The sequence below is a fragment of the Equus quagga genome, chromosome 19 (genome assembly GCF_021613505.1).
Source record: "Equus quagga isolate Etosha38 chromosome 19, UCLA_HA_Equagga_1.0, whole genome shotgun sequence".
Lineage (NCBI taxonomy): Eukaryota > Metazoa > Chordata > Mammalia > Perissodactyla > Equidae > Equus > Equus quagga.
In genome coordinates, this window is record NC_060285.1 from 31597513 (window position 1) to 31885870 (window position 288358).

At 35.9% G+C, this 288358-nt stretch overlaps 4 protein-coding genes and 1 non-coding gene across 13 annotated transcripts; 2 read left to right on the forward strand and 3 right to left on the reverse strand.

Annotated features, from left to right (window-relative positions):
* Positions 1-67659: 67659 nt before the first annotated feature.
* Positions 67660-124780, reverse strand: TMTC3 (transmembrane O-mannosyltransferase targeting cadherins 3). Of its 3 annotated transcripts, none has more exons than XM_046646315.1 (15): positions 124613-124780; positions 111583-111799; positions 107548-107766; positions 106133-106232; positions 100993-101108; positions 100364-100536; positions 93723-93975; positions 88587-88735; positions 86661-86781; positions 84663-84774; positions 77700-77803; positions 76209-76432; positions 74422-74648; positions 71896-72702; positions 67661-69346 (listed from the first exon to the last, which is right to left on the reverse strand). In XM_046646315.1, the coding sequence occupies exons 2-15, from the start codon at positions 111769-111771 to the stop codon at positions 69321-69323; spliced, it is 2820 nt and encodes a 939-aa protein (XP_046502271.1). In that variant the 5' UTR covers positions 111772-111799; positions 124613-124780; the 3' UTR covers positions 67661-69320. The 3 variants fall into 3 exon arrangements, with proteins under 3 accessions (XP_046502273.1, XP_046502271.1, XP_046502272.1); XM_046646316.1 differs by having other exon boundaries at positions 67665-69346; positions 76263-76432; XM_046646317.1 differs by having other exon boundaries at positions 67660-72702; positions 76263-76432.
* Positions 124781-125032: 252 nt separating this feature from the next.
* CEP290 (centrosomal protein 290) lies at positions 125033-212313 on the forward strand. 7 transcript variants are annotated; one of them, XM_046646443.1, is made up of 55 exons: positions 125034-125152; positions 125420-125484; positions 125778-125904; positions 126053-126130; positions 127214-127283; positions 127588-127634; positions 130044-130187; positions 134366-134419; positions 135025-135045; positions 135172-135324; positions 135718-135900; positions 136572-136661; positions 139250-139372; positions 140538-140661; positions 144463-144635; positions 145359-145521; positions 147007-147107; positions 147180-147267; positions 148640-148752; positions 150609-150693; positions 151241-151383; positions 154225-154389; positions 154767-154916; positions 157058-157173; positions 158397-158499; positions 158587-158817; positions 162221-162394; positions 166575-166686; positions 169559-169764; positions 170701-170852; positions 172990-173101; positions 174273-174728; positions 175492-175656; positions 176651-176758; positions 176884-177018; positions 178461-178727; positions 179348-179455; positions 180091-180290; positions 182325-182538; positions 183482-183619; positions 185187-185408; positions 185755-185877; positions 190028-190173; positions 190500-190655; positions 193614-193737; positions 197762-197896; positions 199090-199176; positions 200874-201038; positions 201578-201700; positions 202738-202910; positions 205975-206116; positions 207270-207343; positions 207945-208039; positions 210881-210960; positions 211917-212313. In XM_046646443.1, exons 3-55 carry the CDS (start codon positions 125803-125805, stop codon positions 212145-212147), a joined length of 7443 nt encoding a protein of 2480 aa, XP_046502399.1. In that variant the 5' UTR covers positions 125034-125152; positions 125420-125484; positions 125778-125802; the 3' UTR covers positions 212148-212313. The 7 variants fall into 7 exon arrangements, with proteins under 7 accessions (XP_046502402.1, XP_046502399.1, XP_046502403.1 ...); XM_046646444.1 differs by having other exon boundaries at positions 125074-125152; positions 125401-125484; XM_046646445.1 differs by lacking the exon at positions 125034-125152 and adding an exon at positions 125288-125306.
* LOC124230660 (U6atac minor spliceosomal RNA) lies at positions 138728-138852 on the reverse strand. The gene has a single exon (XR_006886264.1). It is a non-coding gene; the product is annotated as a U6atac minor spliceosomal RNA (small nuclear RNA).
* Positions 212314-212479: 166 nt separating the features above from the next.
* On the reverse strand, positions 212480-224730 carry C19H12orf29 (chromosome 19 C12orf29 homolog). Its single transcript, XM_046646800.1, has 7 exons — positions 224467-224730; positions 221574-221691; positions 218687-218782; positions 217804-217920; positions 215886-216083; positions 214644-214813; positions 212480-213351 (listed from the first exon to the last, which is right to left on the reverse strand). The coding sequence occupies exons 1-7, from the start codon at positions 224554-224556 to the stop codon at positions 213163-213165; spliced, it is 978 nt and encodes a 325-aa protein (XP_046502756.1). The 5' UTR covers positions 224557-224730; the 3' UTR covers positions 212480-213162.
* A 3580-nt stretch (positions 224731-228310) lies between these two features.
* C19H12orf50 (chromosome 19 C12orf50 homolog) lies at positions 228311-263071 on the forward strand. The gene is made up of 13 exons (XM_046646049.1): positions 228311-228364; positions 230396-230515; positions 230862-230982; positions 250030-250188; positions 251188-251265; positions 251347-251460; positions 253326-253436; positions 254629-254736; positions 256111-256227; positions 257632-257736; positions 257993-258196; positions 259875-259967; positions 263046-263071. Exons 1-13 carry the CDS (start codon positions 228311-228313, stop codon positions 263069-263071), a joined length of 1410 nt encoding a protein of 469 aa, XP_046502005.1.
* The last annotated feature ends 25287 nt before the right edge of the window (positions 263072-288358 follow it).

Here is a 288358-nt window from a genome sequence, read left to right on the forward strand (position 1 = left end):
GATGTTTTTGTTAATGATTTCTTGGAACAGTTTATTTGCGAAAAAAATTATCTAGGAACTAGTATTTTCATTCTTGACAAAGAACAGAAAATACTACATAAAGCCTGTATCTGCAATGAATGACCCTCAAAAAAAGTGAGGGGGCAGCCTGGTGGCATAGTGGTTAAGTTCGTGCACTCTGTTTTGGCAGCCCAGGTTTCACAGGTTCGGATCCCCGGGCAGACCTAGCACCAGTGTTCAAACCGTGCTGTAGCAGCATCCCACATAAAATAGAGAAAGACTGGCAGAGTTGTTAGCTCAATGACAATCTTCCTCAAGGAAAAGAGGAGGATTGGCAACAGATGTTAGCTCAGGGCAAATCTTCCTGACAAAAAAAAAAAAAAAAAGATCAGAAAAAGAAATGATTCATGAAAATCTATCCACTAAGCCAGGGAAGATACAGGAATTTTTTTATTGTTTCTGGCAAGCTTATTTCTGGTTGGACTCTAGGGAAGAATAAAAAGCTTTCTATGAGAAATTTCTGTGATTCCATATTTATAACACCTTCTTAGCATAAAGATTCTCAAAGCTTAGGGAGCAACATAAAAACTGGTCTACAGCCAGTGAAACTCTGGAACGTACTGAGGATATGACCCACAGTCCACACTTTGCTGGTCTATAAGCTTCCTGATGGCAGTGTCTGTCTATCAGAATTCCTGGAATGCGGAGATGAGAATGAACTAGCGAATGGACAGATTACCACCGTATGAAATGTAGTTTCAGAACAGTGGTCCCTGGACATTTATCAAGAGTTCCATTGCAGGGATTATAGCAGAGTAACGGTGTCTCTCCCAGAATAGGACCCAGGGCAAGGATCCTGACACTAGAACCCAGGCAAGGCCACTAATTAGTAACCCTCCATATTAAAGCACATAGAGAAGTTGAATTCAAGAAAAGAAAACAGAAGTATTTTTAATGAGCTGTAATCATGGGAAATTTGAATCAAATATTTGGGGATTTGCTTTGTAGTTTTGACCCAGGAACAAGTTGTTCAGTCGAAGCCTATAATTCCCTATTCTTTAAAGTAGAGCAAATATATGGAAATATGAAAAACAATATTCTTTTAACATTATTTTTAATTTAATTTTAAATATTTCAAACATACAGAAAAATATAAAAAATAATATAATAGAAACCCAAGTACCATCACGAGTCATAATGAATGTTGATATGTTCTTTTAAGAGTCAAGATAGGCCAGTTATGCTACGAAACAAACACCACAGATATATCAGTGGCTAAAAGTAGCAAAGCTTTATTTCTGACTCATACTTCATATCACTAGGAGTCAACAGCATGGTTCTACTCATTGAAGTCACTCAGGGCCTCAGGCAGACGGAGGCCCCACTATCTCCTCCATCTCAACAAGAGGCTTCTGCATTTGCCACAGCAGCTGGAGACAACGTGCAGATGTGCACATCTAGGGATGACACAAGTCACATATCCTCATGTTTCATCGGACAATGCAAGTCATATGGCCACACTTAGCCTCCAGGTGTGGGTAAGTAACCCTTCCTGTTACTGCAAAAGAAGAAGAGTCAAAATTATGGGCAAGCATCTTTTTCAACAAAAGACCCAATAAAGAGAATGAAAAGACTAAGTAAATTCCAATAAGATTAACTCAGGAAAAAAACAAAAGCAGCACAAAAAAAATGATAATATGTCTGAAAAGGAAGCATTAAGTTTGGAAGAAATGTAGAAGAATGCAGCATGAACAATGTAAATACTAGCCAGCAGAAGCCCATACTTGGGTCCATCAGAGTAAACTTCAAGGCCATAACTCCAACAGGCAGGAAAAGCAGCTATAAGATGAAAGAAAATGAATTCATTGTTTAACAACTCCCTTCAAAGAAAACACCAGAACATCTAACTCCAATTTTACAGAAACTCTTCCAGAGACTAGATAGAAAATGCCACAACAAATTTTAAATGGCCAGCAGAAATTTGACAGCATAACCAAAAAAAGGAACATTGTAGATCAATATAATTAATGAAATTTCCTAAGAAAAACATAATGAACCAAATCCAGAAATGTATATTGTATATTGTATAATGTATAGTGACAAAATTTGCGTAACATTAGAGAATCTATTAATATAACTCCCCATAATATAATCTCCTTTCACAGGTTAAAGGAGAAAAATTATATAATTGTTTTAACGAATGCAAATTAGCATTAGATTTAAATCAACATGTTCATGTGAATAACTCTTAGCAAACTAGGAATAGAAGAAAGAATTTTAATTTTTTTTCCAGGAAGATTAGCCCTGAACTAACATCTGCTGCCAATCCTCCTCTTTTCACTGAGGAAAACTGACCCTGAGCTAACATCCATGCCCATCTTCCTCTATTTTGTATGTGGGACGCCTACCACAGTATGGCTTGCCAAGTGGTGCCATGTCTGCACCCGGGATCCGAACCGGCAAACCCTGGGCCGCCTAAGCGGAACGTGTGTACTTAACCACTGTGCCACCGGACTGGCCCCAGAAACAGTTCTAATTTAATAAAAGGTATATGTAAAAAACCTACATCAAACATCATACATGATAATGAAATGTTAAAGTGTTTGCTTAAAAATTAGGAGCAAGACAAAGATGCTGTTGCCCATTCAATATTATACTGGTGTTCCTGGTCCGCAGTATTAGAGAGTAAAAAAATATGAAAATATAAAGTTTATAAAGCAAAGAAAAAAATTTCATTATTAACAAATGATCTGATTTTCTAAATATAAGGTTCCAAAAAATCTACAGAAAAATTACCAAATTAATGAGAGTTTAGTCATGCTGTCACATACAAAATCAATATGCAAACACAACTGAATCTTTACATGCCAGCAACGTGCATTAGAAAACACAATTTTTACACATTAAAAAATTATATGAATTAAGAATATGGTAGTGGTGCAGAGACAGAAAATTGATCAATGGAGCACAAGTCAGCACCCCAAAGCTAGATTCATAGAAATCTGGAAATACGATCCTTGACAGAGCTGGAAATGCAAATCAGTGGAAAAGGAGACACTGTTCAGTAAATGCAGCAGAGACATCTAGTTATCCATCTGGAGAAAAAAGTAAATTAATATCCTGCTTCACAATATCAATTTTAGATAGATCAAAGACTTAAATTGGATAGAAAAACTTTAAAATATTTAATAATTAGAATATTTCATGGCTTCAAGGTGGGGAAAGATTTATTAAATGAAATTTTTCAAGTGCCAATCATTAAGAAAAAGATGATGAATGTGGCTACATTAAAATGAACAACTTATTTCAATAAAAGACCCTATAAAGAAGTGAAAAGTAATAGCAAGATCTTGAAATAACCGAAGTATTCCTAACGATAAATAATTTTGTTCCCAGAAATGTAATGCAGATATTGCATGCACATTTACATGTATGACTTTTTTAGTTTTAATTGTGGTAAAATACACATAACATAAAATTAACCATCTTAACCATTTTTAAGTATAGAGTTCAGTCATATTAAGTACTTTCATGCTGGTGTTCAATCAATCTCCAGAACTCTTTTCACCATGCAAAACTGCCACTCTATACCCATTGAACAACTCCCCATCCCCGGCAACCACCATTCTACTTTCTGTCTATATGAATTTGACTACTCTAGGTACCTTGTATAAGTGAAATCATACAGTATTCACCTTTTTGTGACTGGTTTATTTCACTCAGCATAATATCCTCAAGGTTCATCCATGTTATAGCATGTGTCAGAATTTCCTTCCTTTTTAAGGCTGAATAATATTCCATTGTATGTATGTATCACATTTTGTTTATTCATTTATCCATCGATAGACACTTGGGTTGCTGTCACCTTTTGGCTATTGTGTATAATGTTGCTATGAACATGGGTGTACGAATATTTCCTTGAGACTCTACTTCCAATTCTTTTGAGTATAGCCCTAGAAGTGGAATTGCTGGATTATATGGTAATTCCAGTTTTAATTTTTTAAAGAACTGTCATACTGTTTTCCTTAGTGCTGCACCATTTTACATTCCCACCAACAGTGCACAAGTGTTCCAATTCCTCCACATCCTCACCAACGCTTGTTATTTTCTGTTTTTCGGATAGCAGCCATACTGATGGATGTGTGATAATATCTCACTCTGGCTTTGGTTTGCATTTCCGTAATGATTAGTGATGTTGATCATCTTTTCATATGTTTAGTGAGCATTTGTATGTCTTTTTTGGAATGCTGTCTATTCAAGTCCTTTGCTAAGTTTTTAATTGGATTGCTTTTTTATTGTGGTCACATGGATGGCTTTTAAATCCATAGAATAGAGCCAGATAAAATGATAAAAGAATATATGCATTACAATTTTAACATAAAGCTTAAAATAAGCCAATTTAAATAATGTATTGTTCTGCAATTACAGACACATATGATAAAGCGATAAAGAAAAACATGATAGTAACAAAATTTGGGCTCTTGGTTACCTCTGGGGAGGCAGAAAGGGAAGAATGATTGGGAGGAGTACACTGGAGCTTCAATATTATTAACGGTGTTCTATTACTTAATATTCACACAAATATTTACATTACTCTTATTTTTAAATAGTTTATATTTATTATGTATGATTTATTTCAAAATAAAAATTTTTTGTGTGCTTTGTTGTGTGTGTGAGGAAGATTGGTCCTGAGCTAACATCTCTGCCACTCTTCCCCTATTTTATGTGGGATGCCACCACACCATGGCTTAACCAGCAGTGCTAGGTCCATACCTGGGACCTGCGAACCCCAGGCCACTGAAGCAGAGCACATGAACCTAACCACTGTGCCACCAGGACAGCCCCTACAAAGTTTTTTAATAAGAATAGAAATGAGGGAAAATGTGAGCACTGGTGGATAGGAAACATCAAGTTGGTGAATCCTTCATTTAAAGGAAAAAAATTATTAAAGGAAGAAGTTTATGACCAATGAAGTTGAAGGGGGCACAGTATACTTCTGTGTGTGCACTTGTGTGTGCAAAGTTCAAGGACATAAAATATACAATCTAAATACCATTTGTATCTGAACACAATGGGTGAAGCCAAATTAAGAAATCAGCAAGGTAGAGTCACTGCTGGATATTATTAATAGCAAACGTTGAAATCAATGAGACACAAATATGTGTAAACAATGTTTCAAATAGATTTACAAAATTAAGCGCAGAGTTCAAGAATATCTTTAAAAAAGATTTACAAACTGATTGTTAAGAATAAAAAGAAAAATGAGTGAGCAAATAAATGTCCCCCACATCTTCATCTTCCTTAAAGGGAATTTAAAAACCATTTACCAGTGGAGGTTACTGGGGCACCAACTTATTTCTCTGTAAAATGATAATTAAAGAAAAATGTTAAGCTTTTATCCTGCCTTTCTATGTGACCTGTATGATAGGGAAAGCAAATAGCTCCAGCAGATGAAGGAAACGTGCTTCCATTGAAAACTTCCAGCTAATACAAGCAGGCAAATGATGTAATTTAAAAATTACCATTTTTGCAATCCTTTAGGAAGTAAATGACTCAGGCAAGTGTTATCAATGGATAGTTTAAACAAAAGACAAATGAAAATTTGATGAGGAAATTTAAAGTGAAGAAATCAAGTTTTCAGCTTTTGAACTGAGTAAATAATCTCAGCGTCACTAAAAACCAGAAAGTGCATGCTTCCTGATGTGGGGTGATATGATTGGCTCAGAATGACCTCTGAAATATTCTTACATAAGTACCCGCACATGCTAATTCTAACCAAGCCTTACGTCTAAATTCTCAGGAAATACCAGGATATTAAAGAAAAGTTAGGTAATATGAGGAAACTTTCCAACAACTTAGAATGCGGAATGCTCTACAGAACAACTGAGATGGTTTCTCTGCCAAGTCAGTATGTTGCTTTCTCACTAGAATGTTAAGGTTGCTTCTAGAGTGATTTCTCTGCCTCTAAATTCTTATTCTTCTTTATAACTAGTCACGCAGATAATACCATAAAATTTCTTGGCAAGCCTGAAAAGCAGAATCACTCAATAACCAATTATTAAGCATCTACTCCACTAAACAGTATAGAGCTATAAATAAAGACATGTAATACATATAACTCCTTCCCACCCACTTCAGCCTCCATCTCTTCTGGGGAAAGGAAGAGACAGCATAGCTTGCTCCTTTTATCTCTCTTTATTTTTCCCCTTTTCGCTTTTCATTTTTCTTTTCTGTTTAAATCAAGAACACACACTTACCAAGTAGAGAAGGAAATATTAAAGCTTGTACTTCTATACTAAATTCTCCTTGATATCATTGTTATAATATTTTCCATATCTCAAAATGAATTCTCAAAGTTTAACAGTAAACATAGGTTAGCAAAGAAACCTGAAGATGGTTTATCTGATCAGAACTACTTTATCCACAATATTTCCATCATGGAAAGAACAAAATACTTACTTCATACAACTTCCTAACATTTCAAAAATTTTAGTGACAAAAATTTGAGTAATTTATTTTTGCTCTTAAGTGTAAGTCAGTGTACCCATCATGCTGAGAAAAACTATGAGGCCAGAGAAGTCTCGAGAATGAGAATCATTTATAGTATTGGAGTTCTGACTTCAGGATTTTTTCAAATTTAGTAGGATGTCTTTTATTTACTCTCAGGCAATATGCTATTATTAAAAATGTAGGTCTTTTCTGGAAGTGAAGATTTTATTCAACTCTGTCTCAAGTCCTAAAGAAGCTAATTGTTTCTAATAAAAGTATTTGCTAGATTGAAGGGATCTGCTTAATGCATTCAGAAAGCTTATAAATAGTTAAAATGCAAATATTTTAACTCATCACTAGCAAGTTCTGTCAAAGCTTTAAGGAAAAGAAAGGTTTGATATTATTTAAAATACTTCAGATCATAGAGAAAGAAAGAAAAATTCTAAAGTCTGCATAACAATGAGTACAAAAAAGAAAAACTGTAGTTCAAACACAGTATCATTTCAGAACTTTTAAATAACGTATTAGCAAATAGAGCTCACCTGCCTATTACAAGAATAATACAGTACAATAAAGAGGAATTAATTTCAGCAATGAAAGAAAGATTTAATTTTAAATTATCTATTAATATCATTTCCTTAATAATAGGTTAAAAGAAAAACTTTAATCATCTTCACAGAGGTCAAAAAGGCATTTCATATATCTGTCAACCACTACTATTGTTTTAAACGTTATTATGTTAGATCTAATAGGATATATCTTTGACTTTATGTTTAAATATATACCAAAATAAAAAAACCATCATAACGCTAAAATTCTACAAGTTCTGTCATGAAATCCAGGAAAAGACTAAGACCCAGAATTTTTCTCCTCTCCGTATCTGGTTATGGCGAAACCCACAGGGCTGAGCTGAGGGAGACGCACTGCTGTCATGTAGGTGACATGAAGGTCTTGGCTACCTGATTGCTCAGGCCTGACCCCAAATGAACCACTTCCATAGTTTAATGGATTACTCTGTGCCTGCCCAACCTTATGACTCGTAAGGAGGTGCATCAGGACTTGCTATCCCATAATCCCAAGTGGCATGCCAAGAGTTACTTTGTGAATGTTGAATAGGCTCTGCTTTCTAGGTTATAAAAGGTAGGACCTTGCTCTAGAATCCTGAGGATCTGGTCTGCAACTCTCCTGTAAGGGTATGGCCAGAGACTCCTTACCTATCATACTCTTACCTTCCACAATGTGGTACTTGCATGTTGAAATCTAGAGAAAAACTTCTGGAAAAAATATAAATTAACAAAATTGGTCCAACTAAAAATAGGAAAGATTAATAGATCAACAATCATTAATAAAATAGAAGTAGTAGTCAAAAATCATGCTCAGGGCAGCCCTGGTAGCCTAGTGGTTAAGTTTGCTGCACTCCGCTTTGGCAGCCTGGGTTCAGTTCCCAGGCGCAGACGTATACCACTCATCTGTCAGTGGCCATGCTGTGGTGGCAGCTGACCTACAAAAAGAGGAAGATTGGCAGCAGATGTTAGCTCAGGGCAAATCTTCCTCAGCAAAAAGAAAAACTCATGTTCAAAAAATGCAAATTGTATTATTTCAAACACACATGGAAGTTTTACATAGATTGATGGGATCATAAAGTAAATCTTAACACATTTCAAAGTAAAGGTTTTCTATAGCACACATTCTCTGACCACAATTCAATTAAGTTAGAAGTTAAAAATATAGATCCAAAAAAAGCATATATTTGAACATTTAAAAATATACTTTCAGATAACTCATGGTTAAAAGGAGAAATCAATATATACATTAGAAAGATTTTGAACTGAATGGTAAAAATATTCCATATTTAAAATTGTGGAATGCAGAAGAAATGGTTTTTTGATGGAAATCTGTGGCTTTAGATGTTTCTACTAGAAAAGATAAAAGCCTGAGATGAGCTAAATAAGCAAAATTAATAAGTTAAAAAAAAAAAAAAGAACACAATAAACCCAAAGGATGAACAAGGAAGATTTCTTCTAGGGCAGAAATTAATGAAACTGAGGATCAAGAAACCAACCAAAGGAGACAAGCCTCTGGTGAGATTAATCAGGAGAAAAACTAGATGTGAATAAATATATGAATCAAAACCATTAATTAATTCGAAGTTGAAAATGGGAATGAGACTATTTTATCAACAACTCTAGACTAATAATTTGAAAACTTGTATGAAATAACGGTTTCCTATAGTTATATATCTTAGAAAAATGGGATCAAAAAGAGAGAGCCTAAAACAATTAATAGATTGAAGCATTTAGTCACAAGAAGCATTTGGCAACAAAAACACTTCATATTTAAATTGGGGAATGCAGGAAAAACGGTGTCATGAGAGAAGCCTTAAAAAAGGCAGGTGCCTTATTGGACAACACTTGGCTTCTTCCAGATCTGCCCCACCCACTGTCCTGGGGGTAACTCTCAGCAACCAACTGGGAAGGTTGGGCCTCCTAAATGAAGAGGGGGATTGTACTATTTCACAGTCTGTTTTCTGTTGAAATTCTTCGGACGCATGAAAATGCATTTTGGAGAACAACTTCCATCAACTTGACAGTTTAAATGAAATAAGGTTAGCAGCATACACAAGATACAGTTTATCACATTTTCTTTTCTCAGCTGCTCTAAGTGCAGCAGGATTCCCTCTTTGTCAAACCTCAGGGTGTCTGAGGTATGGGTGAAGCCACACAGCTGCGGCGAAACCCTTGAGTTAAAATGGAGATTCACTGGTGACCCCAGATTTGAAGCAGTCTACTTACAGTAGGACTAGGCATTATTTTTATCCCAATGCCTCCATATGATTCTTATTTTAGAAATAGTGCTTTAACGATTGAAGCATATGCTCTTGGCCAGATAAGAATAAAGGGAAGGAGAAAGGTGGCTTAAGTTGATTTCTGCTTGAATGGGGAGGGGACATGGGGGGCTAGAAGTGTGAGAAGGAGCAAGATTGAATTTCACTGGACTTAAAGATTACCTTCACAGGAGGACGATGATGAATTGAGGTAACTAATCACATAATTCTGTAAAGCAACACGAAACAAAAAACTCCACTAGCCTACACAGCATTTGTATCGTGAGGGCTAATCAATTATCTTAATTCTGCCTGAATAGACACTCAAGTTGAGTTTTAATTAAAATTATTAAATAGACTGAGTTTGCTTTCAAAGCCTTCCTGTTTCTTCTTTTGGTACCACCCTCTCTCTTTTACACTCTTTTTCTAGGCATCAGTCCTAATACCCCCACTTCACTCTCTTCTCCCACGTTTGCCTCATTCAGACACCGTCTCATGTTCCAAAATAACTTTCATGCTTTCTTTTCAAAGTTTAAGGATTTCCGCTTGTGACTTACAGCATTTTCAGCTGTGAGACATCCAGCAGTTGAAGTTCACATCTGTATTCATTCCCACGGGCATTGTGAGCATGAGAGCTTCGACTCTTTCTTCTTCTCTGGAGAAACAATTACAGGATGCAGAGGACTGAAAGAGATATCATCCAAGGGAAAAAAAAAAAAAAAGAATTCTCTCTAGTTTTTAAAATATATCATTAGTATCAGTAGTATTATTACTAGAAATAAAGTTGTGATACTTCTCAACTGATCGCTACATCAGTGTGCGAAGTAGACAGCAGAGTTAGAGTGGTGAATTAGAGGAGGTAATTTTGATTAGGCCAATTCACCCTAAGGCATATATTACTCACTCTCTCTTAGGAAATCTAACAATTTTTTCAATCATTTTTATTTCTAAAGATCAACTTGCAAACTGAGAAATTCTGCACAAAATGAATGTACACTTTTGTCTCTTTATATCGATTTGCTTTGCTTTTAGCTCTATTTTAGACTATATTTAATCATAAATAGAGGGAAAGTCAACTTTTTCTTGGGACAGGGTAGTCTAACTTGCCTCTAGGACCAGTGGGAAGAATATCGATTTACCTAGATGACAATTCACTTCCTTCTGTGGAACTGAAAATAAAGAAAGGGTTAGATAAAGACTAAATGAGTTAAAGTAAATTACTCAGATGTCCTGAGGATAAATGTATACTAATACACGAATAGAGTATTCTCATTAGAAAAAAAAGAGGAAGAGAAGGAGGAGATAGAGAGAAGGAAGGAAGGAAGGAAGTGTAGGAAGAAATAAAGAAAGAAAGAAGAGAGGGAGAAAGAAAAAAGAAGGAAGGAGGGAGAGAGGAGGAAGGGAAAAAAATTCTCATGGCAAGACACGGTGTCTTCAACAGAACTGTTAGCTCCTGGAGGAGGCCAGGGACTAAATTTTGTATGGCATTGCTTTTGAATCTTCTACAGCAGTGGGCACGTGGTAAGCATGCAATTAATACATGTTTATTGCTTGAAATAATTAGCCTACAAATACACAAAATATATGGGTAAGTTTTTCTTTTAGAAAAATCAAGCTATACACAAAGGAAAAAAAAATTCCCAAGCTATAAAAAGAATAAAAGATGAATGTGTTTCTCACAACGTTGTACAAGCTACAGCAGAAAGGGGTCATATTTTTCCTATGAGACAGTTCCATCTGATGCTGTGTGTGCATCATCAGCCCACTGTATGTAGCCCTGCCAAGCTCAGGCCAACTCATAAGTCAGGCTATTGAGGGGAGACCTCAAAGAACTAGAACAATTGATGAAAGAAGTGGTGTTGATGAGTCAGAGCATTCTCCTCTCCTTTTTCACTGATGGTTTAACATCTTCTAGGCTTAACCATTGCTTTGCTATGTATTACTTTCAAAATTAAGTGCTCATGGAATTTATTGTGCCTAACATGAATCAAAAATGGAGTGGAGGTGGGGCTGGCCCCATAGCCGAGTGGTTAAGTTCTTGCACTCCGCTGCAGGCAGCCCAGTGTTTCGTTGGTTCGAATCCTGGGCGTGGACATGGCACTGCTCATCAAACCACGCTGAGGCAGCATCCCACATGCCACAACTAGAAGGACCCACAACGAAGAATATAATACAACTATGTACCGGGGGGTTTTGAGGAGCAAAAGGAAAAAAGTAAAATCTTTAAAAAGAAATGGAGTGGAGGAATATAACTTTAATCTAGTCAGGATCTGAGTAAATTAATAATATTTCAATGACTCTAAATATCAAGAGACTGTCTTTGGGAAAAGACTCAGAAAAGTCAGATGTGTAAATAATGTAGAGCTGACCAAGTCTAATCAGTGAGAACATTTTTTTTCATGTCCCCAGCTACTAAATTAACTATCATTCTTTCTCTGAAAACCAGGTTAGAATACAACCATAGGGAATTAATTAGTTCTATAAGCATGTATGAATGCATCTTACGTGGCAGGCATAATATTAGATGCTACAGGAGAAAAGAGAAAGAAGAATGGAGAGGAATGAAAGGATTCTTTTATTCCACAAATATATCTGAATATTTACTTTGTGCTAAACACAAGATAGTTTCAAGAGATAAATGAAGAAGACAGAGACAGACTCTACCTAAAGAAGTTCAGCATCTAGTGGGGACACAGAGTACAAAGAAGCAACTACAGCACGGTTTCATAGACATTAAGGAGGTATAAACAGGATGTTACGAAAAATAACGTTATTGAAACAGATTGTTTGCAATTCAAAGTTAAGTACAACAGTAGATGTATGAATATGTGATGTGGGAGCACAAAGAGGTTCAAACACTGACTGAAGAAGTCAGGGAAAGTCTTCCCAGAGAAGGTGACATTTGAGCTGGTGTAGAAAAGCTAAGTAGGATACGCCAGGTGAAAAAATTCAAGTGGAGCTGACAGAGAGAACAACATATCAGAAGACACAAATTTGTCAACAAGCCTGGCTTGGGCAGGAAACACTAAGAATCTTCTTGAGAAGAACAGTAGGGTACATCAGAGGGTGGTTGTAATGACACTAGAATGAGAGATTAGCTGCAGAATGTGAAAGCCAAAAAAGTTGCACATTTCACATAGGCAGGAAGCCAAAATAGCTTTTTAAGTAGAGGAAGGACATAATCAACATTTTCTATTTCTTTCTCTCCCTCCTTCTCTCTTTCTTTCTTTCTCTCTTTCTCTCTCTCTCTTTCTTTCTCCCCTTCCTTCCATCCCTCCCTCTCTCCCTTCCTTTCTTTCTTCCTTCGTTCCTTCTACTGCTATGTAAAAAGTGAACTGGAGTAAAAGGAGTCATTGATGGGAGAAAATCCAGTTAGGAAACAGTTACCGAAGTTCAAATGAGCAACAAGAAGCTTCTGGAAAAGGGCAGTTATCATGAAAATGAGGGAGTGAAGACAAAATTGAAAGGAATTTCTGAGGTAGAATTCGTAGGGTTTGGTTACTTTGTAAGTGAGTTTGTATGGAGGGTAAGATAACCGGGAGCAAAGAATAAGATGTAGGAATCAGGAAGACTGAGATTTTCAGCTTGAAGCCCAAGTGACATCATTGACTTAGATGGACAATTCAGGAGACAAGCTAGTTTTAGGAGCAAGAAAACATTTTAGAAAAGAAAAAGAGGTCTACTTTGCAAATTTAAATTCCAGGTCTCTTTAGAGATCTTGAAGAAGTGAAAGAGGATATTTTAAATGGTTGATTTTTCTGGTGCATGATCCAGTGCACAGGGAGAAGTTTCTTCCTAGTCTAAGAATGAAAGCGGTACACATAGAAGCCGAGAGGTAGAGAGCGAGGAAGTTGAAGAAGTTTTCTAACGAACTCTCCTTCCTCTGGTAAGAAGAGGTATTGTTACCTGCTGACCAGGGTGAGGTCAGGCCAAGGTTAAGAAACATGAATAGGGATTGGAGAGATCAATTAAAAGTGGAGATTGAGGGGCTGGCGCAGTGGCATAGTGGTTAAGCTCGTGCACTCCACTTCAGTAGCCCAGGGTTCACTGGTTCGGCTCCCAAGCACAGATCAACACACTGCTCAACAGGCCATGCTGTGGTGGTGTCCCACATACAAAATAGAGGAAGATTGCCACAGATGTTAGCTCAGGGTCAGTCCCCTTCACCAAAAGGGAAAAAAATCAGAGATCGAGAAGGAAAATTTATCAAACACCAGTGAAAGTTTTACCCTGCAGCCAACATCAAGATGGGATTAAAAACACTAAATTTACAGTTCCAGGATGCCTATAGCAAGAGAGAAGAAAGTAAATGATTGAGTTATTCTAAAAGGTGGAATTCAATTTCTCCTTGGAAAGCCACAATCAGAAAGTTCGTAGCATTTTGGCACAAGCTACTAATATATCTCTGGGACTTGGAAATATGTTAGATTTGGTTAAATACCTACGTATGTGAAATAACTGAAGTGCATTCTTGGCTGGAAGGAACCAGACAAACTAAAATGAGCTCTAGTGGTCATTAAAATACCATTACTAAGAGTTAGCAAACTGCTATACTAGATCATCTTGTGTTATTTTATGCAGTTTAGAAAAGTGAAATTCATCTTAATATACATCTCAATTAAAGATAAGAAGCAGTCAATTATTCTTGACTTTTCAACTTCAGTGATATCCTTAAAAGAGTGTTCTGTTTTCAGCCATCCTCTAAATAAAAACACATTCTCATTACGACTTCTGAATGAACATAAGCAAGACTTTGTTTTGTTCTTCTTGTCCTTGATTAGTATCCTGGGTTTTAGATAATAAGATGCATATTGACTGGCTATTGACCTCTTTGCTGACCTGGTTCCAGTGAATATTAAATACAGGTGGAAAATCTGTAATCAGTAGCAAAACACACAGGCAGCTCTTCTTATTCCTTTGTCCCTTGACTCTTTAAGCTGAGAGAAGTGCCAACAGAAATGTAACAGAGCCCAGATATTCCCTGCTTGATATGCATGGGCTTATCTTGTTGTTGGCTATGCGTGAACTTTTTTGGAATGGCATGAAAGGAACTGCTTGAGATACTAAGACAAAATATTCATGCTCAAGTTTGTCTAAGCACACAAATCTCCTTATATTATGCAAAATTATATTTATTTTCTGTAGAAAGAGGATTAGCTCCTTTAAAGGGTAAAAGAATGCTCTGTCAATAAGGAGTTTCCAAATAATTATGCTCAAACCTAGAAGCCTGAAGTAGAGGGGCATAATTCATACTGAAGTCGACTTAAGTGGCTCTATCCTTGAAGTTATCCAGTTTCCAGAGCTTCTCTCTCCTGACTGTAAGCTCAGAATTGCCTCAAACTTTTTACATGGACCCCTTCCACAGGGTCCAAAGCTTTTTAGAGAGGGCTTGTTTTGACTTTTAATGCCATTAACGTACTTTCACTATTCTTTTCTCAGTTATTGTAGTGATTACAACATGTATGTTGGATTTATCTAATACAAAATATTAACTTTTATACTTCCCTGACAATTCTAGAAACTTACAACTTTAATTCTACTTCCTTTAGTGGTAAATTGGACTAATTTCCCCAACTCTTCACTTCCTCCCTGTAATAGAAATATATATCCATAGCCTTTGCATGTAATGTTGGAGTGCCCCCAATAGAGCAAGCGGAGTATATTTCCTTGATTTATTGATGTTCAGCCTAGCCAAGCAACGTGCTTCGGCCAGTGGCATGTTAGTGGACATAAAATGAGCAGTTTTAAATGTGCTTGCATAGTTTGTCTTGTCCACTTGTACTTCTGCTATTGCCATGAGAAGGGAGTGCCCTCAAGAAACCCATCGTCCAAGAATAAGACATATGGAATATACTTGTACTCAGCCTGCAGCCTTCAGTCAAACCCAGCTGTCCCATAGACCCATGAGTGATATATATCTACACACACACATATATGTATACCAATGAGATTTGGGAATTATTTGTTACGAAGCATTATTGCAGGAGATAGGTGATAGTAAAACTCCTGCTTCATGTTTTATTAGAAAATAATTGAAGAAAAAAAGAAATAGTGTAAATTAGCTTCTGCTTATTGGTAGCTTCTGCAAACTTTAAAATTTTTCCCAGTATCACAGCTGTTTATTGTTCTTTATTTGTTCCTAATTGCTATTTATGTAATGTTGATTAAATACTCCATTTAAAAATATCACTCTTGGATAAATATCTCCTTGGATAGTTATTCAATTTTCAAACAATTTAAATTTTTTACACAAATTTTCTACTACCTCAATAAGCATATCACTCACATAAGTTTCTAGGGTTTTTTAATTATTATTATTGCTGAGGAAGATTCGCCCTGAGCTAATATCTACTGCTAATCTTCCTCTTTTTGCTTGAGGAAGAGTCACCCTAAGCTAACATCTGTGCCATTCTTCCACTACTTTGTATGTGGGTTGTCACCACAGCAAGGCCACCAATGAGTGGTACAGGTCTGCGTCCAGGAGACTAAACCTGGGCCATCAAAGCAGAGTGGAACAAACTTAACCACTAGGCCACAGAGCCAGCCCCAATTTCTAGGTATTTTTAATGCTATACTCTACAAATTCCTCTCTTGTTTTTCCTATCAACCTTGAAACTTGAAATCATGATTTGCTCTTACTATTGAATGAGACTGTCTGGGGAATAACTTAAAATATGTTTTGTAGAAAAGACTTTTTTAATAGCACATACTTCTCTCAAATCAGATAATCCATGTAATATTGAATACAGACCTCGCAATTACTTAACTATATTTTTCCACAAAGGGAATGAATTATTAAATTGCATTAATTCAACCTAATGTAAAGCAGTTTGATAAAAATCTGAACTGAAGATAGTGTCAGAAACCTTATGAAATAAAGTTTCCAAGTTAAATATGTTAAATGAATGTTTGGAAGCCAAGCACATAAGATGGAAAAAGATCTATCAGTACAGCTTAGGTACATGTGGCCATAAAACTACTGAAGAAAAATCTCCATTAAAAAACTACAGAAATAAATTTCAAAGTGGGGAATGAAAGGCTAATGGTGGGACTTGAGAGGAAGATGAGGTTAACTCTTAGGAACTAAGATCAAGAAATGAAGATGGAGCTTCTCTGTGGCTGGAAGTGAAACCCTCGCCAAGGGAAGGAAATGTCATGGGCATTCGAGGGGAAATTGGAGAAGTGGCCCCAACACGGAACCCCAGCTCCACAGAAAGAGAAAGCTTTGTCTCAGGAAGTGTGCAAGTGAGACTCTGGTGCCTGGCTCTTAGAATCTGTGCAAGGTGTGTGGTGGTAATGACAACATTTACATCAAGGGGATAAAATGTCAGCTCTGGAGCATCCATGACAGTGTGCAACAGAATTGGCAGTGGCAGAACCACCAGCTAAGAGTTTTGAAAGACAAAGGGCATAAGGGTTTAGAAGGATGCCCTTGACCCCCACAGTGCATGGTGGCACTGACAACATAAGATGAGGTCATAGAGCTAGAACAGTGTCTATGGGGACTAACAAAGATTTCGTTTATGTTGTCTAATTCTAATGATTAATGTTAATTCAAAGTAGGAAGAAAAATCCTGACATCAGTTTAGATGCCTGACCTGCCAAGTATTCATTTCACTTAATTGACTTCGTAAAGCTATAGGTACAGATATAGCAAATTGGTTGGGAGGGTAGGCTCTAAAATCAGACTACCTGGGTTTGAATCCTATTCTGCCATTCACTAGCTGTTTGACCTTAGTTGCTAAATTTCTCTGTGTAATTTCCTCAACTATAAACTGCAAATAATAACAGTAACTTCTTCATGGGATTGGTATGATGATTAGTTAACACATATAAAAGACCTTGACCAATTCCTGGTACTGAATAAAAATTAAATAAATACTAGTTGTTATTATTATCACCCACTTTATCAAGGAGAGTTTATGAAGTCTCCGTTGTTTTCTTCCCCTATCCCCCCAAACTAAGAAGACCAAAATCAAAGTACCACCGAGTGGGAGACAAGGACTAGATGTGACTCAGTGATAAATTCACAATACTCTTGGGTTTGTGTGTGCTTGCTTAAGTGTGTATGGGGGTAAGGGAGATACCTCTCTCTTCCCTTCTCCAGGCTGTGGCCTGGGAAACGAGCAGACAAGAACGCTGAATCTCACATTGTGTAAGAAAGAGACAGATGATAGAATTCCCTTGGTGATGCCCTGGCTCCTGGATGAGCGGTATGTTTGCAAGCATGAAGAATTTTACACCAAACATTTACACCAAACATTCAGCAGGCTATGGATTTCTGTACAAGTTTTAAGAGTGGGTGTGCTTAGTTAGCCTCTACAGTAGGTAGCTGCCCATCATGACTACTCGTAGTTATCAATACAAGAGTTAAGTAAAGATATTGGCAATGTAGAAAAGTCTTGTAAAAGAAACCCTTGTCAATACAAGAAAAGTGTGAAAAAGTAATAAATAATTTTAAAAAAGTAAGCTTATAAGAAGATCTATAGAATTAAAAAAGCAACAATTTAAATAATTTACATTAATATAAAAGCAAAGTGTTTTGAGGCAAAGGAGTTCAAGAGCTGTGGGACTCTTTCAGCTTTATAGGAAACTGACCAGTTATAATCTCTTCATGTGAAAAACAAAGATAACTAAATTCTTTAGCAATGAAATAAGAATGATTATATTTAGATATATTAATCTTCTTGATGAATTACTCTAATACAGATATCCAGAATGAATGCTGTGTGGGATGGGTATAGTAGCTGAGAAACAAACACAGAAAAAGAAATTAACAAACATTTGAAGAACAACTTAAAACATCCAATTTGGATATGATAAAATCAACATGGCATGTTTTACTTAAGAATTGGCAGATGGTCTATACTACTAGTCACCCTGAGGATTCATCCCTCAGATGACAGGAAGCTCTCTTGCATGTTTTATTTTAAGAGGACGAATGAATAGGTAAAACCAATAATGATATGCTGATACCCTAATTGGAAATATGGGGGAAAAATTTTATATAAACATTTTCAGATCAATTCACTAGATAATTTATAAGAACATAATGCCTGAAAACTTTAAAAAGATGTCAACAAATTAGGGACCTCAGTATTCCTAATAATTCACCAAGATTTGTTGAATGTCAAGCACTGTGCAACAGAGGGAGGGAGCCAACAAACCACGGTTTACATAATTATGTTGTTTTATGATAATATTTTTCCTAATATTTATTATTGGGAAAAACTGAAAAGCATAGAGAAGAAAATATAAGCTCACCCATAATAAACATGTTAAGATTTTGGTATGTTTTCTATTAAAAATTATATGTGTTTTTACATATGGATATGTTTATGTAAATTTTAAACATTGATATATAATTTTTATAAACTATTTTGCAACTTTCTCTTTTCCCACTTATGATGTCAGAGTTTTTTTTCCTTATATAACTAAATATCCTTTTAAAAACATGACTTTTAGAATATAACTAGTATTGTGGTTATAATTCATTAAATCTGCTCATATAATGGATATTAGGTTATTTCCAACCTATTTATTTTGTTTATTTTCGATATTTGTGCAGTGATAACATCTTAAAGAAAAAATGCACTGGTCACTTATAGTGCAGCATACAATCCGTGCTTTCAGAGTTTCTACTCTGGTGAGAAAAAGAGTTATAAACAATTATATTGACATACGGTAAATTCTAAAAGACAAATCTCAATTGCAATACAAGTATAGGCTATGCAGAGCTAGATGCCTTCTGCCTACACAAGCCAGTGAAAGTCTCCCAGAGCTCTCACTTGCCTGAGCCTTCAAGGAGGAAGATGAGCTTTTTAGCCCATGAGCTTAAAGAATTCCAGGCAGGGAGTATCTCCTGCAAGGGTGGCATTTGATCTGTGCATATCTGTTTTCTTCTTGGAACACTTTCTTTTCTTGATTTCCATGACCCCAAACTCTCCCTCTTTTCTTCTTCTTTCTTGTTAGAGGAGGAGTACATGTATTCTTTTCCATTTTTTGCTGTTTCCAGAGGATGGACTTCCCTAACATAAACCCCTTGCCTCTTGCCCCACCTAACCACTCCTTCCAGTGGAGAAGATGGTAGATTCTATTATGGTTGAAAGTCATTGGTCCATATTTCATGTCAATCACCACTGTCACTGAGGATTTGCATGCCTTTTCTTCTTTCTCTATCAGAGCAGTGGGAGGCAGAAAGCTTAATTAGTTTTTCAAGGCCACGTTTACCCACAGAAGAACCTTCCTAAGACATAGATGGGAGATCTGAGATGAGCCAGGGGTTACGACAACATTCTTGTCGCTCCATTTAGCTATCCTATGACTTCAAGAATTTAGCAGCAATTAAGACAATATTGTAATCTCCGCTTTCTGGCACCCTATTTCTCCATGGGTTCTGCACTGAACAAGGAAAAGGGGGTACTATATATTGCCCCATAGTGACCACCTGAAAGCTCAGTGATTTTTAATCTATTTGTAATTATTTTTGTGTGCCGTGAGAAGAATTAGTGGTTGGTTGGATATGGGAGGTGTGGGATAAAGACCTAGAATGACTCCCAGATGTTAAAAGAGAGCCTTTACAGGAAAAATGGCAGAATGAGATGAATACATGATTCTGTTTTTTGAGCTTAAGGCATCTGTGGGGCTCCCTAATGGAGAAGTCAAGTAAGAAGTTAGAAGAAAAATTACAGTCTTAGCATGTGAGACTCCAAAAGTTCATTTCAGAGTACACAAGTTGATCATAAATCAATATGACAAGAAAGTTGATTTGCAGATTATTAGAGGAAACACAACGTAATCAGAAATAGCAACGTTCTCATAAAAAGACTTACATCCCAGAAGAAAAAAGCTTGGGAATCAGAAGTATTGAAGTCATATCACTAATTTGAAAATCTATATAATGTGAGAAAAGGCAGCAATGACAATAATTAGCTGGTATCTGTATTTCTTTAAAATGAAAGTGTGACAATCTATCCCATCGCCCTCTTCTGCCCTGATCTCAACAGCATCACTGCTACATGATTAATTGGAAAATGTCAGTGGCTTGGAGGCCTAAATTAAATCTTACCAGGCTAGGTTAAGGAAATGTTCAGGATTATAATTTAATGTGTAAACTCTGACTGTGGGAAGTATGCCAGCTTTTAAAGAATTATTTATGGCTCAAAGCAAGTAGGAAAGTACCTAGCAGGTATGTGAAAGTATTAGCTACTAAGATAAAATATAGCTTCCAAGAGGAGTATATTTGCAGTGTGTGACAACCTTCCTTATCATTTTTCTCTTAATAAATATGTGTATGTTTATAGCACTTTGTCAGTTAGCTAGTTCACTAAAAGTTACACACGATGTGTCAAATAAAGCAGCATAATATATGTCAACCAAAGCTTCTGTAAGTTTTCAAACCTGTAAGTCAATTTGATATTTCGCTGTGCTGACAAACTTGTATTCTTTACAAATAGTATAAATAAAATCTGCAGGACTTTAAGGGGAGAGTGAGAAATCACATCCAATTGAAGGACTGAAGAAGATTTCAGAAAGGAGGTCAAACTTCAACTAGACAATCAAGAATTTTGACAGATGAGGATGTGGCAGAAAGAAAAAGACTGGAAATATGAGTGTTTCTCAAAGTACATTAAACATTGTAAAGTGAAATTGGATATTTTGAAAACAGTTTTTTCCTCTCTCCTTGCTACCTTAACACTACACATTTAAGTTAGCCTGACCTCCCCAGAACCAGTAGCCCAAGTGAAAATGAGCCCCAGGCCCTTTTCGGGAATTCATGGTGATCATCAAGGGCCCCATCAATTCCTTCCTGGCTTGCTTTTATTCTCATCCTTTATTCTATCTGGCTCTGACTCTTGGTCATGGCTCTTACTTGAAGTTACATGTTTTACATTTTGGATTTGGTCGTCTACATTCAGTCTCCCTGATTTTTGGTTATTAATTCTCCTTAATAGTTTTTTGACATATACTCAACCCTGTGACACTTCCTATTCTAGGCTGTCTCTGGTAGGATGGATCTCCTGTGTTTTTGCCCTTTGGGACCCACTCCCAGTGTCAGGCTTGGTTGGTACCCCGGGCAGCCTAACACAGATCCATTTGAGAAAGGATTTGGACAACTGCAACCATGGAAGTTACTCTTGTTTTATTGCTATTTTTTTTTTCTGATAATAAAACAAACACATATTCACTGGAGGCAAGTATAAAAAAGAAGAGAAAAATCACCTACAATTCTACTACTCAAGATAAACACGATTACCTGTTGATATATTTGTCTTTTTCTATATTATTTTATATACATATTTTTTAAATAAAATTGTGTTTATAGTACATACATAGTATTACTGTGACGTTCTATTGGTGATTTTCTATTTCCTTCATTTCTTCTACATCTTTATTCAAATTCTTCTGTATAGAAGATTTTTCTCTTCCCTTTTCCCATTTACTTACTTATTCAATCATTCAGTTATATCAATTTGGCACATCGATTTCAGAGGGGATTATAATCCAATAATATTGTTACTTATTTTGTTCAAATTGTTCTAGCATTGGCCATTGGGAACTCTTTCAGGCAGGCTCCCTTGTTCTTTTGATATGACCCCATCTCTGCATCCTTTTCTTTTTCTTCCTCTCTCTCTCTTTCCTTTTTTTAGCATTTCCTTATTTTCTAGTATTACACAATGTTCTAGGCTTATTTTTCATTTCCCTTGACTAGCTGTAGTATCAGTCATTTCTCCAAAGAGACTAGATACCTTTTACTGGAGAATTGTATTTAGAAAAGCAAGGTCTAGGCACTCGGTGTGTTTACTGCTACCAGGATGTCACTGCTTGTAGGCCTTCGCAGCAGACAGAACTACGACATATGCGTTTGTATAGTAACTGCCTATGCACACATACCTATATTTATTTCGATATCTATCTACATATATATGAAAATAAACATGAGTTCATACTGTTATCTCCAACTTTAATCCAGCACCACAAGTTTCATTCTAGTTTTCCCCCCACTTGCTTTTTGTAAATTCTTTTTTTGACAGTGAGAAAACTGTTATTTACCACAGCAGGACTATACAGAACATTTCTGTCACCCTGAAAGTCCCATTGTGTGGCTCCTTTGTAGACATAAATTCCCTTCCTTGCTAATCCCCAGAAACCAGTGATCTGTTGTCCGTTCATATAGTTTGCCAGAATGTCATGTAAAGAAATTATACAGTTGTAGCCTTTTAGCAGTCTGGCTTCTTTCACTTAGCAAAATGAAGGCAGTGTTTTAAAAGTGTTTCTGCTAAGCCCCAGAGGATACCGAGGCATCGCAGAAGTCCCACCAGGTGAGAGGGATATAAAACGAAAAGTGCTTTGAGTCTTCTTCCACTCCTGCTTGATCAGAACAAATGTGCTTTTATCAGATATAGATGGACTTCATATGCCATTTTGTTTGCGAATTCTTTCTACTGATTTGAAAGTGTTTTATAAACTCAGATCCTTCTGAACTAAGCTAGTATTAGTAGTAATGGAGAGTTCAGAGCACTTGGGAAAAATACTAAAGAGGGAGAATTGAAAAAATATGAAAACTCGTTTGAATGTGTTGAATAAGTATACTAAAAAAATTATCAGGTATTAGATTTAAAGAGCAGATATATGTAGATATCATTCATCAAGATAGATTCAGGAAAAGAGAAGATTTGAAAGAAGAGCTAAATTCTGGTTTGAAAATTTTCTAAGTGGAAAGGCTCACTAATCGTTTGGAACTCAGCAATTAGGTCTGGTTTAAAGATACAGATTTGGTGGTTATTGGCGCATAAACATTAACAAAATGTATGGATATGGATGAGTTGCCACAAGGAGAATGTAAGAAAGGAAAAATAATAAAAGGCAAGGATGCTGCTACATGAAACACTGTTATTTACTAAGTGAAATATGAGAAGACCACAAAGGAGACAAGAGAGCTATGCAGAAGAAAATCCAGGAAAAAAAAAATATCACAGACTTCAAGAGAAGGGAGTCTTTCAAGACTTAAGGTGCTCAACAATGTCAAAGATCAAAAAACAGGAAGTGAAAGACACCAACAGAAATGCTTCTTCTAGGTTTCACTGTTAGAAGGTTGCTGGTGATGACGAAAGTTCCAGTGTGTCAGAAGCTGAAGCTAGATAGCAGTTAGTAGTAAAACAAAGTAAAGACATATTAGAAAGAGCAGGAATAGCCTATGTTCTCTAAAAGTTTGAATTAGAAGAGAAAAAGAATTAGGAGAGAAAGAAATGTGATCTGTGGAATTCACAGGGTTGCTGGGCAGGATTAAAGCTCTACTTTAAAACATTTAGAACACAGTTTAGTTTTTCAGGTGTTTTAAAAATAATTGCTATCATTTATTTCTCAAAATTACTCTGTTTGGTAAATGTTTCTAAATGTACGTTAGTTAAATTTGTACTTGTTATATAAGAATACATAAAATTGCATCCAGTTTTAGTAGGAAATCTCCAGAATTTCTGGAGTCAGATAAGGTAAAAGAAAAAGGGTTTTAGAAATGTCAAAACTTAGAACTGGCTCACTAGTCCTCCTCTGGGCTCTGAATATTAAAGACAAAATTTTTAAGTGTGTTGGGTAAGAGTTTGTTGAATGAGCCAATTTTCATCTCAAAATAAAAATTGATTAAAACAATCAAATGTAAAAAAATTAAATGCTGAGCCCTGACACTTTGAAGTCAGAGGAAATGAAACAAGACGAGCAAATGCTGAAAGTAAGTATGATTCACATGATAAATTCAACCATTTTGGATTTAAGATGAAAAAATATCTATAATTCAAAGACAACAAACTAAAAACTGGGAGAGAAGGGGGAAAAAGCATTGGTTATAAATTATTCTAATTAGAGTAGAACGCAGAGTTACGTCAATGAAGTCACTTGGACTGAATTTGTGCTCATTTGGGGGGTACATTTTTTAGCCCTTAAATGCTGTTATTCAAATACATCACATCTCTTTTACGTAAGATAAAATTAATGAATCAGTCAGTTATGTCTGGAAAGCAAAAAAATATACCAAGTGACGAGAATCTCACTTTCTTCCAAACATAAGAGAAAAAGTACAGTTGAACAAAACATCTTTTGCAAACTGTTAAGAAAAAAAAAAGAAAATCAGAACGTATCATTTTTCAAGTATTTGAAGTTTATTTGGCACACAAGCTGATTCACACAGATTTGAATACCTTACACGTATGGTCAAAGTTAAAATTTGTCTTGACATTTTGTTGGCCTACTGTTTGAGATTTTTAGAGTAATTCTTCATAAAATCTGATAGGAAACAATTGTTTTGGAGAATTGCCTTTTGAAACCTTGACTTTTTTTTATCCTGATGAAAACGTTATAACTCACTGAGATTTCACTAAATTACTTGAACAGGTATACTTGCTTTCAGAAACACTTGGAAATACTTACTCTGATTATTTATTAAGAAAAAAAAATTCGACTGAAAAAATGACTCAGGAAAAACAACAAAAGGTAAAGGGTTTTCTCAAACAAATGTAGAGTGAAGTTTTTTTGTCATATAAACTAAATATAGATTGAAAGCTAATAGACAATAAATGAAAGACATCACAGTTTTTGGTTTGAGTTTTAAAATGTACACTTACTTGGGATATAGAATAAGCTGTGTGGGCAAAAATCATCTAATTTCTTAGAAAAATATTCAAAGAAATATGCAAATCTGATCTCTTCCAGTTTGAAGTACCCTCCATGGGAAAGCACTTTGGGAATGTTATTTTTATTTGGAAAATTTTTAATTATTCTAGTACTGTTATTTTCAAAGTCAAAAATTAAACAAAAGGAAACATGGAAGAGTAGAGAGTAATCATTTTTATCATAAAACACTTTCTTTTCATATTACTTATAAAATTATGCTATACCTTTGAATCTTATTTTACAGAGTTAGGGGAAATTTTCTCAGTGGGAGTATTTCTAATTGTCTCATTTTTATGTCAGTGAGAATATATTAATTTATAATTAAAATTTATTTGTAAGTAACTAGGAAATAACAAATATTTCATTGAGATACACTTCAATTAGTAAATGCAAAAAAGTTAATTCCCGGGGCTGGCCCCGTGGCTGAGTGGTTAAGGTCGCGCGCTCTGCTGCAGGCGGCCCAGTGTTTCGTTGGTTCGAATCCTGGGCACAGACATGGCACTGCTCATCGAACCACGCTGAGGCAGCGTCCCACATGCCACAACTAGAAGGACCCACAACGAAGAATACACAACTATGTACCGGGGGGGGGCCTTTGGGGAGAAAAAGGAAAGAAAAAAAAAAGTTAATTCCCTTTACATGAAACTTTTGCTAACTTCCACAGGAAGGATTTTCCCTATTGAGGGAGGATTGGTGCTAGGTTAGTTACTGAGGTCAGCTAGGGAAGATAAATCTTTGGAAATATTGGTATACCAAGTAAAGGGTCATGTGATTTGCATATCCTTCAGTTTGCTTGTACCTCAATACAAATACATGCGTGCATACATAAATAAGCAAACATTTATTTATTATTTATATGTTTCTCACTTCATTTGGGCTTTTGCTCAAATATAAGCATCTTAGAAAGGTTTCCCAGATCATTCTATTTAAAACAACCTCATTACCTTACCTTACTTTCGTTTATAGCACTTATCACTAATACTTTATTATATATTTATTTGTATGCTTATCCTTTTCCCTCCTTTTAATGTAAGTTCCACGAGAATAGAGACATTGTCTGTTTTATTTACCAGTGTATCGCAGAACCTATTAAAGTGACTGGAATACAAACGCACTCAGTAAAAAATATTTGACTAAATGAATGAATTATTGTTTGTCTTCCCTAGTAGAGGTTGGTGTTGAGGGCCAGAATATTCGCACCCTCCAGCAAAATATTGTGCCTTGTACATGGTTGGCTTATAATAGAGAACTAGTGAATTTTATTTTAAATCTGTTTTTTTTTTTTTTTTTTGAGGAAGACCGGCCCTGAGCTAACATCCGTGCCCATTCTCCTCTGCTTTATATGGGGGACACCCGCCACAGCATGGCCCGACAAGTGGTGCACACGTCCGCACCCCGGATCTGAATCGGGGAAACCCACGCCACCGAATCGGAACACGAAGTTAACCTCTGCGCCTCCAGGCCAGCCCTGTGAATTTTATTTTAATGCTAGAAAAATCCTTGGAGTGTTCAAGAAGATAATACGGCATTGTGTGGAAAATATTTAGACTTCTCACTCCCTAAAATGTTACACATCTAATTTGGGTATGTTGTATAACAGAACGTAATGTTCAAATTTCTCTTCCAAAGTTAGATAAATTGGTTTTCCAAGTGATGTATACCTTTGCTTATACATATTGCTGTTTCTCGGCGCTTTACTTTGCCTAGAACTGGAACTCCTCCTTAGTAGGATTATCTGCATCTGGTCCTACTCACTCCCCAACAACGTCACTACTTCAAGACCTCAGGGAGGCTGGTAATTTCCCCTGATCCAACTTTCATTATTAAATTTAATCTCTCTGCTATCTTCTTTCCAGTTTCCATTTTGTATTATGGAGCTGATCAATTCCTTAGTTTATATTACTCTCTCTATAAATTAAGAGGTTAGCTAGATAGGCTCAAAGTTCCCATGCATGTCGTACTCTCTCTGATTCCATATGTTACATCTCTTGGAAATTCCAATTAGTATATCAGAGGGGTAAGACACATTCCAAAATATTTTTATTTAAAACGTCTCCTTCTAAAAATAATTTTAACTTTAAACAGAAGTCATTTGATTATGGATTAAAATCATAAATATGATCTGCCACTAAGAGCCAATGTTTATTGACTTACTGACACTTCCTAAATTACATAATTACTTGGTTATCATAGCAAAGCCAAATTATAATTGATGTTACTTACAACTGCAGTGACTCTTCTGATAATTTGTATTTGTCTAAATTATATTGCAGCATCATATGATCTGGTACTCTGAATTTCTCTCCCAGAGTGAGAGCTATTTATTATCATACATATTGCTTTTTTTTCATACTATCAGATTTATTCTCTGTGTTTTTAAGGATAGGGCAAATATTGAAAGAGTTTTCTGTACAAGTAGTATTACCTATTAATTATAAAAAGTGTAGACATTTAGGGAAATAAATTATTCAACTATTGACAACATATTGTATTTCCTTCTAGTCATAAATTATGAAAAAACAAGATAATTATTTAAGTTCGTGTGTATATATATATATATATGAAGCGCTAAATTATGTCTTTACCATGTTTTCAAATAATATCGATCACACTTTGTCTCTTTTAACATTAAAATCAACATTTCCCCATGTCATGAAAGTCTATTTTCTAGTAGTTTTTATTTTCTAAGTTTTTATTTTTATTTCTAAAAATTTTTATTAGCTTTTTAAGTTATCTACTACTACGTAACAGAGAAATTTAAAGCTTATGGCTTAAAACAACGGCAATTTTATTATATCTCATAATTCTGTGGGTTGACTGGGTTCAGCCGGGCAGTCCTGATGTGCTACAGCATGGTGACTGGTGCTGCAGTCATCTGGGGGCTTGACTGTGCTGGAAGGTCCAAGGGGGCTCCCTCACATGGCTGGCAGTTGACGCAGGTTTTGGGGAGCTCTGGCCTCTCCATGGGGCTTGATTTCTCACAGGCTGGTGGCTGGGTTGTGAGAGAGAGTGTCCCAACAGTGAGCATTCCTAAAGAAAGGAAACAGAAGCTGCTGTTCCTTTTAAAGGCTAGGGCTGGAACTGGCACAGTGCTGCCTCCATTGCATTTTATGTGATAAGCGGTCACAGGACTTAATTAAGGGGAGCCAAAATAAAACCCGCCCCTCAATGAGCAGAATGAGAAATTTGGGTTCATATTTAATCCACCAGAATAGCGACGTAATTTCTACTTATCTATGCACCGTGACTTAGTCAGTTAAAAATGATCTCGGGTTAAAAGGAGCCAATGAAAAGAGAAAGGCTATTATAATTAAGGCTGAGACACATCTGTACAACTTTTCTTTGGTTTTACCCTGTTTGGAGATCACTCAGGTTCTTGAATTTGTAGGTTTGCATCTTTTTCCACATTTGGGAAATTTTTAGCCATTATTTCTTCAAACACTTTTCAGTCTCATCCTCTTTCTACTCTCCTTCTGGAAGTCCAATGACACAAGCATTAGATCTCTTGTTATGGTCCTATAGGCCCCTGGGTTTCTCTTCTTTTTCTTTTTCAGTCTATTATCTCTCTGTTGTTTCGATTGGGTATTTTCTGTTGTGCTGTCTTCCAGTTTACCAATTCTGTCCCTGTCTACTCCATTCTGCTGTTGAAACTACCCACAGAATTTTTTATTTCAGTTATTATATTTTTCAGTTCTAAAATTTCCGTTTCATGTCTTCTATTTTCTTTTTTCATTTGTTTCAAGCACATTCATAATTGCTTGATGTATTTTTATAATGGCTGCTTTGAAATCTTTATCTGTTAATTTCCACGTTTGTTTCATCTCAGGGTTATTATCTATTAACTGTCTTTTCTTATTCAAGTAGACATTTCCCTGGTTCTTGTTTTGACGTGTACTTTTCCCCCTCTCAGCCAGGGTGGTGTTGCCAGACTCTTAGTGGAGAGCATGAAATATCACATCTGCTTAGCTGTAACATGCCTCCCTGTCAGGATGTCAAAGAAAGCTCACTGGAGAACCAAGACTTTCACCCCTCACATGTCAGACGAGGTCTGCTAAAGCAGAGATCTCAATAAGGTCCAGAGTCTCATAACATAATACACAAAATGTGCAGAATATGATTTAAAAAATCATGTGCTCCCAACATGACCTCCTCTAACACTGCAGTAGGAGAGGGCTCCTTACCACTGGATCAAGGTGAATGTTTTGGCTTCCCAGTTGGTCTCCAATGACACTGGTGGGAAGAATGTGGGCTCTTTGTATGGTTGGATGGCAGTAGAAATCCAGGATCCTCAGGTGGCCTCCAGTGAAACCAACAGGGGACAGTGCCTGGTTATCCCTAGGTGGGAATGAAAGTCCCAGCTCCCTACTCAACCTTCTCTGACACCATCCTGATGAAGAGTTTGGGGCACCTCATTAAACCCGGGTAAGGATGGAAGTCTAGGCTCTCCTTTGGGGTTTTGCTGACTGGGATGGGAGTGAAGCAATGTTTTTTCTGTGGTGTTTGGCTGAAGTAAGGTGGTTATTGTCTAAAAGTTTTCGGTTTTGCTAGGTTATCCCTTTCCTGGTCCTTTGGCTAGAGAGAGTAGGAGGTTGTTGTACTTAGCAAGAGGAATAGAGAGAAGTATGCCTACTTGCTCCAAAACTGTGTTTTTAAATCTGATTATTTTCATTTCCTATGTCATGAACATTTTCAAATGTTAGCACACCAACTTCTCAAACTGTAAAGATTTACACTAAATTATAAGAGAAATATCTTTAGATGGTGGAATTGCATGTCATTTTTCTTTTCTTTCTTTCTTTTTTCCTATCAGTAATGTCTAAATTCTCTTGTGAACATATATTGCTTTGGTGGAAGGATATTACCAGGTAATTGCTATTAATTAAAAATCATTTTTCTAAATCAAATTAGCATTGCATATAGCAGTTAAAAATAAATAGTACAATATTTATACAGGCAAATCATAAGAATTCTATGTAGTTTTGAAGATTTGACAGAAAAATTTTAAGAATGCTATGTCCTTTAAGTAGCATTAACTTTGTAAAAGTTAAATTCCTATTTTCTATCTTATAATTCAGTAATATTTAAGACATATCGCTTTGCATTCCCTGTCCTCCTCCATACCCTTCTACCCACCTAGGTATAGCATAGAAAAACATTTCAGTTCTTTTTTTCTTCTTTTTTGTTTTTACATTGAAAAGAACAGAGTCAAGAATATCCTTAATAATCTAGTTCAGGGACAGATGGTCATACAAAAATAATCAAGTTTACCAAAATGATGGTAAAAATGCCACATTTCTTTGAAGATTGTCACTGAGCAACAGGAATAAAATTCAAGGTTTTTATGCCCCCTTCCTGAAAACTGAAGAGGAAAGTAAAATAACACTATCAGAATCAATTAAAGGAGTTATTTCCTTGTTTACTTCATTTTTATTAGTTAAACTAAATCCTCAACATAGAATAGTTTGACCTCTATCTCAATAGTCTAGTTATTTAAAACCCACAGGGCTGTGTTCTCTTTTCCTCTGTGCTAGACAAAACAGGACTTCTTAGATTATTTTGTCTTCCAGCTTCCTATCTGTAAAGTAAGGTGTTACATCCTTGAATGTTTCCCAACTTTGAAGTGATTTTGATTCCAGAAATGAGAAAATGGCAGTGGCTGTGACTTCCTGGGAGGTCTTGGTCTTTACTCTCAGTCTGCTCACACCTCCTCACGACACCTCACACACAATTTAACTCAACATCCTTTGTTAATTTCTGTTAAGCTAAACATACTTTTTACTTAAGTGATAAATTCAGTAGTTCAGTCAGCAGTCGATCGGAGAGAAGATTTGGAATTTACTAAAATATTCTTTTAATATCAGTATTCAATAATTTCAAATCTCCAATGGAAACTGTCCTCTTCTGATTTGGTCAGAGTACCTCCAAACATGAAGGAAAGGAAGCTGTAGACACTGACAAGTGAGATTTCTCCATTTCTAAATCAGAATCAAAATGGTAGGAACTTCTGGGAGTCAAGAGAACTCTCTTTTTGTAAAATGAATAGGAACTAGAAGCTTAAAATGTTAATTTTTAAAAAAAGCAGTGTTGTGCCTTTTTGTTCATGTTGATAAAGTCCAAATTTCTAAGCTCTTTTCACTCACTCATTCATTCATTCATACCTAAAACAGACATTGTATTAAGTACTAAAATTTGTATTAAGTACTAAAATATAGAAGTAAGCCAGAGGGACATCCTCAGTACATTCATGAATCTTAAAATTTCTTCATTTATACTGGAGTATGTCTTCAGAAAAGATCAATTAGTAATTTAGCTTGTCTGTTTCTATAATGAAGACAGCTCCAAATAGAGCTAATAGATTTACAAAAGCATACAAAAAAAAGGTGCTAATGAAAAAAGATACACATGGGAGCCATTTTTAGCTCGGCCTGATGAGGTACTCCCTATATTTAGAGAAGTGTCAGTCAATTAATATAGGCAATGTATCCATTGTCTATGAAATTGATTTAGGGAGGGGTGAGGGTGGAGGGAGAGAGATTTTATGTAAACAAGCTGACAAAGGATCACTTCTTTGAGATCCTGTATTAAATTTCGCTTTCTCTGTCGAACTAACTGCCTTTGTTAGTGAGGTTTCCAAGACATTAGAGCTCCATTCCTCTGCTTCATCTGTACCTTGTTGCAAGGCCTGCCACTAAACATGGCTGAGCTATATGACAGTAGCTACACCTCAGCAAAATGTGCATACATTATTCCTCACTAGGGATCCTTTCCTAAAGTCCCACCATAATGAGTTTGGCTGAAAAAGTCGTTAAAATCAAAGATCCCTCTCACTTTTATATCTATTCCTTAAAGTCTAGTTCACAGCTCGTCCATCTCCCCTTGTTCTCTTTTCTGGCTCCACATGGCCATCCAGAGCTGAGGATCTCCAAGACTGTTTTATGATCCTGTTGGGAGATATCAGTTCTCTATCACAGAAACTTTTCCTAAGAAGACATTGCCAACTTAGTCATAACAGTCCATTGGAGAAGATAAATCACAAGGAGAAAGGGAACTCTGACACTCTTTTCTTCCCTTCAAAGGATCTCATTTTGTGTCCATTAAGCATTAGCCTCTCACCAAAGCTAGCGTGTCATCACCATCTCTCTAAAGCTAGAGAGATAAGAGTGTGGGAAGTAATCTTTACTGAAAAGAATAAGATTACAGGAAATCCAGTGTTTGAGAAAAATAGTAGCTATGGCATTGTTGAATCAAACAGAGGAAAAAGAGACAGAGCATCTAATTGAAAGAAATTCTTGGGTAATAAAAAGCTATGTCAATATTTTACAGGAAAAAGAAAATCTTAATTCTATCTTTAAAACAGAGACTCAGCATCATTTGTTGCTCAGCAATATTTATCTCAAAGATAGGGACAAGTCTGAATGCTGAACAATTCTTGATGGGGACATTAAGAATACTGGGCAATTGTATTGAAAGCCTTATGCAAAGCAAGTGGCTCTTCCAATTTAGACAAGGATTGAAACAGATTTGAAAGGAGAAATGAATTTAAAAGACTGAATAAAAAGAGAAATCAAATAGTAATGGACTAATCTCTTTAGAGATTTTCCCTGGCCACATATGCCTAAGGGTTTCACCGGAGAATCCAGGATGGAGCTTCCTAAGGACCATATTGTTTAGACTGTATTTATAGTTATTCTTAAGGTAATTGTATAGTAAGGTAGTTTTTTTCAAGTCTTAGTGTATATTTAGTTATTTTAAAGATATTCTTATATTATTTTTACAAAGTCTCAAGTAAAATAACTATTTAAGCTTTTATTAAAGGCAATTATATAATCCAATTGATACAAAGGAATTGCTAACATTCAGATGTCCAAAATGGCTAGGGAAGCAGAGCCCTCTGAGAATGGTTCTTCAATATAACTGGTTCCTAAGGAGGTGTGCAAAGAGTTCCTGGGCAGCGACCCCTTCATAGACCCTGCTACTGGTTGGCGGATAAAAGAAAACTTTTTATAACAATTTGGATTATCAGTGAGCTAAAATGTTTATATACGTCCATTGTCAGTGAAAGGATTTCTGGTTTCCTAATCAAAACTATAAGAGAAGAAATAATAAGTAGCAACAAAAATTAACACTAACATAATCCTAAAAGATACAGATTCAGAATATAGATTTTAAAAGCACCTTACCAAAACGTTAGCTAAATTAGTGATAAAACAGAACTTAATGCGCTCTAAAATTTATTCTAGACTTAAAGTACATTTGTTTTCTCTTGATTTCAGACTTACTAGCCACTCCTACTCAATCCTTTAAGACCTGTTTCAAATACCACATCTTTCATGAAGCTGTCTTTGTCTTCTCTCTACAAATGCACACATCTCCTCCAGAAGAACTCATCGTTCTCCACGTGGGCTCTTAAAACACTTCGTACATAACTCTGCCATAATTTACTGTTAGAGTTGTTGTTACGTATTCCTTTCTCACTGGCTGTGAAATTATCTAAGACATGGACAGCATTTTATTAGTATGTTTATCCCCAGTGCTTAATACAATGTCTAAAACTGAGTGGTCACTTAGTAAACATGTGTTTGGTGGAATGGCGAATAGCCAGCCCAGTTCCCCTGAAAAATGACTGGAGATTACACTAGCAGCTGCCACAGACAACACTTTTTCACCAAAAAAAATTCTACATTCAGTTTGTTTATCTTTGGTCTCTTAGATCATGCTCCACATGCATCTTTATTTTCAAAATTCTCTGCAGACTATGTTCAGTCAAAAGACAAAATATCTACAGATTTAAATTAAACAGACTTCCCTTCTGTTAAGAGCTCTTTAAGCAAGTCTCAGAATTTGATGCCTTTGTACAACTATGGAAATAAATCATGAAATGCATTATGAGATAGATTATATGTCTGGATCAAGTTTTTAAAGTATATTTTATTTAAAGGTACTATAATCCATCAAGAAATAGATCAACTATTAAGAAACAGAAAACCTGTGAGCAGCTACTGAAGAACCTATGTTATGGGTCAAGTTCTTCTGAGTGCCTGATAGCAGTATCAAAGGGCTTCTGATGCAGTTGTTAAAGGAGTTCATCTTTAGAACCCTTTTAAGAATAAAATGAATATATTGTGATTAAATAGTGGCCAGCTAACAACAGGGAGTACTGAATTCTCCTTTTGTAGCTTCATTCAGAAGTATCCTAATTGAAGTTGCTTTAAAAAACTTTGCTTATTTATAAGAAACTGCCAATAATCATGAGCACGTGGTGATCATTAGATTGACCAGAAACAAGGTTTTCCTTTTTCTGATTTATAACCATTTGTTCCTGGCACATTTATTATGGTTTCCTCCTTGTAGTGTTAATGAGTGTTTGTTTAGATGGAAACTGTGAAATTTTTGGCTAGGTAGAAAAGATAAAGATTACTTTAGGATTACTCTGATCTCTTCAGACTAGGCCACACACAGAAGGTAAGACAGTCAGTGATATCCTCAACAAATAAAAGGATGACCATGTAGAGAATGTATTGAATTAACATTGAAATCTAATTTAACAAAATCCTGTAATGTTAGGTAATTAAATAATTATTCCTATTAGGAAAACTAGGACACTCCTTATCCACCAGCAAGACATCAAGGATAGCATCAGTCCCAATCATTATCCCAGTAGGATTTTTGAAGAAATTGACAAGCTAACTTTAAAATGTGTATGGAAATGCAAGAACCCAGAATACACAACAGTCATGAGAAAGAAGACTAAAGTAGGAGAGCTTATATAATTTTATTTCAAGACTTAATATAAAGCTACAATATTTGATGAGTGTAGTACTGGCATTTGGGTCAACAAATAGCTCAACATGACAGAAGAGAGAACTCAGAAATTAATTTACACTTATTCAGTTTTTTGATTTTGGACAAAGGCTTCAAAGCAATCCAATGAGAAGTGAAAGTATTTTCAGCAAATTGTGCTGGAATAAATAGATAGACATACGAAAACAATAAACTCTGACCCCTAGCTCACACGATACACAAAAATTATTTTGAGAAGTATCATAGACCTCAATGCAAAACCTAATATTGTAAAACTTTTAGAAGGAAATATAGAAAACTATTTTTGTGGCCTAGGGATGGCCAAAGATTTCTCATAGAAGACAGAAAAGGCAAAATAACCACAAAACAAACAGTGATAACTTAGATTTCATCATAAATAATAATTTCTACTCATTGAAAGACACCACTCAGAAAATTAATAGGCAAGTCACAGAGTGTGAAAAAATATTTATAAATCTTATGTCTACTAAAGGACTGATATCTGTTATTATAGATACAGATGTGGCCATATCAAGAGCATAGTGGTTTTGTTTGCTGCTGACAGATAGGAACTAATGAGAAACGTAGCCAGGTCAGCCTTGGTGAGAGGAAGTTCAGGTTGTTGAGCCTATGCACAGCCTTTATCGCTGTCCCTATGGCCACTTTGCCTATGAGTTCATTGAGCAAGCACTTGGGTGACTGGAGAAACAGGCATCTGACATTCAGAGAACATGTCATTTGGTCTACCTAATTATTGAAAGACTTCTCTGCTGTAGATGCCATTTGGTGAGCATTCACATGAGACATTATCTTCACACTAGGTGTCAAGGTTGAGCAGTCTACCCAAATACATCTTTCTCAGACCTCCTTGCCACTAACCTTTCAATCCTGTTCTTCCTAAATCCCTAACCATAAAAGCAAACTACCAGCAATTTCCCATAAATCAGTGTAGATCCATTCTTCTACTCATCTCTTCGTCCAAACAAGGTAGATAATAAAATGTCCCACTCAACATTCTGCCTACTAGGATGATTTCCATTTACCCTTTCCTTCCGGGCCACTCTTGAATGGGACTATATGCTATAGCAGTGTGGTTGATGTTAGCAAATTGTACAGAACCATCTGTAAACCAGGCCCTGGTTTTTTTCCTCCTCAGCCAACTGGTCATAAGGAGTTCCCCATGAGGTCATAGGTGGGTACTGACAGAGATGAGACAATGCAGCAGGAGTCACTGTCAAAGGAGCCTGAGCATATATACCATTTCCATGTTATGGCAGAGTGCTGCTGTGCATGCCCAACTTCATGACCTGGTGAGTGAGAAAACACCCAGTTCAAGATGAAAAGCTCAGGCCACATGGCCACTTGATGTCCCATGGCTAGACATTCAGTCTTTACCCAGACCCAATAGGAAGCCAGGATGTATTTCTCAAAAGAGGTGTAATTATCTGCCAAAGAAGGCATGGGTTTACCCCAAAACTCTACAGGTCTGACATTCTTCTATTGGTGCCTGCAAGAGGCTCCATACTGCATCAATATTTGCCACAAACACTCTGAGTATCACTGGATCTGCTAGACTATGAGTCCCACTTGGCAGAGCAGCTTGTACTGAAGACAACATAGAACAGAGCTTTTTCTTGCTCTGGTCCCCATTCAATATCAGGAGCTTTAATGGTTACTCAGTAAATGGTCCCAATTAACACATTCAGATAAGATATATGTTGTATCCCAAATCCATAAAGCCCACAAAGCATTGAGCTTCTTTCAGTTCTTTGTGGTACAAGGTGCAGCAATGTGTCTTCCACTTTTTTTTTTTTTAAAGATTGGCATGAGCTAGCAACTGTTGCCAATTTTCTTTTTTTCTTTTCTGCTTTTTTCTCCTCAAATCCCCGCAGTATATAGTTGTCTATTTTAGTTGTGGGTCCTTCTAGTTGTGGCATGTGGGACGCTGCCTCAGCGTGGTCTGATGAGTGGTGCCATGTCTGCGCCCAGGATCCAAACCAGCAAAACCCTGGGCTGCAGAAGCGGAGCGCGCGAACTTAACGAGTCAGCCATGGGGCTGACAACTGTCCTCCACTTTTGAGGGGATATATTCATAGGTTCCAAAACACTGGGCTCCAGAAACTTTACTGAGGTGGCAGAGCCCTGAATTTTTGTGGGATTTGTCTCCTTCCCTCTGCTTTGCAAATACCTTATCAATTAATGCAATCTATGAGTTGTGGTTTCTGTTTTGCAACAACCCTAAGACAATTCTATCTGTGAATTATCCTTTACAATGATTAGACTGCCTCAGTGGGTGGAGCTTTACATAACTCTATGACTTCACATGGCAAATAGAATATCTTCTCTATTAGTTTCCCATTGCTGTCATAACAAATTGCCACACATTTATAAACAGAATATATACCTATTATATTATAATTCTGGAAGTCAGCAGTTCAAAATGTGTCAGCAGGGCTACATTCATTCTGGAGGCTCCAGAGGAGACTCCATTTCCTTGCCTTTTCCAGCTTCTAAAGGCTACCTGCATTCCTTGTCTCATGTCCGCACATCACTCTGACCTCTGCTTCCATGGTCTCTTCACCCTTTCTGACTCTGAACTCCTGCCTCCCTCTTATAAGGACACTTGTGATGACATTGGACCCACTCAGATAATGCAGTATAATCTCCTTAACCCAAAACCTTTAACTTAATCACATCTTCAAAGTCTCTTTCACCACGTAAGTTACCATTTTCAGGTTCCAGGGATTGGAATGTGGACATATTTGGGTAGCATTATTCTGCTACCACATCCTAAACCAAGGGCTGCCTAGAACACAGTTCAGAAGTATTCCAATCCTTTTTTTTCTTTGTGGTTCTTGCTCAGAACTGTTATGAAAATCAAAGACAATACTTTTTTTTGGCTGGTTGCTGACTGATCCAAGTGTTGTCTGTTTAACCCTTGTTTTGCCTTACGTTACAGTTGGAGAAGGAAAGACGTCTTGGAGCATAGTGAAGAGAGCATGGTCTGAGTCTTGGCTTTTGCTACTGACTAGTGGGGAGTTTGAGTGAATTTTCTTACATGTAAAGTAATATCATTTTTCCTGTAGAGATAAAATTGGCTGATATATGTTAAACATCTATTTTTGATAGGTGTAATAAACACAATATTTGACACAGAGGGGAGCACTCAACAAGTGAGAGTGGTTGTTATTATCACAACTACAATTATTCATTTAGATTAGATGTTCTGAACTCTGAACGTCCATGAGAATCATTAACAAAATAACAAAGTCCAGGAACCACTCTTAGAGATTATAATTTAATTGGTCTATGATGGGTCCTGGACATAAATATTTTTAAAAAATTCCCCAGGTAATTCTAGTTGACACCCAGGTTGATAAAACACTGACTTACATGAAGTTGGCTAGGATATTAACCAAACTTTTGTGTTTACCATGAATATCATTATGGCAAATCTTTTAAAACTCTTTTTTTGTCATTATTTAAAAATGTATTTTTACAGATACGGTTTCACTAAAGCATGTGCAGTGAAAGGATATATATATATATTGATTGCAAGAGATATTTTTCCTTTTAATGTGTTTAAGCTTGGAAAAATATTCTGACTTTATCTTTTTGCAAGTGATGAGCTTTGAAAAGAAAATTCTCTTTTCTCTATTTGGAGTCCATAATAGGCTTTCAACATTTTAAGGCAGTTTCTGAAGATAATATGAGAGATAGTGACTTGTTTTAAAAATTATCATTTGATATTTAATGTCAGTATTTTAACACAGCTCAGAAATTAAGTTTGAGGATCTGCTCTTGTTGAAAATAATTTCTATGATTTTTGCCATGTGGCTTTAGAATGAGCATTTGTCTCAGATTATCTTTTGAAATAAAGATTCTGATTGTGTCTTCTCAAAACTAAACAAGATGATTTAATGAAATCAAAACAACCAATTAGTGAAGGTAAGATTGACAGGTTATTTGAATTTATCTACTTTTCTAAATGTCATCTGCAGATTTCAAAAATAAATTATTTGTGATGTATAGAAAAGAGATTTATATCCTATTCTAAATTGCAGAGGTTTGCATTACTGTTATTGTTTCTTTGGAATCAATAACGTAAAGATAATTTTTAGAGAAATAAGCCTTTATTTGAGTTCAAATAGACTCTGACTCATGCTTAGATATTCTTGTGGAGAACATAATGGAGCTGTGTATCCATCAAAAGTTATTCTTGAGACTAACTGGAAAAATTGTTTCATAGACAACTATTTAGATGTCATAAAAACAAATAATGAGAAACATAATTATCTTCCTTTGAAATATGTATCTGAAATACATAAATACTTCCTTTAAAATAGTATCAAACTAACCAAACTAAGCAAAAATCAACGTTTTGTCATTATTCAAAAAATTATGTGTATTTCCCCTTAGTAGAGAGAATTGCTCCCTGAGTATTCTCAAGAGAGTAAGTCCTGTTGATAAGAGTATTATTCTAATAAGTACCAAAAGAAAAATATTTCTTCTTACATTCTTTTTCATCAGTTAATTACCATGTGCCTCAAATATTATTTTGCTAGACATAAGGAACGTATTCCTTTTGTGCGATGGCTTTTCATTTTCTTGTTAAAGGATAAATAATCTCAGGTATTTCCTGGTTCCATATGTTGATAAAGTTATGGCAAATCAGTAGTCTGCAAAATGAGATACTCCTATCCCAGTAGGCTTGCAAAGCAATCCATTGGGAAATGGGAAGAAAATATTAGAACTTTTATTTATCATATTTCTTTCATAAAGAAAGAAGCAAAACATATTTATATTTAAAATATGAAATGATAATAGTATGTGTATATAATTTATAAATAAATTTCCATATATTGGGAATGTATGCAAAACCTTTTTGCTGTTATTGATATGTGATCCAAAGAGTGTGGAGACTACTGGAGTGGGTGCACTTTTTCCAGGTACATCCCTTGTGGGCTTTGGATATGCAAGATGGATTGTAGAGTGCTGAATTTAGAAGAGTCTGAAGAAAGCTAAATTTCTCTACATAATAGAGTGAGAAGAAATTGAAATAAGATGAAGTGAATGGCACATTCCTATAGGAGAAAAAGGATCCAGGAAAACATTGAGGGATCAGGTTATTCCCTGTGGAAGGGAGCATGTTGAGAAGTTTTATGGAGTGGGTAGCTACAAACACTTTTAAAAACAGGGGCATCTTTTACTTAACATAAAGTAATTTGAGTGTTAGTTAATAACCTCTCTCCCATGACACCCAAACCTTTAGTAAAGGTTCTTCTCCCTGCAACAGCCTCAAAAGTATGGATACTGGGCAGAGGGAATAAAGGCGAAGAGGCCACACTGGAGTCATTGCCAAGGTAGTAATCAGATGCCAAATGCTTCATCTGCGTCCCAGTTGTGGAAACTTGAGCATCATATGACATGCAGGCTTAACAGTCTAACTTAAAAACCCTTCTTTCAGCCCAGAATAGCCTATCCCTAAAATCCTAACCCAACACTATGCTGTCTAACCTGGAATTCACCGTTTTGGGTACCTCCATTTACTTTTTCTCAGTTACAATCCTTGATATTAAGCTCTTGTCAATATCAGTAAACTATGGTTAGTATGTTTTATTAAGTTACTTTTAGAATTTTGAAGTCTTTTCAGAAATATGAGCATACTAATGATGGTGAGGCTGTGCATGTTGGTAGAGGAAGAAAAGACAATCTTGCCAGGAGACTATGGCTGGCTTCCTAGTGTGTAAAAGGGAGAGCACAGTCTCTGGAGTCCATCCAAGAAAAGTAGGCTCAAATTCCAGCCCAGGCCCAGCAATAACTTACTATGGAAATTTGTGCCACAACATCACCACTTTGAGTCTTAATTTTCCCATTCAAAAAATGAAGATAATAATACCTACTTACCTAGAAATGTTAAAAAGTTAATTATATATGTATATAAAATGTCTAGTGCAAAATAGATAATCAATGGTAGCTATTGCTACTGTTATTACATATAATTAAGTCTGGTGGTATTAACATTTATTAATCACACACTGTAACACAGGATAAGTTGGACAGCCAAACCAACTACACAATTGACATCCCAAAGGACCTTATTCCTCTCTGATTAAGCTGGACAAGCACCCTCTTCCATATACATTAAATTTGTTTTACTCAAGCTGTTATATTTCTCTCCTTATATATCACATAAACAAACTAGAAAATAAAATATGTTTTTAAATCTCCCCATAATTTTTATTCTCTTTTCACATAACCTTACCTTATCCTTATTTTCATCTTTAAAGTTTATTTTTCTGGCAAAAACAACTAAAAGTCTTGAAAAAATTCCATGCCATGGACAGAAGCAGGAAAAAAAGTTTGTTTCTCAAAATATGTGCTTTCTGTGTGTGTGTGTGTGTGTGTGTGTGTGTACGCCACAATAGAAACTTTAAGGAAAAATTTTTATACAAAACAATGATATAGGATAATAATTTTAAAATTATTAATGTTTTTTTCTCGTTTCCTTTCTTTGTCCAAGTCATCTTGATGTATCCATTTAACAGGAAGGAGATAACTTGTTACTAGAGAAATACAAGAAGTAAAGTGGGTAGTTTCAACTACTGATATGAAAAATAGAATCATGCAGTAGGTAGCCAAGAAGCAAGACTACAACTGAGAGAGCAAGTCAAAAGAGAAAATTATCCTGATTACTCCATTTCTTCCATTAAAATATCAAAGGCTTGACGGACCCGTCTCACAGAGCTCTGTGTAGAAGAGAAGTAATTCTTCATCCACAGAAGAAAAGCAGCCAAGCTTGCTGCTGCTCAGTGGCAGAAGAGAGATATGACACAGAGAAAGGAAAACAAACAAAACCTTCATTTTTTTTCTCAGGACTGCTCCACAACTATTCTAGGACTTTCTTTCTAACATCATCATGGGAAATCACTATACTGTTCGTGGGTTGAAATATCTGTTTCTTGAATCCCATACTTCTTTCTTTTCATCCTCATTATTTTCTAGAGCATAGTAGTTTCCTGAAAGCGGTGTTTTGGAAGAAAATTTTTAAGACCTTGGGTACCTGAAAATATCTGTGTTATACACTTATTCCCTAATTAACAGTTTTAGTTTATTCCTGAGGACTCTATTACTAAGTAAAAAGTTGTTAAATGAAAAAGTAGTTCCACTAATTTTTTATTGATGTCATAATAGCTTATAACGTTGTGAAATTTCAGTTGTACATTATTGTTTGTCAGTCACCATATATATGTGCCCCTTTAGCCCTTATGCCCACCCCCAACCCCCTTCCCCTCTAGTAACCATTAATCTGTTTTCTTTGTCCCTGTATTGTTTATCTTCCACATATGAGTGAAATCATACTGTTTGTCTTTCTCTGTCTGGCTTATCTCAAGTAACATAATGCCTTCAAGTTCCATCCATGTTGTTGCAAATGGGACGATTTTGTCTTTTTTTCATGGCTGAGTAGTATTCCATCATATTTATATAGCACATCTTCTCTATCCATTCATCAGTTGAAGGGCACTTGGATTTCTTCCATGTCTTGGCTATTGTGAATAATGCTGCAATGAACATAGGGTGCATAAGTCTCTTTGAATTGTTGATTCCAAGTTCTTTGGATAAATACCAAGTAGTGAAATAGCTGAGTTGTATAGTATTTCAATTTTAAATTTTTGAGAAATCTCCATACTCTTTTCCATAGTGGCTGTATCAATCTGCGTTCCCATCAGCACTGTATCAGGGTTCCCTTTTCTTCAGATCCTCTCCAACATTTGTTGATTTTTGTCTTGGTAATTACAGCCATTCTAACAGATGTAAGGTGATATTTCATTGTACTTTTGATTTGCATTTCCCTGATGATTAGTGATGTTGAACATCTTTTCATGTGCCTGTTGATCATCCATATATCTTCTCTGGAAAAATATCTGTTCATAACCTCTGCCCATTTTTTGACTGGGTTGTTTTGTTGTTGTTGTTGAGTTTTATGAGTTCTTTATATATTTTGGAGATTAACCCCTTGTCAGATATATGATTTGCAAATATTTTCTCCCATTTGGTGGGTTGTCTTTTCATTGTGTTGATGGTTTCCTTTGCCTTGCAGAAGCTCTTTAGTCTGATGAAGTCATGTTTGTTTATTTTTTCTTTTGTTTCCCTTGCCTGAGTAGATATGGTATCTGAAAAGATCCTTCTAAGAGGGATGTCAAAGAGTGTACTGCCTATATTTTCTTCTAGGAGTTTTATGGTTTCACATCTTACCTTCAAGTCTTTAATCCATTTTGAGTTAATTTTTGTGTATTGTGAGAGATAATGATCTCTTCATTCTTTTGCATGTGGCTGTCCAGTTTTCCCAGGGCCATTTATTGAAGAGACTTTCCTTTCTCCATTGTATGTTCTTAGCATCTTTGTTGAAGATTAGCTGTCTGTATGTGTGTGGTTTTATTTCTTGGCTTTCAATTCTGTTCCATTGATCTGTTTGTCTGTTTTTGTACCAGCACTATGCTGTTTTGATTACTGCAGCTTTGTCATATATTTTGAAGTCAGGGATTGTGATGTCTCCAGCTTTGTTCTTTTTTCTCAGGATTGCTTTAGCTATTCAGGGTCTTTTGTTGCCCCATATGAATTTTAGGATGGCTTGTTCTATTTCCATGAAGAATGTCATTGGCATTCTGATTGGGATTGCATTGAATCTGTAGATTACTTTAGGTATTATGGACATTTTGACTATGGTTACTCTTCCAATCCATGTGCATGGAATCTCTTTCCGTTTCTTTACTGTATCATCAATTTGTTTCAATAATGTCTTGTAGTTTTCATTGTATAGGTGTTTCACCACCTTGTTTAAGTTTATTCCAAGATATTTTATTCTTTTTGTTGCAATTGTAAATGTGATTGTATTCTTGAGTTCTCTTTCTGTTAGAGAGTATAGAAAAATGCAACTGATTTTTATAAGTTGACTTTGTACCCTGCAACTTTGCTGTAGTTTTGAATAGTTTCTAATACTTTTCCAACAGATTCTTTAGGGTTTTCTGTATATAAAGTCATATCATCTGCAAACAGTGAGAGTTTCACTTCTTCCTTGCCAATTTGGATACCTTTTATTTCTTTTTCTTGCCTAATTGCTCTGGCTAAAACCTCCAGTACTATGTTGAATAAGAGTGGTGAGAGAGGGCACCCTTGTCTTGTCCCTGTTCTCAGAGGAATGGCTTTCAGTTTTTCCCAATTGAATATGATGTTGGCTGTGGGTTTGTCATATATGGCCTTTATTATGTTAAGGTACTTTCCTTCAATCCCCATTTTATTGAGAGTTTTTGTCATAAATCCATGTTGGATCTTGTCAAATGCTTTCTCAGGATCTATTGAGATGATCACGTGGTTTTTAGTCCTCATTTTGTTAACATGATGTATCTCATTTATTTATTTGCAGATATTGAACCATCCCTGTGTTCCCAGTATAAATCCCACTTGAACATGATATATGATCCTTTTGATGTGTTGCTGTATTTGGTTTGCCAATATTTTGTTGAAGATTTTTGCATCTATGTTCATCAGTGATACTGGTCTATAGCTTTCCTTCTTTATGTTGCCCTTGTCTGGCTTTTGGACAGGATGATAATAGCCTTGCAAAATGAGTTAGGAAGTGCTCTGTTTTCTTCAAGTTTTTGGAATGATTTTAGGATAGGTACTAAATCTTCTTTGAATGTTTGGTAGAATTCTTCAGAGAAGCCATCTGGTCCTGGGCTTTTATTTTTGGGGAGTTTTTTGATTACTGTTTCAATCTATTTACTTGTGATTGATCTATTCAGATTCTCTCTTTATTCTTGATCCAGTTTTGGGAGATTGTATGAGTCCAAGAATTAATCCATTTCTTCTAGATTGTCCAATTTGTTGGCCTATAGTTTTTCATAGTATTCTCTTACAATCCTTTGTATTTCTGTGATACCTGTTGTAATTGCTCCTCTTTCATTTCTAATTTTATTTATTTGAGACTTCGCTCTTTCTTAGTGAGTCTGTGTTTGCCAAGTTTGTTTATCTTCTCAAAGAACCTACTCTTAGTTTCATTGATCCTTTCTACTGTTTTTTTTTGTTTCAATTTCATTTATTTCTGCTCTAACTTTTATTATTTCCCTCCTTCTGCTGACTTTGAGCTTTGTTTGTTCTTCTTTTTCTAGTTCTGTTAGGTGTAGTTTAAGATTGCTTATTTGAGATTTTTCTTGTTTGTTAAGGTGGGCCTGTTTTGCTATGAATTTCCCTCTTAGGACCACTTTTGCTGCATCCCATATGAGTTGGTATGGTGTATTTTCATTTTCATTTGTCTCAGGTAATCTTTTATTTCTGCTCTAATTTCTTCAATGATCTATTGGTTGTTCAGTAGCAAATTCTTTAGTCTCCACACGTTTGTCACTTTCCCAGCCTTTTTCTTGTAGTTGATTTCTAGTTTCATATCATTATGGTTGGAAAAGATGCTTGATATGATTTCAATCTTCTTAAATCTATTGAGGCTTATCTTGTTTCCCACCATATGATCTATCTTTGAGAATATTCCATATGCACTTGAGAAGAATGTGTATTCTGCTGTTTTTGGATGTAGTGTTCTATATATCTCTATTAAGTCCATCTTTCCCAGTTTTTCATTTAGTTCCACTCTTTCCTTGTTGACATTCTGTCTGGCTGATCTATCCACTGATGACAGTGGCATGTTAAGGTCCCTTACTATTATTGCATAGCTGTTAATATCTGTCTTCAGGTCAATTAATAGTTGCTTTATGTACTCTGGTGCTCCTGTGTCAGGTGCATATATATTTATAAGGGTTATGTCCTCTTGGTGAAGTGTCCCTTTTATCATTATACACTGCCCCTATTTGTCTCTCATTGTCTTTTTGATCTTGAAGTCTACTTTGTCTGATATAAGTATGGCAACCCCCACTTTCTTTTGTTTGCCATTAGCTTGGAGTATCATCTTCCATCCCCTCACTCTAAGCCTGTGTTTGTTTTAGAGCTGAGACATGTTTCCTGGAGGCAGCCAATTGTTGGGTCTTGTTTTTTAATGCATCCATCCACGCCAAGTCTTTTGATTGGGGAATTCAACCCATTTACATTTAGAGTGATTATTGATATATGAGGGCTTATTGCTGCCATTTTATCACTGATTTTCTAGTTGTTTTGCATTTCCTTTGTTTCTCAGCCCATGTATTTTGGACTGCCAATCAGTTTAGTGGCTCTCTATGATGATTTTCTCTTTATTTATATTTGTGTCTCTCTTCTGATTTTTTGCTTAGTAGGTACTGTGAGGATGTATAAAAGACCTTGTAGATGAGATAGTCCATTCTCTGATAGCCTCTTATTCCCTTAGTCTAAGCAGGTTTCATCCCTCTCCTCTTCCCCCTCTAACTTGTGCTTGTCACAACTTAGTCCATTATGTGTTGTGAATTTGTGGTTGACTTGAAATGATATTTATTTTTGATGTTTTCCTCCTGTTTATCTTTAGAGTTATAATTGTTTCTAATCTGTTCTGATAGAGAGTTGCAATTTTCTGATTTTGTCTGCCCATTTCTCTCCTTGCGCAAGGCTTTGTAAATACTTTCTTCTTTTTTTTCAAGTATGAGGGCCTTCTTTATCAAATCTTGTGGGAGTAAGGGAGTGCTGTGGTGATGAACTCCCTCAGCTTTTGTTTATCTGGGAAAGTTTTTATTTCTCTATCTTATCTGAAAGACATTTTCACTGGATAGGGTATTCTTGGCTGAAAGTTTTTGTCTTTCAGAATTTTGCATATGTCATTCCACTCTCTCTTAGGCTGTAAGGTTTAAGAAATTCACTGACAGCTTGATAGGGATTCTTTTATAGGTTATTTTCTTCTGCCTTTCTGCCCTTAATACTTTTTCTTTGTCATTGACTTTTGGCAGCTTTACTAATATATGCTTTGGAGAAGGTCTTTTCACATTAATGTAATTAGGAGTTCTGGTGGCTTCGTTTACATGTAATTCCAACTCCTTCTCCAGGTTTTGGAAGTTTTCAGCTATTATTTCTTTGAACAAGCTCTCTGCTTCTTTCTCCCTCTCATCTATCTCTGGAATACCTATAATCTTTATGTTCCATTTCCTAATTGAGTCGGATATTTCTGGGAGAATTTCCTCCTTTCTTGTTAGTCTTCGTTCTCTCTCCTCCTCCATCTGAAGCATTTCTGCATTCTTATCCTCTAGACTGCTGATTCTATCCTGCCTGATATCAGCTCTGTTATTTAAAGTTTCCAGATTTTTATTTATCTCTTCCATTGTGTTTTTCATCACCAACATTTCCAATTTGTTTTTCTTTATAGTTTCACTCTCTTTTGTGAAGAATTCCCTCTGTTCATTAATTTTCTTATGGATTTCATTCAACTGTCTTTCTGAATTCTCTTGTAACTTGAGTTTTTTTATGATGGCTGTTTTGAATTCTCTGTCCTTTAGATTGTACATTTCTGTGCCTTCAGGATTGATTTCTGGGTGTTTACCTTTTTCCTTCTTGTCTGGAGTATTAATATATTTCTTCATACCATTTGATGGAGTGATAGTGATGGTATCTTGTAGCAGCTACCACCTGCCATCACTGGCCAGGTTGGGGGAGGCATGAGCTGTGTAATCTGAGCCTACTGTGATCCCTGTCAGCTGTGCCTGTCTGAGCTTGGGCCACTCCTTGGGATTGCAGCAGCCCGAATGGGGTCTCCCATGAAATGGGAAAACAATCATATGGGGGCTCAGGGCTGCTGCCACCTTCTCCTATAGTCCTGTTGAGACATGCTTTCCCCTTCAGGGCCATAGAGGTACTATGGGCATCCATGGCAGCCATAAGCTCATTTGCCTGGACCACAGCTTCAGCACCATCTGCTCCTAGGTTGCACCAGCCCTAGTGCTTGGTGGGAGGGGCCTCCCTACTGGGTCTGAGCCAGAGCCACTCCCTGGGACCATGGTGGGACCATGGACTCTCACATTAGATCAGAGAGTGATCACATGGGGGCTCTGGGCTGCTGTTGTTTCCTCCCACTTTCCCACGAAGTTGTGCTTGCCCCTTTGGGGCTGCAGCACTACTATGGGAGTTTGTAGCAGCTGGGAGCTTATTTGTCCAGACCACAGATATGCCACCTTCTGCTCCTAGGTCTGCTTCTAGATCACACCAGCTGCTGTGCTTGGTGGGCGGGGCATCCCCACAGAGTATGAGCCAGAGCCCCTCCCTGGGACTGCAGTGGGCTCTCCCACTGACCAGAGAGTGATCATGCATGGGCTCAGGGCTGCTGCCACCTGCTCTCACAGTTCTGTCGTGTCATGCTCCCTGCTTTGGGGCATACTATGGGTGTTTGAGGCAGCTGGGATCTCTCTCACCCAGGCTCACAGCTCCTCTGCCATCTATTCCTAGGATGCACCAGCTGTTATGCTTGGTGGGCGGGGCCTCCCCACTGGGTCCAAGCCTGAACTGCTCCCTGTGGACCACGTGGCCCTTTGGACTCTCCTGCCAGACAGAGAAGTGATCACACAGGGGCTCAGGGCTGTTAGCACCTGTTTCCACAGTCACACTGAGTCTTGCTCCCACCCTTGGGCCTGCAGTGGTGCTATGAGTGTTCCAGCCAGGAGAGCAGTCAGATGCATGTACTGGGCTGCCTGTGGGCCAGAGAGTGCTCACCTATCTTCACCACCTCCCTGGAGGTAGCCCATCCACCTTCCAATGTAGAGCTTCACAGTTCTCTCAGGTATCCTGATGTGCTGTGTGGGTATCCTCCTCTGATAAATGAATGTCCGTTTAGTTGTAGTTCAAAGGGGGAGAGACAAAGGGAACAGTTCACTCTACCATGTTGCTGATGTCCTCCTAGTTTCACTAATTTTAACAGGAAAAATTATGATGCTTTCCCAATCCAAAATACACAAATGATTTTCACAGATATAAAATTATATCAATTCAGAAATGAAAATATGTTTATATAACTAAAATATATAAATCTGAAAATAAATATGGTTTGTCTGTGAAATGTAATGTAATAAACAATTATAGTACTCACTAAGGGAAGAAGAGTAGACTTGACAATGGGTGGTGGTTCGTGAAGGAAGGTACAAGGAAGCAATTCTTTGAAAGATAGTGGAGAATGAGAGAGATAATCGACCTTCAGGCTGGCATTCAGTATCTGAATCAGGTATGCTTGATAATAATTTTGTGTTCTTTGAGACTCTGGTAAAATAAAAGCTATGAATGAGAGCACTTTGAAATATGTGAACATAATATATATGCATTGAAGGGTCCTAGAAAATCATACCTCTTTCTCCTTCTTGGCTGTTCATTCATATTTAAAAATGAGACACCAAAATGCTGACTGGGCATTGTAGGTTCAGGGGTGAGATGTGTTGATGGGAGGTTTATGACTGTGTGGTGATTGGATGGGGACACCGATGCTTGTTTTAGGACCTCCAAATTATAGAATCTGTGGGATTTTCCTTTTAGGTTGGTCTGTTTCCCCACGAATTACTGCTCTAATCTTTTACTAAGGAATGTGTTTGATGGATGGCATAGGCTTAGCTGTCAGTATTCTCAAAGCTGAATATGGGAAGAGGATTGGAGTATCATAGTTCACTCTGTATAGTTGCAATTAGTCATCAAATCTTTTTAATATATGTCTCTAAATCTAGTGCCAGTCTGATTCAATTCTCCAGAGAACAAATTTTTTGTTTACTACCAGGATGCTGCAAGGTAGACCCTAGCAAAAGGTAAGGACAGAATCAAGATGCTTATCCGCTTCTTAGACTTTCAAACAATCTTTGTACCTTCCTGAGTACTTAATGCCTCTGACTCTTGAATCTTTATGGTTCTATGACGCATCCTCTTGTGTCATTTATTTCTTTCTACAAAAATTTAGATTTAAGCTTTTTCTTCTTTGCTTAAATCAGTTATCGATTCATCCATCAGCTTTCCATGTTCAAAAATTTGTTGACATCTTTTATGTACCATCATCTCCCATTTATTTTGCCCCTTCTAGTTCATGAATTGTTTTCCTTTATAGCAGTATTCAAGGGAAGAGTGCAAACATGATTTCACCTATAACATTTAATTAGAAATTTCCTTCTCACTCTTCTTCTCATTCTCACTGGAAGTTCGCTCATATCTAATGAATTTGAGCTAAAATTTCAGTATACACTGAAGAGTAAACTTGAAAGAGTAAAGTGACAAAAAAAATTAGAACTTAAAAAGTGTTTCAGTTGATCTAGAAGTGAAACTTGGAATAACGTGTTATTAAGAGTTTAATTATTATCAAATGGTATCACATTGGTTAATGTGCAAGAGGAAAGACTTCGGCATCAAGTAAACCCGGATTCCATTTGGGCTCTGCCACTTATTAGCTGGGTGACCTGGAAAAAGTTGCCTTGGCTTCCTCCTTTGTTAAGACAACTAATGCCTTCCTGAAAAGGCTTTGTGAGGACTAAATTAGATAATATCAAGTGCTTAATCTAGCACGTCACACAAACATGGAGCTCTAAGGTAGTTACTACATTAAATTTGGCTACCCATCACAACATTTTGTACTCCTGAAGAGTTCTACATTTTATAGTACCATTATTCTTATTGTTTTTATATAGGATGTATACAGTATATACATACTATATAGGATGAATGTATTATATAGTATGTAGTGTGAGTGAGCAATTTGAAGAGGCACTAGCAGAAGAGCAATGCAACAAGAAACATAAAAAAGGACTAGAATGTAAAGTTTCACCTTTAAAGTCACCTATTCCTATTCTACTCTATCTACCTTCCACATTGTAAAGACATTTCTACTAGTACTGGTTGCTCAAGGTTATCTACCAGGCTCTCGTGGTTGTTGAAAGATTTGATCTATGCCAGGAGAAACAAAAGAGTAAAATTTATGGCTGATGCAAACTTCTGAGTGTCAGGAAGGGCTGAGGTTATGAAATGACACTTTACCTGGCTTCTCCCATTGACTCTATTCTCTCTTTCTCTGTGGTCTTCTTGGGCTTTTAGCATAAGTCTATCTTCAGAACTATAGGCAAACTTCCCCAGAGTCTTTGACCAGGGATAAAATGTGCAGTATCATGTTTTGGTATTTGCTTGAGGTCCCTAATTGTCTCAAACCCTGCAAAGAAAGCCTGGAACAATGCATGTGCTGGTCCTTCATTCAAATCAAATATGCTTAAATTCTAAATCTGGAACTTGAACAGCAAGAGGAAAATTATATTAAAACCACTTTTCAATCATTTTCCAAGCCAGCCAAATTCCCCTTAATCCAGCCTCTAGTATATATGTCTGTCTGTCTATCTCTCTCACTCTCTCTCTCTCTCTATCTATCTATATATCTGTCCACCACCTCTCTCTCTCTCTGTCTCGATACCATCACGGAGTTACTAAAGTAATTCTCTTACTCAAAGCCTTTTTTTTTCTGTTCTAAGTTGAGCATGGTGACAGACAGGATCAAAATGTTAGAATAATTTTTCAAATAATTTAAATGGAAAATTTCAGTAGGAGGAAAAGAGAAGAGCTCTGCACATGTATGAAACTCTACCTAAATAAATAATACTACACGCAAATACAAAAACATTGTATTTTAACAACTTTTAATAGTTTAATTCATCCATACTTATTTTTTTGACACCTTCAATTGATATCCAGATTTATAGCCTGATAATCTCCTCTGGGCATAGAGAAACATTCTTTTGTCTATTCAAAGAATAGGAAACAGATTTTCCACCTCCCTGTCTTTAATAATACACTTTGTCTTCTCAGTTATTTGCAAGGAGAAAATGATTAACAGGCAGTTACAGACAAGAAAGCCGTTAAAGCCTTCAAGGAAAGGAGTCAGGTTTGAGGCTGATTTTACCATCTTCTTGATGCTTGAAACAGATTGAAGAAGGTAGGGTATTTTAATATACTAAATTATAATCTTTTAAAATTTCATATGTGGAAGTTAAGCTGGCGTCTTTTAGATTTTGGGGCCCTAACTAATTACAGGAGTCATTCAAAGTGGAGAAGCTATCCTGGCTCTGATAAAAGAGAGATGCAACAGACAAAATGATCAGAGACAGGCCACCTGGGAAGGACTTGATACACCATTGCTGGCTTTGGAGATGGAGGAAGGGAAGCACAAGCCAAAAAATGCGGGTGGCCTCTAAAATCTGAAAAAGGCAAAGAAGCAAATTCTTAACTAGAACCTCCAGAAAGGAACACAGCCCTGCCGGCACATTGATTTTAGTCCCATGAGATCCGTCTCTGACTTCTGACCTACTGAACTACAAGATATTAACTTTTTGTTGTTTTATGTTGTTAAGTTGGTAGTAATTTGTTATGACAGCAATAGAAAACTAACACACGAACTTTAGCAAATTTTATAATCTATGCATTTCTTTAGTGTTCCAATTGTGTTAAAATAGAAATTATCTTGAAAATATTTTTCACAATAGAAAGAGTAATTAAACTTTTCCAATTTTTCATATGACAAGTCTAGTAGTCAATAATTTTGCACACACAGTCTTTGCTCATAAGAAGGCAAATAGCTATCTACATGACAAGTAAGTTCTAAAATTCAGAAGAAACTTCCAGTTACAAGATAAATAAGTTCTTGGGATGTAATGTACAGCATGGTGACTATAATTAAAAATATTGTATTGTATATTTGAAAGTTGTTAAGAAAGTAGATCTTAAAAGTTGTCATCACAAGAAAAAAAATTTATAACTATATGAAGTGATGGATGTCAACTAAAATTATTGTGGTAATCATTTTGCAATATATACATATATCAAATCATTATGCTGTACACTTTTAAACAATACAATGTCATATGTCAATTCTATCTCAGTAAAAGTGGAAAAAATATTTTAAAAATTCGAAAGAAAGTGCTTTCATAATACTGAAGAATTAATCTTATATAAAGTTTTTGAGGTAGTGTGCAATATCTCTTGTCACAAAAGAACTACCAAATTAATTTATTTTTCTAGGTCTCAGAGCCTACATTAGTCATAGCTAAGTCTCCAGTGATAAAATATTCTTTTCAATGCTTTAAGAGGTGATTCAATTAAAGCTATTTGTGACATGTACCAAACGTATTTCAATTCCAGGACTTTTGTGTATGAATAAAACCAAATATCAAGATTCACAAACAGATATTGACAAAAACACATCCACATCTGAAAATTTACATCGAAGAGAGAGTTTAATGGAAACAAAGGAATAAAAGACTAATCTTCTGGAAATGTTTGCTTCCTGGAAACTAAAGGCAATTTTCCTATAAAGTGAGAAATGTTGTAAATTAAATACCAAAACAGAATAGAAAGAAAACAAAACAACCTAACATACTCAAAAAGAAACTCATAGCATAGAATAGACTGGAAATTTTCTATAATAACATGATATTTATTAACACATTTAATTAGAATTCCAGAATAAATCACTAACCATGTTTAGATCTCCACTGTACAGAGCATTCTGTTAGGGATTGTGAGATGGTTGAGAAAATCTAGTCTGACGTTAAGGAGTTTAAACACTCTTTGGGGAGTCAAGATAAGTTCAAGTAAAATGACAATTATCAAGAAGTGCACAATATTAAAATGACATGGAAGACTGACAGGAGTAAAATATGATGAGTCAGGGGAAGACAAGGGCTGGGCAGCCATACCCAGAATTAAATTGGCTTGCCAGGTGCATGACACAATTGGAGATGTGCTGAGAAGCCACTTTTAGAGAAAAAATATGTCCCCCACCAGTCTCCTAAGATGGCTTAAATTTCCATCATTAATCTGACTCATTAGCTATTAATTTAATCAGAAAATATTTATTGAATACCACACACCAAGTTGCATGGGTGTCAGTGTAAGCATTTTCCTTTCTTCCTCCCTTTCCTTCAGTGTTGGGCCATTTTAAATATGATTGCTCTCAGGAAGAGATTCCATAGAAAGTCATTATCAGATGCTAACATGTAATTATGACCTGCACCTTCCTCTCCTCCCTCGTTTCTAACTTGGCTAAAGAATTAAAATAGCCTTTTAGGTATGTTCCAACTATCAACTGTCTACATTCTTACCAAAGCAATCTTCTAAAATTATAATTCTCATCATCTCATATTTACTATTCACCAGTCAAAATTTACCTGTCCAATGGCCCCATTCTTCAGGGCCCTGAAAGAATAGCTGGAGTGAACTAAGAAAAGTTTAGACAGAGACAGGGAGGAGTTCAGAGTTCAGGAAATGACTAGAGCTTGATCACTTTTATGAAGTCTGTTGGTTCTGATAAAAGACCCAAATGAGAGGTAATAGGTTATGATACAATGGGAACGAGTGGATGAATATGTATTTGAAAGTATCGTTTTCTGGGAACAAAGACAAGAGGTTTAGTATTTGATTTGAGCATGATTGATCCATAGACAATTATCAAGAGTTTGGAACTTAAGGTAAACATTTAGCAATCAATCCATACAAAGTTGGTAATTCATACCATGAAAATGGAGGAGCTTCTGAAAAAGATAAATGTTAAGGGAAAGGAGCAAAGAACAAGGGATTAATTCTTGGAAATTCCTAAAGGATGGTAGAAAAAAAGAAGTCAGAGAAAGAGCATTAAAGGGAGAAATGAACAGAAGAAATGAATGTTATAAAATTTGCATTAAGGCTTTTTAAACATTCTATTTTATTTGCAGTCAGAGTTTGTGTACGGGATGATGTAAGTAAAATAAAGTGTTCTGGGAAATTCCTCCTGATTCTCCTTTGGGTCAGGTAGGTTTTGATATTAAGCAGGCTAAATGGTTCCAATTCTTCTTTTCTGGGAATTAAATAAACCAGAGCTGCTGTTTTGACTGTTTATAAAAGAAGAAAATGAGCTGCCAAGACACAGTTAATAATATTGTATATCTTTGAATTTGTCATGGAGGAACTTTTAACAAGCCCTAGCATGACATCTTGTTTTTGCACACCCCAGCCAAATAACTTCCCAAATTTTTATTCTTAAAACAGCTTACTAGTATAAGCTGGTAGACAAACTACAGCAATAGTCAAGAAACATTGCTTATTCAGCCACTAGAACAAACTGAGTTGCCTTAAGTGATTTTACCTACTGACTCATTAAAATGAACCATGATAGTCCAATCTTTTTATTTATGTTGAAGTAGCTAAAGTCTAAAGGTGTTTTAATTTATCAATATGAGTTTATATATAACTTGACCATGAAGAAAAACATCACTTTGGGATGTTATCCAAGAACATAGACCCTGTAAGAAGAAATAGGAATCAAGGATTGAAAAAGCAAAAGAAGAAAGTTTATACAGCCCCACAACTCTTAAATTCCCATTATCGAAGTGTTTCAGAGGTTGATATGCCCACGGATGACATCTACTGCCCAATGTCATTAATCACGCACCTCCTTTCTGCTGAATAGGGATGAACCAACATGGGCCTCTAGGCAGCCATTAACAATTGATCTGAGCTAGAATGCTATTTGAAAACAAACTGCCATCCCCCAAACATTCAAAGTTATCCAGGAATAGAGTTTGAAAGAGACTATTTTAATTCACTTTCAGGGTAGGATATGACTATAGTCCCATGAATCCATAATCGAGGAGAATGGCACACTGTTATCTATTTTATCCATCCATCCATCCATCTATCCTTCTGTTCTTCTATCCATCCACCCACTTTTATGCTACATTTCTCCTTAGCACAGGCTCCTGTGAGCTATTGCTTTAGAAATAGCTTAAAATTGTCATTTTGAATTTCACCCAAATTATTAATTATATTGTATAAACTCTAATTACATGTGAAGGATACCTAATTACACTTGTGATGATCTTATGTTGGCTTTATAGTGTTTTTTCACAAATCTCTGCTTTACCTCATCTAATCAGTAGCATCCTCTAGGGCCAACTCTTTCAACTCCTAAGAGAAAGAGAAAGCATAGCTGACATGTGTGTTATTTGTATTTACCTGGAGTGTTGCAAGCATGTGATTGGCAGTGGCAGGAGCTAGGAAGACAATGGGCAAGTCACTTAAAAATATGCTGTGAGAGTAAAGTTGAGAGAGCACTAAGCCTTCTTGGGGAGCTGCAAAGACCTCACAGAGGAGGTGATGTTTTCCATAGAAATAAGGTTAGACGTTCTTCAGCAGGGGAAAACAGGGCTTGGCATTTTCCAAAAGTATTCAGAGGACTCATGGGATGCAGAGGTGGATAATGAAGTATAATGAATATCGTATATAAGACCAGATGTGAAGGTACTTTGGATGCCAAGATAAAGTGGTCAAATTTTTATGCAATAAATGAGTCAGTACAGTTTTATAAGTTGGGCAGTAAGTATAGGATCTGATTAAGAGTGAGGGTAACTATAATCTTATTCTTTTATCAATTTTAGTTTTTCTTACTTTTCTTTTTTATTATTATCAGAAAACAATATATTTTTATGTTTGAAATATAAAATATAGATGAGTAAAATCACGGAAAATAAAAATCACCTACAATCCCATCCATGCACAGATAAATCATTTTTAACACTTTGGCAGATAAAGTACTTTTCCCCATGAATTAGAATAAATGTAAATATACACATGAAATATGGAGAGGATTTATTTAAAAGTAATTATATCTTTTAATGAATCTTATTAGACTTAGCTTTTTGGAATCTACTTTTTTCACCTAATATTATACTGTAAACATCTTTCCAGTAAATTCATATCATTTTCAATTTTTCAATATCATAAATGCTGAGATGATGTTTCTTGTTTTATATTTTTACATATCTATTTAATTATTCATCTAGGAGAAATCCACATAAATGGAACTGCAGGATCAAAGAGTACGTGTATTTTAAACCTTATGATCCCATTTTCTAATTATTCCTTCTAAAAGGCTGCATCCACTTACATTCCTGTTAGTGTTCCTCCCATGGCTACAATATTTGGTGTTACCATTTCTTAAATCCTTGCCTATTTGATTGGGAAAAAGACATCATTGTAATTTTTTTTGTACTTGTTGAGTACTCCTGAGGTTAAATATCTTTTATATACTTGGCAACCATTTGTTTTATATCATTGGGGGAACTTCGTTTATCTATTTCATTTTCTACTGGAGGAATTATTCTTTTCTTTTTTATTTGCAAGAGTGCTTTAAATATGAGGAGAGTAAATATTCAAGTTTATAAAATATGGAAAATATGTAAACATGAAATATATTATACTTTATATACTATATATTTCAAACACTCAGGTTTGATTTTTATTTATGATATTCTTAAAGTACAAAATTTTAATTTTTTTATAAAATCCATCAAGTTGTTTGTCAACTTAGTGGTTCTATTATGTCTCAAAGTAATTTTGATAAATGATGAGACAAAGGGCTTTAAACAGTCATCCCAATATTATAGATTTAAAAAATAATTTTTTACTAATGAAACTAAAATGCCACCTTCATCAAATTTTAAATTATTAAAGTCAGTATCACAGAGTGGATAAATACATAGGATTTGACATCACAGAAAACCTGTTTTTACCACTCTGACCTCTTTAAGTCTTAGCTTCCTTGAGAGGGAAAGATAAAAATAGCAATAGATTATTGCATTAAAGAAGATAAGGCATTTAAAGCACTTAGCACAGTGCTTGGCTCACAGTAAGCATCAGAAGACCATAGTATTGTTACTTTTAGAATACAGTTCTTGATTTTTTATTCTCTTCATTGATTAGTATGTCTATTTTTATATCGTATCATAGTTTTGATGATTTTGTAATTTTAAGTTCTTTTTAACATCTAATAGAGCAATTTTATTCAACTACTCAAAAATATCTTTTGAGTGCCTTTTACATGCCTCAACCACCTAGGATCTGAAAGTATATGGTTGAGCAAATCAGCATGTGTTCCTGATCAATTAAGCTTATAATCACATTTAGAACTTGGCGAGTTTATCAAGATCAAAGTTTTAAAAATATCTTTTACTTTTCATTTGGTTCTGAAGACACCTTTGTCCAAAAGCAACATAATTTTAGCAATTTGTCATTAAATCTAGTTTATATCTACTGATAGTTTCATCCATTTTAATGTTGACTTTATTAATTTCAATCTCAAAAGATAAGTTTTTCATATTCCTATGATAATACTCTTAAGCATATCTTATAAGATCGGAACCCTGTCCTCCTCTTGAATAAATCATGTTGGATATGTAAAAAACCACCTGAATTATACCACTTGACTTATAACATAAAGCAAATTTGTCTGCCAATAGATTCTTGCAAAGAGGGATTGAATATCTGGATTTGTCGATATTTACACAGCACTGCCCAAGAGAGAGAGAGAATACAATCAGGGAAAAAATGTCATGTTTGAAAAGGAATGGACTCTTGGGGAAAAAACGGACCTGAATTTTGAACCCCAGTTCTATCCGTTCCCAAGGCGTGTAGGATATGATCACTGTAAGTTTCTCATTGCTGCTGTAACAAATTACGACAAACTTAGTGGTTTAAAACAAACAGGGGCCAGCCCCGGGCTGAGTGGTTAAGTTTGTGCGCATCGCTTCATCGGCCCAGGGTTTCGCTGGTTCGGATCCTGGGCCCGGATACGGCATCGCTCATCAGGTCATGCTGAGGCAGCGTGCCACATAGCAGAGTCGGAAGGGCCTACAACTAGAGTATACAACTATGTACTCAGGCGCTTTGGGGAGAAGAAGAAGAAAAAAAGATTGGCAACAGATGTTATCTCATGCATCACGCAGAGGAGAGAATTATTAAAAGGACGTATTTTACAGAATCATAATCCCTTTACTCCACTCCCTGAAATCTCCACAGCCTGCCACAGTTACCTTTGTGTGTTCTGTCACCAGGTACATCCATCCTGGGAAGGCAGTGCCCTAAACAGTGGACTTGAAGGCATGACCTCCATGATAATTCATTTATTTCCTTTTTTCATTTTTAAGAATTCTCTTTCAAGAACTAGTCTCCCTTTATTATGTTCATTTATTATGTCCATGTTATGATGTTCTGGCCTATAATCAATTGTTCGCTCTTCCATAGCTCTTCACCCTTATGCATTCTTTAATATTTCGTTGCATTTAGTGTTCAATTTTGTTTGAGAAGCAATCTAAATGAGTTTTGGAACCCACATGGATACTTGGAAGAAGAGTATTCCAGGCAGAGAGAGAGGGAAGTGCAAAGGCCCTCAGGTGGGAGGTCAGCAAGGAGGCTGGTTGAGCTGGAGTGAAATGGATGAGAAGGAGAGAGGTAGGAGATAAGCCAGGAGAAGAATCATCTAGGACATTTTAAATCACATTAATTAGATATTTTATTTTTTGAAGATTTTTGAAAGAGGATACAAAACCTAGAAAATGTGAAAAAAAATTTCCTGATATTCCCTCCTGTTGTGCAATTTCATCACTTCCAATCTGTCTTTGATTAATGTCAGACTGACTCCAGAAAAACAACATGTTGCTTTGGAAAAAGTTTTTCTTGGATTGCAAAGCACTGAAAATGTATTTAAATGTTCAAAAAAGTATGTGTCAGCTTTTATTCAATTTCATGTGACAGGGAATCTAATCCAAAAGGATTTAAGAACAAAAGGAAAGTAATTGTTTCAGGTATGTAAAAAGTCCAGTTTTGGGCTTCTACTTCATCTTGATTGGGGACCAAATGATGTTAATGGGACTCAGATTCTTTCTGTTTCTGTTCATTCATCGTGCTCTTCTACTGTTAGATTCGATGTCTTTTCCTTTTTGGAGATGGCTGCTCTGACTCCAGACTTAGATCATCTCTCAACCAAATCCAATGGAAAAAGAGCAAGAGAGTCTTGGAAGTTCCAGCATCTTATTAATTCTGATTATGTCACATACAAATTCCTGAATTTGGCTACAAATGACCACAGCCAAGGGGACAGAATATACTTATTGCTATCAGTGTGGCTCAGACGCTTCCCTTCAGTGGAGCATCCCTGAATGAATCTTCAAATGGCACTAGAAGTAGGGTGAATTGATGATGGACAGCAAATGAAAAGATAACGTTGAAAACGTCCATTCATTTGTCCACCCCATCTTCCTATCCAATCACCTTCAAAAATATTTCTATGGGGGGCTGGCCCCGTGGCCGAGTGGTTACGTTCGCGCGCTCCGCTGCAGGCGGCCCAGTGTTTCATTGGTTCGAATCCTGGGCGCCGACATGGCACTGCTCATCAGACCACGCTGAGGCAGCGTCCCACATACCACAACTAGAAGAACCCACAACAAGAAATATACAACTATGTACTGGGGGGCTTTGGGGAGAAAAAGGAAAAAATAAAATCTTTAAAAAAAAATATTTCTATATACTTAATAAACTTAGGCTATGTCCCACAGAAAACATACTCTTGTTTCCCTTACCAAAGCAGTAACATGCAAAGTCTCATTCACTTACTGCGTACAGCTCTAAGTCCAAAGTAGCTGTTAAGTGCAGTCTTCTCAGACCCATCTCTGACTCCCCTTGGCCCAGAAAACTAATGCTAAATAGTAAGTTTAATGAATCCCAAAACATCCAATACACATTTTTGTCTAGGCTGCTATTGGAGAAGGGAAATAACATAAAGTGATTGCTAGTACATAACTCATAGCATATCTTGCATGACTGACAAGGCAAAGGCTCAATCTAGAAGTGGAATGTAGTTCCTTGGGCCTCCAGTCTGGTTGTCCTAGCTTTGCTCTCTAGAAGAATCTTCCTTCCATTGTTGAGAAGGAAGTGGTTAATGGTAGGTTAATAAACCACTTCTTCCCTAGGGGACATAGAGGGGAAAGAATGACTTACACCAGATCTCCTTGCACTAAGTGTAATACTAAGCATTGAATGACTTAGTTCTGAGTCATATGTTCTGGCCTCTAGAGCTCAGGAAACACATGGACTGATTATGAGGGAGGACTAAATTCCCTATCTACAAAATGTTTTAGTAGGATATTTCTGATACATCTATTTTTCTTATTGTAGGAAAATCTGAAATTTATGGATTTTACCTGTACCTGGTGTTTGCCTTTATCCTTTGAATTATTAGTACAGTGTGATGTAAGGTAAGATCTATGATTTGTGTGGGTCTGCTTTGATAATTCAACCTATTGAGTTAACACTATTGTTTTTCACGACCATATCTGAGATGCCTCCTGTAATTCTTTATCACTGTACTTTGATTAACCCCAGGTTCTGGAGCCTGAGGATTATTTTAAGATGAGCAGCCCTAGCCTCTTGTTTATAAGACTCAGGATTTCTCTATGGCAAAATTTATTTAAACTCTGGATATATTTTTAATCTATTTCCATTCACTCTACACAATGGGATAGTAAACAGAGAGATATCATGAAGAATCAGTCTTTAAATCTGGAAATCACCCTTGGATTTCCTGTCTTCTAGAAATTGATCATGGCCATTGTTGCAGCTTGAATTATGTCCCCCTAAAAAATATGTGGAAGTCCTGACACTTGGGACCTAAGAATGTAAGTTTCTTTGCAAATAGGATTGATGCAGACATAATTAGTCAAGATGAGGCCATACTAGCATGGAGCGGGCCCTTAATCTAATATTATGAGAGAGAGAACACCATGTGAATGCAGGCAGAGGTTAAAGTGTCAAAGAACATTGCCGACAACTGCCAGAAGCTAGCAGGATGTTTTGGAACAGATTCTCCTTCATTGCTTCCAGAAGGAATCAATCCTGCCAACGCCTTGATCTCCAGAACTGTGAGACAATAAATTTCTGTTGTTTTAAGCCATCCAAGTTTGTGGCACTTTGTTACAGCAGCCCTAGGAAACTAAAATAGGCACAATGCCCTCCCAATCTCTTCAGTCCTGAGTTGAATGTCCTTTTTCTCAGTATCTGAGCCCCTGGACTGTATCTTCTCAATGGGAGTAATTCATCCCCTTCATGGGCAATGATTGCTTAAACGGAAGAATGTGGGAGGGGCCTGAGATACTAGGATACAATTTTCTCACCTACCTTTCTGGCTAAGTCTCCGACTTCTGATTTTGCTTGAGTCAGCGTTAGCTTGGGGCATAGAATTTGGCTTGCTAACGCTTGCCTACCCCGCTACTGTAGTTGCAGCTATCTCAGACTTCAGACTGCAGGGAGAATGAACCCTTATATCAAAACAATACTCTCTCGGGGGCCGGCCCGGTGGCCCAGTGGTGAAGATCACATGTTTTGCTTCTCGGTGGCCCTGGGTTCCCCAGTTCAGATCCCAGGTGCAGACATGGCACTGCTTGGCAAAAGCCATGCTGTGGTAGGCGTCCCACGTAGAAAGTGGAGGAAGATGGGCATGGATGTTAGCTCAAGGCCAGTCTTCCTCAGCAAAAAGAGGAGGATTGGCAGTAGTTAGCTCAGGGCTAATCTTCCTCAAAAAAATAACCCCAAAAAAACCAATACTCTCTCATCTCTTTGTTTTCAGATTGAATGGATCCAGCTTAAACTTTCTCATTCTTGTTTCACCTTACTAAAGGCTCTAACATGCTAACTTTTTCGAAACAACTTTTCTCATCCGGTTTCCCTGTTTGGTACAAGACACACGGTGGACAGTTTAACCAGATTAAGTGCTTACACTTAATCAAAACTGCCAACTTCCATGACTTGCATTGAGTGCCTACACTGCCTTTCATGTGACCTCATGAGCTTGGATAGACTACATACAAAGTCTGGTCTCAGTTCAAAAGTTGGCACAACCACTCAGATATGGCTGAAGTGGCTTCCACTTTGGTTTACTCTATCGTCTTTTCAGATGCAGTTTAAGCAGGTCTCAAACAATGGCCCCTTGACCTAATTTATTGCCTTTATGATCTGCCTACTCTGTGCTGGCTCCATTCTCACATAGGATCTCTTTATGGTGGGAAGATGGTTACCATAATTTAAAACTTACATTCTCTCCCATTTTAAGTCAATGAAGTGTTAGCAAAATCATGGATCATTTTATTGGCTTTGATGTGGTCCCATTCCCTTTCTGAAATGAATCTCAGCAGATGGGTCAATACTAAGCGTTGAATGACTTAGTTCTGAGTCATATGTTCTGGCCTCTACAGCTCTAGAAACACATGGAGTGATCATGAGGGAGGACTAAATCTCCAAATGGCCATTTGTAGAAGTGGAATAAATTGAAGCTAGTCAAAAATGTGCAGTACAAACAATAGAAATAAAACATTTTTATTGATTAGTACTTGAAAAATATATAACACTTAAAGGAGAAAATAAAAATCACTGCACCAGAGAAAAAATTTGCATTTGTATGTCCACCAAGAGAGGAATGAATAAAGACTGTGGTATATCCATACAATGGAATACTACTTAGTAGTAAAATGAAAAGAATTATTGATACATGCAGCAACAGGGATGAATCTCAAAATAATCATTCTGTGTCTTAGCTTGGGCTCCTTTAACAAAATGCCATAGACTGGATGGCTTAAGTAACAGACATTTATTTCTGATAGTTCTGGAGGCTAAGAAGTCCAAGATCAAAGGGCCAGCAGGTTTGGTTCCAGGTAAGAACCCTGCTCCCTGGCAATGCAAATAGCTGCCTTTTTGCTGTGTCCTCATACGGTGGGGAAAGAGAGAAAACTCTGATCTCTCTTCCTCTTCCTATAAGGACACTAATCCCATCATGGAGGCCCCACTTTCATGACTGTATCTAAACCTAATTACCTCCAAAATGTTCCACCTCCAAATACAATCACATTAGGGTTTGGGGCTTCAACATACGAATTGGGGGGGCTCACAAACATTCAGTTCATCACAGAGTGGAAGAAGCCAAAAGTATGATTCTATTATATAAAACTGTAGAAAAGGTAAACTATAGAGGCAGAAACCGTTATGAGTGGTTTGGGGATAGGGCTGGAGGGGAGGAGAGGGCCTGGAGGGATTATGAAGGGCACAAGGAAATTTCAGCTGAGGCCTGATGGATATGTTCACTAGCAGGATTGTGGCGATGGTTTCACAGGTGTGCATGAGTGTCAAAACTTAAGTTATACACTTGAAATATGAGCAGTTCATTGTATGTCAATTATATCTCAATAAAGCTATTTTAAAAATTAATATTCTATGGTACATTCTTCCATCATTGTTTACATTCTTTGATATTTATTTACTTATTTACTTATTACTAAACTGAGATTGTAGGATTCTTTTGTATACATTTCTCCTAAATTTTTACTGTATTTTTTCCATTTCTTTAAATACATCTTTTAATATTATTGAACTTCTTTTTGAAGTTTATTATAAATCCAGAAAAAAGCATATATCCTGAATGAATTGTCAAAAGTTGAACATACCTGTGTAAACATCACCCAGATGAAGAAAGAGAACAATACCAGAACATCAATGCCCATCTCATGCTCCCTCCCAATAAACACCCTATTTCCTTTCCTAAGGTAACCACTATCCTTACTGGTGCCAGCACAAATGCATCTTGCTAGGTTTTGAACTTCATATAAATAGAATCATAGTAGCACCTTTTGTGTTTGGCCATTTTATCCAATATTATATTTGTGAGATCCATCCAAATTATTACATGTGGCAGTTCATGCATATTCATTGTATATTCAAAGCATTTCATTATATGACTATAACATAATTTAAATATCTTTTCAATTTTTCATGAATATTTTGCTTTTTTCAAGGTTGGGGCTCATACAAATAATACTGCTAAGAACATTATTGTGTCTGTCATTTAGTGCATATGTATATGTACTTCTGTTGTCAATACACCTCAGAGTGAAATTACTGGGTCATGGATATTTCCATCACCCTAAAAAGTTCCCTTGGGCTCCTTTGCTTCTGCCCCCACCCTGTAGTTCTAGATGGGGAACTGCAGTCCGCTACAGATTAGTCTGTTCTAGGGTTTCATATAAACGAAATCATACATAACGTACTCTTTTGCTCAGAGATTCATCTAAGTAGTCATACATATCAGTTTTTCGTTGTTGATATTGCTGAAGAGTATTTCATTGTTTGACTATATCACAACTTGCTTATCCATTTACTTGCTGATGAGCACTTGGGTTGCTTCTATTTTTGTGTTACTATTATGAACATGTGCATTATGGTCAAAGAACATAGTCTTTTGGAATTTACAGAGATTTCCTTTGTGACCTGATATATATCTACTTCTGTAAATATTCCATATGTGCTAGGAAATAACGCATATTCTCTGTGTCAAGTGTGAAAGTCTATACAAATTTAATAGTTGAAACATTATTTAGGTCTTTATCTGTATGTTTTTTTCTCTGCTTGATTCATTAGTTTCTCAGAGGGTTTTGTTATTTCTGATTTACCTATTTCCCTATACTATTGTTTGTTGTTGCTTGATCTATTTTTAGGTTGTATCATTAGATGACATATATTTATGATGGATATATCTTCTTGTCCCATTGTTCCTTTTACCAGTATACATCATTCATTTTCCCCTTATGCCTTTTTTTCCCCTTTTGGCCTTGAATTCTATTTTGTCATGTATTAAAACTGCTACTCCAGCTTGCTTTGGTTCATATTTACTGGTAGACTTTTTCTCATAATTTTACTGTTTAACTTTTCTATATACTTTGAAGTGTTTTTCATAGACAACATATTGTTGGACCTTGTATTTTAACTCAGTGTAATTAAATATACATTATATAAAATTTAATTATCCAAAGAACATTAAAACACTAATTCAAAAAGATATATGCACCTCTATGTTCACTGCAGCATTATTCACAAAAGCTAAGACTTGGAAGCAACCCAAGTGCCCATCAACAGATGAATGGATAAAGAAGTTGAAGTATATACATACAATGGAATACTACTCAGCTATAGAAAAGATGCAGTTGTGCCATTTCCAACAACATGGATGGACCTTGAGGGTATTATGCTAAGTGAAATAAGTCATACAGAGAAAGACAAATACTGTATGACTTCATGCATACATGGAAGATGAACAAACGCATAGATAAGAACAGATTGGTGGTTACCAGAGGGAAAGCAGGGGGGAGAACAAAAGTGGTAAATGGGCGCATATGTATTGTGATGGATGGAAACCAGACTTTCAGTGGTGAACACTATGCAGTCTATACAGAAGCTGAAATGTAATGATGTACACCTGAAATTTACACAATGTTATAAACCAATGTGACCTCAATAAAACAATTTTAAAGAAATTCAATTGAATAGAACTAAAATATGAAAAGTAGAACTTCGAGAGTTTGATTTTGGTTAGGTTTAACCCTTTTGCATTCCTTTCAATTATATTAGCCCTTTAGTCTAACATCTTCTTTTGTACCGCACTTTCTTATTAGCTCTCACCACATTACTACATCCCATCAGAGTGAGTTTTCTCCTCATGGATTAGAAGTCATACATTCTCTGTAGTCTTTGTTTTTAATCTAAGCCCCCAAATCATGTTTATCTACCCTATTGATGTCTTAAACTTTGCCAATGTTTTGAGTAGATAAACCATTCGCAAGATCTCATGTCCCTCTGTTCTCTCCCCTACCTCCCTTCCCTGCTCTAAGTTGGCTATTTTTGTTTTCTTTCTTTCTTTCTCTTTCTTTGTAAACTTATCATCAAGCAGACACGAAATCTGGAAGAGAGGTTGGGGGGAATGAATGCCTGTGGATGTGACGTCTAGTAGGCCACTGGATTCATGGTTCTGGAGCTTAGAGAAAATCTGGGCTGGAGATTTGGAATCATATATAGCTGAAAACACTGCTCCAAGGAGAGGAGGAGAAAAAAAGAGTGGAATAGAGAACATGAGTATTACAGGCAGAGGAAAAGAAGCCTGCAAATGACACTGTAGTTCCACTGAAGGCAATGTTATCATATAAAGAGATCATGTATTTAAAATGCACACCTATATCCACTGCCCAGGAATTAATTTTACATATATCACTATTGGGCCCACGTCCAATTCTGCTGACACTCCAGTTACTCTGATTCCACTCCCAAAGGGCAGTCACCTGGCCTGCCAGGGCCCATCAAAAACAGGACTCTGGTCAGAAGTGGCTTTGTTCAGGTTACAAAATTTTTTTTGTGGCCTCTCTGAATTCTTTGCTTAGGTAGGCAGAACGGTGGAGAAACTCCATATACATCAATTAACTGCCAGTATACTGCCTGCAACTTTACAATGCAAGAGGTTCACTTGAATTAAGTGTTGAGATGGCGAACAAGATCCACCTACCATTCACACTTTAGTATGGATTAACTTAAACTACTTTCCTAATATCAGAAACTAGAGCCATGGGGGAAGGAAGGAGTAAAGAAGACTGAGTTTTAACCATGAAAGTCTTTAAGAAAAGGCAAACTAGAACAGTTTGGTTTGTTCAAGGCAGAAACACGAGGTAGCAGGTTCTCATAGGCTATAAATGCTACTTGATGGGACATGTTATCCATTGGCACAGTCACAGAAATGTTATTCATGAAGAACATGAATTTGCCTGAGATCAAGTGTTAGGAGACATTTAGGCACTAATATTTCATCTTATGCTACCTCTCTGATGGCAGTGAACAGCAAAAGAGCAAGAAAGTACAATTTTAAGGTGTCAGTTTGAGTTCTCATTTATGCATTTTAATAATTTAATGTATTAATTTATAAATTTAATACTTAATATTTTATTTTAGGCTATCTATGTACCTGTTGGCTTAAATGGCTAGAACAAGCATTAATATAGATTCCTAATAATTTGTTTGCTATCATGACCATCACTGACATTATCTCTCCTAAGACATATATCAAACCATATGCACCAAATGCAAGCCTAACCCTTGTGATTACATTAATAACCTCCATTATTTCCTATGTGCCAACAACTGTCCCAAGCAATTTAAATATATTGATACATTTAATGTAAATATATATATTTCCATTTGCTGAATTTATTTAAACAAACCAATTTAGAAATGAATTAAAACATCCGACATGTAAAGATACTGTCATGTTCCTAAAACAGATATTAACATCTGATAAAAGTTAATAATCGCTTGTTAGGAAAGCTGCCCATTATTAAGGCCACTCTTTAGCAAAATTAAAATCATTGTGTTTCTTTTTTTTCCCTAGTCTGACAATGCAATACTATCAAATCACAATCAAACATAATAATGACAACACTGGATGAACAGATCAGTACGACTGGTTAAGGACATTAAACAGTTGTCATTCTTGGTGCCACATAAAAAGAATTATGCCTATCACATAAATAAATCATGGCTTTTTTAAAAATCACAATTCACTAAGTGATGTTAATTATGGTCCTAGTCAAACATGTTTGTAAAGGCTATTTACAGTATACACAGCTAAGCATGCACTATTTATAGTTTCAAAGGTACCTGCCAGTTTATTACAAGAGGATATATATCTCCTCTTATTAAATTAATGAGCAAACTATTTTCCCGTAACTTGTAGATGAAGAAACTGAGGACATATAGGTAAACAACTCCCCCTAAATTATAGTAGTAAGGGTGGTACCAGGATTTAAATCCAGGCAGATCCATTAACCAGAACTCCTAATTATTTCACTACACTGACTTCCAACTGAGTATGTGCATAAAATTCTACATTTGAGTTTAACTGTCTCATTTTCTTAATTTACTTTCTGTCACTCAGAGTTGAAAGTGTATCACTATTAGGAAGTAATTTAAAACATGCCTCTCTCAGATCACTGCTAATAAAACTACCCGCCAGCTCTTCCTTCTTTGTGGGGGCAGAAATCTCTTGATAGACTTGTATTTTTCATTTTAACACTAAAAGGCAATTCAGGTTAAAGTTTTAAAAAGTAATTTAATATTGGATATTTAGAAATATGGTACACACAGACACCATAGTAATATAAAATGCATACAATTTAAAACTATTTCCTTATGAAACCTTAACATAGATGTCTGACAGCTTCCAAGAGATAACATTTTGGACAAGGTCCCAGATATTTCTGAGGGTTCATTTTAAATTCCATTTAGTCATGCAGACAATTAGGAGGCTTTTAAAAAAATAAATATGACAAATATATGGATTTCTGAAGTATAAATTGACATACAAATCTATATATTTTCATAACATTTTTTCATTAAAGCATCTTTAAAGAAGCATTCTGTAATATGAAGTTGAGAGCTTAAATTAGATGTAATGAAAAAGCATGATGTTTTATTAGAATTGTGTAATTCACATATCATATATTTACATAAAAGTCAACACAAAATTGCAAACATGTTTGTTTTATCCTCCAAGTCATCAACTTCATAAAATTTTACTGGAATAATTATAAGATAAAATTCCCAATTCTGAATGTTAAGAAGCAAACACATATAGGAGCAATATGAGAAGAACGTAACTCTACCTTCTGAGAAGCTGTGAAGGAGTCACATAATTGCCCCTTGGGGATTGTCAACGCTTTCCTAGAACTCCTGGGGAGTAGATTCTTTTGTAAAACAGTGAGAACTAAACTCTCTCTTTTCACTAGCACACAAACATATGACAAGCTTTCTTTTCCAAACAACAGCTCACAACTCTCAACCACAGGTTAGTAAACTGTGCTAAAATGTCCCTACCCTCGATTCCTCCAAAAAGGCAGCTCCAAAGGTGAAAAGAAAATCCATTACCTTTTTTTCACCTGAACAGACTGGATAAAATTCCTGTTGAGTTGAAAGAGAAGAAATAATCATCTTACATATAAACAAGTTTGATGGAACTTAAGATGAAATAAATACTAGTTATCAGAATAGCATATTCTTTAACGCAACTTAAAACATCAAAACTTAATTGGGTTATATTACTAATTTACAAAGTTAACGCAGGAGAGTTAAGGACTTTCTTGAACTAATTTAGAGCAGTGGTTGCTAAGCCTGACTACAAATTAGAATCACTCAGAGCTTTAAAAAAAACTGAAGCATGGTTCCACACCTAAGAAATTCAGATTTAATTGTTATGGGGTGAGGTCCATATTCAGAGCTCTCCAGATGATTCTGATATGAAGTGAGGGTTGAGAAAAAGTGATTTGGAAAAATTATTAATTATGCAGAGTGGATTCAATTTAAATTATTAAAAATTCAAATATATGAGCACTTCCTATATGACAGGCACTGTTCTAAGTGCTAATAAGGAGAAAATTCTTTTTTCTATAAAAATCATGGGATAACATTAATGTATCTTTTATCTTTGAGTAGTTACATAACTATTAAAACATTACTCAAGGCTTTATTACAGTCTGCTGTCATGAATGATTTCTTTCTACTTTTCTGAACTATCCTCACTTGATACTATATAACAAAAAGAGACCAAACTCAGAAACTTTTTCTCAAGATATGTGGAGAGAACACAAGAATAACAGAGATTTCGTTTTTCAGTCATAATATATAAGGTATACTCAACCTTATATCTGGAGTCAAGAAGCCACCGTTTAAGAACTGAAATTAGGTATTGCTTTAAGGCTTAACATAATCTGGATCAAAATGAACTACCACTGGTGTCAGTGCTTGCTTTAAAATGCCTAAAAGAAATCTATGACAGAACCTCAGGGAACCTAGGAAGAGTGGGTCTTTAATGCAGACCATGATTCTTGTGACCTATTTATAAAACATTGCTTCAGAGGAAGTTACAGGAAATATGGTTTTGAAACACACATAATTAGAAATTAGGTATCTCAAAGGAACAGAAGTACAGTTTTTGAAATACTGCATAATTAGAAATTAGTTACTATCCCAGGATGATAGCTTGAGCTTTAACATTTTAAATTAAAACCAACTTTATTAGGTAATATAAAACTCATCTGAAACGTATTTTAACTCAAGAAAAAAAATCAGATTTAAATTAATAAATTTGATTTGTCTCTACTCAAACTAACAGTTTTCAGGTTTAAATTTGCTAAAATCAATGGGTTAATTTATTAATTCCATCCTAGGCTAATTATCTTTTATAGCTGGACAGCAGGCCAAAAATAATGGAATTTTGGTTAAACTGTAACATATGTACATATAGAAAATGCAGTAGCAATTTGTTTTCCACACTTGATAGAATTAAAACAGCTTTAAAATTTTTATGAAAGCTCAGTAGTCAAAATAAATATTTAATAAAAATATACACAGTAACAAGATACCACAAACTTAGTGTTTAAAAATAAACTTTGTCACATTGTTTTGCCTTCGGTTAGACAGAATTCATTTTAGTTGTTTAAGGTATCTAAGAATGACTGAGGTGTTTCTGGAAACAAAATTAAAAATCAAGTAACACTAAGGAGATAACACTAAGATGAAACATAAACTATGTTTTAACTCAAAAGTTTAAATAAAATTATAGTAATTATTGGGACTTCTCAACATGACTGTGACTCTAAGAAATAAGAATAGTTTGGAGAGTAAAAGTCAAAGATAGTCATGATTATGTGGTTCATGCTGTGAAACTCCCAGTATGTAAAAAAATGAAAATGCAGTAAATATGAGCACCATTAGAAATGTGCATGTGTATGTATATATATTTTAAAGTTTACCTGATTAAAAATTGCATTTTAGAGTGAAGTTAAGGACAAGTACACAATTACGAAAATACATTTTTAAGCTAACATGTCATATGACTTATTTTAAAATGTTTCATCTGGCATTCTTTCTAAAAAATCAACAAAAGAATACCACATGAAAGAAGCCAGTATTCTTTTGTAGTGCAAAGTCCCTTGGTTAAATAGGTTACTGAAGAAAAAAGAATGTTTTCAATAAGCGTTTTTAATCCATAGCGAGAGATTCTAACAGGTAAAGGAAAAATGAAGTCAGGTAATAAATAGGAATTCACAGGATAACCAGCACATGTTGGATTTGCCCCCAGGGGATTATCATTCAGGCCTCAGATTATTTTCAATTGACAGTAGTCAAGATTATTCAGCCAGAAGAATCTTCCTTCTATAATAAAAGATCCAAATCTGCCACCTTTAATTTTTCTGCTACATTCACCAAAACTCAGAAAACTACTGCCATATCTTATATAACACATACCCTGGGTTAAGATAGACCTTTAATGAAAATCTTATTTTGATCATACGTAGAGGCAGCTTATAAGAGACTGTTAGGTATCCTTGCTATTTTTCAAAGCTCCCAGTATAAACCACCAAATGATATAGACTGAAGTTCTTTTTTTTTTTTTGAAGGTCTTTGAAACCACTGTCACATGGTAAAGACTAAAGAGCAATGCTATTCACCGTTTAAAATACGTTCAATCTCTTCTAGTCTTTTTAAAGCTGCAACTCTTTTCTTCTCAATTTCTTTTATTTCTTTTGTTGTTTTGTGAGGGGTCTCTTTGTCTGTATTTTTTCCTAATTGTTTGTTGGATTTAGACTGACTTTTATTATCACTTGTATTTATTATCTGGGTGGGTCTGGGTTCATTTCTGATTCCTTTTACATTTTCAGTTGGAATTTTGTCTCCTTCTACACCTGAGGTTTTACCAGCTGGGAATACTGGCTGTTCTACAATATTAGATGAGGAAATTTTATCCCTGACTATATTCAAATGGCGTTGAATATATTCTTCATGTGGTGCTAATGCCAATGTTTCAACCAGGCATCTTTCAGCTTTTAATAAGTCCTTCTCCTCAAAATAAACAACACAAAGATTGTGCTTTCCTTGCACATTGCTTGGATCCATCTCCAAAATCTTTTCAAAACATTTTTTTGCTCCAAGTATATCTTTCTTTTGATTCATCAGAATGTCTCCCTTTAAAATGAGACCCTTGATATGATCAGGATAGTATCTAAGTAACTCTTCCAAAATTGGCAAAGCCATTAATTCCTTTGCAGTCTGAGAATATAGGAGAGCCAGATTAAACAAAGCACTTCTGAAGTCAGCTTGTAACTTTATGGCTTTCTTCATCCACATCTCTGCTTCACTGTCCTTTTTGTCATCCATGGCAAGCATTCCCAGATTGAAATAGCCATTAGCGTCTTGTGGCTCTTCATTTATATAGCTCAGAAGTCGTTTTCTAGCTTCAGGTCTGAGTTTAACCTCACCTAAGAATAATTTTTTTAAGAAGAAAAAAACTATATTGTTAGCAAGTGAATTAAGTCTGAGGGAAAAAGCCACTTTCAAGTATTTATTGAGTTAGATTACAAAAAGACAGCATCAAAACAACTAACTGCTGTACCTAAATCAAAAAGCAGAGAGCGAAAACCTTGAAGTCTTCATAGGAAAGACAGTGTGTTTGAAACATGGAAATGATAGCTTATTTCCTTTCCTTTAAAGCAGTAAGAGCATCTCAAAAACCAAAGTGGGTGAAATATCTCTTTATAGTTTAGACACTAGCTGGCAGTAGCAGAGGAAGAATAGAGAAGTAACGGGAAGAGGTACTAGATTTGCCCACAAAGACATGTATTCAATGTTGACTCTGTTAACGCTATGACTTATGCACCGAACAAGTTATTTAACTGCCTGGGTTAACTTATTGAATTGTCTAAGAACTATATGAGCCATATGTAAAAATGCTCCGCAAACAGTAACTATTACTGAGTAAACAAAATGTTTCAGCCTTACTAAATCAGAGATTTTTGTATGTTACTTCAAATTTTTTAGGATGTTTCAAAGGTAAAAATATACCATTAAATATAAAACATAAATATAAATTAGGATTTAGGAAACATATATTAAGATAATTTCTACGGTAAATAAAACAAAAAAAATTCAAGTTCTACATCTACAAACCTTAGGGTGCAATCTTGTGTTGGATAACAGGCATCTTTCATGATTACTAAGGTTAGCTAACTTTACAACCGTACTATTAGCTTTTCTCCAAACTCACGTTTTTTTCGAATACCAGGCATACAGTTCTCCCTCTATTCTTTTATTTGACAATACAGTGAATAAAGAAAATTTGAAAATAAATCAGTAGGCTTAAGTTCTTGTCTTGGACTAGTTACTAAACTAGCCATATGAAGTTGGGGTAGGTATTAGACCTACTTGATCCTCACTCTCTAATCTACTAAATAGAAGATTGGCAAAAATAGACTCAAAGGTCCTTTTTAGCTCTAAAATAATATGATTTTATGATTTTTTCATTTTTTCAAAGTTTTAAAAAAGTATCTAAGAATTAACCAAAAAAGTGTAAATATACAGACTTTTCTGAACATAAAAATTAAGATTATAAATGATATATACAGCTTTCTGAAGTAGTACTGAAAGTCTTACATATCAAAGATCCTGATTTATTGTGATGAATAATTTAGTTCTGCTAAATTATAGAAAATACCAGATATAACAATATCTGAGAAAACAGTAAGACTGGATATAAAATGATATCAAAAGTATTCGGTCTTATAAACCAAGAGAAAATAGGACACTATTTTTTTCTAGAACATATAATGCTCTTGGCTCCCTAGAAAAAAATAGGTAAAAAACTTTTACAAGTTCAGATTACTTGGATGGTGTATGTATATAAGAGATTATATTTCCATGCATAAAATGACAGAGTAGATTAATAAGGCATAGCTTAATAGACTGCCTAAAAAGTCTTAACACATACCAGAAGAACTAACAATTAGTACTGTCATATATGTTAGTGCACATTATGTGAAAAGTTTACTTCAAGTATTTTAAATATTCTTATAAATCATTTATGCACAGTTTTGACAAACTATCCATTCATAAAACATTTGCTATGGGTAATGTAAGTTAAGCTTTTATTATATTTCAAACTATAATATGTTTAAATATAGAAATATTTTGAAAAAACATACCTGATTCTTGCATTAATATAGCAGAATTGAATAATGCTAACTTATGCTTTGGATTTAGTTCTAAAGCACGATTAAAGTTTTTTAGGGCTTCAGTTGGTTCTTTCAGTTCAATATGAACAATTGCCAAGTTGTACCAAAGATCTGCATTATTTCTGTCCAGCTCTAGTGCTTTAAGATATGCTTCTTTTGCCTTCAGAGGTTTATTCATTTTTAAAAGCAATTCTCCTCTGTGGAAAAAATCAAACACAAGCTTTACTTCAAACATTACATGTCAGTTTGTAGATACTATTTTCCACAAGTTTTAAGCTTTTCCACATATTCATAGCTTTCCTTTTTCCTTTTAACTTAGGCTCTTACAGTTGTCTTTCAAAAATAACTATCTGAAACTGTCCTCAAACCTGACCTCATTAGTTTAAGTAAATTCGGCCTGAATATGTTTTTAAATATTATTAAAGAAGGAAAAAGTATGCCTGACTTTAGAGAGTAAGATGTGGGAGGTACCCAAGAAAGGGGGACAGAGAAAATAGATTTGAATATATCTTGCAAGAAAGCAGACTAGACCACATCAGAAAAACGGCAGCAGCCAGAGTGGGAGACCAATTTGTCAGCAGAAGAAGTAGCAGCCTTTGTGATAGGGAAATTTTACCATGCAAATCTATGTTAGAAGTCTCACCATACAAAAAGGAGGACATTTGAAACTTTTAACCCCTTCTTACATTAATTTAGTCTTCTTCAACATATCCTTATAAAATGACCATTCATAAAAGAAAAGAAAAAAAAAACTAAAAGAGCTGACTGGGTAGGGAAGGTGCTGGTGCCACCTGCAGACACCTTTGAGGAATACATCTGGAACTGAGGACTACAGTTTGAAAACCATTTTACAAATCTTTCTAAGATGGTTCTATTTTCTGTTACAGAGCTTCAAAAAGTCATTTTGCCTAAGTACATATGTGCAAATCAATTTAAGTAGCGATATGAGAGTAACTTTTACTATGATGCTATTCTTTCCTAAAGTATCAGCACAGGAATGAAATCAAATGAACTATTAATATTCTCAATTAAGTAACTGCCAGAATGAGTGTTTGTCCAAAATGCTATTTTTTAATGCAGAGATTGTTGAATAATTCTTTATATACTAAGATGATAGGTTTTATTTACAGATGCAACCCCAGTGAACTTAGTGAATTTCAACAAGTACTGGATAAAGCTGAATAAGTACAGCCTCCAACTTATAAACAGATTTTATCTCAAAAACTTACTAAATTCTGCATGATTTTCCCCATAGAAACAGTTATAAATTATGATTAGGTTTCTGGGTCAGACTACAAAACATAGTTTACTATACAATCTTCCTCAAGTATAATAAAAACGACAACACTTATATGGGAAAAAGTATCAAGTCCTAATATGTGATACCAAAATTGTTTTTTATGGACAACTAAAAAGTTTCTTTGCGGTAAAGGCATCAATAACCAGTCAATTCTCAGTATTTATTTAAGAAAGCTCTTGAAAATTGGAAATTAAAGGTAATTATTATAAAATGTAAGTCCCAAGGGTTTTAAATAAAAATGAACTTGGTATTGAGAAGCAAATGAAACTAAGCAGCTTCTTCTACCCTTTCATCTAAAACCTAAGTTTGCCATTATAGGTTATAGACTCTCTTATCAATTTCAAATCAAATCAGTTAAATTTGTTAGTCTAAACAGGCTCTATTTCTATGCTCTTGGTTGCCAACTAAGATTGCTAAAAGAAAAAAAAACCAATTTAGACAAAAAGTCAAAATGTACATGCAAATGCAGCTTCCATCTTCTAGAGCGACAGCGTAAAGCAGACTACAGCACCTGCTAATGTAAGCCTGCTTGAAGTCGGGCCTCATGCTTATCGCTTGTCGGTACAGCTGATCTGCTTCTTCCAGTCGGGACTCATTTGCTCGGATCAGGTTGGCCAGATTGATATAAACATTTAGGTGGTTAGGGGCAATTCTGGCTGCATATTTTTTACCAGGGATAATCTGTTCAGAAGGAAAGGCATTTTCATAATTTGATATTGCAGTATCAAATAAAAATCAAAAGTATTTCTATTGGCTTATTTCACACAGAACATAAAAAGATTATCCTACCAGTTTTACTGCTATATTAAAATAGATCACAAAAATGTGAAAACATCAGTATTCATGAAACATAAATAAAATATTTTGTGGCACTTAAGGATATATTTTTTCATTCATGCCAGCTCAGCAAAATATTGTTAGCTTTTTATTTATATGTATAATTTTGTGAAGTCACATAAATCACAACTTTTAGAGGCTAATGTCTCTTACTATGTTTGTGTCAGACCAGGAATAGAACTTAGTTCTCCTTTCTCTCAGTCTAGTGAATTTGTTACACCATGTCAGCTTTCATGTTGTCAGCAAAATATTTTCTGGTTGTGACAAAGGGAAATTAATTTTATTTCAGAGTTACAGTAAAACCTCACTTATCTGGTGGAGTTAGGAAACAAAACTCTCTGATTATCCAGATTAAGTAAAGGTTATTATATGTAATACATATGTACACAAATTTTCAATGAACATAATAAATTGTATCCAGTAAGAATCTACACTGAACAGAATTTAACTTTAGAATTTTAGGACTGAAATAATTCTTAAGATACCATGTGGTCCAACTCTGTTTTTAAAACATTTACCAAACTATGCATTCAATCATTTTAATATTACTATTATTATTACCATAGTATTAATATATACTACAGTTGAGAACACTGTAGCCCAGGGCAAACTATCTTTTCTGATGACACACAGCTGGTTGAGGGGAGGATCAGATTTGCCAGCTTTGACACTGTATTGTGATAGCCAATGAATCCTGTACTCGTGTCATTATAACACTGATGGGCACAACACAGCAACAGACGTATCCATTCGTTTTATCGCTTTGTTTTATTCATTTACTTTTTGATAGGAATGATGTTGAATTTAGTGCTTAACATAAATAAAATTCTCTTCAGTCATTTAATTCATCAGTAACTTATAATCAAGAATATCAAAAATTCCGAACTTTATGGATTTAGTTTTCATAAATAGACTAAAATTTTTTTAAAAAATTAAGTAGCTGGAAAAGTAAATGTACTACTTTATAAAACTTGCAGTAAAAGATGGTTCATTGGACACCTTACTTTTATATCAATAAATTGAAAAGAGAAAGATTTTCTCTTTAGATAATTCTATTCAATATGGACATCTAGTAGACATGACACAATAGATATAAACTATGACCACTTACTTGAGGCATCAGGGACTTCGCCATCATGTAAGATTCTTCAGCTTCTTTGGTTCTATTTAAATTTTTATAAGTTCTTCCTACATTCATGTGGGCACCAATATCATCTAAAAGTTTAAAAGAATCATCTGTTGGCAAATATACTAAATAGTATTCAATGTAAACTACTAAGAAGACATGTTTCTAGCAACAAACACACTAGGCAAAAAATGCAAAAGCAGGCAATAGGTCCTGCTTCCTCCTTAAAGCTCTTCTAACACAACTTGATATAGCTTAGGATCAATGCTACACTAGAAAATTATTAAATAAAGTACGGTAAGGACAGAAAATATACATATGACATGAAAAAACTATTTGAATGGATCCTTGAAGAGTTAAGACATGAGAGGGGGAAAATAGAAGTAAAGAAAAATTTACATCATTTCCCTTCACTATATTTTACTATACTATACTAAGGCTTATTTCCATTTTCTTAATCACATAACTTTGGAATTCACTCAAAAACTGTGACTCAACTCTAAAAGTGAAAAGGATCATCATGATTCCTAGAATTATTTCAAGTATATAACTAACAAATATGCACCCATGGCTGAATAGGGGTAGAGACTGAAAAAACTCTGTGATTTTGTTTTCAAAAATTTTTGTGAATGTGGTTGGAAAGCACATACAATGGAATATCTGGATTCTATAGCTATTACTTAAGATACAGCAGCCCATCTCTCTTAAATGATGATAAATTCCTATACAATTTACTTAAAACTTTTAAAAAGATTGTTTAATATTAGAATGTCAGGAACTTTTGTCTCATTTTCTAATATGGAAAACCCAATCCTCAGCAAATGTATTCAGGGATAGAAAAATATGTAATTTAAATAAGAAAAATCCTAGGGTTCATTGCACACTAGTTTTAAGACACATTTCCCAGTATATATTTCAAAAAAGTAGAATAAAGATAGAAGGGAGAAGATCTTAAATCAGACAAATTTTACTCAACATGAATCTCTAACAGACATGACAAGGTTTCAAATTATAATTACTACTTGCCTGTGAAACCGATGATTTTGCAATTGTGGAATAGTTCTCTGCCTGCAACTCCCAGGACACATAGGGGCCAAGCATATATATTTTAGGCATTCCCCTAGGAGGAGAGTAACAGTCCTAAGATCTTGCTACATTATGTTTCAGGCTGGCAATTGTGTGCACTGCACAAAAACTGTCAGATGCAGTACAGGTTTGGTTAGAGAACTAGGGGACAAGGTTGGAGGAAAGGGGTTAATGTCTTGTTTTTAGATGTATTGCTGAGTGTCATGGGGTCACAGGTGCGGGTCAAGCAAAAAAAAAAAAAAAGTTTATGCTAACCATTCCCAATCTTGGCTGCAAATCAGCATACCTATGTAGCTTTTAAAAATTCAGATTCCTTCGCACCATCCAGCTCTATCACAACAGAATCTTCAGGAATAGGATCTGCACAAATGTTTTTAAAAAGTTTCAAAGGCAATTTTGATGTAGAGCCAAGGCTGAAATTCACTGCATTACCAAGTACATATAAAAAGAGTAGGCAGTCTTTGTTCTTATATAGCTCCTTTTTTTTTTTAAGATCAGAAAAATCTATACCATTTACTATAGAGATCAGAAAGTTATTTAGGAAAAACTAAGGATATATAGAATCTGAAAAAATTAATTATACAATAAGAATCTAAGGAAAGAACAAATAAACTGACAGTTTAGATAAATAGAAGTGTAATTATGTCTACTAACTATTTTAAAATGTTACTGAAATCAGCCCCAACCAACCTTAGAAAAGAAAGAGGTGATCTATTTGTTTGCAAGGTGAAGCAAATTACTACCCACTGCAATCAGATTCTTAGAATTATGGCAGGGAGATACTCTCAGCAATGAAGACTTTAGACACTAGAGTAAAGCAGCCCTACTTTCTCAAAGAACAAAGACAGCAATTACGTAGCCTTTAGGATCAAAAAGACTACATAACACAGCTAATAAAATGAAAGACATAATTTGTAAGCAATTTCTTTTTACCTTACAAAGCTTTAAGATTCCTGAGGAGGAAATAGCATTATTGGTAAGGTAAATTTAAATTTGAAAAAGAAGGTAAGAAAAGCAGGCAAGATGTAAAAATCAATGACATTTAAATGACTAAAAAGCTATAGAATTTCAAAGAAAAATCTTGCTATTATAAGTGAACTATCCATACCAACAGTAGCATGAATCAAGCAGTTCATCTTTAATTCAACATAAATGAGCACTGGCAAGTATCAGGCAACTCTGTGCTTAATAACTCTTCAGCTACCAACAGTGAGTTAAGCATTATCACACTGACGGCCCCAGGCATCTATGTTGCTTTCCAGTATTTCTTGTCCACAAAACTGTCCGTTAATTCATTTAAAAAGATAAATTTATAAACATCTGGAAACTCTTAAAAACTCTTTAAAAATCACTTTCAGAGGCCGGCCTGGTGGCATAGTGGTTAAATTTGTGCACTCCGTTTCGGCGGCCCTGGGTTTGCGGGTTCACATGCCGGGTGCAAACCTACACACCGCTCATCGAGCCAAGCTGTGGTGGTGGCGTCCCAGATACAAAATAGAGGAAGACTGGCACAGATGTTAGCTCAGGGACAATCTTTCTCACTGATGAGGATTTTAGGCTGGTTACTTTTAAAACTGCAGATGAGAAGCAGGCTCCGAGGACTGGAATTTGCTTGCTCTTTGAGAGATATTTGCATTTGTGAAGGAAGGGGGGATGACCTTGTAGGGACCTGAAATTGGCCACCCCAGGATATGTCTCTTTGGCATCGGGATTGTCTGGGGCTGATTGCTTTCGATAAACTGGGACAGGGAGGGAGGCTCTGGGGAATGGAACTTGCCCTTGTTGGGACACATTTACATTTGTAAGGTAAATCTCTATCTGTAAAAGGTGCCTCCCTCTCTGTACCAGGAAGAAGAAGAGAGATGACCTTGTCCCTAGAAACTCTTAATGGGGAAGGCAAGAACTTAAGTTGGTTGCTGTCTGGCAATCTCATGTAACTGATTTAGGGTGGTGGCTTCTGACCTTTACTTAATCCGATTTGATTCTTGTCTAAAAGTCCTGGGATCACCCAATGACCAGACCCTACCTGCACTGATACCATTTTAACTTTTTTTCATGTTCATTCCTTTGTCTTGTAAAGAAATGACTCACATACCCATGCCTTATAAAATTAGCCCTAACCCTCAACTCGGGGCAGCAGCAGTGGCTCCTCCTGCCCGTGGGCCCTGTCCCCACGCAGCAGCAGCAGCTCTGACTGCCCATGGGCCCTGTCCCCATGCTATTCCACACTACTCTCTAAATAAAAGAGCACTACTGCCAGATCTTGAGAGTCCAAGAAATCTTTCTTTCGACTCCTTGGTTCACCGACCCCGCATTACTCACCAAAAAAAAAAAAATACATAATTTCCATCTTGACAGAATCAAAGTTGAACTACAGGTCCATGATCCATTTCTGACATCAAGAGTTTCAAAGATTCGGAGAATTCCGGTGTTCCTTGAGAAAAACTACCCTCGTACTGTAAAGGTGTTTATGGAAACTGTAATTCCCTTTGCAAAAATTTTATCTTGGTGAATTGGGATCTTTTTTAAACACTTGTAACCACCAAGACAAAAAAATCGCAATCGTTGAACATGACATACATGTCGCCTGGTCAAAGACCACTGTATAGCTAGCTTATGTTTATTCTGGCTAAGCAAGAAAAGCTTCACACTGAAGTTTTTTTTTTTTAAATAACTTTAAAATGCTACGAATCCCTACTCCAAGTGATGCCAGACTGTTCCAGGGTTTTAAATACCACTTACACGCTTGTTCCAAATTGTTATCTCTAGTCCTGACTATTCCCCTTTATCTCCAGACTTATACATCTATGCCCATCTCCATCTGTATAACTAAAGGGACAAAAAACGACTCTTGATTTCCCTCCTTACATGTTAACTCATCTGTTAAATCTAAGAATAACGAACGTAGCTAAAAAACAAGGAAGAAGCCAAGAAGCCTCTGAATGCCAAATTCAATGTTTCTAAGTTTATGTACTTTTCCATAGTAAATTGTAATAAACTAATTTATTTGTTTTCCTAGCCCATGGCTTATTAGGAACAGCAATTTTGAGAGTGGGTAGAGAAATCATACTAAAGGGCATAGGTTCAGCAAGGACAGTACCTCAAAAACAGCAAAAAGTGACAACTGACAATGAAGGGAAAAACTACTCTAAAACTGAGTGCCTATACCTGGCAACATCCTGTCATATGCACACTATTCACTAGACAAAACTAAACATGCACATACACACCCACCCACACCATTCAATTTACTCTTAACAACAATGTAATGAGAAAAGAAATTACTGTCCCCATTTAGAAATGAGAAAGATAAGGCTGAAGGGGCCTAAATAATGTATTCTAAGTCTCAAAGTCCCTGTGCGTCTGATATCAAAGATGACTTTGCTTCTCTAAAAACTCCTAGAACAAATCTAAAAGACTTTAGAAAGAAATGAATTAAAACTACCAAAGTTAGTGACCACTGACTGTGTGTAAGACTGTGCTAGATGATGCAGGGAGTACAAAGATAAATCAGATGTTCATGCTGCCTCTAGGGAGCTCCTCAGTTTAAATAAATAAATATTTTTAATAAATAAACATTTAAATAAATACAATACTTAATACAAACTTACAAATACCATAGGAAAGATTAGAAGAAGTTGTAAGAGGTTTTAAACATGAGAAATATTTGCTTCTAACTGGAAAAGACAGGAGGGTTTTTAGAAGAGAAGCCATGTGAGATGGGTTGTAAAAGATGGGTAGGCTATGATAAAAGGTGGATGAAAGGAAGGAAGAGAGAAGTTCTAGACTCAAGGAAGAACATGAGCCAAGGCAAAGAGGTGAGAAAGCCCAGGACACATACCCTATATTTCAAAAAAAACTAAACTATGTGAAGAGCCAGGGGAGATAAAATTGGAAGCTAGACCATGAGTTATATTTCTATAACTTTCTCTTCACCTTTCTCTAATTGAAATTTGGCTTTGCCTTGGGGACACCGTTTACACCATAGTTCTTCCAAGTGGTGAGTGTGTTCTTTTTCTCATCCTTTGCAACACTGGGCCTGGAGGAAGAGTCGGTGTCCTCCTTGATCCTTACCACTTCCAGACCATTCTCACTCCTTAAAATCATTCCATATTTCAGGTCATCAAACTCTACTATCCACTATCCCTCCTTGTTGCAGTCACCAGTCTCTAGGTCATAGCTCCTGGCTCCTTGTCGTTTTCTTCAATATTACAGTTGTCAAAATTCTTGGTGATTTCAAAATCTACATAGCCGAATCTTCTAACACTTGGCTCTGATGTCCTTTCTTCCAGTGATTTTCACCTCTGTACTCCTTTAACTATGGCCAATGGCCCCAGTCATAGCTAACAGAAAAACAGGGGCAATCTCCACCACTTCCTACCCCTCTGAGGATATTTAGAAATGTATGGAGGGGGTACTTTTGGGTCATCATTCTGAATGAAAGGTAATGTTGACATTTAGCAGGTGGGGACCACATTTGGTACATATCCTGAAATATAATTCTGCACACTTGAAATGCCAATAGCATTCCTATTGAAAAATACTAATGCTCTAGCTAGATCCTACTCAGACACAAACAATTCTTTAAATCTATAAACTACTGATCCCTATTGCCTTTCCTCCATCTCTCACGCTCCCTCACATCCCTTCTTTACCAGCTTAGATTGTGCATCCCAGTAGTATAATCACTACCTTACCCCTTTCTTGTTTAGCAATGGACATCTGACAAAATCCTAACTCTGTTTAACTGAATTCTCCATGCCTGTACCATTGGAGCTGTAAAGCAGCTGGAGAAAATATATAATCACATCAACTGGTTTAATTTTAAACTAAGTATTCCTAACCTTCACTAGGGTGTTAGAACTACTTGGCAATCACACCACATTTCGTAGTCTATATACTTTCCTAGATCTTTGTTTCTCAACATGTGATCAATGGGCTAAGAGTCACCTGAGAACTTACTAGAAATGCAGAACTTCAGGCCCTTCTCTAAATCTCTACACATCAAAACACATGCCAAAACAAGATCTCCAGGTGATTCTTAGGCACATTAAACTTTGTGAAGCACTGTCCTAGATGACTACCTCAGACCCTGTTCTTAGATCTGCAGCACTTCCTCCCCCTTCCTCACTCTCTACTGATGATTTCGCTTTCTAATTTGCTGAGAAAACAGAAGCAAACAAAGGACAACTTCCAGAAGCTTCCTTCATGTCATCTATTCACCTGCCTATATCCATGTCCATATACTCTGCCTTCACTGTTACCAGAGGTTAACTATCAGTTCTATGACTGCATGAAGTCCTCACCTTATGCACCAGATCCTATTTATCTTTTCTCATCTATTCAAGGACACTGATCCAGTAGTCATCCCCTAACCCTGAATTATTACTTTCCCCAGCTTCAATGGATTAGCCGCACAAATGCTTTGTTTCTCCCACCTTAAAACAAAACCCAAAAAACTCCCTATCATCCTACTACCCTCTCTTGATCCCATACCCAGCATTGCCACCATTCCTTATCAATACCCTTTAAAAGAGTTTTAAATATCAATTGTCTCCAATTATTCTTCCCCTTCTCTCCCAAATTCACTCCTATCAGGCTTTTGCATTTATCACTCTACCAAAATTGTTCATCAGTGCTACCCAATAACTCTATTACGTTTTAAAAAACTCCTTAAATGTCTGATATAAATAGATCTAACATATAATCCAATTCAAAATAAGCCAGCATCAAACATTGTAGTATTGAAGTCACTTGGAATAAAGCTTGACAATAAACTCTACCTTATTTTCCCCAAATATAATCAAGGTTTTAAAAAGAAAATCAACTATTCAAATAGTTTTATTAATTAATAGTGCTTACCTGGCTGAACATGGGTAGCCTGCAGGAAGTATTTCAAAGCTCTCTCAAAGTTCTTTTCATTTTCCAGAGCATGACCCACATTATTCCATAATTTGGCATTATTTTTATTTACCTTAAATACACAAATACAGATAGAAATCAATTATAATTAAAAAAATACAATTGCAATTAATTCATATATTTGTTTGGTATACTATTAGGAATGGAGTGTCTCCATGAATGGATGAATGTCATCAGAAGGTACAACTTCCAGTCATAAGATAAATAAATTCTGGGATGTAACGTACAGCATGGTGATTATAGTTAACAATACTGTATTGTATATTTGAAAGTTGCTAAGAGAGTAGCTGTTAAAAGTTCTCATCACAAGGAAAAAAGAAATTGTAACTACGTGATGTGATGGAGGTCAACTAAACTTGTGGTAATCATTTCCTAATATATATCAAATCATTATCTTGTACACTTTAAACTAATACAAGGTTATATGTCAATTCTGTCTCAATAAAACTGGAAAAAAACCATTCAGATTTTCTCCCAGAAAAAAGTATACATACATGACTCCAATTAACACGGATATTTCTTTGGTATATTATTAGGAATGGAGTGTTCCACGGAGATGTCCCTTGAGATGAGGAAGCAGACAAATGAACACCACTTCACCAAATGTACTCTCCTTTCTTTCAACACCAGCACGCTAAAACCACAGCAGCCTGATTTCCTTTACTTTCTATATTAGAATTTTACTAAAAATTTTATTTGATCAAAGCATAGTGCTGTTTGAAAACTCCTGCTCTACTATTTGTATTGTGGGGAGAGAAGGTATTGGAACATGAGAATACATTTAAACATTGCACTGATTACTTATTTTTAGGTTCTACATAAAGCTATTTATGTAGTCTATTATGGTAATGGAACCCTAGGATTAAAGCTCTAAGATGATCCGTGCTTTCGGAGTTCACAGATGGGCACAGTGTTCTTGCAGGTAGAGGATGGTACCAACCAAGGAACTAGCTGCAGTGATTAGGGCTATGGTTTCCAGCATTGTCTTGGGAGTGAGGACAAACAAAACTCCTGAAAATTATGGGGCTCCGCCGGCATTCCGGGAGTGTGCATTAATAAGAATGGTAATGAGGTCTCATTTGTTTGCATACTTCTGAGCTAGGAGAGAGAGTGGAGTTACTGAGTGCTAAAAGAGGAGTCATCTGATCTTAAGTAGATGCCAAATCAAGAAGTCACACAGACTACTGGAATGAGGCAGTGACCTACTAAAGCTAGGCAACAGAGAGTACAGAAATAGCCAAAAGGAAGGTAAGAATTTAGAGACTGGAAGAGAGGCATTGGTATAGGAGCACCTGAAAAAAATATCTTTGCTTATAACTTTTATAGAAAACAAATTTTATAATTTGTAAAAAGACTTTATTTCCATTTATGTTGTCCACTCTATAGAAATGCTATATCACTCCTTCCTGCCAGTTCCTATCTTTCCTATAATATTGTAACCATTGGTTATCTTTCACATAGTAGGGTGCCAATTTTTGTCATGTATTTTATTTCATTGAATCTGAGAAGCCATCAACTATAAGATTCATCATTATTTTAGGTACCATTAAGAAAGAAAAACGGTCACTAATTAATTATAAGATGCCTTTCCCTGTAAGATTTATTCTAATTTCAGAGCTGTTAAAAGGTAAATAAATGTGCACCTTAAGAACCAATGAAATATAGTATTTTTATTTAAATATTTTATCATCTGAGCTTTGAACAACTATAGTGAATTTACGGTATTCACATATGCTGTAGACACACGGCTAAGTAATATTCAGAGCATTACTTATGGTATATCTAGTATGAAGAACAAATTATTTTTATTAATCTTTTGGTGAAATATTTAACATTGACAGTTAAATGTCTAACTAAAAGTAAAGTTAAAACATCTTAGACATAGCTATAAGAAATAATTGATGACATACTTTCCTGTCATTCTGGATAATACTTTACCTTCAAGGCTGACATAAACAGTGTATATTCAGACTCCCAGTCCCAATTTCTGTGGAGTGTTTTTAAGGCATGAGTGAATAGCACCATAGACAGACAAATCCAGGATAACTTTTTTAAAACACTGTTTAAGAAAAAGAAGCAAAACAAAAAAATTGTCTACATCACCAAAAGCATTTTGCCTTTGTTAAATATCCCCAAATATGTTTGAATTTATTCTCAAGAGTAAGGAACATCTAATAATCATTCAACTTCAGGGCAAACACCACCAAAAAAATTATATAAATAGTCCCTTTCACTTCAGTCTTCAAATATATTAAATATCCCAATATTTGCCTCTATTTCAAAAGTTCTATTTAGATTTAATGACAAAAAGTTGATAAAATCAGTTTTTAATTGTGACTTTTTATATTTAGACTCTTCTGTACCATTATCTACAACTTGAATATTCTTAATTGTGTTTATAAAGGGTCAATCTTACCAATGAGTATACTTAAATACCTTTGCTTACAATATATAACACAGATGATCATGGCATTCTTAGAATAATTTTACATTTTAAAGCTAGAGTTATTTATTAAAAGCCATAGAAAAATTAATTCTCTATAAAATAGATGCAAATTAATTATACAGTTTAAGCTAATTATTTGGGACTCAATTTCTCATCTATAAAAATATGGTTATATTTCCACAATCCCTATGATCTCATTTAGTACTAATATTCTCTGAGTCTGTTTTTAACCTGGTAACACAGTTCAATTTCTTTCATTTTGATAGATCCACTTAACCAGGATAAAAAGGTATGGATCAGAAAAAAAATGGACATAGTCCCTTTGGAAGCAGTCAGATGTAAATTTGAATCAAGACTCTGCTGTTTACTACACACACTCTGCTGTGTGATCTTGTGTAACTCAGGTAACCTGTATGAGCTTTAATTTTCAAATGTGCAAAACAGAGTTAAGGAACGTCAAGATTAAATGAGAAAACAAATCTAAGAGTCTATTATGGACCTGGCACATGGGAGGCACTCAGAAAATGGGTAGCCATTATAACTGGACATATGGGTAGAAACTAAGAGAAAAGGTTTGGTAGATGGTAGTAAAAATTGTAGACACAGATGAGATCATCCAAGGAAAATATACAGTGGGAGAAAAAATGGCTGAGTAAAACTCTGAGAAATAAAAAGATATTTAAAGAGTAGATATAGCAAGAAGAATCTGAGAAGAGACCGAACAGAAATGAACAGACGTGGAAGAGAATGAGGAGAAAGACTTCTTATGGATGCTGGGGAAATAAATTTTAAATAAAAGCATTGACTGGATTTAGCTACTAAGAGGCAGTTTGTTATATGTGTTAGTAGAATGATGTAGAGAGAAGTCAGAATTCTATGGGCTGAAGAGTGACTGGAAAACAAGAAAGAAGAGATAGTGACCATTTCTTGCGTACATACAGTGTGACTATTCTGTTCCTTAAGTGTTAGTTTAAGGCAACTAGGCCATGGTGGTTATGATGAAAATAGTGATGACAGCAAGAAATTACGGACTGCTTATTATATTTTACACATATTAATTCAATATGACTACCTTAAGTGAGAAGACTATATCTTAGTTCATTGTATATGGAAGTGGCAATGGTCATTTGTAACTTTAGTCTCAATAATATTCTTGTTTTCATTTGGGTCTGACTCAAAGTTTGTTATGTCTCAGGCTGTAAAATGAAATTACATAAATATGAGGAAAAACTAGGACGAGGTAGGTGCTACGGAGCTTTCCTAACTTGTGTTACAGACAAATGAGACTATCAAGATGAAAACCCAAAAGGTATAGTATGACGTACAAAACTGAACTAAATAAAGATTTTAAATACTTAAATGTACCACACTTGATTCTACAGTCAGTAAGCATTAAACGAGCTAACATTTTAATTCACCTTTTGTTTGATATTCTCTGCCATCCATGGGCTACCAAAATACAGAACCCCATGCTAGGAACATATAATACTCGTTCAGCAACAACAAATCCAACTGGAAAAAAAAGGTTTGATGCAGGAATAAATGGTAACGCCATTAAACAAAGTGCCTACAAAGAAAAAGAAGATATTTTATTAAATTAAAAAATATTTAGACGCTCAACAGTCAAATCCAAATATTTTATCATTTAATTTGAATAATGTACTGGTGTACCATTTTTAATAATACTATAAAGAATACCAATTTAAACATAAAGAAGGCAACTTAGGAACGATAACAACAAACATCAGGATGTATGTCAGCAGGGTGAGGTGAAGTCTTCCTGAAGGCTAGAACTTATAATTAAGGCTCATCTAATTAAATAAAAAAGAAATATTTTTGAAAAAATATCTAAATTAAGACTGATAATTTTTATACATCTAACTTTACGTGCATGTGGTAAAAATAAATTGACAGAGAAAGATGTTAACAGGTTTTAACAAAAAAAGTACAAAGGTTGATAAAATTGCTAAACATGCCAGTTGTTATAATTTTACTACTATAAATAACCACATCATGTTGGAAATTGATAAGGTGCATTTCAGACAAGACAGGAGACTACTACTTCTGTACCTCAGCATTACTTTGCATAATATTTTTACAGGTCACATATTTTTAACAGAGGCTCTGTATAAAACTGCCCCCTTTAAATCAATAGTTTTTTATTCTGTAAGAATTTCTAAAATTCTAACACTGTAGACTGAAATAAAATTTCACAAAAATGCTTAGACTTTTTTGCCGTTTTGAAAATGAGACGGCATATGGTTTCCAGATTATAAAGCCATTACAAAAGGTAGGACACAAATAACTAGCACACAAATAACTTGTGGAAGGAAATAAGTTGGTTGTCATTAGGACATCTGTTTCTATGGACATCTGCTTTTTCTCACCCTGATTTGCTTTTATAGTACCTAATCGAATAAGTAAGTTGTTCCTTCAGCTTCAGAAGTTTGAGAATATTCTAATAGTTTGAGAAAAGAATGTCTTTTCTTTATTATACTTTATTAGTGAAATATAGATGTAGAGATGTACACACAGTGAAAAGAATACTTTTTCCAGGGGCCGGCCCTGTGGACGAGTGGTTAAGTTTGCAACTCTGTGCTTCGGCGGCCCAGGGTTTCGCCAGTTTGAATCCTGGGTGTGGACACGGCACCGCTTATCAAGCCATGCTGAGGCAGTATCCCACACACCACAACTAGAAGGACCCACAACTAAAAATACACAACTATGTACCAGGGGGTTTTGGGAGAAAAAGGAAAAATAAAATCTTTAAAGAAAAAAGAATATTTTCTCCATGAATCACAAATTAATAGTCTGTAATGAGGCAATATTGAATCTGAAAAAAGCACTAACCATCAAACTGCTCAGTATCATACCAATTTATATGTCTGAACTTCTAGTGTTTTCTTTTTAATCAAAAAGGTAAAACATTAAAAGTGCATAATTCACCTTCAATTTCCTAGAAATGCTTGCTAAAAATCATCAGCTAGCTATGAAACAGACAGAGATGTTCTTAAATGTGTAGTCCTTTTTTCATCAATACTCCCTATTAATTCATGGCTACCCTAAAGCAAATTCATTTGAAAGAGTTAAAAGTGTAAATTTCTCGAAAGATGCATCATGGACTGATACATAAGCTACACAAAATAGAAAGGAATTCTCTCAGAAAATCTATTGGTTCTTGGATAAGAAATGTCTCTAATGATTAACTTATTCAGAAGTTCTAACATGCTCTCTATTAACATATGCCAACCTAGTTAACTATGATTAACATAATTTTCTTCTAGTGATATGAACTCTCTTAAAAAGGAAGGATGGCAGTGGAAAGAGCAGAGTTTGGTGACAAATCCGTTTCACTGCTTACTTTCTATGTAACATAAGGTAAACTACTCAATCTTCTTGTAACTGTTTCTTTATAAATATAATGGGAATTAATAAACTACTTACATTGTAGTGTTGAGATACATATGACATCTTATTTAATAGGTGCTGACCATGGAATCTGGTACTTGGTAGGTACTCCTTTGATCTACTTATCCTTTCTAGAGATCTTCAGAAGATGTCACCAGAAAAAACAGCATGGTTTAGGAGTATACTTAAAGCAGTTATACCTAAGGTCACAACTGTTACTTTTTTGTACACATAAAATTTATATAAATCTATGTTTATTTCATTGACACTATCCTCTATTTTTTATTCAGCTTACATTATATAAATCATTTTTAAAAAATTCAGTTACCCCTCCTTTTTTTCTTTTTTTTTTTTTTTTTTTACCTTTCAGCACTACTTTGGCCTTGGATGCATTCTACCATGTATCTGCTTTCTTTGTATTTACCTGAGCAGCAAAGCACTACTAGAGACACTCCCAAAGCAGAACAGATTAATATCATCATCAGTTCATGCTCATCAACTTCAAACTCATCCTTAAGACTGCTCAGGATTCACAGGTTTCTATGGTAGGCTCACTCCAACTCTCTCCTTGACTATTTTGAATCTTGACAACTTTTCTCAAACTTTTGATCCATGTTACTTTCAGCAGGTGACCACACTTCCAAACTTCACAGAGAAAACCAAAGCCATAAAACAAGAATTGCTTCAATTGTTGCTACTAAACCTATTAACATCCACATTCATGCTCATTTCCATCTTCCTTGTAACATACGAGGTGTCGCCATCTATCTCAGGCCAGACCACAGCTGTACATCCCCTGCTCCTTACAAATCTCACTATCAATCATCTTGTCTTTCATTTACTCAACCACTGTCTAATTAATTACATCCCTCCTTCCTATATTTAAATATGCCCCTGCCTCTCCAACCTTAAAAATCTCCTTTGACAACAACACACCTTTAAGCTATCTTACCCATTTGTTATGTCCCTCAAGTACAAAACAAGTTTCCACACTCTTAGCAAACACCTTTTGTAGCCATGGTAACAATTAGTTGATTTTAACTCTACTTCATCAGTCGACATTTCAACTCAATGAATATGTTTTTGCAAGCCAATCCTTTAGTGATATCCTCTTGCTTCTAAAACTCAGCCAACTGAGTACATCAATAAAAGTGATTCTACATGCCAACCAATCAACAGTCTCCCCCTGACATCAACCCACTCCCAACTCTAAAGGACCACCAATTCCAGGTCTCTATGCTTCCCCTAAGCCTGATCAGCAGTCTATGATACTTGAAGCCACTGCCTGACCAGCAGTCTCCTCTTACTCAAGTAAGCAACAAATTCAAGCTTGTTTCATTCTTCGAAATAGTGAAAGCTAAATTACCCTTACAGGTTATCTTCACTAGCAATCTTCACTTCCTCATCTCCTAATCAAATCACTCCACATTATTTATGTTTTAATAAATATTATTTCATTTAAGTAAATAATACATCTAAAAGTGGTCAAATCCAACTGATCTCACGTTTCTAACAGACAGCATCTGTTAGTGTTACCCATCCCATCTCTCTTGAAACACTTTCTTACCTTTCTGTCCATTTGGCCTATTTCCTGTTTACGTTCATTCTCCTCTATACAACATCTAAATATGGAAGTTTTTAAAGATCTGCTTGTAAGCCTCTTCTCTTTCACTCTATTTAGCTCCTCAACTATTTTCTGAGGGAAAATTAAGAGCAAACATTCGAAGACGTTCACCATGTGTATGAATTAACGTCTATTCTATGCCTCTAGAATGGTACTAGCTGGTTACCATCTTTGAGTGAAGTGACAAAACCTGGTTGAGAAGGGCTGCTCTATAACCTCTCCATGAGCCTTCTTATCCACATCCCGGCTTCAGTTATCATCTCTTTGCCAATCAAACAAATGTTTATGTGCAGCTCAGTCTTCTCCTCTGAACTCCAGACACAAAGTGCTACTCAAGATGTCCACCAAGACATCTCAAAGGCACCCGAACCTCACCAAGTCCAAAGACAATAGTAAATATAATCTCACCCCCAAACTGTATATTCTTTCAATCCTCTGTGTATCTCAGAGATTGGTTTCAAATTTCTCCAGCATTTAAGTTCCCTGGAGATGGAGACCTTGTATTTCTTTTTCCTACCATATCTCCACTGCCTAAAATGCTGCCTGGGGTACATAGGTTGCAATAAAAAATTTTCATTGAGAGGCAAGTCTGGCGGCGTAGTGGTTAAGTTCAAACATTTCGCTTTGGCAGCACAAGGTTTGCTATTCGGATCCCAGGTGCAGACTAACACACTGCTTATCAAGCCATGCTGTGGCAGGCACCCCACATATAAAGTAGAGGAAGATGGGCACAGATGTTAGCTCAGAGCCAGTCTTCCTCAGCAAAAAAGAGGACTGGTGGCGGATGTTAGCTCAGGGTTAATCTTCCTCAAAAAAAAATTTTTTATTAATGAATAAATGAATCTAGTGGCTGCAGCCAGAAATAATATTTGCAAAGTATTAAAAACACTCTCTGGCATATAGTTAATACTCAAGAAAATGTTAAAGACTATTATTGCCTTCAATATTTTAAAAGTGGCAATAGAACCACTACGAAGAAGTAGTGAGGGCAGAGTGAGAAAATCAGAAAGAAACAGACTTTAGAAAAAACAACGACAAAAAGATTTTTCAAATAATCAGAGTTCTCTGAACATAACTTAGGAAGTAATAAAAATCTTGCTAATGAGAACTGAAGAGCTATATAATTCTAGCTGCATATCTTACATGACATTCCATGCTAAGAAAACAAGTATATAAGATCCACTTCTTCAAAAAGCACATAATCTAGTTGGGTAAAGGTAAGAAATATAAGAAAATGATGCCAAAAGGGATGGTTCAGGATTTCAGAGTTCCTATCAAATTACAGAAATTCATAATCAGTTTTTGTTTTACACGCTGAATATATATGTCAAATTATGCCTTTCATATCCTGGTATATAAATCTTGAAACATAATTTTAGGATAACTTAAAATAAGTTCATAAATTAGGATGATGTTGAACAAAAAAAGACGCTGTTTCCAAATAGATGCTTTTGATGAATTAAAGGCAGTCTCTTAATCAACTGAATGTAATATCCTCTGAAAAATTAAGTAAGTTTCTCACCATTAAAACAGTCTTGGATGAATCACCAGGATATCTGAGACCGAATATTCCCAAAGCCCCCAAAAAGCAGAAGAAAGTAAACGTGGCAAGATTTCGAATATCTAGAAACGACTCTATAAGTGGTATTGTTCCCATGGTCCAGTCACAGCAGAGCTCTGAAGGATTTAACAGAAGCCAAGCATTCACAGGAAGGAGGTAGTTAAACGTTAGCTGCCTTGTAGGAGTTGGGCTTACAGCAGCTGGGTTATCAAACCTGTATAAAGAATGAACAAAATAGCTATTTAAACTAAAAAACTTTTTAACCACAAAATTAATATACATCTATAAGTAAAATACTGAACAAGAATAAAAGCAATATCTTATATGTAATCTTGTTAAACAGAAGACACGAATACTTTTTATGGATACTTAGCTTCTTGCCAGAGTTCAAACTGTCTATGGCTCCATGAAATGTCTATGAGAGGAGTGATGTTTACGAAGAACTGTTTGAAGGGCAAGGAGGTTATCTACTTCTCATTTATTATTAGAGTAATTCAGACTTATGTATTATAATATTATGACACTCTGCAGAAGTGTTTTAATTAAATTATGAGCTTCTGATTAAAAGTAACAGGAAAAGTTTTAAAGATCAATTGTTGCCTGTGTTGTATGAATGCTTCTGAGAACACGAACCAATGTTTTACTACATGAGATGCTTCTTTCAGCCCTAAATGCTAATAAAATTTATGCTTCCTAGAAAGAATTAGTATGTTTTTCTCGTCATGGGCAGCAGAAACTATACTAGCTACGAGCTTTTTCTCTTTGCTTAGACATTCAGGATGCTAAAAACCAAATTTCCAGTACAGAGTGGTAATTGTACAGGCCTATGTAACATTTTGTGTTCTACTTTTTATCCTAGTATAAGGCTATATCCTAGTTTATATTTCCCTAGGTCATGATATATATTTTTTGGTGAGGCAGATTCAACCTGGAGTAACATCTGTTGCCAATCTTCGTCTTTTTGCTTGAGGAAGATTGTTGCTAAGCTAACAGCTATACCATCTCCCTCTGCTTTTTGTATGTGGGGTGCTGCCACAGTATGGCTTGATGAGCAGTGTGTAGATCTGTGCCCAGGATCCAAACCTATGGACCCCAGGCCATCGAAGTAGAGCACGCGAACTTAACTGCTATGCCACCAGGCCGGCCCTAGTATTTACTTTTTATTAACCATTTAACATTTTTAAGAAGACCAAGTCAAATAAGTGGTAGACATTGATTCTTCATTGACTTAACCAATTTAAAATGAGAAATTGAGTTTTTAGGGAACTATGTGTTAATGTAGCCAATAAAAGTAGAGCATAGCCCAAAGAAATAAAAATCTGAAGCTGTTCATTTGAAATGTACCTTAAATACATAACTTGACTTAGTTTCCAGAATAGAGGCTAAATTAATGAAATGTACATTACATATATCATGACCATAGGGCTGGCCCGGTGGCTGTTAAGTTCGTGCACTCCACTTTGGCAGCCCAGGGTTTTGCTGGTTCGGATCCTGGGTGCGGACATAGCACCATTTCTCAGGCCATGCTGAGGTGGCGTCCCACGTGGCACAACCAGAAGCACATAAAACTAGAATATACAACTACGTACTGGAGGGCTTTGGGGAGAAGAAAAAAAAGAACACTGGTGACAGATATTAGTTCAGGTGCCAATCTTCCTCACTAAAAAAAATAAATAAATAAATAAGAGTAAATACTATTTGAACAAATAATATTTTGAAACTTTCATATTTGGGGGCTGGCCCGGTGGCACAGTGGTTCAGTTCGCACACTCTGCTTTGGTGGCCCTTGGCTCATGGGTTTTGATCCTGGGTGTGGACCTGGCACTGCTTGTCGAGCCACACTGTGGTGGCATCCCACAGAACACAGAGGAAGACTGGCACAGGTGTTAGCTCAGTGACAATCTTTCTCAAGAAAAAAGACAAAGATTGCCAACAGATATTAGCTCAGGGCCAATCTTCCTCACAAAAAGAAAAAAAAATTTTTTTAAAACTTTATATCTGAATATCTTCATATATGAAAAACAATAAATCTTGATAGTCAGGACTTGAATTCTCAAAATAACCAACAGAACTAAATATAGACTTGTTTTTTTCCTGTAATCTATTATTCAGAGTTCATTTTTTACAATTAACAGTTTATTTAGGATAGCTGATTTAATAACTGAACTGTAGAGAAAGAGTATACATCAAAGCAAGTCAAATCATATTATAATCAACATCATAGGGCAATGTAATAGAATAAAATATATACACACATAAACAATTTTTAAATGCTTATATTTAGAAAATACGTATTTATACGTAACATACCCCATATCACCCATCCACACATACATACACAAAAAAAATACATTCACACCTATAGATCACATTTTCATACTGTAGAACTGGAGACAGAAAACAGTTGATTCAAATTCTCTAAAAGAACTGATAAACAGAACAAGAACACTGAAACTAAGGGGTAAATAAGTAAATATAAAGTATATATCTACAATTCAATCTATTTTCCATACGTTAATACTTAACGTATGTATAGATCCAGAGGTAATAGATCCTGCATGAATAGATCCAGAGGTAAAAATTCAGGAAGTTACAAAGTAATTATTCTTCAAGGAAAAAAATGTTATTGAGAAGGCCAATTATGTGAAAAATATCACAAAGAAAGTGTTGGACTAAGACAATTATATGAATAAAATTTGTTCTAACCAGAGCCACCAATGCACTGTCATGGATAGCAACATGAACATTTTGACCTTTTGTTAAAAAATCTTCTTGCATGTAATGTCAGTCACTTAAATAAAATTGAATAGGAAACTAGTATACATTTCATTTTAAATTTCAGCTGAGGAGGTGAAATGGAAAAACAATAATGTTAGAGCAGGAAAAGATGATATGCAGACTGTTAAAATTCAGTATAACTTTTGTGTCTAGCCTTAAAAAACTGGAGAAGATATATAAAACTTTTTTTTAACACACTGAGCATCAGGCAAAGAACAGTGATAACTGAGAGAAGAAAAACAAATGAGGGAGCCCTACATGGAGAGTTTAGTATGGATAGACTTTTTAGTCTGTGGAGCACTGAGGGGGAACCTGGGTGGAGACCAGTAGTATCCATGAGTGGAGAAGATGGAGCTGGAAGACCTAGCAGTACAGGGAGCTAGAGTTAGTGGGCAGGATATGAGAGAGAAGAAAGCTGCTGGGAAAGAGAACTCAGGAGATCTGTAGAGGGTCTCTCTCCAGTTTTCAGTGCTGATGAGAAATGATTAGCATATACATGTGAGGAATTAACCAAGGTCAGTGTAGTGGGTTGAATCATGTCTCCAAAAATTCATGTCTACCCAGAACCTTGGAATATGACCTTATTTGGAAATAGGGTCTTTGCCAACGTAATTAGTTAAGATGAGGTCATACCCGATTACAGTGGGCCCCAAATCCAATGAGTGGTCTCCCTCTACAAAGAGGAGAGAATAGAGAAATACACAGGGAAGAAGGCCAGGTAGAGATGGAGCAGACTGGAACACACCAAGGAATACCAAAGACTGCCAGCAACCGTCAGAAGCTGGAAGAGAGGCACAGAACAGATTCTTCCTTGGAGCCTTCAGAAAGAACCACTAACACTCAACACCCTGATTTTGTACTTCTGGCCTCCAGCACTGTGACAGAATAAATTTCTGCTGCTTTAAGCCACCCAGTTTCTGGTAATTTGTTATAGCAACCCTAGGAAAACTCAAAAACAGGAAAGCACCTCCCAAAAGGATTAGATAAAAGTTCCCAAATATCATATAGAGCCAGGAATAGTTCCTCAGCAGCCAGAGTAGAAATAGCCATAATTCACAATGCACAGGGGAGAGCAGTCAGAAGGGTCTCGTGTCAACAGTGCAGCAAAATTAGCCCTATTCTAAATGCTGCCGTGATCTCACAAAACAAAGCTTAAAAGCAAGACTAGAAGATGAAACATTTTTCAAATAACTAAAATGTATCTCAGAACAAAATTCTAAAATTACCAGGTATGTGAAGAACTAGAAAAATACAATCCATGAGGAGAAAATTATTCAATCTAAATTGATCAAGAAATGACAAAGATGATAAAATTAGTAGACAAGGACATTAAAGCACTAGAACATGTAGAGACATGGAACACATTACAAAGGTTCAAAGAGAACTAGAAATGAAAACACTTCTGAGATAAAAAATAACTAGAAGAAACTAAGTGCAGATTAAGACATTGCAGAAAAAATATTAGTGAGCTTGAAGACACAGCCAAAGAAACTATCCAATGAAAAGAGGGGAAAAATAGCTTTGAGGGGGAGGGCAATAAACACAGCATCAGTGTGACAACTTCAAGAAGTCTAACACACATATAATTGGAGTCCCTGCAGAAGAGAGGAGAGAGAAAATAAATACTTCAAGAAGTAACAGCTGAAAAATTTCCAAAATTTATATACAGAAAAACCTACAGATTCTAACAAGCACAACTAACCTAGCACAAGAAACATGAAGATAAAAGAAACAGTGACTGGAAGTTTGTACCTTTTGACCACCTTCTCCAACCAAACTTCTACTTAGAAGACAAATAAGTTCTGGGGATGTAATGTGCAGCATGGTGACTATAGTTAATATTATTGCATTGTATATTTGAAAGTTGCTAAGAGAGTATATCTTAAAAGTTTTCATCACAAGAAAAAAAAATTTGTAATTATGTGTAGTGACAGATGTTAACTAAACTTATCGTAGTAATCATTTCTCAATATATATGGATCAAATCATTATGTCGTATGCCTAAAACTAATACAATGTTATATGTCAATTACATCAAATCATTATGTTGTATACCTAAAACTAATACAATGTTATATGTCAATTATATCTCAATTAAAAAAGAATAAAGAGAAGAAAAACAATGATAAATAGAAAATATTAAAAGCAGGCATAGAAAAAAAGACATACTACATGCAGAAGCATAAAGATAAGGATCACAGATTTTCCACTGAAAACAATGTATGCCAGAAAATAGTAGAGAAACATTATTAGAGTTTTGAATGAAAAACAATGTATAATTCTACACTCAGGCAAAATATTTTTCAAAAACAAAGGTAAAATAAAGATATTTTTATATACAAATGCTAAAAGAATTCATTACCAGCAGACCTACACATCACAAAACATTAAAGAAAGTCCTTCAGTCACAAGGAAAGATGGTACCAAATGAAAATCTTGATCTAACAAAGAAGTGAAGAACACTAGAAACGGTAACTTTATGGGTTAATATAAAAGACTTTTTAAAATTATAGTCATGAGTCACTTAACAGAGATCTGTTCTGAGAAATGCTTTGTTAGATTATTGTGTTGTCGTGCGAACATCAAAGAGTGTACCTACACAAACCTAGATGGCACAGCCTACTACACATCTCGGCTATATGGTACTAATCTTATGGGACCATCATCATATATGTGGTCCATCATTGACCAAAACGGCATTATGTGCTACATGATTCCAAACATGATTGTTTAAAGCAAAAAATAACAGAAAGGTATTGTGGGATTTACAATGTATTCTCAAGGAAAATGTAGACAAATAGCACAAAGGCTAACTTCTTACTTACAATGAGTTTATTTATTATATATATGTTTACACTATATATGCTGGTATTTATATGAATCTATACTTGCCATTATAATATCCCTTGAAGATAAACCATCATAAGCAGAGGATATAGACAAAAAACTCTAAAGCAATCACTTAAAAAACACAGCAAAGATTTCCAGCTAATAAGCCAACAAGGAGATAAAAATGGAATACTAAAAAATACTCAACCCAAAAGAAGACAGAAAGAGAGAAAAAGGGGAACAAAGAACAGATGCGAGAAAGAACACAATTAGCAAGATGGTAGACTTACATCAAATTATATCAATAATCATATTAAATGTGAAAGTCAAAACACTTCATTTAAAAGAAAGATTATCTGACCAAACAAAGGAAGACCCAACTATATGCAGCCCATAAGAAATCCACTATAAACATACAGATATAGATAGATAAAAAGTAAAAGGATCGAAAAAGAGAAACCATGTGACACTAACAAAAGATGGCTGGAGTTGGCTATATTAATATAAGACAAAGTGAATTTCTGAGTAAAGATTATTACCAGGGATAAAGAGGCTCACTTAATAATGATAAAGGGATCAGTTCATCAAGAGGACATTACAATCCTAAATGTTGATGTGATTAACAATAGAGCTTTAAAACACGTGAAGCAAAAACTGATAGAACTTCAAGGAGAATTAGACAAATCTACAATTACAGGCAGAGATTTCAACATCCTTCTCTAAATAATTAATAGAACAAGTAGACAAAAAGCACACTTAACCAATTTGGGGTCATCATCTTGATTGTGGTGGTTTCATGAAGGTAAACAGATGTCAAAATTTATTAATTTGTATATTTAATACATGCAGGTTTTTAGAAAATATTAATTATACGTCAATAAAGCTGTCAAGAAACCTCAATGTAAATCAAAGACTTTCTGAAACATTTACAATCACTTAAAATCCAAAGTTAAAAAAAAGGGATGGAGAAAACAAAAAGAACCAGAATTTCATACCTGGTGAATACTGGAAGCTGGGACTGAATAACCTGGACTCTAATCACAACAAGCAACAGTGTACTGAACATCAAAACAATGAGTTTTATTAGTGTCTGCAGCATAGAAAATGGAATACTACCCTTTCCACGGAGAAACTGTCCAGCAGTAGTACATAACAATGGCAAAGTATACTAGAAAAGGAAAAAAAAAAAGTTTTAAATAACAACAACATACTACAAAGTTTTCAACAATATAGTACTTTCTAAATGCAGGATTAGACACAAGCTGACTGTAAGTGTAAAATCAATATGGAACAATTTGTAGAACTGATGATTAATAAAACTGAGCCCAATAATCTTATCCAATAATGAATTATACTGCACAGTATTCCTGTGTACTTTTCCAAATTGCCTAATCATTTCATTATTGAAACTTAACAGCAGTTCTTAAAAAACTGAAGGTGTTCTAAAATGTTAAGTAATTTTCAGTGAGTATGAGGACAAAACATGCTCATTTCTTGCAAATTTTTTGTATCATTATTGGTAAATAGACTGATTTACATAATGATACATTTAGAAAATAAGCTTATTATAATCTGATTCAAATAGGATAAAAGATAGCAACAAGAAATTTCTCTCTCTCCTTACCCCCTGGGCAATAAATACTTCATACACACAGCAAATTCCCACAACCGTTATTCCTTGTTCTTTACACAATGTTGCAACAGCCACTAAAAACACGGTCAGTGCAATTGGAGTCCACACTGCAATTTAAGAACAGAAAAATATAAAACTACACAAAACAATTTTATAATATCATAAAAGGATATTTTACGTTAGACAACTATTAGACATTACCGAAAAATTTTACCTGTGATTCCATATTCACATTTATGGGAACATGTGGTATTTCCCATTGACCTATACTTTATATTTTAAAATTTATTTAACTGCTGTAAGTTATTTTTGCTTTATATGTTCAAAACAAAACATCAAGATAGATAATTTGAACTAAAAAATTTCCAGAGAGAGGAAAACATTCTAACCAAATGCTAACTTTTAAAACAAAGGTAGAATGGCCAATTTGGAGAAGAGAAACTTACAGGCTTAAGTGTCATGATTAATGAACTATCACTTTGAAATGAAGACAAATGCCTGAAATTGTCACACAGATATCTATATACTTTATTATATCTGCAACTTATGAAAAACTTGAAACTGGGCTGGTCCTGTGGCTGAGTGGTTAAAGTTCCATGTGCTCCACTTTGGCAGCTCAGGTTCGCAGGTTCAGCTCCCAGGTGCAGACCTACTCCACTCAACAGCCATGTGGTGGAGGCATCTCACATACAAAATAGAGGAAGAATGGCACAGATGTTAGCTCAGGGCTAATCTTCCTCAAGCCGGGGGCGGGAGTGGAGGGGGGTGGTGGAAGAGGAAGATTGGCAACAGATGTTAGCTCTGGGTGAATCTTCCTCACCAAAAAAAAAAAAAACAAAAAACCCACAAAACCTTGAAAGTGAAAACTAGTGGGCAAAGTAGAGTACCATTCTCATTAAGAAAAGACTATAAAACATGAAACAGGTTAACAATAAGCATTTAAAGCAACACGATTTAAAAAAAAATTTTGCAATAGAATATTTATAAGTTCTATTTAAATGGAAAACCTACTTCATCAATTTTAAGTAAATGTCTACTACTTAATAGTAATTTGATTAAAAAATAATGAATTGTGAGAGTAGTTCTGGATCTACTACTAACTTTCCTTGTGACTTTGGGCAACTGTTCTGAGCCTCAGTTTTCTTATTGGAAAATAAGACCTCCAATTCTTTTCCTGTTTAAAAAATATGTGGTAGTATGATTGTGTGACTTCAGTTTTTATTCATTAAGAACATAATCAAAGCAAAACTCAAATAACTGACACAAATCTAGGTGTAAATAAGAACAATTCATGAATTGAATATATTTTCTTTTGTCATTTGGCTTAATAAAGCAATCTATTTTTGAAACTGTTTTCAGTTTTGAAGTACTCTATAGACTAAAATTACTGAAAGGAAAAACAACTTAAATTCAAAACATTGCTGGGGATACTAAATATAATATTATTCCTTTCTCAAAAAATGTCTCATTTTCTAGTTGGGCTAAAATCATCAATAATAGTGTAACAGATTATACCAAGGGCTGAACTCTCATGCTAAACTCAACAAGGAATTCATAGAGGAAAGAAATCAGTAGATGATTATTTACAAAACAAGGTGAACCTAAAGTTGGACCTTAAATGACATACAGGAGGTAGAAAAACTGGGAAAGGGGTATGTGTGAATAAAGGAGTTGAGGAGGGAATAAACTTGGCAAATAAATGATATAGAGAAGAGTATAACTGAATAGGTATGCATATATTAAAAATTAGTGGGAAATAATGTCCTTGAAAACAGATACTTAAAAAATATATTTTTTAACCATTTATATAACCAGTTTAGCATATATTATTTCATTGAGTCTCAAAATCATGCTATAGGATAAGAGGGCAGATATAATCACATCCAGTTTTAAGACGAGGCAAGAATTTTGGAGGTTCGAAAAACAGTCATGCACAATAAGGAGACCATGACCATAACATGGTTCTTCTGATATTAGATTCAGAGCTTCTTATCAATTTGTATCTCCACTTCAAGGAAGAGAAAGCAAACAGCTGCCTTCCAAAATACTGGATGTAATCTCAGCAGCTGATAGCTCTAATAAAGGCAAAAGCTTTACTAAAACCAGTCACTTCAGTTTTTCAACTCTTGGTGATTAAATTACTATATGAACATTTCGATTTTTACAATCAGATCTCTGTGGCTAAAGTTACCATGTGTAATTTTGTCCAAAACAAGTACCCTTGCTAATAAGCTAACGACACTTCATTCTGTAGGGGAGAGATAATAACCAAATAAACAAGTAAAGATGTATTTTGTCAAACGGTGACATAAGTGTTAAAGAGAAAAACAGAAGGTGAAGGAAAATCAAAGAGTGTGGAAGATGAGTGGTGCTACCATTTGAGCAGAAACCTAAAGAAAGGAGAAAGCAAATGCAAAGGCCCCGACATGGATCATGCTTATAAAAAGGGTATGGGGCATGAATAACCTAGAATTTAAAGTGACTAAATAATTACAAATTGAAAATCTTTGTATAGGACAACATATATTAGATAGAATGGGGAATACAAAGATGATGATGAAACTGTGGTCTTAATGGTAAAATTATGTAATGTGGAATATGAAGTATCATAGGGGTTAAGAGGACAGAGAGATGTCCAAGGCAGGTGTCAGCATTCTTTTCAACTAGAATTTAAAATATATTACATCATTCACTTATCATTTCCTCGACAAATATATACTGAACACCTACTGTACACCAGGAACCATTCTAGGAAATAGAGACAGAAAATGAGAAAAAGTTACCTGCACTAATGAAGGGTACATTCCATTGTGAGAGAACAAACAATAAAGGGGTAAAAAAACAATGTATATTGTGTATTTTCAGGTTAGAGATGAGTCTTGTGGGAAATGTAGGTTAAAGAGATAGAGAGCAACTCGATTTAGGTTTTGTTTTGAACAAGTGGTAAACTAGCATGACCTGTTGACCTGACCCCTTCTCCAAAAATCAACCCTAGAAAGTGAGAGGGAACTATGCCTCCTGAGCTATTTAAAAAAAAAAAAGAAACAGAAACTCCTAGACATTGAAGGTTATCTTAAATGTGTGCGTTTCTATGGGCGTTACGAGGGACTGCATCTGAAGCAGAAGACAGAGTGAGAAAAATGTTTTTTAACTTTGGCTCTAGTCAATCCTTACCGCCTTGGGCAGATCACTGTCTGCTCCTTCAGTGTAGAAATCTGCAGCTACCGTAGCTTGTGGGTGTCCCAGGGATTAAACTGGAGCACTTGAGAAGTCTTGCTGGGGTAAGGAGTAGATGTTTTAAAAAGGTGCTCACTGACCAACCACTCTTAGACAGTCACTTCCACATACCTCCCATCTAAATGCAGATGGATGGTGGACTGGCCTTCTCTCAGTGCTGATTCTCTTTAAGAGACTAGAGGGGGTGCTTGGTAGAATGGCAGCAATAGTGATCAACAATGGCCCTGGGGAACCTGGAGATCTCCAGGCTGGGTTTTAATGAATCACAGGATGGACAGGGTGGTCCTGGTCTTTCTCTTTAACGGACACAGTGGTCGATAACTTGAGAACTTGTGTCTTGAGCTCACAAACCAAAACTAGTAGATACATGAAGGGTAAAACAATCATAAAAAGGAGAGAGCAAACATAGTAACATATACTACCAAATCAGAATTACTTGAAAAGAAAGACCAAGAATTTTTTTTTTTTTTTTGAGGAAGATTAGCCACAAGCTAACTACTGCCAGTCCTCCTTTTTGCTGAGGAAGCCTGGCCCTGAGCTAACATCCGTGCCCATCTTCCTCTACTTTATATGTGGGACGCCTACCACAGGATGGCATGCCAAGCAGTGCCATGTCCGCATCCGGGATCCGAACCGGCGAACCCTGGGCCGCCAATAAGCGGAACGTGCACACTTAACCTCTGCACCACCAGGCCAGCCCCGGCCATAATATTTTCTAAGTTTATCATTCATGCTTTGCTTACGATGGTATTTAAAGAGGATATTGGTTTGCAATTCTCTATTAGTTACTGAACTACCTCTAACTGCATGATAGACAACAGGGGAAACGGGTCTACTGCTGACTGTGAACAGGTATTGCTTTAAAGCCCTTAACAGTTTAAGTTATCTAATCCTCACAATAGATAGGGACTGTCGGCATCTCCATTTTATAGATAAAGAAACTAAAGCACAGAGAGGTTAAGTAATTTGCCCAAGGTAGTAAATGGAGCTAGTAAATGGTGGATCTGGAACGTAAAGCCAGATCTTAGAGTCCATGCTCTTAAGCTCTGTGCTCTGCTGCCACCCAAACTGTTTTAAGAAGGCATATGTACAGCAGCAAGAGGCAAACCTACTCATAGCACAAATCTAAGAAGACACTAAAGCTGTTTGTCTAAATTACTTATTTCTTGAATCTTAGTTTCCACAGATACAATATTAGACTCCTTATCATCTTTGATATCCTTATCCTTACAGTACCTTGGGTCAAGAGTGAGAAAACTCTCCAAGAGTATAAGAAAAAAACCCAGAGTTAAATTTTAAGATCAGTCAAATACAGGTTAAAGCCATTATGTGAAGCCTCTTTCATGCCCACTGTGCCTACACTCTTAAAAAATCATTTTTATTGCTTGGAACTTGTTTTCTGACAATGCCAGGCAGTATTAAGACTAATGAACTATGTATAAAAAGCATTTTCCAGAGTAGGCCACATGGTAGGAACTCAATAAATAGCTGAACTATGATCAACACACAATAAAACTTATGCTCTAAAAGGCTTTTAACTCTGCCTAAACAATATAATTCACAGCCTTCATAGGTGTTATTTATTGAAAGACAACTGAAGTATTGGTACTTGTATCATTTACAGGTAACAGTAGATGGAACTAAGAAGGACTCTAAAACTTATAGGGTAATTTTTAAAAAATTAGATGACATAGAATCTGTTTGTCATGATAAAATATAAACTACACACAAAAACTTAATATCGACAATATTGCATACTTTCATTACATACATACAAATATAAAAATGAACCCCAGATGTGGCATATGTTTGATAAGAAGCACTTGGGAGTAAATAAAAATTACTTGATCAAGTTTTATAGCTATAGAAAAAAATTAAATGTTAAGACATTTACCTATGGAATTATCTGGTCCTTTTGATTTGGTATATGACAAAAATGCAGCTAGAAAAAAGATAGATGACAAAAGTTCTGCTCTTCCTACAACACCTGTTACCTAGAAAGGGAAGGGGGGTCATATTAATAAAGAGCATCTTGAAAATTTAACTATACGTAATAGTAACAGCACTTTAACTAGAAACTAAATTGCCATAACTTTTCAAGCCCACATTGTTTCTTAGACGTTGAGTGCCCTCATGTGGTGAATTTGTATATCTTCCCTAAAAATAAGTTTACCAATGACTGTAATAGTTTTTATTAGCACTATTTTGAAATAATTAGACTCACAGGAAGTTGCAAAAATAATACAAAGAGGTCTTGTGCACCCTTTACCCAGCTTCCTCCAATGGTAACATCTTACATAATTAAAGTATAATATTTAGACTAGTTCTTATTAAAAAAAAAAAGAAAAAAGCCAACTCCTTACATATTTTCTTAAAATATAAAGATATCAGAAATTCAATGTTATATCTCAATAAACCTGCAAACTAAAGTTTAAAAAGACAATAAACTTTAAAAAGTCCTTTTAAATTCTGAAAGTTTAAATATAAGCCTCTCCCTTTTACAGTTATTCTGAACTCACCGTAAAATTTAAAACAACCTATTATTTTTGTTAATGTATGAAAAACTGTCTGTTCAGCTAGACATCAAAAGATTCAAGATAGTGGGAGAGACACACAACCTCCCTCCAACACAGACACACATAGCTTAAACATATACACTTTTGAATACAACCAAAAGCTTGTAAAAAAGCAATTGAACAGAGTTCTCTTTGCTCTACTAAGGGGCAATTTTGGAGTTTCAAGGTTACCAAGAAAACTAGTTCTAATTTGAGTATATCTTGGTAGGTAGAGGCTGATGGACATACTGGCAATAACAGAGACAGTCACAATTTTGAAACACACGGCAACAGACAATATGAAAACTACTGAGAATTATCTTTGTTAGGATGTCTGTTCATGTCTGCATATATTTTGATATATTTTCATCTCTTAGTTAAATTTGCCTTATTGACTATTTTCTGTCCTTGAAACACAAAACAATGCCAAATTGACAAATATTTAAAATCTATATTCATAAAACAAGTAGCAAAGAAAAGAACTACATTCATTTATATTTTACATTACTAAAAGAGATCATATAGCTTATGTTCTTAAACAATGTTTTAAAAATTGTTTTAAATTTAAAAATTTTATGTGGTAGGAAGTTGGACTCTGTACACTAAAAAGTTAAGACATTGTACTAATTTAAGTCTTCAAATACTTGGATTAAAAGTCATTGTTAAATTTTTTCTTAAAAATATTTATCCTTCTAATCACTGTGTAGGCTTTATTTTAAAAAAAGGAAAAAACATTGATTTAGAGTTTACTTACTGCTTCCGTGTGTATTGGGTGCACTGCAAAAAGTAAAGAAGCAATCATACTACTCCTGCTGTCCAGAAAAAGTTTGCAGACTTTAAGAAATATCACACTAACCACCGCATGAAAAATCATATTTAGGAGATGATATGACATTGGCTTTAGTTCACTGAACAGATAATTGAGGCGAAATGTCAACACTGTTAAGGGACGGTAAGACTTGTGGCTTCTCTCCTAAAAGGAAAAAACAATTATTGATTACTAAAGTATCTTGGTCATCCAGGGTACATAAACTAACCATTGCAAATACAATTGAAAGTATCTACCTTTAGCTGAGAAATAACAAAAAAATAATGAAATGCCCCAAGAATAACTCAAACATAAAAGATAGCTTTATAATCTGTTTTCCTATTTCCTTAGTCTAAAAACAAGGCAATTTCCTCTCTGATATCAGAATTAACAGTACAGGAAGAACATCGGATTATTAATTCCTCTTCAATACATAGATTTAAAAAAAAAATTAGGGGCCGGCCCAGGGGCGCAGCAGTTAAGTTCGCACGTCCCACTTCAGTGGCCCGAGGTTCGCCGGTTTGGATCCCGGGTGCGGACATGGCACCGCTTGGCAAGCCATGCTGTGGCAGGCGTCCCACATATAAAGTAGAGGAAGATGGGCATGGATGTTAGCTCAGGGCCAGTCTTCCTCAGCAAAAAGAGGAGTATTGGCAGCAGATGTTAGCTCAAGGCTAATCTTTCTTAAAAAATAAATAAATAAATAAAGTAGGACATTGGTGGCAGTGATCAAGTTGGAGCACAGTGTTCTCTCCAAAGTCTGCTTTCCAACCTATTACCAGTACAGGTGCTTATATAACTGCCGGCTGGGTCTTCAAAAGGAAACAGGAGAACGGGCTGCTTACCAGTACAATCTCAACAGTGATGACTCAAAAAGGCACTGTCTGGTTGTTTTATGAAATACATCTCCATAATGTATAAACCTGAATATATGGAACCAAAAACCCCCAATACTACACAGAGAGTAACGCAAGATCAAAACTTTCTTAGAATAAGAGAACAGACACCTTTGTTTGGTAGTCTCTATGGGCAATAAATCAAATTTTATGTGAAGTACTGAATTTCTTTATAAGGTAGAAGTTACATTTAATCAGAAATATTTTTACCCTAAGACAAAAAACAAACCAGATTTAAGAATAAAACATAGTAAAAAATATATAAAATATTATCCAATTGTAATTTTCTATAAGGGAATCCACACTCGGCTTCTTTGCTCTGTTACCGTATGTCGCTGTGACTCTGGTGTATCGGGATGGACTCAAGCCTGTCCATCCCCACGAGGGAACACAAGGAAGCACAAGAAATTGTTACATTTCCCATTTTGAAATTAGGAGCATTTTAATACCTTTGTATTGACTACACATTGCACGAGTACTATGTACCTAGAATATTCTTTCCTGCTTGGCTAATTCCTGTACATCCTTTGAATTTCAGCTCAGGCATTCAAAATTGTTTTTAAGACACTATTCTGAACTGACATGATTTGTACCAGAAAGCAGAAAAAAGTTCTAGAAACCTTCTGAGTGCCTACAATGTTACTGTGGCTCCAGTGAAACATATTTGGCAGTTGAAAAGATGAGGTTAGAAAGTAGCAGGAAATAAGTATTTTTAATTGCAGTATACCTAACTGCTTTGTTAGGTCAATTAGATGTACATATGCCATAGGTAATGACCAACTAAAAGACAGATTATTAACATAACTATTCACATAATTCATTAGCAATCTACTTAAGACTCCACTGTGACAAATAATTATGACCTTGGTACATATCAGGTCTATTCTGTGAAAACATAGTACAACAGCCAGTTCCATTATGAAGAGAACAATTCAGATTATCATTACATTCAAGTATATTAAAAAAAAACTTAATTACTCATGGTATTAGTTGGTGACAGAAACATAAGCACGAATATAATGAATGAATAAGCTAACAGTTCCCTGTTAACGTGAATCTCCATACAAGGATGGCAAAAACACAGTGAGACAGGATATCTGCAGAAGTTACCTTAACACAGGTACTTTGTAGGCCAAATGCCAGAAGAGTGCGGCTCCTTACAGCTGAGAGGTTCTCAACCCATGGACCAAAGAATCACCTAGATAACTTAAACCACCCTCCTACCCCCAAAATTCCACAAAAACAACAACGAAAGAAAACACACAAACAAAACAAGACCAAAAATATTGATGCCCACATCCCACTCTCAGATAACTAACAAGTTTGGGTAGAGCCTTGTAACATTCTTTTTTAAAGTGCCCCAGGTGGATTCTAATGTGCAGCCAGGGTTGTAATCCACTGAATCATCAATAAGTATTACATATTTAAAGAATGGGCTTAGAAAAGAGATAATCTGAACACTGAGAGGCCCAGAGGAGTCCAAAGACCCTTAATATGGCAGTGTCTTACGTCTCAGGAGAATGTCCCAAGCCCAAAATGTGTCTTTAACAAGGACATTGGCACAAACATCCTCACAAAGGGTCTGCACACAGGCTTTCAGGCTGTTATTACCTGATGACATCAAGCGTGAATCTTTGAATGTGCTAATTCCAGGCTTGTCAAGAAAACTTATGACACTTAAATACTACTTAGAATAACTTTTTCCCTGGTGGTACATTTCCCTACAGGGAGACAATATGCCCATCAGAAAACACACTATAAACTCTTATCTAATTTGTTCATCCATTCCATCTGAGTTTATTATGAGCCTTTTTTGTGTGACTGCTTATAGGTGCTCCGAATGAAATCAAATTTTCATCTGCAAAGCTGAGAAAAATCACAAAACATAGCACTGACACCATGGTATGATAACTTTCATGAATCCTTTAATCTGGCCAGCTAACCTTTCAGGTGAAAATCTCAACATAATGATTAAAATCACAACAGATATGAGCATAAATTGGGGGAATGGACATATATTTCTAAGGGTCTCTAGGGATAAAGAGTATAGGGAGAGGGGAATAAGTTGTCTAGAAAATAATGTATGTTATAATAGGACCATGTTTTTTCCTCATTATCAAAAGATTTGTTTTTAAAGTCTAGAATCGGGTGAAAACAGGAAGGCTGCAGGAAAATAAGTATTTTTTCTTATTAAATAAGCAGACTTTATGTGCTTGTGACTTCCAGAGAATGTGGAAAGGGGCCATGAATGATGACTGACAAACTGTACCTATAAAAGGGTTATTATGTTTTGACAACTAAGTGCCAGGTACTATAGATAAATTAATTCATTTATTTACCCTCAAAGTATTATTCTTACTAGGAAAACGACTTGCACCTAAAACCTGTATTCCTACCAGTTTCACACAGCTATTACATGAAAGAAGTAAAATTAGAATCTAATCTATATGATCCCAAGCTGACAAGGATTTATTCCCAAACAGTTTAATACTGACTTTCAAAATAAAGTTACTGGAAAAGTAAAAACACTCACATAAAAATGAACTAAACTTTTGGATTCTCAATATAAAATCAAAATAACTATTAGGTAAGAAGTATGACACAAATTTTTAATAAGTCACTTTTGTTTTTCTGCAGAAAAACTGGCAATATGTATACTTACTATTTTTACCCTTAGAGTCTAATCTATTTATATTGAAGTTACATATATTTTTAAATGGTTAAATATATCACAAGTAGTCATCTCTTTTGCCTGACTCAGAAAAAAAGCGAAATAAAGTTGGTTAGCAACAATATGACTCATATTATGCTTATTGCTCTCCTAACACATTTGGTTTTCACATAAATATATTGTTTTTAAAAAGATTAAGCCAAGGTACATAACCAAGGAAAGAATCAAGTACTGCTTTCAAGAAGATAAATCTTCAACTTTCTGTCTAATTTACCACAAACATGTTAGGTCTCATATAAAATTTTTTGGGGCAAAAATCCCTAATTTCTCTGATGACACTGTTGATAAAGAATTAGGAGTAATTTACTACCCAGGATATTTTTAAATCTGAGATAAATATACATAATTACTTACCTCAGACATGGGGGTTCCCCAGAAGTCATTCTGAAATAAAGTTTTTAAAGGTGTCGATGGATGCAGGTCTTTATTATCCAGTATTGCTGAAACATCATCAAAAACAAAACCACAAAAGAGGCTGTTCCAATAGCAGGCAGTAACCACACCTACTATTAAGGTTACTTCTTTGAGGTTAATATCAGCCATCTTTTCCACAAACACTTGTGGACAAAATCTGGGGAAAAAAATCATGAAGATAAAATGAAATAAGTAACAGGTATTTTTCAAAAAACTACAATTTTAATAGAAAAATAATAAGCAAAATAAAGATAGAATGCTAATTCTCCAAAAGAATTAATTATTCAAAGCTCAGCTCAAATGTCATCCAACTCTAAAAAGCAATTAGCTGACCACCTCTCCATATTCCTAACCGAAGTCAGAATTAATTTCTCCTTTATACGTGTTTTCATCCCTCTGTTAAATTCTTTTATCACCCCACTTAATCTTCGGACCTCTCTCTCTAGCAAACTAGATGGTGAACTCCTCATCAATTGTTACAAGTCAGGTTACCTGGGAAACAGATATACACAAGCTAATACTAAAAAACTAGTAAGATGTGCTCCACGAATAGCTAAATGAATCTTTGTTGGAAAACAAATACTTAAAAAGTCACTGCTCATGGATTTCTAAAATGTAGATGAAGCTTATATTTTAGTACTTTATAAATCTCAAGATCAACTATTATTTCAAGCAGGGATCCAAACTTAGAGCATGCAGTCTTGTTTAATCAAAAGCCTTTCAAAAATATTTGTCTTGAATGCCTTTATGCCAGCTGTATACTAACCAGTTAACTACAGTCCCATTATCTTTCACCCAGATTGATTTATTTGATTGATTTACATTATCTGCTTGGCTGTTGAGGATATGAGTTTATGACCCAGATCTAAATCATGGTTTTTCTTTTTCCAATTACAACAATGCTTTTAATCTAGAGAATGTGCTTCATACATGACAATTCATAATTAAGTCACTGTTTTAGAAAGGATTCAGTAAGGGAATGGTTGAGAGTAGAAAGAACTATATGAACTGGAGGATACTGAAGCACAGCCCTATGATATAAATATGGTTGGAAGATACTCTAAAAAAACAAGCTGGTGATATACTTTACTATCTTGAGTGGTGTTACTAGTATCATTTTAGTGTTACCACCTGCGGAGGGCAGAACAGCAGCCCCCAAAATTGTCCATACCCAAATCCCCTGAACCTGTGAATATGTTACATCACATGGCAAAAGAGACTTTTCAGGTATGATCAAATTAAAGATTCTGAGATGAGATTATCCTGGATTATCTGGATGGGCCAATTCAATGGGAAGAGACCTTACAACTGAAAAGAGGGAGGCAGGAGTCAAAAAAGCAGAGGTTGGAGTGATATGATAGCTGGCTGGCGGCCATAAACCAAGGCATTATGGCACCTAGAAGCTAGAAAAGGCAGAGAAACATATTCTTCATCAGAGCTTCTAAAAGGACCACAGATCTACTGATATCTCGATTTTGGTGAGACCCATTTCGGACTTCTAACCTCCAAAACTGTAAAATAACAAATTTGTTTTATTTTAAGCTACTATGTTTGTGGAAATTTGTTATGGCAGCAATAGAAGACCAATACATTACTCACAGAGCCAGAAGATCTGAGACCTGAGATATATCTGTAGGGGTTCTGGTCAGACCAGATAGGAAGAATAGGGTAGGGACTTAAAGTCAGGTGTAAGATTTATATAAGCATATATATACAAGAACCTATAGGAAAGTATTAAAGTATCTTTACAATCAGATAAGAAAACCTCAGAACACATTAGATGTTTGAAAGAGATGCAAAATCCAATCCAATAAATCAGGAAAAGAAATTAGCTGCACCTTTTGAAGAAGCATAGTTTTCAATTAAAAGAAAAATTATTCAAGAGTTTGTCTTGAATCCAGAAGTGATGTACCACGTATGAACTTGTATACATTCTTTATCACAAAAAACGTTGATGGTGCTTGTTTAAACATCGGAGAGACTGAACAGGTATTCGCCTCAGCTCCCCCCAAACCATAGACTAAAAAGGAAAAAAAGGAAGACTACAAACTCACAAGGATGAAGACAACTGGAGAGGAGTTCATAGCAAATTTTGGAAGCTGAGAAGGCAAAAGGCTTAGTAAGTAACTCAACAAAGCTCAGGAAGTGAATCCTAAGCTGATGCTCGGAAAGCTGAAAAGTTTTTTTGCACTCCTGCCAGCATCAATCACAAAAATTAGTGCCAAGGATCTCAGCAAATAGGGCTAGAACAGATGGATCTGTTAAAGTTTAGACCCCTCTCTCACTGGGTACGGCCAAGTAACCTTCCCTCCTACAGCAAGGCAGGAGACTGCAGACTTCCTCTCTGGAGCAGGTCAAACAGTGTCTGACAAAGGTAGCTCACCGAAAATAAGGGTTAAGTAAAAGTCTGTCTATATATTCTGAGACCCTCCAGCTCTCTTCTACTACAAACTGGGCATAGAATCTTGTAAAATTTTACAACGCTAGAAACAAACAGAGGATTCTAAAAGCTTCCAGAAAGAAAGAAAGCAGGTTCCATACCAAAGACCAGGAATTCAAACAAATCTTTTTTTTCACTAACACCACCGGAAGCTAGAAGAAAAAAATCCAGAAAACAAAAAGGGAGTAATGCTTCAAATTTCTGAAGTATAATAACTTCTAACATAAAATTTTGTATTAACCCAAATTTCCCAAGTGGGAAAGTAGAACAAAAATATTTTGAGACATTTAAAGTCTTAAGAATTTACCTCCAATGTCTCCCTTCTCAGGAAGCCAATAGAAGAGGTACTCCAACAAAATGAAGGCATATACTAAGAAACAGAAAGATAGGGAGCCTTTTTAGGTGCTGGCAGGTTAATTTCATAGGGCCACTTCCTCCATCTGCGAGCCCCACTCACTTCGCGATTACATGTGTGGATACTTCTACCAGCTTACTGCTTGCTATACCTACCAGGAACAACTCTGCAGAGCAGAGAACACACGTGCCTCCAACCTTTATTATTTATGGTCAAGACCTATGCTTCAGAGGACAACACCTCACGATCATTTGTGAGGTGCAACCCTAGGGACCCTCAAAACTTACTGAGAATTGTGATACTGGTAGATGCTCCCAATGATGCAAGCAAACCTTAATTAGGACATCCCAAATCTATGTGTCCCTGTTAGATTCCTTAGCTCCTCAGTTTCCCTCCTGGGATGGCTCCCTCCACCTCCGACAATGCTGGAGATGACAACGTCCCAGCCCACAACAACACAGGACACGACAATCTGAGAGATGACAATACCAACAGCTTGGGACAAGAGGATTCAAGAGATGACAAGAGCCTAAGACACTGCAAGACACAGCTTCATCCTGAATGCTGCTTCTGCAACCTTCCATTATAGGAGAGATGACACCCAGGAAGACATGGCAGCCGATGATGGCGAGCACTGCCTGGGATTTGGTTGCTGAACTGAAAGCTTGTTTATCTAAATTTGCTGCTGATGATTCCCTTGAGTGGCATTTTGCAGAGTTAACTATGTGTTTACCCCAAGGCCTCCTTGTTTACGACAACATTTGCTGCTTGAGTGTGAGGCGGTATTAGGACTGCCAGGCTGCTCTCTGCTGTGCCTTTGAGCTTTGGAAGGCAAAGGGTGAATCCTGCAAATACAAGCCCAGTATTCTGCTTTGTGGACATCCCTAAGCAGGAGAAGGCTCTTAAGGCAGTGGCGACTGTGGGGCCCATCTCTGTAGGTATAGAGGCAGGCCAGGATACTTTCCGGTTCTATAAAGATGGCAATTATTATGATCCAGAATGCAGCAGTGAACACCTGCATCATGATGTTCTGGTGGTTGGCTATGGCTTTGAAGGAGCAGAATTAGATAATAAATATTGGCTTGCCAAGAACAGCTAGGGTACAGATTGGGGCATGAATGGCTACATAAAGATGGCCAAAGAATGGAACAATCGCTGTGGAATCGCCACCATGGCCAGCTATCCTACTGTGTGAGACGATGGGGATAAAAGAAGGACTTGACTGAGAACAGAATATCCAGAGAAGGAATTTTATCTTCAAAGTGACCAGACCTTACTGTATGGGATTAAACACTTGAATCACTGAAGATCTAAATTGTGATTTGAATTCTGTGACATTTTATACTGGTAAAATGTTACATTTCTTTAATCACTGTTGTAAACGGCTTTCTATTATTGACTTGCCTAATAACTTCTGAATTTTCATTTTTTAAAAGGATACATAAAGTTTTACCTTTTAAAGTAAAACAATTTCAAAGCAAATTAAAAAAAAAAGAAAGAAAGACGGGGAAATTAGGAGATAGGGGCTCTAACACAAGAGAGTGACAAAGGAAACACCCAGAATGACAGCCAGGCAAGCAGACCTATTAACCAGTAGACACTGGAACAGGTCAGAAGGTTCCTGAATGACAGTCCCAAGAAGATATAACCAAAAGAACACCTGATGTTTAAACACACTGAGTGAAGAACTATTCACTCTTATACCGTATGTGTGTGTGTGTGTGTGTGTGTTTAACTGTAATTCAGAAATACAAAACAACTCAGGGCATCCACCACGGGGTAGGTGAAAATCAAGCCTTGTGTATTGGTCAGAAACCTCTGTCCCATAAATAATCTCAGTCTGTGACCAGGTAACACTTGTGGCGACAAAACTACTGCTTGGTTAAATGTTCTCACCACAGAAAAGTTTAAAATTAAGAAAAAGAAGTAAACGAAACCTGTGGTCTTAATACTTTGAAACTATATTTGGGAACAGTACGTATTTGATTTTCAGGATAGTTCTAGTGTTTAAGAGAATCTGGCACACACTGGAGTCTCTGATATCATAGCTTCAAAAGTATAATTTAAAATACAATATATTGTACTATAATATGTATAATATACATAATTGTAAATTATTGACCATGCAATTTCCAGATTTAGGACTTTTAATTGAAAAAGTATAGGAATCTAGTCAAGTTTACAAATAGTATTGGAATTTTTATATGAACTTGGGAGTTACTACTGTTTTAAGTTTAATTTACTAGCTTTATAAAAGATGTTTAAGCACTAGAAAGTTTTGCTTGTTAAGCCAGGCATCTGAAATCCTTGAATAAAAACTAATACATTAAAATTATAAACGCAGTTTTAAATTAGGGCAATTTAGCCAAGTTTTAAATGTAGCTGATTAAGGGCATTTAGTCCTTTCAATTTGAGTTATTTGTTATTTAAAAAAAAGTCACAGTATTTTATAAACAGAGCAAGAATTTTAGGTTGAATTTAAATGCTTAAAGAATACAAGGTTATACCACACATCTATAGACAGCTTATATTTGACAAAGAAGCTGAGGGCATACAATGGAGAAAAGAAAGTCTTTTCAACAAATGGTGCTGGGAAAACTGGAAAGCCACATGTAAAAGAACGAAAATTGACCATTCTTTTTCACCATTCACCAAAATAAACTCAAAATGGATCAAAGACCTAAAGGTGAGACCTGAAACCATAAGGCTTCTGGAAGAAAACGTAGGCAGTACACTCTTTGACATCAGTATTAAAAGGATCTTTTCAGACACCATGCCTTCTCAGAGAAGGGAAACAATAGAAAGAATAAACAAATGGGCCTTCATCAGATTAAAGAGCTTCTTCAAGGCAAATGAAAACAGGATTGAAACAAAAAAACAACCCACTAACTGGGAAAAAATATTTGCAAGTCATATATCTGACAAAGGCTTAATATCCATAATATATAAAGAACTCTTGCAACTCAACAACAAAACATCAAACAACCCAATCAAAAAATGGGCTGGAGACATGAACAGACATTTCTCCAAAGAAGATATACGGATGGACAATAGGCACATGAAAAGATGCTCATCATCACTGATCATCAGGGAAAGGCAAATCAAAACTACACTAAGATATCACCTTACACCCGTTAGAATGACAAAAATATCTAAAACTAATAGCAACAAATGTTGGAGAGGTTGCGGAGAAAAAGGAACCCTCATACACTGCTGGTGGGAATGCAAACTGGTGCAGCCACTATGGAAAACAGTATGGAGAGTCCTCAAAAAATTAAAAATAGAACTACCATACGATCCAGCCATCCCACTACTGGGTATTTATCCAAAGAGCTTGAAGTCAGCAATCCCAAAAGTCCTATGCACCCCAATGTTTATTGCAGCACTGTTTACAATAGCTAACACGTGGAAGCAACCTAAGTGTCCAGCAACAGACGAATGGATAAAGAAGATGTGGTACATATATACAATGGAATACTACTCAGCTGCAAAACAGAACAAAATCATTCCATTTGCAATAACATGGATGGACCTTGAGAGAATTATGTTAAGTGAAATAAGCCAGCGAGAGAAAGATAATCTGTGTATGACTCCACTCATATGAGGAATTTAAAATTATGGACTAAGAACAGTTTAGTGGATACCAGGGGAAAGGTGGGGTGGGGGGTGGGCACAAAGGGTGAAGTGGTGCACCTACAACATGACTGATAAACATTAATGTACAACTGAAATTTCACAAGATTGTAACCTATCAATAACTCAATAAAAAAAAAACCAAACAGATGGATGAATGCTTCACTAAATTATACTATAGTGTGAAGCAAAAATTTACCAAAATGTAAATCATGACCCAGAAGACATGTTATTTTTTTTTATTACAACTCCAAATAAAGAACAGTAAGGATAAAAAAAAAAAAAAAAAGAATACAAGGTTATAAAATGTTACTTTAAGAAACCTGGATAGATCCCATGATTTCTAAACACAGTTAGGTAATAAAAAGTTATGCAGTCACTTTAAGTTGCAAAACAGTTACATTCAGTAATTGCAATGCTCAATTCCAACATAATAATCAAAACTCTGAACTTGGTTTAATTTGGGGGATTGAGTGCCCCAGGCTTGGGTTCACTGCAGATGAGAAGCCTGTTGTCATGGAATGTGTATGCAGTTTATTCTTCTCTTTCTTTACCTAGAGATAGCACCTTATATTCTTGTTAAACATAGTGTTTGAACACTATAGCGCTTGTGGAAATTAATAAAAGAAACCTTAACTAGACTGGAGTTGGGAAAGCCTATAGGGGGAGCTCTCACACCCTCAAACACATCTCAATTACACCAAACAGGAAGAAGAGGATGCTTGCATCTTCCACGGAAAGTAAAACTACTTTACTACTGAAAGAAGACTTCTCTCCCCACCTGGCAACAGCCTAGCCAACGAGAACGGCAATTCTTTTGGCTATTCCTGAATAAACTAATTTTCAGATAAAATACCAGGTGAATTTGCTTTTTAAGTTGACACGTTAGAGCAGAACGGAGAGAGAAGAAAGTAAGGAGAGCAAAGGAGCTTACTTTACCACCATATTCAAAGATGAGACTCTCATATGTGTTTGAGGATTCTTTGTGGACTGAAACCCACAACACTGAGGACTGTCACCTGAAGTGCCCTTTCTCTCTATTTCATGCTCCTTTATCAGAAGGAAGATCCTTACTCCCTCCTTGGAAGATGGTAATACCCAGCTTTTCTTCATTGAGATCAATCTGCAACCAGCACCTCTACCTCCACCCTCTACTCCCAACACGTGGCTTTTTTGGGCAGAACCTTGAATGACTCTACAACTGAGCTCATGAACTAGAACTAAGAAGTAGAATAAGCACTGGAACTAGGCTCTCTCACTTTCTCTCATTATTAAGCTACCTTGGGTAATCTTTTAAAATTCTATTATCTTGGTCCTTTATAAACTTGGTATGAGTGAGGAGTTTAAGAAGCACCAAGTGGGTTTATCAATGAGGTGCTGATCCTGAATGGATGGCATTGCAAAATATTTACTATTCTTGAGAGCTACTGTTATGGTTAGTTTTATGTTTTAACTTGGCTAGGCTATAGTAGTATTCAAACATTAATCTAGCTGTTGCTATGAAGGTATTTTGTAGATGTAGTTAACATCTACAATCAGATGACTTTAAGTAAAGGAGATTATACTCCATAATGCGGATGGACCACATCCAATCAGTTGGAATTGCCTTAAAAGCAAAACTGACACTTCCCTGAGAAGAAATTCTACCTGAAGATTGCAGTCTCTCTGTTCCTGCTAGAGACTTTCAAGGCTGCCCACTGACTCTACAGATTTTGGATTCACTGGCCCCATAATTCTCTAAGTCCACTTTCTGATATAAACGTCTTTGACATATATATAGATATATATCTATACACATAATATATATGTATATATTTCTTCTGTTGGTTGTGCCTGAAGTCACTCCTGTGCATACAATTATCTGCTTGTTAAGGCTGGATATCTGAAAGGTAGGAGTCTCAGCTTGGAAGGCTGGACTCTGCTACTTGTGGTCACATGCTCTAGTAGGTTAGCCCGAACTTCTTTAAATGGTGATGTCAGGAGAGCAGGAGGGCAAGTCCCAAAGTGCAAGCTCTTTTTTTTGTGAGGAAGATTGTCCCTGAGCTAACATCTGTTGCCAGTCTTCCTCTTTCTGCTTGAGGAAGATTGCCCCTCAGCTAACATCTGTGCCCATCTTCCTCTATCTTATGTGGGATGCTGCCTTGGCTTGCTTGACATGCGGTGCTAGGTTTGCACTGGGGATCCAAACCTGTGAACCCTAGGCCACCAAAGTGCAGCGTGCAAGCTTAACCCCTGCACTACCAGGCTGGCCAAGCACAAGCTCTTTAAGGTTAGGGGAAAGGGAGAGGGTTGCATAAGGACATAGACAGAGAGAGGCATGATTCACTGTAACAATGTAACACATCACTGTTCAATGTTAGTTGTGGGAATGCTATAGACTGGATGTTTGTGTTCCCCCAAAACTCATGATAAATTCTAATGCCCGACAGGAGGGTATTTGGAGGTGGGACCTTCGGAAGGTGATTACATCATGAGGGTGGGGCTGTCATTAATGGTGTTGGCATTCTTATAAAAGAGGCCTGACAGGGATCCATTGCCCCCTTTGCCATGTGAGGACATAGGGAAAAGACGCCCTCTATGAATCAGAATGTGAGTCTTCACACAACACTGAATCTGCTGATGCCTTGATCTTGGAATTCCCAGACTCCAGAACTGTAAGAAATAAATTCTTGTTGTTAAAAACCACTTAATCTAGGGTATGTTATTGCAGTACCAACAGACTAAGATAGGAAACTTCTCGTTTTCTTCCTAGGCACACAAGCATATTCACACAGATGCACATATATGTGCAGTTCCAATCACAAGAGAAGACCACTCATGAGCTACATTACAGACATACAAAACAGTATACTTCCTTTATGAAAACTGTACTGACTGCTCACTTTTTCCAGAACTGTGGGAAAAAATAAACCATATAAAATAGGAAAATTTTACATGAACTTGGAAATATCTAGCCTGGAAAGAAAAGTCCTCTCAGTTAAATAATGTCATGATTATATCTTCCTCAATAAGAATAATCTACTGTATTTCATTAATATTTTAAAGTTAGTAAAACTTTGGCCCGAGAAGTGTGCATTCACATTGACTCCTACTAATCTTTCCAGTCTCCTCACGTTGAGAAAAGACAAGAGTCTACTTGCTGCACACTGATTCCTCTCCATGAGAACAGGCAAAACAAAACATTTACTATACTTAGTGGATACTAAATTTCTCATGGCCATGCATTATTTTAGACACTGGAAAAGTAAGCTAACATTCATTTTCCTGATAAGGCAAGAAAAAGGGAATGGAAGTAACATCTAAGAAACAAAGGCTGACTGGTACAGAGAACGGAGGTAGCAATTATAAAAGGCAAGTCTTTCTTGTGACGTGATTTTGGTCAGATAAAGCTGCTCATATAATCAAAGAGAAGAAAGAAGGCAGGTCTAGGCAAGCATTCCTGTAACAAGGCCATTTACAAAATCATCACATAAATTCCTTCCCTTTGTGAAAACTGACTGATGTAGAAAATTTGGTGAAAAACAATGGTGAGTTTTAGCGATTTTCCTCAAAATTACAGAGTGAATGAATGAACTAGAATTTGAGTTGAATTTCTTGATTCACAGTCTAGCACAGTGTACAAGCTCAAAACTATTGTTAGAATGAGCAAAATAATGAACTTTAAGCAAGATTTTTGCATTTAATCAGGACTGCAATTGAGATATGGGTTACAATCTTAGCTTTATTAACTATTAGGAAATTACTTAGCTTCTCTGAACCTGTTCTCACTTTTGAAAAATGAGAATAAGACTTACCATTAGGCCAGGTACCTTGAGTTGCTGGGAAAGTAAATGTGAACAAGAGGGTGAGGGAAGGAAAGGGTAGAAAAGACTAATACAGACAAAACAAAACTAGTAAATGAGTAAAAAGAAAATAATAGTTATAATGAACAAAACAACAAGAAAAAAAACAAGGTGGTGCGGTAAAAATAACAGATTCCTACTATGAAAATAATATGTAGTTTTAAGCATAGTATATGACATAATAACTCAGGAAACATTAGATTTCATCCCTACTTTCCCCTGCTAAATTATGAATTAAAAATACTGAACATGAGAGGCCAGCCCAGTGGTACAGAGGTTAACTTCGCATGTTCGGATCCCGGGTGCAGACCTATGCACTACTTGCCGAGCAATGCTGTGGGAGACATCCCACTTATAAAGTAGAGGAAGATGGGCACAGATATTAGCTCAGGGCCAGTCTTCCTCAGCAAAAAAAAGAGGAGGATTGGCAGCAGATGTTAGCTCACACTGTTTAAGTTTGAGCAGGGTATTTAACCTCTCTAAGCGTCAGTTTGTTAACTTCATTGGAAAATGAGGACAATATAAGCACCTATTTCACTGGATTGTTATTGAAGACTAAATGAGATAATGACAAGGCTATAGTAATCAAAACAGTATGGTACTGGAATATAAACAAACACATAGAACAATGGAACAGAAGAAAGAACCCAGAAACAAAAGAACCAAGAATATACAACATGGAAAGGATAGTCTCTTTAATAAACTGTGTTGGGAAAACTGGAAAGCCACATGCAAAAGAATGAAATTGGACCCCTATATTGCACTACTCCAAAATAGATTAAAGACTGGAATGTAAGACTTGAAACCACAAAACTCCTAGAAGATAACATAGGGAGTAAGCTCCTTGACATAAGTTTTGGCAATGATTTTTTGGATTTGAAACAAAAGCAAATATAAACAAGTGGGACTATGTCAAACTAATAAGCCTCTGAACAGCAAAGGAAACCATCAACAAAATGAAAAAGCAATCTATGGAATGGAAAAAAAATATTTGCAAATGTATACCTGATAAGGGGTTAATATCCAAAATATATAAAGAATTCATACAATTCAATTGCAAAAAAACCAACAGTCTGATTAAAAAGCAAGCAGAGGAACTTCCTCAAAGAAGCCATGCAAATGACCAACAGACAGATGAAAAGGTGCTCAATATTACTAATCATCAGAGAAATGCAAATCAAAACCATGAGATATCACCTCACACCTGTTAGAATGGTGATAATCAAAAAGACAAGAGATGATAAGTGTTGACTAGCATGTGGAGAAAAGGGAACCCTTGTGCATTGTTGGTGGGAATGTAAATTGGTAGAGACACTGCAGAAAGCAGTATGGGGTTTCTCAAAAAATTAAAAACAGAACTACCATGTTATTCAGCAACTCCACTTCTGGCTATACAGTCGAAGAAAACAAAATTACTATCTTGAAGAGATATCTGCACCACCATATTCACTGCAACATTATTTACAGTAGCCAAGCCATGGAAACAACCTAAGCGTTCATCAGAGGATAAATGGATAAAGAAAATGTGGTACATACACATAATGGAACATTACTCAGCCATAAAAAGGAAATCTCGCCATTTGCAACAACACGGATGGAGCTTGTCTGACAAATAAGTCAGACAGACAAATACTGCATGATCTCACTTATACGTGGAATCTTAAAAAAAAACAAACTTATAGCAACAAAGAACATATTGGTCAAAAGGCACAAACTTCCAGTTATAAGAGCAGTAAGTTCTGGGGATATAATGTACAGCATAGAAAAAATAAAAAGAAAGAAAGATAATGAACAGTATTTGGTATATCATCTTTCAGTAAAGGATTAGACAAAATTATCCCTACAAATCTGAAGAATGCCTTTAAGTGTATCTCACAAAATCAGTATTTATACAATCTTCTACTGAGCTGTTATTCAAACATGTGGTTTGGAAAGAAATCTATTATTTATTTTCAAAAGGAAAATTTATCATCAATTATATTATTAAAAAATTGCCTTAAAAAAAACGATAAAGATGAGAGGCAGTGGTCCAAACAGTCGAAAATGTCATTTAGATTTCAAGTCTACAGCTTCTTGAGTTACCTAATGGTCTATCAGACTCCAGAATGGCTGAGAGCAGTGGGATGAGCAAAACTTGCACAAATAAGGGCTGTAAACACCTGAGAAGGCGATTTCATAGAAGGGCACCCTTGCGAACCAAGAAAGCGACAGCTACAAGACTAATGAGTACTTCTTCAGTACTCACCAGCCCCTTCTCTCTCCACCCCCAGCAGTGGCCCGGGCAAGTTCTAACCTCTCCTCTCTAGAGCCTTCACTCTCTATATACTAGCTCCTCAACTCAACCTTCAAGCCCTTCCACCCGCGAAAGTGATGGTGCTACAGGGCAGGCGGGCGGGGTCGGAGGATGCGGTGGCCTCTTCTCAATTCTTCACTCGTCCCCAAGCCATGATCTCGGCCGCGCAGCCCCCACTCCACTGTACAGAGACACATTCTGATCCCAAAGAAGGGTAAAACTTTTTTGTCTTCTTCTCACAGAGAACACCACCTGGGGCGTCGCTTGCAAACACCTTGGGAGAAAGCCCGGTTTTCCCACCTCTGCACACTCGGCCCCGGCCCTTCCGCCCCAATGGTGGGAGCGTCTCTAAATCAGGACGCTCCCCTCTTCTCCTCCCCCGCCGCTGACCGACAGCTCAACCTCACCTGGGAGCGGTTCCACCAGGGGATGGCTTAGGAAAACCTCAGGAAGAGCAGCCCAGCGAACGACGCCACCGAAGGCACAGTCATGCTCGACCTCGTGCAGGGATCCAGCGCAGACGCGCCTCGGCCACCGCGCCTCCGCCGCCGGGTCGTTCCCCCGCTGCCCCGGTACAGCGGCAGCCTCTCGCATTGCACGCCGGGAACGGCCTACCTCCACTTCTCAGAGACTTCAGTTCCCAGGAGGCACAAGCTTCCAAGCAGAACTGCACTCTGGGATCTGGAGTCCTCATCCCCGAGCCTTCTCCTTGTCCTTCTCGCAGAGTCCGGGGACCCAGCTGGGGAATCTAACGTAAAGCATTACCCATAGTCGTGAAATGTAGGCTCCCCTCGCATCCGGGGCTTTGTTCTGGCCCTGACAGGGTGGGGAATAGGGTCGCCTAGCAGCCGCTGCCGCTTAACTTGCTCCGGACCGGTTGGCGGGATCCAGTGTCGGATTGGAACCGCGCTGGGGAGTGGTCAGGCGTGGCGGCGGGGCCCGGCTTGGTGGGTGCGGTAGATGAAGGGCCGCCTCTGGTTGCCAGGGTTGGTCTAGGTGGGCGGATCCTAGTGAGCAGGAGCTGCGGCTCTCTTCCCACGCAGGTTCTGTAAGCGTCAGGGCCCATCTGCAAGAGCCCAGCTTTCCGCCCCTTAGCCTTTGGTCAGCAATCCATCTGCCTTCTCGCTTCAGCCCTGATTTCCCCGGCCCAACTGCGCTCAATTTGTCGTTTATTTCCTCACTTTTTTACCCCCAGTTTCTGCTTCTCCGATCAGGGGTCAATTTCGGCCATCCGAGCACCTCCGCACTTCGCACCATTAGATGTTCGCGCGCCTTGGTGGTAAGGGGGCATGAAGGAGGGGACTCAGAATATTAGTGCCGAGCTAGATTAGTTTTAGCAAGGAAGCCGTCATAGTTTGTTAAGCCGATACAATATCTGATGGTTTGTGCCAACTGGTATAATTTTGATCAAGGCTATTTTACCCGCTTATCTGTTATACAGTTAAGGAACCATAGCTCTTTGCTAACACCATAGGGAGTTATAATAATGTAATCTGTAGAACTAAATTACTGTGAAAACAGTAATGCTGTTTACCTTGAAAATGCTAATACCCACCTGTTTTGTTACCGAAGGTAAAGCACGGTGAAAGAATTCAAGATGCCACCTAATATAAACTGGAAAGAAATAATAAAAGTCGATCCAGATGACCTGCCTCGTCAAGAAGAATTGGCAGATAATTTATTGATTTCCTTATCCAAGGTGCTTAATTGATAAATAATGCATAAATATATACATACAACTATGATTAATCTAAGTTGTCCCTTTAATCACTGAATGGTACAATTGGAAGAGTTCTTATTGCTTAAGGGTTATAAAATATATAATAGTTGTTTTTCTGTTTACTTAGGTGGAAGTAAATGAGCTAAAAAGTGAAAGTCAAGAAAATATGATACACCTTTTCAGAATTACTCAGTCACTAATGAAGGTTTGTATGCAGTAGGTTTTAAAAGCTTTGAATGTTAGAGAAGATTTAAGAATCTGTTCTTAAATCAGTTAATCTCTGTGAAAGTACTTTGTGATATCTAAGTTACCACTAAAAAATGAGATATTTTCAAGTGTGGATTTAGAATTTTGGTATTCAGAACATTGCTAGTTTCTGCTAGAAAGTTCCTAAAAGAATGTGAGGGAAACAGATGAGTATGTTTAAAAATAACATAGGGAGGTCCTATGTTAATTCTGTTAATATACTCCTGAGATAGAAGTGAAAAATACAGACGATTACTGTAGGGATTGGCTAGGCGAGGAGGAGATTTAGGTGTGAGAAGACTTGTTCGTAAAGGTCAAAGGCTGATGAGTAGTTTTAGGTCAGTGGAAAGCAGTGGTAAAATGTTAAGAAGATTCTAGAGCTGGAGGGTACTGTAAATACAAGTTGGGAATAGACAATGTGCATATTCTTTACATTTGAGGAGACAAGTGCACAAAGTTTATAGCAGGTTCTAGAGGAAACAGATGTTGGGAATAATTTGGAATAGGCTGTCAAAGGCCTTAAAGGTGTATTTTATGCTGTGAGCAATGAGGAGCCATGAAAGGTTTTTGAGCCACAGTTGATAGATAGAAAACTATGCTTTGGGAAGGCTAAACTAGGTAAGGCAAACTAAACTAGGGAAGGTAAACTAGGCTAAATAGGACAAATTGAAGAAAATTGAAGCTCTTTAGACAAAACATTATGAAGGAGGTTAGACATAAAATTATGGACTAGAGTAATGACAATTAGAATAGAAAAATAGACATAGTGGAAAACATTACAAAGGGAAAAGTTGCAATACTGGATATAAGACTTGAGGGAAAAAGAAGACTCAAAGATGTTTCAAACTGTTAGGAATCTAAAAATTATATCCTTAAGTAAGAAAATCATCTATTCATTTCAACAGATATTTACTGAATATCTCTATGTGCCAGGGATTTTAAGCACTAAGTATTGGGATAGCAAATAAAATCCTTGTTTTCAGTGCTTACATTCTAGTGTAAAGGCATATTGAAATCGCTTTTTTTTTTTTTTAATGTTTAGATGAAGGCTCAAGAAGTAGAGCTAGCTTTGGAAGAAGTTGAAAAAGCTGGAGAAGAACAAGCAAAATTTGGTAAGTGCCTTAGAAAGTTTATTATGGTGTTAAATAGTGGATTCCATTTATTCACTAAGCAGTAGAGAATTAGCTTTAATATATTCTATAAAATTTGTATAGTCAATTTATTTTGAAATATATTCTAGAATTTCTATTTCATGGATCAGGTATAAGACGGTTATTTTCTCTTATGTTACCTTATTTTTACAATCATGATGGAATCTTTGAAAAGAATTTATTTTATTATTTTCTTGAAATTTATTTAGAAGTTTATTTTGAGATAAATTTGACCAATTGAAACATTTATCTTTTTTTTAAATAGAAAATCAATTAAAAACTAAAGTAATGAAACTGGAAAATGAACTGGAGGTATGTCCTTTTGTATTCCCTAGGGTATAATTGTTAATTTTATTGTTTTGAATTATTATTTTCAAATTTTCTTTTATTATGGGAATATAATTTTTGTTGTTGTAATGGGAAAAATCACAAGAATGATATTGTGTTCGTAATTATTTGTTCAGTATATGTTTTACATGCCTGTTATGTACCTTAAATTCTGCTAAAGATTAAGCATCCAGTTTTGAACAAAATAAAAACATTCAATGGCCTCATGGAGCTTACAGTCTAGAGAGATATGCAGAAGGATTAGTAGTAATCCACTAGAGGTGGAGTGAGGCACATGGGAATTTGAGGAATAGTGATGGAAGGGTGTGGTAGAAGAAGTAGCTTTTGAGAAAGCCAAGAGTGAAAATATGAATGTATTGTTAAGGAACTGAATACATTGAGATTCCTGAGAATGTGGGAAGGAATGTGATATAAATGGATTAACCTTTAAAAAGAGGAGGGATCTCCTTCCTTTGTAATAGGAAGGGAGGAAGGATGGATGTATACAGAAGCTTTATGTGTGTAGGTTTAGTGCCTAGAAGTTGAGAGGGTGGAGAGAAGGTCATCTGCTAAAAATAAGAGTGGGAGATGTGGTCAAATTTTAAGGAAGTCAGATAAAGCTTGAAATATAGTGGGGAATGAGCTGGAGATTACAAGGATCTGACATCAGACAATTTGAGTTCAAATCCTGATTCTTTTACTGTTAACTTTTATGTTAACTCTGTGAACTTTGATGATTTATTTTTTTATTCCCTACTGTATATCCAGCTCCTACGAAAATGCCAACCACTCTCAATAAATACTTATTAAGTGAATTAGGAAGTCAGATCAATTCTGTGTTAGTGTTTAGCCAGGTAGCTGCTATAGAATAGAAGGATAGGGCGGTTGGAGATATTGATAAGAAAGTGATTGAAGTGATGATTTTGAAATCTTAGCTGAGTAAGCAAGGAAGTCAAGATTGGAGTGGTAGAGAGAGGTTAGGGAGAAGAGGAGTCAAGGGATTAAGGGGTCCTATGAGGCAAAGGGCGGGTATCCTAGGAATAATTGAGAGAATGTTTCTGTTTGGACAAGGTTCTCGTGTGGGCATGGAGTGGGAGGCTATAACAAATTCAAGAAGCAAGTAAAAAAAAAAAATGAGACCAGAATGAAAGTTACATAGATGTGGAAATTGTTTAGGGGGCTTTTGATGGAAGCCTATGAGCCGTGTTGCCAAAAATTCTCAATGAATTTTGTGAGGGAGTGACTGGAAAGTTGGTAGTTCGTTGCTACTGTGAGTAGGCAGGGATAGCTGGGTATTATGTGAGATTCAAAGTAGCTGGAGTGTTTTCAAGATGGTGGAGGAATGATAGCCTGAAAGTTGCAGATTGGGGTATATCAACACCTTCTCTTGACCCTGAGGTATATGGGATGTGAAAGAAGGAACATCTCCCATTTGAAAGAGTTTCAAAGGAATTAGTAAAGGAGCCAAACTGCAACTAAGGCAAGGAGATGGAATGGATGATTCAATAAAAAGGCTGAGCATGTGAAATATTAATTTTTCTTGGAAGAGGATTTTTGAGAGCACAATGGAAAGCCTTTTGAAGGAAGGAAAGTGTGAGAAAAATTTAGTTAAGGTAGAGGAGTAACAGAGCTATATGGTGAAGAGATTAATGTGGTTAGATCACCAAGGGATTTGATGTTTTGTACCATGACCAAAATAGCGGGAATATGAAGTGAAATGGATGTAGTCTGCTGCGAGATTTTAAAGATAATCTAAGACTGGACTGTCCAATACAGTAGCACTGACCACTTGAGGCTATTTACATTTAAATCATTATAATTAAAATTAAAAATTCAGTTCTTCAGTTGCACTAGCCACATTTCAAGAGTTCAATAACCACATGTAGATAGTGGCTACTGTACTGGACAGTGCAGAGAACATTTCCATTATCTTAGACAGTCCTGTTGGATAGCACTGGTCTAAATAGTCTGTCGTCTGAGGGCAAGGGCGGGTTAAGAGCTCTAGCGTCAGTGACTGGGGTGGAGGCTGTGGTGGTTTGTAGGCTGGGTTCAGAGCTCTGATGCTCAGGGGAAGCCTAGATAGTTCATTGCCTGTGTTCTTTGCTTCCGCAGTTTAGTCTGGTGCCTGTGGCTCAGTGACTGTAGCAGAGCTTGAGTGATTGGCCAAGTCTTCGTAGCTCTGGGTGGCTCATGAAAAGCTTACAGGATTATCAGCCTGTGAACGAAACCTTAAATAAGCTAAATTTAAAAAAAGAGGTTCTTCAGCTAACATGACTTTAAACATCCGGTGCTGATTATGATACAAATTTAAAGTCAAGATAGTTATTTGTTTGTTGTTTGATTCATTTGAATCTCCAAATATGATGGGATTAATTTGTACTTTTATTACTTTAGATGGCACAACAGTCTGCAGGTGGACGTGACACTCGGTTTTTACGTGATGAAATTCGCCAACTTGAAAAGCAATTGGAACAAAAAGATAGAGAATTGGAGGACATGGAAAAGGAGTTGGAAAAAGAGAAGAAAGTTAATGAACAAGTAAGGCACATTTTTTTCAGTGAATCTTAACTGTTTATCTAAAACTAACACCTGATTATGCTTTTTATAAGTATTGGTAACAATATCAATTTTGTATGTTATATTTGAGAATTGACATATACTTATCTATAAGGTTTTATATCACAGTTAGTGTTGTCATCACATCTTTAAAATATAATGGATCAGGTGCTTCTAGTGACTGTGACTTGGAGATTAACTCTATTTTTGGAGGTACATTTTTCTCAGGATGTTAGAATTATTTACAGAAAGTTGATGATTTGGTGTGGAGCATTGGTATGAAGAAATTAATAGGCAATCAGAAATAAGTGATTTTCTTATTTGCCATAGTTTATTTTGGAGAAAAAGGTATTTTATTTATTTATATTAGTAGTAGACTTGAAAATTAATCTTTCACTGATGATCAATCAAACTTCTTGTTTTCAGATGTTCCTCACTTTATATAATATATACATTCTTTAAAAAGTTGCGTTAATGCCAGCAGTTTTCAAATCAATGCATATTTTAAATCATGACATTTCATCTTTTATACAAGCATAATTTGTTATTACTCATGTTATTCCTTGTTATTTGTAAAATAATTCATGCAATGTTCACTTTAAGGAAAATATTTTTGGCAAATAAATTTGTACTTCCTGTCAGAAAGTAGCGTTTCATATTTTGCCTCAGCTGTAGTAAAGTTAGTACAAATTTGGTGCCTGAGTGTGGTAACTGTCCCGTCCCTGATACCCAGAAGTTTTTTCTACCTTTGTGTCCTTTAGATGGTCAATGTTCTGTTATATCCTGAAAATCTTATTTTGTACATTGTTCTCTTGGAAATGGAAGGTTATAAATTTTAAGTAAACAACAATGATTATGAGGTAATATTGCTATTTAAAGAGAATCTGTCATAAATTTATTTGTAAGGAAAAGCATCCCCATTCTTGATATGTCTATTTTACTATATAATTCGGAAGAGTCAGGTAAAATTGAGCTCTCTATACGATTTTTACAGTGGAAAAAGTATGGATTGATGCCACCTAAAGGTTGGGAATAAGCTCTTAGAGGATTATCTGTTTAGGTAACTCAGTAAAACATTACAGACCTATGGATTTCTTAATCATAAAGGATCCAACCTATGATATACAGTAATAGAATTGCTAGAGAGGGTATCTGTCCAGGTTGTTTTCTGGACTATTGTTTTTCTGTCTAGCTTATATATTAGTCAGCTCTCATCATTCATACCACACACCCTTAGCTAATCAGAACTTCTTGTTCATTCATATCTTAGACTGCTGTCTTTATTCATAGGCACACACAGAAAACTTGAATATATGGCCTGTGTACCATTGTAACTGCTAGGTTCTTTGAGATGGAATGCGGGTATGAGTTGCTTTGGCAATTTCTTCTTTGTCCTTAACCAGTCATTCAGTCTTACTGAGTGTTTATAGCATGCTAGAGACTTTGTTAGGGATATAATGGGCAATGATATTCTGCTTCTCATCAGTATTCACAGTCAATAATAAATGTAACAGGGATAAGATGATACTTAAGGATCTAAGAATACTCTGGGATACTCTGAAGGGCTACTTAAATCAGTCTTGAGGTTCAGGAAGTGATCTGTAAATTGAGACCTGAAGTAGGAGTCAACCTGGCAAAGGGAATGCGACGTATGTGGTGGTTAAGGAAAGGGCGTTCTGGGTGGAAGATACAGCGTTTGCTAAGACCTAGAGGTAAGAGATAGTGTGATGTATTCAGGGAACTACAGTAATTCATTTTGGCTAGAATATAGGTAAAAATAGCTACTGTAGAGTCCTTACTATGTGCCAGATACTTTGTATGCATTAATTCATTATTCCTCATTTGATACTTATCATATGAGATAGGTAATATTTCCTGCATGCTACACATGAAGAAACTGAGACACAGAAAGGGTAAGTAATTGCCCATGATTACACAATTAATAAGTGGTGAAGCCAGGATTTGAATCCAGACTTACTCAAGAGTGTGTGCTCTTAACCACTGTGCTGTCCTGCCTTCCCAGTTTTCACATCCATGATCCTCTGGGGAGATAAGCAAAGGCCAGTTCCTGAGGAATTTGGTCGTTTTTCTGAAAGGAGCCAATGAATTTTGAACACAGGGATATCCTGATCAGCTCTATACTTTTAAAGTTTACTCTGCTTTGTAGAGAGTAGACTGAAGGGGGCCAAGACTAGTAAGGAGACACTTGTGCTAATTCAGGCATGTGTGATGATGGACTAAAGTAGTGACTGAGGGGGATTAGGGACATAGCCACCTTTGGGAGATGTAGATGTAATTGGACGTGATGAATGATTGGTTATCAGTGAAGAGGGAGGAACGGAGAGTCTACCTAATTTTCTGGGTTGTGCCACTGGATAGGTGGATAGTGCCATTCACTTCGAAGGGATGCAAGAGGAGTTTAGAAGATTTGTGATTATTTCAGTTTTGTACATGTTGAGTTTGAGGTCCCTGTGGGCATAGTCAAAAAGGATATCTGTGGACATGGAATTCACAACAGACACTGGGTAGATGATAAGGATTTGTGGGTCATCAGTATAGATACTGAAGTCACAGAAGTGATTGAAAGGTGAGTCTCTGAGATACAGAAATGTCTAATGGAATAAGAGGAGATGCTTCAAGGAACGGCCCAAGAAAGGACAAATATCAAGAGTGCAATGTTTCAAAAACCAAAGGAGAAGAGAATTAATAGTGTTAAATGCTTTAGTGTTAAGTTCTTAACATCTCTCTTCTTGTTAAAATGTTCCAATTCAAAACACAATGGGACTGTTTCTTAACTGCCAGAAAATAATAATAATAGTTAACTTCTAAGATTTGTATAGCACATTGCATTTTATTATGAACTTTCTTTAAACTTTTTGTTTTGAAAACCTTTATATCGTCATAAAGATCGTAAGAAATAGAATAAACGCCTGTGTACTCTTCATATAGGTTCACCAGTTATTAACATTGTGTCACATTTACTTTATCTTTCTGTCAGTATCTTTGTACACAGACGTATTACTCTCTCTCTGTCTCTTTCTCTCTCTTTTTGCTGAGCTGTTTGGGAGTAAAGTTTAGATAGCATTATACGTCATAAATGTGTATCGCAGATACCATACTTCATACTTAAATATTTCAGCATGTTTCCTCTGGAAAGGGAAGTATTCTCCAACATAATTGCTATATAATTAGCATACTCAAGAAATATAATATTAATTCAATGCTGTTATGTAATATCTCGTCCCTAATCAGATTTCCTCTATTGGTCCAATACTGTCCTTCATAGTCTCCTCACCCAGTATCCAGGGTTCTATCAAGGATCACATACTGCATTTGGTTATTTATTATAGTTGCACACCATTGGGATTCCATCTTCTCCTTGAATAAGGGGGAAAAGGAGAAAAGTGAAAGATCCTAAGAGGTATGGGGTTTGGACAGTAGGTGAAAAAATCCATGATAATGGTTATAATATTTGCCTGTTTGGGGAAACCAAAGAAAAGAGTAACAAATGAAAACATTTATGTGTGGAGAAAAGAACACTTCATAATTATTTGCTATTCCACGCCCTGAGCATTGTGTGAAGGACTTTATACATCATACTTAATTCTTACATCAACATATGAGATGAGGAAACCGAATTTAAGAGGTGTTAAATGACTTGTTCACACTTGCTAGAAATTGCTGGGCAAGGGATCTTAACCTAGGCCAGTCTGATTTCAGATTGCTTCTTTTTAACCATTGTATTGTACTACCTTATATTTCTAAGTAATTTAATGCTCCCTGAGCCCAATGAGCGTTCTAGCCCTGACATAGAAGAACTGCAAAATGATAAAGATCTTGGACAGAAAACTACTCACTATTAGATTTTGGGTGAGGGGTAGAGGGTAGAGTTTTTGTTTTCTGTATCCTTGGTTAGAATTTTTTGGTTTTTGTTTTTATAATCTTTTAAACTCAGCTTGTTTTATCTTTTCTCATCTTTAGTTAGTTTTCAAAATTTTTGGTTTATTAATTCGTGTCTTGGGTCGACATGCAGTCCTTAGTAGTTAAACATTCTTTGCTTTATTGGAGAGGATTTAAAATTTAAATTGATTTAAGATGTAAACCTGGCATTATATTGAATTACTGCTGAATTTTATCTTATTTATTTTTTGTTATTTTAGTTGGCTCTTCGAAATGAGGAAGCAGAAAATGAAAACAGCAAATTAAGAAGAGAGGTTGGTAAAAAATTTTAGTAGTTGTGGTGGTATAACAAGAAACTTGTTAAAAAAGTTTTCATAAATTTGTACTGTAAGCAGAAGTGGAATCTTATAAATAACTGATGTGTTCAAACTAGCTGATTTTATGATGTGACTTTGTCTCAGGAAAACAGAAAATAAATCAAAAGATGAGACCGTTAAGTACTACATTCATCTCTTGGTCTTTGTGGGCAAATCTTGCTTTCTGTTTTATGAGCTATTCTTTGGTACTTTGCCAATTGAATATGTAACTGGATTTCTGCCTTATTTCTCTTATTTTTTCTAGCATTCTTTTAAAATTTATGTTTCTCATGAAATCTTCTAAGTTCTGATTATTTGGTTCTTCTGAGCCAAATAATGTTAGTACATTGTTTATCCTGGTAAGAGTTCTTTATCTTTTTAACATAATCAAAATGTTCTTTGTTTTGGTTGATGATTAACATTCTTGCTTTCTTTGGTTGTTCAAAATAATATCTCATTCTCCTAAAATTTCTCTTTTTTGTTTTCTTTAATTTCTAGTTATTATTTTTAATTGTTTATTACCTTTCTCATTTCTAATTACCTTTTCCTGTCCTTTTCTGGAGAACAAACGTCTGAAGAAAAAGGTGAGGCTTTAAGGGTGGTGGAACTTTGGAAATTTAAAGATATGTTTTGAGATCATTATTTAGAGGATGAAATTTTGCCTCTCTGGATAGTTTCTTAGTAGAATATTGTGTTTGGTCTACCTTCAGAATGAACAGCTTCGTCAGGATATTATTGACTATCAGAAACAAATAGATTCACAAAAAGAAACACTTTTATCAAGAAGAGGAGAAGACAGTGACTACCGATCACAGTTGTCTAAAAAAAATTCTGAACTTGTCCAATATCTGGATGAAATTCAGGTAAATGGATAGAAGTCAGTTCAAAGCAATGATTCTTATAAAACTTTAATTTCTCATAATATAAATCTAGTATTTAGCCCTATAATTTAAATGCTTTAGTGTAAATCTGCAACTATGTACTTGTAAAATATGAAACGTATGTTTGAAGTTATAAATCTTCTTGCAAATTCATTCTTTTTATATGCTCATCCTGGGTATTTTTAACAAGAACTAAGATTCTTAGGTACAGTTTTCTTGATATTTAATTAGTTTTGATTGGTCAACAATAATTGTAAGACCTGTAAAGCATTCTGTTTTCTCCAGTAGACACTTAGGTCTCCATTTAATTTTAATTTAGTTTACATTTCAGTTTCTTAAATTGGTTTTTAACCATAGTGACTTTAACTTTCTTAGACTTTAACAGAAGCTAATGAGAAAATTGAAGTTCAGAATCAAGAAATGAGAAAAAATTTAGAAGAGTCTGTGCAGGAAATGGAGAAGATGACTGATGAATATAATAGGATGAAAGCTGTTATACATCAGACAGATAATATAATGGACCAGTTAAAAAAAGAAAATGATCATTATCGGCTTCAAGTAAGAATTCCTATTAGACTGACTTATTTGTGTAGACATCATATTGCGTCATTACTCTTTATTTGAAAGTAGAAAGTACTTTAACTTTCTAGGATATAAATTTTTGTCTTATGCTGTACTGTGTTGTCTTATACTGTAATATGTTGCCATGCGGATGTATTTGTCTATGTATGTTTCTCTGATTCCCTTACACATACCTCGTAATTCTTGCCAGGTAGGTTATATAGGTGATGACCTGAATGAATATGTAGATAGCAGTCCTGCAAAGCTAATAATTATGGGATTTTTCTACTAAAGACTCTTGGAAGTCCTGTGGACCATAAAGTTCAATTTTACACCTTAAAATAACTACACTGTAAATGTCATAGAAACCAATACGTTGTTCACTATTTACATGGGATTAAACGTCATTAAAAAAAATAGAATAATGCTTAAAAATTCTCTAGTAATGAAAAATAATTATACAACTGTAAAGATGCAGAAACCATTAGATGTCACCTCTGACTACAGAACTGCTCCAATAATGAGTAAGCATTTGTAATGTATATGTATATATGTTTATGTGTATGCACAGGGTGTATGTATCATACATGTGTAAATATTCACACATAATAAATGTGTTTATATTGCACTAATTTGCAACAATTCTTTAAATAATTGTTGCCTTTTAGGTTCAGGAGCTTACAGATCTTCTGAAAGCGAAAAGCGAGGAAGATGATCCAGTCATGGTAGCTGTCAATGCAAAAGTAGAAGAATGGAAGGTACTTTTTTAAATTGATATCATGTCTTTTATTTGTATTTTAGATTTCAATTTTTCAGTCTTAGTTTTCTTTAAAGGCCTTATAGTATTTAATGGCATTCTTATTAGGCATTTTTGAAGTATATTGAATATCTTAGCTAGGAAAGCTCTAAGAACTGTTCTGTGTAGTCTTCTAGCTTGTTTGTGGTGGAATGAGCTCTTGTACACCAGTGAGTTACATTTTAATCTCTTCAATAGAAATCTAAGTCCAAAATGTTTGTCATCTAAAATAAGTAATTCTAAATGAAATTTAAATTTCTTCACATAAATCATGGTTACCTTGTATACATTAGTTGTATAGTTCCAGGTTTAATTTTAGTTCTTGCAGCCCTCCTTCCATGTCAGGTTAATCAAGCTATTGGCATTCAGTGGCAATGAGAGTAAGGAAAGGGGTCTTTCCGAATCACCTGAGAAGTCTTTCCAAAAGTCTCTTCCTCCTCACCACTCTGCAACCCCAATCGAATCCTCCAGCATTACCATATCAGAAGCTATGATTGTAATGATTGTGTATTTTGAAACAGTCTCAAATGATTCTGAATAAATAATTCTCATTTTAAAAGCTATCACTTCTATAGTTAATGTTTCTAACAGTGTTCCTAGAAATCTTGTTGGCTATTTGGAGTTGGTTATCATCTGGGAAGCTCAGATAACCTGTAGAATCAATCAGAGGTCAGTAAACTTTCTGTAAAAGGCCAGGAAGCAAATCTTTTGGACCATCTGGTCTCTGGTGTAACTACTTAACTGCTGCTGTAGCGTGAAAGCAGCCACAGACAGTGCGTAAAGGAGTCAGCAAGGCTGTTTCCAATAAAAGTGTACAGGAACAGGCAGCAGGCCAGGTTTGACCTGTGAGCCGTACATAGTTTACCAACCCCTAGAAAAAAGGAGTTGTTTTGACCATATTTAATTTTAGGGATGAGAGATGGCAACGTAGGTATTCTTCTTCACTTCACTTTGTTTTTACTTAATATCTTTTAAGAATTTGCATCAGTACATACAGTATTGCTCTGTTTTTTTAATGACTCTAATTTTTCTTTGTAAGTATGTTATGTATTTGATTCCCTATTGTGTGACATTTAGGAGGTTTCTGATTTTTGCTGTTGGAAACAATGTTTTAATGAATATCTTTGTATATTTATTATTTTGAAAATGTATATCTGTAGAATAAATTCTACAAGTGTAATTGTGATATATATTACAAATATATTTCTCCAGTTTGTCACTTGTCTTTGGCTTTATGGTATTTTTTGCTATGAAATGTTTCTTTTTATATTGCATAAATTTATTTTTTTTAATGGCTTTAGGCCTTAAATCATAATTAGAAAGGATGCTGAATATAAAATTTTCTTGTATTTTCTTCTAATATCTTCAACTTTCTAGTTTCATCTTTTACGTTTAAGTCTTTAAAGCATATATTATTCATTTTGGTATGAAGAGTGAGATATGGATGCAACAGAGCGAGTCTGTTGTCCGAACATCATTTGTTGAATATCTTATCTTTCCCCTATTGAAATATAGTTCCATTTTTATTACATGCAAAACTCCCGTGGAATTTGAATTTATTTGTGGACTCTTCTTTTATATTGATTGATCTATCTTATAACCATGTACACTTGTTTTAATTATTATGTTTACATATTTGAAAAAGCTGTTCTCATTATTTATGTTTTTATACTTTTTCTTATAAACATGCTTTTTTTAATACGAATTTTAGAAACAGTTCTTAAAAATATCTTATTTTATTGGTATGTATAAAATTTATGTTAATTTATAGATTGATTTTGATATTTGGTCCTTCTAGTGAAGAACACAAGATACCTTTTATTTTTTTTATTGAGGTATAATTGGCATAATATTGTATTGGTTTCAAGTGTACGAAGTAATGATTCAATATTTTTGTATATTCAAAATGATCACCACAGTAAGCCAGTTAACATCCAGCACCATGCATAGTTGCAATTATTTTTTTCTTGTGTTGAGAACTTTCAAGACCCACTCTCCTAGCTATTTTCAACTGTGCAATACAGTATTAAAAAATGATGATTAGATGCCACAAAATCGGTGGCAATGCCTTAACCATATACTTGTCGTCAGGCCCAAGGGCCTCTTCCATACTTGTCAAGGGAGTGCTAACCTTCGCTCTTTTCATGCACTATTAGATACCTGTCATTCATTCAAGGTATTTTATGCTTCTCAGTGACATTTTAATGTTTTCTTCATAAAGATTAGTTGTACAAACTTTTTGTAGTTCATGGAAGTATTTATAGCTTTTTGTTTTAGCAGTGGGTTTTGAAAGCTTGAGAATGTTTAAAGATTGAATTCCTAAAAAGGCAAAAATTACTGAGTATTTTCGAATCTTACCCTATTTGAACTTGAGATTGTACACGCAAAAGGAACAATGATTATTCCAATAGTTGCTGATCCTTTCTCACTTCAAAGAATTTTATTTCCTGTATTTCTCTGAAATCGATGGTATATATTAGAGTATTTACCATAAATGAGGAATGATGTATTAATTTTCCTCTTATGTAACAGATCCTATTTTATTTCTAGTTAATTTTGTCTTCTAAAGATGATGAAATTATTGAATATCAGCAAATGTTACATAACCTGAGGGAGAAACTGAAAAATGCCCAGCTTGATGCTGATAAAAGTAATGTTATGGCTCTACAACAGGTAAAATCTCAAAATTTGGTATATCAACCAGTTTTATTAAAGTTGGCAATGAAACTCTAAACTGTGCCTTACTTATCTAGTGGCTTGCACTATTGGGTATATATAAAGTCTTTTGAAGTTTCTTACACCATCCAGTCCCGAGAAAAAATTAGAATTAAGTTTAGAATTAAGAATGGGATTATTTTGTGTATTTTTCTGTCTTGATGCAGATAACACATTCATTGTTTTTCTTGGGAATTATTTAATAACTATTAAAAATCTTTAGAAATTTTAAAATATCTTAATATATACTCCAATATTAAAGTTTATTATATTGTATTTTAGTGCTGATATCTCCTATACAATTTGAAAAAAAGCAAAAAGTATGGTTATAATTTTTACTGCATAAAGACTTCATTTTTAGCACAAATATATTCATATAGAAAGAAATTACATTTTTACCATCTGTGTTCTGTATTCATACTCCAAAAGCAAAGAAGGAAATTTGGGATGTATTCGGAAAGTAAGAACAATTGCATGGGCCGATATTTTTTTTTAAAGATGAGCACCTGAGCTAACATCTGTTGCCAGTCTTGTTTTTTTCTTTTCCTTCTTCTTCTTCCCAAAGCCTGCCAGTATATAGTTGTATATCCTAGTTGTAGGTCCTTCTGGTTGTGCTATGTGGGATGCTGCCTCAGCATGGCCTGATGAGCGGTGCCATGTCCGTGCCCAGGATCTGAACTGGCAAAATCCTGGGCCGCTGAAGTAGAGCCTATGAACTTAACCACTCGGCCACGGCACCAGCCCGAGGGATGGCATTTTTGAATGAAGTATTGAGTAAGAGAGAAAACACAGGGCGAAACACAAACATACAAAATGCTGAAAAGATGGAATTGGATGAATGATGAGGAAAACTAACATAAAAAAAGAGTCATGAGAAGCCACAAATATTAGAGTTCTGGAATTCCTTTTTGCTGGAGTGTCATTAGCCATTATATTAGAGTGACTGCAGTGTACCTAGCATTGTGTAGTGCAGTTGAGGTATACAAAATAGTAAAAGGCATGGTTTTGAACTACAAAAAAGTATATTCAGCAGTCTTATTGAAAGAAACTTTTTTCCTTACTTTTAAAATGTATATTAATATTTATGAAAAGATAATATGTGATACTTATAAATCTTTTATAGGGTGTGCAAGAACGAGATAATCAAATTAAGATGCTCACTGAGCAAGTAGAACAGTATACAAAAGAAATGGAAAAAAATACTTTTATTATTGAAGATTTAAAAAATGAGCTCCAAAGAAACAAAGGTAATTCAATATTTTATAAGTGTATTGTTATTTTATATACTATTAAATATTTAAAGTATTTTATTTTTATTAAAAGAAAATCATGTCTTGATAGACATTATTGATTTTTCTCTATTTGAATTTTATCATATTTTCGAAAAATTGTGCAGGATATTATTAACTACTTAACATATGTTACTAGTATTTAAATTTGTAAATGATGGAGCTACTGTCTGTAATTTTTCTCTAATGAAAATTATGTTAACCTCCATTACCAGATTGACTGTATAAAAGAAATGAAAAATGGTAATATAATTGATTATATTTATTTAATTCTCTTTTTATAAGTAACAAAAAATGGAGGAGAATAGAATTTTGATCAGTATAGCAATATTCCAGATAGTTTTCAGAAATAATTTGACTTTTCAGTATGTGAATTAACCTTACCCAACTTATTGTCTCATCATATTCTCCCTACCCTGGATCATACTACCTGACATATCAAATCCTCTGAATATAAGCCTTTACAACATTAGTGATTTTCTATTTCCACAGCACTACATGCTATAGTTGTACCAGTTATTACCAGTTAATGCAAACTATTCATAAATAAGTTCATGACACATTTATTATTGTTGGTGAAGATAAAAAATAAGACACAAAGGGGAAATAGCGAGTGAGTCTGTGTGTGTGTGTGTGTGTGTGTAAATGTAAGTGAAATGGTGGTGGTGGTGGAGGTGTAGTTGTAATTTAGATAGTGAGCAAAAGCCTCAGTGAGGAGATACTTTAAGGAGGTGAGGGAGTGAGCCATGCAGATGTCCCTAAGCAGTGGGAGTAAATGCAGAGGTGCTGAAGCAGGAGTGTACCCAGCAAGTCTGAGGAGCAGCAAGTCTGGCTGGAGCAGAGTGAGCAAGGGGGCCGTAGTAGGTGATGAGATCAGAGAGGTAACAAGGCCATTTCATAAGGGCCTTAGAGTTCATTATAAGGACTTTGGTTTTTATTTTAAGTGAGAAGGGGCACCAAACAAAGTTTCTGAAGACAGGAATGATACAATTTGACTTAGACTATGTGTGCAATAGACTGCAGGAGTGGAAAGGACAGAAGCAGCAAGACCCGTTATAAGACTGTAGGATATGAGTGTAAGAGTTATCAGGACTTTCGGTCTGAACACTGGGAAAGACTGGAAAGATGAGGTATAGAGATGATCAGGTACTTCGTTAAACAGGACATGTTAGGTTTGAGATGCTTATTAGACATCTGAGTAAAAGTGTTAAGAAGGCACTTGTATATAAAAGTCTGAGGTTTGGGAGAACAATCTAGGCTAAAGATATAAATTTGGGAACCATATGCATAAAAATGGTAGTTATTGTCATGAGGCTGTCTGAGATCCTCAAGGGAGAAAATGTTGGGTAAGAAGAAAAATCTAAAGGTGAGCTCTGGGATCCTTTTACTCTAGAGACTGAGGACATGGAAAGGAACATCCAAGGGAGACTGAAAAGGAAAGTCAGAGAGATGGGAGGACAACCAGGGGCATGTAGAGTCCTGAAAACCCCTTGAGGAATGTTGTCGTGGAAGATAATAAGCAACTGTTTTGAGAGCTGTATTCATTGCTGCTGCTAAGTCAACATGAGCACTGAAAATTGACCACTGGATTTAGCAGTGGTGATTTTTGGTTGAAGAGAAAAAGGGTAGAGATGAAATAGAACAAATACAGAGACTTTTTTGAGGGCTGTTTTTATGAAGGGAAGGAGAAAAACAGAGTAGGAGCTTGAGGAGAAAGAGAGGTGAAGAAAGTGTTTTTCTCTTTAAAATGGAAGAAATAATCATGCTTCTAGGTTAATAGGAAAAATCTATTAAAGAACAAACAATTGATGAAGTAGGGAAGGGAGAGGAGAACTTCTGGAGTGATATCCTTGAGAAGGCAGTGGGATGGGGTCTGGTGTTCCAGTGGAGTAGTTGGCTCTAGGAGCACAGAGAGTTCGTCCACAATAACAGGAAGGAAGGTGGAGTATATAGATACAGGTGCAGGTGGCTGGGTAGGTGTCCTGATGGGGAGAGCTTGTAGAACTTCTCCACTGATTGCTTCTGTTTTCTCAGTGCTTCTGTTTTCAGGGAAGGTTCTCAGCTGAAAGTGAGGATAGGGGAAGATGTAGGAGAAGTTTGAGGAGAGAAGAGACAGGAGAAGGTATGAAATGGCTGTCTGGAAGAATGAACAGACTAGGGAAATGTAGTGTGATTGTTGAGCAGCATCAAGGTCCACTTGATACACATATTTCTGTATGTGTGTGTATTATGTATGTATGAGAATTATACCTTGACAGTAGTTTAAACTGCTTTAAAAGGATGACTGATATTATGGATTTTGTATATTTCTGCCACCAGGAGAAAAAGTGGTGGTTGATCTCGGCTATCAAATAAGGAAGAGGTCTTATCTAATGACACTTGAGTCAGACTGTAGTCATATGACCCCTAAAGCCCACAGAAGGTGTGTGTCTGGAGTATTATCTGTCTCTTGAATTTGGCTTGTAAATATGACAACTAGTGGTGGTCTTCTATCATTGGTTAGGATTAGGTTTAGCTATCAGAAACATCTGAAAAATGGTGGCAAAATCAAGATAGAAGTTTATTTCCCACTTATGTACTGGTCTAGAATTAGGGTCTTGTCTTCATCTACCTCATCCAGAATGGAGCTTTACCCTCACGTCCACATCCCAAACAGCAAGATAGAAGAAGAGAGGGTAAGAGGCAAAGAGCACACACTGAAGGGTAAGCAGGTTCGTATACTCTGGAGGGCCATGTGGGAGAAAGAGACAATAGGTATTGGGGACAAGTCAGCCTTTGTCGCGTTCTCCATCGAGACTGTTCACTCAAGAGAGCAGGGTTCATTTCTTATAAACATATGTGATCTCTCACACTAGTGCAATGCCTGTATCTAAGTATGTACTTTATAAATCAGTAGATGTTTATTATGGATGAGTATAAGAATGATTTCTGTCAATAAATTTCAGAAGGATAGGAGTATCATATTTTGGTATTAGCAACAGTTTGGTATGATAATATGAATAGAGATTTTTTAGTTGTCAGTTAGGATTAAGTTTAGCTGCCAGTGACAGAAAAATCAAATGTAACAATGGTGTAAACAGGATAGAAAGGTATTTTTCCATGATATAAACAAAGATGAGGTGACTAGTTCAGTTGGTGTGATAGCTGCACAAATGTCAGATATCAGGCACCCTGATCTTGTTGCTCTCCCTGTCTCAACATGTGGTTTCCATTGCATGTTCCAAGACTGAGTTCCAGCCGTAAAATCCATTTTCCAGCTGGCAGGAAGGAGCAAAGAGAAAAGAACGATTCATTCCTCTCCTTTAAAAACATTTTCTGAAATACACACATGGCCTTTCTGTTTATATCCCATTAGTCACATGACTACACCTAGCTGCTGGAGTGTAAGTGGAAATTTATTCTTTATTTCAAATGGCCGTGTGTCCAGCTAAAAATCCATAGTTCTATTACAGCGGACGAAAGGGAGGTTGAATATTAGGAACAGAAAGCTAGCAATCTTTGCCACAATGATCCCTCTTTGTAAAGCAGTATTTTGCAGTCTTTCATAATCCATATCCCTTCAGCTAAGATTTCATTAAACTTTACTTTTTTAGTTTTATTAAACCAAATCAAAACTTTATTTGACAAATATAAAATTTTAATATCCAAGGGATGTTTTTAGTGACATAGCACATTTCCTCCTCCCCATACTGGAACCAGTGATGTAAAGGAATAAGTAGTCAATTTAATTCATTCATGTTTTTTGTTTTTACCATGTAGGTGCTTCAACACTTTCTCAACAGACTCATTATATGAAAATTCAGTCTAAGATTCAAATTTTGGAAGAGAAAACTAAAGAGGCTGAGAGAACAGCTGAACTGGCTGAGGCTGATGCTAGGGAAAAGGATAAAGAACTCGTTGAGACTCTGAAGCGATTAAAAGATTATGAATCAGTATGTATTTTTAGCTTGTCAGTCAAGGAGCTTGGAATCCACCATTAGACTGTTCTGTGCCATTTACTGCATACCATTTAAAAACATTCCAGAAGTTTCTTATGTAAAGGTTATTCTAATTGATTTGTGATAAACTATTCAAACTTCTGAGCAGCATTTACTTTTTGGCAGGAGGATTGTTTTCAAATCATTTGATCAAAGCATTTTGCCCATATAATCAGCTTTGGTGAGGCAACACGGTTGGATTCTTTGTAATCTGTGTCATTGTGCCACCATGTAGATGTGACGTCACTGGGTAATTTGATAAACGTTATAACAGGAATAGTTTTGCTGCCTAGTTTGCCAACACAGCCTTACTTTGTACTTTTCATATTTCTAAATCTGATTACCACTAAAGTCAGGCAACTAATGACTTACATATTCTAATGGTATCACTGATTCACCCCCACCATTTCTTTTCTATCTTTTGTTAGGTGTTTTGTATGTAATATTCTGAGTCACTTTGCCATTAGGATGCTGTGCAGGGAAGTTTTATCTGTTCCATTTTTTATGATTATTATTACTGGATTTGTTTTTTAAAATCAATAAAATACACAGTTTAGTAATGTAAATCTTAGGTATATGTGCACTTCCCGTCAGACTTAATAAGAAAATACATTCACGAATTTGAAAATTTATTAAAATAAACTATGTTATACTTAAATTAGTTTGGGTATTTTTCAGGGAGTATATGGTTTAGAAGATGCTGTTATTGAAATAAAGAATTCTAAAAACCAAATTAAAATAAGAGATCGAGAGATTGAAGTGTTGACAAAGGAAATCAATAAACTTGAGTTGAAGATAAATGATTTCCTTGATGAAAATGAGGCACTCAGAGAGCGTGTGGGTAAGTCATCTTTTAAGATATGTATATTGCTCAACCCTAATTCTCAAGTCATTTTTGTTTTCCTTTTTGTTTGTTTATTATTACTACTTTTAAATAGTTGAATGCTTTTTTTCCTCAAATAAATCCATCTATAAAAATATTGAAAACAAATAAAAGTGGAGCTGCTCTGATTGAAGTGGGATTGGGGATTTGATGGAGTTGGGTGGTGGGCAGGGGACCTGGAGCACTTCTTCATTCAGTCCAGGATCTCCTCAGTAAGTTGTTTAAAAAATCAGTCTGCTAAGTTAATGCCACATAGTAGAAGTTAACCCTTTTTGTCTCTCTAACAAACATAGGATTTGTATGACCCATTTTAGTTTGCAAAATACTTTGTTTCAGATGAATTCATGAGGATATGTAGAACTACTGTCTAAATCTTTTTAAGACTTTTGAAATTTAGACTGCTTAAGTTTTACTTTGGTTGAGTATTTTAAGGTTACTATTGATTCTAAGAAGTAGTAAGTAAATATAGCTTGAGAGTTTATATATTGATTTCAGTAAATAGTTCATTAGTGAATATTAGTAATTTGAATGTTATAATAGTCCAATCTAAATTGCTACTTTAAAATGTAAATGAAGATCTAAATAATGATTTCATTATACTTGGTAAATACCAGTTAATACTTTCTTAGAGTTAAAATGATAATCAGTAAAAACTATGCTTTAGAGGAAGGAAAAATAAATATTTTATACAAATTATTTATTTGTAAAAAAGTGTCTAATTAGGACCCAGAGTCATGCCAGGACCTCAAGTTAGACATCTAATCAGCCTGACCTGTCAGGTCACAGCCAACCTCAGTCTGGAAATTCCTGAATATGACTGAGCCATCTAGATAGCTGTCACAAAGACCAGATTTTCTGTATTTTAAGGGTTCCAAATCTTGGTTTGTAATAACTTGAGACAATCTTGAAATCTGGTTTTCAGAGCATAGCTTCTTAGTAAGAGGCGGTTAGACACACTGGGAGCATCAGACTAGTCATGATAATATAATTGATATAGATATTAATAATGACTACTATGTACCAGGCAATGCAGAAGTACTTTATTTGGGTTAATTTTACTATACTCCTTACAATAAGCTAGAAAAAAATAGTAAATATAGTATTATCCCTACAACTTAGTTAATAGTTGAAAGTGGGAATTGAACCCGAGTCTGTTTTATTCCAAAGCTTCTGTTCTTAATTAATACATTATAGTACCTCTGTGACAGCCCAACATAGAAAAGAAGACAGATACTGATATGTTTTTGTCAAGATTTCCATTAGTAATTGTGATAAAATTTTAACTTGAAGGGTTACGGTTCGAATATCTGGAAAATTCTTGTACGAAAAGTACCCCATTCTTCCATGGTGCTGGCTAAGTAAATTATAATCAGTTGCTATATGAAGTTTTGTAGTTTATTTGAATGTTAATAAGGTTTTAATCATATTTGCTTTCTATTTTAGGCCTTGAACCGAGGACAATGATTGATTTAACTGAATTTAGAAACAGCAAAAATTTAAAACAGCAGCAGTATAGAGCTGAAAACCAGATTCTTTTGAAAGAGGCAAGTGCGATATTCAATTGGTTATTTTCCTGGTTGAACTAAAGAAAAATACTAATAATTTATGCTTTGTAGATTGAAAGTTTAGAGGAAGAGCGACTTGATCTGAAAAGAAAAATTCGCCAAATGGCTCAAGAAGAAAGAAAAAGAGCTATAACTTCAGGTATACTTAGTTATTTCAAGCCTTTAAAAGAATCATTGGAAAATGAACTGTCTGGATCTGAAACTTCCTGTGTTGGTAATATTATCACTATATTCCTGAGGTTCTGCTACAAGTTTAATAAAGGAAAGTGATGGCCTGATGAAGAGTGTATAAGTGAGTGTCATTGGGTTCAGTCCTAAATCTGAAACAGGTAGGAAAAAAAACAAGAAAAATAAAATAAGTGAACAAAAACAAACTCCTGAATCATGGACCTTTGAAAACTTTACAGTATGGTCTCTATTAATCTCGAGACAATCTCTGTATTTTCTGATTAGTAATGATAAAACTTAGTAATTTTTATGTTGGTATATATTACTGTTTTTTTTTTTTTTTGAGATTTTTGTCCTTTCAGCAATGCCCTTTGTTCATATGTAGTTTTTCATAATGGGCAAACACTTTTATGTGTGTGTGTGAGGAAGATTGACCCTGAGCAAACATTTGTTGCCAGTCTTCCTCTTTTTGCTTGAGAAAGATTATTGCTGAGCTAACATCTGTGCCAATCTTCCTCTTCTTTATGTTGGATGCTGCCGCAGTGTGACTTGATGAGCAGTGCTAGGTCCGGGCCCAGGATCCGAACCTGTGAACCACAGGCCACCAAAGCAGAGTGCAGTGAACTTAACCACTACCCTGCCAGGCCGGCCTCTATATTACTGTTAATATTTTCCCTTTCCTTAAGAGCTACGCTTTGAAAACTTTCTTTGTACATGATTCTTTATTAAGTGAAAGTAATGTTTTATTGAATAAAAATTAACATCTTTTTTTGGGGGGTTTATCTTACATGATAGAAAGAGAACAGTTGGTTAAGTTTTTTAATGGCTATTGCAGTGCTTTTTTGTAAGAAGATTATAGAGAAGGAATTTTTTTTAATTTGACCCACGTCCACAAGAATTTATGAGTAAAAGAGGTTTTTTATTTGTTTGGTTTTGTTTTTTTAGCATTATAGTCTCTATAATACATCAAAAAGCTTCTAGAGGGGCAAAACTTCTTAATTTATTATTGTATTAACCAGGTTAGTCATTATTAATGATTCTTGTCTGCTTTCTTTATATGTGTCTTTTAACTGTTTTAATACTTACTAGTTAATACTTTAATATAGAATGGGCAAAGAGTGATAGAGAAGATAAAATTCATATTAGTTTTTCATATTAACACCTTTTTAAGGGTGAGCTAAATCAGAAGGTTGTCTAGGCAACCTGTGGATCAAGGATTTTGGAAATAATTATTCCGCCTTTTGTTTGAGGTGAAACTTGATTCTAGTTTTTAAGAATTAAAATGTTGGAATAATAAGAGAGTTATTCTTATGTTTCTGATTTGTTAATTCTTTTGTATGTAGGATTGACTATTGAAGACCTAAACTTAACTGAAAACTTTTCTCAAGAGAATAGAATGGGAGAAAGAAAATTTGATTTCATTAACCTCAAAGATATGAGTGAAGCGCAATCAAAGGTAAAGAGAAGAAAGAAAACTGTTATTATCAGTGCTTTCATGGCTGACCCCTTTCTGTCATTTTGGACATTGCTTCTTTTTATAGTTGGTAGATAAAAAAAAGTTTTCTTTTTTAAATAACTTGTTGATCCAAAGATTGACTAATGAGACCTTATTTACTCTAAATACAGATTAGGAGTTCAGATAAAGTAGAGCTGCTGCGTAGGAGACCATCACTGAGTATTCCACAGTCATACCAGAATGAGCCAGAAGAGAATATGACCATAGGATCGTTATCAAGAATGTTATCTGAACTTCGTCATAGTGTAGAAAGTGAAGTGGATCGTTGTGTTGCATTAACTAGACATTCTTCATCGATACAAGGCAAAGATAATTCACCTCCAGAAATTACAATAAGGGAGATTTTTAAAGCACCGTGTCTACAATCTTTAAGAAATCTAGAATCATTAGTTAATACCTTGAGTAGGGAGAGTCATGAAGAAATTAATGACTACTTATACTCTCTCTCTGACAACTCTATGAAGAAAGTGTCAAGAGGCCATCAGGCACTTGAGAAGACTAGTTTCACACAAAAAAATGATTCATCTTTACAAGCCTTATCAACAGCTTCAGACTTAATGCAGAAGTTATCACTTAGGCAAAAATCTGCAATATTTTGTCAACAATTACATGATAATAGAGCTGATATGGATAAATCACAGGTAGCAGCCTCAGAAGATGAACAAGTTCATGCCCAAATAAAATATGCCAATATCAGTTTGAAAGACGATATAAGACAAAGTGAAGTACCCTTACAGACAGGGATTTTGAAAAGTAAACTTGAAGTTAATCTTCCAGACCCTGTGCCTAATACTGCACAGTCAAAATTATTTCAGGTAGATCCACTTGAAAATCTCATAGAACAGCTACGGAGGGAACTAGTATTTCTTAGATCTCAGGTGAGTTTTCCTCCAAATTACGTTCCTGAGATTGCTTCTTTATTAACTCTTTTTTATGACTTCTCTAACAAAGTTCTGTAAGTAGTAATTATAATAAGAATTTTTTTATGTTTGCACGTTAACACCAATTTATACACCTTCTACTTTTTAAAAAACCTAAAAACCTAAAAATGTTATGAAGTCATTGATTTGCCTAATTTATTAAATGTTTCTTTAGAATGAAGTCATAGCACAGGATTTATTGATCAAAGAAGCACAGAGTAGAAATGCAGAAATAGAGCTTGAACGCCATAGAAGCCAGGCAGAACAGGTAGTGTAAAGGCAGACCATTGAAAGAGACGACTGTGGTACTGAAGACAAGAACATTCGTTGTATCTGTGCTTTTTGCTGTGGGTGTGGGGGGAGGGAGAAGATGGGAGGAGGGTTGGCATCTGTTTTACCTTTTAGATTTGATTTTATTTTCGTGGCTGCTACTGTGTCTCTATAGCTTGTTTTTGGTGTGTTAAACCTCAATTGAGGGGGCTGGCCCTGTGCCCCAGTGGTTAAGTTCGTGTGCTCCACTTCAGTGGCCTACGGTTTTGCCATTTCGGATCCTGGGCACGGACATGGCACTGCTCATCAGGCCATGTTGAGGAGGCGTCCCACATCCACATGCCACAACTAGAAGGACCCACAACTGAAAAAATATCTAACTATATACTGGGAGGATTTGGGGAGAAAAAGCAAAAAAAAAAAAAAAAAAAGAACATTGGCAACAGTTGTTAGCTCAGGTGCCAATCTTTAAAAGGAAAAAAACCCCTCAATTGATCAAACTTTATTTAAAACATCAAAACTGTAGACTATTGTGATATTTTGTAAAATTTTATTTGTAATATTTGCAATATTTGTAAAGCTTTATTATCTTTCTGTTTTATTTAGAATGAATTTCTTTCGAGAGAAGTAATTGAAAAGGAAAGAGATTTAGAAAGAAGTAGAACAATTATAGCCAAATTTCAGAACAAATGTAAGTTACTGTTATCTCTTATTTTTCTATTTATTTATCTTATACTGAAAATCATGGGTCTGAAAGGTCTTTAATACATTCTCTGTTTTCTAGTCTGTTTTAGCCTTAATTACTTCCATAACATAGAGACTTCAGTCTCTATCATTTATCTATTTGGTTTGCCTTGCTATATTCATTTTCAGAGAATGTTGTTAATCTGAATTTTTATGATGACAAATGTCTGGTTTCTTCCTTTTGTTCTCTAATGAAAGTGAAGTTAGGAAAACAAATTTAAAAGATTTTTAATATAAAATGAAGGCAAAATATGCCTATGATTTTTTTTTTCAGCTATGAGATATATATGTATATGTGTATGATCTAAATAGGTATACCATTTAATTCAACTATTCACACGTTGGATTTATTGTTGAAATTTTTTGTACATTTATTTACATTTGCATTTTACAAATGGGTTATTTTTACTATGTGTGAAATACGTGTCATCTATTTAGAGTAGTGTAAATTGTGAAAAAGATCTATTCATTCAATGAGAAAAATGTCATTTTAGTAAAAGAATTAGTTGAAGAAAATAAGCAACTTGAAGAAGGTATGAAGGAAATATTGCAAGCTATTAAGGAAATGCAGAAAGATCCTGATATTAAAGGAGGAGAGACATCTCTAATTATCCCTAGTCTTGAAAGACTAGTTAATGTAAGTTGTTTTTTCATATTAATGGTTTTATTTTGTTTCATCACTTTAAAGATGTTGTTCCACTGTCTACTGGTCTCTAATTTCTGATGAGACATTTGCTGTCCTTTGAGTCTTTGTTCCATGTATCTAATTTGTAGTTTTTCTCAGGCTTCTTTCAAAACTTGCTTTCTATATTTGGTTTTCACCGGTTTGATTAGGTGTCTAGTGTGTGTGTGTGTGTGTGTGTGCATGCGCGCACGCACCTGCACATTTGTATGTGTGTGTGTGTATCTTGTTTGGGGTTTGCTGAGCTTCTTGACTCTGTTTACATATGCTATTCACCACAGTTGAGAAGGTTTCCGTCATTAATTTCTTCAATTATTTTTTCTGTGCCATTCTCTCTGGGACTCCAATGAAACATGTTAGACCTTTTGATGTTGTCCCACAGATTCCTGAGGCTCTGTTCATTTTTTTTCCCCGTAGTTTTTTATCTTTCTTTCTCCCAATTGGATAATTGCTGTTTATCTTCAAGTTCACCGATACTTTGCTCTGTCATCTCTGTTCTTGTGTTTCAAGGGTCAGCCTGAGACCTGGCAGAGTTTTACACAGAATTCGGTGCTCCTTTTGCAGGCTCTTTTCTTTCTGAGATTCCCCTCTCACTTTCCTGTGGCTTTGGGCTCTATCCTCTGGTTTCTAGGCCAGAAAAATGACTGGTCACTGCAACTGCAGCCTGCCCTCAGAGTAAAGCCTTAAAAATGGCAAATTCGCTTCTGCTTGCCTTGGTTCATCTTCTAGAACCTTTAAGTAGCTGTTTCTTGTATTCACTTGTTAAACGTGGGAGGGTAGATCTCTCAGGACTTTAATAGTACAAACCTAGAAGTATAATAGAATGTAATAAGAGTATTTTAAATATTTAAAGACATAAGCGTTGCTACGGGAAAGATCTTAGCCATGAAGTAATACTCTATTTATATTTACTATATAGGGACTTAAGAGTTCTATAGTATTAATGAATGTTACATAAACTTGAATAAAATATACATTTCAGATCCTTAATATTTAAATATGTCATTTACCTAATCTGAACATATGTAGCATACATTATTGTTCCTCAAATTTGTGCTTGATTTAAATAAAAAAAAATTCTTATTATTCATTGAATTGCTTTTTTATGGTGACTAGTCATCAATTGAATACTTTTTTTTGTAACAGCACCTTATTGTTAGCAGAGAGGGAGAGTGATACTGGCATGTTACAAACTTCCTGAGGCAAGAAAATCATTTGACAAAATTAGGAGAACCATTTGATTCCTTTTATACATTATTCCTTCTAACTTTCCTTCTCTGGTGACTTTGTTTTGCTGCTGCTGTTTTGAATGTCTGAAATGATTTTTCACATTTTCTTATATGAACATATCTTGTCTATGCTGCTACCCACTACTAGTACTGTCTCAGATAAAATTTGGTTCTTCAAAGAAAACTCTACTTGGTGACCAAATACAAACAGAGTGAGTAGCCCAGGAAATTCTAACTACTTCTGTTTCGGTTGACAGCCTCTAGCTTTCCCAGAACCACTGCTTCCATAGATTTCATCTGCTTCATTCTGGGTTGTCATTCTTTTTTCTGATTGATATGTCCTATCTGAAACTCACAAATGATCTAACAATACCTCCTCTAAGAAATCTTCAGAATCAGTGGTACTTTAGATCAGATAATCTGGTTTATGCACTTCAGTTCACTTTCTATTGCTACAGGATATTTTTTAGTGCCCTAATCATCATCTAATTCAATCCCATTTTACCAAAAGGTCATGTAGACAATGTGGTGCTGTTTTTCAGCAAGACAACTAACTAGACTACCTTGTCTGTCAGAGTACCTTCTTCTACCCACTTCTGTCTTCCTGGTATCCCCTTTGAATTAGAATAACTTATTACTCCACCTGGCCTGCTCTGATCTCCTTAGGGTAAAGGCTTTTATAAATCTGCTGCCTGCAGTTAGACTCCAGATGGCCCTCTTGAGAAGGAGATTACATTTGATTTTACTCATCTTGCCTTCTCCCTTCATTTCTGAAGCTTTATTTCGCATTTAACAGTTCTGTTCCATACAGTTCTTTTAAAGTCCAAATATATTTGTTTGTATCTGTAACACTACATGTGTACTCAGGTGTATGTATATTTATGCATGCCGTTGTTGGAGAATTAGGACCAGTGAAGCCTCTTTGATAATATTTTAATATTTGGTGTATTATTTTTGCTTATACAACACTCTTGGGTAATACTGTGTCATCACGCTTTGCCTTTGTTTTCATGTATGCTTCAAATGTGTGGAGAGGAGGCAATAAAAAGCTCACTTAACTGAATGTAGCAACTATTTCATTCCTTTGCTCATGCTTTCAATTCAGCTGCTGGGTAGTTTCAAATCATTTATATATAAATTATTTCATTGTCACTGAATAAAAACCTTGTGAAGTCGACAGAGCTAACACCTCTTCTTTAGAGATGAGGAAACTAAAGTGTAAAGAATTTAAGTTACTTGCCTAACTAGTAAGAGATCAGTTACGATTTGGATTCAGTCATCTTACCTCCTGTCCAGTTGTTTTTCTGGTCTACCAGTCTACTAAGATTACCTAGATGTTTGTTAACTGTTATAATGCAGTAATTACTGCTTGGAAATACTGTGTAAGTTAAACTAGAGTTTTATAAATTTAAATCATAAATAAGAAATAGATCTGACATACTTTGTTATTATGCATGGCATTGGGAATGGTAAAATGCTTAAATGTGAATTTTATTTAAAGGTAGATTTTTTTCCTATAATTTAGTGTTTTTCTTCACACTTCTTCAATATAATCTAAATATAATAGGCCATAGAATCAAAGAACGCAGAAGGAATCTTTGATGCCAATCTGCACTTGAAAGCGCAAGTTGATCAACTTACTGGAAGGAATGAGGAGTTGAGACAGGAGCTCAGGGAATCTCGGAAGGAGGCTATAAATTATTCTCAGCAGTTGGCAAAAGCAAATCTAAAGGTAAGAATTTTATTAAAAGAAAATGGTAAGCATATGAACATAGGTTTAATGTGAAACTTTTAATTTTTTAAAAGTGACTGCTTTCTGAGGAAATGCCCCTGGAATTAATTCTTTCAACATTAAGAAAACTATTTGGATTTTTCTTATAAAATTAAGTGGAAAAATGAGTACCTTAGAATATAAAAGAATACAAAAATTGTAAATATATACTTAGGCATTTCTAAGTAGAAATTGAATTATGGTTTAATTAATTCTAGGTGGGGCATTCATATATCTACTTTTTAAAAGTATTCAATAGGAAATGTCAGTTACTGCTTAGAAATTTCTTTCTTTGGATGTAAGAGAGGTGATTCTCATTCTGAACTGTTTGTTTCCAGATAGATCATCTTGAAAAAGAAACCAGTCTTTTACGACAATCAGAAGGATCAAATGTTGTTTTTAAAGCAGTCGACTTACCTGATGGGATAGCGCCATCTAGTGCCAATATCATCAATTCTCAGAATGAATATTTAATACATATCTTACAGGTACTGAAACTTTTTATATGCGAATAACAAAAGTAATTATAGTACGTGTTTTGATTTAGTCTTCATGTATTCCTTTGTGTATGTATTCCATACACATAAAGCACCTGGCACGAGGCTTGACTCGTGCCTAGGAATGATTGCCAAGTGTATAGGGCCCATGAGGTTTTTAATGTTAAGTAAGCTATTTAATCTTTCTAAGTCTCGATTTCTTCATCTTTAAAGTGAAATAATTGGAAAGAATAGTTTGAGTGGAGGTGTGAATGTATGCGTTCACAGGGGGTATGTGGGGCTGAATGACTATAGGTAAGTTTGTAACTACTGTATCTGATAATTTGTGTGGTTACTGTAACTATCATATATGATAAAAATAATTTTACCTGTTTTATAGTACTTCTGTTTTACCCAGAACATTAGAACATTAACAGTGAGATGTATTTTTAATAGACTTTGATGTTAAATGGAATATTATGAATAAAGCTATTTATTCCATTCATCTGCATGAGAAGCATGCTGAATGTCTTGTTCACATGCATGTCATTCTTATGAAATATATGATTGAGAGGTAGAATAGCGTGCAGGTACTATCAGGTAGTCATATATAAGTAAGGTGAGCACTTTTATTTATTGCTGGTTAGAAAAGCAATTCAGGTGAATAAAGTCTGACAGAAGTTTTCAGCGTAATGATTAGAATTGTTCCTTTTATGTTAACTACAAGAAAAAACTTTTAAACCAAATTGTCTTCTATCTCTTTCTTCCCTTTACCCTGTAAAGTGTTAGGTAATCCATCAGCAAATTAGGGAGAGTTCTGCTTGCCCTGTGTTTCTTTCATAGTTTTGCTGCCTATATCATAGTCATTATGAATGGCCTGTGAGAGAAGCTTCTCATTATTTCATTTGAAGTGTGAATACCCGTAATATCATCTGCATTACAGATACAATTATAAAAATGTGTTCAGAATCAATGAAAATATGTTTTTGATTATAAGCACTGGTGTTTCCCTCCATTTGTGAATATACTTGAGTTATGATTATCAAATACTAATTTTTGTATTTGGAAATTAAATTAATCATTTTTGAATATTGGAATTTGTATGTTATCTAAGTCAGGAAGGAACAACTTAACTACTTATTAGAGCATTATAATTCGTGTTATATCATTACTTTGTGTTTTTTTTGAGGAAGATTAGCCCTGAGCTAACATCCATGCCTATCTTCCTCTACTTTATATGTGGGATGCCTACCGCAGCATGGCTTGACAAGCAGTGCCATGTCTGCACCCGAGATCTGAACCAGTGAACCCTAGGCTGCTGAAGCGGAATGTGCCAACTTAACCGCTGCGCCACCAGGCTGGCCCTCTATATCATTACTTTTAAATTTATAGTTTTAGCATTGTTTAGAATTTCTCTTAATCTTTTGCAATATAAGAACATGATCAACAGGTAATGGTAGTATGGCATTGTCATGTTGCTTGAGAGAAGATTCGTGGGGTCTTTTTCACCTTTATGTAAAAAACATATGAGAAGCATTGTGGTAGATTAGAGAGCACCAATTGGGAATCTGAAAACCTGTTCAAAGTGGCGCAACAGGGACTTGGACTCCCCATCCTAGGGCAGCATGGACTGCTGGAAGTAGCAGGGCGTTAGGAGTCAGACAGACGTGACCTCAGGAATTGGATCCGCATACACATAAAGCACCTGGCACGAGGCTTGACTCGTGCCTAGGAATGATTGCCAAGTGTATAGGGCCCATGAGGTTTTTAATGTTAAGTAAGCTATTTAATCTTTCTAAGTCTCGATTTCTTCATCTTTAAAGTGAAATAATTGGAAAGAATAGTTTGAGTAGAGGTGTGAATGTGTATGTTCACAGGGGGCATGTGGGGCTGAATGACTAACTACAGGTAGGTTGTAACTACTGTATCTGATAATTTATGTGGTTACTATAACTATCATATATGATAAAAATAATTTTACCTGTTTTATAGTACTTCTGTTTTACACAGAAATGATCTGTGCTGCTTCTCGATTTGGTGACTATTCTTTTTTATGTATTTTTCTATAATCTTTTCAGAATATGAATTTATGCCTTCAAATTTAAAATGCGTTCTGATTCTTTTTTAATTCTTATTTCTAAACCAATTTTTAGGAATTAGAATATAAAGAAAATAAATTAAAGAATTTAGAAGATTCCCTTGAAGACTATAACAGAAAATTTGCAGTAATTCGTCATCAACAAAGCTTATTATATAAAGAATATCTGAGGTATAGGTGTCAGTAAAACTTTATAAGTATAATTATAGCATATTCTTGTTAATGATTAAAGTATGTAAAAAGTATTTAGATATTTTCTTTTACCCTTCCCTCCTGCCTCTTCCCTTTCGCTTTGTCTGTGTCTGTTTCCTTGTCTATAAAATTCTGTCATAGTGATATAGGATTATTATTAAACTTAAGTGAATTACTACATGAAAATGCTCAGATATGAACACTTTGTACATGTCAGCTGTTAACATCATTCTTCATCATCACTGTCATCATTATTCATATATTTTCATAGGGAACTAACCTGTTTCTCCTTATCTCTGCCATCTCACATATAATCAATAGAGTAATTTCCTTAGTAGTAATTTGAATACCTGATTAAAAGTGATTTACATACTAAGCGTAATTATTATCTGATCTAACAGAAACCCAAAGCTAATTATAGGATGGGTCATATTATCTCCTGCTGCAGTTATAAAATAGATGCAGGAGTTCAAGGAGGATGGAACCATGCCCACTGAAGAAGAAGGCATGTTTTTTACAGCATAGCTTTTTACTTTTAGATAAAAATTTTTTCCAGAGGCTTCTGGCAGCTTTTGATTCAGATTTCATTAGTCAGAATTGGGCTAATGAGCTCTCCGAGTAATATGTCCAAGTCTGAACTATTCAGTGGCAAAGAGAATGATGACACCACAGTTCGTTTATGCCAAGCAGATTGCAGGTGACTGTGGAATGTCTCTTGGGTAGGCAACAGTGTCTCACACACCTTCTTTTAAGTGTAATGATTTCTAATTTTGTTTCTATTCTAAATATTTTGCCAGTATTTAACACTCAAATTTAAGAGCAGGATCAGAATGTTGAGACTTGATTTCCAGAATTAGTTTGGGGTGTTAATTATTTTCCTTATTGTTTTCAATTTTTAATAAAATACTTATGAGATTCAGCTGAGGGTGTTATATTGTAACAATTGTAGATTGGTGATTTCATGGAATGATGAAAATAATTTGATAAAATAGTTTCTTTATTTTGCATTTATTAAGTAAAAATATAACTTCCAGGCTAAATCCTTTTCGAATGGAATTTTGACGTCTTATGTTACCAGATGCTGAGTGGCTATGATGTTTCTTGTTTTATGAAAACTTGAAATTTCCATAATCTAAAGTTATCTCTTCTTGTAGTTAAATATTTTATTAGGTTTACTATATTGTCACTTTTATTTTTTTAAGTGAAAAGGAGACCTGGAAAATAGAATCTGAAAGAATGAAAGAGGAAAAGAGAAAACTTGAGGATCAAATCCAACAGGATGCTATAAAAGTAAAAGAATATAATGTAAGTAAAACACTTTTAAGATCAATATACAACATTGTATGAACTAATGCTAAATTCAACAAGTAATATAAATGTGTTTTTGTGCAGAATTTGCTCAGTGGTCTTCAGATGGATTCAGATGGAATGAAAAAAGTACTTTCAGAAAACAGTAGAAAAATCACAGTCTTGCAAGTGAATGAAAAGTCACTCGTAAGGCAGTATACTACTTTAGTAGAAATGGAGCGACAACTGAGAAAAGAAAATGAGAAACAGAAGAATGAATGGATAGCAATGGAGGCTGAAGTTGGTGAAAGAATTGGACATTTGCAGCGATTTAAGGTACATCTGATTTTTTTCCGACTGAAAATTTTTGAACATGAAGAAGAAAGGATAGTATAGTGACCACCCATCACCAGTTAATAGGTAACATTTATTAACAATCAACCATAATTGCTTCGTCTGTCTTTTATAGGGATATTTTAATTGCAGGCATTTCTCCCCTAAATATTTCAGTGTGCATCTCTAACAAATCTTTTTTTTTGTTTACATAACCACAATAATTTTATCACACTTAACAAGATTGACAGCAATCCTTAATGTTATCTAATGTCCAGTCCATATTCACACATCCTTTTGTCCCAGGATCCAATCAAGTGCCCTGCGTTGTATTTGGATGTTGTATGTCATAAGGCTTTTTAATATAGAATCCTCCTTGTCTTTTTTACTCTTTGAAAAATGTTGAAAATTTATCTGATTATTTTCTTGTGTAATTTTAGTTGTTCCTCAGTCCATTTTATTTACTAAAAATTAGTTCTGAGGTCTTGGTTATATTCAGGTTAAACATTTTTGGCAAGAATACTTCATAAGTAATTCTTTGTACTTTATAAGTATTACTTTACATTACATCACTTTAAGAGATGGAATGTCTGGTAGTCCCATGTTTCATGACTGAGTACTGTATTAAGGGGGAGACAGCCATATATCTCTCTTATTAAGTGATTTAGTTAACTTTTTGGTGATGTTTTGGTACCATGCAAATAACCAAGTCTTCATCAGTCCTCCTAATGGCGTTAACATCCACCGATGATTGTTGTTGCCTCACTCAATTATTTTATTAGGAGTTTCAAAAATCATCATTTTCTAGTTATATTATGTTCTCTACTTTTATTAGCAGATATTCTCTTGTAAAGAGCTTTCCCCTATTAGCCTAGGCTATTGATTGTCTTAAAGAATAGTTCCCACTAGAAAGGCAAAGCGAAAGCTTCATTCTTCCCTTTTCATGACCGGTTTTCAGAATACAGAGTTGGTGTACTCTGCTTCTACCTGTTCCCCCCACCCCCACCCCCCGCCCCCAGGTTTCTCTTCTTTACATATCATAAGAGACTCACTCACTTTTAAATACTCAGTGTGTTTTAGTCAGTTGGAGTCATTATTGTTTTGTCTCAACTTTGTCCAGTGGGAGCTCTTGAAAGCTGGATCTTGTATCCTTTTGACAAGAATCCTTTAGTCATTGAACCAAGCTTCAAAGTTTGGTTTGTTTTCTGGCACAAGATGTCCAAGATTTACCTTATATACTTCTCATCCAGATTTGGAGTAAGCCATTTCTCCTAAAGAGCCCTCGTTCTTTTTAGTGGGGAAGACTTTTAGATACCCAAAGCTGGTCACTAGGTGTCATTGTTCCTGGAGTATCATTGCTACTAGTCCCTTTCAGTGGCCAAGTTATGAAAATATGTATAGATTTAACTCATGAGTTCATATTGTTCTTTCCTAGTCACATTTAACATTTTGGGGTAAGTAGATAGCATGGAGTTTTTACTAACCTTTGATTTTGTACTTGTTTTTCTTACATGAAATCTCTACTAAAATAACGTTAAATCTAACATTGAAATAATTATTTATTTTCTCTTACAATATTCATACATTAATTTGAAAATAATAATCTTGGTATTAACAATAGCAATAGCAGTGCTACCAGATGTAGTTTAAAATTTCTTTACAGTTCTTATTTTCTTTAGAATATCTCTCACTCAGGATGTATAATCAAGGTAACATATTCTACAGTAACTTGAAATGATTCTTCTGTTTGCATGGTTATGCTATACATTTGATATTTAGTTAGGCTTATTTGTTTTCAGCTTAAGGGATTACTTTTCTTTTTATAAAGTGCATTTGAATATATAAAACATTTACATGTTCAAAAGTTACAATCAGAGAAATCTTACTTTCTGTCCTTGTACCTTTCACTCCATTTTGCCCCACCCCCTATAGATATGTGATTAGCCTTCTAATGTTTCCTTTCGCAAATATTAACAGAGACACAAAAAGTTGCATGCCATGTGTATACTTCCGCACCTTGCTTTACATCTGATCTTCTGTAGTTTATTTTAAGCATGTATATCTTAAGTTGACATGTCTAAATTTACATAGGATTATATAAACAGAAGAATTCAAGGTAAAATTAAAATCAGTTTAAGTTTCTTACTATCCCCTTTTAAATATAGTAATAGGTGAAATAGTCATGCTAATAAATCTATTTTTAATATGATCTTAAAGCTGAATCCTGATGCAATAACAAACCTGTTGAGAACTGAAATATATTTTTAATATAAAATAAGGAAATTTGCGGACTTAAGAAATGTTCTTATTTTTGTGTTAGGTTTTGTTGAATATACTCCTCTTAGAGTATTACAAACATAGGTAGTGTTTGAGATAGAAGGGGAAAAGAAACTGGAATTTTCTTCCTCTTCAACGTGATTGTTCAACCGTGTTTTTTTTTTTCTTTTTTGCAACAATTGGAAAGGATAAAGAGAAAGGATATTTTTAAGGGATGGGAAACAACCTCCACCCTGCCACCCTACCCCCAAAGAAAAGATGAAACTGAATCCCAAGAGTAAGGTAGAATAGTGTATATTTATTCAAATGGAGAAGAGAAATTGCCAAAATGAGATCTGAAGCACTACTGCAAGTGTTTTTCCCTCATTACTATACTTTAGAATGAATTATAGCCATAGATTCTTTATCTTCCTCACTTCATAAATTTGGTTATTCCTTGCACTCCTTTTTTATCAGCTTACTTTGGAGAGAACTAAAAGTTTAGACATTTCTTTTTGATGTTAATACTGTATTGTTGGATAGTAACTTCTTATAGCTCTGTAGCTAATGAGTAACCTGAACCAAATAACTTAAAGGATTTGATATTATTTATTACAGATAGCTATGATGGAGAGTTTTTCCTCCCTAAACAATGTTTTCTTCCTGTGAACAAAAAATTTTCTTCTATTACAAAGCTAGTCTGGGTAACTATAATAAGCAGAAATAGCTAAGCTGTAAAGATTACCTGTGGTAATGCTAATTTTGCCATTCAGCTGTCAAAAGGCAAGGTGTTTTTAAATTTTTTGAAATTTAGAAAAGCCATCCAAAGATACATTCTGAGTGATATATTTTCTTCCTGCTATGTATTATGCTTTTCTCAAATTAACTGAATTTCATTGTACTATGACAAATTATAAAAGGATTCACTTCATTTTTATTTTTATTATGATTAAAAATTTCCAAATAATATCATTTCTTATATGAAAGGAATTAATAATTATTGCATTTTTTTCTTACATGAGAAGTCTTTTTTTAAATGATTCTAAAATGTTTTACTTTCAGTTGTATTATCATATCCTTCTCAAAAGTGGCTAGTGCTTCATTAGAAAAAAATGCACCAACTTAACTCAGTGTGTCTTTGTTTACATAGGAAATGGCCATGTTCAAGATTGCAGCTCTCCAAAAAACTATAGATAATAGTGTCTCTCTGTCTGAACTAGAATTGGCCAATAAACAATACAATGAACTGACTGCTAAGTACAGGGACATCTTGCAAAAAGATAATATGCTTGTTCAAAGAACAAGTAACTTGGAACACCTAGAGGTAAGTTTGTGTGATCCTTGAACCTCTTGATATTAGCCTTTCTTCTCTGGATTAGTCTTATCCATAGCTGCAGAATGGCTTCTAGACAGATTCCTCCAGGTCATTCTCCTTAGCCCACTTGCATGATTTAGCTGAATCAAACCTCCTTCCACCAGGCACTTAAAAAACAAAAGAGAGCATGGAACAGATGGGATATTGTAATCAAAAGAGGAAGCATCAAGTACCTTTCCCTTTCTCTTACCCTGGTCCCAGTGCAAGTTATTCTCTCATGGTCCCTGGCGTCTATTCCTTGGGATGGATGTAGCTGAGAGTAGATGAGATATTAATGGCTCTTCCTGGACTGTGGATGAGCTCTGCAAATTCTCATCCTTTCTTATTGTAGAGATAGAGAAGAGCAGGATGGAGCATCATTAATGTAATTCAAACGGTCTATAAATATGGCCCAGGCCTTTTGTAGTTTCTCTCTAGCCACCTGACCGCCATACCTTTGACAGCAGGCGAAACAAGTTCCTGATTTGTTCATCTTCCTCATCAGAAATAGGGGCTTATGTCTTTTCGCTATTATCTTTTATGATCCTCTCATAGGAGTGCAATGAGATCTAGTTCTTTTACTTGCTTATGGGGATACATTCAGGAAAACAAATATTATTCTAAACAGCTTTTAATGTTTCCTACAAAATTATCGGAGTCATTATTTATTAATACTAACTAGAAGTAATCATGATTAGTTTACTTTTTACTATTTCTGCCAAAGAGAGATGATTATGTTAATTTTCATAGAAAATTCTGAATATTTAGGTATGGTAGTAATGTATTTTCTTTTTTCCTGTCTTTCATGTCTGTTGTCTTCTCCTCTCTAGCATTAGAAAATCCTAGGTAAGAAGTCTCCTGTAGAGAACATATCAATGAGTAATTTTTAACTTTATCTATTTTCCCAAAGAATATTTTTCATCTTTGCTCAAAACTCAAAAAATTTTTTTTTTTTTTTTTTTTTTTTTGAGGAAGATTAGCCCTGAGCTAACTACTGCCAGTCCTCCTCTTTTTTGCTGAGGAAGCCTGGCCCTGAGGTAACATCTGTGCCCATCTTCCTCTACTTTATATGTGGGATGCCTACCACTGCATGGCGTGCCAAGTCAGTGCCGTGTCCAAACCCGGGATCCGAACCGGTGAACCCCAGGCCACTAAGAAGTGGAATGTGCGAACTTAACTGCTGCACCACTGGGCCGGCCCCCAAAATTTTGTTTTTGAATTGTATCCCCTTCTCTCCTTTACTTCCTAAGTCTCAGTTATAATTCTGAACATATATCCATCCCTGTTGGCAATGTCTCAATTTTATTCTTAATCATCTTTGTTCTGGTAGCCATTACTTATAGCCCTATCTCCACTGTTACATCCTCTTTACTGCCACCAGAATGATCGTTCTAAACATGAATCTGACCATGCCACTCCCTTACTTAAAACCTATCAAAAGCTGCCAGTCATTTAAAGACTAAAAGTCAGATTCCTTTTGTAATTAGCCCCCACTTACCTCATGTCATCTCTAGTGACACTCTAAGGAGTGTCACAATTTATGTTTTAGAAACTGAACTACCAGTTTTCTGCAACACGGTGTTTTTCTTACATATATCCTTTTGTACATGCTGTTTCCTTTGCTAGAAAGCCCATCCCCCTCTCCTAGTTTCTATTCATGTTTCAAAACTTTGTCCAGACATTATATTTTTTTCTGAAGCATCCTTCTTTATAGAACAAACTCACTCCCTCTGTCTATATTAGTTCTTTATCTTATACCCAGTTCTGCTATTTATATTGCATATATGTGTTGATATGTCTTCCTTCCTTACTGGAATATAATACTCTTGATATCAGGAACTTTACTTAATTCATTTATTTTTCTTCTTCTCCTTTTTTTTTTTTTTTGGTGAGGAAGATTGGCCCTAAGCTAACATCTGTTGCCAATCTTCCTCTTTTTGCTTGAGGAAGATTCTCCCTGAGCTAACATCTGTGTCAGTCTTCCTCTACTTTTTGTATGTAGGATGCTGCCACAGCATGGCTTGATAAGCACAGTGTGCAGGTCCACACCTGGGATCCAAACCTGCAAACCCTGGGCTGCTGAAGCAGAGTGCATGCATTTAACCACTACGCCACCAGGCTAGCCCCTACTTAATTCATTTTTGTGTTTTTAGTTACCTCCTGTTTGGCATATAGTTAAAGCTAATGTTGGCTTCAGAGAGTGATTAATGGTGTAGAGCCACCATGCAAGATCATCAGATATGATAATTGGGAAATCATTGGTGCCTTTGGAGATTATAGTGTCATGAGAATAAAGGTGATGAAAATCAAATTTCAGAATATAAAAAACAGAGCAGATGAGAACAAAACACAAAAACTGAATGGGCGATAAGGCAATAGAAAAACTGGAAATTTGATAATAGAAAAAAGAGAAATAGAAATGTATTGAGGGAGAATCATGAGGAGAATTTGTTTTGTTTTATCAATTTTTTTTTTTTTTAAATTAAGGAGACCAGTGAAGTTTGAGGGGAGAGGGAAAGAAAAATTTAGAGCTAATAGGGAGAGAATGACTGGAGGTTAGATGAGAGTGACCGTAAGTGAGGGTGCAGTACCAGAGCGGGGGTGACAGTGGGATCTGGAGCAAGACCAGAATTATCCTTTGAAAGAGTCTGGAAGTAAGGGAAAAAAGGGTAGAAAGATATTTAAAACACCCTAACCCCTCTTTTGTTTTTCTCCTGTGTATTTACAGTATCTGGAACTGGGCTGTAATTGTGCATATTACCAGAAAGTTGCATTTCATTCCTTTATTCTGCTTTTCTTTCATCATAACCTCCCCTTTTTGAAAAACCTCATTACTCTGTTTTATTATTCTTCACAACACTTACTACCTGATATTATATTATGTATTGGCTTATTTTCCAACTACTCCACTAAAACACAAGATCTAGGATGGAATTTGTTTACCGTTGAAGTCCAGTGTTCAGAATACCTGGCACATAGTAGCATTCTATTTGTTAAAAGAAAGAATAAATAAAGCTTAAAATGTTATACTTATGTCCCAATTCCTGGATTTATGTCTCCCGCCTGACTTCTCAGAGCTCTGTTCTACTGTGTGGCATTGCCTACTTTACACCTCATGTTTGAAGGGCATCTCAAATTTGACATATCCAACATGCACTCCGAGAAATAACTTTCTCTATTTACCTATTTATTTATTCTCCATATTGCATCCAGAATGATTGTTTAAAACTTCCTCTTTAACATCTTTAAATGATTTCTTACTATACATTAAGTTAAATTCCACTTCTTTATCTTGATAATACCTTGCCTTGCCTGGTCTGATCCCCTGTTACCTCTTCAGCTTTATCTTATACCACTCTTCAAACTTATTTTTGTTCGCTTTGCTCAAGTCCTCCAACCCTCCAAACTCTTTCCTGCTTTAGAGCATCTGACTTTTTACCAGTACATCAGTTCTTTCCAGGGCTGGTTTCTCGTTAAGACTGGCACCTTCTCATACCTTAGGTTTCAGCTTAAGTACCACCTCTTCAGTGGTTAATACCTTTTTTAATCACTCTATCTGGGTATACCTCCTTTTGTTATTCTCTGGATCTGTACTCTTTGTTTGTTTCTAGATCTTGACCTTTTTAATGAATTTTTTGTTGGCTTAACCAGTTTACTGTCTGCTGCTTTCTACACCCTCCCCGACTCCTGACACACACACAGCACATGGTAAGGACTACGAAGCCAGAATTTTTTCTGTTTCTTTTCACCCGGAGCATCAGCACCTGTCACTGATGGCATGCTAGGCATACTCAGCAACTCTTTGTGTGAGTGAGGGCAGTAAGCCCTGGTTTGTGAAGGTTGTGCAACTCTCAGTATTCCCGTTTGGCCAGAATGAACATGACAGAAGCCAATACTCAGAAGTTTAGGGCGATATATTGCATCTACAAGCTCTTGATGATTATTTTTAAGTAATATTTTATATTATATATGTGTGTGTATGTATGTATATCTATATATGTATTACATGTGGGGGAACTTTTAGTTTTGTTAAAAAAAACACTGGATTGTGAGTTTTAGGAGATATTACAGAAAGTTAAGACAGTGTCACTTCTGTGATATTAGTCTAAATTACAGTGTAGTTTCTTGGTGATGTTTCTGTTTTATTCAGTGTGAAAATACATCCCTAAAAGAGCAAATAGAATCTCTAAATAAAGAATTGGAGATTACCAAGGAAAAACTTCACACTATTGAACAAGCCTGGGAACAAGAAACTAAATTAGGTAAGTGTTATGACTCTGATAATATAGCATGATTAAGATCTAATAGTGAGTATTTTTCATGTAAAGTTTCTTTTCTATACCAGAAGAAAAGGACATATTTTGATAAAAATGAACTCTCTGCCTAGCAGTTTAATTTATAAGGCAGTTGATGAATAGCATCTTGTACTAATCTCTACCAAAATTTAGTTTTCAGTTGTTAAACTGATTTGTTCGTAATGAAATCATATACGTTAAAAATTTCTGACTAAGCATTAGCTATTTTGAACCATGTGACAATCAAGACTGTTGATAATTTTGAAATACCTATATTCTAATGACAGTATTATGAGTTCTTTCACTGTGTAAAGTTATATTAGGAATACATCATTTGATATTTTTAAATTGAAAGATCACCATAAAACATCAAAAATTTGAAAAGAATTTATATTGCCATAGTTCCACTACTGTATTATTTTTGTATTATCTTATACATGCTCACGTATTTTATCTGCTTTAAATTCTAATATGCATATTATTATATGCTGTCTTCATTTAGTAGATATCAAAATATTTCCATGTTTTATTCATCATACTTATAAATATAATTATTCATGCAGTATCTTACTGTATTTGATTAAATTCACAAAGTTTTCTTATTTTTGCTATTGCTTATAGTGCTGCAATGAACATCTTCATGTATATCTAACAGAGATATTACTTTCTTAGAGGGTATTAAAATCTTAGTGGCTCCTAGTAGGGTTTTCCGTATTTGTTTTTCAAATAGTTGTCTTAGTTTATGGCATTTAAGTAACTTTATCTCACCAGCGTTGTGTTTTATAATTTTCAAATAAATTTTCTGCTTTGGATAAGATGTTTTTACTTGTTTGTTTTCTAGACCTTAGAGCTCTAATGCTGTTCAGGGTTTCTGTTAGTCAATAGAGCTGTTTTCTTAAATTGGTAATTGAAACATGTAGTTTAGGAGAGGCCTAACACTGGGAAGTCTAAAATAGGCTACTCTTAGGGGCTGGCCCCGTGGCCAAGTGGTTAAGTTCGCGCGCTCCGCTGCAGGCAGCCTAGTGTTTCGTTAGTTCGAATCCTGGGCGCGGACATGGCACTGCTCATCAGACCACGCTGAGGCAGCGTCCCACATGCCACAACTAGAAGAACCCACAACGAAGAATACACAACTATGTACTGGGGGGGCTTTGGGGAGGAAAAGGAAAAAATAAAATCTTTAAAAAAAAAAAAATAGGCTACTTTTAGAAATGTAATTTTTAATTCATTAAGAGATTAAAAGTGAATTGACTACCATGTAGCTCCTACATGAAAGATACCATTTAAACTACAATATAAAAAAGAGGATTACATGCAATTTTAGTAAGTTCTCAGTGCATTTTACCTTATATCTCTTTAATAAGTGCTGAATTCCATAAAGAAATTCCTTAATTTTCAAATGCCTTAATCTCTCCCATACATGGCTTTATATCACTGAAGTTTTGAAAGCTTTTCTTATTTTCTGTTGCCTTTATATCTTTGGTTAAAAGAGCTTTTCTCATCCAGGAGCTGGTTGGTGTTGGGCTCTGTGTTCCACCCTCTCTCACGGGAGCAGACAGGTGGCTCCTCTGCTGCTGGTCTTGGGACGGCCTCCCTTCACTGTCAGAGTGTAGCACAGAACAGAATGGAAAAGGGGTTTTATGCTCTTTGGATATTTATGTTCAGTGCAATTCTTTTTCTTTCATGGTGCTTACGGTTGCCTGAATGAGTCTCTATTCCGTTATGGACTCGTTTACTAACACTTTCCGCTGCTTTCAGTGATCTCTTACTGTTAGTTTCTTGATCACTGCTTGCAGCAGCTCTTCTAAAATGGTCTATTTAAAGATACATACAGAACAAAATGAAGTACTTCTTAAAACCGAGGCAGACACCAGAACAGTTTTTTTGTTTGTTTGTTTTCAAAAAATACATGTTTCTTTGAGGAAACTTGGTTATAAAACTCGAGCTTGTGAAGCTAGAAATAGGAGAGGGCATTATTGGGGTTTTAAAAGACTGTTTACAAAGTGATCATTGCTTACTTCCTTAAAATAATTGATTTCCCTAAACATATGATTGATTCTCTAAAAAATAAAACACTTTTACCAAATTTTTTTTTTCCTGGAGCATGCCTGTTAGGCAAAGTAAAAGTATTAGGTTTTCTCCTCAACAAATCACTAAGTAATGACGGTCCTACATGATGCCTTTTCATGACAAATTGGAGGTTTTTTCTTCTGTTTTCATTTAACCACAGACTTTTGTGTACAAAGAGAAGTCATGCTACTATGTCTATCAGATTTGGATGTAATAACTAATAAGAGAATTTAAAATATTTGATATTAGATGTAGACAAAGGGCAAATAATATTTATTGTTAAAGAAGATATTTGGTGAAATCCCTAAATCATATGGTTTTAGGTTTTACTTTTCAGCTTGACTCTGAGGCTTTAAAAATAAAGTTATTGCACTTATATGCACAAAGTAGTGTTGCCTCACTATATTACTTCTTAGACAGTTTATCGCCTTTCAGTTAACAAAATATATTTATTTACCCTCTGTTTTGATTCTCTACATGTGACATCCCCTACTCTGCATCTTTTACATTGTTATTTCAATAATCCTATGAGGAATAATTTTTATTACCATTTGATTGGGGGAAAATATGAGTTCCAGTGAGATTAAACAGGATAGGCAGCGTACAGACAGGAAGTAACAGAGCTAAGACTGGAACCCAGGTCTGTCATAGTTCAAAGGCTCGTGTGTTTTCCATGGAACCATAGTTCCTTCTATACAGGGTCTAAATTATCTAGGCTATAACTTTGATACTAACAGCATGAGATTGACTTAAGTATTGTTGCACATAGGAAATGAATCTAACATGGATAAGGCAAAGAAATCAATAACCAACAGTGAGATTGTCTCTATTTCCAAAAAAATCACTATGCTGGAGATGAAGGAATTAAACGAAAGGCAGCGGGCTGAACATTCTCAAAAAATGTACGAACACATGAGGACTTCATTAAAGCAAATGGAAGAACGTAATTTTGAATTGGAAACTAAATTTGCTGAGGTTTGATACCATAATTTTTATCATACAATTCGAGAGTAAAGAATTAGTCATGGTAGACATTGTATTATTGGAAGAGGTTTGTTGGTATCTCTAAAGTAGCATATTAATATAGTGCTTGTGTTTCGTGTAATGGATAAATGAAGAAAGATATATTTTTAAATCTGAAGTGTTTAAATAGAAAGCACATATATCAGTGAATACGTGCTTATTTCTCACCAGCATTACATTATTAGACTTAATGTACAAAAAGATGTTATTTGCTTAAGAAAGGAGTTGCTTTCCACTACTATCCATTCGTTTAACAAATGTTTATTGAGTACCTGTTAATGCCAGACACTGTTTGGGGGCTGAGGTTATATAGGAAACTAAATACACAGTAGTCTCTGCTCTCAGGAACTTTGCATTCAAAGAGGAGCTTTTAGACTTTTTTGATATGGTCAGAATTATTAAATTAGCTGGCAGTAAATATAGTTTGAAAATATTCAACAATTTATGTTGAAGTAGCACTCTTGTTTGTTTACCTTGAGAATTATATATTTTTCAAAGCATGTACGTCATTTTGTTAATTTTAACAGTTGCTAAATATATATTAATAAGATTTTAACTCATTTAGATTTATTTATAGATGATATACTTGAAGTGAAATACCATGAGTATATTGCAATCCAAGCAAATTAAGACTGTCAGAGATTCAAATATTATTAGATTGTGATTGCCTAATAGGATTGACTTTTGGTGCGTTGGCATGTAACCAGAGGTTTTATAATTTGTTCCTGTCTCTCTCTTTACCCTCTTCAATCTATTCTTAATACTTCACACCGAGTTCAGTATCTGAACTAATAAAAGTAAAGAGGACGGCAGTACACTAAAAGCTAAATTAAAAGGAAAACCTTGCCAAAAACTGATGTTTCTGAACTTTCTATTACCTTTTCTTAGCTCACCAAAATCAACTTGGAAGCACAGAAGGTGGAACAGATGTTAAGAGATGAATTAGCTGATAGTGTGAGCAAGACCGTAAGTGATGCTGATAGGCAACGGATTCTAGAATTAGAAAAGCATGAAATGGAACTAAAAGTTGAAGTGTCAAAGTAAGTGCCTGCAAAGGTTTTAGTCATTTGTAGATGCATCTACTCTAATTTGTCTTTAAGAAACCTAATTACTGTGGTTTAGGGGTAATATTTTTAGTGGCACTTGATACAGGTTTCTTTTCATAAGAACAGGATTAAAAAATATTAAGATTGATTTTTAAAGAGTGTAAATAATAATATTGAAGAAGAAATAACTTCTCAAGATACACTTGTCCAGATTCATTTTTCAGAGTCCAAGGATAATATTGCAGAAAGTACTGAACTTGAAATCAAGACCCTATAAGGTCTAGTTCTTCAACATACTAATTTTTTTTGGAGGGAATAATGGTGGCCATTTAATTTATTTAAACTTGAATTTCTTCACTTTATTGAGGGAGTAATAGTACCTTTTCTACCTGTCTCATAAGCTTGCTATAAAAATCTGATGAAAAATTCAGATTTTGATTCAATTTACATTTATTATCTACTATGTCTTGTGCTAGGTATTAAACATGTATTAACTCATATAATTACATTTAAAAACCCTGAAGTAGCATTGTTATTTTTGTTTTACTTGTAGAAACAGTTTATTAGTCTAGAACAGAAAATAGATGTAAGGGGTAAATACTATGTGCCAGGTGGATGCTGTGTACTCACTCTCTTTGTCATTTATGTTACTTCAGTAGAAAAGTATTAAGGATCCTGAGTTGATCTGTCAAGCACAAATAGTAAAAAAGGTTTTATGGCTTACCCATAAAGTTAAAGCCTTTTTTGTTTTTTTTGAGGAAGATTAGCCCTGAACTAACATCTGCCACCAATCCTCCTCTTTTTTTGCTGAGGAAGACTGGCCCTGAGCTAATGTCCATGCCCATCTTCCTCTACTTTATATATGGGATACCTGCCACAGCATGACTTGACAAGCCGTGCTGAGGTCTGCACCCGGGAACCGAACTGGCGAACCCCAGGCTACTGAAGCGGAAAGTGTCAACTTAACCGCTGTGCCACTGGGCCAGCCCCAGTTACAGCCATTTTTTGGAGCCTTGATAGTCCTTTTGAGACTGTCAGTCGTTCCCAGCCCTTTTCACTATGAAGGACTCCTTTTTTAATTCTTCCTTTCACCTCATGGACCTCATCTTTTAGAATAAATAAACTGATTTATAATTATTCATTTTATTATATTTTATTTTAATTTTTATTTTTTCCGAGGAAGATTAGTCCTGAGCTAACTGCTGCCAATCCTTCGCTTTTTTCTGAGGAAGACTGGCCCTGAGCTAACATCTGTGCCCATCTTCCTCTACTTTATATGTGGGATGCCTACCACAGCATGGCTTGCCACAGGGTGCCATGTCCACACCCGGGATCTGAACCTGCAAACCCCAGGCCGCTGAAGCGGAACATGTGCACTTAAGCGCTGCGCCACCGGGCCGGCCCAAATTTTATTATATTTTAATTAATCAAAACTTGTATAACTGGCAGTGAGGAAACCTAATGTATCTGTCACATTGAACTAAAATTATTGCAGCCCAAAGTAAAATGCATTTTACTTTTCCTGTGTAATCTTATCACAGTAGTCCAATAGGAAATTTAATGACTTAGCCCTGTTTTTGGTAATTGTAGTAAATGTATAGTCTGGGTTTTTTCCCACATTTCTGACAACTTGTAAATTTAAAATAAATCAAAACACACATTACTCCACCTAGGGAACCTAGGAAGTTTGAATTTCTGTATTCTTAACTGGAATATTATATCAAATAAACCTACTTAATACCTTATTCATGCTATGCCAAACTATGATAATTAGTGTCTTATGAAAAAGGTGTGGGAGAGGAGTTCTTTGGCCATATACCTTTGGACAATGCTATGTACGTACGCAGTTTGAGATGAGTTTTTACTTTAGAACTTCTCAGAACATTTAGTATGATACTATATGTTATGAATTTTCAAGGGAGAAAAATGTTGGGAATGGCGTTTTTTTACAAAACACTTGTTAGCTTCTCATGGAATTATGTTTCATGAAACAGTTTAAGAAACTTTGCTTTAGTATTTCACACAAAGAAGAGATGCTGGAAACCAATGGCTTTTCTAGAAATTTTTAAAATTCTGGTATTTACTTTGAAAATGTACCTAGTCATTCCTGAAATATCTTATCACTTTCTAGACTGAGAGAGATTTCTGATATTGCCAAAAGGCAAGTTGAAATTTTGACTGCGAAGCAACAATCCAGGGAAAAGGAAGTTGAGTCCATCAGGATGCAGCTGTTGGACTATCAGGTATGTGCAGTATTCAATCTGCTATGTAGATTCTTTTCATTTTCCTAAACTCACATTAGATCTTGGGGTGATTTTATAGTTTTAATCAGAGGATGTATTGAATAGAGGCTCCTATTCTTGTTAATTGTAACCTAATTAGGAAAACTCTTTAATTTGAAAAACCATTCATAATACGGAAAAGCATTTAAATGCCTGCAAATGCATTGTGCTGGCTGCTGATCAAAGTTAAGACAGTGAAGAGAAATAGTAAATCTTTCATAACAGTATTTTCTCTTGTATTTATATTTAGCTTTTCACATATCCTCACATTATAAGTTTTTTTAGGATTAAAAAAAAATTGTCCACATTAATGTTATACCAATATTGTTACTTATTACATATAGAAGTTTTAAAAAAAAAACCCAGCAGGGGCTGGCCCAGTGGCTTCATGGTTGTGTTTGCATGTTCTGCTTTGGCGGTCCAGGAATCAAGGTTCAGATCCCGGCCGTGGACCTACACACCACTCATCAAGCCGTGCTGTGGCAGAGTTCCACATGTGAAAATAGAGGAAGATGGGCACAGATGTTAGCTCAGGGCAATCAGTCTTCCTCAGCAAAAAGAGGAAGATTGCAGTAGATGTTCACTCAGGGCCAATCTTCCTCGCCAAAAAAACCCCAAAAACAGTAATATTACAACTGTTATTTAGTTAGATGCCAGATTTGGATTATAAGTATGTTTTGTCTAGGTTTTTTTTCTTTTCGAAATTTTTAGTAATTTGTAGTGAAGCAAGGCTAGGGCCTGGCCCCATGGCCGAGTGGTTAAGTTTGCACGCTCTGCTTCGGCAGCCAACAGTTTCACCAGTTTGGATCCTGGGCACGGACATGGCACCACTCCTCTGGTCATGTTGAGGCGGCGTCCCATATAGCCCAACCAGAGGCACTCACAACTAGAATATACAACTATGTACCGGGCGACGTGGGGGGGGCCAGTTTGGGGAGGAAAAGAAAACATTGGCAACAGATGTTAGCACAGGTGCCAGTCTTTAAAAAAAAAAGCAAGAGTGGATTTTTGTAGGATCTCGTGTACTACACTGTTTTAAACTTTCTTTACTAACTTGTGATTTTAAATCCATGATAAGTTTCGTTGGAGAAACTTGAAACTTACTAGAAATATGTATTCTTTTTAATATCAGGCACAGTCTGATGAAAAGGCACTAATTGCCAAGTTGCACCAACACATTGTCTCTCTTCAAATTAGTGAGGCTGCTGCTCTTGGTAAGTTGGAGTCTGTTACATCTAAACTGCGGAAGACCGAGACCTGTAATTTGCGCTTAGAGCAGAAACTCGATGAGAAAGAACAGGCCCTCTATTACGCCCGTCTGGAGGGCAGAAACAGAGCAAAGCATCTGCGCCAAACAATCCAGTCTCTGCGACGACAGTTCAGTGGAGCTTTACCTTTGGCACAACAGGAAAAGTTCTCTAAAACAATGATTCAATTACAAAATGACAAACTTAAGATAATGCAAGAAATGAAAAATTCTCAACAAGAACATAGAAGTATGGAGAACAAAACATTGGAGATGGAATTGAAGTTAAAGGGACTGGAAGAGTTAATAAGCACTTTAAAGGATGCCAGGGGAGCCCAAAAGGTAAACATTGATTTTAAGTTCAGTATTTCCAAAAGACCTACATCATAATTTTAAGTTCTTAATATGTGCCTGTATGAAAAATGCTTAATATATGACCAAAATTCCAATTATAATTTATTAATGTAGATATGATAAATTAGGAGTTTCGGCTATGGGATGTTTATTTGTAAAAATAAAAAGAGACTCTTCTAAACAATGATTTTAGTAGAAATACTTAGATTGTATAATATCAAAGAGTTTTAAACACTCTGGAGAAGTTCATATATATTAATTAAATACAAATTATAATTATTCTTAAACATTATAGTGGTTATCAGTTGAATTCTACTCTTCATAATTATTTGTTTAAAATTATTTACAAATTGTAGGCCCACATTTATTTTTTAATGAAATTTTAGTTTACCCTCATTTGGAAGGGATTAAATAAAAAATAATAATCTTGCAACTAAATTTTATGTCTAGGCTAGAAGTAAGTGCCCAACAAATATATGAAAGTAAATGAATAAGTTGAAATGAATGTTAGTTAGATATACATTCAAACATAATTTGAAGAATGTTTTATGTTAAGATCATACATATTCTTAGGAAAGTCTATGAAAATTCTAAATAAATTTTGCCATGTGGCTAAACCAAAGATAATCTTATATCTTACTTTATAATAGAATGTCCATTAATTTCAATTAAAGTCATTAGGATCAATAGAGAAATATATTATTTATTTATATAGCATTTACGTTTGCATATATAATTTGTAAATCTTTAGGTAATCGATTGGCATATGAAAATAGAAGAACTTCGTCTTCAAGAGCTTAAACTAAATCGAGAATTAGTCAAGGATAAAGAAGAAATAAAATATTTAAATAATATTATTTCTGAATATGAGCATACAATAAGCAGTCTGGAGGAAGAAATTGTGCAGCAGAATAAGGTTTTATTTTATATTTATTTTGGTGTTTTGTTGCTAAGATTTTAAACATAAAAACATTGCCTTAGTGAGTACATCATTCTCCTAACTGAATATAACTCCCATTGTTACTGTATTATAAAATATTCTGTTTCTTGTTTTCTAAGCTATTCTAAAAATCCATGTTTATTTATTCAGTTGTTGTAATAGTAGTCTTAAACTTAAGAGGAACAATCCATGAGGAACCTTATTTGCTAAGTTAATTTTCATTTTGATATTAGTTATTTGGCTTTTTGCGGTTACAAGTTTCTGCTGGCTCTCACTGGTGGAGTGGGAGAAGGCAGCTTGGTGTAGAATAAAGCACATATGCTTTGAAGGCAGACAAAATTCACTAAGCACATGCTTGCTTGTCTCAGAAATTTTGTTGTTCCCTCCACTTAAATTGTTCTTCCCTTAGATACCTGTATTGTTTATGTTTTCACTGCCTTCAGGTCTTCTCTCAAATGTCTTAACTTATCAGTGAAGCCTTACCAGCCACCCAGTATACAACAGTAAATCCTATCATCAAGATTCCCTGAATAGATAGACCTGGCTTCATTTTTCTCCATGGTGCTCATCCCCCTCTGGCATATTACATACTTACTTGTTTATTTATTGACTGTCTCCCTCTCACTAGTGTGTAAGGTCCATAGTGAAAGGGAGTTGGTCCTGTGCACTGCTATGTTCACATTGCCCAGAATGGTGCTTTGCACATAGTACATATCGTTAAACATGTTTTGGATGGAAGGATGGATGGGTGAATGGATGAAGTGAAATCCTGACTCCACGTCTGCCACTCTCTGTGATCTTAAGCAAGTTACTTCATCTCTTTGAGCTTGCTTTCTTTTTTTCCATAAAATGAGAATAAGAATAGTGACCTCAGAGGGTAGTTGTAAGGGTTAAATAAGAAAATGTATGTAAAATTCCTGTTAGATGCCTGGTGAGAGTGTGTGTGTTTGGAACAAATTGTCTTTTTCAGTTTCATGAAGAAAGACAGATGGCCTGGGATCAAAGAGAAGTTGAGCTGGAACGTCAACTAGACATTTTTGACCGTCAGCAAAATGAAATACTAAACGCAGCACAAAAGGTATGAATGATTTCAAATGTAAGTGGGGTTTAACTATGTCTTGTCATACAGTTGTGAAAATGAATATTCTTCTCACTGCTGCAACTGCTTTCTTTTTAAAAAAAAAAAATGCTGTTTCTTAACAGTTTGAAGAGGCTACAGGATCAATGCCAGACCCGAGTTTGCCCCTTCCAAATCAACTTGAGATTGCTCTAAGAAAAATTAAGGAGAATGTTCGAATAATCCTAGAAACGCGGGCAACTTGCAAATCACTAGAAGAGGTGATTAAAAGAAATTGCATTTTGATTAGTGTATTATTGGGTATGTTTGTGGAATTTTCTAAATAATACTTTTTAATGAAGGCAAAACATGGGATGATGAATCTGTTGCTAATTCCACTCTGCTTTTCTGCTCTCCCATAATGTTGTAATGTTTGTAATAGCCAATAAAGAACAGCAGATATGGCTAACTGAATTCACAAAACGTTTAATCACTGCTTGTTACTTTTGAGCACACTGATCAGCAGTAGTGAGCATGAAAGGAACCAAAAAAGAGCATTTGATTGTAGCTTTATGAGCATTGTGTTTCTTTCCATTGTATCATCAAGAATTGTTTTCTTTCATCCTTCTTTATTTTTATGTTTTATTTTGAAGTGCATGTTGTGTACTCTATGAATCAGTTTTCGCTTCATGCTTTTTTGTGCATGGTTAAGGGATTTGAAGGTAAGCTAGAAATTATTTCTTAATTTAATTTAGGTCTTAAATTTGACTAATAGGGATCAAATCTGTGTTCCTTGTTAACTTGTACAGAAAATAATGTAAATTGAATATGATTTTTATTTTAGTTTACATTTAAACATATTAACTGTAAATACATCTAAAAATAATTTTGCAAATTAAAGTGTACATTTTTACTCAATTGAGGAAACAGATTTTCTTCAGTAATTGTAATATTTGTCATTTATATGAATTGCCACTGAGTTACTTGATTTAAAATATCTGCCTTAGGCATTGGCCCTGTGGCCTAGTGCATAAGTTCAGTGCTCAGTGGCCTGGGTTCAGTCCCCAGGTGTGATACTACACCACTTGTCAGCAGCTATGCTGTGGTGATGACCCACAAACAAAATAGAGGAAGGTTGGCACAGATGTTAGCTCAGGGTGAATCTTCTTTAGCAAAAACAAAAAAGAAAGAAAGAAAGAAAAGAAACTGCCTTAATCCTATTGGAGAGTAAGTACTTTCTCTGTTTTGTTTCAATAAACTGCAGATTTTATAAAATGGTTCGTTGACTTGGGCCACTAAAGTTCCAATTTTTATAGTGACTTTTTATAGCTGACTTTTATGGATTACTCTTCCAGGACTCTGATAGTCAATGGACCGAAGTAAAAGGAATGATTAGTTATTTCCTTTCTAAATCGAGCATCACCACATATTTCTAGTTCTAAAACTGCAAGGTCTAAATAAAGTACCTCAATTAAATTTTATTTTTGTCATAACAATGAAATTTCTAACACGTGATAATCTTATAAGTAAAATATGCATGCAGATAACTGCTGTCACAAGAAATATAATTAATCTTATTAAATATCATTAGGCTATTATAATTGTGATGTGAAAAATAAGGTGAAACTCTTTCTTTTGCTTATATCTAATATGACAAATTGAGACGAAGCATTATTAAAAGAAAATTAAACTTTAGTAATTTATTATGATTTGATCATTGCAGAAGCTAAAGGAAAAAGAATCTGCTTTATGGTCAGCAGAGCAAAATATTCTGTCGAGAGACAAAGTAATCACTGAACTGAGGCTTCGATTGCCTGCCACTGCAGAACGAGAGAAGCTTATAGCTGAGCTTGGCAGAAAAGAGGTGGAACCAAAATCTCATCACACATTGAAAATTGCCCATCAGACCATTGCAAACATGCAAGCAAGGTTAAATCACAAGGAAGAAGTGTTAAAGAAGTATCAGCGTCTTCTGGAAAAAGCCAGAGAGGTATTTTATTGTGTTATGTTTTGCTATTTTATTTATTATCATGTTTTTTAGTCAAATGCCAAATATCCTGCCCTGAAGTGTAGTTCATTTCTTGCTTTCATAGGATTCTATTTTGGAATTGTTACTTTCACATGATTGGATTACAGATCTGTCAGTAAAACTGGCAGTTTGTGTGTGTGTATCTTTCTCTTACCAAACGCAGACTAGCTGTCATGGGAAACCATATGATTTTGAAAGCTATCAGTTGAGTTTATAGGTAAAGATTGAGACAGTAAGTTAGGATGAAGTCTATCACACTAGTAATCAGTGAAAATCATATTTGTTAGAACTTTAAGGGGGAAATCTAACATTTAAAAAACTTTCTAGAAACAAGTTAAAAGATGATGGATACATTTTATTCTGATATTAAGAATAAGTTGTGATCTAAGGCAGGACTTGTCAACTTGAACATGTACTAGGGGAAACTCATACTGGTATAAATACGTACATACAGATATTGTTCCTTCCCTATCTCGTAGGGATTTTGGGAGATTAAAGATAATAAAATATTTAAGATCTTCAGAATGTGAGTTTCTCTAAATCGTAGTTTAAGACATAGTTTTTATTTTGCTGTAAAACAGGAACAAAGAGAAATTGTTAAGAAACATGAGGAAGACCTTCATATTCTTCATCATAAATTAGAACTACAGGCTGATAGTTCACTCAATAAGTTCAAACAAACAGCTTGGGTAAGATTCTGAGAACTTGGTTCTATTCTTTATTGATTTTTGAGACCATATAATTGAAAATTTAGCTCTTTTTTCTTTTAGTAGTAGCCATCCTACCTTTTGTAGCTGGAATAATCTAAAAAACACCACAGTTCTGATCATTCTTATACCCACATCCTTTAGTAGCTCACTGCTGCCTATGAAATCATGTGTATATTCCTTAGCCATGTACTCAGAGCCTTCCATGATCTGACCTCAGTCTTTCTTTCCAAATTCTGTTCTTTATAAGTTTACCTATCTCTAACTGCTTTTCCTGTTCTGAATTGAGTTTATGCTTGCCTCTTTTGATCTTTGTGTTCTGTATATGTGAAATGACCTTTCGCCTCCTAACATGCAAACCTTAGCATCCTTGAGCCCAGCTTATTAATTCAATCAACATTTGTTGATCCTCTACTGCATGTAGGCTCTTTGTTAGGTACTACGAATACAAAGAATAAGATCTCTATTTCCTGTCTTTGAACCTTCATTGCCTATTAAATCATTAAATTTTAGATTAAATATTATATGTTGATCATATGAGAAACCAAATTAAAATTAGAGAATAAGAATGGCATTGAGTTGTACATGCTCATAGCTAATTTATCTGTATTTCATAGGATTTAATAAAACAGTCTCCTACTCCAGTTCCCACCAACAAGCATTTTCTTCGTCTGGCTGAGATGGAGCAGACAGTAGCAGAACAAGATGACTCTCTCTCCTCACTTTTAGTCAAACTGAAAAAAGTATCTCAAGATTTAGAGAGACAAAAAGAAATCACTGAATTAAAAATCAAAGAATTTGAAAGTACCAAATTACGGTAAGTCTTAGAAATGTGTTGTAAAAATAGGCAAATAGTAATAATGATATAATGAAGATAAATATAAGCATTTGCTATGTCATGTGCTGTTCTAAAAACTTTACATATATGTATTATTTTATCTTCAGGACTACTTATGACAAAGGTTATTATTCTCCCCATTTTTCAGGGAGAAAACTAGGCCACAGACTCAGTAACATGCCTAGGAGGAGGTGGGAAAGCCACAGTCTGAGTCTAGTCGGTCTGACTCAAGAGCCAACCCAGATTCTTGTTCAGAATCTTGTTTTTAACCTCTTTAAGCTTAGGTTTCATCATCTGTAAAATGGAAATGACAGTACTTACCCTGGCTCTTTCAGGGTGATTATATGAAGGTTATATGAAAGTAATTTGAAAATAGTAGAGTAACGTAAATATAAAACTTTTCTTGACACATCTACAACAATTTCTGGCACACAATAGAGGCATAATAAATAGCATTTATTCTCTCGTTTAGAGATTCCAAACATTGCTCAACCAGTTTATCAGAATACAGATTTTAAACCTAAAATAGGTTTATAGTTATATATTTTGTCGTCATTGTAGAACTATCTGTCTGGGCCTCAATTTCGTATCTGAAAAAATGAGAAAGTTTAACTACTTGACTTAATTCCATTCCAGCTCGGAAGCTCTTATTAGAACTTTGATATTTTACTCACTTACCCAAGATACCTCTGACGAAATTAACACTACTTTTGCTTTATTAAGAAGCTGCCACTTTTAAGAAATTATTCTCTAAAAGAAAAGAAAATTAGCAGTAGCGTATGGTATCTTTTCGATCTAATTTTCCCCATTCTGTTACATTTTATACACAAGATGTTGTTTTGGTATAGTAAGTTTCTGTCGTGTTTTGGGGTATAAAAGTGCTTGCACTTTTGAATCTAATTCCTGGGTGTAGAAAATAATCATCCTTTGAAATTACCTTGTGTATGTTATTTTTTGGCACATGAAATACTTGAGTAGTTGTTTTATACCTTACCATTTCATGTTAGCCTAAAATTATACTTTTATTCTCTGTGTGCACATTGGTATACATATTTTAATGTGTCTCAGGAAATTATAGTTCTGCATGTTTGCTTTAGTAAAACTGTATATTTTCACAATTTGATGATTGCTTAAAGTGACAAGTTTTTGCTAGAGCAATAAGTCTCAGAGTGTTTAACACTTGTTCATGGTTTAACACAATCTTCTCTCATTGATCAAAGTTTAATAATTTTAATCTCCATATTGATGACCTTATTATATCCAGTGAACTGGATATAATTCAGAGTATCAGACTTATGAAGCTGAATGAACAGAGGGATTAATTGAATTAATTAAGTCTATTGATAGTGTCTACTTCCATATATATACATATAAATATTAGTTATACTGATAGCTTTGGAACCAGAAACAAATTAATAGCACAAGTGATTTTTGTGAAAGTTTATATTTTGTTTTTGTAACATGACAATATAGAGCAGTGGTTCTCAACTGAGGTAATTTTGCTCTCCTTCTTTTCCCTGGGGACATTTGGTAATGTCTGGAGACATTTTTGATTGTCACAACTCGGGGGTACTACTGACATCTAGTGGGTAGAAGCAAGCAATGCTGCTAAACATCTTAGAATGCACTGGACAGCCCCCAACCCCCAACAAAGAATTATCCAGTAAAAACATCAATAGTGCCATTGACATAGAGGAAGCTGTCACATCTTGCAGGAGACGTAGTATTTAAAGTACTGTTTTGTTCATTGTCTGTGTTATTTGTCTAGAGTCACCAAATTACTTGATGTAATCATTGCCAAAAATAGTAGACAGAAACTAGAAGAAAAAGGTCTATTTTATGTTAAGTTTAATACTCATTAAGTGGAATGAAGAACTGTTCTTTTTGATTTCAGTCAAGACTTAGGTTGTAAGGATACTTAGTACCAATAATTTGTTCTTTATAAAATTTATATCAATCAAAGTGTTAATTGCAGCAACCACTCCATTAAATACCTATGTTTGCTTATATTAGGCTCCAAGAAACCCATGCAGATGAAGTGAAAAAAGTGAAAGCAGAAGTAGAGGATTTAAGGTATCTTCTGGCCCAGTCACAAAAGGAGACAGAGAATTTAAAATCTGAACTTCAGGTTCAAAAAGAAGCAAATTCAAGAGCTCCAACAACTACAATGAGAAATCTAGTAGAACGGCTAAAGAGCCAATTAGCCTTAAAAGAGAAACAGCAAAAAGTAAGTAACAGAAAATTATCAACATTTAGGAACTACCTGTGGTAGATTGCTTTTAGAGAAGACTTGAAAAAGATGATAGTGAACATCTCTGTTCTAATAAAAAGTATGAGCCTTATCTTATGCTGTTAAGCAGGGTCTTTCAAGGTAATCCTTTTAAATAGCCTCATTGGTGGTGTTTTAAATGCAGGTATAGTCCAGTTTATCTTTTTATGTTGTCATTGATCTGATTTGTAGGTTATCTGTAGGAAATAAGGGGAACTCTTAATTCCATTATTTCTTCTCTTTTTCTACTGGGATTTCATGCTACTGAGGCTATTTTGAGCAATTTGGATAATTGAACAATTTGGGGGTTAAGGGGGAGATATGGCAGTGAGGGGGAAGGATTAAAGAAGAAGATCACAGAGAGAGTTTTATGAGAAGGAGTTGGTCGGTAGATTATCTGATTTATTAGTTTTTTAATTTATCTCAGATTTGATTTACTCAGTTGTTTTAGAAGGTGCTGCCATTTTTCCATGCTAGTTTGTGAAATTTATTGGCAAATTTTAAGCCTTTTCTTATCCTGTAACTTTCCTTGTCTATTTACATTCAATTAATTTCACATGGAAGTTTGTGCTTCGTAAGTAATTTAGATAAATGTCAAACCTTGAATATTTGAAAACAAAACATACCTGGTTTCTGTGATATAAATTGCTTGATTTAATACTGAGTTCCCAAATTATTGAGGCTATGAACTCTCACCCTCAATTTGGAAAGTACTGAGTACACTTACTAAAGGAAATTCATTTGAAAAAGTTGGGTTGTTTGTGAATTATGTTTGGTTAAACACATAGCATTTTAGGGAAATAGTTGAAAGTAATAAAACTTGTTTATTTTTTGTATTACATATTGCTGGTATGAAATATAAACTTTTCAAAAGAAAATTTATATATGTTGTAATTTTTAGGCACTTAGTCGAGCACTTTTGGAACTCCGGGCAGAAATGACAGCAGCAGCTGAAGAACGCATTATTTCTGCAACTTCTCAGAAAGAGGCAAATCTCAATGTTCAACAAATTGTTGATCGGCATACTAAAGAGCTAAAGGTAAAAATCAACACGTATATTAATATAAAAAATTCTGATAATTGCCTTTGGAAGAGAATCTACTTTGATATATAGTAATTTTGATAATAAATAGGGGATTTATTCTAATGAATTATAGGTAGATAGATATGCATACATACACATATTTTGAACAATAAGTATCTGTATTGCACTCATGCACTGATTAATAGCTTGAAGTTTAGCAAAGGATAGGTCATTATAAGCTACACTTCCTAAAAGAATTAAATTTAGGAAAATTTTACTTAGGATTTTTACTTCTATGTCAACAAGTGAGATAGGTGTTTAGATTTTTTTGTTTTGTTTTTTTTCTTTTGCCTTATCAGAATTTTCTATCTAGTTTTTGCTAGTTTATAGAATGAGTTAATCAGTTTTCCTTTTTTTTCCCCTGAAAGTTTAGGAAAATCATGGAGTCCTTGACATTTAATCTATAGAGCTGCCAGGCTCCGAAGCTTTTTTTGAAGTTATTTTCTTTTTGACACTGTATTATTATTTTCTTACATGATCATTTGGTTTGGTGATTTAAACATTTTTTTCCCAAAACATGCATATTTCATAATGATTTTCAAATTTCTTTAAACAAAATTTCATATAGTTTATTCTGAGTAAAATGAAATATTTATTTTTATCTGTTTTATTTTGTTTGCAATTTTGATTTACTCTTGATTTATTTGCGTGTGCCCCTCACCACCGTTAAACTGTGTAGGGACTGGATTTTTCTCACATCTTTTAAATCTCTTGTTGTACCTATCAAGATTATGAGCATAGCTGACAGTAAAAACCCATTAAGTAAATAAAAATATGAACAGGAATGGCCCTTTCTTGATCTCTTTTTCAATATTTTTCTCTTTGCCTAAAAAGTCATCTTCTCTGAATTCTTCACATTCTTCAGGTTCTTTTGCTTGAAGCCTTCCCCTTCCACCTTCCCTAAGGACAGTTAATGTTTTTCTTCTAACTGCATTGTACTACTACTACTTTCCAATTAGTGTTATTAGTAATGCTTTTTGGCCTGTAATAATTTATTCAACAAAACGTGTGTTAAGCGCAAGTATTCCCATCACTGTTACTATGTAGGACAGCTAGGACCTCTCTCTTGTGGCTTATCTGTACTGTCTAGTATTACAAGTTACCCTTTCATGTCCTGTCTTTACAAAGTAAATTAGAAACTACTTGAAGTCTGATTTTTTTTATACCACTCTTATGCTTCATGGTATTTATAATATTGCTGTGTACATTGATATGTACTTGTTTCTTTAATTAATTTAATCATAATGAAACATTTGCTTATTTGGTAAAATTTTGTTTCTGGGTGTTTGCTGAAAATGAATTGCTTTAGGCTGTTTCTTCGTGTTTTGTTTTGTTTTTTTCCTCAAAATAGTTTTGGTCCATTTGAAATGAAAATGGAAAATATATGTATTTAGTGGTTATTTTTTTTACTTGTGTACTTAAAAACTTAGATTGAAACTTTTATGGTATACTTTCTGTTTATTTTGCTTTTGTCATTGATACTTGAAGAGTCATGAATTAAACATTCTTTATCTTGTATTAGTCACAAGTTGAGGATTTAAGTGAAAATCTCTCAAAATTAAAAGAAGCTCTTAAAACAAGTAAAAGCAGAGAAAGCTCACTAACTGATAATTTGAATGACTTAACCAATGAACTGCAAAAAAAACAAAAAGCCTATAATAAAATGCTTAGAGAGAAGGATGAGATTGATCAAGAGAATGATGAACTGAAAAGGCAAATTAAAAGACTAACAAATGGATTACAGGTAATTTTGTATTAAATTATGATAATGTCTCTGCCTGATAGATTGTCTTTTATAATATATAGGTAGTAATTTATTCCTACTTTTTAATTTTGTCTATAATATTTGCTGAAACTAGCTTTCAAACCACTTTGTTAATGTAGCTAATTTTTTCAGTGCCCTCCATTGTATTTTTGGTTCTAGAGTAGCATATTTTATTAAAATGCAGCAACAACTACCATGTTATATATCAATAGTGTCATTTAGGAAGTATGGTTAGCTCTAGGTTCAGGAAGTGTCTGTAATTGGAATATTTTTGTGTGTTTTGTTTGATACTTTTTAACTTGTAAAAATACATCTTATTTTTCAGGGCAAATCTTTGATAGATAATAAACAAAGTTTAATTGAAGAACTCCAAAAGAAAATTAAAAAGCTAGAAAGCCAGCTGGAAAGAAAGATGGATGAGGCAGAAATAAAGCCTATGAAAGAAAAGGTATGTGAAGAAACATACTGATTAATATATTTAAGGTAGTGATAGACTAGGTCAAATACATAATTGATGAACAGGTGGTACACTCTGCCAATTGTAGGACCTAATACATACTGTAAATGGTACTGGGTAATGTAGAGAAGTCTAAGACAAGTTTCTGTCCTTTAGGAATTTACAATCTACTTGAGGAGACACCTGTAATGTAACTCTTATTCAGAAATTACTACATCATCTCTGTGTCATCTTCCTGACATTATAGTATCACACCTTACATATCCAACTGTATTTATCACCTCTCCCCAATGTAATTGTTTACATAGATTGATGCTTTTGACCTTTAGGAAAGAAATCTGGACATTTCTAGTCTTCTACCTTGACCCAAATGTGTCCTTTTTAATCTTTCAGTAGACTGGACTGTTATTTCAGGGTAAACAAAGTGATTTGGAATATATTTGAAGTCATAATCAACCCACCTACTCATAAGTTGATTCTGTTAATGTGAGAAAAATTGCTTAAAATTTTCTTACAAGTTAACTAGTAAACTATTTTGTAATAAAAAGTACTGATAGAACTAATCAACCCAAAGAAAAACTAAAATTGGCTAAAATACATATAATTAAATTTGTTATAAATAATGAACTGAAGACTTTTGGGAGCATTGAAAATATCAAAAAAGACCTGGGAAATATTAGTGTTAGTAGTAATGTTTGCCCCTGAAGAAAATTACAGTGGAGGAACTATGGTTAGGAAAAATTTTTGTTGGATAATTTACCCAGAAAATATTCAATGTCTGTAAAATAATTTCAATAGCACAAAAATAGAAAAGAAAATTGTGTCTTTCATGGCACTGAATAGAAAATGGCAATGAGATTAAAATGTTTTAATAGAGTATATTCCAAAGAATATTTTCCTTATGAAAATTCATCAGTGTCAGTATAATTTTGGTTAAAATGTTTGCGTTTGTATACATGGAGCCGCATCATACTTGCTATCAGAAGCTTTGCTGGTGAAAACTGCAGGATCAAGATGTTCTTACTTGGCTAGACTGCTGCTTTCTTCACTGCCTCCCTGCTTGGTCATAGGTCTAATCTTTGGATACCAGTTCCTAACCTGATTCCTGTCATAATACCTCAATAGCCTTGTGGCTTTGCCTGGACTCCTAATTTCTGTCCTTCAGTTTATTTCTCCTTAAAATGAAATAATACTGTTTGCATTGCTATTTTCTCAAGATTATTTTGACAGTGAAATGAAGTAATATGTGAAAGTCTTTTGCAAGCCATCAAGTCCATACCAGTGTGTGACATTATTACTAACTAGAAAAAAAATGAGAACACAGAAGGGTACACTAATAGTAAAATATGTATTCGGGGGCTGGCTTGGTGGCACAGTGGTTAAGTGCGCATGTTCTGCTTCAGCAGCACCGGGTTCACTGGTTCAGATCCCACGTGCAGACCTGCCCACCACTTGTCAAGCCATGCTGCGGCAGGTGTCACACATAAAATAGAGGAAGATGGCCACAGATGTTAGCTCAGGGCTAGTCTTCCTCAGCAAGAAAAAGAGGAGGATTGGTGGCAGGTATTAGCTCAGAGCTAATCTTCCTCAAAAAAAAAATAAAAGGAAAAAAATATATATATATATTCAGGAGACCCAGCCCTGACAGCGGTGTTTTCACCGCTTCAGTGGCCCAGGTTCGTATCCTGGTCTTCAAACCACACCACCTGTCTGTCAGTTGCCATGCTGTGGTGGTGACTCTCGTAGAAGAACTAGAAGGACTTACAACTAGGATATACAACCATGCACTGGGGCTTTGGGAGGGAAAAAAAAGAGGAAGATTGACAACAGATGTTAGCTCAGACAAAATCTTTCCCTACAAGAAAAAAAGTAAATCTATATTCAGGAATCTAGTGAGAACATTCTTTCAGATTACATGGTGCTGGGCATTTCTAATTTGTGAATTTTTTTTTTGCTCAAAGAATGCTTTCATAAATGAAATTTCAATACCTTTTTCTCTATAGACAATGTTTTTAGCCTATCTATATAATAAAACCTACCACCATGCCTTGCATTCCTGTGTTTCTTATGCTGCTGCTTTTCTCCAGAGCATTTATTACTCTCTGGCGTACTAGAGAGTTCCTTGTCTGTGTGTTCATCTTTTGGACTGTAAGCTTTAATGGCAGGAACCTTGCCTTTTTTGTTTATTGTTGTATCTGCAGCCCCTAGAACACTCCCTGGCACATAGTAGATGCTCAGTATTTGTTGAAAGAATGAAAATTTTAAAATCCAATAATGTTATTCTGAAATCTATGCATAAGAGGTTTATTAGTACAGAAAATATGAAAAGAGAACTTCTCTTCCCATCCTCTCTTCACCCCTTCTCTCCCCGAGTCCAGAGCAGACCCTTGGTGACGTTGTCTTTGTTATTTTTCTGTTCATTTTTAAATTATTTCAGCCTTGCTTCCCTCACTCTTACTTCAGAGGATGATGTCAGATGGGATAGAATTGTCGAATCCCCACAAAGCACTCGGTGCTGCAGAATTATTTGCTTACACACCTTATGCTGCCAACTAACATTTGCATTTCTGGAATTACACAAAATTACTTGTATACATTTCAGAAAAAAAAGTTAATAGCTATCAAACACTTACTAAAGCTTTTACATTTTTTTAAGGATACTTATTAGCTGAACTAAATAAATAAGGTAAAAAATTACCCAGTATCAGAGAAGAAAGTTTTGATAGGGCAACTTATCTTAGTTGGGCATTTGACTTGAAACTGGGCATTTAATTTTAAACTATGGTTAACTCTTTCAGCCCCAAACTTCCCTTCTATAGTAAATACAGTTTCGTAATGCCCGATTTACTATTCCAAGTGAAATTCATGGTTAATGTAAAATACCTCCGTAAATATTTCAAAAGTATCATTATAAATGTCCTAAATGAAACATAAAGGAGAAACATAAAAGGAAAATAATTTATAAAAGTAATAAATATATATTTTTCATATTTCAACATGTGGATGTTCTGGTGTGACTGCACTAGAAAACATAATGAAGTAGTCATGTTGCTTGCACCTTTAGGTAGCATTAATGTGAATTCAGAACTACAAATGCAGACTGGTACAAATGTAATGTTTTGGCAACTCACATGTCACAATGGCTTTGCATTTATGATTTGATTTCCAGGATGATAAACAATTATTGGTACAGTTTTCAGCAAAATGATGTCTACAGCCTTTCCTTTTATAAGGCCGTTGTTTTCCTGGAAAATTCAGTATATAGTAAAACCATTAAGAAATTGCTTGGTGGAATGGAAATATGTTCTTAGCTTAGACAGTCATTAACAGAGTTTTTAACTATATGAATGTCCGGTAGGACATTTGAAAGTTGTTCAGTACAAGAGACTGTTCTGCATTACGTAGACTTTCCTTGGACGTTTTATCTCAATTATAACAAAACATGACACCTACCCCTGAAATATCCTAATTCTCTTCCCTGACCCCGCCCTTCTTTTTAGCACTTTTCACCAACTAACATACTACAAAATACTTTCATTCTTGTTTTTTGTCTATATTTTGCTCCCTTCCCCTAATTCATCCAACGAATCAACATAAACTAGACTGTAATATCCATGAAGATAGGGCATTTTGCCTGGTTTATTTGTTGCTTTTAGTCCTATTGCCTAGAGTAGTACCTGCACATGGTTAGCACTACAGAAGTGTCTGTTGAACAAGAGAAGTAATGTGCGTTGAAGATTTGAATGAGCTCTAATGCTAGGAGATTGCTATGGGGTGACAAAATTGGGTTGGTCATTTATGCATGTAGAGTCTTTGTTAGAAGTTTAGCTGTAGTCATGATCATCTGTATTTGAATCTTCATTTTAAGACACCATATGGGTGTTGGCATTAGTCTCAACTGTTCCCCAGAATTTCATTTGTCGAGTTATAGAATACAGAATGCTTACACTGAAGGGCATTTTTGCTAATAGCTAGGCATGCCTAAAGATTCTAGAAGTTAGATAGCAAAATGAACCTATTTACATATTCTCTAGGAAGTATTGGTTTACCATTGTTCTAGTAAATTGTAATTGCTGAATCTCAAAAAAAAAATTAAAAATAATATTGATAATTTTCTTCCTCATTTGTTACTGTTTTACAGAGTACTAGAGAAGAATTAATTAGGTGGGAAGAGGGTAAAAAATGGCAAACCAAAATAGAGGGAATGCGAAACAAGTTAAAAGAGAAAGAGGGAGAAGTCTATGTTCTAACAAAGCAGTTGAATACTTTGAAGGATCTTTTTGCCAAGTGAGTTTAAATTTAATGTAAACCTAATTAATGTTTAAAGTCTTTAATTGACCTGTAACTTGTATAGTTTTATTGTACTTGATAATATGAGAAATTTTCTAGTTTTATCATTTATTATTTATGATTCAATTTTTAAGATTTGTTTAAATATATTTTAATAATTTATAAATGGAATGTTCTATAATTTTGAAGTGTTACCTCATAGCAAATACAGAATGATCCAGTTTTTGTATATTGGTCTTGTAGTGAGTAAGCTGCAGTTTAATAAATTGAACAAGCCAAACAGTGAATGTTATATTTTCATGATTTTATATTAAATCCCACAGAGCTGATAAAGAGAAACTTACTTTGCAGAGGAAACTAAAAGCAACTGGCATGACTGTTGATCAAGTTATGGGAGTGCGAGCTTTGGAGTCAGAAAAAGAGTTGGAAGAATTAAAAAAGAGAAATGTTGACTTAGAAAATGACATATCATATATGAGGTAAGCTATTACATGGAAATGTGCTGTCCATTATAATAAAGGAAAACTGATTGGCCCAAAGAAACTGATACAACCAATGTTTGTTATTTTAATCTTGGGTTCTCTTGATTATCTTTTCCCTTGTGAGTTGAGATATTCCTGGTTCTTTGTATGCCACATCATATGGATTGTGTTCGTGAACTTTTGAATATTATTTGTGAGACTCTGGATCTTGGTTAAATTCTATGGAAAATGTAGATATGTTTGTTTTCGCAGGTTCCAACCTCAAGTTCCAACCTTCTTTCTTTCTTTTTTTTTTTTTTCTTTTCTTCTTCTTCTTCCCACAGCCCCCTAGTACATAGTTATATATTGTATTTGTAGGCCAACCTCCTTTCTGTGGGCTGTGGTTCCTATATCAGTTTTGTTTTCAAAGCCGTTACAATGCTGTTCAGATCTGTCCCGCCTGAGTACCTCCCAGTTGACAATTTGTACATGGGCTGTCTTCTGTCTGTTAGTTCAGTTCTCAGAGTCTTTGGTATTTTGATTAGGATCAATTCTATTACATGCATAGCTGAGGGGTGAGCCCAGAAGTTCATAAACAACTTTATAGAGTCTCTTTCTTGAGCTCTCCCCTTTCTCTGATCTCCCTGATACTTTCTGTTTCCCTGGGGCTCCTCTTTTCAGAACTTAGAACAAATCTGGGGCTTTAGTTACCCTCTTAGACTGTGCACTTTAGCAACTGTGCACCCATCTGCAACTAGGCAAGCAACAGGAGGGCAGAAAGGGGGTCGAGGGGGGGACTGCTTTCGCCCTACCCCTTTACCACTCACAGCTCTACCAATTGGAGATTTTCCTCCCTAAAAATTTTGGCTCCTGTGGGCTCCCATGGCAGCCTCTGCCACCACTGCCATGGGATTGCTTGAAGGTTGGGGCATGAGAGAACAGACAGAATAAAAAAGTAGTGAGGGATTTTTGCATTCTCTGTGAGTATTGTAAGTTCCCTTGTCCTTACTCGAGCTAGAACTTTAAGGCTTCCCCGGAGCTCTCCGTCAGTATGAACACTCACCTTCATGTTTCAAGCAATGTTGTGTTCAAGCCAAGAAACACCAGAGGAAAAGAAAAGCTCAGTTCACCACCTGTTTGCTGATACTTCAGATTCTGGTATTCTGTCCCAATGTTTAAAATATGTACTTTTCAAAGTCCTCAAGGAGCTGCTCCTTGCGTTTAGGAGAGACAAGATTGGATGTGTCTACTCCATTTTACCTAGAATCAGAACTCTCATGTCATTTCTTTAGCAGAGCCTCTGAGACGTTTTTGTTTTACTGTCTCCTTCCAAGCTCTGTCTTCTGATATAGTCATGGTCATACTAAGCAAAATAAAATCATGTCATAACAGTAACAATTAAAACTATTTATAGTTTTCTGTTTCACTCATTTCTTCCAAGATGAATTTAGATTAGTTTTGCTTAATTTATTACTTCCTCTTCTAAGTGCTGTAACCATGTTAATAATCATTGTCAAAGTCTGGTACCTACCTGTAATATTTGGATATGACAATCCTTAAATTTATTCTTAAATTTATGATACTTTTTCTTTCTATTAGTCTTCAAAAATTACCACTAGTTCTTCTTTATTAATGTCTATGGTTGTGTCACTATGAATGTAATGGGAACATATGAAATTGAACTCTTTTAAAGGAACACTCATTGGGGCCAGCCTGTGGTGTAGTGGTTAAGTCCATGTGCTCCACTTTGGCAGCCTGGGTTTTGTAGGTTTGGATCCCACACACTGACCTAGCACTGCTTGTCAAGCCATGCTGTGGCAGCATCCCACATACAAAATGGAGGAAGATTAGCACAGATGTTAGCTTGGTGACAATCTTCCTCAAGCAAAAAGAGGAAGATTGGCAACAGATGTTAGCTCAGGGCCAATCTTCCTGACACACAAAAAAGGAACACTCATGAGCATCTAACCTTCATTCCATATCCTTTCCTTCTAAGTCTCTCTTTCTTTATTCCTTCAGAATTTTCCATGATGAAGAAGAAAAAATGGATGAAAGAATTCTTCTTTCTTTTGACATCTATTTATAGTTACTGTCTGGTCCCAACAGTGGTTCCTTCCCTTTCTTGTTTTTCTTGGTCCAAACATATGTTCACAACAAAACTAAACCCTTTTATTCTCCTTTGCAGTTTTCACAAGGATCAAAATATTTTAGTTTTGGAAACTTCTAATATTTTTTTAATTCCTCTTTTTTCCCCTAATAATGTTAATCTGTGTAGGCTGAAGTAATTGGAGAAGACTATAAAAGAGGGTGAACTTGTCTTCTATCTCAGTTCAAGTGTGAATTGTGAATTTTATGAATCAGATCTAGATGTTAAAGGGGGGAAGGACATTCCAAGAAAGCAGAACCCTAGCAGAGGCATAGTGGCAGGAGTGAATCTTTCACGTGTGGCTCAGGGTGGATTTATTTGCCTAAGTAAAGATAGACTCCTGAACGATTAGTTTGAATAGGTGTGGTCGTGCCAGATTACGCAGGGCCTTGGAGCCCACGCGGACAAATGTAGACTTGAAGTAACAGATTATTGGCACCACTAAGAGCCTTTTTAAATCCTTGAGCTTCTTGACAAGCACATGGATGGTATGAAATTATTATGTAATTGTTAAAAATAGTGGGCATTTTAATTCCTCTATCTTGTGCAATCCATATAAATAGATGCGTGGTCTTTAAAAATGTTAATATATTTCTGCAAATCAAAATACACTTTCTAACTCATCATTTAAAGGAGCCCTGAAGTGAATCCTCTGTAGAGGATCATTGTATGCTCATGTTCTGATTTATTCTTTGTGAAGTTTGCAAGTTTTGTAGAATTTAAAATAAATGCGGTGTTCATAAATACATATTTTCATTCCTGTATTTTAATAGTAAAACAGTGAAAAGTAGAAGTTTGAATAGCAAAGAGTCTGTGGTTCTTGTTCGTAGGACCCATCAAGCTCTTCCTCGAGATTCTGTTATAGAAGATTTACGTTTACAAAATAAATACCTCCAAGAAAAACTTCACACTTTAGAAAAACAGTTTTCAAAGGATGCGTATTCTGGGCCTTCAGTAAGTAGGTCTTTTTGTTTTTCTATTTTAAAGTTTAAAAGTGACGTCAACGTCCACCTTTATCTGGCTCAAAACAGTAGGTCCATCTCATTAATATTAATGTAGTGAAGTCCACTTCTGTTTTACTAGGTAGTGATGTCTGTTAACTTCTTTGCTCCTTCTTGCATAATAACAAATAAACCTAAGATTCTTATACTTTGCGTAAAACTTCATTATAAATGATTTATGGAGGTTTTAAATGTAGTTATCATGAGTTTTTCTGTGGCAAGAACTTCTATACAATTAGATAAAGTAGGGAAATATATTATAACTTTTCTTCCATTCAAATGTGTGTAATGTGTTTCTGCATTTTCTTTATAAAGAATCATTAGTGTAGAATTGTTTGTTGTATCTTGTTTTAAAACAGTGTATATATGTTTTTTCCTTTTCTCCTTTTCATGTTTCTTCTCTTTCTTCTGCTTCAAGCAGAACCTGTTATGTGACACAACTACGCTTTCTACCCTTGCTACCAATGTTAATAAATACAGGCATAATATCTTTCACAAAAAGAACACTTTACACAGGAACAAAAAAAAACCCATAACAGTGCTCAGAATTAAAAATGGGAAGGGAATAGATGCCAGTGACAACTTATATCATCAGGTACCTAGAAATATTTTGCAGTGTTACAATAATGAAGAAAAACACAAAGCAGAAGATATTGTGGATTCTACTGAGTTAAATAAATCTGAGGTAAGACCAATCGATGAATCAAGTCCATTTGGATCAAATAATGGTACTTTGGCAGAGTTTAACTCCAATTTTGAAAATGAAGCAGATCCTGAAATTGAGAAAATTAATCAAGACTGTTGTGAAAATGATAAACAGGAACATAAAAATAAGGAAGAGAATGAGCTAGGCGAGAATGAGAAAGGAAAGGGAAACATAGCTGAAGATGTGAGTCACAACAGCCACATGGATCCAGAAGAGTCTACCGGGGAGGACCGTGATTCTGCCGCCGTTGCTGCTGCACTGACTCAGTGTGCTGAGGAGGATGCACAGGCGAACTCTGAAACTGACGCACCAGGCCAGCGAAGAAATGAAGTGTCCCAGGTTTGAGGACATGGCAGTCTGTTTCTTTGTTAGCTGAGTTTTCTTATAGCAAGTAGTATACATATATGGTGCAAATGGAAAACAAAATTGTACAGGATTTGTAAAAAATATTAACTGTTAATAAACTTCTCCTGAAACTCTAACATCTGACTAGTTCCTTCAAAAGGTTAGTGGTTAAGCATTTCCTATTCAGTTTACTACTCACCTTTTACCATTGGTGCTCACTTAAAAAGTAATAGATTAGATAATACAATAACAAAAATAAGGCACTTTAGAGATGCTTGTTTTGCCTTAGAAATTTCTAATTCGGCATGCTGTAAAATCTTAACTACAAGTAAAATTTCACTACAATGAATACATTGGTAAAAATTGTTATGATGCTATGTGACATTCTAACATGCATAGCAACTTCCTTTGGTGGTCTTTTGTCATGTATTGTAACAGATACTACTTTACGATGAGAAAAGGGAGCTTACATGTATTGCTGCCTAATATGTTAGGCTCTGTGCTTAGGTATAATTTTCACAGTACTTTGCAGAATATCATTCCTATTTTACTTGGGAAGCTTGAAGAATAAGTAACATCTCTAGTGATCAAGAAGATGCAGAGCCAGGGTTTAAATGCAGGTCTGCTCTACCGTTTATGACCTTCCTATGTATACAATACTTTTGGTCGGTTTATGTGCAGTACAGAATATGAAAAGGTTGTTGCTTGTTGAAATCAAAATAGTATTTATCTTTTTTTCTTTATCCTTTCCACCTCAGATATTCCAGTCCCCCTAAGTTTAACTCCCATCCACTAAGAATTTGATTTCTAGCAGTGTATACCTTTTAACAGAACTCCTCTTCTGTAAAACAATTTGCAAATCTCCTAAAATTCATTATGTACAAGAATTTTATTTATATTACTCTCATAGAATAGGTTCATTAGAATTTAGTTTCCAGAAATTTGGACAATTTCAACTAATGCTTTTAGTTTTGTGTTTTGAGAATAAGAGGAAAAAAATGATCCACACTCAGTTACATAAATAATTGTATCTATATTTTAGTGAGGGGAACTGTGTTAAAAAAATGTATTCATATGCAGTCATCAGGGAGAATTATGGTCTTCTGTAAGTGATATTTAATGTATTTTATATCTGTCATTCAGTGGTACTCATAGGTGGTTATCATTTGTTAAAATCAAATAGCTGTCACAGACAGAAGAGACAAAGTGAGGGAGACAGAAGAGCTCAGGGACAGGGAATTACAGATTTCCATGTCTGGAGAGACCTTAAAAATTATCCTGTCTCCTGCCTTCGTTTGTAAGACGCAAAACCTAGGGAGCTTGCCAGTGGCCTAATTTGCCTAGTTAACCTAATAGTAATAGAATCAGAATGTGTACTTGGGTTATGTTGACAGAGAATAATTAAGGACATATTCCTAGTTTACAGACATCAACAAATGTGTGCCACTATATATGTTCATATGCACATGCATTTCCTCAAACAAATAGAAATCACGTGGACATGGAATGTTTCTGCCACTGTTCTGTTACATGCCCTCAGGTTAGAATCAAATGTCAGTCCAGAATTTCTTTACTTTTTTGTATCCTATTTTCTGATTTCTTTACTTTTACTTCATTTTACGTAAGAAAGCATTATTTTTTTACCTCTTTTTTTCACCTAAGGGTGAATATTTCAGAATGTAAAGTATTTAACCTACTGCTAATTAAAACAGTGTTACAGAGCCATGTATAGTAATTGCATTTCTATAATACTATACTTTAACAATTGTAATGTCTGTGGAGTTATTTACTTGATAGTCCTTCAAGTCAGCAGAGAGAGAAGGGGATGGGGGAGAAAAAACTAAAGGTGTGCTGAGTGCCCTCACAAAGTTATTTCACATGATGCTCTAACAATCTTATGAGGTATGTGGTATTCTACCCACTCTACAGAAAAAGTAATCAAGCACAGATTTCTCTTTCAAATAACCTATAGTTTAGAATGAGAAATAAAAATGAAGGGAAATAGTAACCCAAAGTGGATTCATGCCAAGAGAAATGCAAATCTGTTGTTACTGGATTTCAGAGGAGGGAGTGGTTACTTTTGCTCAAAGAATGAGGAAAGCTTTCGGCAGGAGGAAGGCATGGAAGCACCTGTTTTGTAGGCTTGTGTGTTAGTCTGCTAGGGCTCCTGTAACACAGCACCACGGGTTTGATGGCTTAAACAACAGAAGTCTCTTCTCATAGTTTTGGAAGCCAGAAGTCCAATCAAGGTATCAGCAGGGTTGACTCTGTCTTTACGCTATGAGGGGACGGTCTGTTCCAGGCCTCTCTCCTTGGCTTGTAGATGGCCACTTTCTCCCTGTGTCTTTACATTGTCTTCCTTCTGTACATGTCTCTGTGTCCAAAGTTTTCTGTTGTGTAAGAAGACTAGTGATTGGATTAGGGCCCATCCTAATGACCTTATTTTAACTTGGTTATCTCTGAAAAGGCCCTATTTCTAAATAAGGTCCTTCTGAGATCCTGGGAGTTAGGACTTCAACATGTGAATTTGAGCGGGGCGGGAGTGAGGTGGGGTACTGGGGCACAATACTATCTGGAACAGTTGGGTGATGGTTCTGTTTTATTTTTGGACTGGAAAAACCACTGTAAATTAGTTTAATCATTAGAAGAGTGTATGTGGAAGCATTATATGCATGGACATTATTAAGTCATACTTGACTTTGCTTCCTATATTAAAACAAATTACATTACCTTTTCTCCTGCAAGTTTTATGTTCTCACTTATTTATTTTTGGTTGGTTGATTGTTTTCTCTAGAGCTCTCCCATTTTCTCATGTTCCATTGAGGAAAAATGTTCCCTTTTAGCGTAGTATTTTCTTATCTAGTATCTCTTATGCAGGTTCTATTTATTAAACCTTAAAAATATTCCTAACTTCATTTTCCTGAAGACTTCAGGAACAGAGTCAGATGATCATTGTAAAAGAGAACAGGAGCTTCAGAGGGAAAACTTGAAGTTGTCATCTGAAAATATTGAACTAAAATTTCAACTTGAACAAGCAAATAAGGATTTGCCAAGATTAAAGGTAAATTTGACATTGTTTGTTGTAGTTAAGAAATCTAATACCTGAAGACTTTTTTCTTCCTACTTGATTATATATATCATATTAGCTTATGAAGAAGTCAAAACTCATATTCATAGACTATCATGGTAGTGTTATACTTTCTTCATTTGTTCATTTAACAGTTACTTGTTGAGGGCCTACATTGTGTCAGCCACTCTTCTCGGTGCTGAGAATCAGCAATCAAAAATGTTCTTGCACTTGTAGAACTTACCTTCTAGTAGGGAAGGCAGATAATAAACAAATCAGTATATAGTGTGTCAGCTGATGGTAAGTGTGAAGGAGAAAAAGCATGGTTGATGTGGAGGGTGTGTATCTGTATTTTGCATTGGGCTGTGGGGAATTGCTGTTTAAAATATGATAGTAAGGAAAGGCTTTCTTAATAAAATGACATTTTAGCAGAGAGCTAGGGGACAGGTAAGGAAGTGGGTCATAGAGACACTGGAAAAAGTTCCAGACAAGAGAAATAGCGAGTTCAAATGTCCCGAGGCAAGAAGATGATTGGTGTATTTCGTTAACAGTCGTTACACTTTAAAATATTAGGATATCTCTAAAAGAATAAAGTCTTTAAATTAAAAAAATATTAGATTAATTGTCTCTTAGAAATTTCACTTTATTTTGATGTTTATAAAAAGTTTATCTTTGGTTTTCCAAATCTTATCCTATTTATGGGAATTTTTTTGTCTCTTGGCTGGCTAATTGTTTCAATTCTGTTTTCTAACCTAGAGTATTAGCAATCTGTTAATTCCACTGGTAGTCGTATAATTAAGCTGTATCCTGCTTGTCATTTTTGGTTTTACACTGTTGAAACCTGTGTTACGAGTTTAATTAGCTGCTCGTCTGTACTGTGTGGGTAAGGATCTATGTATGTAATTTTGGGGACAGTTAAAATCAGAGTTCTAAATTCACATTTATAGTGTATGCTAAGGCAATAATGTGGAAAATATTTCTTGAAATTCATGGACAAAATGCTCTTGTATTAATACACTTGGATTCAACATATGTCTTTGTTCAGAATCCCCGTGTTGCTGTAGAGACCCGCTTGTTCAGCTGGGCTCTGCAGTTGAAGAGGTTGATGGTTCAGATGAATCGTTTGCCTTTCCTCTCCCATGGTTATAGCTCCGTTAAACTGTTACATGTTTCCTGTAATCTTTTAGAATCAAGTAGGAGATTTGAAGGAAATGTGTGAATTCCTTAAGAAAGAAAAAGCAGAAGTTGAGCGGAAACTTGGCCACGTTAGAGGGGTGAGTATGTGAGAATACGGCATATGTTGGTTTGGTTTCAGAAGCAATAAGCTGGAAAAGAAAAAAAAGTTTGGATGTGTCATAAAATTGTGATATGCCTCGACTAGTGTTTCTGGTTCCAGATTTTATTCTGCTGCATCTGCAATGTAAAACCTCGTTAACCTTTCCTTGTGTTTCAAGTTAACGTACTTTATCATCTGTCACACCTTACGTGCTTTTTATTTCACTTGGATTCCACATCTCTTTTTCGTTGCATAGCCCTCCACACCTTGAAAACATTTAACTTCCACGAATCTTCCTTCTGTTCATTGAGGTAACCGCGAACTCCTTGGTTCGAAACTCGTTGGTTCAATTCTAACATTTTGTAACTATTTTTTGTAATATCCCTGGCAACTTAGTATAATACTCTGTAAATATTTTTTCCGGTTTTTAGTTTTTATATTCTCGCATTTTTCTTCCCTTGTTATTTTACTTTTTTTTTTTTGAGGAAGATTAGCCCTGAGCTAAGATCTGCTACCAGTTCTCTTTTTGCTGAGGAAGACTGGTGCTGAGCTAACATCAGTGCCTGTCTTCCTCTACTTTTTCACACGTGGGATGGTTGCCACAGCATAGCTTGACAAGTGGTGCATATGTCCGTGCCCAGGATCCAAACCGACAAACCCTGGGCTGCCAAAGTGGAACGTGCAAACTTAATTGCTTCACCACCAGGCTGGCCCCCCCATGTTATTTTTTATTCATGTTTTACAATGAATAATTGCTTATGAGGCCAAGGTCAAAGATTTAAGCCCTTGTTGATCTCATGTTAGCAAATAGCACAAATGGAAACAATCATAATATAAAAACTTATTCAAATAATAATACTAAATATATGATGATTTGGTGAAAATATGAAGAGTATTATTAGAAAAGTATTTAGAACAAATATCTTGCTGACAGTCGCCATTTATTTCATACATAAAAATCTTTATGTTAATTTGGCCTTTTCTATCGAAGTTAATTAGGATAGTATATATTAAAATTATGTAAAAGCTTATATTTTAGGTTTATTCATTGCACAATGTGAATACTGACTAAAGTGCAAAAAATAGATTATTTTACTCAACTGTTAAAAAACTTTTTATTTTAAATTGTAAGCAGGTAAACTTATTAGTTTGTGACCCATCTCTTTTGATAACGGTTCACCAGGTTTTTTATTTCAGATGTCTCTCCTATTTATATTTGACAGAAACTGAATTTCTAATCAGTGGCTATTCTTAGAGAAGATTGTCTCTGTTATGTTGTAGTTTGAATTTGTTAACTCATGAGTTCTTTAAAGACACAATTTTTCCTTTGTGGTTTTATTCCATATAAAGAAAACTCTGGTATGCTGGAAAGAACATTAGCTAAATAAAATGTTTAGGTTCTTAGATTTAATCATTTGGAACAGACATCAAGGCTAGACTAAGCTGTTACTTATTAGCTACATGACTTTAGGAATATCACATTCTCTGAGTCTTGATTTTCTTGTATGTAAAGTGAGAATTATAATTCCTATCTCATAGGGTTATTGTCATGATGAATTGAATTAATACAAGCTTTGGCTTCAAATATTAGGAATCAGCAGTGAGTATAATAATGAGCCTGTTATGTTATTGGTACTTTATATTATACTCTCTAAAATATTTGATTAAATAAAAAGCTAACATATTCTTTCGTAGTCTGGTAGAAGTGGAAAGACAATCCCAGAACTAGAAAAAACCATTGGTTTAATGAAAAAAGTAGTTGAAAAAGTCCAAAGGGAAAATGAACAGTTGAAAAAAGCATCAGGAATCCTGACCAGTGAAAAAATGGCTAATATTGAGCTGGAAAATGAAAAGTTGAAGGTAATTTTTTTAATATGATTATTTGTATGGAATGGTTTAATATTAGAATTTTTATTAATTATTTTAGGAAAATTTTAAATATAGTGCTACTATATAAATAAAATGGCTTTAATGAATGCAGTAGATATTTTACACAAATAGAAAGAACTTGGAGACAAGGGGAAGAGTTAAGAGCAGCTGCACTTGATCATCTTATAATTCCAAGACCAATGGTTCTTACTCTGGCAGCATAAAATAATTAACTGTCTCTATTTTCAAAAATACAGATGCCTAAGCCCACACTTCTGAAATAGATTAGGTTATTTTGGGTGGATCCTACCATAGCTATTGTGATTTTTTTTTTAAGCCATCGTCTCATTCTAATGTGTAGCCAAAATTGGAAACCTCTGTTCTATGACCAGTATTAAAGAGAAGGCTTTAATTCTGATCATATCAAATATGGTCTCTAAAACTACTTTTAATTAAGTTTTATGAGTTTACAAGATCATCTTTTATTTTATTTCCTTGCTTTGATAAGGTATAGTATTTTTTATTACTAGGCTGAATTAGAAAAACTTAAAGTTCATCTTGGACGTCAGTTGAGCATGCGCTATGAATCCAAGACCAAAGGCACAGAGAAAATTGTTGCTGAAAATGAAAGGCTTCGTAAAGAACTTAAAAAAGTATGACTTCGATTACTGATTATAATTATTCTGCATGTTAATTAATACATCTTGGAAAAACTGAATGAAAAACTGGATGAGGGTATCTATTCAAAGTAGATATTAAGAGATTTAGGAATTGTGTTTTTATGCATGCGATCCTTTCACCATGAAGAACATTGAAAAAGAAAAATTAATAAAGGGGCAGTATAACGTAGAAGCTCCATGGCTGGGATTCAAATCCTAGCTCTGTTACTTATTAGCTGTGGGAACTAGCACAAGCTACTAACTCCTCTCTATCCTTCAATTTCCTCTTCTATACCAATGGGAATAATAAGTACATCTACTTCGCAGGGATGCTGTGGGGTTTAAGTGAGGTAATATTTGTGCATATGACTTAGAACAATGCGTGATGTATGATAAGCAGTAAATGAAGCTGTTAAACAAAAAGTAAAATTTCCATTTGAGTGGCAAAATATATTCCTTGCCCCATACACATAGGTATTGTTATTTTTATGAATGATCCAGTGAGTAAATTGAAATTGATATTTTTAAACTAGTTACAATAGTATCTGAATATATTGTGAGGTCAGAGTAGTGCTGTGCTTTGAATGTGGATGTGTAATAGTGGAGATAATCTGTGGTACTTAGAATTTATGCTTATAGCTAGGTCTCATAAGCATTAGGGAGTCAAAACAAAACACCCTTAAATGTGTAAATACATAAACTATCTCATTATTCTAAAAAGAGTACAAACAAAAATAACAAATTTGAAGTAACCAAACAAAACAAAATGACAAATGTAAAGTAAGCACTAGAGTAAAGTACGTGTAAGTGGATTTTTCTAACCTCATTTATGTGATCTGGTGTTCTAATTATTATTATCATATTGCTATTTTAGAGTACAGGAAACATTGGATTTTTATTGGAATTTTAATCAGCATTTAGAACTCTAGTTATTTTTGTTTTCCAATCTGTAGTGGTAATTTTAAATATGTTGCATCTGTGAGAATAGTGTTATGCTTTGTCATAATATACTAATTAGCTTTTAATGATAGGAAACTGAAGCTGCAGAGAAATTGCGGATAGCTAAGAATAATTTAGAGATATTAAATGAGAAGATGACAGTTCAGCTAGAAGAGACTGGTAAGAGATTACAGTTTGCAGAAAGTAGAGGTCCACAACTGGAATGTGCTGACAGCAAGAGCTGGAAATCAATTGTTGTTACAAGGTAGGAGCAAATAGTTTAAAAATTGCTCAAAGCTTAATTAGTTATAAATTTTGCCAGCATTGTTTTAAAAGAAAATGACACTATTTTGATTAACTTAGTTCTTTCCAGATGAAATGTTTATTTGATTGTTTAAAATGATACTCAGTTTTTTTCTATCCTAGCATTGCCAAAGAATCTTTTTCTTCCTTAAAATATTTAAGTAACTTGAGTGGTAGGGCGTGGAACTGAGCAGAGCTGGGGCTAGGCTGAGGACGTCAGAGCTGGGTGGGCACCATGAAGTTGCTGTCAGCCATGAGCCTGGACTGATGGTGCCCAGCTTCTCCTGATGCTGCTTTTCTCCGCTACAATTCACCCTCCTCGTTGTGTTCATTTTCTAACTCAAGATAAGCGAGGCCCCATTGAGCTCCCTTGTCAGTATACCTGTGGCATAGTGGATCTGGTTGTGCTGCAATTTGGGAGTTACATTCTGGGCAACTTGCTCTTCAGAGATCCCCAACAGATGAATTCAGCAATAGCTTTAGGTCTTTCTGACGCTTGATTTTCTCCCACCCTGTGTACCTTTCCTACAAGTGTGTGTGATTCCTGCCTGTGAAACTAATCTTTGTGGCTGTGAAAGAGGTGGTGAGAATTCACAAGTAAACATTCATATGTTCGTTACCACTATCACCTCACGTGGTCCTTGTGTCATTCTCATTTCCAACCTTAAATAGCTGCTTCAAGGAATATAGAAGCCAAAGACCAATGAGATCCTGCTCCTGTCCTTTCATGTTAAATTCATCCCATAGGAAGTTGTGGTCTTTACATCTGCTGGCCCCATTTCAAAGGCAAATTCATCTTTATCGTACCGTATTCATACAGTTCCTTGTGTCCATCCATCCCCAGCTTCCCCTTCAGTGTCTTCAAGGGATACATCTACCCTACCTGCTGTTTAGAGTGGACTTGATGAGGGATGGGATGGCAGTCACATCACTCCAACTAGGACAGGAGCCTTCATACTGTAAGGCTACAGCAAGTCCCATACCGGGCCTGCTGCTCTGCGCTTGCCCCTGTCGACCAAGTCTGAGGAGAAAAGAGAAAGCTTATGCAGGTAGATTAGAGGGCAGCACGGGTGGCCAGGCAGTCCTGGAGAAGGGTCCTTCGTTCCTGTCCTAATACCATACTGATAGACTCAGAATCCAGTCTTCCTCCCTCTAGCTCTCCCTTAATTCTGTGGGAGGGCTAGCTTGATGGTTAAGTGAAATAATATGGGTGGTAGTATGAGGAGGAGAAGGGGTCTCTTCTTTTGTCTGCTTGGACCCCAGCAGAGATTCTCAGCCAGCAACCCTGTCAGTTGATTTCTTGGTTGGTCCTTTATTTCCTTCTACAATCACATATAGATTCAGAAAGAATTTTGAGTTACTTTGAGACATATTTATTCAGCAGATATTTACTTAGTATCTGCTACATGCAAGACTCTGGTTTATGTTAGATGTATTTCTCAAAGGCCTACTTTGCCTGGGTTCCTTCAGAGAGCCAGGTAGCTCCATGGCTTAGAAACATCTAATTCTCATTGTAACCTTAAGTAAATTACATCTTTTCTGTGAGCTCAAGTCTTTTTCATCTGTGGAGATGATAATCCTTGTCCTTCCTTTTCTAAAGAGGATACTTTGAGGCTGCAGAAAATATTAAGATGAAAAGGGTTTATGAAGTTTATAAACATTTGAGAGAGGTGATGATATTTAACCATAACTGAAGATGATTTTGAATTTTGCATCATTTATGTGTTTTTAATTTGACAAGTGTACAGGTAACTGAGCATAGAGTAGGTCTTCTGTAATCTCTTTTGAAAAAGACATAAGTCCTAGTAGAAACCACTTGAGAGAAAGTTCATTCTGGTCCTTGGCCTCAAGCGTCCCTAAATCCACCAAAAAACTTGCTAAGGTCTGGAGCTGGGATTATACACCCAGCTCAGTAAAGTGGTTTAAAGATCTGTTTTGGGGCCCATGACACATGTCTTCCTCATGCTGAAATCTTTATAGTTGCTCCATTATTTACTCAAACAAACTAAGGACACCTCTTCTGTATCAGGCCTCATACTGACAGCTGCAACAGGCCCTGATGCAGGAGCTGTTTTAGATGGGTGATCAGAGAAGGCCTCTCTGATTTGGTGGATTTGAGTGGAGAACTGAAGGAAGTGAGGGAGTGAACTACTGATGTTACACCACTTTGCCGAGAGTCTTTGTCAGGGGGAGGAGGTTGCCTTCTAATCTAAGTTTCTAAGATTTATCAAAAACTTCTTTAATGTACTGAGATAATAATTTCCCTTCCTGTACTGTCCTTACCTGATTTTGTGGCCAAAACATTCCTTCCTTTTCTTTTCTCTGGAAACATTTGGATATTATAAGCATTGTCTCCCTTTAAGGTGATAGGATGTGCTTATAAAACCATTTGGCTCAATGTTTTAAAAATTTCTTTGGGAGTCTGGGTTTTTTTAAACTATTGATCATTTCTTTAAAGGATACAAGTATATTCAGATTTTTATAAGCTTCATCCCTCCCCTCCCCCATCACATGCCATTTCTGACGCCCATGCTTTTGCACATTCTTTTCCCTCTCCCAGCAGTGTCCTTTTGGTTTGTTCTACCTTTGCATTGTATGTTTGTATGTGTGTGTGTGTGTGTGTGTGTGTGTGTATGAAATGCTTTAATTTGCGATCTTTAAAGATATTCCTAAGAATATCCAAGAATACAGAATTTAATATTCTGGTAAATTTTACTTTCTATTTTTTTGTTTTGTTACTGAAAAAGGTCTTAATTTTAAGCTTTCACAGTGGTCAAATTCAGGCTCCATCCATGTTTATAGCCTAAGGAAACACCTAAACCTTCTATTTCAAATGGCCTGTCTCTTAATTAGGGATACTTACCCTGCTAATGCTAAATCAATATGTAGCAAAAGATTTGACTGGAAGAAACAATATAATAAGATTTTCTTCTTTATTTTTAATGTAGTGATTTGAACTGGCTTTTAAATTGGTGAGAGAAATTATTTTCCATGTCTACATCATTTTTTTCCCTTTATACTTTTAGAATGTATGAAACCAAGTTGAAAGAATTGGAAACCGATATTGCCAGAAAAGCCCAAAGCCTTACTGATCTTAAACAGCTTGTAAGACAAGCAGCAGAGAGGGAACAGAAGGTTAAGAAATACACAGAAGACCTTGAGCAACAGGCAAGTAATGTAATTTCTCTTTACATGATAAAATAATGCATTATATCTCAAGCCCCTCCCTGGCAATTGTCTTGTGTAGATAAAAATGAACTCTGGACTACTTCCTCCCCTAGAAGGCCCATCGAAGTGAATGGTAGCACCGTTCACCCATTTGTTCAAGCCAAAAACTTTAGATCATCATTGACTCCTTTCTTTCTCTCATAGCTCACGTCTTTTATATTAAATCATGGCAGCTCTATTTTGAAAATATATCCCAAATCTGAGGACGTCTCAGCATCTCCAACACTGCCCGTCTAGTGCAGGCCGTTGCCTCACGCCTGAACTATGGCAATAATTTCCTAACTGGTCTCCCTGCGTCCACTCTTGCCTTGTTTCACCTTCTCCCTGTCCCCGATCTGTTTTCCACATCGCTGCCAAGTAATCCTTTTAAAGCATAACATAAATCATAGCAGTCCCATCCTTAGAATCTTCCAGTGGTTCCCCATTACCCTAGAATAAAACCCTAAAGTTCTTTTCATAGTCTACGAGGACCTGCGTGGCATCTGGTTTCCTCTCCAGCCTCATCTTTACTTTCCGCCTCATTCACAATGTTCTAGCCACACTGACCTTTCAGTCCTTTGAACAAACCAAACTCATTCTAGCTTCAAGGCCTTGCCCTTGTTTCTCTTGTTTAGAATACTGTTCACCGAAATATTCTCATAGCTCACTCCCTCACTTCATGTGTCTGCTTAAATGCTGGCTCCTCAGACCTTCCCTGACCTTACGCCGCCTTCCATCACTCTCTATCCTCTTACTCTGGGTCATTTTTCTTGATACCCCTTCCTTCCATCTGGCACTGTTATAATAGCACATCACATGCTCACTGTTTGTCCTCCTCCACTAAAAATGTAAGGACCATGGGAACATGCAGGCAGGGATTTTGCCTGTTTTCTTTAACTGCTGCACCCTCTGTGCCTAGGACAATGGCCGGCATGCAGTAGTTACTCATAAGTGATTGTTGAATGAATAGTAAATAGAACACTGTAGCTGTGTGCTCATATCTGCTTTTGAAAACCCAACTTTTAATATCATGCTTTATTGAAAATGTGTATCTTTATAAAACTTCATATTTCCATCTCAAACTTTGTCTTCTAATTTTTCATTGTGCCCAAAGATTGAGATTCTCAAACATATTCCTGAAGGTGCTGAGACAGAGCAAGGCCTTCAACGGGAGCTTCAGGTTCTTAGGTACATTATCTGTTCATATGACTACATTTTTTTCTTTTCTTTTAATTATCTTTTAATATAACCAGGTTTGCTATATCTAGAGACTAGGATATTTCAATGTTGCTGCCTTATAGGCTTATCAGCCTTATTTTATCCTTCTGATGCCAATCACTGTATCTTTTACATAATAAATACTGAAAAAAGGTTTACCAGAACCTAATATAGGTGTCAAGTTTGTAACTCAGTTTAAACTTTCTTAATAGCATAAAATGTATTAGACCTTAGCCTCCCAGAGCTAAATGTTAATGAGAGAGAGAGAAAAAAAACTCTTTACTCTCAGGGTTCTGTGTAGCATTCTTTCATGAGTCTTCTCCAATAGGAAAACTACTCTTGAAGATGACATCAGGTCAGATTTTAATAAAAACAAGAATAATTTTGATTCTGTCATCTCTGTTTGAGAATGGTAGCATTGCAGCAGTGAGAGTAAACGAATAAATGTTTACCTTTACAAATACCGGCAAGCGCTAAGCACATTACACAGTTCATAAGAAATGCCCATATAATCTGTGGAGTGATGTCTGGTTTTTGTTTGTTTGTTTAATACATTATCATTGTGTTCTAGACTAGCTAATAGTAAGCTGGAAAAAGAAAAAGCAGAATTAATCCATCAGATAGAAGTTAACAAAGACCCAAGTGGAGCTGAGAGCACCATACCTGGTAATGTATTTTATAACATATTTATAGAATGTTTGCTAACCCAAGATTTGAATTAGGGTTTGCCTTTTTTGATTCTTCACACATTTCTGCTGACTGGCTTCCTATAAAAATCACATCCCTGATATAAGTGTTTAGAAGTATTTCTTTCCTCCATGCAACAATAATATTCCCATTGAGCCCTTTGAGTTGTTTGTAATATTGAGTAGCAAGTACTCAAGTGTTTTTCTCCTTGCGTTCCATCTGGGTGTTACAGATTTGATCGCGATACAAGGCTCAGCAGTGAAAATACTAGGTTTGTTGCTTCCAGTTTCTAAGTATAGGCCGTTTTAAGCCCTGTGAAGATTTTCTTCTAAATGTTAGTCTTTTTGTTGTTATTAATTTTAAAACTAGATGTAAGTAAACATGGCCTATATTCTTTTTCCCTTTTACAAAGTAAGACTATCTAGCCTTCTACCCCCTTCCATTCCCACTCAGAAGTGATTAGGAATCATTCCCCTGTTCCTAGGTGCATATGCAAGCATATATATATATACACACACATAAGGTATATACATACATACACACAGCGAACAGTTGATCCTCTTTATCTGCTGAGTCTGCGTTTGCTAATTCCCCTATTCACTAAAGTTTACTAGTAACCCCAAAATCAGGACTCATGGCCCTTTTATGGACATAGACAGAGCAGTGAAAAATATAAGTTGTCTGACCCATACCTTCCCAGGTGAGGTCCTGTAACAAGGCAACGCTCTGCATTCTCGTCTCCGCTTTCCTACAGAGATGACCAGGGGATGGAGACAGTAGTGGGAGGTGCAGCAGAGGGCAAGAAGCCCTCTTTGTGGGGCCTGTTGGACGGGGTTAAATCCCAACTCTGACACTTGTTAGTGGGGCAGCCTCATGACTCATTGACACTTCTGAACTTTATTTTCTCTTATAAAACAAAGAAAATCCAATCTACCAAGATGAGTTGTTTCTAGGATTTAAGATTATAATCTGTCTGAAATATGTGTGTGTGTATACAATATACGTGTTTTCCCTAAGAACAATGGTTCATTTGCTAATTCATTGTTCATGTTAACTTTGTAGAACAGAACTACTGCAAATAATGAGGATTGTATATATATTATATGATAGCTTGATGGAAATGCCAAATTCTGTTCCAAAGGATTATACCAATTTCTTTCTGTACAATCTTTGACTATTTCATACAGCTTTTTCAATGTCCTGCCACATAGTCCTGTTGCTACTTCGTATTAAAGCTACCTTATGTGAGTTCTACCAGACACTATGCTAAGTGCTTTACAAGCATTCTGTAATTGCTTATAACTCTCTCTGGTAGGTACTGTTGTCTCCGTTTTACCTGTGAGAAACAGATTCAAAGAGGTTAAGTAACCTGCCCCAAGGTCACAATAGCCAGGAAGTGGCCGAGGCAGGATTAAACCTAAATCCATGAAACTCCAAAGCTCCCTGCCCATCTCTGCTCTTGACCGCTTTGCTGCATCGCCTCTCAGTGACTCAGGTTACACACGTCAACCTCTCTGGACAGTGCCTCTGAGAGCAGCCGGCGTGGTGGACTAGACTGGACCTGTACCAAAGAGCTGTTAGTGCTGTCGAGATTAGGCACGTTCTTTGTAAACCTCAGTTGCCTGAGAGGGAATTTCTGAACCTTCATATTCCTTTTATCTCCTATTTCAAGGAGATAAGGATACCTGTCATATTTCAAAGATTAAGGCTCAAAATCAAACCAACACTGTTTTGGAAATTCTAAAGCACTATTTAAATATAAGTGGTCACTAAGTAACTTTTGGAACATGTCACATATAATAATCACTTTTACTGCATTATTTCATTACCAATCTGTGCAATATATACTGTGACTGTTTAAGACAGTCAACTCTGACAAACTATTCGCATTTTCTGCAAAGGTGAGAGCAGCTTTGAAAAGTAAGATTTTGTTCTGCATTCCGAAGAATTTTAGGTTCTGCTGACTCACTCCTCTAAGAAAGGATGAGGAAAATATTTCCTGTCTCCAACTTATAATTAGGGGACCACTCCAAGGGCACCTCAATAGAATATGCTTCCTGTCCCATTCATGAAAATGTTTGCAGCCCGTCATATTCTCAAACTTGAATAGTACTTTAAAAAATTCTACCCTGCAATGGCTGCAAAATATGACCACATGGTACATTACATGTAGTGTTTAAAGAAAATGTTTCTAGTAAAGATGGCAATGAAAGCAAAAATCCTGTTGACCTATTGATTCTCAATATAAAATCAGAGATGTTAACTCTGGAGGAGGAAATCCAAAAGATTGAACTAAAGCTCTTACGCTGTATTTGTATACTTTTGTTTTCCTACCAAAGTATCAGGCCTTACTCATCTTTGTATCATCCACTCTGCCTAGCACATTTTTCAGAGTAATGACACGATAAATGTGTACTGACCTACATGGAATAGCCGATGCTATAACTCACAGGAGCATTTGGCCAGCATATGGTTGTTGCCCTTACCTAAAAGTCTACTGAGTCTTCTGTTGTAGTACCTAACAAATTTTCCTGGTTCTAGAATTTTTCTCTGGAAGATAATTCCTTCCATGTAAAAATTAACCTGACTCTCCATTTCTAATACCCAGCAGATGCCTCTTCGTCTGCTATGGAATCACGATACCTGATTGATGGAGGAGGCATTCAGTATTCAGTCTGAAGTGTTTTATCCATAAAATGCCCTATTTTCCAGGCTCTAGGTTTCATGCATTTTCTCCTTATTCTCTAAAACGAATCCTTTATCTTCAACTTATTCAGAGTGGGGAAAAAGCTGAGTCTAATTTTTATAATTTTTTGGCAGATCCTGATCAACTAAAGGAAAAGGTAGAAGACCTGGAGACACAGCTCCAAACCTCAGATCTAGAAAAGCAGCGTTTGAAGGTAATTACTTATATGTAACCATGGTATTATGTTTTATGAAAACTATGATCACCATGTTTGAGTTTTAAATATGTATCCTATAAATTCCTGGGATTACATTTTATACTTATATTTGACCTTGACATTACAAAACTCATTATATTCATCTGTGTTAAAAATATTTATTAAACAGCACCTACCAAAAAATTCAGACAAAACAAACAGAAAGGATTAAAGAGTAAATTTATTTTTTAATTGTAACAAATATAGCTCATTATTTTAATATTTTCTGAAGTTTTGGGTTACATTGGGAACAGTCTTTTATTCCTGTTTGAAATTCTTTTAAGGAGTAGTCCCCTTAAAAAGATATTTACTATGTTTTATCTAAGAATCTGTAAACACAACAAAAGAGCATGAATGGGAGAATTAAGTGCTGGCTATTCTAAATGGTCATCAAAGTCAAACTGTCTCTTCCCCAGATGCCTAACTACTCTCAACCAGGCAGAAGTCCTGGAGTTGCCCTCATCATAAATGCATTTATAAGAAGTTGACCATTATTCATTAAAAATTAGGTATTTGTAAAGAAAATACAGATGAAGCCTAAACCAAAAAGTCTTAACCAAAATAACTTCAACGTTGTGAATAGCCAAGTCTTTTTGATTGCCTCACTGGGAGTATCTGGTATGCTTTTGGAGTAAGATTAAATTCCCCCTAAATTAAGAGCTGATAAAATTTAATCAAAGACTAAGACATAATTTACAAAACAAATAATCTGATTTGACAGTTAACTAGTTACTTGTACTGTACAATGAAACCTTATTAACAAAATCTTGAGAAAATACTTCTGCCTTTATAAGTACATTTGACTGTTGAGGTTCCTTTGGCCTTCTGGTTTGTAATTAAATCTCTTTAGTTCAAACCTAAAGAATGTATTATATTCCTACATACACCTTTTAAAGATAATATGTTTCTATTAGGAGGAAATAAAAAAGCTGAAAAAAGAACTGGAAAATTTTGATCCTTCGTTCTTTGAAGAAATTGAAGATCTGAAGTATAATTATAAGGAAGAAGTGAAAAAAAATATTCTCTTAGAAGAGAAATTAAAAAAACTTTCTGAACAGTTTGGAGTTGAATTAACCAGTCCTGTTGCTGCTTCTGAACAGTTTGAAGATGAAGAGGAAAGTCCTGTTAATTTTCCCATTTATTAAGGGCCACCTATAACTGTAGTTTTACTTAACTATTTATTAACTGTTTAAGTTAAAATTCCATCTGGAAAGAAAGCAAGTCTCTGACCTACCTGATTTCCTTCCCAGTACTTTGTACCTTTACCTAAACTGGAATATTTTAGTAAATAAAATTATATGAAATTTTTAACATATTAGAAAGTATATTTTTGGGGGGGGCCAGCTCAGTGGTGCAGTGGTTAAGTTCATGAACTCTGCTTTGGTGGCCCAGGGTTTCACAGGTTTGGTTCCCAGGTACGTCTACACTACTCATCAAGCCATGCTTTGGCAGCATCCCACATACAAAATAGAGGAAGAAGGGCATAGATGTTAGCTCCCGGCCACTCTTCCTCAAGCAAAAAGAGGAAGACTGGCAACAGGTGTTAGCTCAGGGTCAATCTTCCTCACTAAAAAAAAAAGAAAGAAAAGAAAACTGACTATCAAAGAGGCAATGAGCTATGGTAAATTTCTGTACACTCATAATGTTTTGACTTTTTAGAGTATGAGGGTACACTTGAGCAATTTTAACATTTAAAATTGGAGTTTTATACATATTATATGTATTAAGATTCTTAAATTATATTCATATATGAGGTTATGAAGTTGAGTCATGTGTTGTTAAATGTCTAGCAAGATTAAATTCAGCTCAACCTATTTAATTTTGAAAGTAAATAATCCACAATTATTGATTTAATTGTTGTTTTAAAATTACTATCCAGTTATATTGGACATAATCCAACCTTTGGATAAGCTGAGGAGCCTACTATTATGTACATTTTTAAGTCCATAGGTTAAAATTCATTTCCTGATTCTAAATAAAATTCTGAATAGACATTTGCAACTGGGAAATTCATTTCTTCAAATGCTAGAAGACATATCCATCTATCAGACACTGAACAATAAGTAAGAACCTTGAGATAGTTTTACCTTTTAAACATGGCAGACTATTCAAAATTGAAATATAACAATAATAAAGCTGGTTTTTAATTGCATTTCCAGTTTATACATCGAGTATTATATCTTTGAGCCTACCAAATTTCTGATTATCTAATTTTGAAAAATGATTAAACAAACACTTAGTATCAAAGGCATAGTCATATTTGTTCAAGTTCATGTTGATAATAACTGGTTTTGAGTTCATATAAGTATCTGGAATTGGCCAGCATAAACCAAGATGATGGCGATGGACCTGAAAAGAGAAAAAAAGGAGTATTAGGTTTAGCTTATATTATCTACATTCACTTACAGATATTTTTTGTGAGTGTCTACCATCTGCCTGGCACTCTTTAAGGCTCCACTTTATCTTACCCTTCTTTTTTCCACAGCTGTTCTCCTCCTGACATACTGCATATTAACTTGTTTATTGTCTGTCTTTCCCATTAGAACGTGAGCTTCATGATGGCAGAGACATTGTTTTGTTGACTCTGTACTGCCAGCACCTGGAAACATGCCAGGAACATAACCAGGGGCTCCAAAAAAATTTAATGAATAATAAGAGTCTGTTGCTGAGAACAGAAGTTAGCCAACTGAAACATGGGCAGGGAGGCACTGTAGCTAAAGGGAATATCACGTGCTAGAATGGTGTTTTTTGCTCCGATTGCAATTAAGTAGGGTTAGAACATATATAATGTGAGTGTTTGGGAGGTGGGAGTAGAATGCAGTTCCAGAAAGTTAAGCAGGGGCCAGATTATGAAATAACTTAATGTCACTAAACAGCTTTATGCAAGGAAGTAACATTCTCATTCATATACAAAGAACGGGCAAAACAGGGTAAGACTGAAAGATAATGTTTAGAAGGGTAATAGAATAATTCAAGTGTGAATCTTGGCTTAAATTAAAATTAACAGCCAATTGGTTGGGAAGAAGTACACAGATTCAATAGATCAGAATCTTTGAGAACTGATCATTGGATGTACGAAGTAAAGGAGAGCTGGGTTAAAATGATGTCTAAGTTTCTGGCTTCAGTAAATTTTTGTAGTCAGGGGGTTGATAGATTAGGTCCAGTTTTGAACATTATGAATTTTAGGAACCTGTGAGAAATCAAATAGATAAGTCCAGGAGACAGAGAGGGTACGAAGTGTAAAATAATTCATTCTGTATATATTAAGTGTTGTCACCTTGGCACTCTTTTAACTCAAAAATCTTCTATAATAAAGTAAGTTTGGGAAATGCTGAGTTAAACTAAGTTAGCACAGGATGTCTCAGAGAACAGTAATGTGCAACATGAATTTCCGAGAAGGGACTCTGTAGTATGCAGGGTTTCCAGACATTTTCACCACTTGAATTCTGAAGCACGTCTAGAAGAACCACTGGGAAACACTGCTTTATCATGTAAAGAATGGTGGCATGTGAGAGGAGGAAACTAAATTCTTCACTGCACATCAGAAGTACTGCAATTTTTAGAGAGTGTTTCAGGGCCACTTCTACTGTGTTTTAGGAACATAACACAACATAATCCCACAAGCTATTTTCTGCCACTACCTTGATTAAACAGCCGTCATTGCAATGCCATACTATTCCTTCAATTTTACCCTCTCTGCAGCCTTCAAACCAGGACAGCAGATCATTGTGCTTCAAGGAAGGTAGATTCCGTATCTGAAATGCTCCATGTGGTATAAGAAGATGTAATGGATGCTTCTTGCTCCCCAGCCCTAAATGGTAAAAATTTGCCATTAGCCATACAACAGTTTGAAAAAGAATGAGAAAATTTACCTCTCCAAATAAAAAGCCTTTAAAAACATTTAGGAATAAATTTACCAAAAAGTTTAGTTGATTTCCTTGAAGACAGATACATATACGACAAGTGCTCTCACTCAAAAGTAGCACCTTATCCCATGAAATCAAATTCCACCTTCATGTCCTCTACACCAGGGGTCAGCAAACTGTGACCTTCAGACAAATCCAGCCAGATGCCTGTTTTTGTGAAGTGTTTCAATGGAACACAGCCACACTCAATCGTTTAAGTACTGTCTGCGACCTGTTTCTGAGGTATGGCCCATACAACCTAAATATTTACTATCTGGCCTTTAACAGAAAAAGTCTGCCAACCCCTGCTCTACACCATTAGCCATATTCAATTATCTTTCATTGTTTGCTAAACAGCCACGCCATATCTGATAACTTGTATAATTACAGCTTAGCTTCTCTCCACTTGCCAATCAGTCTGCTTCTGATTTCTATATGGGATTTCGCTATTCCAGCTTTAATGTCCTTGGGTCTGTTTTCATCCCCCTGTCAGTAATGTACTCCATAGTGCCCTCAGGACTTGTAGTCAATTCGGCATGGTATATATTTTGATGCTTGATATGCTACTTACTCATTGGCAATTCTTTATTTACTTTACTCTTAGCTATTAATTTATGCAAAACTAATTACCTAGCCATGAAAAGCACGTCATGATTTTCAATCAGCTCAGTTCACCTAAATTTTAAAAAGCAATGAAAAGTTACACTTGAGTAATTACTTTTGATACGTGGTTCTATAACATTATTACAGGAAAGAACGAGAGGCTAAAATCAACCTTTTGGATTAGTAAAATGGTTAGAGTCATGCATGAATTTCTCCATGGACCTAAAACTAATAGAAATAGCTATAATCCCAGGAAGCTATTCAACTCATTATTAGTCATTTCTTTGGAGTGTGTGTGTTTTTCAAGTTAAACCCTGGAAGTTCTCTCTATAAATGACAGTTACTCTCACTGAACAGGACAAAGGCTTTACTCACCATATGGGTTTCCGTTAATGTTTGTTCCTATAAGCTCCAGCGTTTGTTCTAAGAGATCTGACAGTGGCACTGCACTAATTTCCAAAAGACCAGGATCATCAGGATGATGCTTCAGGACCAGGGCAATTTCAAATTCGTAATTAACTACAGAGGAATGCCAGCAGTACTGTTTACTGTTTTTCTCTACCGGTACCCAACCTATCATTTAAAGAAAAAATGGTTTTTATTACATTGTTTTTCTTTTGATTGAGACATGACGTAATTTTTATTTTTGTTGTAAACTTTCCTTATTCTCTGGATGTTCTGTCACACAGCACTTTTAAAATCAGTGGAAACATTAATAGTTTTACTACTTTTTAAATCATACTCATTCTTTTAAATCATAAGGTTTCATTTTTTATTCTGTTGAGGAATTAACCTGTTTGATTATTCACTATAGAGCATCCAGCATTCTTTTACTAGAAAATTCACCTTTTCAATAAGAATTAAGCACCATTCTAGAACACAGCATTAAAACCTTTTTTGCATTAAGTTTTCTCTCTACCTCGTCTCCAGTTTCAGGGATAATAGACATATGCAGTAAGTGTTCCACAGTTTATTATATTGTTCCAATATTTACTGAACAATTTATTGATTCCACATTTATTGAATGGTATTGCTATTCCCCTCCTAACTCTCGTTGCCAAAATAGGCTTCCTCGTTGTGGAGAATTCTTTACAAAAAAAAAAAAAAAAAGAAAAAGACAAACTAGGGCATATATGCCATTGTGAGCATCATACCTTTGGCCTTCAGTACGCCTCCAGACTACTGTTACCACCTCTCTGCTGGTCTACTAGTCTCCAGTGAAAGTGCCCCATTTTATCATCGTTCTACTTCAAAAGTTTAAATTTAGTTCTGCTGTACCCCTGCTTAATAATCATCTTCAGAATAAACTTAAAATTCCTTTAGATGGAATACAAACCCCTTTAAGATCTGAGGCCATTCCACGTCTCCAGCCTCACCTTTTATAGTCCCCTTAAACATCACACACCCTAAACATTTCAAGCCCAATGAAGTGTTACATAAAATTTCCAAAAGACTACCATCTCTCTTCTTCATGGGCATTGCTTAAGGTGATCCTCCCTCTTCCTAGCCAGCTACCTTCCTGGTTCTTAAGCTTCAGTACAGATGTCCACTCCCCTTAGAAGCCTCCTCTCACTACCAGAGGTTGAACTAAGAATTCTTCCTTTTTTCTCTGACTGTACCCTGTGTATTCTTTCCGCTTTGCTCTTAAATCATACTATTATTGGTGGATTTCCCCTAATGTCTAAAAGATCATTGAGGATAAGGGTTCTGATCTTCATTTCTGTATTACTGGAACCTGAGAGCACTTTGTACATTATAGGTACTCAAGACATGCCTGTCGAACTGAACCTGAATCTGGTTTTGACTCAGCACACTTTTCTCAGTTTTCCCATCCCCAGAAAAACTACTTGTGAGACACCTATTTTCACCTCTCTTTATTGAAATGTTCTTCTAAGATCTTCACAAAAACTATACATACACACCCTTTGTTAACCCCAATCTAAAAGGTAAAGGATTCTTAATATCTCATTTTAGACATGAGAATCATATTGCCTATCCTGACAACAGCTTCAAGGCTATTCCCACTCAATACTTTATTAATTTTCAGACTATAGGTAGCAAACTGCCCAACCTAGAAAAAAATCATAAACCTGAGAGGACATCTCGATATGAAACATCTTTGGTATAAAATGCTAAACTTAACAAAAATTAGACTCACTCAGAAATTTCATGCTATACAGATAAATACTATGAAGAACCATAAAAGTAAATTCTGTAATTTCTGATTGAATGGATCGTTTCTTCTTTATACTAGTAAACACAAAACTTCACTTGAGAAGAGGTTTCATAGTACCAGGAATGTGTCCATTTTCATCAGGCATTGGATTCCCATTGAATTGTTCTATTTCCTTCGCTGGTATCCAGCACTCTGGAACAGGTTTGAAGTCTTCCTCAACATTCCAAAAAAATTCTAAAAGAGTCAGATAATCTTACATGTGGTGTTACTTTAAAAGATATAAAATAATGAACAAATTCAAAGTGGGAACAGCTAATAAGCCCCTAATATCAGGCGTCATATAATTATTCTCCATTCATTACCTCCACAACGTGACAACACTTCTCAGGGTTAGGGTCCTAACACTTTAAATTTTCAATTTTGAACACACTACCACTTGTAAATAGTGGGTAACAGTGTAAACCAGCCAATGTTCCAGTATGTGTAGGTTTATCATGAATTTTCAATGCACTGAATACATACATATATAAAGATTATATATAGAGTAAATATATGAGGGGGTATATCTACTTATATAACAGTGGCATTTTAATGAATCATTAAAAATATTAATAATTCTTTGAGAATTGTGCCTGATATATAAAATTACATGTTTGTCTCTCAGGTAGACAAAATCAAAATGTTATTCATTTTATATATATATATTATATATATATTTTATATATATATAAAATATTTGTAAATAGTTTATAAAATAGTTTCAGTAAAATCAATATACTATAAAGAGTCACAGAAATGTTAGGAAAACGTTTAAAAATATTTTTCAAGAGTATTTTTTACGTATAAAGATATTTTCAATTGTAATTTTCTTCTTTCCCCAAAGTGCTTAAATTGTACAGAAGGATATAAAATATAGAAATATGATAGCAAGAAATAAGTCACAAATTTATGCTATTTAAATCATGAAAAGCTAAAAAAAAAAAGAAAAAAAAACACTAACCTTTTGAATTTTGTTTTGAATGTAGAAAATTTTTAAATCTTTTCTCAGCCAGTTTGTTAGGTTTTCTGTCTAGCCGAGCCCAAAGGTATGGCTGACCTAAAGAATAAAAGAAAAAGAAAGTATTAAGAGGCAAACAATAAAACTTCTCTTGAATGAAACTTTTCAATGACCAGTAGGGTCATCTCCCCTAAGAGAAGCAACCCTGGAAGGCAAAGGGAAATAGGCAGTCTAAGAGACACATCCTACAGAGTGGTAGCTGATGTTGTCACAAGACTTAAGTTTTTGGTTAAAGAATGATGGGGATGAGATAAAAAGTAAATACGTGACCCTTTCATAAGGACATTCCACAGCCTTTTTTGAGGGTGGGGGGGCAGTGAGGAAGATTGGCTCTGAGCTAACATCTGTTGCCAATCTTCCTCTTTTTTGTTTTTTTTTTTTTTTTGGCTTGAGGAAGATTAGCCCTGGGCTAACACCTGTGTCAGTCTTCCTCTCCTCTGTATGTGGGTTGCCGCCACAGTGTGGCTTGATGAGCAGTTTAGGTTTGCACCCAGGATCTGAACCCGCAAACCTGGGGCAATGAAGCAGGGCGTGCCAGACTTAACCACTATAGCATGGGGCCAGCCCCCTCCACAGCTATATTTTATTAGTAACTAGCATTTGTGAGAAACTGAAACTACCTCTATACTAAATGGAAACATAACCAGGTAACTGTATTCACACCTTCCCTGAAACATTATAACCATCTGCAATGAGGGTTAACTCCCGAAAACCTGGCATTAGGCTGAGCTGCTCTGCATGGCTCTGACCCTTGGTCAAGCCATGAAACGCTGATTAATAGTGCTGCTGTGTAATCCTGGACTGGAGGGGCTTCAGGGCAGTGTGCCAGCACTCTTTATTGATAACAGTGAGACTAATGAGTTGCACCTGGTCTCGGTGAGCCTTCTGGAGCTCTGTCTTACGGCTGGTTACTTAGCAGGAAGAGGTCTTCATGCCAGCAAAATATAAACATCCCCAGCTGAGACTCCATTTCGGATTCCCTGTTTCCGAGGTTCCCCTGCATACATCAGTGGTTCCTGACTTGAGAAAGTGCATCCTGCCAGGACCTCAGGGATGGGGTGCAGATGTGGGGAGACAACAGGAGCTCACCTGGCCTCTCCAGACCCTTTGCTGTGAGATAGTCTTTGGCTGTGATACACTTACTTTTAATGCCCTTGCTTTATTGTATTGTCTTTACCTGTAATAAACTATGGATTTGTAAGCATTGCCATTTTGAGTCCTGTTAAGTTTTCTTTAGCAATCCAATTTCATTATACATAATCACATAATGGTGCACAGTGAAGTTTCTTAATATAAATATAAAAGCCTGAAAATCTTTTACAATTCCTTCAAAGATATAAATCAGAGATTAAAAAATTATTCATTACAGTTTGGTTCAGACATTCTGTATTACTTATTAGCTATCAAGAGAAATAATACAAAGAACCAGATTAAAATTATATTGTCATTTCTGGTTTTGTTCTTTTTACTAGTAAACATAAGAAATGCATTTCACTCACACCCATTAACATGGCTACTATTCAAAACCCAGAAAATAACTACACTGTTGGTGAGGATGTGGACAAACTGGAACCCTTGTGCACTGTTGGTAGGAATGTATGTGGTGCAGCTGCTACAGAAAACAGTATAGAATTACCATATGATTCAGCAATTTCTCTTCAGGATACATAGACCCAAAAGAATTGAAAGCAGGGTCTGAAAGAGAGATTTGTACACCCTGTTCACAGCAGCATTGTTCACAATAGCCAAAAGGTGGAAGCAGCCCAAGTGTACACTGATGGCTGAATGGATAAACAAAATGTGATATACATATACAATGGAATATTATTCAGCCTTACAAAGGGAGGACATTCTGACATGTACTACAACACGGATAAACCTTGAGGACCATATGCTAAGTGAAATGCCCAGTCACAAAAAGACAAACACTGTATGACTCCACTTATATGAGGTATCTGGAGTAGTCAAAATCATAGAGACAAAGTAGAATGGTGGTCAAGGGCTGGAGGGACGGGAGATGGTGAGGTGTTTAGTGGGTAAAGTGTCCCAGTTGTGCAAGATGAAAGTGTTCTGGACGTAGATGGTGATGATGGCTACACAACAATGAGCGCTGTATATACCACTGAAATGGGCATTTAAAAATGGTTAATATTATGTATGTATTATCACAATTAAAAATGAAAAAAATGCATTTCAGAAGAGATTTCCTGATACCAGGAATGTGTCCGATTCTCATTTAACTCTTCTTTCTCTCACTGGAATTGAGAGGTAATTTCATCCAGAAGAAATCACAAAGATTTCTTTCTCTCTTTTCAAGGCAATTTTCTTAACACAGTTGACAACTTCTATTTGAGTTTCTAGCTCTTTTAAAGTACATTAAAATGAAATAGAGACACTGCCAATAGTAATAAAACAATGGAATCAGCGGAAGAACAAGCTTTAGGGTCAGACAGACCTAGGTTCTATTACCAGTTCAGCCATTCATTAATTATAAGGTCTGGGACAAATTAAGTTCTCGGAGCCTCGGTTTCCATATCTGTGAAATGGAGAGGTTTATCATGCAAATTAGAGGTGAGATGTATAAAGCATTTATCATACTGTCTGGCCTTTAATAGGCATGAAGTCAATGTCAGTTTGTTAGTTACCTTCCTTCCCTCCCCCAAGAGAAAGATACAATGATATAATAAGTATAACAATTGTAACTTCATTATTATTATAATACTTGGGTTTCCAAGGGTTTATGAAGAGCAAATGCTCCATTTCACATATATATAGTTTGTAAAGTGATTAAGAAAAATAAGTACTATTTTGTAGTATAGTTTCATTTTACCTTTGTAGGTGGTAACATAACAACATGTTCCATCCACTTTTTCTGTTGGAATTGCACTGTATATATCTGCGTCTAATGCCTTGTGATTTACAGTTTCAGTTGCCAAAACTTTAAATGGCTTAAAAGAGAGAAAGAGAAAACCAGTTTAAGATAGACAGCCTCTGTGCCTTCGCACACACTTGCACCTGGAATGTTCTTAATTTCACTAGTTCTAAGGGACAATTTTCTGTTTATCTTTCAAGACAATTTAAAAATATTTGTTCCATGAAGTCTCATGATTCACTCCCTTCCTTCTATGTTATCACAGCACTACCTGTCTTTCCACAAGGATTTGTAATTATTCACATTTCTTTATCCACCATAAGGAGCTTGACACTGGAATCATGTCGATTGCAGCGCTGCATCACTTGCTAGCACAGGAATGCAGTGTATTCAATCAGTTACTTGACAATTATCGGCTAAATGCCTCCTATGGGCTAAACACTGTCTTTGGCACTGGGAAATACAGAGATGCACACAAAAGCACCTGCCTTTCGTGGAATTTTCATTGTAATCAAGAAGACTAGAACAGTAACAAAATGTATAAGACAATGTTAGGTATGATAAGTGCTAAGGAGAAAAAGAGATGGGGATCGTTTCAGCTTCAGCAGTAGTAAATTGTTTGCACATTTAATTTATGGTTTTTCTACTGTCAGGAAGACAAGCCAGAAGAGCATCAAGAATGGAGGAAAAGGCAGTTTCTATGATTCCAACTTTTTATCTGTGATTTATTTTCATTTCTGAGAAAGACACCATTGTTTTATAGTCTAAATTATCTGAAGTAACATTTATCACACATAACGTAAAAAAACACTGCACAGTATCAACATCATCCTGGTGTAGATAGGTTTAAGACTAATAAGTGGAAGTACTGTTTCAAAGTCAGGTAAACTTAGGAAATTACATCCATTCTGCTACAGATTCAGTACTTTTAAGATAAAACTGAACGATTGGGGATTTATCACTAACTTATGACAGTGCTATCAGAGGATATCATCTTAATCTGTGATGGCAGAACCAAGGTTTGGCCCAACAGCAATCTGTGTGTGTAAATTTATCAAAGACTCCATGGGGGAGATTACTCTGCCCACAGAGCTCTTGATAAGTACAAATATCCCTCCAGAAGAATCTATTATCTACCACTCTTTGCTACAGACATGTCCAAAGGACAACATTAAGATACCAAGGGGTAGACAAGTTCTCCTCCTCTACCTCTCATTAAAGACTTTAAACTATGACTGGAAAAACAAGGCACGTGTGTATAAAAAGTAATAGTGATTAAGTGAGTGGTTCTTTACAATTTCTGGGTAGAGGGGATCACTGGGATGACTAAATTGATCAAAGATTTCATAGAGAAGGTCTAAGTCAAAAAATTAAAAATTCCAGAGGTGATCCAGGTAGTGTGGCATAGCCTGGGCAAAAGTATAGAGACAGGACTGTGCCTGGCACAGTCAGAGAATGACATAGACTTTCACTTTAAGTGAGGTTAGAGAGCAGATGGGGCCAGATGATTATAGGGATGCCTTGAATTACAGATAAGGATTTGGATGCTATACTATACACAATACTATAAGCTATCCTTAAGAGCAGAGGGACAAGAGAAGGGGCTTATTTTTCCTGGTGGAGGGTAATTTTCCAAACTACACCCACCCCTCAACATACAAACTTGAAAATCACAGCTGAACCACTATTCAGGATGAGTGTTCCACGTGGATAGGTTTGTGAGGGCTTACAAAATAAAAGCTTGACAACTACTGCTGCAGACATTGAGTATTAACTGTGGGGTTTTACTAGGAAAGAACGTAATGATGATCATTCTGGGTGGCAAGAACGAACAATCAAGTAGTGCAATAAGCAGGGCATAAATGTTAAGAACTATAACAACTGGTGGCAGTAGAAAAGAGGATGGAAAGAGCAGATGTTCTAAGATAAAAAGCGTCAAGGTGAATGGAAAACTGGCATGAAATGACCCCAGGCTTCATTCTTTAATGCAACAAATATTTATCCAGTGCCTACCGCGTATCAGGTCCTAGAACTGGGACTAGAGATAACAGCGCAGCCTTGGCCGTATGGGTCTTTTAGTCTGGAAGACAAGACGGCGGCCAGTGCGAGCGACGTAAGGGGCGTGGGGTCGACGTCAAACGCACAGGCTGATTTTGTCTGATGAGTGGGAAGCACCCAGCTGATACCTGAAGATTCTGGTATCAAGGACTTCTCTATATGTTAGGGAATTATCCTGATACAGGTGACTATTCATTCACCGGCATTTACTAAGGGCCCTCTATGTGTAAGACACGGTGCTGGAAGGATAGAAAAACTGGAGATGGGAAACCCAAAGTCAGAACCATTAGGTAATTACTGGGAACAACACCTGAGGTCTGATCTTTAGTGACCTATTAGGCTAGCTGTCAACACTACCATCGGTTCCCAGGTTAGAACAGGTAAAGCAAGTCTTCCAAAATCGCCACTATGCTCTACGCTCTTAAAAAGTAGTAAAGCTTGGACTGCGAGATTATGGGAATCCTTAAGGGGTTTTCCCGAAAAGGCAATAACCTGAGAAGAAAGCAACATTACTTACGACGTGGGTTTTCAATTTCCCAGTGCAAAAGGAAGTCTGAATCGTCCAGCAGAAAAGTTCTCTCGCAGATTCCCTCCCTTGCAACCAAGAAGGTCCAAGGACCTGGAGCTCAGGGCCTAGGAGACCCCGACCCTAGACCTCCCCCAGCCAAACCTGCAGAAAGCTCCCGGGCCGCAGGGCGGCTCCATCGCACCCGGGCGCCCTCGGCGGGTTCAAACGCAGCGGCGCCGCGGGCGGAGGCACGTGCGGCCGCCCCAGGCCCCCCACCCTCGGTACCTGCTGCTCCCGTTTGCTGGAGGGCTCCTCTTTCACCTCCGTCACAAACAAGCACGGCATCTTCCGCTGCACCGAGCCCAGGCGCCTCATGGTGGGCCCAACAGGGAAGGCGAGTGCAGAGAAGGCTTCCGAACCGCGCCGGGTCCCGACGCGCAACCCGGCCCCAACACCGACCGCGGAGTTCCACCACCTACTCTTGGCGCCTGGGCAAGGAGGCTGCTGCGCCCCCGCCTCCCACCACACAGAGCGTGCGGCGGGAGCGCACGCCCGGAAGCGGCCTCCTAGCCGCGGCGCCTTCTGGGAGTTGTAGTGCGGAAGCCGATGCTGACGTTAGCTCGTGTGTGCGCTCGCGGGCGTCTCCTTTGGTCTTAATAACAGTGAAAGAATAAAGATCCGTTTCTGAGATGTGTGTACTTTAACCACGCTTTGTAACAGTTATGAAAAGTAAATAATATCAAGTTATAAGTAATGAATCATTTCAGACGGCGGTTTAACACCATTCAGATGAAACCAACTTGCCTGTTCTCTTTAATAACTTCTTGAGGGAAGCTCTGTAGACGTTTAGAAATATCCAGAGACGTCCCAAGGCCGAATGAAAACCGATTTCCCAGGAAGAATGTTAGAGAACGCTACAATTAAAACACCTGGGACCAAAAAAAAAAAAACCGTTTGGATTACGCTTCATTGTGCGGCAATATTGTCGAAATTGGTTCTCGTGTTCTTTCTGGAGTGAGTGCAAAGTCGAGCTTTAGAATAAACCAAAGCCTGATGAATACTGCCAACCATATTTTAATGTCAGTTTTTTTCATCGGAATCTTATTATCTTAAATATGAGCTCCTGCAGTGTCCAAATGGCTTAAGTAGTTGTAGTCGATCAACTGCGGCTTTATTTGACTCACTGCTCAAAAGAATATTGGAGGGTCAGTGATAAGACAATGACTGCATAAAGTAAAAAATATTTAGTAATATTAGCCTTTCTGTCTCATTGAAGTTAGTAGTCCTCGCTAGCGGAGTTTTGACTACCGCCATTTTTTATGTGCATGGACAAGGCCCAGGTCTCAGTTCTATAACTGTCTTATCTGCAAGTATGATACTGTCCAGCATTTTCCTGACTTAGCCCTTGGAACATAAAATAACTATGTCTAACTTGGAGGTATCTATATATAAAGGGGTTCCCAAGAATAAAATATCCCTAAAAAGAATTCACTGTTTTCTCATTACTGGATTCGGAGGGGCCGGAGAGACGCAGAGATTTGCCAGGTCAAAGTATTTACTTTCTCTTTTGCTATCTTTCATTTTATCATAGGAAAATACAAAAAGGCCAAAAAAAAGTTTTAAGGGGAATAAAGTACCTGATGCCAGCTGTGAGATATTGGGACTGAAAACAGCATTTTAGAGTCAAGCACCAGTGACTTTTTGTTCCTCCAGAGGAATCCTAAAAAGCAGGTTTTTTCACGGGTCTCAAGGGGACAACAATTAAATAACCCTCACAACTATCAACTGTCATTTTCCAAACTGCCACAGAATCTTCCAGGTCCAAAATTCTGTCATTTCTTAAAAAGGATCATCTTCCAAAACATTCCACTTGCTCTTTGAATAGTAGCAGCGAGGCTAACCATTCCTCAGGAAGCACTCTTTATTTCCAGTGCTTTGGTTTCATCAATGTTTGGAGCAAAGCCTCTAGCAGAAACAGTGGAGTCCAAGCCAGGAGAGAGCCGCAGGTCCAATTCACAGCTATAAACTGGACTCCTGCTTTGATAGGTAGCAGCCAGCAGCTTTGCCTGATTCTCATAAACCTGAAGAACCAGGAGGATTTACTACTAGTCCCTGTACTTAAAGTGCTGTTGTTGAATTACAAGCTGGAAGAAGGACTTTCTTCTCTGATTGATGTGCTTGTGTTCTAGCATGCCCCAAAGATGCAAGACACTCAATGGGAGTCTACCTTGGCCAACAGAAAATACCTACAGAATTTTCAGGCTTACCCTCCAGCTGCAGAGGCGAATTTCCCATACTCTTCATTACAGGGAGTAAAAATCCTCATGGGTGTGGTCATACCTTTCCCTGAAAGACTAGACTGAATTTCACAACAGGAAAGAAGTGAATAAAGAAAGGAAAAGAAAAGAGAGTTTAAAAAAAAAAAAAAAGGAAGAAGAAGAAGAAATTAGTTCTCCAGGCATTCCAAAGACTACCAAAATATACAATCTATTTACTGTTCTTTGCAATGACCCCCTCCCCCCCGAAAAATCCCCATTTTGGTTTGACCTGTTTTTGTTGTGTCTAATGGACTCACAATGAACTTTAAGAGGTAAAAACATCTTTTCAGCCTTTCCCCTATGTAAAACATGGGTTTTCACAATGGCTTTAATCATGATGTTACATGTAATCATGCAATAATGGTCCAGTGCAGCTAAAAGTTCATAGGTGGAGAGGGAGTTTATCTGGAGGCCAAGACCGCTTAAAGATATTTCTTAGGGTTGTAAGTACAAGTAACCCATGTGCTTACAATGGATTCTTCATTGTTGTAGACTTAGAAGGTAGGGCGAAACAAAAGGCATGATATTAGCTTTTACTATGTATCTTTGCTAATATTTTTAAGAAGTTAGCCAGATCTTTATTCTTTACTTCTTTATTCTTCTAATACTGCCTAGTTCTTTTTATTTTCTCTTATTTACAGTTATATGTGAACAACTGTTTTCTACATTGTGGTTTCTTATTTTATTTCCTAGATTTTTACCCTAAATTATTGGATTCGGAAAGTTCATAGCAACTTAGTCTGTTTTACTTAAGCAAAATGGGAACCCGTATCTTTTAAATTGCCAGTTAAAAGTACATTGCAATTTAAAAGTACATTTTGATCTATTGTAATCTGTCATCTCTATAGCATCTTTTACGTCACCTACTGTGAATATTTTTATTAATTTCTGCTAGGTTCCAGTTCTTGTAGTAAAGATACTAAGATGAAGAAAGGCCTCAGTAATGCTGATTGAAGTGTCTCATTGTAGGAATCAGAGTACTTCATTTTGCTTTCAACAAATCCTCAAAATTTGCGAACACTCTGGGACCTTTCTGCTATAGGAAGCAGCTATTCCTCCTTTTATGACGGATGAAAAATGAATGAAATATATCTACAAGATGAATAAGTAGTCTGATTTATTTCCAGGTACCAATTAAAATATCACTATCTGAATGACAGTGGATATCAGTGAGTACATATTTAAGTAATTTTATTTATTATCTTGGAATATAGGTAGCGTATTTACCTATTTAAAAATTTTAGTTTTGTTTCCAAACCATATATACAAGAAATAAGAGGGTTTAAGAAAATAGCTATTTACTTGTGAAATACTTAATTTTTAATTATAAAATTATGAACTTAGTTTATAGCCTGTATTCAAGCAGAAAATTAAAAGATAAAACATACTATTTTGTTTTTACTAGCCTTTATTGGTTAATATACTAGAATTCAGTAAGAGAAATGCTGTCCAGTACTCGTACACCAAGGCAAACTAGCCTACAGTTACATATGAGGTCATTTATGATGAGCAAACAATGGATTAGGTAACAGTGAGGAAAATTCTGGAAGTTTGAGTTTGTGTGCTTACTAGCAACCACTTTCAACATTTCTTCAAAGCTAGAGAAGGTATCTTCTAATTTAAATTTCTTTAAGAATTATCTGTTGTGTAATATACTGTCAACAGGAGGTCAGTTTTAAAGGAATACTACTGATAGCCTGAAAGACTGTGGAAAAGAAATTTTTTCCCCCTTACATACTGATAGTTCTTATATTTTCATTCCTGCAATTTTTATATTAACAAACATTGGATTAGCAGCAAGAGAGTTGAAAATGGCAGAAGTTGGAAATGACTGCTATTTCTTTTTTAATTCCACATGCATAAAGGTAAATATTGTACAATTTATGGTACTTCACATGCTTAAGCTTTTTAGTAGAATGAAAGAAGGATATGGCAATAATTCGCATTGCTGAATCAAAATTTACTATTTTCCCGCAAAATGTTTTACATATTTAAAATCTGAAGTAAAAACTTATCATCTATTTTTGATATATTGAATTTCTCTGAGACAATCTGTGATAATTTAAGATTATTGTTTATTGGAAACTACCATCATACATGCCAGTTATTTGCGTTTGGCTTTTTGATGTTCAGTGGCACTTTTGCCTATTTTATGGCTCCTTGAGACATCAAATTCCTAATGTTCAAATGTTATATGATACATCATACTGTTTTGGTTAATAGATTCCAGTCATATAAATTCAGAGGGTTAAATTCAGGTCACTATCAAACTTAGCTTAATAAATCTGATTTCCTATTTGAAATTCATTAACCCAATTGCTGAATTTTCCCCTGTCAAAAGTATAAGTAAAGTAACAGCAAAAGTTTACCGCAAATATTTAATATCATGGAAAAAGGGAAAGAAGTAATATAAACAAATTAGCTAAATATAAAGTTTATAAAGTTAAATGGGAAAAAATTTTAATCTAAGAGATTAGGATTAATGGATCACAATGAAATCAGGTAAATGCAGAAATTTAGAGCTTCATGTTCATGCCAGAATGAACACAGCGAAAGACATGATGTTTGTGGTTTAAAGTGTTTCATCTCTGCTAGGAAACCTGAATGGAGTCAACTTTTTTGACTGTAAGAATTAGATTCTCTTCTATTGCCTGTTACCTTATGATTAAACTCTGGGATGATAAATAATAGTAAAATTTATGTTCCATGTGGGCAGAGAGTTTTGTCTGTTTCACTGCAATGTACCCAAGTACTTAGCACAGTGATCGATGGGTAGCAATTTCTCAATAAAGTAATTAAATGAGTAAATTAAAATACTAGCAGTCACAATACCTTACCTCACATAATTTTTACAGCAATCTGTGAGGAGGGCATTTTATTCCCTTTTTACAGATGAGGAAACTGAGGCACAGAGAGGGTGAGTAATGTATTAATTTTGTGACTATGGACAAGTAATGGATCCAGGAGTTCAAATAGCAGTTTATCTAGCCCCTGCCCACTAACTTGTACTACAAGATCCACAGATTCACTTTTGAAAGGGGGAGAGAGTGAAGACAGGAGTAAAAGGGTGATAAAAGATAAAGAACAACTATGGAACATGTTAAAAGAGGGAAGAACTTAACAGAATATTTTTATTGTATGTTACCCACCTGTCTGCCCAAAAGACAATGGCCTACAGTTTTTCTGACTGTGGATCTATGTGTAAAGGACGTAGAACATAAAAAGTAAAAAACTAATAGCAGCCCATCAAAATAATCCACATCTGTATTTATTGGTATATAAAGATGTCAATGTGTATATGTATTGGCACAATTGTTTTATCTTTGTTGACCAAGTGCAAAAGCATATGTATTTAACATAATGCAGCATAATGTGGTAATCACTTAAAATTCCACAATAATGTAATTACATTTATTTTCCCTATATAAACACACTTAACAGTATCTCCATAGACCAAGAAAAGATTATCTAATGAAAAGTTTAATTAATAAAGATCATCTCCGTGATTAGAATATGGCTGTTGATTCTTAACAAAATTTTTTCTCGCTTTCTCCAGAAAGAGAAATGAGGTTGTTCTGTCGTTGGACTGTGGTCAAGAATATCACTGCTCTCTCATATATTTATCCTTAGTGAGCCATATGGATTAACTGATAACAAAAATAGCATTTTATCAGTAACTTGTGGCGTGTTGTACTATTTAATCATGAGATTATCTATCAATCTGTCACTAAAATTAGACTAATTTGCTAAAATTTAGACATGGCTTTATATTTGTAGTGTGTTTTTTTGTGATTCTAATTTGATCTACTCATATTTCCTTTAATTAACTAGCAACCTGTGTTGGACACTAACGTTAATATGCTGAGTTTTCTACACTATTTACTTTTTTCTTGTAGGGTTCCCAGTGCCGATTCCGACACTGTGAAGAGGCCCTTGGCAGTGACACTGTGTGCTCATTATGGAGAGAGGGAAAATGTTTAGATCCACTTTGCAGATTTAGACACATGGAAATGCAGGTAGAATTACTCAGCCTCATCATGATTGTTAAATGAGTCTCCCTTCAATAATATTGAACTATACTCTTACAACACGTTAGAAAAGAAGTGATTCTTCCTTCCACTACTTAATTTTAGGCATTTTGCGCTTTTCTCAAATTATTAGAAAAATGGAGGAATATGTTTTAGGAATATCTATTGCATCTTTTAAAGAGCAGAGCTTAGAAACACTGAAACCCAGGAAACACACATAATCCTAACGCAGTAATTGCAATAGTTTTTGTCACACTGTGTTGTGTTGTAGCACACTGTATTTATTTTGAATATGGCGTCTGCTCATTTCATTTCCCCCATCTCCTTTGCCTAGCAAAACTGCAGCATTTCCTGCTTCTGGGAAACTCAGCCTCTTGGTTGCGTGAAGATCAGTTGTATCTTTTATCACAGCAAACCTCGAAATATCAATGGATTATTTTTACCACCAAGTAGCAGTGAGTATAATTTTTAAATAGCATAGACGTACCATATTATAATCTGCTTTTGGGGTAGCAGCATAAAATGATATGTTAAATAAAGTACAGCAAGGTTAGTAATGCGGTATAATAGCCAATGGATGATTTGGGATGATTCTAACAATCGTGAGATGAAGCTTAGAATGAGCCATCAGGTAGCTAACAAGATGAAGTGAGCAAAGAGCAATTAAACTTTCTCTGACTGTGTATCTAAAGTGGATTTTATTCATCTGAAAAGTGAGACAACGACTGACCTCACGCAGCAGAAGGAAACTGTCTCAGCAAAGCATCACACAACTGGAGCCGAGCTCAGAGGTCATGGCCTCACCATTGCTCCCTGTGAATGTGCAGAAACCTATCTCATAGGTGGGGAGAGCAAGGGCATGCCCTGGGTTGCACACTTCTTTTTCTAGAAAAGCAGCTATATATGTGGTCCTTCCTAAGACTTCAGTTGTGGAGAAAATACAATCCCATTGCTGCAAAAGCTGAGGCACAATTCAATCCACCTACATGATACTGACACACTCTGTGGTGAACCTTAAACTAGGTTCTGGAAGGGGACACAGAAGACACTATGCCCTAAAACAGTGAATACAAGAAACTTGCTTAAGAAGTTGAGAATGTCAGGTTTCCCTGATGCTGTAGCTACTCCACTCTCTTGCTATAGTCTTCATAGTTCTCGTGATGGAATAGTTCTAGAAATGAGTTTACAGGATATCAGTCCTTTGGGATTTGAAAATTTGGCTTCAGATAATCCTTGGCAAATGGATAGCTAAAACTTAGGTCCCCTTGTTATATTCTTCAGGAAAACTCTGACCACATAGCATTCATCATACATATAATACTTGGTCAATGATTCTCTTCCTCACTGGACTGTAAACATCATGAAGATAGAGAGCATAGCTAGTTTCCTTACCAATGCTTTGTGCAGTATCTGGAGCACAGACACCCAGTAAAATTGGATGTATGGAAAGATGGATAGGGGATGCATAGATGACTACTGAAAGGTAACCCACTTGAATGAAAGTTATGGTACCTACTAAGTGATTAACTTGGCCCCATTGGTTTACATATAGTGTGATTTTATTTCATGAGGGACATCGAATTAATTCTTTATAACTAGTTAATAGTTTGCTTCCTGATGGTCTATGGGTAAAATTACTATCTTTAGAATTAGCTCTTTCAACTAAAGGTAAACTAAAACTGCATCTCTGGGCAAAGGAAGGGTAGAATGTCTGTGTAACTGACAGTTACTGGGCTTCTCACTATAGGACATGCCCTGGGCTGGGTTCTATAGGGATACATTGTATTCTCATCGATTAGACATGGCATCTGGTTGTCACAGAGAACTTCTGGATTCTCTGGAAGTCCACTTTCTTCAACAGGTATCAAGGCTGAGCCTGACTCTTGAAGTAATCTTTCCCTTCTCTCAATAGGGTCAAAACTAGATCCATGCACTGGGACCAAACCCTTCTCCTAGGTATTCAGTCTCCATCTTGAGAGAAAATAAGCAGGGTTCATAGGTTGCTGATACCCTGCTTCCTCAAACTTCCTCTTCTCTGTCTGTAGAGGACAAGAGGAAGTCCGATACACCCATGTCACCCTCTAACAGCCTCATCATGTCCACTTATCTGCTTTGAATTCACCGGGACTAATTTAATTCTGCCCTTTACTCCTGTTTATGTCAGTTTATCTAGGAAAACAAAAACACTCCTGTGTGTTTCTCCTTTACTCTCACACTGCTACCATATTCGCAATACTTCTGATACCAGGTGGGCAGAATCTTTCCCACACTGAGCAATTCTCTGTGATACCAGCTGGGTGTCCTACAATTCAGTTCAATTCTGACACTTACCAGAGATAGTGCAGACCCCACAGGTTAACGGCTGAGTCGCAAAAGCCTGCTCCCCACTTCAGATGTCAGTCGCAAGTAGTAGGTCCCCAGGTTCTCACAATTTCTGTGTAACTTGGCTACAAATCTGAGGTTCCCATGATTTCCCTATTTGGATTTGATCATTTGCTAGAACAGCTCACAGAACTCAGGAAGATGCTTACTTACATTTACCAGTTTGTTATAAAATAAAAGATATCATAAAGGATACAGATGAACAGCCAGATGAAGAGGTACATAGGGTGAGATCTGAAAGGGTCCCAAGCACAGGAGCTTCTGTCCCTGTGGAGTTGGGATGTGCCACCCTCATGGTACATGGATGTGTTCACCAACCTGGAAGCTTTCTGAATCCTGTACCTTGGGCACTTTTATGGAGTCTTCATCATGTAGGCATGATTGATTATTAGCTCAATCTCCAGTCCTTATCCCCTTTCCAGAGGATGAGGGGTGGGGCTGAAAGTTCCAAGCTTCTACTCATGGCTTGGTCTTTCTCCTGATTACCAGTCCCCATCCTGAAGCCATCCAGGAACTCACCAAGAGTCATCTCATTAGAATAAAAGACTCTTATCATGCAGGAAATTCCAAGGGACATAGGAGCTCTGTGTCAGGAACCAGGGTCACAGACCCAATATGAGAACAAAAGATGCTCCCAGTGCTCTTGTTAATTAGGAAATTACAAGGGTTTTCGGAGCTCTGTGCCAGGAACTGGGGTAAGAAACCAATATATGCATTTTTTTTTTTATTATTTAACATCAGTCAGTATCAGAAACCCCATTTCTCAAGTGACTCATTCTTGTCCTTATTTAGTCTTTACCAATCTCATGTCATCAGATTATGACATTATTACTCCTCAGTGTTGCTGTTTTTTGCTTGTGTACACATCCATCAAGGTCCTCCCTCCCTGTTTTTGGCAGTATGAACTCCTGACTCATTGTCAGTATAACTGTACTCCTGTGTCAGTTTTTGCTGATTTTAATATATAAATCTATCTAACACCCTAGCCTCTCAGTTTCTTGAACTCAATTCCTCTACTGACCTTTTCCTCCTCTCATCTCTGTCACTCTCTCTTAGTCATACTCTAAATGCTAATTATCACCTGCCACCCTACGATCACAATGACATACATTTCACCCTGTGGCCTATTCTTCTATTTCAATCCTTTTAGAATCCTGACTTAAACAATGCTTTTAACCCCCCGGAACCGGCAATTCATTGATTGTACCATCTTTTCACAATCCCTCCCTCCCTAGATATCTTCCCTCACCTCTATCTGGCACTGTGTCCCTTGCACACCCTCTCCACTCTCTTGCTACTTTCTGGCTTCACTATATTTGCTTGGCAACTATAATGCTGGTTAAGCACAACCCTCTGTCTACTCAGCACCTGAATTCATTACGGCTGAACGTAGCTGCAGAAACATACACAACCGTGCTGATGGGGTTAAATTCTTGACCACAAACCTCACATGCGACCTTAATGCTGACTGCCAGTCATACTACCTGATACTCCCTGTTCATCCACACACTCCTAGACTGTTATTTCATACCTTCTTTCCTCTCCTTAAACCTCATACCCCTCCTTCAGGTCTTACTGAGACCTTATGCCTTGTGTCTTACTGAAGTGAGAAGCTTTAAGTAATGAGAAGAGAACCTGTCACTACATTTACCCACCTATTGGCATCTGTATTTGCCTCTTCTCCATTCTTACCAAAGATGAGCTATCCATACGCCCAGCTAACGCCTATCCTTCCATTAATTAACTGGATCTTGCCCCTTCTTGTCTACTCAAGATTGCTGATTCAGCAATTCTTCCTTCTTCTATACTTGGCTCACTCCTATCAGCATACAAACAGGCATTTATTTCTCTAATTATTAAAAATCCCTGTCCCTTTTCTTGACCCTGTCTATCACAGGGTACCACCCCATCTTTTCTTTCCCATTATAGTAGTTCTCCTCAAAATGGTTATCTATTCTTGCTGTCACCAATTGCCAAATCCTCCCCACCCATTCTCTCTTAATCCCATGGTAATCAGGCTTTTTAGCCCCTTTCACCAGTGATATACAGATTGTTAAATCCACTGGTCAATTCTCAGTGCTTACACGACTTGAACCATTAGCAGCATTTGACACATTTGATGCCCCTTCCTCCTTGATATAATTTCCTTATCTAGCTTCTAGAACACCATACCCTTTTCATTTTACCCCTACATGGCTAGTGCTCTCTTATCACTCTCCCTCGCTGGTTTTTCCTCTTTCCCCAACCTCTTACATGGAAATGTTCTAGGAGTTAGTCCTTGGTTCTCTTTTCTTATCTGTCTACTGCCTTGGTAATCTCATCCAGCCCATGGCTTTGAATATGATCCACAAGTCAATGACTCCCAAATTTATATATCCACTCCAGACCTCTCTCTTGAACTTCAGATCTCTATCTTCAACTTTTCACTTAAATTCAACATGGGTGATTAATAGACGTTTTCCACTTAACATGCTCAAAACTTAACTCATGATTTTACTCTGATACTTCCAAACCTGCTACATTCATAGTCTTTCTATCTTGGTTTGATAGAATTCTATCCTTTTAGCTGCTCAGGTCATCCCAGTCATCCGCAAATTCTGTTTCTCTCATATCCCGTATCCAATCCATACAGAAATCCTGTTAACTCTACCATCTTAATATATCCAGAATTTGACTTTTCTCACCATCTCTACTACTCCCACTCTGGGCCAAGCCACCATAATTATCTCATGCCTGAATTACTTCACTAGCCTCCTAACTGGTTTCTATGCTTCAACTCTTGGCCCTCTATGTCTGTTCAAAGCACAAGAGCCAGTGCAAGTTAAAAGCACAGTAGCCAGTGTGATACTCTTATACATGTCAGATGTCACCCCTCCAAAGGTTTCTAATTTTTTTCAGAGTAAAACCAGTCCTAACAAAGGCTTAAACGACTCTGCTTGATCTGGTGCCCTGTCATCTCTTGGGATTTATCTTTCACAGCTCTTCTACTTGCTCACTCTGCTCCAACTACACCAGTTTCATTGCTTTTCCTACAGCATGCTAGCATGCTCCTGCTTCAGGGGCTTTGCATGAAATGCTCTCTCTCAATATCTTAATGGATAACTCCTTTACCTCTTCAAAACCTTACTCAAATATCACTTTTTAATGAGATCTGTCCTGATTACCTTATTTGAAATCTAGTCAGCCTTCCCACTTCCTCCCTATACATTCCCAACCTTCCTGGCCTTGCTCTAGTTTCTTTTTGCCGTATAGATTATCGTTTTCTCAGATACAGTGTAATTTACTTGTTTACTACTTCTATTGTTTCCTGTCTGACTCCTCGCTATAGAATGAACATTTCATGAGAGCAGGAATCTTTATTTTGTTCACTGATGAATCCCAAGCACCTAACACAGGAATACAGTATTACCTTTCACATAGTGGCCAATTCTACCCTAGGAAGTCCTGAACATTATGTGTTTTTTTTAAGCAGGAAACTATTTGCCATCTGCCCAGACACATTTCTATGCTCTGGGAAAGAGGATTCAATTTCCAGACTGTAAGAAACTACCAAATTCGTTTGAATTGTGTATTGAACTACCGTATCACCTGTTCATTTTGGAAATATTTCAATATCTCAGAAAGTATAATTTGACCTTTTTGGGACCTAATACTTCCTACAATATTTCCAGGAACACCTATCTACCAGAGTTCCTATTAACAAAAACTGGGACCATAATCTTCTCACCTTAGACAAAGCTTACTTTATAAAGTTGTACCCTTTTTAAAATCCAACTTTTTATGTTTCAGTAAGTGCATCTGATTGATAAATTCGGGGTGGGATTATGACAAGTTTTTGGCAGCAAAATATAACTAAGTATCGATTCATACATAGCATTGCACAATTTGTGTGTAATTCTGTCTCTTAGGTTAAAATAAGATAACAGTTTAGATATTTAAATGTGCAACCTGTGAACATTTCTAGGGCCTCTTCTGAAGGAATTGAGACCCACTATGTGGTCCATATTAAGTGGGTGGGTTGGATCCACAGCAATGCTATCTAAGTTACCAGCTGTGCTCTTCTAGAATGAAGCACTTGCCAAAAGCAATTTTTCAGTAGTTGATTTTCCACTGTATGTTATCTTTAAGCACTAAATGCAATTATCAGGAGTTCTGCATTTTTTGTCTGAGAATATGAAACTGCCATTTCGTCTTTCTGCAATTTAAACTGTAACCTGCTAGCAAATTAAAAAAGGTTTTGGACTCTTTTGAAAGAGACTTCATTTAAATGTTGCTAAAGCAGACATATTAAAAAGAGGCCTAATCCTTCTGGTTATCATCTCCAAGTTTAAAAGCGAATAGCCGATAAACCAAATGATAGTGCTAAGAAAACATAATTCAGTTGTATTTGCTACCATTATAAGAATTTCCTAGGCATTTCTGAGTACATTTCATATCTTCTTTACTTGCATGGTAGGTGCTTGTTCTTTCTCCCGTAGTATACTTAGAGGTCAGAATACTCAAACCGTTTCTCTTAAGAAACTCCCTAGATTTTGCTAAGGGACAGTTTACTGAAAACACAGTAGCTCAGGGGCTGGCCTGGTGGCGTAGTGGTTAAGTTCTGGCACTCTGCTTTGGCGGCTGGGGTTCACCAGTTCGGATCCTGGGCACGGACCTACACACCACTCATTAAGCCACGCTGTGGCAGCATCTCACATAGAAGAACTAAAAGGGCTCACAACTAGGATATACAGCTATGTACTGGGGCTTGGGGGAGGGAAAAAATAAAGGAAGATCAGCAACAGATGTTAGCTCAGGGCCAATCTTCCTCACCAGAAAAGCCTGCAACAAAACAAAACAAAACACAGTAGCTCAAACATTGAAGCAATTGCTCATCTCCTTGGCTGGTTGCCTTGTTATTCTATAATGAACAATTGGCTGGGGTAATTTGATTTTTATTTATTCCAAGTCAGTGTCTTAGAGATGCCTTAGACAGCTGACTATTTGGCCACTGTAAATGAACCTTGGGTCAGTTCAATCTAGAAGTTCTAGAAGGAATCTAGAAGGTCTAGCCTAAATGAATATGTATGCATGAACTTTTTATTCTAAATCTTGAAGAACCATTGTCTAACAAATGGTTTTTAAACGATTTAATGAAGACTGACTTGAATATTTGAGTCTGTAAAGCACAGACTAATATTTTGTATGTGGGGGTAAGACACAGAATAAGACAATTGTTAATGGCTACGAGGGACAAAACTGTTCAACTCAGTTCTTTCCTCTTTGGCAGGGGGAGAGGGGTTAAGTAAATGCATAAGCCACACAATGGTGACCCCAGAACAATTTGTGTTTGGATTGGATGCTCTCCTGACTGGACACTGTGTCTGTTGTCATCCATCATCTAACGAGCTTCTCAAAGGGCAAAAATAAGGGCAGATACTCAACTGTTAGTTCTCCAGACCTAATGTATGTTTGTCAAGTCTGAGACCTCTACAAACTTGCTTTTTATAGCTGTATAAACTGCAAATTTAGTTATGATTTTTAAAAAATAAAATAGGGTCATGAGAAACGAGAAAATCTGATATCTCGTGTTTTTGAATAATCTCTTATATTAAGTGTTGTCTGTGTGGCAGCACAGGGCTGGGCACACAGCATGCCTAATTTTATTTAACCATCACAAAAACCTGGAAAATAGATGTAGTTAGCATCTGTATTTCATAGACGAGGAAACAGAGGCCTAGAGAGAGTAAATATCTTAGGCAGGATAATGCATCTCTTAAGTGGCAGTCCCTGAATTCAAACACAATTCTGTCTGACTAAAACTGTCTCACGAAAAAAATCAGACGTGGCAACCCGAGTATACACAGACATTTTTGTCATTTGAGTGGACCCACCCATGAGACTCTCCTAATCGGGCTTCCTCCTCCTGACGGGGTAATTCTATTCCACCCTGCCTGATAGTCTTCCTTTTGAAGCTATTAAGGTCCTTTACATTTAATAGAAGACTCCCTTTATCCTGTTAATTTATAGTAAACAGTGGACTCTTTCTAGCATCCCTGAGTTATGGGTATTTCCATTAAATAAGGAAGGTTTCTTCTTTCTTTCTCCAATTTATTTTCTCCATTATTTCTGGCCACACATCAGTGGAACTTGTTCCCTTTAATCACATGCAGCCCAGAAGCCCAGGTACCCCATCTGGTGGGCACCTAATCCAGAGGTTCTCAACTCTGGCTCTGAATTAAAATTACCTGGGGAACTTAAAAAAACAACCAAAAAAAACAAACGAGTTCCCAGGCACCATCTAGACCACCAATTAAACTGATGCGTGTTGGAGCCCAGCCTTCATTGTACTTTCTTCCTGCAACTTTTTATTTCAAAAATTTTAACCTACGGAAAAGTTGCAAGATAGTTCAGTGAACATCCACCTATGTGCTCCTCAACAGATTCCTAAATAAACATCTTGTCTATTTACTTTTTCTTTTCCCTCTATTGTACTTACATATATGTGTATAATGTACAAATATGTATTTATCCCCTTTTTGAACTTTTAAGTATTAGTTGCAAATATCCTGACACTTCACCCCTAAATACTTTGGCATCTATCTCCTAAGTTTAAGGACATTCTCCTACGTAACCACACTACACAAGACTATCACAAACAGGAAATTTAACATCGATATGATACTAATGTCTAAGACTTAATCCATACTCAAATTTCCCTAATGTCCAATATTGTTCATTATAGCAGTGCTTCTTGAGGTTTAATATTCACAGGAATCACCTGGAGATCTAGTGAAATTGCAGTCTGATTCGTATGTCTAGGCTAGGGCCTGAGGTTCTATATTTCTAAGGAATTGTTTGGTTCGTGGGACGACATGTTGAGTAGTGTATCCTTAGAGTTATTCATTTTGTTTTCCAATCCAGGATCCAATTAGTCATCATTTGTTGCTATTAGTTGTCACGTCTCTTTAGTATCTATATTTCCCTATTTTTTTTTTTGTCTTCCGTGTCAGTGACATTTTTAAAGAGTTCAGATCAGTTGCTTTACAGAATATCCCTTAAATGGAATTTGTTTGTTTCCTCCTGATTAGATTTAAATTAAACGTTTTTCGCAAGAATTTTTGGCAAATAAGATGAATCAGTGTATTTTAAAATCTATACAAGTGTTTCTATTGCCCTAACCAAACCATTCCCTATGAATGTTCTTAAAGAATTAGTGAAAAGTGAAGAAAAAGAATTGAAGAACCTCTGCTCTGTGACTTTTACAAAAATAAGCACTTTTTTTACTCTTTCAAGCAAAAGGAAAGATAGTACCCAATTCCCAGAGAGTATGAATAAAAACAACTTATCTGGTTAAAAATAATTGAATTCTTTATGCAAAAGATTCTTCTAAGTTTTGCCTTTGCGTTTGTGTTCCACATATGGAGGGATTTATAGCAGGAAACACTGAATAATGTCAGCACACATGACATACCTCCCTAAAAGCAGCATTTACCAATTTCCATGGAGCAAATACTCCTACCATGGATAATTTCAAGCTACCAATGTGATATCAATTGGCTTGCAAAATTCCTGAAAATTTAACAGTCTGTTTTCATGTGCTGATCTGAGCCCAGTCCAGCACACCACTGATTTTAAGAAGAGAAACCAAACTCCATCTGATTTGCGAGAAAACGAGAAATCATTGGTTCATGTAACTGAAGAGATTAGGGGCAGAGCTGATCTCAGATTCAGCTGGATCTTGGCCTTCCTTTGCCAACTCTTAGATCTGGGCTAGCTGGCTTTCTCCATATACTGTACCTACCCCAGAAACTTCAGATCTAGATCCTGGAGGCAAAATAAGCGAAGATGGAGAACTCTGAGTCAGACCAGGTTAAAATCTCAACTTGCCACATACTTGCCAACTTAACCTTGGGAAATTTCGTATCTCTGTGGCCCAGTTTCTTCATCTATATAATAGAGATAGTAATAGTTCTTATGTCATGGGATTATTTTGGACATTTAATGAATTAATACCTAATAGTTTAGAAGAATATCTGGCAAAGAGTAAGCGCTCAGTATTATCATCATTCCAAATTAACCTCAGAAGAAATCCTTTTCCAACTAAAGCCTTAATGTTGAACATCATCTAACAATGCAGGAAATGTGCTTATCCCTAAAAATTGTTCAGGCTAGGGAAATAGCTAACCTTAGTGGCTAGAGGTCATCGTCACTCAAATTAAATGGACTGAAAATGGGAAAAAGATGATTCCCCAAAGTAAAACTGATGTTTTTTACCAAAAGCAAGGGAAAGAATGCCTATGGGGCAAACAAAAATAATAGATGTTTACGACATAATATATGTAAAAAATGTCTTTTTCAAAAGAGTTAGATTAATTATATCTGGTCACACTAAAATTGATCTTAGTGGCATGAAACTATGGTTTGAGTAGAAAAATCAAGGTGAAAAAAATTATCTATTTGTGTAAATTCATGGAAATCATGTTATGTATAGTGGTTCCTCAAAATCCAAAGACCACAGGTATTTGGGATCTCATAGGAAAGTTACTGCAAATCAACAAAAGTATAATAATATGTATCAAAATTATTAGCACAACATTGTTTTAACTATTGTGGAGAGGGAAATTTAACCACTATCTGAATGAAGTTTTTGCATTACTTGATTAACAAATAATTCGCTTGAATGATTTGTTCCATATTTCTAACTGCATGGTTTCTGTTCAGTAAATGCATTGTCTTTACCATCCTATCACTTTTTTCATCTGATATATGTTTTAATATATTAAATGGAAAAGTGTAATGAGGAGTCATCCTTATTTTTGATGAGCTATTCCCTAAAACATTTTTATTGACTAAACTATTTCATCATAAATTTAAATAGTTGCAAAGGATGTACTCGCCAACATTTTATCAATACTGACGTTTAAAAATAAATTTCATTACTCCTTTAAATGAATCCAATGACATTTGAATTGGCATAATGATTTGATACCTGTCTATTTAAAAAGAAAACAATAATCTCAATCAAAATTCAAACAGATCCAAAAATTTATATGGAAATGCAAAGAGCCAAGAATAATCAAGACCTGTTTGAAGAATAACAAAATGATAGGACTTGTTCCACCAGATAATATCGAGGTTTATAAAGTGATACAGAGATTAAGACAGCGTAGTATTGGCCAAGGGCTAAACACATTGACAAATGGAATAGAATGAAAAGCTGGGAACAGATCCCTGCAGAGACGGACACTTGATTTAAAACAGGAGGCATGGCTGAGCAATGAGTAAAAGATTGTCTTTCAGTTAATGAGGGAAAACTAGACTCCTCTCACACCATAAATAAAAATCAGTTCTAGGTATATTATAAACCTAAATGTAAAAGGTTAATCTTTAACAGTTTCAGGAGGTAATAGGGATACAAATAGTATTAACTATTAAAGAAAGGATGAATAAATTTGATACATTAAAATTAAAATTGTATTCACCAAAATAAAGAGTGAAAAGATAAACCATAGAATGGAAGAAGATATTTGCAGCACGTGTGACCCCAATAAAAGACTCAAACTCAATATTTGAAGAAAAATCAAAAGAAAAGACAGAGGACCCATGGAACAAGTTTCTGTGTTGTCATGGACAATGCCATTTAGAGCTGAATAGTTCTTTCTTGTGGGAGCTCTAGCCTTATGCACTGTAGGATGTTTAGCAGCATCTCTGGACTCTACCCACGAGATGCCAATAGCATCTTCTCAGTTGTGACAACCAAAAATACATCCAGACTTTGCCAAAAGTTCTCTAGGGGAAGGGAGTAAAATCACCTCTGGTTGAGAACCACTGTGATAGAACAATGAGCAGGAAGCATAAACAGGCACTTGAAAAATAGGAAATCCAAATGTCAATCAATGAATGAAGAGGTGACCAATTTATTAGTAAACAGGGAAATACAAATGGAAACCACTTTGAGATATCGTAACACACCCATTATATTGGCAAAAATTTAAAAATCTACCAATTGTTTTCAAAGACAAACAGCATTAGGAAATCTTGTGGACTGTAGTTAGTTCTATAACGTGAAACAAGCACTCGGAAAACAATCTAGCATTGTCTTATCAAGATAAAGGTATGCATAACTTAGGACTAGGCACTTCCACTTCTGAAGCACATATCCTAGAAAAATGCATTCCCATGTGCATATGGATGCACATAAAAGAATGTTCACAGCAGCATTGTTTGTAATGGCCAAAGGCTAGAAATAACCTAAATGCTCAATAATAGTGGAATGGATAAATAAACTGTGGTACATCCATTCAATGGAATACTATACAGTAATCAAAAGGAATGAATTTAAGAGAAATACACAAGCAAGGATGCATCTCACAGGTATAATGTCGAGTGAAAAGAGACAAAAAAGAATACAGACTGTTTGATTCCAATTATCAAATGTTCAAAAATAAGAAAATTAAACTTTTTTTAGAAATGGATAACTGGCAGTAAAACTATAAGAAAACCCACAAAGTGATTACTGTAAGTCAGGATGAAGATAACTATTGTGGGCATGGAGAAGGAAAGTGGTAAAAACTGGAGAAGACACAGTGGAGACTGTTATTTCTAGACTTAGGTTTTGGCTTTCTGATGTTTATTACATTACATATTTTATGATATGTGCACCATTCTTTATATGTGTTATATATCATTTTAAAAGGTAATAAATACTTCAACAAACATCTCTTTTAAAATTAAGAAAAATATTTCCTTCTCCTAAAACTATTTCCATTTTCTTCCTTCACATATTTTTATCCTAACCTAATATTTTTATACTTGAGTTTATTAATCACTTATCAAAATGAAGTATAATAAAGTGTATATATAAATTGAAATCTAAATTTTTATTTCCTATGCCAAAAAGACTACATATTATGGAGGCTTATAGTTATTAACACATTTTTTAGCATATTTCTTTGAGATTGAGTTGTCATTATAATTATTATTGACATATAATTTATTAAAAAACAATTATGTTATAAACTTTGATAAATAATTATTGCACATGAAAGTAGAATTTTATTGGAAAAGTATCTCTTTATGAGATGAATAATGATCAAAATTGTTCTCATCTGTTTATGAAACAGGAATATAGCTATAAGCTAATATTCAGAACTAGCATATTATTCTAATATTTGTTAAGAGACTTAGGAGATAGTTAATATTTTATAACCTGAGGGAAAGGTATCTAGATGGCAGCATAGGCAGACTCTGAACGCACCTCCGCCCACGTACACAACAAATTTACAACTACTCTGGGAACAATTACCCCTGAGAGAGAACTGAAAACTAAATAAAAAGAAACCTGCAACAAGGGACAGTCTAGACTGACTAAAATTACCTGTTTCAATGAGAAGAGGGTAATGGATACACACACACACAAAATAAGAGGTTGGGTATGATATCAAAAACAAAATTTGGGAGGAGGAGAGTAAAAGAGAAGAGCTTTTAGAAAGAGGTCAAACTAAAGAGACTATCAACTTAGTATAGATTGCTATACATGTAGGTTATTATATATGAATCTCATGGTAATCACAAACCAGAAACCTAAAATAAATATACAAAAAATTAAAGGAATGGAACCTAAACATAATACTAAAGAAAGCCATCAAACCACAAAGAAAGAGAGCAAGAGAAGGAGAAAGGAACAGAGAAGAACTACTAAAACACCCAGAAAAAAAGTAACAAAATGGCATTAAGCACATACTTTTCAATAGCTAATTTAAATGCCAGTGGAGTAAATGCTCCAATCAAAAGGCATAGGGAGGCTGATTGGATAAAAAACAAGACCCATATATAGGCTGCATATAAGAGACACATTTCAGACCTCAAAAGACACTCAAAAACTAAAAGTGAAGGGGTGGAAAAAGATATTCCATGCAAATGGCAATGAAAAGAAAGCTGGGGCAGCAATACTTAATATCAAACAAAATAAACTTTAAAACAAAAACTGTAACAAGAGACAAAGAAGGGCACCATATACTGATAAAGGGAACAATCCAACAAGAGCATATAACACTTGTAAATATCTATGCACCCAACATAGGAGCACCTAAATATGTAAAGCAATTATTAATGAAGTAAAAAGAGAAATAAACAGTAACACAATAATGCGAGGAGACTTTAACACTCCACTTACAGCAATGGACAGATCATCCAAACGGAGGATCGATAAGGAGACGTTGGCCTTAAATGACATATTAAACCAGATGGACTTAGTAGATATATACCAAACATTCCATTCAAAAATTGCAGAATACACATTCTTTTCAAATGCACATGGGACATTCTCCAGGATTGATCACATATTAGACCACAAAACAAGTCTCAGTAAATTTAAGAAGATTGAAATACTACCAAGCAGCTTTTCTGAGTATGAAAGTATGAAACTAGAAATCAACTACAGGAAGGAAGTCAGAAAAGCCACAAATATGTGGCGATTAAACAAAATGCTATTGAACAACGATTGGGTCAATGAAGAAATCAAAGGAGAAATTAAAAATATACCTGGAGACAGATGAAAATGAAAATATGACATGCCAAAATTTATGGGATACAGTACAAGCAGTTATAAGAGGGAAGTATTTTGGAATAGAGGCCTACTGCAACAAACAAGAAAAATCTCAAATGAACACTCTAACAGTGCACCTAAAGGGCCTGGAAAAAGAAGAAAAAACAAAGCCCAAATTCAGTAGAAGGATGAAAATGATAAAAATCAGAGTGGAAATAAAGGAAACAGAAACTAAAAAGACAATAGAAAAAAGTCAATGAAACCAAGAGCTGGTTCTTTGAAAAGATAAACAAGACTGACAAACCTTTAGCTAGACTCATCAAGAAAAGAAGAGAGAAGGATCAAATAAATAAAAATCAGAAAGGACAGAGGAGAAATTACAATGGACACCTCAGAAATACAAAAGATTTAAAGAGAATACTATGAAAACCTATACGCCAACAAATGGGATACTCTAGAAGACATGGATAAATTCTTAGAAGCATACAACCTTCCAAAACTGAATCAAGAAGAAATAGGGAATTTGAATAGACCAATCACAAGTATGGAGATCAAAATAGTAATCAAAAACCTCCCAAAAAATAAGAGCCCAGGACCAGACAGCTTCCCTGATGAATTCTACCAAACATTCAAAGAGACTTAATACCTATCCTTCTCAAACTCTTCTAAAAAATTGGAGAGGAGGGAAAGCTTCTTAACTCATTCTATGAGGCCAACATTACACCGATACCACAATGAGAGAAGGATAACACAAAAAAAGAAAATTACAGGCCAATATCCCTGATGAACATCGATGCAAAAATCCTCAACAAAATACCAGCAAATTGAATACAATAATATATTAAAAAGAGCATACACCATGATCAAGTGGGATTCATTCCAGGGATGCCAGGATGTTTCAACATCCTCAAATCCATCAACGTGATACACCACATTAACAAAATGAAGAATAAAAATCACATGATCATCTCAATAGATGCAGAGAAAGCATTTGACAAGATACAACATCCATATATGATAAAAACTCTGAATAAAATGGGTATATAAGGACAGTACCTCAACATATATGACAAACCCGCAGTTAATATCATTCTCAATGGAGAAAAACTGAAAGCTATCCCCCTAAGAACAATAACCAGACCAGGATGCCCACTTTCACCACTCTTAGTTAGCATAGTTTTGGAAGTCCTAGCCAGAGCAAACAGGCAAGAAAAAGAAATAAAAGAGATCCAAATTGGAAAGGAAGAAGTGAAACTGTCACTATTTGCAGATGATATGATTTTATATATAGAAAACCCTAAAGAATCCACTAAGAAACTTTTAGAAATAATAAAATGAATACAGTAAAGTTGCAGGATACAAAACCAACATACAAAAATTGGTTGTGTTTCTATACACTAACAATGAAGTAGCAGAAGGAGAAATTAAGAATACAATCCCATTTACAATTGAAACAAAAAGAATAAAATACTAGGAATAAACTTAACCAAGGAGGTGAAAGATCTGTACACTGAAAACTATAAAATATTGTTGAAAGAAATTGAAGACGCAAAGAAATGGAAATATATTCTGTGCTCTTGGATTGGAAGAATTAGCATAGTTAAAATGTCCATGCTTCCTAAAGCAATCTACAGATTCAATACAATCCCTATCAAAGTTGCAACAACATTTTCCACAGAAATAGAACAAAGAATCCTAAAATTTACGTGGAACAACAAAAGACCCAGAATAGCCAAAGGATTTCTGAGAAAAAAGAACAAAGCTGGAGGTATCACACTTCCTGATTTCAAAATATACTACAAAGCCATAGTAACCAATCAGCATGGTACTGGCACAAAAACAGACACACAGATCAATGGAACAGAATCAAAAGCCCAGAAATAAACCCACACATCTATGGACAGCTAATATTTTACAAGGGAGCCAAGAGCATACAATGCAGAAAGGAGAGTCTCTTCAACAAATGATGCTGGGAAAACTGGACAGCCACATGCAAAAGAATGAAAGTAGAGCATTATCTTACACCATGCACAAAAATCAACTCAAAATGCTTCAAAGACTTGAATGTTGCACCTAAAACCATGAAACTTCGAGAAGAAAACATAAGTACGTTCTTTGACATCGGTCTTAGCAGCATATTTTCAAGTACCATGTCTGACTGGGCAAGGGAAACAAAAGAAAAAATGAACAGATGGGACTACATCAAACTAAAAAGCTTCTGCACAGCAAAGGAAACTATCAACAAAATGAAAAGACAATCTAACAATTGGGAGAAGATATTTGCAAACCGTATATCAGATAAGGGGTTAATATCCAAAATATACAAAGAACACATACATCTCAACAACAAAAAACCAACAACCCAATTAAAAAGTGGGCAAAAGATCTGAATAGACATTTCTCCAAACAAGATATACAGATGGCCAGCAGGCATATGAAAAGATGCTCAACATCATTAACTATCAGGGAAATGCAAATCAAAACTACAATGAGGTATCACCTCACTCCAGTCAGAATGGCTATAATCAACAAGACAAGAAACAAGTCTTGGAGAGAATGTGGAGAAAAGGGAACCCTTGTACACTGCTGGTGGGAGTGCAAACTGGTGCAGCCACTGTGGAAAGCAGTATGGAGTATCCTCAGAAAATTAAGAATAAATCTACCATATGATCCAGCTATCCCACTGCTGGGTATTTATCCAAAGAACTTGAAAACACAAAGGCATAAAGATACATGCACCCCTATGTTCATTACGGCACTATTCACAATAGCCAAGACTTGGAAGCAACCTAGGTGCCCATCAAGGGACGAATGGATAAAGAAGATGTGGTATTTATACATGATGGAATACTACTTAGCCATAAGAAATGATGAAATCTGGCCATTTGTGACAACATGGATGGCCCTTGAGGGCATTATGCTAAGTGAAATAAGTCAGAGGGAGAAAGTCAAATACTGTATGATTTCACTCATAAGTAAAAGATAAGAATGACGACAAACAAACACATAGCAACAGAGATTGGATTGGTGGTTACCGTAGGGGAGGGAGGAGATGGAGGGCAAAAGGGGTGATTAGGCTCACATGTAAGGTGATGGACTATAATTAGTTTTGGATGGTGAACATGATGTAATCTACGCAGAATTCAAAATATATTACGATGTACATCTGAAAGCTATATAATGTTATAATCCAGTGTTACTGCAATAAAAAAAAAGAAGAAGAACATTTTACCCAGTCTGAAGTTATTAAAGGGTCCAGGAATTTATTCATGCTTTATTTGTTTTAAGACCCTGAATCGTATCACTATTTTTAAATTTAGACTTCTGATCCAACTGAATTAGTCATGTAGTATGGTGGTGGGGAATACATCAATTTTAACTTTCGTTTATTATGTCTGTTCAGGTGTCACAATGTCACTTATTAAAAAAGTTATCTTTTCGGGGGCTGGCCCCGTGGCCGAGTGGTTAAGTTCGCGCGCTCCGCTGCAGGCGGCCCAGTGTTTCGTTAGTTCGAATCCCGGGCGCGGACATGACACTGCTCATCAGACCACGCTGAGGCAGCGTCCCACATGCCACAACTAGAAGAACCCACAATGAAGAATGCACAACTATGTACCGGGGGGCTTTGGGGAGAAAAAGGAAAAAATAAAATCTTAAAAAAAAAAAAAAGTTATCTTTTCTGAATAATCTTAAAAAAAAGAAAAAGAAAAAAAAGAGGAAGATTGGCAACAGATGTTAGCTCCGAGCCAATCTTCCTCACACAAAGAAAAAAACAAGATACAGATGTTCACTAGGTTTTTCTGTTATTTGCTGGTTAGTTTTGAAGGTTACAGGATGTTTAAATATGACCGAAAGTTTTGGCCACTCTGACCAATGTGTAGCCAATAGAGAAATTTGAAAGCATCATTCTTCTCACTTCCAAGTAATCACTCCCCACCCATAGTAAATGAGAACAATTGGATTTTTTCCTCTTTTGGACGTATATACTCTGCTATTATAAGCTATGCCTTATTTGAGTTTGCCTTTGTTAATTTGCTGTAATGTGATTAGTTAAGTTATTCTTACCCCACAGATCTAATGTAAAATACAGTAATGGCTAGGATCACTTTGCATTTATATCAAAAGTGTGATGTGCCGGGGCTGGCCCCATGGCTGAGTGGTTGAGTTCTCAAGCTCAGCTTCGGCAGCCCAGGAGTCTTGACAGTTCGGATCCTGGGCTGGGACATGGCACGGCTCGTCAGGCCATGCTGAGGTGGCGTCCCACATGCTACAACTAGAAGTATCCACAACTAAAAATATAACAACTATGTACAGGGGGGCTTTGTGGAGAAAAAGGAAAAGTAAAATCTTAAAAAAAAACGTGTGATGTGCCAAGTCATGGCTGTAATTATTATCTAACGTCTATAAATTAGCATATTTTTCACATCTTACAGGCAAAATGTTGATTTTTTTTAAGTTAGTTTAATACGCTTTCCAGAAATGCAGAGGGACACATTTTAACAAAAATGTAATCAGGAGGACAATGGTGGATCATTGAACACGCACATAACATGTATCTTGAAAAGACTGAAATGTTGCATTCTCTCTGTAGATATCACTCTACAGAAGGAAACTCAGGAAGGAATTCCACCCCCGACTCAGAGTCAGGAAGCCCTGAAATCTCAGGAGAATATATCACGACCCATTCACCATCCTTTAGTTTTAAAAACTAACTTTGAAGAAGAAGAGGAGGAAGAAGACGAACAAAATGGTTAGTAAGCCTTTTCTCAGATTTACCGTGCAGGTCCACAAACTTCACGATATTTTCTACGTATTTGTGTAACTCTTAGAGGTTTATAATGTAATATATGACAAATTATGGTGAGAAAATAGCTTTAATTTTATTAAGTATATTAAATTCATTATGTTCTTATTTGTTCTCTGTCTACAGATGCTTATAATTCTTTGTATTGAAAAGTTTTTGTTGTATGATGGCTGGGAGACATCCCATGTTTAAACACGTACAGTTGCTTATAGGAATAATAATAACCTCTTTTATTTATATATAACAAGATTGTTATACATATGTCCATCTATCTGTCTATATATTACATGATTACATCTGTCACATTTAATCCTTGAAGTTACAGAGATCCATAGTGTATAATTCATAAAGCACTATCATCTGCATTATCCTAAGCAATCCTTGCAAAAGGATAAACAGGGTTAGAACCCAGATCTTTTGCATGCTAGTCCATCCTATTCCTCCCATATCATCACAGCACTGTGGTGCCAATAAATATGTACAAACAAGATAAACATTCAGCAAAAATAAACTTAGTCTTTTCTCTGTCTTTACTCTGGAATGTTTCCTTCTCTGGGCTACTGGCCACCATAGTGTCTGTGCTCAGGAATACATAAAGCTTTTTATTCCTCTTTTTGCTGGCTTTATCTCCACATCTGCCATAGCTACATATTCCTCCAAACAAACAAACATCATCTCAACATGTGAGTCCATACCTCTAGCTTCTCATCTCAAGATGCAAAATGTGTAATTAGTCATTTCTTTTCTCCTGACTGATTCTTTCTAATACTAGAAATATAGCAATTAGAAACATCTGCCAATAGGCAAATTGTTAATTTTAAAAATTAAAACAAAAACCAGTAATCCATCTATGAGAACAATGTCTGGGATTTTTCATTCTGATTTATAAATTTTCAGATTATTTGGCTTTGGGACAATTTAATTTAAAAAAAATATATCCTATAGATGCTTCTGGTTTATGGACAAAGACTTCTGAAGAAATTGAAGAAAAAAGAGCAATAAAGGAGATATGTTATAAATCTGGTAAGAAATCAAACATTTGTGGATTTTCTAATACTTGAATTGACAAATATACTAACCATTACTTTTCTTATGGGAGATTAGGTGACTACTACAGATTTCATACTCCTCCAGATAAGTCATCATCAAAAAGCATAGCCTCCACGGCGGAAAAAGAGTTAGAAAAGCCTTTGGAAAATGGCAGTGAATTGCAAGAAGGTAAGTAATGAAAAGTCAGCATTTCAAGTTGATGTGTCAGAGACGCTTGGTGTGATAGGCTGTGAATTATTTAGTAAGATGAACCGTAGAGCTAAATGATAAATAATACATCAGAATTGAGAGTGAGAAGGAAGTGCTTTTATCAGATGACCTAAATTTAATATGAAAAGCTGCTATTAATGTAATTATGCTTTCCCAGAGGAGCCACAGAATGAATAGATTTCACGAACACAGGATGACACTCCGCACCCCATGCGGTAATTCTGCAAATAGTTTGCTTTTACCATTTTATTTGTCTATGAGAATAAATCTCCCTGAGAAATAGGTGTCGATTTTTCTTTAAGAATAGAAAGAACAACCTAGCCCTCCAGGGGAAAAGGGAGATCACAGAATGACATTAGCGGCAGAACAAGGGTCCATTTGTTTATTGAATGAGTGCCTTGTGTGCACCAGGCAATTTCAGGGGCAATGCAGGTGGATAACTAACTCCAAGGCTGTGCTTTTCATCGACCTTATGCTTTGATGAATCTGATTTTGCTGTTGGTGAACATTTTGCCCTCAAAGGCAAGATAAGAATATGCAAAACATTATTTTCTGGATATAAAACCAGAACTCAGAGGAAATCCATGGATGTCATAAGTTTATATAGCTTTCTTACCCCTAAGATGAGCTGAAAAATAAGTTTTGCAGTGGTAGGAGAGATTGGAATCCTCTCCTCCCCTAAAAAGAAAGGTAGTTAGGAAAGTCTGCTGGGATAAAGATGAGTATAGGATAAAGAGTAAAATGCCTGGCATATGAATAGATAAGTGGCAAACTATTTAAACACATGGCGGTAGGTGGCAGCAACATTCCATCAGATGGCGGAACAATTGGCAAGACCTAGCTGTAGGTGGGAGCCATGTAGGGAAGGACAGCTGACCTGCATTACCTAGACAAGAGAAAAAAATAACAAAACAAAAGCAAACAAAACTGTTTTGAAGAATGTTAAAAATGGCAGATTATAAAGACAATTGCATGCACTTTGGCTTTATATTATGGTTTTAAAAGCTTTTGATTTTTAAATAATTTCAGTTAATTCATGAACACTCTTTACAGAGATTTCTTCAAATGTCAGCATTTTACACATTTGATTTTTCACTCTCTAAATATACATATTATTATTTTTTTCCAAACTGTTTGAGAGTAAGTTGCAGATATGATGCCCCTGTATGACTCTCACGTAACTGTAGGATAAATATCAAAGTCAGCAAATTATCACTGATACAATATTATTTAGACTTTTTTTTTAACAATTTTCACCAATTGTGCCATCAATGTCCTTTATAGCAAAATAAAGTGTTTTCCCTGGTTTAGATCCAATCCAGAGTCACATGTTGCATTAGATTGTTATATCTTTTTATTTTGCTTTTAATAGTTTATTTTAGAAGAAAACTATCTAGAGATGTATAGGGGAAATGGCGAGAATCAATTATGACAGTATAATTAGCATTTTTTAATCAATAGTAGTCTCTGATATTTTTACTCAGTTTATTCATGGTGAATAGACATAAAACAAATATAAAATTCATTATATGAAAAACACATCAAATAAACTAAATATATTATACACACACAATAGTTTTAGATTGCTTACATTTTTAAATTGCCGTTTGATAAATTATCCACGTACGAAAATAAACTTGTTTGCTGCTTTCCTGGCAATTATAAAGTTTGCTTAAAATTCATGTATTTATAAATTTATTGTTCATGATATCACTATGAAACAATACTTGCGTTAACTGTTAGGGTTTTTACCATCCTCATGAATTGTATCATAAACTTATGTAAGCATCTCATGGTTCCATGGGGTAATTTTTTTCTTCTAGGGGATGGTCTTACAGTTCCGACAAAATTTAGCCTATATGAAAGGCAAGGTGAGATAAAAGCATCATTGGATAGGAAACCAAGGACTGACATTGCTGCTTTCGAAAATGGAGGTGAGTTAATTTATTACTGATTGATTCTGAATACATCACCATATAATAAATGAATCTGAAATTTCTATCTCGTAACTAATTTTGCTTCATCAAAAGTTTTTTGACATTTTAATTGTTGACTTTGTTAGGTAAGCTCCTTGAGGCCTGGAACTGTATATAATCGTTTGCTGTAGATGAATCTCTGTTTTAGAATGTCTAGCATGTGATGTGTACTCAGTAAATATTTGTAGAGTAAATGATTTTGTGTTTAAATAATTGAATAATTGGATGAATTGAGATGTTTATAAAATTTAAAGATGGCTGGAAGTTAATATGCTGGAACAATGAGCCAAATTTAGTAAGGTAAACTTGAACTGTGATAAACATAAAATCTTGCATTTAAGTTCAAGACATTAATGGTAAGTTTTCTTCAAGTTGGGAAAGACCTGACAAGATACACATTGTGAGGAAAAAATAAGTATTTTTTGTTGGCCGCGGTTTTCAAAATGATTCAGTAATGTGCGTCAGCTACCAAATAGCTAAGGTAAACTTACATTGAATTATTAGAAGTAGTATAAGAAGATAATTAAATGTGATAAGTCATTTAAAGTACTCAGCAGAGTGTCTGACATAGAGACAAACGCTCCATAAATGTCCACTGATTTCTGTACAGGGTGGTCCACATTTGGGTGTCATTATATAGGAGGTTACTTGAAACTAATATTTTGTCTTAAGAAAGGGTGACTTGTATGGTGAAGGATCTGCAAATTATGTATATAAGTAGTATTTAAAGCAACTATGGATATTTATCTGGGAAAATGGAAGACCTTTATGGAACATAAAAACTACTTTCATATGTCTGAAGATATATGGAAGATAAATTATATTTACTCTGAGTATCTCTAAAGGGTGGAAATAAAGATTGTTATATGTTGAAGGAAAATTAATTGTGTTGACTATGTGAATTTTCTTGCATTTATCTGTATGTAAGAGTACATACTATATATTCGTACACACACACACATATATATACACACACATGTATTAATCGAAACATATGTGATGTGTATAGAGATGGGGATGGTATCACCAAAAAGTATTTAAACAAAAGTGGGCAAAAGAGATATTATAGAGGAGAATAATCCTGTTATTGAAAGATAGTTTTGTACGACTTTCTGCCATCATTGCCACTGACAGTAAGGTATTGTCGTAGGAGGTGACTGTTATGTTCCACAGAGGATTATATTTCTTGGAGTAGATGAAAATGAAGCTTTAAATGAAGAGAAAGAAATCACCATGTCAACATGTTCAAATACTAAAGGTAAAGAACCTTCTATATTTTGATCCATTTGTAATTTGGATAGATAAGTTAAACATAAAGCTTGAATGTTGTAGAAACGAATACAAGAGGCAAGATAATAAATAAAAATATACACTAAATACACAAGATAGGAGGCAAAGATTCCTACGTGCCCTGTCCTGGCTGCTCCCTAATTGTTTGACCATGTGGCTTTATCATTTTTAGATTTAATTTCCTTATCAGGGAACTTTGCCTGTCGGACTACATAATTTCTAGGAGTCTTGCCAGCTCTAAAGTTATTAGTTCTCTTAAATAGTAATATCAAGTCTTTTTGTTTTTGGCTTTTTTTTTCCCACTTCAAATCCTGATTGAATTTTCTTAGAAAGCTTTGTGAAGCTATACATATTAATACTGCAAAGAGTATTAATCTCATAATGACTTCCTCATTTTATAATTATTACTAACTGTAGTCTGTGAATAATCAAAAGATACAATAATAAAAAACATCTGCGATAGTTTTATGCTGCCCTTAGGCTTAGAATCCCCCAGCTGGTATGTCTGCTGGGCAGTTCTCTCAGTCACAGACTAAAAGTGCAGCAGCCCTGTAATTAGAGGACTTCACATATTCTCCATCCAAAGATTAACCAATTTCATTTACTGCTTTCCCCACCATTAAATTGATGTTCTCAAGAACAGGAAAAGGCACTAGAGATCAAATTATTCTTATGGAAAATTATATGTAAATCTCTTTTCCTCTCTTTCTCTTACTCAGAGGTGGAAAAGTTTTGCCCAATCCATCAAAAAAACCACACCTCTAACTACACTAATAATGGTAGCCACAAATAACATGTAGCTGTTGAAATTTAAGTTAATTAAAATTAAATAAAATAAAAAAATAAGCTCTTCAGGGGCACTAACTATACGGCAAATACTCAATGGCCACATGGGACTAGTGGCTGTCATTTCAGACAGTGTAGATTTAGAATGTTTCCATTATGGTAGAAAGCTCTATTGGACAGTCCTGCTCCAAAAGCTGGCAACAAGTGAAAGTTGTTACATTTTAAATATTTCTTGGACCGCAATTTAATTTGGCACATTTGATGTAAGATGGATAACCTTTTCATTCTTTTGTGTAGAGGTATTAAAAATATTGCCACAAATATATAATTTACATATTGAAGGTAGTGACTGTATTTCTGGACTTTTAATGTTTTGTTAGTGACAAATTTGGGGACAACAATGCCGTAGTGAATTTCAGTGATACATTCTAAAAATTAATATACATATACATATTAAAGAGGTATGCCCATCATATAATGTTTGAAAAGTGAAATACCAACTGAAATGCTTCTTTTACTAATATTGATATTTTATTTTCTTAATTTGCTTTAAAAGATAACAAGGACAATTCTCATCCAAAGCGTTCCCTAACCACCCGACTAGTACCTACAATGCATGTATTAAATGCTACTGAGAATATCAGTATGAAGTGCAGAGAGGACCCCTCTTCAAGTGAGATATTAGCTCTATCACTTTTTTGGCCTTAGATATATTTGCCTTATCATGGATTTGTTTTGCTTATTTGAAATATAATTTTTTTAAAAAAGTATGGTTTACAAATTGTTCAGGATTAAGAATTAAAAACACAATATTCTACTAACTCTGAAAAAGAATTGTAATGTAGGTCCTAGTAAATTATATACTTTCCCACTAGTTTAATTTCAGTATTAAAATTAATAATATACTACCTTATTGGAAGATTCATTAGTCTGGCATTTTAAATTTCACCCATAGTGGGATACATTGACAGGTTTTATTATGTTTTGAATTGTTTTTCTTGATTTGGCTTCTCCTTGCCATTAAGTGCTCTGAGCTACCTCTCTTGATACAATTAAGACTCACGAATCTTCCTCTGTTTCCTTCCCTCCTTCCTTCTTTCCCTTATTTCATTTATCGAACCCCCGTAATATTCTTGATCACATCTAAGCACTGAAGGGAACCACGATGGTTTACCCCCAAGAAGCTCATTTAGTGACGCTAGTTAAAAATATAGTTTGCAAATCCTACGAGTGGGAGCTTGAGAGTAAGCGTGGAACGTGATGTTTGGAGATGAGGTGGTGAATCAGAGCTTCACTAAAGGCTTAAAGCTGAAGCTGAAGTTCAGAGCTGGGGCGGAGAGATTTGCTGGTCCACCATAGAGAGCTAATGTAATCTGCATAGTGAACTTGATGTTCATTTTCTCTGTGCAGTAATTACTTGTGAATGTTCAGGATCTCCACATAGAGAAATAACAGAGTGCCTCTCTCTACCAAATTGTTTTAAGATCCTCTGGAGAGATGCACTTTAGAAATTTCTGGAAGATGGAGCATGCATATAAAATTTTCATTGGAAAAATATGCAAGTAAAAAGTGAATAATTTAGTGATCTTAGCACTTACAAATTCTGATTATTCAGTCTTGTTTCACCCAACTATCTATACACTCAACCTCTTATGATCTTAAAAGAATAAGGTAAAATTCACTAAAAGTATTTTACATTAATCCAACTTCTTAAAAGTAGTGGTTTTGGCTAAAAAGGCACAAGAAGGTTTATGTTCAAAATAATTCTAAAACTTCTTAAAAATAGCATTCTAATGAGATAAATGGTTACTTTTGGAATGTAATTTTATGTTCTTTTTAAAAGAACCTACACACTGCTTATTGAAAGTTTTCTTATCCATCAATTTCCAAGACTGATTTTTTATTTTGGTACTTAAAAATAAATCACCCTTTGTTCTAGAAAGTAAAGTACTAGGTTGGTGCATTTATTTTTTTCTCTTGCTTGACATGTGAATGCACAGATAACAATTAGCACCTACAGTAATTTTCAGATGAAAGCATCTCTTAAAAAACTGTAAAAATTTGTATCTTCTTTAAGTGAACGATGTGCAGCCAGTGAAGAAGCCTCATTTTAAAGGGGTGAAAAAAAGAAAATGGATTTATAATGAACCAAAGAACTTTCCTGGCCCAGGAATGCGGAGAGGTAAAGTGTCTATCTATTAGATATTCCTAAATTGTAATTTGAAAAGAGGTTAAATAGCAAATAATATTTTCTACCCAAAAAACAAATCACTGTTGTTCAGCATGTAACTTTAGATGTCCACGAACCCTTAAAAACTTAGATCTTTTGGCTTTGTTGTCTTGCATTGTGCTACCAAACACTTTAAGGACTATATGTTATTTATGGGTGTGAAACCAGCTTATTTTATCCCTCACTCCCTTTCCCCTTTCTTTTACAGCAGTACAGACCCCAAATCCCCAAAATAAAATGAGTTACCATCACAATAATAAAAATAGAAATGCTGAGAATGCATCCTATATCCATGTTCAGAGAGATGCCGTCAGGACTGTCTCATTGAATGCACCTCCCCGCAGCAGGCCCAGAAATGGGTCCTACAATAAAGTCGATGTTACCAAGGAACCCAAACTCAACCTCTGTCCAGGTGAGTTTCTTTACTTGTATGGCTCACTCATGTCTGTGGTTTGCATTCCAATGGAATTTCCTGATGGTCTAACTCATCTTCATTGCTACCTGCCCTCCTCTTCTTTCTCCAGGCCATCACCCCCATAACATCTTAGAAAACTAGCGAGAGGATTTCTTCCATGTGCAGGAGTACACATGGTTTAAAGGATATGGTAGGAGACATGTTGGGTGCAGATGGCTTGACATTCAACCTCCCTAGAGTTTTGTCTCAGAGCACTGATCTTTGTTGCCCCAGGTAGCTTTATTTCACTCTTGAGGATTGTTTTCAAATAGTTGACATTTTCTTGTTCCACTAACTGCATTGTTCAATTATCACTTTCAGGCTAGTGCCTTGGCTTTTCTTTAGACCTTCATGATTACTTTCTGAAAGGGTTAGTTTAGGGGTTAACTGCAATATTTTCGACAACCTCTCATCTCCCCCATGATGCACAGACTGCTTCTAAATCATTTCATCGTGTAATAGGCAGTCATAGTACATGTCAGGAAGTACAAGGCACAGGCAGGAGGGAACCACATCTCTTTCTCTTCCTGTCTTAGATGAATTTTGCTCTTGAAGTTGGGTTTCGGTTTTCTCAACTTGACAAAAGGCCACTGAGTTCCCTGTAATTTCGTGTTTGTATTTTCCTGTGTACACAGTCTAGTTAGTAGAGTTCAGAATGTTGTAAACTCTCTGAAATATAAGTAAAAACTCTACATCTCTTTAGGTCCTTTCTTTTACAGTTTAAATAGAGGTTCGCCTTTTCTTCTATTTATTTTAGAATAGAATGATGTTTGGATTTACATATAAAAATAAAGATATCCTTTGGTGAAATAGGCTTTTAACCTTATTTGTTACTATTATTATTTTATTACTAATTGTATTATCATTTTACTGTGAGTGGATGACTGTGAAAATAGAATGGCTACCAGAAGAGTTAGGTGCCATTGTCTAGATTTGTGTTAAGGTGGCTGCAGTTGTATTCACTATTGCTTTTGCACCGTTAGTGCAAATGCCAACATAGGGGAAAAAGAAAATAAGTTCTTGGGATTAGTATGGAGTATGCTTTGAGAATCACAGCTGCATAGTAACACTTGAAAACACAAATACAGCATTATTCGATAACAGTTCAAATACAGAGCTGTCAGAGGAAAGTAGATATTTAAGGGCCAAGTCAGTGTATACATGCTTTCGTTTCCTGGGGCAGGGAGTTCACTATGGTGGAGCTATCACTGCCATCATGAGAGTCACTTCCTGGAAGGAAAAGGGGATTGGGCTGTACCTCCTAGATTTTACTTTCTTTCTTTCTTTTTAAACTCTGCAAATATTAGCAGAATTGTGTGGAAAATCATAGTAAAGCAAGGCAATGAAATATTTGGGTCACATTCAGATATCATACTCTCCTCTGGCTTAGCCTCCTGGGAGAGAGGCGTTCTTGAAGAATTGGACAGCCAATTAAGAGATGTGTTAACCTTGTTCATTGACAGCTTAAATGGTCTTCATAAGCTCACTTGCGGCCCTGATGCCTTAGCTTTGAAATGGTAAAATGAACTACTTAGAGAATAGCTCTCCTCTGAGATGTTTATAACATTGATATGCTCCTGGAATATGATTTCAAAGTTATACAATAATTTAATTCCAGTCTCCTTTGTTTCCTCAGATAAATATATGTCAACATCATATAATGGTACAGCCTGGCGAAAAAGAATTCCTTTTTCAAAGACATATTCAAAAACTGAAAAGATATATACAGGTAAATATTTACTAGTGATTTTAATGTATCATACAATTCTGAAAATGAATAACAAGTTTTTAAGCTCAAGGAACATTTTAGAAAATTTTCGCGATACATATGAGCACAATTACTTGGAGTTTAGTAGATATCTTGCCTACCAGCAATTTAATTTGACTTTGTTTCATTGTAGTTCTCCTTTACCCATTTTTATGTGTTATCAGAAATCTTTAGGTATATTTTTCTCCTTAGCTACAAGCATAGGAGTTGCAGCAACTATATAATAAGTTAAGATGCACTCTTTGTTGAACTACAAAGGAAATATATAAAACTGTATTTTGACACAAAATATTAAAGCCCTACTGTATCCACCATAGACGAATATTGGCTGGTGCAGACTGACAGGGCACCTAAGATGAACTTTCGAGACTGGGAGGTTCAGAATGACTGTGGTCTCCTCTTGTGCTCTGTGCTCTGGGAGGGTGTGGGGATAGAACTTCCCCAGGGTGGAGGTTGGTGGCAGACCCAACCTCAGGTGATTCACTTAAAAGCTTGGTCTCCCAGCTTATTCTGGGGCTGGCTCAGTAGGTTTGGGAAGGCCACACAGGATAAAATGATTTCAGTTACTTCTCAGAAAATTGAACATTTCAGAAAAACTTCTAGATAGGGAGTTCCTACTTAAATCAGTAGCCGAGAACTTTCAGAATCACCTGAAATCTATAAGCTCTTGTCCTAGAACTTCTCAGAATGAACTAGAACACATCCAGACTACAAACTGTCCCCTTTCTAAAAGAAATAGCTGAGATCTTCTAAAGCAGCATTTCTCCAAACTCTTTTGACTACAGCTGTGACGCATTATGCAGCCCTGTACATATACTTATGTACTGGAGTCATTTTTCCCCCCATCTCTTCCCAAACCATATTGTACTGCAAGAGAACTCTGCTACAGTGCTATCTGAGTATATTTTCTCTTAACTCTGTGTGGGTTTTCACATGTGATTTCACTTAATATTGAGGGGAAGGAGATGAAATGTTGATGAAAGTCCTGGATAAAACCACAAATTGTTGAGCCACATCTTTTTCTTTTATGATTTCCTTGTGGGTGGGATGTTACTTGGAGTATTAAAGGATGTGCTCTTCACCCCTGCTCCTGTCCCAGTGATTGCGCTTGTATCCCAGCAGCCTTCTCCCCTCCCATTCCAGATAGTTAAACATGAATCACAGAAGGCTTTGGGGGAAGGAAGCGGTCACTTCCTAGCATTCATGTGTGGCACAGGAAGGGGGATGTGACAGGGGAGGTGAGCAGAAAAAACCACTTTTTTCTTTCAATCTGCAGAGTGAGGAGGAGGATATGGAGAGGTAGCAAGAGACCAGACAAAGTGTAGAGCTACTTATTCAGTCCTAGTCCCCTTCTCCTCTTCTCCCACCACCCCCAACTATGCCAGGCACTAGGGGTAGAAAGGTCAATGATAGAATTCCCCTTGAAGCTTTTAAGAATCTGAGCGTAAAAAGGATCTGCATTGTACTTCCCACATGCAACCTAGAGGGAAAAACTTTGGAGAAAATTTCTCACTGCCATCTGGTGGTGGGGTTGGGGGGAGGGCAAGCCATGTCTAACATGAGAGGACTGGAGACAGCCTCTTGAGATTTCCATGCTCCATTGTCGCTTGGGAAGGCATCACAGATTCCTGTGAATTTCAAGGGAGAGAGGATCAGTGGGCTGGGACTGAAGGGATAGCATCAGAAAGATGCCTTTGTGGTAGTGCCCTATTGGAGGAGAGGACTCAGCCTGAATTCTAACAGATTGCTCTGCCAGAGAGTCCATTTAGAAACCAAGCCATCATCCAAACATCAAACTCTTGTTACCTGAAGTAAGGTCTGAGGACCACTAGCAATGACATCACCTGGGAGCTTGTTAGAGATGTGGAATGTACTTCTCAGACCTGATGAATCAGAATCTGCACTTTAACAAGATCCCCAGGTGATTAGGATGCACAATAAAGTTTGAGAAGCCTTAGATGACGGTAGCTGGGCCACCATTCACCAGCACGTGACCCAGACCTTGTTGAGACCCAATATCATTGAGACAATATTCTCTTTCTAGCTGTAGCTATTCTCTTCTGTTCCAACCCTAGAAATTAGAATAAGCAGCAGGGAGGTGGGGGAGGAAGAAAAACCATGAGAAAGAATTTCAAATCTGAATGTGATTGAAAGGTAAACGTGAAGTAACAAAGAAATCACTAAATTGGATCAAGTTTATGCGCAAAGGACTAGATAAGTTTTTTATATCAAGAGGAAGGAGGAGTTAGAGTCAAATTAAACAGTTATGACAAAATAAAGTTAGCTTTTTCACTTGTCTGAGCTTTAGACTGAGAAATTGGTAACCCCTAAACTTTTATCCTTTCCAATTGTTGTCATCACCAGAACAGAGCGAGAAAGATTAGCATGTGTTTCCTCCTCTGCACTTCCTGTTAGGGCACAGAGGAGTGAAATCAGCATCTCCCAGTAGGCAGAGGGACTGCTGGAGAGAGGAGGCAGAGAACAAGAGCCGCCACTAGTCTATTCCTCTAAGGAATAGCTGGGAACCAAGGCCACAGAAGTGTAAATCGACTAGAGAAGCCTTTTGGGAATCTTGTTAGATGCTATGAGGATAATGCAATAGGAGAGGAGAATGTGCCTATGGGAATTGAGGAAAGGACCTGAAGGCCATTAGAGATGTCATTCTCATTGTCAGTCTTCCCTTGAGGCCATGTGTCTTTTCGGATAAGGGATATAGCTGGTGTGGCTGGAGGTGCCTGTCTCCAAAGGATGGAATGTTCATTCTGTTCATTCTGGGTACCTCATGGTGCAGCCTTATATATAGTATTATTTCCATTCTTTTCCATCCCTCTGTCCAAATTCAAAACACAGTAAGCTTTAGAAAGATGTGGAATTAGTTTCAAAGGCATTTTGAAAATTTATGAATTAAAACAATAAGGTTAGTTTTTGTTTTGCCTTTAGATTTATGGTAAGTAATAGCGAAAGAAATGCGAAATGTTGGTACCCTGAAGAATACTGAAAAATAATATAATTAAGATATTTTGTGTATTTTATTATTAGAGCCAAGAAGAAATGGGAGCAAGTAAACCTGGAGGTTGAGAGAAGAGAAAAATGAGAAAAGAGAAAAGTGCCAGACATCATCTGATTTACAATCAAAAATGAAAATTCAAAGAATGAGATACTCAAGTACTCCATACTATATACTGGATAGCCAAAGATGATAAAATGCAAATTCTGAAAATAAGTTGCAGGAAGTACATTGTGCTCTTTCAAAACTGATAAAAAGGCAAATTACAAACAGCTGCCTGTGTATTTATATAGGTCTGGAATTCATTTGATGCATTGCCACAAACATTTAATAAAATTTAAAAGTTTGACAATTAAAATCACTCTTTAATTGTAAACTGATTTAGATTGCACAAGTTGAGGAGCAATATTGTGCCTTTGATCTCTGTTTTGCAATATTCTTCATGGAAGAAATTTCACATTTTCTTTCTTTACCTAGACTTTCAGCTGGGCCCTAAGTGACGATAACAGATAAAGTGTAAACAAATTCAACAGAGTTCCAGGATTACAGTTTGGTGATGAGTATGTTAGAGGAATCCCAATAGAAATACATTTTGATGTGTTATAGAAAGAGACAAAGATTGGTTTATTATGCAAGCAGTTGCTAAACAATGCCTTTGAATTGGCAACTGCGAAATTTATCTTCTGAGATGTGCTACATTCAAAACTGAAAAGGAAACATTTCCTATCATGAAAACAAAAAATTATATGATCATATCAGAGAAAAAGACTTGTTAAAGGAAAAAAAGTGAATTAATAACAGTGTGTCCCAAAATTCTTAGGTTTTAAGGCGTTCTTAACTCCAGAACTATAAATGCTTAGAAATGCAAGAGACATCATTTGAAAACTTATTTCCATTTCTTTTGCACTTGTTTAGAATTGCGTATCTTGAATAATAATTTTTTTTTGGAGGAAGATTAGCCCTGAGCTAACATCTGCCGCCAATCCTCCTCTTTTTGCTGAGGAAGACTGGCCCTGAGCTCACATCGGTGCCCATCTTCCTCTATTTTATATGTGGGATGCTGCCACAGCACAAGCGGTGCATAGGTCCACGCCTGGACCCGAACCAGCAAACCCTGGGCCACCAAGGCGGAACATGCGAACTTAAATCCTGCACCACTAGGCCGGCCCCTAGAATATAAATTTTTAATTTAATTTAAAAAATTTCATCTGCAGAGTGACTGAAACAAAAATTTAGGATTAAAAATTCACCTTCAAACGTAAAAACAAGTATGAGTATGTAAGTGATTAACCTTTCAAATGATGTTTTTGTAAGTTTGTAGCATTCATACTTCTGAGTTTATTAAAACTCAGAACTTCACTAAAACTTTGGGACACCGTGTATTTATATTTGCATGCATCTTGTGCTTATTGGTAGCTCTTATTCAATATTTATTGGTGTGGGGGAAATCAATATTCTTAGAAATATTTTATTTGAGAACATTTTGCAAGCTGTGATTCCAGCTTCTGGAACAATAAACCCTCATTTCTGGCTTCTAATGATGCTGTCTACCCACTTTCAAAAACATGAGGGTATAGTCATTTTGTTTTTGCAAATAGAGCAGATAAAATGAAAACTGTGCCAGCAAAATATCTTGGTGAGATAGATTTGAGAGGGATGTAAGAAAAGAGCTGAGTTGAAAAGCTGTCTAGATGGAGACTGATAGGAAACATCCTATAATTCCGTTTAACAAAACCAATCTATGTCCTTCCAAAACTAGTGGCAAAGAAGGAAAGGTTCAAAGAAGGCAATTCAAGATATCTTTCTTGAAGTACGGGTTCTCAGTACGTATCTTTATTGCATGCCAGATGCTGAAGGATCAATGAAGAATGAGAAAAATCTGAAAGGAAGGCTTGAATGTGATTCTTCTGAATGTGTACATGTATTATTCCTGAATAAATGTTAAATTTTTGTTATGATAAACTTTGTCTAAAGGACCAAGTAGATGACAGAATTAACCAACCCTGTTTTTATATTTGTGATTTAGGGAACAGGCAATTAGTTTAAAGGGGTAAACTAGCAACCAAGAAGGAAGAAGATAGCAAACCCCAAAACAAGACAAGATAGGGCAAGACAAGGATAAGTGGACAACCAAAAATTTGGAAACCAGCAAGAAACTGTGCTTGCTGACTCCTAAACACAAAAGTGGTCCATTTAAGCTTAAGTTCTATGATGCCAGTGGCGGCCACTTGCTTTTCTGGCGCATGCAAAAGCTTTCAATGAGTTTCACTGGTTCTATGATTCTACTCTTTTCCAAATGAAGCAGTAATAAAAATGATAAGAAGAATAGCATTCCTTGGATGCTTAGTATGTTAGTTTTCTCAGGCTGCCATAACAAAGTACCACAAACTGAGTGGCTGAAACATCAGAAATTTATTGTGTCTCAGTTCTGGAGGCTAGAAGTCTGAAATCAAGGTGTCATTAGGGTGGGTTCCTTCTGAGGGCTGTGAGGGAAGTTCAAGGTCTGTCTCCTTGGCTTGTAGATCACTGTCTTCTTGCATCTCTTCACATGATCTTCCCTCTATGTGTGTTTATATGTTGAAGTTTCCTCTTTATTAAGGATACAAATCATATTGGATTAGGGCCCATCTAATGACCTCATTTTGACTTGATTACCTCTGTAAAGACCCTATTTCCAAATAAGGACACATTTTGAATTAATGGAGGTTAGGATTTCAATATATGAATTTTGGGGGAATACACAAAGATGTCTTTCGGGCTCTCCCAGGGTGGGTGAGTAGATCTTCAATGACAAATCCATTTTAATTTTCCAATCTCCCTGAGATTTGAATCCCATTTTCTACAGTAAACCAAGGCAGGTCTGGCATTTATAGCTCACTCAGTCTGGGCCACCTTTCAGTCCATATTGAGCCAACCAACCAACCAAGCTGTTAGAACTCTTTCTAACTCCCTGAACTGAAACATTAAATGCAGAATCTCTGTTTAGTGGGCCCATATCAACAAATTTGGTTTGATCCAACTTTATGTTCCTTCCATCATTATTCCACATCTTTAATATCCCTTCTTACACATAATCCCTGGATTTCTGTCTGTGTAAGTTAGAAAACTCAAGTAGTTCTTTTGGCGTGTTGCATACTTCCTTACAGGTCACCTTTTTACCTTTCCTGTAGGGCTGCCGGATCTTGAGTCCAGTTACAGGTCTAGTAGCAAAGCTGAGTAGTGGGGGTGATTCCTGAGGGGATTCTGCATTGTCTTGTTCTCTGCCTCAGGGTTAATCTCAGGTGGGAGTGGAGAGGCTGCTTCCACTAAGGGTGGAGAGGCTACTTCTACTGGCCAAGAAGACTCATCTGAATTTAAAGGCTTAGTGTTCCCAGCTTCATCAGGCTCTTCTCACATGTCTGTATTCCAACTTTCAGGATGATGGTCCTTCCCAATCAATTCCATCATTTTTGACAGTAAGTACTCTGTGAGCCTTGGAATTCAATTTGCATTGAAATTCAATCAGTATCAGTACAAGATTCTGGGTTTGTTTTTCTACACTCTCAACCCTGTGGCTACAGGAGATAAGAGGCCTTTTTTCAGAGCAGGCATAGAAGCTTTCAGGTCATTTCTGTGATATATGAGCTAGGAGTTCAAATCCCTGAGCTCATCCTTTTCTTTCCTCACTTTTTTCAGTGACATTAGGAGCAACCAGTTAATCTCATTATATTTGTTAGTTCGACAAAATATGTTTGCAAGTATCATATACATGATAACCTAAATCACTGTCTCTCATAAATGTTTGATTTTGATTATCCAATGGTGATATTTTACCTATTTCTATTGCCACATCACACCATAGACTATCAGTGCTCTACCGCTAGAAATAGAGTCATTAGTGTCTTCAAATCTAATCAGCCTAGAGAGCCAAGTCCAGAAACTCCAGAACCAACTCAGAAAACTCATCCTTAACGTTATGTTCCTATAGAGCCACTCTCAGTACTAAATTCTGTATTAGGGTTCTCCAGAGAAACAGAACCAATAGGAGGTGTGTGTGCGTGTGTGTGTATAGAAGAGATTTATTTTAAGGAATTGACTCATGAATCAGCAAGACTTTCATGCACAAATCTATAAAACTTTAATGAAAGTTACTAACAATACCTAAATAAATGAAATGCCATATAATTCTCATGAATAGACAGACACACTACATTAAAAAATGTCAGTTGTCTACAAACTGACCTATTCAGTATCATGTCAACCAAAATGCTAACAGGTGCTTTTCATAAAACCTGACAAGCTTATTCTAAAATTAGTATGAAATTCCAAAGTTTCAAGAATAGCCAGGACACTACTAACAGGGGAGAGTAGTGTGGGGAGTTGCCCTGCCAGATATCAAGACTTTTTCTAAAGTTATCTAATATTAGAAAGCTGTATATTGCATTTATGCAGTAACAAATGTAACTGCGTAATATTGACAATGTTATGATATCTGAGGCAAAATGGAAGTGAATAGAGAGCCCAGAAAACCAACTTATGTATCTATGCCAATCTGATATGTGGTAGAGGTGGTATTGCACATCAGTAGAGAAGGGAGAGGTTATTAAATGTTTTGGGAAGTTGAGTATCTACACAGAAGAAAAAAGGCAATGGATCCCTAATCTCAAAGAAAAAATAAATTTTAGATGAAACAAGCACTCAAATGTCACAGGCAAAACTTTAAAATTTATAGAAACCATTGAGTGTATACAAGAGTCACCACATATTTAGAAAGCTACCACTTGCTGAAAAGTTTGATAAGCCTCAACTAATTGCTATATATGCCAATATTTGGGTAAAGGAAGGCAGGAACAGAGACAAGCAAGCATACTTCGGAACTCCTAAAGTCTCATGGAACCCCCTGAACATACTTTCCAAATAAACAAGGGCGCATTTATAAGAAATTGGACACTAGTCCTCTAGGATTTATATCACTTATGGGGCTGTGTTTTCATGGTATTTCTCTTCTTATTTAATTAATTATTCCCGGATGTACATAGCTTCTTATCTCATAATGCAACTATTATACATTTTTACCTAAATTTTCCTTTCTTACGTTTACTTGAGGGACCCAAATAGCTTATTTTCAACTCTAATCTTAGAATATGTCTATGCTATCTTTAAGAAAAGTTCACTATAGACAGCCTTTCCTTTGAAAATGATTTGTGGCTCTTTTTACCAGAGGCTACCGTTCGACCTGGAAATGAAAGTTCTAGCTAGACAGTTTCTTTTTACTTAAAATTATTTTGTCACAAATTGGAGTCTAAACTGCCTGGCAAAAATAAAAGCCGCAACTTCTACTTTGCTCCTGGCGCAAACTCAAAAGGACAATTTGTACCATTTGTAAACTAATCAAAACTGATCGTCCACAGTAGCACTGGGAGGACTTTTGATTCCAATTCAATCTGCTTCGAGTTGGCTTTGGATGGTAGTGTTTGTGGAGGTAATTGCCCCTGTTGCTGAGTTGATGTTTATGTCCTTTCCTCCAGGGAAAAGACTGCCGTAGAACAGATTAAGGGTGATTAGCAGGAAGAGTAGGTTATTATCAAGGAGTTCAATGAACTCACATGGTCTTTGGAGCCAGAAGGGCATTTTTTGGGCTCTTGGTTTTGCCATTTGCTAGTTGCTTCACCAAGGAGGAAATACTTAATCTCTCTGTGCATGAGATTCCTCATTTGTAATAATAACTTCCTGATAGGGTTGTTATGGGCATTAGAGGTAATATATGAAGTGCCAAGGGCTGTGTTTGGGATAGTGGTGATGTTCAATAAATGGTACCCATTCATTGTTATTGAAAAATACCTGACAGTTTATCACCACTTGTTGATCAATATAATAGAAATAATATGACCATACTCTTAGGACTTAATCTGATATTTAATTTGCCTGATATTTAACAGCAACTTAACATAAGGTCTGGATGTTTCTTCTGGGGCACAGGCTAGAAACACAGTTTGAAGCTGTTTTTGAGAACAGATTGATAATTCTCAGACTTACTTGCTTCTCGTGTATGAAATCCTCTGGTGACTCAAGATGCACGAATGTTTCCCTTTTTTATATTTTTGATTCACTAACAAATCTGTATCCAGTATTTTAATAGACATACGTATCTAAAACATAAGAACAAAATAAATTTTATACATTATACCTCAAAATTAAACAATAAATCACATGTTGTAGTGGAATTTAAAATGCTTTTTCATTTTTCTTTTTAAAATTATGATTTAATAATTTATACTCCCCAGGCGTGTGGCCCTAGGAAATTTCTAGCCCACAGCATTGTAACTCTGCATAGAGTCAACTAAATGATTTTCATGAAATTTTCCACAGGGAAATAATTTCAAATTTCCTTCCTCCTGACACCAAGAAGCTTCTCTTTTTCCCCCACAGCTGGTGGGTTATTATGTTTAAAGGCTATAAAATTGCTTTACGTCATATTATAAAAATTCTTATTCAAAATACAAATTGTTTGGGGCTGGCCCAGTGGTGTAATGGTCAAGTTTGTGTGCTCTGCTTCGGTGGTCTGGGGTTTGCAGGTTCGGATCCTGGGTGTGGACCTAGCACTGCTTGTCAAGCTACGCTGTAGCGGAGTCCCACATAAAGTAGAGGAAAATTGGTACAGATGGTTGTTCAGTGACAATCTTCCTTGAGTAAAAAGAGGAACATTGACAACAGACGTTAGCTCAGGGCCAATCTTCCTCACAATAAACCCCCCCGAAAAACAAATTGTTTTCTCGAAAAGGTATATTTCAAAGTATATAGAGAACATTTCTTAATTGGTTGATTTTCTGAGTTATCCACATTATGCTTCTTCCATGGGCCTGAATCATCAACAGATGCTTACTCATTATTGGGAGTAAATAATTCTATTTACATAGCATATATTTTTGAATCATCTTCAGACTAACATTGTGTTATATAATTTGTAAATTTGATCCTCTGAAATATATTAATATATCAATGTGCTATTATATTAATATATGTTAATATATTAATGTGCTGTATTAAGGCTATTTATTTTCAGGAGTGCATAAAATTCAGATTGCACACTTTGTCAGCCTTTATCCAGTGATATGCCAATAAATGTTTAATAGCTGATTCTCAGGAAAAATGGCTGCACTTTGAGGCCTTGCTGTTTCTGTAGATAAAATCTCCCATTGGAGCTGATGTAAAGCTACCAAGTGAAGTCATTGAACACAGAATTAGGAAGAAATGACACAATGGGCTCTCCTGAGCTGGAAAGAGCTCACTCCAGCACATCTCTGCATATTCTTCATGCTACAATAATTTTAAATAATCCAATTAAATTTAATTCATATTAATTGGGTGCCTATTACGAACCAATCCTTATTCAAGATATTGGGGATATCCCGATAACTATATATTATAAATATTGTATGTTTATTTATTTGTTTGTTGCCAGTTTTCACTCTTAAGAAAAAAAGCCTTATGAAGGTAAGGACTTTTTCTTTTTAGATTATTTTTGGTTTCTCTGATCCTAGAGTGATGGTTGGCACATAGTAGCCAAGGAATAAAGATTTATTGAATCAAATGAAGGAGACTCAATCCCAGTCTTCAACGAGATTACAGCCTATTGGAAAATGAAACAAAATGGTTTTTAAGGAGAAAAACAAATTAGAGCAAGTTATAATTAACAAGCCTTAGTATTTTCCTAAAGTACAAAATTAAATTGTAATGAATTCCGTAGTGCTATAATTAATAATAATTTATGCCGCTATCAAAAGTTAGATTTTATTGAAGTGTTATATGTTGATTGTGATTCTGCAGTCACAATACCAGCAATAACACCAACAGTAAGAGCAAAGCTTTACAGAGTGCTTATTCCATGGCAGGCGTGTGCTAAGTGAATTACATGTATTATTAAACTTAATTCTCATAATAGTCTTTCAAAGATGCACTGATTTTACTTTCCCCTTTTTGTGAATGAGAAAACTGCAGTTCCAAATTGTTCAGTAACTTGCTCAAGTCAACAGCCAATAAGAGTCAGGATCCATTTTGAACCTAAGTCTTTCTGATTCTAAAATTTGTGTTTTTATCCTCTAATCAGGCTCCTAAAGCTTATCTTCTTTGTTGGTCCTGGAGAGTTCACATTTTCATTTCGATGCTTTGCAATGTGCAGATGCAAGTTCAGCAATTAGGATTATTTTTTTACAATAAAAATGCTCTACCATTGACAACAGAGTCTCTAGAAAGTGCTGCCAATTGGCCCCAGGATTTGAATGAGTATACTACAAGTTGTGAAAGAGGGGAGTCATAAACAACCTTCTCTTCCTGAGGGTCCCCGGAACCCACAGGCAAGCTGGGAATAGATATTAATGACGCAATTCCCTTTAGACAGGTATTCTGGGGCCTTGTGGTACAAATAGGGTAATTATATATTTCTTATGCCAAATACTGCTTATTCTCTTAACCAGTACCTACGTAATTTTTATATGATAATTTATCCAATGTCTTCACGTGATTTTGAACTGCCCTGATTCTGCCACTTATTCCTGTATGTCTTTTGGCAGGTAAATGGGATATTAATAATAGAACCTCATAGAACTGAGAGGAGTAAATAGGATGATCCACGTATTTTAAGTAATACCTGGTACACGGTAAGCACTCTCTATATATTAGTTTTTATTACTGTTATTTTGAATAATATTGGAGGGACTTAAGGAAGAATAACTTTTCAGCATATCCTGTTAGGCGGCAGATTTCTGGCCGCTAGCCTTTGTTCTGAAGTATAGTGTCACTTTAGAGGGCTCAGGGTGGGTTGATGGATAGGCTGTAGGCCAGGGCACAGTAAATATCCTCCCCCACCAAATTATATCTTCTCCCAAATATTCCAATTAAGCAGCAGTTCACAAGTATTTTTAAAATATATCCCCATTTTCCTTCAGATGTTCATTTCAATTACTATCATTCGTTAGCTCTCTTCCTAATTTCCATTTCAAAGTTGTTTTCTTTCTTATTAGAATGTCATCTTTTATAATAGGAACCGCATTTTATTTATTGCTATATCTTGTAAAATGCCATTTAGTAGATTCCCCAATAGAGTTGCCAAGTCAGAAATTCAGAGGCAGCAAAGGGAATTGATAAACCTAGGAAATGTGTGTTTCTTCTGAAGGAATTTACCTTTTTATTATTACCTTTTCGTATTTTACCTCATATCTGTCTAGGTCCTAGGTAAGACTCCATTTGGAATGCATTCATATACTTATTTCGTAGGTTATACCAATAAAGGGGCTCGGTCTAAGTCAGGTCTTAAGTTTTGGTAACAGAATTATTGAAGTTCAAACTTAGGTTTTGGCTCCAAAGACACAATTTCTCACTTCTCTACGTTTGTCAAAATGTCAGGGATGCAGCAGTGAAGAAAACAGGAAAAAAAAGTCCCTGCTCCCATGGAGCTTCTATTGTATTGGGGAGAAACAGACAAACAGTGAATATATAATAAGTTTAGAGGGTGATGAATTCTATGGGGAAGGATGAAGCAAGTTAAAGGTGGCTAGAAGATCTTGGGGATGGGTGGGCAGAATTTGCTGTTTTATGTAGGGTAGGGGGGCTCACAGATATGACGGCATTTTGATCAAAGGTCTGAAAAAAGTGAGGGAGCAAGTCATGCAGATATACCGAGAAAGACACTCCTGGATTATAAAACTGACAAGACAGTTTTAAAAAGATTTGCATCACAAAAGGGCAGAGGAAGAATGGACAATTAGAAATTTTCTAAAGTAAATACTCTAAGAAAAGGGAGGTCAGGGTTTTAGAGACAAGAAGAACCCTATTTAAAGTTTAGTGAAGCTGAGAGGACCTTTCAGGCTGCCTTGGTCACTGCCTTTGTTTAAGAAATAGTGAGGATGCCAGTGGGGCTAGATCAGAGAGAGAGAGGGATTGTTGTGAAGATTGAGGTCAGAGAGGTAGGGCATGGAGGCAAGTCAGACTGGGATTTGTTGGCATCTCTGGACTTTGATCTTTCCTCTTGGAGGCCTGGAAGCCATTTGAAAGTTTTGAGCAGAGGATGCCATAATCTGCTTTTTATTCTAAGGCTGCTAAGACTAACAAACTCCCTGTAGGGAACTATGGGCTCAGGGAGACCAGTTAGAAGGCTGTCCCCATAATCCCAGTGATGGAGCTTGTGGTTTGGGACAGGGTCGTGGTGGCAAGAGGGTGAGAAGTGGCTGGATTCTGATGTGTTCAATAGTAGAAACTCCAGAATTTCTCACGGATTTGTAGGGAGAGAGAAATAAAGAAGTCAAGGTTAATGCCAAGATTTTAGTATGAATCGATAGAGGTCTGGAGACTGTAAGAGCAGGGAGTGTGGTTTTGGACTGCGTTCAGTTTAAGGTGCTTCAAAGGGAATGCCTATGATGACAACTGAAAATGTTTATATCTCTTTTAAACACTCATTTTTTAGGAAGTCCCCAAACCTCAATTTTCAGATTTAGTTCTTATGTTCAAAGGCAATTACTGACTACTGAACTTGGAATTGTCACTAATGGAAGAGCCAAACCCATGAGGAAAGCTTGAAAATAAGAAGTACAAATGAAGTTAAAGAAAATATCGGTGTTCTGAACACTAGAGGTCAGCAGCATCACGGAAATAGAAAATGAAGCTGGGAGGCATTCACAGTGAGATATTCCGTTTGGGCACATTTATTTGTGACTCACTGATACTGGTAGTAGGAATCTTCAGAAATGAAAATAAACAAGGCATAACCTTTTCATTGAAGACATTTTATATAAAGAAAACATAATTTATTTCAGGATCCGGAGAAGCTATAATGTAGCTTGGGGACTTCTATAGTATTTGAAAATAAAAGTATAAAGACGGATGGAGCAGGGGACACTCTGGGGCATATTTTTCTCTGGATGCCCTTGTGGACATCATGCTGGCGGCAACGAATTGCATTAGGGTAGAGAAGAGAGCAGCCCAGGTTGCCCCAGTTCAAATTTGGTATGCCTCTCAGGGGCCAGGCTGCAGCTTTGGTATTTGTGCCTCCTAAGGAAGGCGACATTGCTGCCCGAGGCCCTACTTAAATCAGTTGTAGCTGTTGGGACCAGCAGGTCATGAGTGCTTGGGTCAGGGATGGTAATCTTCCTTCCACCAAGGAATAGAGGAGGATGTAAGAAATAAACCAATAAGAGAAATAGTGCAGAAAGGAAGAAAGTGCAGAGTAGAAGCAAAACTAGTACAATTTTAGAGTCTGCCAAAAGGATGAGAAAAGAATGAAATATTTGTTTATTTTAATACAAGTGAAAGGGACACAGACTTGTGTAAAATTGGTAGGATACCTATTGTTATTAGAAAATAGAGTAGGTGCTGATGTGGATAAGTAAACTCTCAGGAGCTGACATATTAGATTTAAATTTGGGGGAGGGTGATTATCTATTGGAGAAATCAGTTATTTTGATAGACAAATTGAAAAGGTAGGGTGCGTGTGTGTGTGTGTAAGAGAGACAGAGAGAATATCTGTTTCTCTAGGTACTGCTTTACCCTCTGTTAAACTGCTATTTATAGCTGGAAATACGTTCAATCAGGATGTGTGTCTTGACAGTGGTATTTAAAAATATCATGCTCATAGAATGACGTTATGATGTATCAAAATTGCTGCCTCACTTTCTGTGTGTAATACAGAAGGATATAATGTTATGATGTTTTTGTCTTTTTATAGGGATATAAGACAAATGCATTATAATTTATTGCCCTGAAACTCTGAAGGACAATGGGGCAAATGGACTAAAAACCTATTAAGCCCAATTAGGCACACATGCTTACCAAGGACCGTAAATACAACTCATTATTTGCACCCACTTAAAGTCCCCCTTTTACGCCTACTTCATTCATCCGTGAGATCCGTGATGTATCTTTGCTCCCTTCAACCACAGTCCCCTATCGCTTCTAGACAAAGGACTTTGACTAGGACTTTGGTTATTGATGACTTTTCTTCCACTTTTTCTTTCTTGGATCATTATAGCCAGCCTTCCTTCTTTCCTGCCATCCTTGCTTGAAACTCCTCCTTCTCTCCCTCCCTTCTTCCTTTTTCACTTCCCTTATTCTCTCCCTTCTTGACCCCCTCCCTCCTTAATTCCCTCCCTTCACTCCCCCTCTTCCTCCTGTCTTTTTGTATTCAATGAGTATGAATTAAGCTCACTATATGGCAGGCACTTTGCTAGATGGTAAAATTAGAGCCCTGAAGAGGACACATAGTCTCTGCCCCTGAGAAACTCAGGTTCAGTTAACTAGACAGACAGGAGAACAAATAATTAAAGGGCTGTTCAATAAATGCTGTATCAAAGGAATTTGCATTTTCTCGATTTTAAAGCTCATAACCCAGAAAAGTAGAATATCTATTATTATTTTCACTTTATGTATATGATAAAAGGATTAGAGAAGTGAAATGATACACATAAAAATGCATAATTATCAAACAAATAGTGACCGGGTTGCAGGAAGTATTTAAGTTGTTGTTTCCAAAATTACCAGGCTGCCACTTCAGCTTCACTTTTCATTCTATCTTTTGTGATGTCTCCACAGGATATTTCATTACTTCTTTTTTTTCTGATGCTTATTTCCCTTCTAGTTCCTTTGTGTTGCTTTCATTGCTAGATCTCTTTCTCAACTACCCTTGTAGCTAATATAGCATATATATATATTTTTGCGATGAAGAAGTGAGTGTCTGTCTTTTCTCTGCCTACTTTTCAACTATTCAATACAACATAGGATGCTTTCAGTGGTACAAATTGCTTTATTAGATTACTTTGCATTCCTTTGAAAGTTAGAGAGATTTTAGCTCTTGAAAGATGAGATATAGGTTATACTAATTTTTTTAACTAATAAATTTTACTTTTATAGAGCAGTTTTCGGTTCACAGCAAAATTGAGCAGAAAGTGCAGAGTTCCCATACACTCCCTGTCCCGCTTCACACAGAGCCTCCCCCACTACTGACATCTCCAACCACAGTGGTACCTTTGTCATAACAGAGGAACCTATATTGAAACATCGTTATCACCCAACGTCTACAGTTTTCATTAGGGTTCATTCTATATGAACAATTGTACATTCTATAAGTTTTGACAAATGTATACTGACATGTATCCACCATTGCAGTATCATACAGAATAGTTTTACTGCCCTAAAGAAACTTCTGTGTTCTGCCTGATCATCTTCTTTCCCCCCAAACCCCTGATCCTTTCATTGACCCCATAATTTTGCCTTTTCCAGCATGTCACATAGTCAAAATCATACAGTATGTAGCCTTTTCAGATTGGTTTCTTTCACTTAGTAATATGCATGTAAGCTTCCTCCATGTCTTTTCATGAATTGATAGTTTATTTCTTTTTAGTGCTGAATAATATTCCGTTGTATGGATATACCACAATTTATTTATCCATTCACCTACTGCAGGACATCTTGGTTGCTTAGTTGCTTCAAAGGTTTGGCAATTTCATTCCTTTCTTAGCATACCAATTATGCTTCTTTTAAAACTTAAAAAAAATTTTTTATTTTTATTTTTCGATGAGGAATATTGTTCTGTGCCAATCTTCCTCTATTTGTATGTGGGATGCCACCACAGCATGGCTTGATGTGTGGTACGTAGGTCCACATCTGGGATCCGAACTTGTGAACACTGGACTGCTGAAGCAGAGCATGCGAATCTAACCACTATGGCACCAGGCCGGCCCCTAAAACTTTCTTTTTAGTGGTTGCCCTAGAGTTTGCAATACACATTTACAACTAATATAAGTTCACTTTCAGATAACACTGTACACTTCATGGGTAGTGCAAGTACCTTATAAAAGCAAAATAATTTTAACCCCTTTTTCCTGTCCCTTATATCATTGCTGTCACTCATTTTACTTATACACAAGCACACACACACACACACACATATGTGTATATACATAATAGCATATATGCAATATATATACATGCATACATAATTGAATACATTGTTGCTATTATAATTTTGAACAAACTGTTATATGTTAGATTAATTAAGAGTAAGAAAAATAAAAGTTTTTATTTTATTTTCATTTATTCATTCTTCTATGCTCTTCCTTTCTTTATGTAGGTTCAAGTTTCTGACATATATTATTTTCCTTCTCTCTGAAGAACTTTCAGCATTTCTTGGAAGGTAGTTCTACCGGCAAAAAATTGCCTCAAGTTTTGTTTGAGAAGGTCATTGTTTATCCTTCACTTTTGAAGGACTATTTCTCAGGATACAGAATTCTAGGTTAGTGTTTTTTTTCCCTCAACACTTTAAATATTTCACTCCATTCACTTGTTCCTTGCATGCTTTCAGAGGAGAAGTCAGATGTAATTCTTATCTTTGCTTATCTATAGGTAAGGTGTTTTTTTTCCTCCGACTTCTTTCAAGATTTTTTCTTTATCTTTGATTTTTTGAAGTTTGAATATGATATGCCTAGGTGTAGTCTTTTTGGCATTTGTCCTGCTTGATGTTCTCTGAATTTCCTGAACCTGTGATTTGGTATCTGACATTAGTTTGGGGAAATAGTCATTATTGTTTCAAATATTGCTTCTGTTTCTTTCTTCATCTTTTGGTAGTCCCATTATGCATATGTTATACATTTTTAGTTGTCCTACAGTTCTTGTGCTCTGATTTTTTTCCAGTCTTTTTTCCTTTTGCTCTTCAGTTTTAGAAGTCTCTATGTCATATCATCAGAGTTCAGATATTCTTTTTTGTTAACTGAGGTATAGTTGACATAAGTCACATTAGTTTCAGGTGCACAATGTAGTGATTCAATATTTGTATGTATTACAAAATGATCACCACAATCAGTCCTGTTAACATGAATCACCAAATATAGTTACAAATTTTTTTTCTCATCATGAGAACTTTCAAGATCCACTTTCCTACCTACTTTCAAATATGCAATACAGTATTATTAACTATAGTCACCATGCTGTACATGACATCCCCATGATTTATTCATTTTATAAGCAGAAATTTGTTCCTTTTGACCTCCTTCACCCATTTCACCCATTCCCCACTCCTTGCTTCAGGCAACACCAATCTGTTTTCTACATCCATGAGCTCAGAGGTTTTTTTGTATTTTTTTTTCTTTTTAAAGATTTGACATATTTTTCTGTCACACAGAGATTCTTTTCTCAGTCATTTCCAGTTTACTATTGAGCCCATCAAAGGCATTCTTTATTTCTGTTACAGTATTTTTGACCTCTAGCTTTTCTTTCTGATTCTTAGCATTTCCATCTCTCTGCTTACATTATCCATCTGATTCTTACGTGTTGTCTACTTTTTCCATTAAAATCCTTAGCATATTAGTCATAGTTTTAAAATTCCTGGTTTGATAATTCCTGTCATATCTGACTCTGGCTCCGTTGCTTGTTCAGTCTCTTCAAACTGTTTTTTGACATTTACTGTGCCTTGTAAATTTTGTTGAAAAGTGGACATGAGACACTGTATAACAGGGACTATGGAAGAAAGGCCATTGGTACTATCATGGTAAGGTATGGGGCAGCGGAAACCATCTGTCGTCCTGTGACTGATTAGGTCTCAGTCTTTTCCTGAGCCTGTGCCCCTGGACTGTAAGTTTCATCAGTGCTTCTCAGTTCATTTCCTCCCTTAGGCAGAACAGAATTTCTATGGGGGGCTGGAGTTGGCTACTTCCCTCTCTTCAGGTTGGTTAGGCTCTGATAAAACCACAGCAGTTTAGGCTTTGGTAAAATAATTTCATCTGAGGGAAGGTCTTGTTAAGAAGAACAGAATGCTCTGGTGTATTCAAAGTGGTTACTTTTCCTCTTCCGACATTCACTCTGAGGTTCTAGAAGGGCTCCCGGAGGTAGAACTCACCCTGCAGGTTTTACCTCTCAGAGCTGTCCATATCGAGCCTCCAGCAATCCGACAATTACAGCTCAGGTTTTCCTACCCTGGTGCTGGTTCTTGAGGAGGCTTCTGCTCTGGTGAGTTGTGATTCTCTCTATCTGCCTATCTTCCCAATTTTGGGGGCAGCAATTTGCCTTGTGATGTCACTTTTCTGACAGATCTAGGAAGAGTTGTTGATATTTTTAGTTTGTTTAATTTTACTTGCTGTTAGGATGGAGTGGCAACCTCTAAGCTCTTTACATGCCAGATTAGAAAACTGAAGCTAGTTTATATTAATTTTAACAATGATGTAATAGGGAAGCAGAAGGTTAATGGTACTGGGATATGCACCCGAGTCACATTCTTGTTTATAATGGGCCACATTTCTCATCAGAAAGTAAATCATAGGATATTTACTTTAATATGCTTATGTAATTTAGTTGTCTTCTTTTTTTTTTTTTTTTTAAAGATTTTATTATTTCCTTTTCTCCCCAAAGCCCCCCAGTACATAGTTGTATATTCTTCGTCGTGGGTCGTTCTAGTTGTGGCATGTGGGACGCTGCCTCACTGTGGTTTGATGAGCAGTGCCATGTCCGTGCCCAGGATTCGAACCAACGAAACACTGGGCCGCCTGCAGCAGAGTGCGCGAACTTAACCACTCGGCCACGGGGCAAGCCCCTGGTTGTCTTCTGAAAATATTTAATCTTTGTAAATTGTAATTCTAAGTGATTTTAAATCTTGCTATTTTCTAATTTAAATATATGTATGTATTCCAAAGTATTGAAAAGGTTTTCCCAAAGTGGAACAAAAGTACAGACAATTATTATATTGGAAAATTCATGGTCAAGTTATTTTATGAAATTTTACATATTATGGCCTTCTCTTACAGCTGAAAATTCACGTTAGTCCATTAAGGACTCAGAAGCTTTAAAGTAAAGAAACTTGTTTATCTTTGGTTTATCCAGAATGAAATAAAAATTAGTTAACAACTGATACCCCTATTTTCCTGAATAACACGTTAATGTCCTATGGAAATATATACCCCGGAAAATCCTTTGAGATACTCTGGGTAGTTCTTTCATTGGTCTAGGCATTCGTTAAAAATTTACTGAGCAACCTGCCTTGTCGAAAGAGAAAAAGGGTCATGGACTCAGGCCAGAGCTCTAGTCAGGAATTTCTCTATTAGACACTTACTCTCCTCTTAGGAAACTGGCTATTGTTACGTTCGTCTCACAGAAAGGCCTCACCCATGAATACTCATAAATACAATGAGAAGATAAATTCTGGGGATGTAATGTACAACATGGTGATGATCGTTAACAATACTGTATTATATATTTGAAAGTTGCTAAGAGAGTGGACTTTAAAAGTTCTTATCACACACCAAAAAATTGTACCTATGCGAGGTGATGGATGTTAACTAAACTTATTGTGATAATCATTTCACATATATATATAATCTAATCATTATGTTATACAACTTAAACAAATACAATGTTTTTGTGAAGTATATCTCACTAAAATTGGGGGGAAAAGTAGGTAGTACTGAGCTTTAGAGCTATTGCTGGGTAGCACATCAGATGAAAGGAGGAGTCAGCACTATCACAGACTTAGAGTTTGGTTGTATCTTTTCTGATTTTGTGACAAAAATTGATTGTAAAAATTGGTATAAGTTTTCCTGAGAGCATTGGTTCGCAATCAGAGATAATTTTGCCTGCCAGGGGATACTTGGCAATGTCTGGAGACATTTTTATTGTCACAATTAGGGATTCTACTAGCATTTAATAAGTCAACCATGCTGCTGTACATCCTACAATGTATTGGACAGCCCCTCTAACAGAGTTATCAGTCCTACATGTCAACAGTGCTGATGTTGAGAACTCCTATGCTAAAGTGTTATTTAAACAAGAACAAATAAGCACTAATGTAGGTCTTCTTAGCCTGGGATGATTATATTTCTATGAACACTGAGCCTGGTAAACAAAATACAGGAAAGAGTAGAACTTTCAAATGTTCCATCTTTATAACAGCAAGACATACTAATTTTGGGGTGGTCCCTGAATTTTATTTTTATTCTTTATATTTAAGTCCTGACACTTATGGACACATTCAGATGGCCTGTTTTGTCAAAAATTTCCTTGTACTGGTCTTCTCCAAATGTATCCGTGGTCTCAGGTTTTCAGAGAGAATGTCAGGTGAATTGAGCTCATCTTCTCGCTCTTCAGAGTTGGACTCATAGAACGGTCAGCTGAGGAAGAACCCACAGCCTGAAATCACTTTTCTCAATGTGAAAGCTACTTAGGAAATGTAGCCATTAGTTCTTTCTATGCTATTACAGTAGGAAAAGTGCCATTCATTAAGAGTAAAAGGAAAACAAGAATGAAGAACAGAATGAATAGAATGTATGTCCAGTAACATAGGCCAACTTCTGGACTTCTCTGGCTATGCATCTTTCTAGCTGTGTGACCTTGGACAAATGACCAAACCTCTCTAAGCCTCTACCCCATCACCTGGGTAAGGGGGATAATGAGGTGCCTATCTCACAGGGCAGCTGTATATGGACTGCTCAGCAGTGTGTTTGTATATAGGAAGGTTTCAGTAAATAACTGCCATTATCTCTTTTTTTGCCCTTTATTTATTTATCAAATATTATTTGGTTCCAATTACACACCAAGCTCTGTGCCAGACACCAGGTATTAAACGATGAGCCAAAACAAACAGGTTTCCGTTCTTATGAAGCTTATTCTTGAGAGGGTGTGAAAGACATACATCAAATAATCACACAAATAAATCACATTTTTGTGGTTGTCCTAAAGAGAGCTACATGGATCTATAAGATATAACTGGGAATGTGACCCTCTCTGGATCCCAGGGGGCCCTTGGAAAATCCTGCTCGTGGGCTAAGAAAGCTTTTGGGTTTCTGCCTTGTGACAGTGCTTTCCTCACTTTCATCATTGAAAAATGGTCACTAGTGTTCCTAGAGCGAGGTACTGTGATTCTGACTGTTCCATCAGAAGAAATAATTTGTACATGTTACAACAAAGGGAGAAAATAGGAATGAATGATGTTTTTAAAAATTCTTATACCTCCCCCTGTTAGGAATTTGTCTCTGCTACTTGCTAGTTTTTGATTTTTCCATAGAGATTGGAGATAAGGCCACTGCCTCTGTGTGACTTGAGTACAAAAAGAGAGGTTGTTCTTGGCTCTCATCACCACTAATCAACCAGTTTATAAAAGTCAGAGTTGGGCATTGGTGGGTTTGAGAGTACACTCTCTCTTTTGATGCAGCTGCTGGGGAATACCTATGGAATATATCTATTGCTCTACTTCTCTTTCCATCTAAGATGGTGGAGATGGGGGAGAGCCGATGCTCAGCTATTTAAACAAATGAAGAAACTTTATCAGTAGAGAGCTAAGAAGTCAGTGAAGAACACATCTGATTATTGCTTAACATTATCTTGGATTGAAAATAAAAGAGACTTATCAAAAAACTCTTTGCCTGACCTCTTTTAATGGTCTATTTGTCTTATAATTTTAGAAAAGGATCATTCCAGCTGTTAGAGCCTATGGGTCTGGCTGTTTGGACTTAGCTGTCCAAAGCCCATCCTCCCGTTCTCTCTCTTTCTTTCCCAGAATAAAGTTATATTCTGTTAAATAGCCTCCTTTGAAGTTAGATGAGGCCATGTGACCGAACCATGGAGGGGACCAGAGTGATGGATGCACTTCTGGGTCTAGCACATAAAATATCCCAAGTTGCTCTTCCATGCTTTCTCTCCTTTCTGGCTGTCCAGGATCACAAGCCCCAGGGTGAATTTGGAAGCCACATACAATGGAGATGGTGGAGCCTCTAAAACTCTGGGTCCTTGAACAATTATATAGAGCAGCCTTCCCATTCCACCCCAACAGGAAACATCTGCCTGAGACTCTTACAAGAGAAAGAAATATCCTTGTTGATCCTCAAACCACTGAATTTTGAGAGCTTACTTGTTACCTTAGCACATTGCACTTACACGTAGAACTGGATGGCCAACTCAGAGTCACAGGAATCAGGATCTCACCCAATATTAATGTTTGCTACATGATAACGAGGATGAAGTCATTAAAAAGGCTCAGATGAAGCAGAGAGAGGTATGAGACATTAAACATTTTTCAAGGTCCTTCCTTCTGTCGACGAAAATAATCCATAACCAATCTATAAAGGAAAATTTGGGAGAGTTTATTCTGAGCTGAAATGTGAGGACAATGGTCCGGGGCCTTTCTTCCCAAAGGAAGAAAGGGCACTGAAGAAGTGGGGTGCACAGAGTGGTTATATACCCTCAAACAGGATGTTTCACATATGATTGAAATGTCCCTTTTAGAATAGTCGCGAGACTGCTCTGTCGGCACAGCGATTGATGGAAACAGCAGACCTGCCTGCTGTCTCGAGCTAGGTGGTCACAGGTGAGCTGGGTGGTCAAAGGTGAGTGCAGCAATCAGTTCCTAGCCTAAAGAAAGATGCTTATCCTTAAGGAAATGCCAATGTGGGGGGAAGTTGCACCTTTATCTCAAGGGCCTTTGTTCTTGCCATAGGAAATGTTTTAAAGCAGATATACAATGCGTGCTCAATGGCCACAGTCAGGCCCTTTTGAAAAAAACAAATCAGGCTGAATTAGGTTTATACCAAATGGCTTCCTCATATACTCCAATATATCCTATTGCTTGCCATTTTTATTTTGTCAGTTCCTGTGTCAGATATGCCCCTCAGGCTCAGAACCGATGAAGTCCCTAAGTGTGGTCTGCTAGCTCTTCGTACCATAGGGAGTGCCACAGTTATGAAATACCTGTGTTTTATACCCAGAGAACTGCAGAGCTTACATGACATCGCTTGAGGAGCTATGCCTCCTAGATCCTGGATCTTATTCACTAAAGGTAATCTTTAGGCAGGGATATCAGGCAAATCTATGAAACGTAAGCACATTTCAGAGATAAAGTCCCTTCTTCCGAGTATATGGTAATAGTCTATTTACTCAGAGGTCCAACTGATGAGGAGTTTAAATTTACAGAGTTACCCACTTCTTTTCTTTTTCCCAATGGTATTCCCCCATGAAGGAGGTGAATGGATCCCAGTCCACTCTTTTAACACCTTCCTCACAATTTTCTCTCTATTATAAAAGACCAAATAGATCAATTGTATTTTATGTACATTGCCAAAGCCTGCTTTGGATAAGGCTGAAAGAGAAGATAAGCACCTTTGTGCTGTACAGCAGCCCTGTGTTTATGAAGCTCTCCACTTTGCACTTAGGAAACTGAGAATTGGAGATAATTTGAAGTGAACTACCGAGTTCACCCAGCTAGTGAGTAGAAGGTGGGACCACTGACTAGGACCTTGTCTTGTGACTCTGTGTCCACAATCATTTCCTCTAACCTGAGCTACCTCCCCAGTCAGTGAAGTGTGGTTCTTTGGCCACATTGACTATACTTGTCTGAGCGCCATCTGCTTCTGCTGATTGTGTGTTTGTGACAAAAGGTGTTGTGATGTCTAGTAAAACAAATACAGAGTTGTTTTTTAATCCCTCCTCAAATTCCCGGTCTTAAATTTCCGTGTGGTAGTCTCAACAATTGGTTCTGTGGGGACTAAGAGGAAGACCAAAGAAAGTAGAATTCTTTGAAGAGTTTAGAAAATTAGAGTAGAAGGAATTGAGAAATTCATTTGATTCAACTCAGTCTTACAAACTACTTCCCAGACTCACCATCTTATTAAACAATCTGGTGTCCACAAGAGCTGAAAACTGAACCATGAATGAAAGGAACACAGCCTGTTTCCTGACCTGTCTGCCAACTTTAACAATCTAAAAACAGTAGGGGTGTGTGCGTGTGTGAACAACATCCAAGTCAATCTTTAAAATTTGTGAAAAGCAGCAGGAACTACAATAATGAAGATGCATTCCACAATGATGGAAAATATATGTAATCCTAGATGAGGTACAATAAAAATGTATGAAATTGTCTCCAAATTTTCTACACTGAAATCTTTTAGGATAATGATCTGTCTTATTCACTTTTATATCCCTAATAACTAGTATAATGCCTGGCTCATATCAGACTTTCAATCAATTTTTGTAGTACTGGAATCTTCTTAGCACTCGTGATGTATTCACGTGGATTTCCTCTTATATGAGCAGGCACAGTCTCCTGTGACCATTCACAAAGGAACTGAAGGGACGTGATTTAATAAGCTTTTAAATCACTTTCTTAGCTGGAAGTTTCATTCATTTTTTTCCCTAATGGCCTGAGTATAAATGAACACTTTGAGTTTCTGAAAATATTACCATATATGCCTTTTTAAACCTAGTAATACAATCAATGAAATTTCCTACATTTGTATGGTATATTACATTATAAGAGGATTTCCTTATAGGATTTCTCCTTTCATTTCTATAACCAACTGAAGTAGGGATGTTATTCCTATTTTAGATACCAGTAAACCAAAGTTTGGATATGCCAGTTGACTCACCTCATGGTTACGCCTTTCTTATGAAGTTGTAACACTCAAATGTAAGTGTTATACATTATTTTAAATTAGCTACATGAAGAGAGTTTTATTACTGAAACTAAAGCTTACGCTTGCTTATAGTTTTGGAAATTATAAAAATATATAAAGAATAGAATTAAAGTTATCCATAATCTCAGTTGCAAGATGACTGCCAACATCTTGACGTATTTTCTTCCAGTGTGTTTTCTATGTGTATGTATATCTTCTTACTGTTAAAGATCATTTAGAAAATTCAATTTTGTATTTAGCCTTTTTATTTCTGTATCAGCCCAGTTTGGAACCTTGGACTAAACCTATCTGGGCAATTAAGTTTTATTACTATGGGGCCTAGGATAATAATACATAGATTATTATATGAAAGAGATGAATAGGAAGGCTTTGCATTTCAGAGTAATTGCTATCACTATATAGTATAGCTTACTATGTGTCAAGTATTATTTCAAGTACTTTACGTGCATTACTTAATTTAATCCTTACATCAACCCTCTAAGGTAGGTACTGTTATTATCACCTTTTGTGCAGGCAAAAACAGGCACAAATTAGTTAAGTAACTTACCAAAGTTCACACATGTAGATGGTAAAAGGCTGGAAATTGAATCTGAGCTGTCTGAATCCAGAGATCATGTTCTTAGCTATCACACCTAACTGCCTCTCAGAGTCCTGACTCTCCACTAGGATAGTGTTCTGAGGAAGTAAATAGCTGTGTGAATGCCTAAAAAACTTAGAACTACAAAGTTGTGGGACCTTAAATGAGGGTCACCTGTGGCCTAGCCCAAACTGGGGAGAGTGGTGTTGCTGGCAGAGTGGCCTTCCTTCAAAGGACCGTGGTTAGGGAGGTCAGCAAGAGAGACTTGGACAGACCTAGGGAGAGATTGCACTGTGGCGCTGCCCATCAGGGTTAGGATAGAACATTCTGTAAAGCACACCTGTGAGGTTGGGAGGACAAATTGCAGTGATGGCAGCTGCAGACTGGTAGACACCAATTTCTTTCCAGCCTGGGAAAGGAAGGCTGGCCCACCTCTTCTTCATACTGAGCAAGCCCTTACGGCTCTTGGATGATGGGTAAAGGGCATGGGGTGATGAGAAGAGGATGAGTCCCAAAAGTGAGAAAATAAACCTTTTGTCAATATATTAGATGGAAGCTCAAGTCAATTCTAATATAATTTGAGTTATAATAAATACAATGGGCGCAAACAAATCTACCACACTTAGTCACCATTACCCTATCACTGAAGATTTACTTTATTGGTGTAAATAATGCTGTAATAAACATGTTCGAAAATTCAAATTTTAGAGCAAGAATTTTATAAAATGATAAATAATTTCTCAGTCATAATGTTGAGCAACAGAAATCTCACACAGCAAATTACAAACTTCCTTACTCCATTTATATGACATTCAAGGATAGGCAGCGTTAATTTATATTGATAAAGTGGGTAATTGATTCAGAAGGGATACAGCAGAGCCTTCTGGAGGTGTTGAAAATGTTCATATCATGATCTGGGTGGTGTCTACAGGGATATATACATATGTAAAAATGTATCAAGCTGTACACTTAAGATTTATGCCCTTAAATGTTGGAATATTATACCTAAAAAAATAAAAAGATAATCAAATAGAGGTCAGATATTCAGGACCTCTTTTGTTTCCCAACCAAAAGAAGTTTCTTCTTTCTGTTTTCCTTTCCATCTCTAGATCAACTGTCTAGATCAACAGTCTAGATCAACAGTCTTGATAGTCTAGATCAATGGTCACAAACTTTGACCCATGGGCCAAATCTGACCCACTGCCTATCTTGTAAATAAAGTTTTATGGGAACACAGCCATGCTCATTTGTTTACTTTTGTAGACACTGCTTTCATGCTGCAATGGCAAAGCTGAGCAGAATGACAGAGACTATATGGCCCACAAAGCCTAAAATATTCCATATCTGGCCTTTTACAGGAAAAGTTTGCTGATCTTTGGTCTGGATGACTTTTCAGTTCCCTTCCAATACTGAGATCTTGACTGTATGATTCTTGAGTCTAGGACATTTCCTCTGGAAATTTCTCTAGAACTAATGTGAATACCTCTTAATATTTATTATTTGTAAACAGAAAGTAAGAGGACCACAGTCTTTTTTGTCTTGATCTTGAATCTCCACCTTATACTTCTACTAAAAAAAAGAAAATAAATACAAGTGTTTTGAGTGTAAACATTTTCAAAACACTTACACAGGTGTGAATTGAAATTTATGTCATGACTCATATGAAAAGTGTCTTTAGGTGTAATGGTTAAGTTCGTGCACTCCGCTTCGGTGGCCCAGGGTTCATGGGTTAGGATCCCAGGCACAGACCTACATACCGCTCACAAAGACCAAGCCATGCTGTGGTGGTGTCCCACATACAAAGTAAAGGAAGATCGGCACCGATGTTAGCTCAGTGACAATCTTCCGCAAGCAAAAATAGGAAGATTAGCCGTAGATGTTAGCTCAAGGTCAATCTTTCTCACCAAAAAAAAAAAAGAAAAGAAAGACAAGAAAAGTGCTTTCTTTGTACAGGAAGAATGACAATGAAATCCACAACCACAGAGGGATATGGAGCTGGAATTTTATTCCTATCAGTTTTTAGGACATAAAGGTTAAAAAAAAGGAGAGAAAAAATTTGGAGAGAAACCACCCTGAGAAATCTTCCAGATCCACCTCTGCAATGTTTCAAGTCTGAAAGTTGGCTAATGCTTAATATTTCTTACCTTGAGGCTGTAGATACCTGCTGTTTGATTTAAGGCATTAGAAAAGCGATCAGCTTGCTCTGGATGAAACTGCTGTGGAATAAACAGCCTCATAAGCCTAGCACTTCTGTACTTTCGCTGTATTATTCACCCCTCAGTTTCTCTCCACTCTTCGGTTTTCATAGGGTTTCACAGCATCTATTCCTAGCCTATGATATTAGTAACGCAACTAGGCA

What these genes read in the sequence shown, in the direction of transcription:
- TMTC3 (XM_046646315.1), bottom strand. Translation starts at nt 111,771, where the DNA reads ATGGCTGATATTAACCTCAAAGAAGTAACCTTAATAGTAGGTGTGGTT. An exon ending in TGTTTATGTCAGCCTTGAAG is followed by an intron (nt 84,775 to 86,660) that starts GTAAAGTATTAT and finishes TGTGTATTTAAG; the next exon opens with GTAAATAAAAATAATGCCAA. An exon ending in GATTGAACGTATTTTAAACG is followed by an intron (nt 69,347 to 71,895) that starts GTGAATAGCATT and finishes TCAACTCAACAG; the next exon opens with GAATTTTATCCAGTCTGTTC.
- CEP290 (XM_046646446.1), top strand. Translation starts at nt 125,803, where the DNA reads ATGCCACCTAATATAAACTGGAAAGAAATAATAAAAGTCGATCCAGAT. An exon ending in ATGATCATTATCGGCTTCAA is followed by an intron (nt 135,901 to 136,571) that starts GTAAGAATTCCT and finishes GTTGCCTTTTAG; the next exon opens with GTTCAGGAGCTTACAGATCT. An exon ending in AAATCAATTGTTGTTACAAG is followed by an intron (nt 202,911 to 205,974) that starts GTAGGAGCAAAT and finishes TTATACTTTTAG; the next exon opens with AATGTATGAAACCAAGTTGA.
- C19H12orf29 (XM_046646800.1), bottom strand. Translation starts at nt 224,556, where the DNA reads ATGAGGCGCCTGGGCTCGGTGCAGCGGAAGATGCCGTGCTTGTTTGTG. An exon ending in CCAGCAAACGGGAGCAGCAG is followed by an intron (nt 221,692 to 224,466) that starts GTACCGAGGGTG and finishes CTCTCTTTTAAG; the next exon opens with CCATTTAAAGTTTTGGCAAC. An exon ending in TGAAAATGGACACATTCCTG is followed by an intron (nt 216,084 to 217,803) that starts GTACTATGAAAC and finishes TTTAAATGATAG; the next exon opens with GTTGGGTACCGGTAGAGAAA.
- C19H12orf50 (XM_046646049.1), top strand. Translation starts at nt 228,311, where the DNA reads ATGGCAGAAGTTGGAAATGACTGCTATTTCTTTTTTAATTCCACATGC. An exon ending in ATTTTTACCACCAAGTAGCA is followed by an intron (nt 230,983 to 250,029) that starts GTGAGTATAATT and finishes TTCTCTCTGTAG; the next exon opens with ATATCACTCTACAGAAGGAA. An exon ending in TGGCCCAGGAATGCGGAGAG is followed by an intron (nt 257,737 to 257,992) that starts GTAAAGTGTCTA and finishes TTTCTTTTACAG; the next exon opens with CAGTACAGACCCCAAATCCC.